This window comes from Zonotrichia leucophrys, chromosome 15 (genome assembly GCF_028769735.1).
Source record: "Zonotrichia leucophrys gambelii isolate GWCS_2022_RI chromosome 15, RI_Zleu_2.0, whole genome shotgun sequence".
NCBI lineage: Eukaryota > Metazoa > Chordata > Aves > Passeriformes > Passerellidae > Zonotrichia > Zonotrichia leucophrys.
In genome coordinates this window covers 12,405,706-12,682,576 of record NC_088185.1, presented here as the reverse complement: position 1 = coordinate 12,682,576, position 276,871 = coordinate 12,405,706, and the positions used below count along the sequence as shown (strand labels likewise).

Genomic DNA, 276,871 nt, shown 5'->3' with positions numbered 1-276,871 from the left:
ACTGCACAAAGGACTTGGTTTCCTGTTATCAACCCAGACTCTCATCAGAGTAAACATCCCCTCACTGCACGTCCTGTAGAGAAACATAAGTACCATGAACAGAATATAGCATGACATGCCTGGAAAAGAAACCAGTACCGTGTATTTGCCTCCCACATCCCCCTTCTCCCTCTGGTGTTTGCCCAAAGCCTTCCAGGGTAGTGCTGGGTGCTTTTCTTATGAACAGCCACAAACCGTCCTGAAGGGCGTTAATTCATAGAATTGTGAACAGTTTGGATGAGAAGGGACCTTAAAGCCCATCTCATCCCACCCCTGCCATGGGGACACCTTGCACTACCCCAGGGTGCTCCAAGCCCTGTCCAACCTGGCCGTGGGCACTCCAGGGATGTGAGTGCTGAATCCACTGATCACAGCCAGGGTGTTTGCATTCCTGTTTTCCCAGTGTGCAGCCAGCTCCCCAGGCAGGTATTCACAGCATGAGCCAATGGATTCTGCAGTAGAACAGTGGGTCATTGATGCTCTGGGAAATGCCAAACAGGCCTGTCTGGCACACGGACACCCAGGGCGGCGTTTCCTATGGAAAACTGTGAGCCTTCGGAATCTCAGCCTCCGCTTCAAGGAAAGATCTACATGCCAACCAGACTTAAATTAGCCTTGGAAACTGATTCTGGAAAATGTGCCAGCTCAGATGCAAATCCCTCTTACTTACCTCGTGATGACAACAGAAGCCTGGTGAAATTTTACTCATCCATTAACAGAAAAGACCTTGCCCGGTGACACACGTGGGTGGGATTCCAGCAGGGTGACATTGCTTTTGGCACGAGGGCCTTGGCCCCCAAGAATGGCAGCCCTGTGGCATGACAAATGCAGGCCACAGCCACATACCTTACCTGCTGACTCAAGGGGAAGAATGCAGAACCTACAAAAATTAAACTTCCAGCCAAAATCCCGAGATGGTAATCTCACAGAACAGCCCCTGAGGTAAAAGATTGATGATTAGAATTACACTCAGGAAAACACTGGTTGATTTCTAAACACCTTCAGAGCAAGTTATAGCCAAGACATTCCACTGGGGTCACTTCCTAAATCCACTGGAGGGAAAACATGAGCGCTCAGCTCACTGGGACAGTGATTTTTATTTCACCACCATGGATAGAGGCCCCTCCATGCCCCATTAAAATCAATGGCAGAACTCTCTTGTTTTTAGCATAAACTCATTTTCGTTTCTCCTCCTCCTGGTCATGTTTCTTCTCTCTGCCACATCTCCAAAACTGAAACTGCAGCAGCAATGATCAGATTAGGTGACTTTCTAGATCACACACAGCCGTGGAAATCCCGAAAGAATCCTCTGGTTTAAGGTGAAAACCAAATGTCGATACCTGTCCACCTGCTTCCCGCACAGCCCCCGGGGCTGGGTTAATTTTCCTGTCGAGGACCGGCTATTTAAGGATGTGGTTGAGAAGATGCGTTTCTGTTTGACTTCAGTTTGAAACCAAAAGACTGCTCTTCTTGTTAACCGCTGTCCCAGAAAGAAGGAAGCATTTCCAGAAGCCCCACTCACCTGGCTGTGGCTCGGCAGGTTGAGGATATCCACACCCCAGCGACTGAAGAGCCTGCGGTCGCCATAAATGAGAACAGGTCCCCTTTCTTCTCTGGCTTTCTGAAAAACCCTGGGGAGCATTCACTTTCCCCTTACAGAATGTTCCTAATATTTTGGGGTTTTTTTAAGCAGTTTTTAATCTTAATTGCTGCTGAGATCTTTGGGTGATCAAAGGGAGGATGGCCGTGATTCTTTGTATTACTCAGTGCTGCATTAGCACCGGGATCACATATTCATTTATTTTGGTTGAGGAGGTAACAGTCTCCTTTCACTGCACGCACACAATTACTGTAAGCATGCAGGGGACTTGCCAAATGATGCATGAGGGGTGGAGGAGAATCTTTGAAGAAAATTGTTCAAACGTAATTTAGTTCACTAATTGGCAAGGGACCGTTACTAACGAAACGCTTCTGTTTTATGTCAGTAGTGAATCAGGTTGATCATGTGTAACATACATTAAGTCAGTTAATGAGTATTAACTAGAAATGCGACCAAAACACAAGAAAAAGGGTTTTTCACCTTTAACTAGCCAAGCAGAATCACCAATAAATAAAAGGATATGTGTAAGTGGCTTAGATGATTCCAATCTGCAGTTGAAAGACTTTTCTTAGAAATTGATGGTAACCACAAGAGGGGAAAAAAATCAGATGCTTACTGCGGCACTTCATCAACACTTGCTCAACTTCTAACCAAGCCTGAAATGAAAATGACTAAAAGTCATACCATAAAATAACTGATTAGAAGCCCATGTGAACTGAGACAGTGAGTTCTGGCCCTGGCTATGGGACCAGGGCACCATAAGGCCAGTGAAGGAGTGCATTGACCTGGTGGTGGCTGCGTGTGCACTTTCACTGGGGGACACTTGGCACCCCCCTAACCCTTGATGTGCCCCTGTCCCTTGGGAATCCCATGGAGAGCAGTGAGATCACCTTGCTGGAGCTGCCATAATCACAGCCATGCTTCACTCTCACCTCTGTGTGTGACCCAACAGCGTGACACGGCTTTGGGTGCAGTCAGGGCTGCAGGAATGTGCCCTCAGAGCCCAGCAGTGCCAGGGCAGAGCTGGGAGGTGACAGCAGGCCCACGTGCAGAGCCTGGCTCACTCGTGGATGTGCAGCCCTGAGAGCAAACACTGCTACAAAACCCGGGCAGAAGGAAAGTTTCTGGCTGGCTCTGGCACGTGAACAAACTGGCTTATTAGGCCACAGGTGCAAAAATGAGAATGTGGAGTGAAAGTGAGGATAAAATGGAGAATTCTGGTGGGTGCTCTGCAGGTTTTGTGAAATAGGTGTCAGGCCATGGAACCTGCTAGACACTGTGGGGGGCTCAGGGACAGGCAGGGTCTGTTTGCTGTGATCTGCAGGATTGGCTTTAGGACTGCAATCCAACACTGCACTGCCTGGAGAAGGAGGGTGGCAGAACATCTCAGGGGGCTCAGTCTGGGCATTACCTCTGCTTCAGCCTTGGCTTTCAACTCAGGCTTTTCAACTTTCTGGCCAAGCAGAGTCAAAAGAGAAGGGAGATGCATCAATCCCATCTCCGGGCAGCTTTAGGCAGGGGAAGATCACTGTTCCAGCAGGAAGGAAGGGCCCTGATGTCTGCAGCCAGTCTTGGATACTGCCAGAGCAGATGAGAGCTCCAGACTCTATGGATCAGATACCTGTCATGTGCTGTTCTCCTTACCTGCATTTGCAGCCACCAGGTACCTTTCTCACAGCAGGTTCTGAACTGGGTATTTTGCAACACAATTTATATCACACAACTGCTGAGCCCCTCGGCACATGGTGGGGTGCTGACTTAGAAATAAGCTGATAATACAGTCATGGCAACATTACTTGCAGAGTCAGAAGAAAAATCTAAATATCCAGCACCAGCAGAAAATGTGTACAGATTAGTTTATCTCTGCACTCAATAGAGATAAGACCCCTTATTTGCAAAAAAAATCTAAGCTCCAGGAAACAGCAGAAAGGATGAAGTTAAGCACAGTGTGGTGGATCATGAGACATACTGCCTGCTGGCATTGATACCTCAGAGTTCATCTGGAAATAATGCCTTAAATCAGGGTGGCAGGACAGTCCAGCCCCAGAGGAGGGGACTTAGGCAGTGAGGGGCAGGGGGTGTGAGGGAAAGAGGCAGAAAGAAGCACACAGACACCGCTCATGTGGAATGATAAATTCTCAGCTTAAGAACATCAAACAAGTGCAGCTGGCTGGCAATGCCATGGCAGCTCTGGTGCTTGCTGTCTCTTGGCAATCCAGAGTTTTCAGGAGACAAATAAACATGCAGAAATACACGTGGGATGGGGAAGAGTTAAACATTGGTCTGTACCAGTCAGATGACAATGCAAACTCACACCTTCCAAATGTATTGTGTGTCAGAACGAACATAATTTCCTGCTTTCAGAGGCAGCTTCTCTGGTTCACTGACCTTCCTTTTCTTCTCAGGTCCTATTACCTCTTCCTGGCTGAAGGCAAGGTTCAGGAGGTTTATCTGCAAGAACCATCAGAAACAGGGATCATTCTCACAGGGCACGCTCCTGCAACATGAGTTAAAAAGTACAGCTTCCAAAAGTGTCATGTGTATGCCTGGATCCTCCTGGCTTTGCTCAGTGTGATCCTGTTCTCCAGAAAAGCAATTAGGCAAGGAATCAAAACTGGAGTACTGGATGGAGCTGGGAATGTAACAGTTGTGCAAGCAACAGGTTCAGCTTCAGGGACAGGGAATGGATTTGGTGGCAAGGGAACAGAACCCATCTCCCCATCACTGACAGAAAATGGCAGGAGCAAGGAGATCCTTGAGGAATATAATAGCTGACAGGGCATTTGTTTCTCCACCAACCTCAGATAATAACATATGGAAAAGAAAGGGGCACTTAGGTGAAATTTGTCACAGCCTTTCAGGAGAAGACACACAGTCCCTCTGTAAATCAAGGAATTCAGTGTGAGCTGGTCAATCTCAGGCTTCAAAACTACCTGTGAGTCTGTGAAAAATAACTAAGCCAAGCAAACTTTTCCCCAAAAGGCTTAACTTCCCTCTAGAAAGACACAAACCTCTCCCAGAAATACTCTGAGCCAGCAACCCAAGAGGTTAAAAAACACAGATAAATATATGTGAGAATATAAGTGAGTCAATGGAACAGACACTTCAGACAGACCACAGGGAGATGGACAGCCAGGACGACAGCTGAAGTGTTGGCTGTGCCAGGGGACAAACTCACTTATCCTCCTTATCATGTCACATATTTGCATTTCTACAATAATAATCTGGAGCTGCTGAGAGCAATGTGTGCTGTCGCCCACCCAGAAGGGACAAAGCACAGTCTGGCAATGTGGCCTCTCTCACTGGAGCTGAGCTGAGGGGACACAGCACAGCACAGAGCTTCTCCTCCAAAACAAAGTTCACTTGGATGCCAGCGAGGGAAAGGAGCGCTGAGGGAACGGCTGCTCCCAAACAGGAGTACCTCCCTCTAGTGTCACTGCGCGGCACCAGGCACCCCGGAACTGCAGCAGGGGAAGCACAAGGAGTTAATGAGGAGCTGCTCCAGAACACATCCCGGGGATGAGCACAAGGTCTCCAGATTACAAGATGTGGTCATTATAGAATTCCCCACTCACGTCACCAAGGCTGGCTTTCCATCTGACCTTGGGATGAGGCTTCGGCAATCTCTGCATAGCAATGGGCTTTCTAATGTGTGAAACAGCTCTGATTAGGGATTAACAGCAAAATACTTTGCAACAGCCTCCCTTCGCCTCTCTATCATGTTTCAATTTGTTTTTCTTCCCTCCTCTTCATTATGAGCCATACAATGTTGCTTAATGCAAAAGTACAATTTCCTTTCCCTAAAAGCAGAGAAAACAAGAATGTGCCAAAGTGGGCTGGGCAGGCTCTCCCTCACCCTGCACAGTCAGGCTGACAGAGCTTTCCAAGGCTGCCCAAGGTGTGTTTGCTTGAGGACAGAGCCATGTGTTACAGCTCCTCACCTGACATTCAGCTGCTCCAACTGGCATTTTTGGCAGCTATTTACTTTCCTCTCCCTAACATCGTTTTAACCTGTCTGCTTCCTCCTATTTTTGAAGTGAAGGGCCCAGAGAAGGAAATGCTGCATCCAAACCTTGCAGTGCTAACACAGCTGCAGGTTTGTACCCTGTCCTGATGGACACACAACAAAGCAGGGACACAATTCCCAATCTCCCAGCCCCATCACCTGGATGAGGCAGCTCTCCTTCTGTTTAAACCTAGCTAGAGCTGCTGCTTTAATTTCCTCTACTGAGGAATGGATCTGGCACAGCCCAGAAAGCTCCTCAGCGAAGGTTTTACCCCTTTGCTACTCCTCCAGAATTTCCTGCATGGATGGGATACTTGTAAGGTGGAGAAATGGCCACGATGAGCAGCTGCTTGCACTCCAGCTCCCCCCAGTTCTCCTGCCCTTCACCACAGGCAGCACGAGCACCTCGCAGGAACCTGAGATGAGGGATGAAAACATGCAAGGAAGCCATGGAGGGCTCTAGAGAAGCACTATTCACCCATTCAATGAATCAGATGTCAGCAGTGAGAGCTATTTCACTGCAGCCAGCGTGTCCTGGCCTGTCCCTGCCCAAGCTCACGTAGGAGCTCGGACCAGGAACAGACCCCAGCCCAACTTCAGCTCCCATCCTTAACCAAACACTCCAGCCTCTTCCCCAGAAATGCTGCTCTAAAGGGGATTAAGTCAGACCCGACATGTGCTTATTTGACTTGAAGCAGAAAGTAAACCTCTTCAACGGTGTGGTGAGAAGCAGGAAATCCCTCCCATTGATTAAACATACAATCAAAGCCTCCAAAGTTAATTAATTCTAATTTTTTTCCCACGTACTGGGATGCTTCACTTGAATAACTGATGTCAGAGCTTGGGCTGGGAGAATATTGCATTTCTTCATGCACAACCTCAGCCCCACGGACGAGCCAGGAGCTGTAGAAGCAGGTAGGACAAGGTGCAGCCCCTTGCACCCTCACCCCAAAAAGAGACCATGCTAACAGGTGGGACAAGCCCAGAGCAAGCAGCAAAGGCAGCAGCAGCTCCATGACCTCCTGACTCTGAGTCCAAAGCAGAGTTCAGGGTCTGGGTCATACCATGAACACACAGTGAGTGTGAATCTCCTGTTTTACTACGTGTAAAAAAGCAATATTTTGCCGCAGGAGTTTTCCTGTAGAACTGCAGCTAACTTGTGAATCATACAAGTGTTACTAATTTCTGGCACAAAACTCACAGGACAGCTGCGAGTTGTCTGGAGAAGATATCAGGCTAAAAATAGATTAGACTTAGATTAAAGCCTTCCCAAGGCAGACTGGTGGACGAAGCAGAGCGAGCAGACCACAGCCACACTGCTATTCTTAGATAGACACAATCAGGACCCAGTTTGCAATCCCCAGTGTCCCAACATATTCCAGCCAAAAATTCCCAGCATAAATTGAAGAAGATTTAGAGCTCTCCTGACATGTGTTTTGCTTCCCAGGGCATCCTATGCAGAACAGCTAAAATTGCACAAGAGCATTCGGCTGTGTCCCTCTTTGTCCCTGGGCTGCCCCATGCTGGGGTTTGGCACTTGGCACATTTTATGTCCTCAGAAGAGTTCCCTTTGTCCAGGACACGGAGGGTTTTGTTTGGTACCTTGTAACTATCCCCACAAATTCACAAGCACATGAATGTCAAAAGAAGTGCAGTTCCATCGAGCAAGCTGGAAGAATAAGGGCTGAGATACAAGACTGAGCTGCTGGAATAAGGCAGAGTGACCCTCAGGTGTCAGGACATCACAGTTTGTGTGGAGGACTCTCATCATCAGGGATTTAATCAGAGTGACCTGAGGCATCCTGTGATTTCAGCTGCAGCTACCACTGACTCAACAGCACAACTAACTCTTGTCACTTCCAAAAATCAACCTGGTGACTCTTCAGATTGGTCCCCTAGGACCTAATTCCTGCCTGCTCACTGACAGCTGGCTGCTCCGTGCTCTGAAGCACAGCAAAATCCCAGGGTCACAGGACACATCATGGTGTCACTGGAAGGATGAGAGGAGATGGACACAAACTGAAACCACAGAATCACAGATTCCCAGAAGGGTTTGTGTTGGAAGGGATCTCAGAGCTCATCTCATCCCACTCCCCTGTCATGAGCAGGGACACTTTCCACTAGGCCAGGTTGCTCCACAGCCCATCTAACCTGGCATTGAGCACTTCCAGGGAAATACAAGAAATCCCATTTAAACATAAGGACAAACTTTTAATTTTTTTACTGTGAGGGCAACCAAGTAGTGGTGAAAGTCAGCCAGGGAGGTTGTGGAGCTCCCTTCCTTGCAGCTACTCACCACCTGAGAGGAGCAGGTCCTGAGGAACCCTCTCCCTGTGCTCTGAGCAGGTTGGTTGGCCCTGCTGACCCCGGTGGCTGTGCAGGGGTGGCTCTGTGGTTAAACCCCAGCACTGGGCTCCCATCAGTTTCCAGTGCCATGGTCACAGTGACATCAGTGGAATCCCTCCTGATTTCCATCTGTGCAGGAGGATCGCGCTGGTTACTGTGAAAGCCAACCTACACAGGTGGAACAATGAGGGACCCTCAGTGTGGTGCTGCTGGGGAAAGCTGCCACGTTTTTGTGCCCAGGAAACCACTCCAACACATCACTGACTATCACCAGTCCTTTTCCTCAGCTCTTGATAAAACCTTTGTCATTCAGTGCCACTATTTTGTCTCACACCCCATTCTGCATCTTGTGTATCTTGTAGCTTTTAAAGGATTAATGAACAGATCTTTCCAAAATTCCAAAATTCCAGCTTCAAAAATTTCTGTTAGAAGACAAAATTACCAATATTTCTCCTGCTAATCTCCTCCAGGGCCCTCAATTACACTGTCCACTTCCATGAGGGACATTCTCATTGCTGGATCACAATCACTTCCCAGAATCCTGATTCCAACTCTGTAACTGAGGGCAAAAAGACAATGGACACTTTCTGCCTATGAGGCTGCTACCCAGCAGGCCCACCTGGGATATTAGATGTGTCCAACCTTAATTTCTGTGGGTTTCTCCAGAGGGTCTGGCTGCTAGAATGCACAGCAGGAACACGTGGAGTGGCAGCCAGCACGGAAGCGCCATGTGCTCCCACAGATGTCCCTGTGGGAGCTGCCAGGGAATCTGAGGGTGCAAGGGTTCAATCTGCCTGGATCTGTGGGTGACAGACCTCACCTCTGCATGCAGAGATCACTAGGAAACTGTTCCCTGCACACTAGACAGGGATAACTCATGGAAGGGATGAATGGCCCCAAGATACAGCTAAGGATCTGACGTGAACTGAGAGAAGCCAGGAATTTCCTGACCTCCCTGTCTCACTCCTCCCAGCATGGCCTGAGCTCACAGGAAGGAGAGGCAAGCTCATCTCTGAATCTTTCTCTCTTCATTGCTTGGGCCTGTGTAGCTTCAGCTGGTTTGGAGGAGAAAATGTTCTGGGAACTTCTCATCAGATACACTCTCCTGATAGACAGACAGAGATAAACCTTGCCGCTTTTTTTTTTCTCTTCTGTGAAAGTTCAAGATAATGACATTGCCACAGAAAAATGCTTTCCTATTGCTCTGCACATGGCAGGTTTCATCCTTCAACTGCCTTCTGTCATGGCACTTCTGAACGTGGTTTGCCTGGGAAAAATCAGACAACAGAGGTCCTGATCCCCAGGCTGCTGTTCTGCAGTTGAACACACTTGTGCTGACCTTCAGTGCCTGAAAGAAGCTGTGTACAACCCTGCAGCTCAGCAGGGCACAGCAGCTGTGCAATGGTTTGGGCTGGAAGGGACCTTAAAGCCCATCCAGTGCCATGGCAGGGACCCTTCCACTGTCCCAGGATGTTCCAAGCCCCAATGTCCAGCCTGGGCACTGCCAGGGATCCAGGGTGGGCACCCTGTGCCAGGCCCTGCCCACCCTGCCAGGGAACAATTCCCAATTCCCAATATCCCATCCATCCCTGCCCTCTGGCACTGGGAGCCATTCCCTGTGTGCTGTCCCTCCATCCCTTGTCCCCAGTCCCTCTCCAGCTCTCCTGGAGCCCCTTTGGGCACTGGCAGGGGCTCTGAGCTCTCTATCAGGGTAACTGACACTGATCCCTGGCACACTGGACAGGTTTTACTGCACCATCCATGAAAGTCCACACAGTCCCTTGGAGAAGGAGCACATGGCCAGGTAGCCAAGCCTTCTGCACAAGGAGCAGCAGCTGGAGGCCAGACAGACTGTCCTCTGAGGCCCACAGCAGCCCTGATCCACAGCACTTAGGTATGAAGCTCTCCCCAGACATCTCAGCTGCAGACAGCTCCTGTCAGGAGAGCTGATCCACATGGCAGGAGCCTGCCTACAGCAGCCAGTGAGCCCCAGAGCAGAAGCCCTGAGCCATCCCTGGTCCCACTGGGATGCCCACACAATGCCAAGTGTCAACACTTGTCTCCCTCATGTCCCACAGCAGTCTACAAGCACGGCCAGCCCAGCAGCAGGAGCAGGCTCTGGCAGCAGCTGATGAAGGCAGAAACTTGGGAGGCAGAGCTGCCGGGTGCTGTGCTGATCCAGCCACACCATTCCCAGCCAGGGCTCCCTGTGCACTGAGACTGTGCTCCAAGGACCACCCCAGAACTTCAGCCCACAGCTTCCTGATGGGAGATAAATGCCTGCAGAGGCGTTCACATGGTCAGATTTTACTCATCTTCTACTTCTGTTCCATTCCAAACTCATTCCACTGCAACATGTTTGCTTACACGAAGACAAAGCTGACCAAAATCAATTTTCAGGACAAGGACATTCAAGGATGTTCTTTACAAGAGGATAGAAGAGTTTGCTGAAGAACTCAGAAGTAATCCCAAGTTCAGTGCAGGACCCAATTCTAGCAGAGTTCTATTAGTTAAACTAATGGGCAGCAATTCTCTATTTCCCCCAACTCTTCACAGCTCCCAAAATGCCAGTGGAAAGAAGGAAGATGCACAAAGATAGCACAGAGGACAAACCTTTGGCTGATGCAATCAGAAGGCTCCTGAAGCCAGGAGAGGTGAGCTAATTTACATGCTGGTGCCTAACTCTGGATGATTAAGTGCAGAGATGCTCTGCTGGGAAAGGGCAATCTCTCATTTGATCCCAAGGCTCATCAATCATGAGATGGCAGATAAGAAGCCAGTGGAGTACATGAAAATTTTTCCCCAACCTGCAAAGCCCTCTGTCAGAGACTCTCTGTGACCACTGCTAAAGGCCAGCTCCAGCTCTCACTGGGCAGGGAGAGCTGCTTCTCTTTTGGCAGATCCACATCCTTTCCCCTCTCCGATGTCAATTAGGCAAAAATAAACCTTTAATACTTTCATTCCTGGTTTTCCTGAAGAGCTCTAGGTCAGCAAGATAATGACCAATAAACTCAATTCCAGTTTTTATTTCTGGTAACCAAGCAATCAGAAGGATTCACTCCAGCTGAAGAGCAGAAATGTGCTCACCCACATTTCCAAAAGCAACTTGTGACTGTGGGTAATGGTTTTGAACTCAGAACTTCTTGAATATCAAATCCTTGTGCAGACAGCAATTTTCTGTGACACTCTAAATTGTTCCGGTGCATTTGGAAGATTTTGGCATTCCCACCCCAACCCAATAGCTGGAAAACACCATTAATAGTGCCTGGATGGCAACAAGGTGTTCACATTCACACCCCACCATGTCTGCTCCTCCCCATCCCACCCACACCTGACCCTGTCAGACAACACCTAACTCAGACTTCCACCCCAGCTTCTCCTCATTTTTTAGGACAAACTTCAGCCACCAGCTTGGCTTCCTGATTCACATGGAATACACAATGGTCATTTGTTTTAACCACTTCCTTCAGAAAAGAAGGGAAAGTCTCTCTCATATGGAAAAAAGTGTCGAATTTTTATTAGTGCAGGCTTTACAGTGATGATTCTAACTACTGGCTTGACTTTGTTTTTCCCTAAACGGGGTGAAATATTAGCCAGTTTCTAAGCTAGGAGGTTTTAAAAATAGCATCAAAGAATACATTAAGAAAAGAATCTCCCAGGGCTTGGGATTTTTCTAAAAGTCTTTGGAAGCACATGATGGATAAAGTGATTCTTCCATTTTTCAGCAACTAATGCTGTTTCCACCACCTTCAGACACTCTCACTCCTGCTACCGAATTCTAATGAAATGCACATGCTGAGAGAGGTGTCTGCTGCTGTGCTGGCCATGGTGACAGCCCCCAAAAGAAGGTCAGAGCATGAATCAGTGGGGCAACCATGAGGCACAAACAAAAAAGGCTCCTGTTTTCACAGACGACAGAATAAACAATGATCAGAAGGAAAGCGGAGGATGTGACACGAAAAAAAAATGTGGTTAAAGTTTGAAAAATACCAGCCTAGGCACACAAGTTCACTTCTAAGATCCAGAGTCAAGGCAAATACCTCGCAGATGCCTTTAGAATGACAGGGTGAGCTGCAGTCTGCAGTTGCTGTCTGGGTTAGATTCTTTTCAACAGAGGCGGGGAAAATTTTAGTAGCAATTTCCTACTCTCGTTAACTTATCCTGTAAAGAGCAGTTTCTGACCATTCAAGCTCACATGATTCCCAGCTAATTTGAATGGGAGGAGGATCAAGTGGCAAGTCTGGTGGTATTCAGAGATTTGCCATGTCACTGAACAAACCTCTGCATGTGAATTTGGGCTCAGATGGTGACTCAGGGTTTGGCTGGCCAGCCTTCAGGGTGGGATTAATTTTTTACTTATCTGAAACAACCTACCTGGTCTATGCTAATTCTTTGAGCTGCCCCAACAACCATCAAAAAAGAGATCAGTACCTCCAGGGGATAATTCTTCCTAGCCCAGAGGGGTAACCAAAAAGGGGTAGGAATCATTAGGTACCTGTGACTCACATGTAAAGAAAGTCTGGAAGCAAGAGGGGAGAGGTGAAGACCATATTAGGCAAAAAATACACCCTTCAAACCTAAAATAGGTTAGTGATTTCAGACTCTTAATCTAAAACCACCCACAGGTAAACAAGCCTGGCTGGGACAGAGATTGGCTCTGTGTGTGTTACTCAGAGGTACCAACTCCAGAGAACAGAATTAAATTCCAGTACTGGGCAGAGGAAATAAACTGATCATGGAAAGCTTCTTCCTAAATGCTTCCTGTTTATGTTTACATCCCTCTGCTACTCTGTAGCCTCTGTGTATTGTTACCCTGCAGAGTAAATCCGCTAATGTTAGTGAATTTTGTGTCATCTTTGATGATGCAATGATCCCTGTGCCTGGAGTATCTCAGAGCCACTAAAGCTTCCTCACCTCCTGACAAGCCCTTGAGCAAGGCATCCTGTTTGTCTCCTCCTTGATTCCTCTCTTCTTGCTACCTGCAACCAAAACAGCAAAGCAAAATTAGCTGCAAAGTGCTTAATTTAAAAAAAAAAAATAAATCTGGAAGCCTGACTAAACCACTAAGGCAGAAATCCCATGAAGTTGTGTAAGCTTTGCTCTCAGACACTGCCAGCAGTGGCAGTTTATTCCTAGAAAGAGAAATTTCAGCATGAAGTGTCATCTGAACATCAGCTTGCAGTAGCTCTATCAATTAAAATCTCCCTTTTAACCTGGATCTAAGAAAACAAAACTTATGTCTAGACATGCCCTAAGTGTGAGGGGTGGGGGAAAGGAGGGGAGATCTCTCCTGGTTAATATTTATTAACCTTTCAGACAGTTTCAATAAAATTTGAGGGGGTGTCCAAAGTGCCTCAGTGGCATGAGATGAGGCAACTGTTTAGAGAAGGAGGATCCTGTAAAAATCCCCAGAGCAACAAAAATGGCAGGATGAGTTAATTCCTTATTAGTCATCAGGGAATCTGCAGGAAGAAGACCTGCAAAGGTGATTTCACAGGCAGGGGAGCTGCTTTATCCCACTGCCTGGCAATCCCAGGAATGCTATTTACCATTTTGTCACTAGATGGTATTGTTCCACAGGCTATATCCCAGCCTCGAAGGTCAAACAGCATGGTATAGCACAGGCTGGGTTGATTAAAGGCACAGAAAAGGCTTTTTTCTCATGTATTTTAATGTATCTTTTCCCACATGGAAGTTATTAGCAAAAGTCTAACTGGAACAGCTAAAGGAAAAGAGCTTTGTTGAACATGGAGATAATGTAACTCAGTTTTGATGATCTGGGCATTTCCTCCATATCTCAAAAAAACTGCTGAGATAAAGAGGTACAAAGATACTGATACAAAATCAAATGTTTCTGTTAACAAACCAAGCATAATCAACCAGCCCTTTGTTACAGTTCAGTCTGACCCAACACAAACAGCCTGACAAACTTTGCTCATCCAAAACTTCAGTATTAGAGAATCACAGAATTATGGAATGGGTTGGGTGGAAAGGGACCTTAAAAACAATCCAGTGCCACCCCTGCCATGGCAGGGACACCTCCCACTGTCCCAGGCTGCTCCCAGCCCTGCCCAGCCTGGCCTTGGGCACTGCCAGGGATCCAGGATGGGCACCCTGTGCCAGGGCCTGCCCACCCTGCCAGGGAACAATTTTTTTCTCTAATATTAACAGCACTGAAAGACCTTACCCAGGACATTGTGTGGAATACAATGGGATATAACCAGGAGCAGAAGCTCCTTCAGTTTTGAAGCTGGGCATTTACCTTTCTCTTCAAGGCATAAAGAAGATGCTTCTGTTTTTCTACCTGGATGGGTGCCACTTATATCCCCTTCATGCTCATTTGAATCTGCTCTGACAGGGCAAGGATGATTCTGTAAAACAAATGATGTTTTGTCTTAATAATATAACCTAAAAAATACACCCAGGTGGTAAATCCGTAAGGAAATGTTTATTTTAAGGAGGTTTTTGCTAGATAAATTCTATTCTGGTGAGAATCAGGTAGAGCTATTTCTATACCTCTGTGCTCTCCTCCTCATCTTCCTCACAGTCCAGCCCTTGGTGGGAGATCTCAGTAGGGCCATTCTTCTGGATCAGGGTGTTGTCAGCCTTCTTCACCCTCTTCTTCTCAGTTGTCACTCTGATTTTCATGAGGTGGAAATCAGTGGAGACTGAGCCCACTTTCAGGTTGATGGGATCCCCAGCAAACAAGAGGTCCCCAGGGCTGCCATCTTCCTTGAAGCCAGGGGGCTGGTAATCCTTGGGAGTGACTGCACAGGGAGAGGGAACCCCATGAGGTCAGGGACACTGAGTTCCATCTCTCCTCAGTCTGATTATTCGAGGTTTTTGGGGTTTGTTTAGGAGGAAGGGATAGAACGCAAATGGTAAAGTGAGCTGAGCAAATGTTATCAGGAAGCTCAAAGAAAAAATTACTTTAGGATGCTGAGATACCATTAAAGTGCTGGAGCAAAACGTGACATTGTTTGTTCCTTAAGGAAACAAACTCAAAAAACCCCCAAAACCCAAAAAAACAAAACTAAAAACCCAAAACAACCAGGGAAGAAGGATTTTTCCCTTTTCACACCACATAGCTGTACTTCTTATATGGATTTCAAACCTTTCCTAAAAACATCTGCCATTCCTCTGCATCAGAAAAGTTTACTGTGTTACACCATTTTTCAGTGCTAACAGCCAACAGCTTTTCCCATCTCACCTTTTCTATGCTTTATTTATAAGGGCTCACACTTCTACTGATGGAACTCTTCCCCAGGGCACACCCTGCTCTCCACCTACCATGGTTGTAGTAGAGGAGTTTCATGCTCAGGGTGATGTCATTGGGCAGTGGCCCCAGGTCCTGCATGAGCAGGTACAGGGTCCTGAGCAGGAGCCTGCTGGCATGTTTGACATCCTTGCTGCACAGCCCGGCCACAAACTCCCTGTGGTTGCTGCCATGGAAGAAGAAGAATGGATTTGTTATCCTCAGTCATGAATATTCACCATCCAATGACACACACAGAGCACCCAGTGACTTGTCTGAAACCACCAGTGACAAAGCTACAATGTCTTTATGTGATTTCCAGATAAACAGGGAAGTGAAGCAGGCTCCAGGGATGGGGTGGCATCTGCAGAACACCCTCCAAACTCAGAGGCCTGGCATTTCCATTTGAACAGACTCCGGAGCTGGGCAGCCATTATACAAATGCCATGACTCACTTGTTTGAACATGATTAAATTGGATCAAAGGACCATAAAACAAGTGCCTTTCACCTAAGCAATTTCAGGAATGAGAGGAATGAGTTGAGGATCCCATCTAAAGCCGATTCATCACAGGGGCTATTTTCAAGTCCATTCTGCAGTTTTTGAAGAGAAGTGAATTGCATGTTCTCACTCAATTCCGTGTAAGAAAAAGCAGCTCAGAGGCACATTTTTCAGCAGTGACAAAGGGGCATTCCTCTCACCTCCTTCACCCATCCAAATGTCAGCTGGCTGCTCCAAGCCAGCAGTCCAGACAGAGACCCATGGGTGACATGAGTGGGATGAATGGCACTCCAGAGGAGTTTGTTTCTCTTTGATTAAAACTGAGGTAGATGAGATGAGCAACTCAGAGCAGCCAGCCAACTTCAGATGAATCACTGTGTGACTAAGGGACCTGAACTTCCTAACTTTCAATGGAAGGGGTCACAAAGATGTGTAGCTCCTTCATTACGTCTTTGGAAGACCCCTGACACTATGTGTAGGCTGGAGGGTGCCCAACACAATCACCCCAAATTGCATCAAAAGCAGTAAAAAAGTAACCCAAGAATATCCCAGAGCAAAGCTGACTGACTGACCCTCAGAAAGGAACAAATTAAGATCAATTCCCCCTCCCAGCTGAACTTTTTTGGGTCACAAAAATGGGGTGGCTTTGGAACAGCTTGACTCCCCAAGGTATGGAATCACAGCTTCATTTAGGTTGGAAAAGACCTCTAAGATCATGAAATCCAAACTCTGTGGTATTAGACGTGCACTGTGGTCCTTGATTAAATCCTGCATGTTCAGAAATGTACAGTGAGAGGAAAATGCTGGCAGTGCCTAAGGTGGAATATCCATCACCATTACAAACTGTGGGATTAGCAGATCAGAAATGGCAAAAGGAAAGTTCATAAGAAAAAAAGAAATGAGATGTCCATAGGAATTAACAGCATTAACAGGTCAAGCACTGCTTCAATATGGGAGTAACACTGAGAATTTGATGCAGGAGGGAGTCAAAAAGCAGAAGATAAGGAACAGAACCTTGGAAGGAGCGGGATCTGTGGCAAAATCCATTTAGAATAAGGCAAGGACCATTTAGGAGAAAGTTTCCCCTTACCCCTTGGATTGATGCTGCAGCCTCACAAAACCTCTGTCCCAGAGTGATTAACTCTGAGTTTGCACAGCACAGCTGCTGCAGGTGTAACAGCAGCATTATCAGCTGAAGGAGCTGATAGCAAGGATGACACAATTCCCTGATCTGTGCCAGAACTCTGGATTATTAAAGACTGCAGGGACACGCATGAGCCTGCCACAGCACTGCCAATCCCCACGGAACAGAGCCCAGGAATCCAGTGCCACAGGCTCTGGAGCCTCAGAGCACATTCAAGCATGACAGGAAAGGCTTGGCCTCTCCTGGATGACACAAAGGACACCCAAGCTCCATGTGGGGACTGTGCTTATTTCTAGGAATTAATGAGTAAGGCTGATTAAAACCCCAAAGTATTCAAGGACTATCTATTATCCTTCAAATCCCAGACCTCTTCCCTTTAATGTGAGGACACTGGACAGCAGCTTCAAAGCAGAAATGGAGGGCACAGCCAAAAAGTCATTCCAGAGATAATTCAGATTTGCCCAAAAGAAAATAATTTTGCCATATGGTTAAAAGTTATTTGGATGTGTTTAGAGAAAGAGCAGCTAAGGGCACACTCCAAGAGTGCTGGGGAGGAGCTCCCTGAGGAGCACAAAAGACAGCAGAGCTCTCTTGCTGTCCAGGCAGGTTCCAAGATCCATCTTTCACCAGTGCCAACTGCAGAACAAAGTAAAAACAGGTTAATTAATTTTCTTTGCTTTGGTTATAGCAAATGGCCTTTGATAGCATTTATTTGAAGCTCCACAGGATTATGGCCTACTAAACACAGCTTTAAATACCTAACAGAGAGTGCCAAAAAGAGGCAAAAAGCTGCTACTTCCTGCCACATATTCTGCACCATCAGCTCAGGCCTCCTTGAGTGAAAGTTCTCTCAGGTCACCCACGCAGGGCTGCTCAAGCAGAACACACGTATGCAAATGCTCAAGGGGAAAAATCCAGGGCACAGGACCATGGTGAAAGGGCTCAAACTGAGCAAGTTTCACCTGAAAGCACGAGGCTGCCTGGTGGCAGTGCAAGAACACTTGCTGTTAGCTGAGACAGCAGCAAGCTCAACAGCTGGGCTGGTTTCTGCATGGCCTCCCTGGTGAGGCACCACTTCTGTCAAGTGTCCGTGGCTCAGGTGTGCTCTGAGGGCCTCGTGGTGCTGTCAAAGAGCATTTCAGCTCATCCAGCCAGCAGTTCATACCCTGTAAGGTGAATGTCCTCAACTCTGATGGTATTTACAGCTGCTTAATGGCTTGGACCTGCTCAAACCACAGAATCACAGGATGGTTTGGGCTGGAATGACTTTAAAGCTCATGTTGCTCCCCACCCTGCCATCTGCACAGACACCTTCCACTAAACCAGGTTTCTCCATCCAACCTTGCTTTGGACACTTTCAGGGATGGGGAGTCCACAATTTCTCTGGGCAATCATAAAGTGCAGTTTCTTAATGCTTCAATACACAGTTTGAGAAATGAACCCAAGTCCTTACCTGCTGATGTCCATCTGGGGCACCTTGTTTTTGTACTTGAATTTGAATTGATACATTTCAGTGACTGTCTAGAGATGTAACAAGAGAGAGAAACAGAAATGGATCACTTTGAGAAACAAGATGTGTCCTGAGCTTGGAGAGTCCTTTCACACTCTCTGCCAGAGCACAGAATTAATTTAGTGACATGCTGATAATTTTAACTCTATTATTGCTTGCACAGGCTTTGGTAAATTCTCTTAACAGCTACATCTTACCTAGCACTGAAAAAATCAAAAAATTACAAACTTCCTGCCTCCTCCTTCCACTTCCTCTGTGGGCCTGGCTCTCCTACTTCAGTCTCCAGCAAGGCTCCAGGGCTGGCCAGTCCTCCCAGTGTCCCTTGCTAAAGGAAAACTGGGAAGCTGCACAGGTGACCAGTGCCACAAGGAAGCCTGGCCCCATGCTCTGTGTGGGGACAAGGGCCTGGAGGACTCTTCCCACAGGGAAATCCAAACAATATTGCATGGGAAACAGCTGAACTTCACTGGTCTCGGGCTCTTTTTGAGGTAGGCAAAAATAGTGGGTGATTTTCCATTTAAAAGAATTAAAGAATAAAACAATTAGGAAGAACAGACAGCTTCCCCCCAAGAGAAAGGGTCTATTGTACACCAATTCCATGCCTATAATTCACTTTTTCTGGAGACAATGAGGTCGATTAGCAGGAGCTCAGCTGAGGTCTTAACTCGGAGCTCTCCTTGCAAATCCAGCCTTGGCATGGCTCTGCTCCTGCTCTGTCCCAGACTCTGGGGTGCCACACAGCAGAATGGAACCAGGTTCAGATGCAAAGGCTCTGGAGCTGTTCTCTGATCCCCAGTGTGGATGCAGACCCTCACTCCGGGATCACACCCCCAGGTGAAACCAAACAGAAACACAACAGGGAACACTGAGAGGCTGAGGACAGGCACCACCCAACACACCCATGCAGGTCTGAAGGGATTCCTGATTCCTGCACCGCTCTGCATGACAAACCAGCTCTTTTCATCAGGCCTGTTAAAAAGGTGGTTTGCAAATGAGTAATGTTGAATTTCCCATTTTTTTCTCTTTGTGGAAAGAAAACAGAACGGTGACCATGCCCATTAGTTGCCTGCTAACATCCCTGCCTGAGGCCCTGGTGGGCCCTCAGCCGGGTGTTTGATCACAGTGCAGCTCACTGAGCTGGCACTCCGGAGGGGAGGCACAGGGACAGAAATGGGGTCACCAAGGAGCTCTGTCAGGGTAGGACTTAAGCCTCCACTCCACTCTGAATACAAATGTACTCACCCATGTCTTCAGCTGCCTCAAAGATTAATTAAGATTCTTTCTTACCTCAGGATTGGTGTAAATCTGTTACAAGAAAGCACAGTGAGGACATTTTCTCCCTGGGACAACTTGAACCAGTGACTAACAAGGATTTTTTCAGTTTACAGCAGAGACTGTGCTATCTTTAGTGTGGGATCAGAGAAAGGAATGGCTGGGAAAGAGCCTTCCTCTATCTGCAGTCAATGCTTACCACTTCAAAGACAGGTGAGGACACTCATGCGTGCAACACTGGAGGAATGAGGTTCATTCCCATTCCAGCCCTCACAGGCAGCTATTGATGCATTTAACTGCTCAGAGGATGCTCAGGGTGGATGGTGAGCAAAGCTCCTGGTGCTTTGCAGGGGGCTGGGGCCAACAGTGAGAACCACCAGAGTGTGGTTTCTCCAGATCAGATTGATAAGGAGGACCCCTCTGCCATGTGCTCTCCATTCTGGAGAAATGGAAAAATGGAAAATGGAAATGGAGAAGCACATGGCAGCTTCCATGATAGGAATCACTCTCAGAGTTTAAGGAGACAAATAAGGCCACAGTCAGAAGTCTGACATGCTGAGAAAAACATTTCCATGCAGCCTTGAACTCTACATTTACTGTATCTAAGAAAGGTCACAGCTCTATTAAAAATCACACACACTTTGGCTTCTCCTTAAAAAAGGCACAAATGGGTTGACACAACCTTGACTCTGTATCTCTTTCAAGCAGGGGAGGGGAGAGAAAACCACTTTGTATTCATTTACTTACTGCAAGGACAGCCACGTGTAGCTGAGGAGAGAAAACCAAAACAAAACACAGAATCAACATCTAACCTTAGCGGGCAAGGAAAAGCAAATCCTATCAAACCCCGACTGCCTACACAGGGAGAAGGAATAGATACACTCAACAAACCAGCAGTTAAAACCCTTTGTGCAGATTCTTCCCAGCACAGCAGCAGCAACACCTAGTGGCCAGTTTGCCGGGCTTGACACAGTTTCCCAAAAAACAGCTCCAAGCTCAGTAATCCCCCCTGGGACTCCTTTCAAACAAATCCCCAAATACTGCTTGAAAACTCCTCACAAGAGCACCCATCCCTACTCAAGGTTAATATTTGCTTTCTGCTAGGAAATTCCCCAAAGGTATTTAATTTATGCTCTATCAAGGAATTGCACATGGGGCTGCCCTTAAAAACAATCTTATAACATGCATTAAATCCCTCAGTTTTTCCTTAATCCTTGTCAAACAATTAATTTATGTCTCTCATGAATAACAAAGGGCTAAATACCTCCTAGAGCTGTCAGCAAGCACTAAACTGCGTTCACAACACTGTTAATTGTGCACACTGACAGCTGTACTGATGTCTGAGGAACACTCAGATCATCAGTGCCAGAACAAGCAGTGCTCCACCTGGTCTGGAGGAGCTGGGCTGGTGAACAGTGCAGACACAGACACAGCAACTGTGCTTTTGCCTGTGCAGGGCAGTTTTTATGTGAAAATCAGCAAGGAATATGAGCACTTGCTAGCTGGTTTTGTGCTGGAAACAGTTACATACTTTATTTGGTGAATTAAGGGGGGAAAAAAGGGATAAATTCTGAGCCTGAGAGAAAAGCCAGGAGGGTTAGAGAACATGAGATGAAGGGGAAAGATTAGGGAAAAGGAGATGAAGGGCAGCAGAAGCACAGAACTTCTCTCAAGAAAACAAAAACAGGCAGGAGATCCAGATCTCAGATCTGCCTGGCAGGATCTCCATCAGATGTAAGAGAACACAAATGTAGAGCACGAAATTAAGGAAAATCCATTGCAGGCTGCAAATTGGTTCCCACACCATGGAGAGCCAGGAGAGCCCAGAGAAAGTGGACAGGATTTGAGCTCAAGGCATAAAATCCCAAATCTCCTACTCAGGGCAGGGTCTTTCCCCTGTCCCACAGCTGAAAAGGTTGTTGGGTGCATCAAAGATCACAACAGAAATAGAGCAGGAAGGGAAGGAAAGTTTTGTCCTTACTTTATGAAGAAATAGGACACTCTAATAAAAAGTAAAAAAAACACTTACATACTGCTTCTCCAAAGCATCAAAACAACCTTGAATCCTGCCAGGGAAAAAAACCAAAAACATGTTAATACTAACCAGCAATATTTATCTCCTGATCTGTAAACACACTCATTAGATGTGGGTTAAAGGGCATTTTTTTCTGGAATTAGGTCAACACAACCAACAACATTTGGGACTTGTGAAGTCCTTTTCAGGTCAGTCCCAAAGGCAGCATTTTCCCTTCTGCATCTGTGTGCTGTTTACACTTCTGGGGCATTATCCTGTCAGCCCAGAGCCTGCTTGAATCCTGACAAAGACAAGGATTGGAGGCCAGAGGCTGGCTCTGAGTGTGTCCCTGCTCAGTGCTCTGTTCCAGCTCCCCAGCCAGAGCTTTGATGGCTCTTTTCCCATCAGCCTTGTACAGGGCTCGGCTCAATCTGAACATGTCTGGTCTTGTAAATCTTTGTTATCTGATGCAGAGTTTACAGCAATGGATTTTCTCCAAGTAGTAAATATTATTTGAAGCATCAATGGCCAGATATTTACTCTTGGAGTCAAAGGATGTACAGCAAGGTATCTCCCCAGCACATCAGGGACAGTTTTTCTGCTTGTTGGGAACATGCCAACTGTGAAATACATCCTGAAGAAAACTGTGGGGTTCTTAGAGAGGGAGACAAAATATTGTACATACTGAAAAACAAGTGCAAGAATCCCTATCAAAGTGAAACTAGAAAAAATTCAACCCAACAGAAAGGATCTCATGCCAGTCTTTACCCTCTCTCTGCACCTCTGCTGCCACATGTGCTCTGGGGCCTGACCATGACCTCCCTGCAGCCAACACTTGCACAGCCCTTGAACTCACATGATCTCACTCACGAATTCTGTCCTGCTTACACAGGGGCCAAGCACCCCCAGCTGCAGTGGGAGCTCCCCTGGCACCAGGGCACGATGTTTTCCAGCTCAGGAAGAAGAAGAATGCAGGGGCAGATGTCTCCTACTCAGCACAATCTTGTCTTGGTTTCGCTGTTACTCACTTACCATTTGACTATCTGCAATGATCCCAGACAGCTTTTATCTTCTCGCAGAATTTTCAGACAGAGGTCTGCAAAACCCGATTTAGCACAGAGTTACAATCCTTATCACAGGTCTTGGGCAAACACTGAAACTAAGCCAGTCCATCCTCCCTTTTTTGGATAAAAGCTTTATCTGAAGGTCCTTCCTGAACGGAAATGTTGGGTTTTCACCAGGTGGGCTGACACAAACTTATTGCTGGGTTTGCAAATGTCAGAGCTTTCCTCAGAAGCCCTGGGCTCTCCCAGAAGAAGGGCTGGAGTTACAGCTTTATTACACCTCTTAATTACACCAGCAGCTTCATCCTCTCCTCCCTCCCCTTCTCCACTCCATCCCTGACCATTCCCTAACACCTTCCCTTCTGCATTCAGACTTCACCAAGATCCATGTGAAGCGATGCCCCAAGGACTGTGCTCACAATAAACTTTCTGTGAAGCTTTTCCACACAGCTCCTTCTACCTGTGCTTCCAGGCACTCAGAATGGCAAAAGGCACACCTGTCCTGCAGGTGAAAAGGGGCATTAATAACACCTTAGGATTCAACCAAGGGGCCCTTGAAGATGTGAGCAGGCCAGATGCTAAATAACACTCCTCATCAAAGAGGCATAGACAGACCTGACATTTGACCAGTGGCTTTTCAGGGTTAGGGGTTCAAGAACCAATTTGGGATTTCTGTGCCCTCAACCAAATCTACAAAGTAAATGTGAACATGTTTCAGGGCAGCTAATGCCATAAGGGACAACACAGAAATGGACTGGAATGCAGGGGGACATTTCACACCTTGAATGATCATAAAGATGTTCATGAATCAAAGCATCACTAATTCTTGGAATCGTGTGACAGAAGTTTGGTTCTCAAAGTTCTTTTTTATCCTTCAAAAGTTCTGATTCCCAAAGCAGATATGAGATAGTTTTCATGGAAATAAACCCCAAATCTCAACAATGAAACAGTTGTACACTGAAGGAGGGATGATTTAGATTAGATCTAAGTCAGGTTTTTATAATGTGGGTGGTAAATACAGGCACAGGTTGCCCACAGAGAAGGTGGGTGCTCCATTCCTGGAAATATTCAAGGTCAGGTTGGATGGGGCTTGGAGCAACCTGATCTACTGCAAGGTGTCCCTGCCCATGGCAGAGGGTTGGACTTGATGGTCTTTAAAAGGTCCCATCCAACACAAACCACTCCACAATTCTATGAAAATGGACAAATCTAATTTCAGCCTCCCAATGAAAACTAAAAATGTGAACGTCATGGGTTCAAAGATCCAAAAGAAAATGAAACATTCCAATAAGAGTAAGTTTTTAAAACTTTCTGTGTTTTTAGTCACTCTCCTGGCTCAGAAGCCTGATTCATGGGGCTGGCAATGCCAAGGAATGACCCTAGAGGAATACCAACAGAGAAGCCAGAAGCTCAAGGTTGTCTTCCATGCTCTCTGTCAGAAATTCTGTCTGCACCCAGACTTGAGAAGATTTGAGAACCTGCAGCCAAAGTGAAGTCACCCACGTGTGCAGCCAGAAGATAAGGCAGATGACAGATAAAAGGCAGTGAGTAGAAAGAAGCCCTCAGGTGTTACCATCCAGATAGCGAGTGCCGTAGGAGCTCTCAGGGAACAGCCCCCTCATGTAGGTAATGCAGGACACAGAGATGGCCAGGAGCCTTTTCACCAGCACCAGGGACTGCTGCTCTGTGGTGATGCTCTCAGGGAACAGCACTGCCTCCTGCGAAAGCAACGCCACAAATAGCACCTTCTTAAGAGTAACACAGATTATATTTAGAAACAAGTCTCAGCAGGTGGGAAGAGGGTAACTTGGAAATATAACACGAAATTTTAAGGTTTCTCTGGTGTTTAAGCTAGGCAGGGAAGACTCGTGTGTGAGGTGGGTGGATTAAATGATTTAAGGGCAGAGATCAATAGATCTGACATCATTGCCCAGATGCAGAGTGCACTGGTTGGATGTGCCCTCCCCTTTATCACTTTATTCCCACCCCCTCCACTGCACCAATGCTGGCACCTAACAGAGAGCCACCCCTCAAAAAGGTGTGCAGTTTTAACTGGGGAGTCACACAAGCCCAAAGGCTGCTGTGGTGCTCTGACAGCAGCCTGAGTTGCCAACAGAGTGATTTTAACTCCAAGCTGTAAAACAGCACCTGGAGCTACAGTAAATACACACTGCATGATGCCAACACGAACAATGCAGTGGACACTGCACTAAATTTAGTTCTTCTGTTACTTTATTGCTGTTCTTCCTGCTAATAAAGCTCTGTGAACACCTAATGAGCCTACATTTATTGAGTCAAATCATGTCAGAGCCCCACTCTGCCTCTCACTGAATTGGAATGAATCCAACTAAAAACAGTGCAGACAACAGAAAGGTTTCCTGCCTCTGCAGGTCCCAAACTGAGAGCTAATATTGTCTGCACCACCATATTTTCATTTTTTACCTTAGAGGGCTTTTTCTTTTGCTTGACTAGCTGCTGAACAGCCATCCTGTGTTTCAAAGACCTGCCTTCCACTTGTAACTAAACCCTGAAAAATAAAGAAGGCACGAGACACGTAGAGAGCACAGTTACTGCTATTTCTCATCTATATTAAAGTAAGAATGAAATTCCTCAGAGTTTGAAGGCTAATTGCCAGGAAGGACAGGTAAAGCAAAGCAAACCAAGGGTACTCCATGGCACTGAGCCTGCAGAGTGTGAAAACTCCTGCTCACTGGTAAACAATCAATAGTATTTGAAATTCAGGGCCACAAGTGCACCTGGTGTCAGTCGGTGCCACTTCAGAATGCATTTCTCATATTCCAAACCACAAATGTTAATTCCTACAACCATTAGAAAGTGTGAAGGGGGAATGTGAAAGAACTGGAGGTCTGCCAATAGCAGTTAATAACTTAGCAAGGGTAAGCAGGAAACGTGCTAACATCAGTCTTGGCCAGAATAAGGGAATAATTCTTCTGGGACACCTTGAAAGGTAAAAAAAAAAAAAGAAAGAAAAAAGGGAGAGTCCCAATTGTTTCAGTTAGACAAGCTTGGATTGAAGAAGAAAATACTCATTTTACCAGAATGGAGAGCTGATTGGTACAGGCAATAACACTGGATATTCCATGTTTCTCACTTGAGTGAGGTGCTTGATTTAGCACCATCTGACAATCCTGATTAAAAACTTCCATTAGCTGGAATTAACAAGCCCTGCGTTAACTGGTTTGAAAAATGACTTGCTGGGAGATCTCCACATCTCATTGTAAATGGGGGATGTTAATGAAAGGAAACACCACCAACAGGTCCCAGAGGGACGGTGCTGTGTCCGCAGCTACTCAACTTCCCCAGTAACAATTAAAGTAATAGCACAAACACGGCAGGGTGATTTAACTCCTGACCTAATGCAGCCTTTTATTAACTCAGCTGATCAAACCTTGTTCTGCATTTGCACCTTTTGTGCCTTTTTTTTTCTCCTGTGGAAGGCTCGTTTCCATTTGTTGGCAGTCATTAAGACATGTTGATCTGAACACGGTGACAGCTTTTATGCTAAATTTAGCGCTTCATTTAGTAATGAGGACAGATTACAGCTATAAAAGTATATTTAAACAAATACACACCTGCAAAATTTTTAACGTGTTAAATATTTTAGCAAAGTAGATTTTTTTTTTTTTTTTACCTAGGCACTGTGAGCAGGACTGGAATGCAATCAAAGCAGACAAAGGTGTTGTAATTACAACGTGAGGTTATTAACTAAATAAAGCTGATTTAGGTGAGACAAAGATGTGAGAAAACATGTTTTATGAACCATACAATATTTATATTGATTTTCTGAGGAGGAAACATCTCTGAGACCATGCTGACCCATTACAACCCAGCCGTTCAGGTACAAGATACAAGATTTTGGCATCAGTGTCTCACCAGGGCTGGAAGGACAGAACTTGCCCTGGAACTCCAATGCTCCCCCACTCTGCAGTCACCTTATCACTGAATATCAGCAAATTAGTACTGAAAGGGAAAAGATAAATTGCATCTTCAGGAACGCACTGCTCGGTGACACCCTCAGCCCTGCACCCCTCACTCTGCCCCTTGTGCCTGCTGTTGGAAAGGTGAGGAACCACAGCCCTTAAAAAAGCAGCCATGGCTCCGAAAATGGGTTTTACTCATTTTTTTGAGAGGTTTCTGAGGGGTTTTATGAGCGGAAGCCCAGGCCCGGTCGGGGTGCACAGGGGGCTGGGTCCTGCCCCTCACACAGCAGCACCGTGAGGAACCCCTGAGACCCGAGGGGCGGCGGGGCTGAGGCGCGGGAGCCGTGAGGCGCTGAGGGAGCGCTGCGGGAGCGGGGAAAGCCCCAGAGACGGAGAGGGGCTCCCGAGGGGAGCGGCTCCCTAAGGTGTTTGGGGTCCCTGAGGTGTTTGGGGTCCCTGAGGTGCTGGGAAGCGCTATGAGGCACAGGCGGACCTCAGACACGGAGGGGTCCCTCAGGAGCTCCGGACCCCGTGAGGCGCCCCGTAAGGAGCTCCCTGAGGAGCCCCTAAAGGACAATGGGGGACCCTCCTGGGGCACGGGAGCCCGTAGAGTGCTGAGGGCTGCCCTAAAGTGCAGCCTTGTCCGGCCAGGCGGTTCCCCTACCTGTACCGCCCTCCGCGGGCTCCTTCAGCCACGGCGCCGCCGGAGCCCCGGGCGTGGGCGGTGCTGAGGGCAGGAGGCGGCGGGGGCGGCCCAAGCCTTGAGGCGGAGGCTTGACCCGACCCTGCTCTGCACCTGCCTCTGTTCGCGGCTTGTCGCTTGTCCCTGTTCTCATGGCTATGCCTGCCCTTGCTCTGCCCCTCTATCTGTCCCTATCTCCGTCCCTATCCCTGGCCATGTCTCTGTTTTGTCCTTGCTTCTGTATCTGCTCCTGTCCCTATCCCTGCTGCTCTGTCCCAGGAATTCGGGCAGGACAAAGTCCTGCAAAAGCACAACCATGGCAGGGGCAGTGGTGTGGTATCTTACCTGCTTAAAATCACTTTAGAGTAAAATACTGGGTTTATTAGCAGCATATAACCCCAAAGGAGGTGCAGTTTGAAGTTGCTCAAATCCACATTCTTAGAATACTCTGGTATTTTTCTAGGGAAAGGGAGACTTGGTATCATCCCAACTCAAAGGCATCAGGAACTTCACAAAGAGCAGAGTGTTTTGGAGCCAGTGTCAAATCTAGGCAAGGACGATGGGTTCTGTTTCACTTGTATCTTATGTACAGAATAATCTGCCTATACCGATTCTTCCCGTCTCCAGGCAATTTGTTACCCTTCAGAAAACGAAACCTATTTTTTTTCCTTTTCATTTCTACTCCAAGCAATTCAGGGGGATGCTCGTGAGAGCACACTCCTCCCTTCCCAGGTCCCCCAGCTCTGGAAATTCCAGTCTGTCGAGTTATGATGGTTTCCCCAGCTGACAGGACAGCAAACACACTTGTGTTTTTCCAGACCCTTTTCTGATCTCTTTCCCAAGACCTTTTCAGCTGCTAACCTCAGTTAGCAGTTGAAACAGTTGAAACAGCTGTTAACAACAGTTAACAGTTAACAACAGCTGCTGGAAAGCTCCTCCCTGAGGGAGGAGAGAAGACCTCATTGATTTTACAAGAATAATTTCACAACACACAAACAAACCAGGACTGTGCTGCTGCCGGGCGAGGAAGGGTGTCTGCAAACAAGAGCTGTGTGCGTGACCCCCAGGGCTGTGCTGGATCATGTTTGCCTGTCGTTTGCCCTGGTGGAGATCCAGTGTCACCTGCAAGTCGTGGCAATCAGGTCACTTTGTGCCTTGGGGCAGCTGCCAAATGCTGACTGTTAAAGGAGTCAACACGACTGTGGGGCAGGAGCAACAGGCCGGCATGAAGGAAAAACAAATGTTAGAAGATTCGGAAATGCACCTCACAAGGAGAGACGCAGAGGCCCTCTTCCAAGAGCAGCCTAAGACTGGGAACCCGTACTTGGAAGACACTTTGCTTCAGAGTTACTTGAAAACACACCTTCCTCTCAAGGTCAGTTTGTGTTCCTGCGTGTACCCAGCTGAGCCCCTGCCTCAGACTCTGAATTGAACATTTGTCTGAGCCTTTTTGTGCCTTTGAGTGTTTAACTGGAGGGAATTTATCAGCATTCCTTAAAACCTGTTGTGTTTGAGGGCAGGGGTGACAAACACTGCCAGGACACACACAGCAGTGGCTCAGTGGGCTCCTGCGACTGGGCTGGGTGTTGCAGTGCTCTTTTGGGACTGTCAGTGTGGGCATTTGCTGTCTGGTTATGTAGAGGAAGGAATTTCTGAGAGAGGAATCAGACTAAGATGCTTGCAAACTCTGATTTGTTCTTCCACCTCTCTTTCTGGGGAAAGAGGGAATTTAAAGAAAATTCGTAAGGACTGGGCTGTTCTCAGCCAAGTACTCAAGAAGGTGGAAAGGCCCCTCGGGGCTTGCTTGCTCCCAGCACAGGTTGGTGGCATTTCTGGGTTCATTTTTTCAGCCAGGAAAGGCTCTGTATGGATGTCAGGGGTGCAGATGGGGGTGTGAGGCCCCAGGCTCTGGATGTCGGTGCTGTGGGCTCCAGTCCTACAGGAAGCCCTGGGAAGAAGCTCACCTCTCTGGCTGGCCTCTGCCATCACCCCAAGGGCCACAAGTGCTTCCCGCTTTTCATGGAGCAGAGTGTGACCTCTCTCCATGCTTTATTCCAGCAGAAGCAATGCCATGACTCCTAAAGCCACCACATGATCAGAGGGGAGGGGACTTGGCTGTCAGTGAGGCTCCCACTTCCCCTGCTTGCTCTCCAGGTCTGTGAGGCCTGGCAGTCACAGTGTGGGAAGAGTGAGGTGGCAGTGCTGGGGGCTTGTCACAGCCATCCCAAAAGAGAGGAGTGAGGCCTCCCTAAGCACCACCATGGCCTTCTTGGCAAAAAAGACAAGAATGGACAATGCCTTTGGGTAACCATGAAGGTCCTGCTCTAATCTGCACCTTTGGAAGAAGCATGATTCAGGTTTCCCAGAGAATAAAAGGATCAGAACAACGAGGCTGCTTCCACTCCTTCCTCCAAAACCTCCCAGAGAACCGGGAGCAGATTTTCCTTTCGTTTCTTCACTCAGTCCCAGCGGGGCAGTGTTGCCTCACTGCAGGAAAGGAGAGCCCTGCAGCACGGAGCCTGCTCTCCATGGGAACACCTTCCTCTCCAGAACAGCAGCAACCCCTGAAGCTTTGGCTGTCCCACCGAACTCCTGTTGTGCTATTCCACGGCTAACACAGAAATTTTCTTGAAATGGCACAAAAATTTTCTTTCTCTGTTTGGAGGTGATTTAAGGAGAGGACTGAATTAAGCATCTGCTTTTTCTGGGTGTTGTTGTGAAGAGGGATCTATCAGGCTTTGCTGCCCTGAAAACACATCCTTTAATATAAAGGATATCTATTGGCACTCCTAATGTGCATTAATTTTTACATTTCCCATATCTTCATGCCTGGGACATCAAAGGACAGATTAGGGTGAATGATATCACCCAGCAGCCTCAGCCCTGACCCAAATGATTTTGTCCTCTCCACATCCCAGTGTCCTTTCTTTGGAGCACCAAGGCTGCTGTGTGTGACATTCAGCAGTCACAAGTGTAGGAGTTTTGGGTTCGTTCCTTCACCTTGGAAATAAACACATTTTTTTGGGTAATTTGGTGGTTTGGCAGGCTGTGTGTGGTGAGCTCCCAGTGAAGCAGTTGGGAGGTTTTAGGAAATATGGATGATGGCGAAGGGATTGTTGTATGAATTCCTTGCATGAACCCAGACCAAGAGATCTGCTTGGCAGACTCATGTTCTTCTGCCTGCAAAAACCCACCAGGTCAACAGTTCAAAGAGTCTTGTGCTTCAGCAAAGCCCATGAACTTTGGATTCCTGGGTTATGCCTCGGAAACAACCTTCAAATTGTTGTCAGTGATAAAGATTAGAGGTTGCCCATGGTAAATATGGGTGTGGCATGAGCTGGAGCAGCTGACAGGCTCTCGTGCATGGTTTGGCTTGTTTTGTGATTTTTAACACTGTTTTGTTGCTCTGCTGAAGGAAAACTGGCTGGTCTGAGGATGGAGACTTCCAGAGTGGCACCTGGAGAATGTGTGTTTGAACCTCATCATGCACATGGAATGGCAGAGGGAGGAAGGAATCAATCACACAGGGTGTGGATTAATGGAAGGTCAATACAGGGACAGGCAGGGAAAGGAAAAAGCCATGTTTGTACTTCATCAACAGAAAATTAATAAGGGTTTATTATTGCACGATTTTCAGTACAGCAATTATGGCATTCAACTCCTTTATTATTTTATTGAGGAGGGAATGAGCATCTCTTGAGAGACAGAGAACAGCAAAAAATATTCCTCTCATGGAAGCAAATCAGGTGATTCTTTGACCCCCAACACAGTCTTGGATGTGTTTAGGCCAATGAGGTGCAACAGGGCTGGAGGTTGGGTCCTCCTGCCTGATTTTAGTAATGTAATATTCAGGTTTTAAAATCTAGGTAACTTCACTTGGCTTTACTCCTGGGCATGAAAGGGAACTTGCAAAAGGCAATTCCTGTCACCCTGAAATAGGGATCTGAGGGGGCTGGAATCAATCACTCCTCTGTGAGTGCTGGTTTCCCTCCATTAACTACAGACACATTACTCCATGCAGGTCAGCCAAGCCCAGCAGAAACGAGGGCACATGAATCCCTCAGGAGGGAATGAACCCTTCAGGAAGGATCCCTGGGTGCGGGGTGGGAATTTGAATCTAGACATGTTGTGTGCCAGGCTGAAGCTGAAAAGGCTGCTCCATCCCTCCTTTTCTCATCTGACAGGCAGGTAGCTGCTGAGCCCAGTGGAAGTTTTCCTGCACAGATGAAGGCATTCTGGTTTTGGCAGCCTTTCCCCTGGCATTCCTCTCCAGCAGTAAATCTCGGAGTGGCTGAGGGACCTCTGGAGACCGTCTCATCCAACCCCCCTGCTCGAGTGCATCTGTGTCATTCTCAGCCTTGACACTAAAGCGCTTCTGTCTTTTGTGGAATCCAGACACGCTGCCAAAAGTAACTTGAAAAAGTGATTTTGAGGGAAAATAGAGAAAAAGTGACAGCAGAGCACAGCTGTGCCAGCAGAGGCTGAGGGAGCTGTCGTGCTGTGTTATGGAATGCATGGAAGGGCCAAGTGGCAGGAGACCACTGGCACTGCAGGGCAGCATGGTCAGTCCTCTGCCCTTCCCGCTGGGTCTGGGGCTGGGATGTGCTGAAGGGCTCTCCTTGCTGCCCCACAGGTCCTGGAGGAGATGCATCAGAACCTGGAGAGGTTTGGAAAGCGGCTGCTGAACGAGATCCAGCCTCTGGGCTGGGAATGTGAGCTGAACCCCCCCGTGTTCCGGCAGTTCGACGCCTGGGGGCGGCGCGTGGATCACATCCACACCTGCTTGGCGTGGAGGAGGATGAAGGAGATTTCAGCGGAAGAAGGGCTGATTGCTGAGGCCTATGAGAGAAGATACACCCACTGGAGGTAACTGGGGCAAATTGGGAATGACTCAGGGCCTTCCTGATTGTTCTTAGCAAGGTTTATTCAGCATTTTGCAGGACTGAGCTGGTTGTGTAACCAGTAGCAGATGCTGCACGGACACCAGCACACCTCCTGCTGTCCCCAGCAGCTCTGTCTGTCCACTGCAATGTTCCACCTCACCAATGATAAGCCATAACTAATGGCCCACACTTGATCATAATATTCTTTGATGTCACCTTCCTGATTGTGGGGCCTGGCAGTTCCCTGCACCACTCCAGCTTTGTGAGTGTTAGTTGTAATGCAGCTGAAGATGTGGGATTTTACTCACAGGTGTTTTGTATTCCAGACCATGGAGACAGACCCACATTTCTTATTGTTAAAAACTGCACAAGCTGGCCTGGTGCTGGCTGTCCCACTGGGACTGAGAAACTCTGCTGCTCCTCTTCCCTCTTCCTGGCTGGAACAGATTTTGCCCTCTCAGAAATGAGTGGTCTGATCCTCACTGGTTCTGGCTGTAATTTTTCCTCTCTTCCCAGTCAAGGTATTTTATCCTCGTGCTGTTGCACTGCTGTGTAACCCATCTGTTTTCCCTCTGTCTCTCCCTCTCCCAGCCGCCTGTACCAGGCTGTCAAACTGTACTTGTTCTCAAGCTCCTCTGGAGGTTTCAGCTGTCCACTGGCCATGACTGATGGGGCAGCCAAAGTCATTGAGGTATGAGCTTGGCTGGTCCCTGAGGGCACAGCCCACGTCCTGGCACTGCAGGTTAGAGGCAGGAGCACCGATCCATCTGGTTCTGGGCACTGCCCTTCCTTGCTCTGTGACTCAGCTCTGTCTCCCACTGCCCTTCTCCATGAGGTACAAAGCCTCTGTGCCCATGCCAACTTTTATATTCACTGACAGCACTGTGTTCAATAAAACCTTTGCTGCACATGGCACCTGTGGCACTGCAGGTAGCTGGAAAGGTGTCCCAAGTGGAAGTGTCCAAGGCTGGGTTGGACAGGGCTTGGAGCAACCTGGGATAGAAGGAGGTGTCTCTGCCATGGCAGGGGGTGGGACTGGGTGAGCTTTAAGACCCCTTGCAACCCAAACCATTCTGTTTTTCTATCATCCTATGAATACATTTTTACTACAAGACAATTTGTTTTCCCATATTTGTGTGGAGTGGCAGTTAAGTGTAATAGGCCAGACCCATACCTCGTGTAAATTCACCAAACCACCAAGACTTTACCAATAATGTTTGGCTCTGCATCTTAGTGACCCCCCCTTGCATTGCCTCAGTGGCTATGTAGGATTGAGAGGAAAATATCCTTTAGGTAGCCAACCCTGGGCATTTAAATTCACAATAACTTAAAGCAGCACGAGGCAGTTCCCTCTTCCCTGATGTCTCTGGGTGCTGGTGACATCCAGCATACATGAACCTGGCACATGGGCTGTTTGAGACCTCTCTCCCCAGAAATCCAAGGGGATAGGGATGCTCAGCACTTTGTGTTGTAACACAGCCTGCTCCTTGTCTGCACAGTGCTGCAGCAGCTGGTGGGAGCTGTGCTGGCTCCCAGGCTCTCAGCAGCACCTGCAGATCCTCTGCAGTGCAGGACACCCACCTGGCTTCCACCCACCTGGCTGAGCCCTGAACACAGCAGTTAAGGCAACTGGGTAACGTCAACTATTGTGTTATGAGCATCTCAGTTTATTTTCTCTCCCCTCAAACAGTCACTGGGGATTCCTGGGTCTCTGAAAAATGCCTTTAACCGTCTGACATCCCGTGACCCTGAGATGTTCTGGACCTCTGGCCAGTGGATGACGGAGCGAAGGGGTGGCTCCGATGTCGGTACGTGCTGTGGGGTGGGAGCAGGGGTGGCAGTGAGGACAGAACACAAAGGATGTGGGGAACCTAAAAAGCCAGGGAGCTTTAGGACTTCAGCAGAAATCATGCAAATCCTCTGCACAGCTCTGCTTTTTAACCAACAAAAGACCCAATCTCTGTCCTCTTGTGCACACAGAGCCCTTTGTGTTCTTGGCTGAGGTAACTCCTGAAGAACTGGATTATACACACTGGATTTCTTATCGAGGGTCAATGAAAGAGATTAACAGCTAACCCATGCTCCATCTTCATAGCAAGAAGTGCCTTAAAGGGCACTTTGTGCTGCTTATGCTGTAAAATCAGCATTGATTGACACAGACGCTCCCACAAGACCAGGAAATTTTCTCCTCTTTTTCAGCAAATGGCACTGAGACCGTGGCCAGGAAGCAGCCGGATGGCTCCTATCGTCTGTATGGGTTTAAGTGGTTCACATCAGCAGCTGATTCTGACATGGCACTGACCCTGGCCAGGATAGCAGATGCTGAAGGACAGGTAAACCAGTTCTGTTGGCTGGGGAGCCAGGGGAAGGAGCAGGGGCATTCTTTTTCTTCCTTGTTGCATTGTAATAGAATCCTCTCTGTGCCTTGCAGTGTACCCAGGGCTCCAGAGGCCTGTCCTTGTTCTTCCTGAGGGTTCGGGATGAGCAGGGGAAGCTGAACAACATCCAGGTGCAAAGGCTGAAGGACAAGCTGGGCACGAGGCAGATGGCAACAGCAGAGCTGTGGCTGCAAGGAGCCAGAGCAGAGCTGGTGTGTAAGAGTTCCCCTGCCCTGGCATGGCACTCACTCCTGGGGCTTTTAGCAGAGATCCCAACTGGAAAACTTCCTCTCTTCCACCTCTGTGGCTTGGCTGTCCACATCACAGAACAAATCACTGGTGGGGCTCCGTGTGAGGCAGAGCTGAGAAGAGTTCAGGAAAAGATGTGAGAGAAGACAACAAAAAAATATAAATATGTTATTTTAGGCTGGTCATTTCTCTAATCCTGGTCCTGAGCCAGCAGAGGGACAGTTTGTGTAGTGTGCAGGTGGGAGCAAGAAGCAGGAACCAGAACTGATCATGCTGACACGGTCTCCAAAAGCCACTTCTCTGGTCATAAAAACAGAATCCCAGGGTAGGAAGGGACCTTAAAGCTCATCTTATTCCAACCCTTGCCATGGGCAGGGACACCTTCCACCAGACCAGGCTGCTCCAAGTCCCATCCAGCCTGGTCTGGGACACTTCCAAGGGAACCACATCACACCACAGACTTGGCTAAAATGAGACAAATGTATTTGAAAGCAAGCAGGTCTCTGAGTGCCTGAGGGCAGGCAGGGGCAGAGTGGACAGCCATGTCTATGTGTATGTTAACACCATTTCCATTCCCATATCCATCCCTATCCAAGGAAAGGCTCATGTCAGCCCTTGTTCCTTGCAGATCTCTGCAGAGGGCCGGGGAGTGGCTGCCATCTCCAACATGCTGAACATCACTCGGATCCACAACGTCATTGGGGCAGTGGCTGCCATGAGAAGGTGAAGGAAGGCAGCACAGATGCCCCCAGGGCTGAAGGAGCAGGACAAGGGCACTTTGCAGTGCGTGGCATCGAGCCAAGTGTCCCCTTTGTGGGCCAGGCCTGGAGCCAGCAGTGCTGCAGGAGGAGGGTGACCTGTGGGTGGGTGACCTGTACAGGTGTGGTACAGCTGAGCAGGGCTCTTGTGGTGGAGGGGGCTGGAAGGGAATGCTCAGAAGTGGAAAGCTGCTGGTGTAGCTGTTCCCTGTGCTGTTCCCACCCTCCAGGATGATCAGTCTGAGCAGGGACTACGCCTGCAAGCGCGTGGCCTTCGGGAAGCTGCTCAAGAACCATCCCCTGCACGTGCAGACAATGGCCCGGATGGAGGTGAGGCTTCTGGGAGCCAAGCTGGACCTGTTGGGAGGGAAAGAGGGCAGAGATTCTGTGCTGTGAGTGAGCACAGCCAGCCTGCACTCAGATTTAGGAGGCCATTCCTGCTACAGCAAAGTGGATGCAGCAAGGGAATGGTTTTACTCTAGTGGGATCTGATAACAGACCTAACTCCTCTGCTGGACTTCAGGTTGTCCTAACAATTACCTGGGAGTTTCCCTGGGAGAAAGGAGTGCCCTTACTATGATAAGCCATGACCTCTGAGGTTGGGTGTTGGCCTCAGAGTCCAAGCCTGACACCACAGTCACCTGACTCTTGTCCAAGACTGGTATGGGCTCATCCAGCTTCCCTGGGAGATGCTGTCCCAGGAGATGGGCTGTAAACAGTATTTAAAAATTCTCTTGCAAGGTGGGGGAAGGTGGTCAACATCTGTCAAACATGACTTCAGGCTCCAGCATCTCATTGTCTGTGGCAGAACTCCCTCTCTGAATGGAAGGGCAGGTCCTACCTTGTCCCACATCACACAGCTCTGTACCCTGATGCTTCCCAAATCAAAACTTGCCAAGGAAGTAACCTGCTCAGGCAGAAATCTGTCACAGACTTTGCAGCTCCAGGTGCTCAGAGGCTGACCATCATCTCACATCCCTTACCTTTTGAAAACATGCAGATTTGGGGCCTGGATGCCTTTTAGGAGCTTTGTTAAGGCTCAAGTAGGCCTGATGTAGTGCACTCCCCCTTTACTGCATCACAGTGTCCAAGAGTGGCAGAGAACCTTTGATATTCCATCCTTTGTGCCTTGGCTGCTCAGAGTCCCTGAAGCTGTGGGTCTGAGCAGGCAGGGGTGGCATTTTCCCCTGGAGTCAGCAGAGTCCCAGACCCCTGCCAGGGATCTGTCCTGTGCTCACAGGTGCAGGTGAGAGGGGCGTTCCTGCTGCTCATGGACATCGTTCGCCTGCTGGGCCTGACTGAAACCAACCTGGCCAGTGAGCAGGAGCAGCTGCTGCTGAGGCTGCTCATCCCAGTGGCCAAGCTGTACACAGGGAAGCAGGTATGGAGCACATTGATTAGCCCAGTGTGGAATGCTGGCAAGCACAGAGCTGGGAGGAGGAGTGAGTGACAGAGCAGGGAGAGCAGGGGACACCTGCAGGACCTGCAGCAGTTCCTGCTCTGGAGCCTGCTGCTCCTGCAGGTCCCCTCTCTGTGTCACTCAGGCTTCATTCCCTGTTGGAATAATTACCAGTACAGCTGGACAGGAGGTGCCTGAGCTTGTCTGGTCCTTGGTGCTGAACCAGCTGTGGTGTTTCACCCCACAGACACTTTGGGCTGGTGGGTGTGTGGTGTTTGACCCCACAGACACTTTGGCTGGTGGGTGTGTGGTGTTTCACCCCACAGACACTTTGCTGTGGGTGTGTGTGTTTCACCCCACAGACACTTTGGCTGCCTGGGTGTTGCACTGGGCCCATGGGGACAAGGCCAGGCCTGCAGGAGCTCTGGCGGTGCTGGGATGGAGCTTCCCCCCATAACAGGGGCTGCTCCTCAGGTTTCCTCTGTGGAGGAGCTTTAAGGGGATGGTGAAGGAAGGAGTCGGTTCTGTGGAGAGTTTGGATCCAGAGCTTTATTCTGGCCCACAGGCCTCTGAATGCAGCACCAGCTCCAGCAGAACTCCCTGAGCCCGTGGTTGCTGCTCCTTTAACCCCGGGGAGAGGGGCAGGGAAGGGGCAGGGAGCCACCAAGCAGGGACAGGAGGGGAGGGACAAAGGGACAAAGGACACCTGGATGGCCCAATGCCCCCCAGGGGTAGAGGGCATCCTTTGGATCTGCCAGTCACTCGAGGCCCTTCTGGAATGCCAGGACTGACAGACAGTGCTGGGAGGGGAAAGGAGAGGTGACTGACACACCTGGGAGGGAATTATCAGGGGAGGGACCCGAGGTAAACCCTGAAATGACAATGCAACAACTCCCATCTGCTCCTCCTGCAGGTAATGACCAACCTGCCTCAGGAGATGAGCAGGACCCAGTCAGCCCATCCAGCAGGAGCTGCTGTGTGCTGTGGGAGGTTGGATTTTCCCCTCAGGCTCTGTGGATCATGCCAGCTCTCTGCATTTTGCAGGCTTCTGCCGTGGCTATTGAGGCAATGGAGAGTTTTGGGGGCCAGGGTTACATGGAGGACACAGGCTTGCCAGTCATACTCCGGGATGCTCTGGTAAGAGGGTGGCAGGACAAGGTCCTGTGTGCCACCAAGTCCCCTGCACTGCACTCTGGTTCCCTGCTAAAGACACACCCAAGGGAGAACAGAGCCCTCCCAGGCTCACTCCAGGTGTGCCAGCTCCTCCCTCTGCCTGCCTGCTGAGCCCAGGGAAGGACAGGAGGTGTTCCTGGTGCTGAGGCTGCTCCTAGCACAGCAATGGAGCTGGGCTCGCTGCTCCCTTCCACTTGTTGTGAGACCAGACATCTCTGGAGATATCCTTGATATCCCTGTGTCTGTTCCCTCCCACTCCCCTTCTCTGCTGCAGTCTCTGCAAAGGCTCCTGCTGCTCTCCCACACAGGTGCTGTCCATATGGGAGGGAACCACCAATGTCCTGTCCCTGGATGTGCTGCGGTCCCTGGCCAAGAGCCAAGGGCAGGTGATGGCTGTGTTCCTGTCCACAGTGAAGGTGAGCCCCAGCCCTGCTCAGCCTCACCTTCTCTGGGGTTTGTGCTCCTGCCTGAGGCTGGCAGGGAACAGGCCCAAACTGAAGCTTTAGACAAGTATTCCAACAATTGGGATTGTGTCTCACAATTGTGCTCCTTAAATAGCTCTTCCAAAAGCAGGATGCAGGCAGTGCTAATCCTGGGATGCTTGTGTGCTTTCAGCTCAGCAGTGGGGAGCTTGGCACTGTCAGAGTTCCTCAACACAGGTACCAAAATAAGTGTATTTTTAATGTGACTCACCTTCCTGAATCCAAAATAATTTTGTGGTGTTGTGTCTTAACTGGAAAATCACCACAGGACTGCTGAATATTGAACCTCACTAGGGCTATCTACTGCATTATGACTTTCTATTTTTATTCCCTGAAAAGATGGAAAGAGCCAAAGGAATTCCATTTCTGCCTCTTTGGATTTGCTATTCTCTGGCTCCACTTTTAAAGAGTGACAGGAGTCCAAAGCAGCTCAGTTTCATGAAGGTGAAGGAGCATCTGGCTTGGTGCATCCCAAAAAGGGAGACAGGAGGCAGGATCAGAGGGTGCTGTCTCGGAGGTGACATTATTAATCCAGACACAGCAACCCAAATCTTGTCAGCCCAGGCACAGCAGGGGAATCCTGGGCATCTGGATTTGGTGTTGTGCAGCCTTCACCTTCGCCATGAGAAGGGAAGAGTCTGGGACAGTGCTGTCCTCCAGCACTGGGCACTGGACAGAGCAGTCCAGAGCAGCTCTCACAGTGGCTGCAGCTGGCAGCTTGTGTCCCATGCCACCCCCAGCTGAGCTGAGCTCTGGGCACAGCACTCTGTGCCCTCCAGGGGTGAGGGCCCCCTGCCACCCTCTCACACAACTTCTGGGAAGGCAGAAATACCTCCAATGATTTGAGCGCCACACAAGAAGCCAGACCTGCTCAGGAGCAGCACTGAGCACATCTGCTGGGGGCAAATCCAGCTGTTGGCAAACAGCTGCTTAGGCTGACACTGCAGGTAATGGATGGGGAAGTAAAGGAGCTGTGGGTGGGCTCTAAAATAATTTGGAAAGAAGCAGCCTCCACAGTCTTAGACTGATTTAAACAAACAGCCCACAAAGGTGCTGTGCTGCACCCTGGAGCAGCTCCCTGGTGCAGCTGGGAGGGCCCCTCCAGCTGCTCAACATCTGGATAATCAGGGAGCACTGGGGAGCATTGGTGAGCACAGCTGTGGTGCAGAGCAGGGACCTGCAGAGCAGAAACAGGAGCGCTGAGATTCATTAATTAACGAGCTCCTCAGTGCTGCCATCAATCACGCTGTGGGCAAGGCTGCAGGGGAGGGGGAGTGCTGCCTTCAAGGTCTCCACATTCCAGGAATGCCCCTGCCTTCCCTGTCCCTGTCACTCTGAGGCTGCTGCACGTCCTGAGCTCAGCAGTGAGGGTGCTCCAGCTCTGGAGAGAATCAGACCTGGCCAGTTCAAGCTGTTCCTTTATGCCTCGGGCAGCCAGGTGCTGGAGAGGCAGCCTGGGAGGGGTTTCTGTCTGCAGGGTTCTGCAGGAACGTGCTTGAGTTTCTACACCAGAATCAGGTTTTCACTCACAGGTGATAAACAACATCTTTCTGAGCTCCTGGTATCCAAATTCTTTCAGTCTGGGAGTCTGGTTCATTTTGAAACATCCCTCCCAATCCTGTCTACTGAGGAAATAATTTAACCCATCGTAAAGGGGTTTTTACTGCCCCAATCCATTTCCTTTTTATTGATGCACACAAACCGAGTACAATTCATTTTATGTTTGTCCATCAGGGTTCTCAGTGTGCAGGACTTGTGCCCATTGTCAGAGGCTCTGCAGAAAGCAACATTAGTTCCTGTACAGCTCTTGGTTTTCTGCAAGTCATTTCAAGGGTAGCTCCAGGTTTTGCTTCTATCCTCTATCAGTTGTCTCTGCTGATGGTGAGATGCCCAGTGCTGCTGGGGCTGTGATCAGGAGCAGGAACCAAGGGTTGTAATTATCATCAGGAAAAGGGAAATACAGAGAACTTCCCCATCCTTGCACAGTGTGACTATGAGAAGGTGAATTTTTAGGGTTTTTAATACACAAGTGAGTTTGTGACAAACCACATTGTCTAGAGGTTATGAGTCTGGAAATCCTGGGGAGAAGAGTGAGTGTGAGAGACAGGGATGGAACCATGGAATGGTTTGGGGTGGAAGGGACCTAAAAACACCTCTCATCCCACCCCTGCCACTTCCCACTGTCCCAGGCTGCTCCAGCCCCAATGTCCAGCCTGGCCTTGGGCACTGCCAGGGATCCAGGATGGGCACCCTGTGCCAGGGCCTGCCCACCCTGCCAGGGAACAATTCCCAATTCCCAATATCCCATCCATCCCTGCCCTCTGGCACTGGGAGCCATTCCCTGTGTGCTGTCCCTCCATCCCTTGTCCCCAGTCCCTCTCCAGCTCTCCTGGAGCCCCTTCAGGCCCTGCCAGGGGCTCTGAGCTCTCCCTGGAGCCTTCTCCTCTCCAGGTGAGCACCCCCAGCTCTCCCAGCCTGGCTCCAGCCCTTGCAGCATCTCTGGTGCCTCCTCTGGGCTCTCCCCAGCAGCTCCAGGTCCCTCCTGTGCTGTGCCCAGGGCTGGGGCAGCTCTGCAGGTGGGGTCTCACCTGGGCAGGGCAGAGGGGCAGAATCCCCCCTCCCTGCTGCCCATGGTTTGGGATCAGTCCAGGACACATCCTGGCTTCCAGCTCTGCTGTGGTGAGAATTCCAGGTGGATACAGCACAGGGCCAGTCAGTTCGTGTTCTACTAAAATTTTATTAGCTGGAATTTTGAGCCAGAGCCCTGGGTGTACTTTCAAATTCAATTACAACCTGAGAAGTGCCTCTAAAATAGCTCAGGGCAGTTTGTTGATTGTTGCATTTGAGTCACTGCAGGTGAAATTTGGGCACATCCCAGGACAGGGTCTCAGCACCAGCCCTGCACGTGTCGTGCAGGCTCAGAATCAACTCTTGCCTCAAGAATTTCTGTGTGGGGCTGTAATTCAGGCTGCAACTCAGGCTGTAAATCAGCCCTGCAATCTCAGACATATGACAGTGTTTTCAGGTCCTTTTCAGACCACAACCCCAATTTTCAGGCAGCAGAAAACAAATGGAGGTTATTGATGTGGGGCCATGTGTTCGCTCCAAGCACTGACACAAAATTGTGCTTTTAGCCCTGGTTGGGATGTTCCTCCTGTCACTGTATTTTCAGATAGTCATGATTAATCTTGTAAGTAAAAACCACTCTGGCCACATGGCTTGGGAGCCAGTGAGAGCAAACAAACAAGCAGCATCTTAAGATGCCTCCATGAGAACAGAGGGAATCAGAACCATTGAGCTCTGCAGCTCCTTTGCTGATCCTTTGAGGCAGTGAGGGGTGGTGGGGCAGTGGTGCTGTGGGTGCCTCCTCCCTGAGCTGGAGCACAGCAACCAGCAGAGAACAGGAGCTGCTCCTGCCTCGAGCATTGCCCTGGAGCAGCTCCCAGCCTCTCCATCCCAAGTGCAGAGAGAGCATGGAAAAACCTTCCAGAAAACCCAGGGCTTTTGGTTAGGAAAGGAATAAGTGCAATTGGGAAAAAAAAAAATATTATTGGCCAGCAAAGAAAATACAAGTTCTTTTTTATCCCTTGAGGACAAATGATGCTTTTCCATTCCTGATCCACATTTCCAGGTGTTCATCCTCCAGCTGTGGCAGTGTGTCTGTCCCAGCCACAAACAGCAGGTGTTTGTGTTGTCCCCATGCTTGGCTGGAGCTGTGCTGGCTCCCACCCAACCTGTGGGAGCTGATGCCTCTGGGATCTGTGATCCTCATTAGCAACAACCTCTGGGCTATTCAGAGCACCTCATTGGTATTCCATGGCCTTGGAGGTGTGTGGGATTTATGTTGGCACTGGAATTGTTGTGTTTGACCAGCACATGCTGGGGGTGTTTCTGCCCCTGGAGCCTGGAGCAGCAGCACTGGGAAGTGTGGAAGTGTGGAATTGTGGAAGTGTTGGGGTGTGAGCCCTCAGAACACACAGAGCAAACGTGGGCTCAGCCCAGCCCAGATGGAATCGCTGGCCCAGTAAGAGGAGCTGCAGCACTGAAAGCCTCAGAAACATAAAAAATTCCTCCTGTGTAGCTGCTGCTCACAGGCTTCAGTCTCGTCTGCAGGTTATTGATGGAGCTAATTAATGAACAGCACCTCCCAGCACGCTGAGCTGCTCACATGCAGCCTTTGGGGAAGCTCTCCAGGCTGATCCCTCAGTCCTGCTGCAGAGAGAGGGGCTGGAGTGAGGGAAGGTGGGACCACAGCCCCCAGCACAGGCAGTGTCCCATCCCTGCCAACGGGGAACAGCACGGGATGAGGAGTGTGGGAATGCCCAAAGAACAATTCCAGACTCTCAGCAGGGTATCCTGGTGCTTTCACAAGGGATTTGGGATGTGGCAGAACAGAAGCTCAGCTCAGCCAAGGGAGGGTTCAGGCAGTGCTGCTGGCACAGTTAAATTCCCAATCTTCATCAGAATCACAGAGTCCTTTAGGTTGGAAAAACCCTCTGAGATCAAATCCAGCCATTCCCCAGCACTGCCAAGGCCACCACTGCCCCATGTCCCCAAGTGCCACATCCACATGACTTTTACATCCCTGCAGGAATGGGGACTCCAGCACTGTCCTGGGCAGCTGTGCCAGTGCCTGACCACCCTTTCAGTGAGGAAATTTTCTCTAATATCCAACTGGAACTTCTCCCAGTGGGGCTTGAAGCCCTTTCCTCTTGTCCTGGGGCCTTTCCCACTGACACAATTTGGAGAGGAAAGCTCCTTTAAATGTGAATTTTCCTGCCTGGACACAGCTGGAGCATATTTGTGCAAGTTATTATATAATCCTGAAAGAATTAGCCCTGATACAGGTATAGAGGTAGAGAGAACTCGGGATGAGAGCTGGTCCCAGGTGCAGCTGGGAAGCCAGAATGGAAACAGCAACGTGCTGGCTCTGCTCTCAGGGAATTCTCCCTCCCCAGGGCAAGGCTGGGAGCTTCCTTTGGGCACATCCCCTTCCCTGGCTGCTCCCCCTGTGCCAGGGCAGCCACCTGGAGCTGTTGTCAGCAGCTGGGTGTGCCCAGGGTCCCTGCAGCCCCTTCCCTGGCACAAGGCAGATACACTGGAATTTTTCCTGTGCTTGTTCTCTCTGCAGAAAAAGCTGGAGCTGGCTTCAGGCATTAAGGAGCTGTCCCCAGCGGCACAGAGGGCACAGGAAGCCATCGGGAGCCTCCAGCAGTTCATGACAAACATGGGCATAGGGCGGGCACTGAGCATGGAGCTGGCAGCCAGGGACTTCTCCTACAGCCTGGCACGGATCTACACAGGCAGGGCAACACGGGAACCACAGAGCCGTGGCATGGGCTGGGTGGGAAGGGACCTCAAACCCATCCAGTGCCACCCCTGCCATGGCAGGGACACCTCCCACTGTCCCAGGCTGCTCCCAGCCCCAATGTCCAGCCTGGCCTTGGGCACTGCCAGGGATCCAGGATGGGCACCCTGTGCCAGGGCCTGCCCACCCTGCCAGGGAACAATTCCCAATTCCCAATATCCCATCCATCCCTGCCCTCTGGCACTGGGAGCCATTCCCCCTTGTCCTGTCCCTCCATCCCTTGTCCCCAGTCCCTCTCCAGCTCTCCTGGAGCCCCTTCAGGCCCTGCCAGGGGCTCTGAGCTCTCCCTGGAGCCTTCTCCTCTCCAGGTGAGCACCCCCAGCTCTCCCAGCCTGGCTCCAGCCCTTGCAGCATCTCTGGTGCCTCCTCTGGGCTCTCTCCAGCAGCTCCAGGTCCCTCCTGTGCTGATGGATTTCAGACCAGGAAAGGGCTGGGGATCAGCCACAGGCACCTGATGCACACCTGGGTCAAGGGTGGAGCTCTGAAGCTCGATCCCCCCCTTTCACACTGAAGCAGCTCAGCCTTCAGGCACTGCTGAGCAGAAACCACCAGCCTGTGTTCCTGAGCCCTGGGCTGGGGATGCCGACACCTCCTCCTCCCCGCAGGAGCTCTCCTCATGGAACACGCGGCTCGGCCCGGCGCTTCCCCCACAGACACCTGCGCTGCCCTGAGGTAGGCACAGCCCCGAGCGCCCCGAGTGTTCTGGAGGATTCCATGGGCACTGCCAGGCTTTGCTCCGCCCCCGGAGCGATCCAAGCCCGGCCAGACCCACAGCTGGGAACGAGCAGGGGCTGCTCTCAGCCCCGGGGCTTTTCCCGCTCGGTGTCTCCATTCCCTGACGGGCAGGATCCCCCTGGGCACGGCTCGGGTTGGCACCGGCCCCGGGCGGGGGGCAGGGCCGGCACAGCCCAGCGCTCTCTCCTTGCAGGTGGTGCCACCAGGAGCTGTGCCCGGTGGCCGCGGAGTCAGCGAGGGGCAGCTACGGGGACAAGGCCGTGGTGCAGGACAGCACCCTGGTGTTCGGGAGCAGCCGGCTCTGAGCACCGACACCAGGTGGGCTGCAACCCAAACAACCCAAACAGTCCAAACCATCCCCCAAATCCTCGGGTGCCTGCAGGTTCCAGGTGTGGTGGGATGTCCCGTTCCACAAGGGGCCACAGAAATCATTCAGGAGTGACCCCCACCTGCCCCGGGCTGAAATTCACGGCTTTGAGGTTTCCTAGAGCAGACACAGCCCTGAGGGTCACTGCAAGGTGCTGGAATGTTCTCACAGTGCTCTAGGCAAAGCCACAGTGATAAATGCCAGACAAGAGCTGGAAGCAGCAGCTCTTAAGTGCCAACATTCTTATTTTTTTAAGAAAACCAACCAAAACCAAACTGAAAGTTATCTGAAGCTGATTAAATCCAGAAATCCACAATTTTTCTCTGTTCACCTTCCTGCTTTGCAGTGCTGACCACAGACTTCCACCCCGGGGTGGGGTTTGCTCCAGGGGCAGCCTTTCCACCCACTGTGGCTGGGAACGTTGACCTCCTCAGGAACTGCAGCTTTCTGAAGATAAAAGGGATTTTTATTCTCTCTGGCCTCCAGAAAGTTGATTAATTCCCTATGCACGTGTCCTAATGATGCTGCAATCCATCCTGACATAAATTCTACATAAGTTTTGGACTGAAATCCAGTAATTCTCCACCTAAGCACTGGCTGTGGGCCTCTCCTTCCCCTCAGCCCATCAGTCGACCTGCTTGGTACTGCCCTGCTGGCTACAAGTTTTTAATTAAGAAGTTGCTAATAGAAGAAGAAAGGCACTAATAGACTGAAGACAGCTGGAATTTATGGCTGGGAAATGCTGCAGCAGCCAGACACTGAGTGGGAAGAGGGGGAAGGAGCTGTGTGTGAGATTGGAGTCATCCAGAGTTTCAGAGATGGCAGAGCCAGGAGGACACAAAGGGAGGCCCTGGGGAGGAGCAGAGTGGAGCAATCCCAACAGCAGGGGAGGCTCCATGGGCTCCCTGTGTCCTGGCACTGGGATCACAGCCTGAGCCAGGCACAGCTTCCCTGAAACCCCCCAAATGCCATGAACCAGCAGCAAAGGGCTTCTGTTGTCTGTGCATTGCAGGGAATAAAGAACATTTGGGTTTGGAGAATCTCCTACATCATGGAATCATGGAATTATGGAATGGTTTGGGTGGGAAGGGACCTTAGAGCCCACCCAGTGCCACCCCTGCCATGGCAGGGACACCTCCCACTGTCCCAGGCTGCTCCAGCCCCAATGTCCAGCCTGGCCTTGGGCACTGCCAGGGATCCAGGATGGGCACCCTGTGCCAGGGCCTGCCCACCCTGCCAGGGAACAATTCCCCATTCCCAATATCCCATCCATTCTGCCCTCTGGCACTGGGAGCCATTCCCTGTGTGCTGGCACCAGGACTCTGTCCCTGCACTTGGGTGCCAGAGATGCCACAGGGTCGGTGCCAGGAGCTGCTGTGCCCCGGGAGCTCAGGGAGCAGGGCAGGCTCGGAGTGAGCACAGCAGCACATCCAGCCCCAGATGTGCCCCTGGCTCCAACAAACAGCAGGATGTGGATGTGGCCCAGCAGGGAAAGGCCACGGGCTGGGAGTGTTTGCAGGGCTGATCAGCACCTGGGATCCCCTGCTCTCCCTCAGGGCTCATCTCCAACTGCTGCCAGTCCAGGGTTCCCCTTTCCCAGCCTATTTTACATTTCTGAACACCAGGATTAATTTTTCCTCATACATGAGCTGTAATTTGCCTAAAATAAGCCCCTCGAACTGGGAGCTCAGAGAACAAGGGACTATGAACTCATCACTGTGTAGGAAAATGATAGATTTATTGAGATCTAAATATTCACTCTGAGGCTGCAGAGGAATAAAGGCTGTTACACACGAGGGTCTGACACTTCCAGTGCTGCTGAACAGCTCTGTCCTCAGAGCTTGGCATGGTTTCAAATACTTCATGTGCTTCAAGTAATTGAGACTTCAGATGTCATTTTAATATAAATCCCACCCAAAAAGAGGACAATCAAACCCATCACCTGCTGCCACTGCAAGCTCTGAAAATCATTTTGTGACAGCACGACGGGAAATTAGTTTAAAACCCAGATTTGTTAAATAATAAAGTCAAACTTTAGGGGCGTTTATAAAATATCCAAGTGCAAGGAAGGGTGAGCTGAAATGCCAGAATGCAGCAATGGCAGCTGCACTGTGGGAAGGGATGGGGAACACCTGGGCCAGGCCGGCAGAGCTGCCCTTTGCTCGGGGCTGACTCCAAACCTCGTCCTGGGTAATTCCAGGACTCTCTGTTTGATAGGCCCTGAACCTGCTCAGCTTCCTGAGGGTTATTGATTTCCCTTTGCAGCCTCCCAGCACCTCGGAACCCCTCCCAGGGCTCCTCCCGCTCCTGCAGCCTTGCCCAGGCTGGAGCAGCTCCCAAACAGCTCCTTCCCAGCAGAGCCCTTGGTTCCCACCCTGCCCCTGCCCCGCCCCGCCCGCAGCGCCCGCTCTGAGCGCGGAGCCCTCCCGGTGCCCCCCGAGCCGCCCCCCAGGGCATGAGGGGCCCTCAGCTCCCAGGGATTCCTGAGCCCGTTTGAGATCCCGGCTCAGGAGGCTCCACAGCCCGGGGGCAGCACTGACGCCGCCTATCGCGACAGCAGCGCGGGGTCCCGACAGGCTCGGGGGCGGCCCGGGAGCTGGGACAAAGGAGAGAGGGAAGGAGGCTCCTTAGCAGGAATTGATCACGGGGAAATGAGCTTTGACACCTTGAGCCGTGTCCCCCTCTGCACCGTGGGGGAGCTCAGAACTCCCCTGATCCCTCTGCGGGGCACAGACCCGCACTCGGCACTTCCCAGAGCAGAAACTTCCCTGTGCCCGGGGCTCCCAACATCTGCAGGACAGCGAGCTCCTGAGAGAGCCCTCAGGAGAAACTCAAGGGTGAGAGGAGCTCCAGGAAATCCCACTGTGAGGTGTATCTGAAACACTGCATCAAATGTGATTCCTGTTTTTTTCTGCTCCAGATTCCATCAGCAGCTCTACCCCAACCTGGTTTATTTTGATTTAATGAACACCATCGAATCACAGAGGGATTGTGCTCAAGGTCCCTCCCAGCTGCTCAGACCCCCAAGAATTCAGGGCAAATCCTCAAATATGTAAGAGAAGAAATAAATTATGGTGGGGGGCATGAGGGGACAAGACTGTGCACAGCTGGAATGAGTGCTTGGAAAATGGGAATAACCCTTGTGCAGGACCAACATCAGTTGAGTTCTCCAACTTCTGGGACAAAAACATCTTAAAGCTGAGTGAGTTTGGTTTGCTCCCAAAGAGGCACAGCTCCACCATCCAGCATCAGCCTAAGGTGGGAATGGAGCCTCCACTGCCAAACCCCACAGGGCAATTCCCTGGGGATCAGGGCTGATCCCACATTTGGGTAACATCACCAGACTGAAACACCGTGGTTGGTCAAGGAGAAAAAGAAAAACACACTATGGAGGAAACTGAGACAGGCACCTTTCTCCATCCTGGGAAAACCGTGCTGATTGTGCCAACAGAACCTGGCAGGGTGTGTGCTGTGCTTCCCCTTCCTGGGACTGCTGCACCAGGAAAACCAAGCCCAAGATTTAATTTTTTGTCTTGAGTTTAGGAGTGGCAGTTTGTAGTTCCTTGGAAAGGCACAGCACAGAAAGCCAAGGGCAGCAGCTGCAGCCTCCTTTTCCAAGGCCTTGGTGCTGCTGCTGAGCCTCCAGTACATCCCCCCAAGGGACAGGGAAGGAAAATAAGAAATTAGGAAGTGTGTTAGCAAATGCTCCCATGCAAAAGTCTAAACTTTATTCACTTTTATTTATATATTTAACAATTCTAAAGTATTTACTTCTCGCTTTTGACAAAAATGAAAAATATAGGAGCACTTTACTCTCTTGCGGAGAGAAGGGTTATTTCTGTACACAGCTACGGAGAGACGGCTTCCTCCTTTACATACAAAGAAAAAATAATATTAATAAAAAAAGTGCTTCATCGATCCAAAAAAGCCTAAAGAGCTGCAAGCTTTTATTCACACTGTACATCCCAGCCCGGCCCCTCTTGGCACGTGCGGAGGCTCCGGCTGATCTGCACCCCCAAAGCCACTCCTGGGGTTGGGGTGTCCCCAGCCCGGCCCTGCCGCCTCGTCCTGCTCTGCAGCACAGCCCTGCCTGTGCCTCCCTTCAGCCCCACAGAGCCTGCACCTGCCTGGGCTGCAGAGCCCATCCTTCACTCCACTTCCAGCGTCTCTTTCCCTACACCTGTGCCAGGGAGATCCCAAGATGCTCCGTCCGTTCCCAGAGCCCGTTGCCACAAGGACGCAGCCTCCTCCTTCCTGGGCATTCACAGCAGTGCAGGGATCCTGGCAGGGTGGGAAGGGAACACTCCAACCACCTCAGTGTCTCCCCAAGAGAGCTCTGAGCTCTGCCAGATGGTTTCTCCACGTGACCCCCCCTTTGGATGATGTGATTGTGACATTCCAGGGAAGGGAAATGCTCCTTTCCCAAGGTTTCTTGGAATTTGAGCTGTTGGATCTAGAACTCTCAAATACTCCAGCAGGATTCTTGGAGTACCATAGAGAATTTGGGATTGTGCCTAGGGAATGCACCGTGAGCAGGATCTACTCTTCCTCCTTGCTGGATTGCACTAAGCAGGATCTATGGGAAGGGAAAGGGATGAGCACCTACCAGTTGGTTACAAACGGATATTTGGGAGTTTCACCCTTCAGTGAGGTGAGTCTGATTGGGACAGGAGGAAGGGGAATCCATAATGTATTTGGGATTGTTTTAAGCTCCTCAGGCAGCTTTTCCTATCTGGAGTTCACTGAACACAGCCTGGGAAAGGAGGAGCATCCCAGGAGGGTGCCCGGCACCAGCACAATGCTCACAGGCCGAGCCCCGGCCGCCTTCCGCCAGTTTGGATCGTCCAGTAAAGTGCGAGTGAGCAGCCAGGCCTGGCCATGGCAGTGCTCTGCTCCCAGAGGGACCCACACGGATGGGGCAGGGACAAGGCAGAGCTCTGCTCCTGTCCTGCTGGACTGAGGCAGGAATTGCAGGGTCAGACGCCTGGCTCGGCTCTCACCACAGCTCGCGCATTCCCGAGCCAGCATTCCAGGTGTTCCTGCTGCGGGGGCTCAGAGCTCACGGATTGTGTGTGCAGGTACAGAGCCAGGAACCTGACTGAGAGCCCCTCGGGCAGCCACTGTGAGAACAGAGAGGGAAAAGGTCTCTGGGCAAGGAGATTCCCATCTCTTCTAGCAGCAACAGGTTCCCAAACAGCAGTTTCGGGTTTGGAATAACAGGAGTGATTGAAAGCACTGGAGGCTGCAGCTATTCAGGCTCTGCACTCCGGCCGGCCCGGCTCCCTCTGCTCCCTGCTCCCCAGAATCCTCGTTCTGCAGCAGTTCTGCAGTGGGACAGATAAATACCCCAGGGATCCTGGCTCTCAGCAGCTCCCTCCCCACCTCCAGGACCCTCCCGCAAACAAACAGATATATTATTATATACACACACACGCACGCGCGGGGACACGGACACACAGACAGGACAGGCAGGAAAGGGGGAGGAGCTGGGCAAGGAGAATCCCACAGGATCCCGTCCTCGAGCTCTGCCCACGGCCCCAGCTCCAGCTCCAGCTCCAGCGCAGCCTCCCGGGCCCGGATCCGGCTCTGTCCTGGGCGGGGCTCGGCCCGGCTGCGCCCCCGCCGCTCCCAGGCCAGCGATTCAGTTGGACGTGGCAGTGATGGGCTTGTCCAGTTCGAGGTCCAGGCTGGAGCTGCCGGGGTGGAGGCTGCTGTAGCAGGATTTGCAGACTCTGCTGGGCTCGAAGAGCTGCTGGCTGGGAACCGGCACCTTCTGGTTACAGCAACTGGAGCAGAACACGTTGCCGCAATTCCTTGCATCAGGAACAGAGGAGAAATGGAAAAGAAAAGATCAGAAGGAGTTTCACAAAGTTACATCAGGTGTAAAATGAGATACTCCCAGTGCTGGGATGGGGGAGATTCCTCCCCACAGGCCAGGGCACGGACAGGGACAGCTCCAACATCTGTGCTCCTCCCTCCTATGGATGGAGCAGAGGTCCAGGGAATGGGCACAGGAAGGAGCAGGGAGCCAGGGCCAGTGTGGAACTGCAGCCTCTGTTCAGCACTGCCCGAGCCAGGCTGGACAGGCTGTGCCCTCTGTCACACAGAGCTCTCTGCCATTCACCATGGAATGGGTTGGGTGAGAAGGGACCTTAAAGCTCACCCAGTGCCATGGCAGGGACACCTTCCCCTGTCCCAGGCTGCTCCAGCCCCAGTGTCCAGCCTGGCCCTGGGCACTGCCAGGCTGGATGTGCTGCCAAGGGGCTACAGCAGGTGGGGCTCAGGGCTGAGGGGCTGAAGCGGAGCCACCACGGGCCCTTCTGAGCCAGGCCAGGGGAATGTGGGGAGCACTGGGAATGGGGGGTCAGGCCCTGCTCACACAGCTGATCCAGCCCTGGCTCACAGGAGGGATGGGGCAGTGCTGGGAGCAGGCCGGACGCTGCTCAGAGCTGGAAAGGTTTAAACATGGAAATGTCAAAGCCCTCGGTCGCTGCCATCCTCCCAGTGCCCCCACAGCCACCCCAGAAGTGCCACACTCCTGCACGCAGGAAACTGAGGCACGGAGGAACATGCAAAGCCCGGGCTGGGCAGGCAGGTGCTCCATGCACAGGTGGGCACGCGCAGCATTCCCGGCACTGGCGGAGCCGCACCGGCACATGCACCTCGTTACTGCTCAGTCATTAATTACCTTCTGCAAACCCCCCAAATCCTGGGAGCCCTGTGTGCCCTGACCTCCTCAATTCCTACATGGAGCTGGGAGCAGCACTCCAGGGGCCTGGGGTTTGCCCTCTCCATTAACTCTCTGGCATCAGGATTTGGGGCTGTTGCTGTTCCGCACTGGAGATTTGCTGCTGCCAACACTGCCAGGGAATTCTGCTGACACCCAGCAGCTTTGATTAATCCTTCCTTGCCAAGAAAGGAGATTTCCAGCTGCTGGTCACTGATGGGGAGAGAAACAGCAGAGAAATCCCATTTCCCACTTCAGTGGGCTCATTTCCTCAGTTCCACACAACGCTCTGGGCCTCGGAGCTGGAACCCTGGCACGGGAAGGCCAACAGGGACCAAGCTCTGCAGAGGCTCTGGAGACTGCAGGGCCCTGCTGGAACCCCTGCCAGAACAGCCCTGGGAGGGGCCACAGAGCTCCCACAGCCCCATCTCCCTGCTCAGGGAATGATTATCCCAGAGTAGCTCGCTGATGGATGAGGGGAAAGCCAACCAGAGGGATTAGAACAAGGATCTCTTTGTTGGAGCTCACCATTCCTAACATATGCTGGGGTTTTTGTTGTTTTATCCTAGACAATGGTGCTCTGACACTGCTTTGGAAAGCTCTGGACAGCTCATCCTTCTATGCTGGTGGTCCCTGCTTTGCTTCAGAGATTAAAATGAGACATTAAAAACAGGCTGGAAAAGGGATGCTGCTCGTTTGAGATAGGGGGGCTGAAAGCCACACTCCTCATCCCAAATCACAGATATTCATTGGGTTTTGGTTATCCTAACCCTCCACCAGCTCTGTGGCACCTGTTCCAGCCATGGGATTTTCAGTCCTTCTAAAACAAGTGCCAGGTTTTTGCCAACACCCTGCACAGCAATACTGGAATTGTTTGGTAACATGTGGCCCTCTCCCAAAAACATGGGGAAAAAGGGAAATGATCAAAAATAAATGCATAAAACTTGCAGGACAGTCTCCTGTCAGTGAGCAGTACACACATGGACTGACAGTGAGTGTTAGTCTGAGCCACATCCCAGTTAAGCTCCCAAAAGCCAAGTCCTAAAAGCTTTTCTGTGAGGAGAGAGGGCTGCTCACACAGATCCAACCCCAGCAGCTCGTGCTGGCCACCCCCAGCTTAGTTCTGGTGATTTCCAGGCAAGTGAGAAACAAAGAGGGAGAAGAGCTGAGTTAGTTGGGAGGAGTCACCCAGGGAATGCTGACAGACAACGGACAGAGCTGCTGGAAATGCTCACCAGAGCTGATCAACTCGGTCAGTGTCCCTGCAGGAGGAGAGAGAGCTCAGGGCTACAGGCAGAGGGAGCAAACATTGGAACCAAGGAAGCTGGAAGGTTTTACTCTGCTCAAGGCCTTACACTGTGGGGTTCAACTCATTTCCACTCCCAGGGAGGGGTGTGAATGTTTACTACAGAGATACTCATGGTGTTGGTCTCACCAACAGCTGGGCCACTGCATGTATGGAAGCTGAAGGAGCAAAGACCCTACAGGGAGATTTGAGCCAGACCTGAAACCCTGAGTCCATTCTGACCTGTGTGTATCCAGGCTCTGGGAGTTGTCCCAAGCTCAGGTTTAGGGAACTGAGCCCTAAATTTGCACAAACGCAGTGGGCATGGTAAAAAAAAAATAAATTCCGATTTTTCTCCTTCTTCCCTGGGTTTGGTTAACTTTATAAGACTAAATGGAGCAAAAGATAAACCAGACACAAACTCAAAACTATGTTCATAACTCTTTGCAACTTCAAAAAGCAGGAGAGCTTCGAAATGTGGTAACTGAGATTTATTTAAATGATGGTTCCTGTAATAGTTTTTGCATGTGCAGAAACCAGGAATAGGAATTTATTTGAAACAGAACTGGAAACTGGAGATTCTCTGGCTTTAACTCCAGCATATTGAGCCATGTGGTCTCTGCCTCTGGCTCTTCATCAAGCCCCTGCTGCTGCCTGAGATGCTGCAGCCTCTGTGGCAACAGGTCTAGCAAAGAATAATCCAGAAAACCTTGACCTCACTCAGGTGTTCCATTCAGATTCTGTAGGAGCAAGTTAATAAAAGGGGAGAAAGGTTAGAGAAGGAAAGGAGCAGGTTTCCAACCAGCAATTGGAAGAAGATGCCATTCCTGTATTTCATGTAACTCATATATGAATTTCTGAATGCTAAGAGGACAAAGCTCTATTGTGCATAAATCTAAACTGCCTCCAAACCCAGGCTGAGGAAAGAAAGGTGGGATCTGTTTTGGCTGGAGTGGAGCAGACACCAAACGTGGCTTTTAAACATCTCCCTGCACGGGCTGAGCTGAGCAGCAGGAGCTGCCCTGCTCCCTCAGCAGCCCTGGCAGGGCTGTGTCCGTGCTGGTGCCAGGGCAGAGCAGCCCCAGTGTCAGTGTCAGTGTCAGTGTCAGTGTCAGTCCCAGTCCCAGTCCCAGTCCCAGTCCCAGTCCCAGTCCCAGTCCCAGTCCCAGTCCCAGTCCCAGTCCCAGTCTCAGTCCCAATCTCAGTCCCAGTCCCAGTCCCAGTCCCAGTCCCAGTCCCAGTCCCAGTCCCAGTCTCAGTCCCAGTCTCAGTCCCAGTCCCAGTCCCAGTCCCAGTCCCAGTCCCAGTCCCAGCCCCAGTCCCAGCTCCAGTCCCAGTCCCAGTCCCAGTCCCAGTCCCAGTCCCAGTCCCAGTCCCAGCCCCAGTCCCAGTCCCAGTCCCAGCTCCAGTCCCAGTCTCAGTCCCAATCTCAGTCCCAGTCCCAGTCCCAGCTCCAGCCCCAGCCCCCCCAGTCCCATCCCAGTCCCCCCCAGTTACCTGCAGTGGTGTTTCCGACTGGCGAGCCAGAAGGCGCTGTCGCAGCCGTAGCAGTGCGCGGCCAGGTGGTCCGGGAGCCACCGTGTCACCTGTGGGGACAGCCAGTGACATCAGGGACAGGGCAGTGCCAGCACTCCTGGGCTGAGCCCTCCCCAGTCCCAGAGCTGGTGCAGCAGAGGGCTCATAGGCACAGGTACTGTATGTCAGCAAGGAGAAGAGTTCCCAAGAAGTGGCACACGACCAAAGGCCAGAGGATAATTTGAATCAGGATTATCCCAAAGTGAGCAATTTACAGGGATTTAGTCTGTACCTCTGTATCCTGTTTATCCACCTGCTCCCAGCTGGCTTCAGAGAAAATCTCTGTGCTGCAGCGAGACAAGCAGTTCTGATCCAGATTGCTTTCCGAGTCGGGAATAGACGTCTGTTGGCAAACAAACAGAGCTGAACGGAGCCCCCCGGATCCCTGTGCACACAAACAACACCCAGAAACCCCAACAGGGCAGGCCTGGACCCTCTGCTGATGGGATGATGGGAGGCAGAGTGGATTTAGGATCCAGCTTCTGCTGCACAGTTCTGGGAAGGCTTTGGGTAATTAACCAAAACCTGCTCCCTGTGGCTCCAATTCCAGGTCCTGATTCCTTTCCAAGGGTGTTTCACTTTCAAAACTATAATTAGTAATACAGATAATCCTTTTGCTGGCAAAGATTCTGGAAAATACAAGCCAAATTGCATATGGGAAAACTCAGAATTTGAGCCATGTATATTCTATGTATAGGTTCTGGGAATAATGCTTCCTCAATATAGCCCATCCAGGTAGAGGTGGATTTTAATTCACTTAAAACTCAGCCAGCCCTTAAAATATAGCAAAATAGCAAGAAATCTTGAGTTAAAATATCTTGGTGCCTGAGGAATGGGCAATCCTGGAGCTCCAGAGGAAAACCTGCAACTCCCAAGATGAGGCACAAACAGAAGGTAGAGATCAGATCCTTAAGAATGGGGAATTTTCTGGAGGCACTGCCAGCCCTACACTGCAGCTTCTGAAGGCCCTTAAAAAATGGGAGCAGAATCCATTAAGGCAAAGCACCCAATTTCTCCAAGGAATTCAAACTTTTAGCAGTGACACTGAGCCCAATGAGCACCTTGTGCTGCATCTCCAATGGGAAGAGCCAAAAAGGCTCCAAGGATTTTTCACAACAAACGTACCTGGGACTATCCAGCACCTCTGCCACTTCTAAACACTGAATTCAACAAACAGAAGCTGGAAACCTCTTACAAGTATTTTTTTTTCAATTTTGCAGGCATATAAACCATGTAGGAAAGGGAAATTTCTGATGGGTGTTGCGACAGCCTCAGGAATTACAGGCAAGTGCTCAAACCCACAGGAAAGCACAATTCTCTACAGAAGTCTCTACTTTTACAAATTTAAACATTTCAAAATAAAAGTGCAAATGGTTTAAAAGCTCCCTTAAAATCCTTAATTGAGAGAAAAACCCTTGTTGAAATACAGCTGCCACAAAAGCTCAGGTAATTTATTCCAGTTAATTTAGAATTCTAGAAATTTATTCCAGTCATTGAGCCTGGAGCACCTGAAAGGGATGGTGTGACCCTGATGGGTTTGAGCTCACAGAGCTTGCCTGCAGAGAACCAAGGGATCATCCTATGCTCCTGTGCCAAAAACTGCACAGGAAAATAACTCTGCCCGACGTGAAGACAGCAGCAAACCAGGGGTTTGGCTGGTTTTATTGAGGTTTGGTTGGTTTTATTGAGGTTTGGTAAACCAGGGGTTTGGTTGGTTTTATTGAGGTTTGGTTGGTTTTATTGAGGTTTGGTAAACCAGGGGTTTGGTTGGTTTTATTGAGGTTTGGTTGGTTTTATTGAGGTTTGGTAAACCAGGGGTTTGGTTGGTTTCACCGAGGCCAGGGAAGGTGTTTAGGTATGGCCAGGGGTGTGTGAGCTGCTGTGCAACACCCATCTGGAAATAAACCCTTCTGCTCAATCTGAACTTTGGTGACAGTATCAGTCACCAGCATCTGCCACTATCAGGCACTTGGGCAGTGTCTGCCCTCCTCAGGATGACCTGGAGAGGTCGGTCAGAGCCCAAAGCCAGGCCCCGAGCTGAGGGCTGGGTGAGCTCAGCGCAGCGATGCTCACTCACCACTTCGTCGCCGTAGTCGCCATTGAGGCGCAGGGAGCTGTTGAGGAGCTGGCTCTCCAGGCGGCTCTTCAGCTCCTGCACCTGCTTCTTGAGGGTCTCCACCTCCTGCTGATGGCCCGTCTCGATCTGGCGCAGGCGCTGCTGGATGACGTCGCTGTAGACGGGCATGCCGTCATCGTCCAGGTGGCTGCGGGCCGGCTGGTCGGGGCTGCTGGCCGGCTGCTTCCCCAGCTGGCCGAACATCCATTTGTGGTGCAAGTTCCTCAGGTGGAGCTGGGCAGAGCTGCAGCTGGCCGCGGACACCTGCCGGCTCAGCGAGGCCTTGATGCGCCCGTCGTCGCCGTTGACGCAGTGTCCGTTGGTGGCGGGGAATTTGGGGGCCGCGAATCCCGCGGGTTTCTCCACCAGTTTGTTCTCCAGCTCCAGCTCCCCATTATACACCAGCTCGTCTTTGCGGTCTGCTAGAGGCAAGGCACAAGGGGAAGGCATCGGGAGGTGAGCGGTGCTGCTACCAGAAGTCCTGTGCACTCTTGATCCCAGTTTTTGGAGCTCTATCATGCACTCCCCCTCCGGCCTGCTGTGCAGGGTTCGGGACAGCTCGTCAGCGCTGTTGTCGAAGGGGTGACGTCGGTGGCACGGGGCCCTGGCCGTGAGCTCGGGCTTCGCTTCGGGCTCTGTTAAGGTTTCTGTGGAGCTTTCGATGTTGGATGTCCTTTCCTCCAGCAGGGCTGTCAGAGGGAAGGCAAGGCTGGCCTGGGCTGTGCCACACGGACTCTCTGCTTCTCCGTCACCTTTCCCAAGACCTTCCTCCTCCGTGTTGTTTGGAGCATCTCTGTTTCCGGAGCCCTCAGAAGGAGCAGCCTGCAGTCCTCTCCCCTGAGGTGCCTTCTGGAGAGCGCAGCTGGGGTCACTGAGCTCGTCCTGCTGTCCTTTGAGCTCTGCAGCACCATGTGAGGCTGGGTGTGGGTTGGCTGTGGGATTGTTCGTTACGGTACCTGTATCCACCTCGGCCTTTTCCCCACACAGATTGTCAGCTCTCTTCTCCTTATCCAGGCCAACCTCATCCCCTTTCCCTGCTGCCTCCAGGCCACCCCTCAAGTGCTCCTCCAGCCCAACATCATCTTTAGTGGCCTCCTGCAGAATGTTCTCCATCTGTCCCTCTGCCACCCCGGCTGCCACAGAGAGCTCTGCGCCCACGGGGGCCCTGCCCTGCCTGCCCAGCCCGTCCCCCTCGAAGGGGTCGTCCCCAGGGGGGCCCAGGCTGCTGAGCTCCAGGGAGCGCCGGTGCTCCTGCCACTTCTCGTTGAGGCTGGGGTCGCTGCTGCGGCGGTTGGCTGTAGGCACGCTGCTGTCACAGGCTGTCGTCAGATTGTCAAAGGATCTTGTCTTTGGTAGCCTGCAAAGGGATAAACAATCCCACCCCCGAGTCAGAGGATGTTTTTGTAACACTGAGCTGCTGTGGTTCAAAACCAGCCCCCCAGGTAGGACAGTAACAATCTGCCAGCTAATGGACTTGTGGGAAATATCATCCAGGAGCACATTCCGACCATCTGTAGTGCAGAGCTGCTTCAGTACTTTGTTTGCCATGAGGAAAATATGTTAAACCAGACTTCAAACATTCCCAGATTAATCCCTCTACCAGCAAGCCCCAATGCTTACAGCCTGGTCACACCTCCTAATTAACATGTGCTCAGAGCCACTGTACAACAAGCAAAGAAATGGTTATGCAACACTGAAAAAGAACTCAAATTCAAGATAACCAGTGAAAGCTTATATCCCACAAGGACAGAAGGAATTCTCTGTGGTTATGTGACACCCAGAGTTGAACTCTATTTGCCCAGCTTCTCTCTGCCACGCTGTCAGCCCTGCAATGTGGCAGCTCCCAAACCCACCCCACAGACAGGCTCTGCTTGGCCAGCTCAGTCCCACAGTTCCACCAATACACCCAGGAGAAATCCTGCCCTCCCACCCAACCATTCTCCTTCCGTATCCCCAATATTCTCTGTTGATCTTACTTTACAGGATGGGATTTCTGGGCTCTAGGCTCACCTGCCCAGAGGCTGCTCTTCGGGGCTAGAGCCTGGCACAGGGTAGGGGGCACAGGTGTCGTCGGCGGGCGTGGAGGGCGAGGAGCAGGGCAGGTAAACGGCGCTCCAGAGCATCAAGTTCCGCACATGGCACACGGGATACAGCACCTGCCAGGGGGGCACAGGGCAAGGGTCAGCTGCTGCCTCCAGCAGCAGAAATGCAGCTCTGAGGGGGGCAGATCACTGGGCAGGTCTCAGCTGGGGGATGGCTTTTTGTCAGTCACACTTGGGGCTAGAATGACTTTTTCTGTCAGAGGCAGAAAAATGCCAGCCTTCAGCTCCTCCTGGATGAACTCCTGCAGTGAGGTCTCTGTGAACCTACACTTCACAACTCATGGAATTCAGTGGCTCAGTGTGAGTGCTGATGTTCCCTTGTGTGTTGTGTTGCACCGTGCCAGAGGGAGCTGAACTCACCCCATGGACCCCAATCCGCCCCAGCCCAGCCTGGCTCCACAGGAGGCACTCGTGGGCACACACTCACTACATGGGTACCTATTCAGTTCTTTGAAGAGGCAGCTTGCTCTTAAAAGGGATTCCTTGATTGTGAAATCTGCTTTCTGCTTCACTTTAAAAACATCTTTCTGCTTCACTTTAAAAACACTTTCACTTTAAAAACAATTTTAGTAATTCCACTCTTTTCCAAGCAACTTTCCCATGGAAAAGCAGGCAATGGCAGAGGAACAGCTGGCTCCACCAGACAGGCACTGCCCAGGCTTCCCAGGGAATGGGCACAGCCCCAAGGCTGCCAGAGCTCCAGGAGCATTTGTCAATGCTCTCAGGAGTTGGACTGTATGATCCTGGTGGGTCTCTTCCTAAATGAGGATATTCTGTGATTCTCTGAACACTCTGCTTCCCTGGCACTGAGCAGGGGGGGCTGCTGCTCCTAAGTAACTGGCTCTGTAAGAGATGCAGTTGCACCACAAGCACCTTTTACAGCCTGAAGCAAAACCACAAGAAAACCAACCCAAACCAGGAAATTACCCAAACTCCCACGGGCAGAAGGAGTGTCCTTGTGAGTATTTCCTGAGAACAGGGGCCAAGTGGGAGAGAGCACAGAAGGGCAGCCCAAGGACAGACCTGTCCACACAGTCACTGTGAGAGCCCTCTCTATGCTCCTCCTGGCATTTTCATGGAAATCCAGAAGCATCCACAGCTTAAAGATCCCCCCAGGCTATGTCTGCTCTGCCTCACAAACCTCCCCAGGGGTGTCAGGTGGGAAGGCTCCAGGGGCTCACTGCAGTGACAGCCCAGAGCCAGGGCACACTCAGCCAAGGAGGGCTCAGGGGAGCAGAAAATTCATCTCTTTACAACCACTGTGGGCATAAAACTCCTTGCTGCTTACTCAGGGTTGAGTTTTGCTCTAAGAAACAACTGAAAGCCACATCTGTCATACACAAAGCCACTGCACAGTCCTTGCAGTTCAGTTTATGACATCTGATACTTTGAGAAATAAAAAGGGTTTAAATATTTATGCAAGTCCTTGCAGTCCTAACCATGATGTCATTTGGTGTTTGCTCTCTTGCCCATGCTCTGCACCCCTGAATCCCTCACCTGACCTTGTACCAAACACACAACTGAGCCCCTTCCCAGAGCCTTCAGTGAGCTCCTACATGGAGGAGCCAAACCAAAAACCTGAAGGTTTTCTTTTTATCAAGAGAAACAAAGATACACTAAATAATCTGAGCCACTTTTTCTGTTCAGATTTAAAATGAATTTAGACACAGTGTCTAGGTTTGCAGGCAATTTTGTGTCACTGCTCTGACACAGCTCAGTTCTCCAGAGAGGTCTATTTATCAAACCCTGAAATGTTTTCCATTACAAACAATAAAACATTTAGTCACAGAAAGCACCTTTCCAGCACAGAGAAATTTCTGAGGTGGCATTTGACATTCCCCAAATATCAGCAAAATTAACCCAAGACTTCAAACACCAGCCTGAGCTGGGTGTTCCAAGGTGAATGTCAGAGGGAGCTGAGCTGGTCTGGAATCCCCTCTCTGTCCGTGGTGACAGCTCAGAGAACCACACAAGGGTTTGGGTTGGAAGGGACCTTAAAACCCACCCAGTGCCAGCCCTGCCATGGCAGGGACACCTCCCACTACCCTGGGTTGCTCCCAGCCCCATCCAGGACACCATGGACACCTCCAGGGATGGGGCAGCTGTGCTGGAACCCCAGGGCACCAGGTCCCACCGCTGGGGTGTTTCTCATCCCCCCATTTGCAGGATGCTCTTTGGGGCAGCTCTCCCCCAGGAGGGGATTGGGGTACATACAGATTCCGACTGGGAGGAGTAGAGCAGGTTTTTGAAGGCTTTGTTTGCTGCCCGCAGCAAAGACCAGACGGAGCAGGTCCGTTCCTGAGTGTGTTTCTCTCCTCTCTCTTTCGCATTGTTGCACAGGAATGTTCCAAAGAGGCAGGAGTAGGTGTGCTGCACCAACTTCACCTGCACAGAGCCACACACACACACACAGGGTCAGCTGGACAAGGGCTCGGCTTCCCTTCCCTTCCCTTCCCTTCCCTTCCCTTCCCTCCCCTTCCCTTCCCTTCCCTTCCCTTCCCTTCCCTTCCCTTCCCTTCCCTTCCCTTCCCTTCCCTTCCCTTCCCTTCCCTTCCCTTCCCTTCCCTTCCCTTCCCTTCCCTTCCCTTCCCTTCCCTTCCCTTCCCTTCCCTTCCCTTCCCTTCCCTTCCCTTCCCTTCCCTTCCCTTCCCGGAGCAAACCCCGCCCCAGGGCAGCCCCAGCAACCCCGGCATTTCTCACATACTTCCCCACAAACCAATTGCACAGGAATGCAACGGGAGAGGAATCTTAAAATCAGAACTGAACAAATTCAGGAAAAAACATCACATAGAAAGACAAAATATTTGTTCCTAATCAAGTCATGTTGATACAAACTCACTGCCCTGCAGGCCAGGCAAAGCAGAATCATGATTCCTCTGCTACAAAACATTCCTGCAGCACAGAAATGCTGATCATTAATCACTCCATGCTGGGCCCAGCCTAACAAATGCCAGCTTAACTTCAGGCATATCAATGACTTCCTTGGGACTACTCAGATGTTTAAATGAAGACAAGTGGTTCAATATTGTAATAAATTAGGGGTTCACTCTACAAAGGCCAGCACACCATGGGTATGTTCTCCCTGAGCCCGTGGAGATTAGCAGTGTGCTGTGAAGCCAGTTACTACCTGTTGTATCTCATTTCACAACTGAGCTACTCTGGGACTGTACACGGGCTCAGTTACATGGCTGAGCTGGCAAGTGGTAATTCCAGTCAGCCACAATCACAGGAATGTGCCTTAAATCTCTTAGTGGATCAGACACTTCATAAAAACTTCTACTCTTCAGACTACTGGTCCTGCAGTCCATGACTGCCACTTCCCCAGAGATCTGAGAACTGACTTGGACCATCCTGGCTGAATTCCTAATAGGAATGCTGTCTGCTTCTAAAGAAGGTAAGCACAGCTCCTATATCCTACACATTTTCAGTGAAGAAACTGAAAAAAATGAATGGAGCAGGTTGTTTTCAGAGGAGGAGTATTCAAGTCAAAACAAGATCCAAGCAGGGGGGAGTTTGTATTGAAGTAAGAAGGTTTTTTTTTCAGGCTGTGTGGATGTTTTACACCTCCTAGGTGAGACTATTCAATTAATAGAATTTATTTCTGTAAAGTCTAAAAGAAGTCCTCGAGGATCTTGCTTTTGAGAGTGAACAGACCCTGTGGGTTACACAAGTGCTTTTGTCCCCTGTATCTGGGCAGCTGTCCTGCTCCCTTTATCAGGTGAGAGCATATATAGAATATATTCACATGTATCTAAAATAATGGAATTATTTGGGTGGGAAGGGGCCTTTAAAGCCCATCCAGTTCCACCCCCGGGGACCTTTCACTGTCCCACGTTGTTCCAACTCCTGTCCAACCTGGCCTTGGACACAGAACATCACACAAAGGTGGCAAAATCTGCCCCCAGGCTCTCCAGCAGTGCTCAGCAGGCTCCACACTCACAAGGAATGCTTCGTTAAACTCGAAGGAGCAGGGGAACTGCCTCTGGAGCTGATGGACACAGTCCAGCCACTGCAGAAACACCGGGCAGCGCTCGTTCAGGTCGTCCGAATTCTCCCCGTGGCCGCAGCGATCTGCAAACTTGTGGCCAAAATCCAACCACTCCGTCTCCACCAGCACCTGGAAACCCTGCAGGGAGGAGAGGAGAGATGAAGGATTCCTATTTTTCTTTGGTTCAGTTTTCTGAGATGGTCTGAGACTTGTGGGAATCGCTGTGTCCTCTCTCCTATTTCCCCTCAGCACTGGGCTCATTAGCTCTCTTTACTGCTTTCCCTAATGCCTCTGTGCTCTGAAATGGAATTAGGGCAGATAAGGATTCCCAAACTACATGAACACGAAAGGGAATAAGGCAGGTTAAGCCCTCAGTGACTGGCAGGGACGATCCTGATATGAGCCCTATCTCATCCAGGCAGTGAAAAGTAGGAACTTCACATTGCCAAAGCTTCTGGATCATGGTATCCAGTCTTTGGACAAGTTATATAAAAACTTTTCTTGAAAATGATGGTCAGATCCACTTGTGAGGAAAGAAAACCATCCATCCACAACAGGACATCCAAGCTCAGGGGGAGCAGGTGCTTGTCTGTGTGTACAGCAGTCACAAGGTTGATTAAAGGTTCACTTGAGTGATTTTTCATGAAAAGGGCAAAGAACATTCCCAAGCAGTGCCTGGGCGAGCAGCTGAATGTCACACCTTGTCTCACAGGACCTGAAATCCATCACAGGGCAGGCAGGTTTTGGTTCTTAGTGGAAAGAAAAATTGTAGAGAATGTTTATGGAGTCGAAGGCTGTGATTAGAGCCAAAATAATGGCTGTGATTAGAGCCAAAATAATGGCTGGCAGCTGAAAAGCTTTAAATCTGACAGCACTGAAAACTCATTCTCCTCAATGTTTCTAATCCTGGTACAGACAGTTACAGTTTATGGTTTGCTCTGGGTGACAGAGAAGGCTCAGAGTGTGCACAGCACAGCTCTGCTCCCCAGGCAGCAAGGACAGCACCCTGTGGAGGACCAGGAGCAGATCCTGTGCCCAGACCAGGGCAGCACGTTTTGCCTGATGGATGCCAGCTTCTAGAATCCATGTGGAAAAGGATCCAGGAAGTTTTCACACTTCCATCCAAAAGGCAGCTCCAGCCCCTGGTCCAAGTGTGTGTGAGGCTGTATCACAGCAGTGTTCAGACACTGAGTTCTGTTCTGGACAACAAAGGCATCTTGCCCGTGGGCTGGCAGATGGAAGCCAGCCAGCACACGACCCACAGTGCTGGAAAGTGATGGAAGAGGGGAAAAGCAGGAGAAATATAACTGACAGAGGGGAATGGAAATGCAAAACTGGAAAACCATGCAGCTGGGAAATGCACCAAAGAGGAAGGCTCTCTATCAGTGCTTGGCTGAGAACCTGCAGGGGTGCAGCAGAAGCTGCAACTGCAGCACTTTGTACTCCATATTCCTAAATTAAATATGGGGAAGCACAGACCATGCCTGTGCAGTTACAGCAGAGGCAATGTGAGCTACTCCTGAGTAACACACACACCTACATGTCACAGACATTTCTTCATAGAAATCCTTTCTTTGGGATTTCTCCTTCTTCTGGGAAGCAAAGGGCCCCAGAAGAAGAATGTAAACAATTGTTATCAGCTGTTGTGAAATGTAGCAGGTGTCCCTGTGATTGGCTCATCTTCCTTGTGTACCATTGAAGGCCAATCACAGGAGCAGCTCAGGGACAGATTCCCTGGACACAGAACTTTGTTATTCTTTCTTTCTATTCTATTCTTAGCATAGCTGCTCTCTGTAACCTCTCTTTTTCTTCCTTTTAGTATAGTTATAATGTATTATATATCTTATATGAATAAATCAGCCTTCTGATCAAGAAACAAGATTCTCGTCCTTCTCTCACCACAGTGACCGTCTAAGGTCGCTGTAATACCTACACCTGGGAGTAACTGCAGGCTAGAGGTGACAAACTCCTGCCAGCTTCAGCGCCTTTGCCAGGGGAGAAACCCGCAGTAACTCCCAGCCAGACTCCCTGCAGAGACCCTGCTTTGCCCACCTCTGTGGTCCTGTAGTAGGGGTCCAGCAGGAGCTTGGCCAGGGCCACGATCTGGGGCGTGCGGTCCCAGCCGTCGGAGCAGTGAACCAGCACGGGCCGCTGGTCGCGGTCCACGGCGTGCACCACCAGCAGCGCCGACTTGAGGAGCACCGACAGGTGCTGCAGCCACTTGGTGCTCTCCAGAGCTGACAGCCAACTAGAGGGAAAGCAGGCAAGACAGTTTTTGCTCTTTTAAAATGCCTTCAGGTTGGGATGTCTGAGTTTATCACGGCAAAGCTGCTGTTTTAATAAGCTGTGAGTGTCAGTCTGTAGCATTTCTCACTTGTGTCTTGTTAACGCTTTCCCAGAGGTGGAAGCAGCAAAGCCACCAAGCCAACCCAAGGAACTGCCACAATCTGGGATGAGCTGAAGGTTTGCATCTACTTTGAGACCATGGAAGGCTTCAGCAGCAAATTCCAAACAGGGGAGTGGGAGGGAAAACAGGACTGGGGTAACTCCAGTGAGGACCCCCATGACAGGACAGTTACCCCACAGCACTGGAGGGTTATAAATATTCTCCTGAAATGACATTATAAATGAGTGAAGTACATGGAACACCACCACAATTTTCCAGATGTGAGCCAACAGTGAGGATTAATAAAAAGCTGGGAATAGCAGATCAGCCTAAGTGTGAGTGCTCACAAGCCCACCAGAAGAAACAGCACTCTGGTATCAATATTCAAGGCTCCACTCTAATTTCAGAACTAATTTGCTATGTTCACTTCAATCAGAATAAACCAATGACTTCCACGAAAATGGAAAAACACAGCTTAGCGCTATTACCAAGGGAAAATCCACTGAATTTCAATTAAAAAATCATCAGCAGAAGAATGTGGCTGCAGAAACAGGGAACCAAGGGCCCAAGCCCCCAAACTTCCACTTACTTTCCTGGGTCTGGCATTTGTGTGCAGAGCAGACGCAGCGACTGGAAGCTCTTGCGGATGGAGTGGATGTTTGCCATCCCCATGAACACCACTTCACAGTTGGGGTAATATTCTGCAGGGAAAGGGCAAGACAGAGGGAAGAAAATAACAACCACCTCTCTAAAAGAGGATTTTTTTCATCCAAACAAACCCCTGTTGCCGTGGACAGATGAAATAATTTGTTTACAAAGATTCTGTAAGTCCTTGGAGCTCGCTGGGTATTCCAGACATGACAGCCCAGCAAAACAGGAAGCATTTAGCAAAGTCCTGCTGTATTTATTTCAAATGTTTCATTTCAGGTTACAAAAAGCAGAGTGTAGACCTCTGGGAATTCCTGAGCTCCAGGTCCCAGAATGTTTGTAAAAAGACTGACAAACATCAAAAGATATGAAACATAAATAATATTTAATTGGTAATTTATGGATTTAAGTTAGATTTCAGATTCCTGTTCCTAAGCACTCAAAAAGGCTGAAAGGTTTCTTCATCCACTGCTTTCTTCTGAGGGGAATTGTACGAGGAAGCATCACACATGTGAGAAATACCAGGAGCTCAGGGAAACAAAATACAAGGAATTACTTTGGATGTGCTCAAGCAACACTGGAGGCCTGAACAGACAGGGCCAGTGCTCAGGGGCACCTGAAGTGAGCCAGGAAATCCCAGCTCAGTAGCTTTCCCAAGATTTAGTCTTCCCTCTGCTGTGATGCTTCAGGCTGCACAATGATCACACAGTAACTAAAATGGCCATTTCTACAGGAGAAAAATAATCAGGATTCAGGATCTGGGATAATGAGAGCTTGCACAAGAAAATTCAGGAGTCTGTGATGTTTTGTATCATTTGATTTCCCAACTCTTTATCAGCCCAACAAGTGCTGGGCCAAACACAATGAGGGACTGCAACTCCAGGAGCAGCCTCAGACAGTATCAGACACCTTCAGAGTTTTTTTTTGTATTTTTACTCAATTATATCTAAAGTACAGCATAGAGGAGCTATTTTTATACAGAGAATGAAGCAGACCTGGCAATACCTGCAGAAAAGTTAGCAGCAAAAAGCAAAACAGGTTTTACTGAAGGTGACACACTGTCTGAAAAGCTTCTCCACAGAATTAAAAAGCCAATATACAGGAAGAAAATCAAACTTCCTGTATACTGTGCTTTTCTGGTTTGAAATTTTACACTTTGATGAAGAATTATTTAGTGGTTTTGAGGTGTTAAATGAAAACCTCTAATTTTTTTTAAACTGGTGGTTAAGAATCAAAATGCAGCTATTGCAGCAAAGACCAAAAGAAAAGGTCAAAAGAGCTTTCGTTATCTTATCTCCAGTTTTTCTGTCTGGGATTTTTTTCCAGCCTCTCCACCCATGGAATTTTAACAGGCTGCATTAATACCCAACAGTGACCATAAATAATACCTTGTTTATAAAACCACCAATTCACAAGTGCCAAAGAACACAGAATGTGGTGTTGCAACTGTATTACACATGCAAGGTGAGGCAGGGTTGCAGTTGCTATGATACAAATACTGAAAAATGCTTCAGCTTTAGGGAAATTGCTGAGAAGCTGTATTTTGCACAGCCATTCTAGAACATTCTTCTCCTCTACAGCCAGTGGGATTTACATGTACAGGGGTTTTAGACATGAGCACACTGGACACCTTTGTCTCTCTCTAGCTGATACATCTGACTCAGCAAGGGAGAGCTCTTCAGCAGATTCCACAGGGTTCAGCATTCACTGAGCACTGCTGCCAGCTGGGCTCCTGGCCTGAGAACAGACCAATGAACAGCTCAACTGCCCTCTGAAGGGCTGTGGGGCTGCCATGATCCAGAGCCTTCAGAGGGATGAGCAGTGTGCACACAGTGCTGAAGGGTGTTGGGGAATCACACTGCAGCAAATCCCTTTGATTGCCTGGAAAGCTGAGGAGGAATGCTGCTCACCTGGGCACTCACAGCCACCCTGGCACACCTGGGCACTCACAGCCACCCTGGCTCACCTGGGCACTCACAGCCTCCCCTGGCTCACCTGGGCACTCACATCCCCCCTGGCACACCTGGGCACTCACAGCCACAGCCACCCCTGGCACACCTGGGCACTCACAGCCATCCTGGCACACCTGGGCACTCACACCACCCCTGGCTCACCTGGGCACTCACAGCCACCCCTGGCACACCTGGGCACTCACACCACCCCTGGCTCACCTGGGCACTCACAGCCACCCCTGGCTCACCTGGGCACTCACACCAACCCTGGCTCACCTGGGCACTCACAGCCACCCTGGCTCACCTGGGCACTCACAGCCATCCTGGCTCACCTGGGCACTCACAGCCACCCCTGGCTCACCTGGGCACTCACAGCCACAGCCACACCTGGGCACTCACAGCCACAGCCACCCCTGGCTCACCTGGGCACCCACACCAACCCTGGCTCACCTGGGCACTCACAGCCACCCCTTTGGCTCACCTGGGCACTCACAGCCACAGCCAACCCTGGCTCACCTGGGCACTCACAGCCTCCCCCCTTGGCTCTGTTGGCCACGGCTGCCGCGTAAGATCGCGCGTCCAGGATCAGCAGCTTCTGAGGCTGGATTGCCAAACTCTCTGCTCCTGAGGCGTTGGAGATGGAGGAGTCTGGGGAGGAGGAAAGGGGTGATGAGCTCAGAGGATCCCTCTGACATTGTTACAGCACAATTCCCTCAGCCCCACCATGCACAGGCACTGCACCATGGGGGCTGAATACAACAGATTCCCTCTGTTACAGCATCAGAGATGGAACTTTCACACAAAGCTCTGCCCTCAACAGAAAGCAATGGTGACAGCCTTACCAAATTCCACATCAGAGAGGTCCCCTCCGTTGGGCAGATCTCTGGAGCAATTCCCATTCATTAACTTGTTACTGTTGGACCTGGAGTCTGAGGCACAGGCTTTGGCCACGGACTGCACCAGGTGCTCATCGTCGGCGTTCCTCCAGCCCCACCAGCTCACCTCGGGCTGCCCGCAGCGGGAGATCACTGCCCCATTGCTCTGGTGCCTGCACACAGGGACACAGCCACAGTCAGCACGCACAGCACACAGGGCACACACAGGTCAGTGCAGTGCTGCAGTAGCTTCATTCCCAGCACGGACCATCACTCAGCAGTTGTCCCCAACCTGGGATCCAGCTTCCCTGCAGAATGATGGCTGTGACCACAGTCACTGACAGGTGGAAGTCAAAGCAAGGTCAGGAAGAGAAAACAGAGCATCTTCCTGCTCAGCATTTTGGCCTGTTGGCCTGTGAAGGCTGGGGAGTGCTGTGGAACAGCAGGTGAGGCATGAGAGAGGAATTCAACATGGACAGGGGATTACTGAGAACACCCTAACCTGGACACGGCTCTCATCTCCTGGGAGGTGACATTCAAAACAAAATTTTTGTTTCACACATTGGAAGAGTTAGTAGTTATTTCCTTAAATCTGACCTGGCTTCTTGTACTACGCAAAAAGAACAGACCTGGAATAATTAAAGCTTACTGAACCATTGCAAACATGCTCTGAAAGAGATATGAAAACTTTCTCCTCTAATCTATTATAAAAAGAGGACTGAAATGTATTATCACAGTAATTCCACTCGCTGCCTTTCTGCTGGCACATCCCCCTGCTGCCACCAGCTCTGGACTCACCAGCCACTGGAAGGAACAAACTCCTCCCTGACCTTGCCCAGCAGCACCCGGGACTCAGGGAGCTCAGCCTGGCGAAAGGAGGCCCAGCTGTGGGTGCAGAGAGCTGCAGGGGGAGGGGCCAGAGCAGCACACACAACTTCTGGGGCATCTCAGAACATTTAATCCCTGCCTCATGTCCCAGCTGGGACATCTCAGCACTCATCCACATGGCTCTTCTCTGTTTAAGTCAATGGATCACAGAACAGTTTGGGTTGTGAAGAGTCCTAAGGTTCATCCAGTGCCACCCCTGCCATGGCAGGGACACCTCCCACTGTCCCAGGCTGCTCCAGCCCCAATGTCCAGCCTGGCCTTGGGCACTGCCAGGGATCCAGGATGGGCACCCTGTGCCAGGGCCTGCCCACCCTGCCAGGGAACAATTCCCAATATCCCATCCATCCCTGCCCTCTGGCACTGGGAGCCATTCCCTGTGTCCTGTCCCTCCATCCCTTGTCCCCAGTCCCTCTCCAGCTCTCCTGGAGCCCCTTCAGGCCCTGCCAGGGGCTCTGAGCTCTCCCTGGAGCCTTCTCCTCTCCAGGTGAGCACCCCCAGCTCTCCCAGCCTGGCTCCAGCCCCTGCAGCATCTCTGGTGCCTCCTCTGGGCTCTCTCCAGCAGCTCCAGGTCCCTCCTGTGCTGTGCCCAGGGCTGGAGCACTCTGGGCAGGGCAGGGCAGAATTCTCCCTTTCCCTTCTGCCCACACTGCTGGATCAGCCCAGGGCAAGGGTGCATTTCTGGGAATCACAGCTTTTCAAGCAGAGGTGCCTCTGGGCAATGCTTTCCTCACCCAGGAGTCCCCCCAGAACCCTGGATTTCCAGTGTGCACCTGCCAATTACAATTCCTGTACGTTATGATGCAGGAAAAGATTTTAGAACCTTCCTGCAAACCAACTGCCCACCTCAGCTCCAGGGCAGCCTGGAGCTGTTCACTTCCCTCTAAGCAGGGACCCCAGAGTGCTGAGGGTCAGTCTAACCCTTAAGCAAATCTTAACAGCCCTGAACAGGAAACCAGCCCACCCAAAGCAACCAGTGTAGACTTTCTGGCTCTGAGCAGCGTGATGGATGTTTGTGGAGGTGTGACAGGCTGGTTTGTGCTGTGCTGTCAGAGCTGTCACCCCCGGGTGCTGCAGCACCTCCTCCGCAGCCTCCCCGCGGGCACCGCGTGGGCGCCGCCGCCTCCTGCTCCTCATCCAACAGCAAACAGGCACAGGCTCCGTGCTGCTCAGCCTCCAAGCCATCAAACAGGCTGGGATCTGGGTTTGAAGTACTTCTCATAGCTCTTTTATAATTGTTTCATATAAAATCCCTTCAGTGAGAGGAAGCAGTGACACGCTGCGTTAAGCGAGGCAAAGGAAAAGCGATGCGGAGCCACGGCTCTTACACCAGGTGCCAGCCGACTGCAGGCACAGGGAAATGGATTTCTGCTGGAATTAATGGCCTTCCACAAACAGCTCTACCCACAGCAAATTAGTTCAGGAAAAAATACGTGCCAATCACTGAAAGGCCACCCAGTTCCCCGCCACGCTTGCACAAATAAAAGAAAATAAAACATCATTATATGTGTAAGAAATCTATTTTGAACAGAGCAGCTCATTTATTTTTCCATATGTTCTCCCAGATTTCATTACTACCTGCTGCAGAATAATTTTCATAGGTTCATAAAGAGTTATATTTTCCTCTCCAGGTCCTTGCCTCGCATTATACAAATAATGAAGAATCATTAGGCTGGGAGATGAGCTCGTTGGTGGCTGTGCAGCCCCAGCAGTGCCCTGCACAAATCTGCCATGTTCAGAGGTACCAGACATCAGCACACAATTCTAGTTAGGGGCATGCTGGAGGGCTGGAGAATTCCACTCATTCCAGCTGGACTGGCCACAGGGATAAAGAGCAGCCAGTGTGATGCTGAGATCCCCAGGGACAGAGCTGGGATAAGAGGGCATCACTCAGAGCTCAGGAACAAAATGATTCAAAAAACTTAAAGCAAAAGCTCCATGGAAAACTCCCTAGGGACAAAAATCCTGCAGCCTCCTGCAGAAACCAAGAGTAAATCAGCATTAGGTAACTGTAAAGCCCTTTACAAGCTGTTGTACAGCTGCAGGACACATGTACACCTCTGCACAGGCTTCATTCTCCCATGTCCAAACCATGCTGGAGTACAACAATAAATCCCCCAAGTCCTTGTAACAGAGCAGTGAGGAGCAGGGAAGGGTGAACTGCTCCCTGTGCTGCATTTCTGAACCAGCAGCAGCAGAATGGAAATCCCTTTATTGCAGTTCAGGGATGTAACTCACAGCAGGAACAGAATTTGTGTGCCCAGGATCCCTGGGCCTGGGGGCTCACCCTCAGCAGTGCAAGGCCAAAGAACACTTCCACACAGAGAACCTTCAGGGAGGCTCTCATGATGCTGCTTCTACAAGGTAGGAGGAAACCCTTGCTGTTGTCTTCCCAAAAAATCCTAAGAGTATTCTCCATAACATTGATTTTCTGGGGCCAGATTTATCTACACAAATTATTGTTCCCAGAGAGGCTGAGGCTGTGGCTGCCCCTGGATCCCTGAAGTGTCCAAGGCCAGGTTGGACAGGGCATGGAACAACCTGGAATAGTGAAAGGTGTCCCTGCCCATGGCACAGGGTGGAATCAGATGAGCTTTAAGTTCCCTTCCAAGCCCATCTGCCTTTCTGTGACTCTATGAAATATGTGAATAGGCTGAAAAAATTTGAAACAGAAATAAAAACTGCAGGGTTTGGTGTGAGATTTCTTTAGAAATCTGATCATAGAATGGAAGCAACGCTCCTGCCAGTCCAATCCCCACAGAGCATTCCTGAGCTTGTCTCCAGATCAGCCTGCTGGGCTTTTCAGCCTGGACTGCTGCACAGGGCCAATGCATCTCCTGCTGCCAGGCTGTGTTTCTGCTCTCTGTCCCAGTGATCTGTAACTGAGACAAGTGATTGGACTTATTTTAAAAAATCCAGATTACTTCTTTTTCCCATGAAGTAAAGCAAAAAGTTTTTTAGTAATGTGATCAAGACTGAAACTAAAATCGTTAAGCCCCAAAATAATTTCAGTGGATAAGAAATGTTGAGTAAGCTCTTGCCCCTTACTGAAAAAAACCTAGCTTTATGTGTGTGTGTGTGTATATATATATATATATATATAGTATATGGAATCCCAATCATAGAATTATTTGGGAGGAAAAGAAAGGACCTTAAAACTCATCCTGTTCCACTCCTTGCCACAGGCAGGGACACCTTCCCCTAGACCAGGATGCTCCAAGCCCAGTCAAACTCAGAAATTCTCCTGCCCTCACTGCTGTGAGCTCTATTAGAGCTCAGAGTGATGAACTGGATGTCTTGAAAAATCTATTACCAAATGTCAAGATAAGAAAAAAAAAAAATCAAAAAAGAGCAACACTTTTCTCTCGCTGATTTGAAGCTCAACAATGAATCCCCATGTGTGGTTTACCACCCAGAGCCTCAGCAGAACTGATGAAAATTGAACATGGGGACAGAACAATTTCAGTCTCTGTGGTCCTTTGACTTTTCAATTGCTCTTCTATAAACCCCTGGAATGCAAGGTGTTCCCAGGAATGGGAACAAAGTGTTTTCCTTCTGTGCAGTGATGGCAGCAGGGGGAATGCTGCCCTGGGGAAGTGTGTTTGCAGGTGAGGTGTCCCCTAATTTTGTGACAACTGCAGAAAAGGCCCAAAAGCTGAACCGAAACCCACACATAAATCATATTATTCTCATTTATACATATATATAATATATATACACACACACATTTAGTACTGTAATAATAAAACACACAGTTTTCAAAGTGTTAGCATATGCTGGAAAACATTTTCCCCTTCCCAGGGCTGATCAGAGGAGAGAACAACCCCTTCACCATTCCAAAAGAGACCACACTAAACCCCTTTGTTGTTTGGGAGGAAAGACAGGAGGATTTAAAGGTAATGGTTTGCTGCCATGAGCCAATTTGTTCTTCCTTCACTGAACAAGAACCCTTAAGCTCAGCAAATAGAGTTTTGTAGCCTACAGCTCTCCTGCCCTTGGCTCCTCTGACACAAGCTCCAAGCACCTGCCAGCTTTCCTGCTCCGTGTTCATCAGGAATGGGTGCCCAGGCTTAGGGAATATCAGTATTCATTATCTTTTTAATCCCTTTGTCCTCTGATGTTTTAAAAAGATTTTAAAGATTTATGGGAGGATAACCATGCAGGGAAGGGGCCATGGTACCAAGTGACAGGTTTATAGGATTATGGAATGGTTTGGGGGGAACAGACCTTAAAGCTCATTCCATTCCATCCCCTTCCACTATTCCAGGATGCTCCAAGCCCTGTCCAACCTGGCCTTGGACACTTCCAGGGATGGGGCAGCCACCAAGTATCCACAAAATTCAAAATATTTTGAAAAAACAAATAATTCTTTAATAATTTAGAATTTAATAATTCTTTAATAAAAAACAAATAATTCTTTAATAATGTGTTTCTTATTAAAGAAGCTGCCAAAACCCATTCTCTCAGACAGGCAGTTTTATTATGAAGAATTGCTGGACTCAGTCTAAGGAAGGGTCTGTGTAATTAAAACTATCTAAAATATGGAGATAGAGCTAAACTGCACATTAATTTTTAATGTGAGTTTTAGATCTCCTTCAAGTAATTTTGGTATTTGTCCTTGTTTATCCTGCAGTCTGAGACTCAGCCAGATGAGTCAGGGAAAAGCCAAAGGAGTACCCAGCCAGGGAGGCCATTTATCAGCTCTCCTCTGATGTCTTCATTTCCCATTTTTTCATTTTCATCTTAAGAAAAGTTAAAAATCAATCTTAACTGGGGTGACTGCCCCAGGAATGATTTGCAGGAGATGCAAATGCTGAGTGCTCCTCCAGCGTGTGCTTGGAATTCCAAACACAGCCCGTTATTGCCACTCCGAGCGCACGTGGAGCGCCTGCCTTACCCAGAGCAGCCTGAGCACCCCCAGAACTCCCAGCTGTGGGTTCCTGCAGCTGCTCCCTGCCAGCACTGCCTGTTCCCAGCTGGGGAGGGCTGCCCAGCTGCTGCTCACCTGTACACCACGGCGGGGATGCGCTTCCAGGAGCGGAAGCTGGCCACGCTCTCCAGCTCCTTGTCCGTGATCCAGGCAGGGACGATGATCTCCTGGGGGTAGCTGCCACACAGCCTGGGGAAAGGGAGCACAGTCAGGCCCAGGGAGCAGCTCCAGGCTCCCACAGTGCCCAGGCAGCACTGGAGGAGCCTCACAGCCCTTTGCTAATTCCTGCTTCCCTGGATGTCAATAAACTCCCTTTGGCCAGCATTAAATATGGAGAGAGGGATTTTTCTCCGTGCAGAGGCCAAAGCAGAGATTGCTCCTGCAGGGACAGCAGCCCCCAGCTGGGAGTCATTATCCTGCACAGGCAGAGCTCTCCAACTGCTCCACCACACAGAGCTCCAGCTGGGTTTGCTCTGAGCAGGAGCAGGCTCAGCCAGAACAGCCTGTGCCCCCAGCTGGGGCTCACAGAGCACCCTCCTCTGCCCCAGAGCCCAAAGAGCCTTTTGTCTGCACTCTAAAGTGTTTCCTCTTACTTATTCATCTACAAAATTAACTCTTCCAAACCTGCTTGGGTTTTTTAAAGTTTTAAACACGTATCTTTGTAATAAGTTAGATAAAAAGAAACAAAAAAAAGTCTTCAAAAGTTCAAACTCCACTCTTTGCTCACTTAAGATCTCCCTTAGAATGCTTATTCTCTAATAAGCCACATCAAAACCTGGTATTTCCAAGCTTAAAAAACTCCAGCAGTTAATAAAACATTAAATAATTTAAAGTACATTTTTTCTATAAACCAACAAAAAAATTAATAATTCTAATTGTCGCTTCTTGGGAACTGCAGAAGTTGAAAGAAGTTTCAGTAACTGAGTGTTCTGAGATGCAGTCTGGCTGTGGAGCAGCAGCCCCAGCACTCACTTGTACTTCTCATTGATGTTGGAAATCCTCCAGGCATTGTTCATATCAAACCCCATCCGCTCCACCTCGTTCTTAAACCTGGAAGTGACATGTTCTCCTGGGGACCAAGAGCACAGGGAAATGAATGGAAATAAGGAATGAGCATTCCTGCTTTGCAGAACAGAGAAAAGCAGCACATCCCTCAGCCCAAAGCTGCATTTCACAGCCTCATTCTGCCATTGGCACTGACATCTGGCCCTGGCCAACTCCCCAGAAATGCCAGAGTCCAACAAGGAGTTTTACCCTGAAATGATCAACTTCTGGAAATTCATCTAAAAAAACAATGCTGCAAACCAGAACCAAGGACATCAGCAAAGGAACTGAGCTCCATCAGCAATCCAAGTGGGATGGTTGGAAGTTCAGAACAATTTTCTATCAAGGAGAAGAATGTGAGGCTCTGGTGAAAAAGGGGAAGACCTGGAATGTGCCCTGGAACGTGGGCAATGCTCTGAATATGCATTTCCAGCCCCAGGTTTCCTGTATGGCTGGAGGCAAGTGCTGGCATTTATCCTGCAGCTCAGCTCTCCATCATAAATTGGACATTATCCTTCCGTGAGTCAGGTGGAGATAGAGAGGTAAAACACATAAATGATTGTTTGACACAAATATCAATCACAAGAGCCTCACAAACTCCTGGATTAAAACATTAAAGGAAGTGGAATGAGCCCCATTTATTTCCTAGACACTTTTGTTTTAAAGTCTCAAAATACAATTGAAAAATATACAATGGCAATAAAGAATAAGAAGACAGAAAGTCTGGAAAATGAGACAAAATTTCCAGGTTTCCAGGGCTAAGAGAAGTGCTAAATTTAATGAGCATGTGAGCAGCACTAGATAAGTGATTCTGAAGGTCCATCCATTGCTTGTCTCTTTAAATTACTGGAGCATTAAATCCTGAGGCAGAGCAGCACCCAAGGGGGGAAAAATCTGCTGAAAAATTAATGCTTTAAGTATTACATCTTTCCATTAAATATTTTAGAAAACCCTTAAAGTCTTTCAATCCCCCAGATATCTGGAGATACATGTTTAAACCCCAAGATGTAAATGCACATGTCTGAAATGATTTTTAATGCCATGTTACAGAACAGTTAGAAATAAATATAAATAGGTAAATTAAGAATATAGACAGCAGCCTAATTACAGGACTTAATTAACTACAGTGTTATAAAGATCCTTTGTCAAGAGCAGAGGTGGAATTGGACAACACATTCCAGCCAGGCAACAACCTCTGCCAGATTTGTCCTTAGCAGTGACTTTTTGAATTTAAAAATCCCACAAATTCTTTCACTGGAGCACCACAAGAATGGGCTTCCCCATCACTGCTCCTTAAAACTTGTGCTACATCCTTAAGGATGTTTTTGGATAGCAAATGAGAACATTGCAAATATCCCAATCAATGCTGCTCAGCCTGGTGGGTTTTAAGACAAACATAAAGCTACATGAAAATCTTATATTCTGTTTGATTTTTCCCTCTTAATTTTTAGCTACTGTGCAGCCACAGGTTTTTCTCCTGGAAACAAAACCCCAACCTTAATATTTAGTCCATTTTTCCTTAAGAGGCACTTTGAGCCAACATTGATAATGTTGAGAAGCATCCCAAGCCACTCTCAAAATCCCAGGAAAAGCAAGCTGGGTATTTTGTGGGCTTGTGCTTCCAATTAAAGCTGACCCTGTGAGCCACAGCCTGGATCTCTACTACACACACTGCTAACATATTTTTCCCAGAAAATGTGTTCTGTTGACACTTGGATGGATTTTGAAGCACTTTAGTACTTTTGTCTGTATCTACCAAATAATGGGCTCCTTGGATATAGAAGAGAAATGGCAATGTCTTTGGATTGACTTCTACAGCCACATTCACACTGATTTATTTCAGCTATAATTCAGCTCTTTGAAGGAGAACATCTACCCCCAGCCACAGGCAGCTACAGGGAGATAAAGTTATATTAAAGAAAATTATTTGATAGAAAAAAAATCGATTGATAAAAATTAATAAAATGGTAAATGTTGCTTCTTGTCCCTGGAAATGTCCAAGGCCAGGCTGGAACAACCTGGTCTAGGGGAAGATGTCCCTGCCCATGGCAAAGGGTGGGATGGGATGGGATGGGCTTTAAGGTCCCTTCCAACCCAAACCATTCCATGATTCCATGATTATCCCAAGCCAGCATCAGGCTGAAGTCTCTCTGTTTCAGTGAGGAAGAGGAGACTCAGCAAGACTTCCACAGGTCTGCCAGCTCCCATCTCCCAAATTCAGTAAAGAGGGAAAAGCCCTGGGTGTGAAGCTCTGCTCTGAGGAGATTTTTGGCATTTTCCAGAAGCTGCTAATGAAGTGTGTGAAGAGGAACAGGGCCAGGGAGCCCCTCCTGGCACTGAGTGATCCCTGCTCCTCCCCAGACACCACAGACTGTGCCAGGCTCCAGAGCAGCTTCAGAGCAAGGACACAATCCCAGGCACATCTCTCAGCCTGGTAACTGGGACACTTCCCTGAGGCAGTGAATTGTGACTGACAGGAGATCAGAGAGTGCTGAAATCAGATTTCTTATACTCAACCAAGTGCTACAACCACCAGCATGCCAAGCTTGAGCTTCTATTTACTTGTGGGCTTCAAAACCCCTGCAGCAAGGATGGTATTCCACAGAAGCAGATCACTGCCTGTGGCTGTGAAAGAACCCAGGAGCAGCTCAGGGGCTCCTTCCTCCTCCCCAACATCCATCCTGGAGATCAAAAAAATGTGGCAGCCAACCCAGAATGGTTTAGACTGAAATCTGCTGCTGTGGTGAGCAAAATGCTGTTGGTTCCACACCTGACTGAGTGACTCAAACCCACCCCAGTAATTCCCTGGGGTATCAGGTGCTGCTCTGGTGACCCCAAGGCTGTTCCCACATACCTGGCAGACACAGGTGATTGTGACTGACAGGACATCACACAGTGCCTGAAATCAGATTTCTTATACTCAACCAAGTGCTACAACCACCAGCATGCCAAGCTTGAGCTTTTATTTACTTGTGGGCTTCAAAACCCCTGCAGCAAGGATGGTATTCCACAGAAGCAGATCACTGCCTGTGGCTGTGAATGAACCCAGGAGTAGAGCAAATATATGTACTGTACATACATGTATGGCAGTGATGTCTGTATTGTATTGCCCTGATCCTGGTTATTGTAAATGGGCTGCAGCTGGGATGTCCTTGCTTGGGCAGCACTGCAGCCCATGGAGGTAGCTGGGATGAAAGGGGGTGTGGCATTCAGAGAGGGCCGGAGAGGAGCCCGGATAAGAAGTGACAACAACACTGCTGTGAAGATTACAACAGCTCAGGGGCTGCCTTCTCCTCCCCAGTGTCCATCCTGGAGATCAGTGTGCCAGACAAAAAATGTCTGGCACAATGGTTTAGACTGAAGTCTGCTTCCATGTGAGCAAAATGCTGTTGGTTCCACACCTGACTGAGTGAATCCAAGCCACCCCATAATTCCCTGGGCTATCAGGTGCTGCTCTGGTGACCCCAAGGCTGTTCCCACGTACCTGGCCGACACAGGTCCCCGTGCTGCTCCTTCTCACTGGCATAAACCTCCATGCACCAGGCGTGGTAGGCGAAGGAGAACAGGTCCTCTATCTTGGACGGGGGGCGGATGGCGTTGTTGAGCCTCTTCAGCCAGTCCTGACACTGCTCAAAGGTGGAGAACTGACACCTGGCCCAGAGACAAACATCCCATGGGTGACTTTCAGTAGGAGAAGCCACTCTAGAAGGTGACAGGCTGAGCATGAAAAGCTCTGTGAGAGCACAAAGTGAGGATAAACACCTTATTGACAACTTAGTTCTGCTTCCATGTGCACTCTAATGAGAAGTAAAATGAAACCTGTGGAATGAGTAAAGAAACACTTAAGGAGTCAGGACTGACTAGGCAGCAACATTCTGTGACTGGGAATGAGCAGGGTGTGCCCTGCCAGGAATAAGGGGGACATTTCTCCATGTGTTACCTATAAAAGCAAGGGAAGATCATTCAGGTCAAAGCCAGGAATGTGTTACAGCCCCTTCTGGGCTGGGGGAAACTCAGAAAACTGCCCCACACATTATAATCTACATAACAGAACTGTAACCACAGCCCTGTAAACAAGACCAGGCTGGGAGAGCTGGGGGTGCTCACCTGGAGAGGAGAAGGCTCCAGGGAGAGCTCAGAGCCCCTGGCAGGGCCTGAAGGGGCTCCAGGAGAGCTGCAGAGGGACTGGGGACAAGGGATGGAGGGACAGGACACAGGGAATGGCTCCCAGTGCCAGAGGGCAGGGATGGATGGGATATTGGGAATTGGGAATTGTTCCCTGGCAGGGTGGGCAGGCCCTGGCACAGGGTGCCCACCCTGGATCCCTGGCAGTGCCCAAGGCCAGGCTGGACAGGGACTGGAACAATGTGGGCTGGTGACCATGGTGCCCATGGTGGAATGAGATGGGATTTAAGGTTCTTTGCAAACCCTTCTCTTTCTGCCTTTGTTGGGAAGCACTGCCTGAGCTTTGCCCAATGTTACAGACTAACAACAAACAGAGAGAATATTCCCTGCACAGGAGAAACCAATCTTCAAAGCAGTGCATTAAAATTACATTAGCTTTTCTTTTCAAAGAGGATTCCTGGACTCTTAGAGTAAAAGGGTGGAAATAAACCATGATTTATTTTGCTCTGACGTTTTTCTTTAAGATTTTATAGTTATTAAATATTGCCCAAGTATTTCCATTCTGCTCAGTCCTGGTTAATGATGGCATCTGCATTCCCTCAGGGCAGATTTATCTCCCCTACCTGCAAATAGCTCAGAGCCAGAGTGTGGAAGGGAAAAGCCATGTCCAACATCTCCCAGGAGCTGGCAGCAACTGCAGCCTCAGGTGTTTATTTATTTCCCTTCACTGACTGTAAAGCAAGCCCAGACTACTCACTGAGACAGGATAATTCTCTATTAAACATCCACACTCAGACAAGATACATCTCACCCTAAATTCCTTCTAATTCTTTTGAAGTTAGTGGTGTAAATAACAAGTATTATCTCCACTTGAATTCTAGTCTCAAAATACAAAGTTTGCTCATGAAAAAGAACAATACATTCTAACTCTTCTGTCACAGTCCCAAACTTCACCATCTCCCAACCATCACCAAGCCCTCAGTCTTGGAGATGCAATTTTGAAAGAAAATTGACAAGGATGGCAAAATACAAATAATTTGTATTCATTCTACAATTGAAGGGAAAAAACAAATTAATGTAGGGAAGAAGGGTGACTTTCTTAAATGTCAAGAGCTACAAGTGAGGAGGAAGTTAAACATTGAATTCAAATTAAACTAAATATTACCTCTAAAGTAAAATCAGTCCTGGTGAAAAAACAGCCTTTCAGGAAGCAGCTGACCTGTTAAACATTCTGAGTGCTCAGAGATGGCTGGGGCTCCTTTCATTACACAAAAGGTACAGCCAGCAAACATTTAATCAAAAAGAAATGTTCCATTCTTCTTAATTAAAGTTCATAGATCAAAATTAATTTCTGCAGCAGAAAAGTTTTTTTAAAAAAAACCCCATCAATGAGGAGCTCAGGCTGGGCACTCAGAGAGCCCTGGAGCTGGGGAAGGACAGGCAGGAGTCACTGCACACCTGGATTCACCACCTCCCTTCACTTCCTCTTCCCTCATTTTCCTCTCCAGGAGGTTACCATGCCTCAAGGAGAGTGAGTGTACTCTCAAAGGTGTTGAGAATGCAGAGTGCATGAAGCCTCCCAACCCCAAATCTTGATAAAACTCATTTGCAATGTGTGTATCAGTGCCTTTATCTACTTCTGTACCTATTGATATGGAAATACTGATATAACTATAATACACTGAAGCAATGTATTCTAACTGATTGCAAAGCAGGGACAACACAGTGAGACTGAAATTAATTTCAGAACAAAGCCAAGATCAGCCATGTGGGCTCAGAGCAAGGTTTGCTGCTGTGCTGAATCACAACAATGAGATTTATACACAGCCCTCCTTGTATAAAAATCAGACAAAATAAAAAGCTTCTGAGGGAAATCCAGGAACCCCATTTCCTTGAACCATCCCAGCTGCCCATGGCACATGGAAAGTGAATTCCCCCCTTTAACTCTGAGCCTCTCCTACCTGATAACCTTGCAGTCCTTGCAAGTCAAATGAAGCTGGAATATATCCCGGCACTCCACACTCTCAATGAGCTGCAATGGAACCTGCAATTAAACACACCAGATTATTGCACTTCTGCAGCACTAACAGCAATTTCTTTGCATATCTAACAAGGATTTATTGCAGGCTACATGGAGTCTGAAGAGAGGAAAACAAATGAGTCCATGAGGAATTACTTCAGCAGTTCTGAGCTTTGGTACCAGGTATTCACATTCCAGCTCCAGCCCTGTGGGATCCCATGGGAGCACCTGAGAAGGCTGCAGGAAAGGCAGCAGAAACTCCAGCTCCTCTCTCATGGAAGCAGTTTCCCCTCTTATAGGTCTAAATTTAGGAATCTTAATATATTTTTAGTTGATGGTGTTGAAAAAGAACTGCTAAGCAAGATCCCCTTAACAGATTGCTGCAGTCTGGATGTTTTTCTATGGCAATATCCAATATTTCCTCCTCGGGGAAAAACCCTTTGGCCTGTTTAGAGCAACACTTGTAATGGAAGCAGCCAAATTTAGAGTGATAATGCTGAATCTCTCCCAGTTCAAGTGCAGTTATAGACACTTCTGTTTCCTGGCATGTGTAACCAGCAGCAAGTTGGTCAGGAAACACATGAGAGCAAATGCAAGTACCTTGAAAGATGAGAAAAGCCCCAAGATGAAAATATCAATTTTCAGTATTACTTTTGGAACTTTACCCAAGATGGGTAAATGTTCATTATTGCTTTAAATGAACAGAAGTCATAAATAACTGTGTAAATTCAGCTAATACCTGTAATTAATGTGAAGCACAAAGCTGTTTGAATTGTTTAGTAGATTATATGGACATTGCACAAGGCAATAAAAGCTCTGCTATTCTTTAGTAACGTTCCAAGACTCTGATTTTTGCCATCACAGCACTAAGATGAGCAGTTTAAGGTCTGGCTGGGGGCCCACAAGATGTGGCTGGAAGAGCCAGGGCCTCTTCATATGCTTGGGCAAACCCTTGAAGGTCACCTCCAATCAAAGCTTCAGGATCAGGAATCCAGACAGCATCTTCTCAGTCAACACAGCTCAAACTGCCCCTCATTTAGGTGGAATGAAAACAAGGAAATGAACTAAAACCAGCAGGCAAGGAAAAGAGATATCTCAAAAGCAAGGGAAAGCCTCCGCCAAGCAGGGAGGTGCTCAGGCAGATGCTGAGCCCAGGAGAGGGGTGGGAGCTCTGCTGGCTCTGGGGGGCAGGCACAGCTCAGGGCAGCACCCAGACAGAGCCCAGAGAGCGCCCAGATCCCTGACAGAGCTCACAGCCCCCAGCTGTCGGGATCTGGGGCTGCTCACAGTGACCCCAAGAAAAGTTCCAAAGTCTCTTTTCCCAGCCTGGTGCTCAAAGAAGCAGTCAGGGCTCTTCATTTCTCGCTCTCAAGGTTGTTCATTGTTTCTTATCTATAAAAAATTTTCTCCTGCCCTGCCCAGGTCCATGCAGCAGGACAGTTCCAGGCACTCTGCCTGCCCCAGGGCAGGGTTATGTCTTTATACTAAAAACTACTTGTACAATGTTTACAATTCCTTCCCAATACCCATCACCTATGTTAGACACTGAGCTTCTACTCTAAACCAATCTGTGAGTGCCAACATCACAGCAGGAGATGGAGGCCAAGAAGAAGAAGGAGAAAGGCTGGACACACCCAGTTCCCTCCATCTTGCCTCCTGAACCCCCATACCAAAACCCCAAAATCTACTTTTCCACCCCGTGATAACTTCACTAAATTTGTCATGGCTTGCTGATCTTCATACAAGGTTGGTAATTTGCTCCATGGGTCATAATCAAACCCCCAGGTGTTCTGGGCTCTGTGCCAGGGTCCCTGAGCCCCCTGGCAGGGTCCTGGCCATCCTGGACAGCCAGAGGATGCTCTGGGTTCCCACACCCAGCTACAACAGGCAGGGATTTGTTAATGCTCAGCCTTTCCCTTGCCCAGGTCAGACAGAGGCAGAGGCAGCTCTGGAGGCTCCCACCCTGCCCTGCTGTGCCCAGCCAGGCTGGGACAGGGCAGTGACTCTGCTCCTTCTGCTCCAACTGGACATCAAATGACAGAAAACCCACGGACAGACTTGGCAAGAGGGTGTCTGACTCCACAGCCCAGTAGTTTGTGTTTTGAAATCTGGATTTTAAATAAAGCTGGAACCTGAATTTCTGTCCATGTTTTCAGCACTGTCACTGGCTGAGATCTGTGACAGAACCAGCGACATGAAGGGGCAGGAAATGAGGAATCCCTCCTGTGAGAGCCCCTCCCCAGGCTCAGCCTGCCTGGGTGACCCCCAGAGCAGCAGGACTGGAGGGCAGCACCGACCTCAGCACTGCTCTGTCCCACAGCTCATCCCTCCCTTCACTGCTCATTCCTTGCCAGCCTCCTCCTGCCCGACCCCAGCCTGCCAGGCAGGTGAATGTCAGAGTTCTGTGTGATCAATGGACAGCAATGGAGCTCAGGGAATCTTCCAGCCTGTCTTCATGACTGGACAGCCCCACACAGCCCCACTAACAATTCCCAGCAGGAATTCCTGCATGGAAAAGGCGGCTCAGGCCCTGGCAGGAGCTGCCCAGGGAGGTCTGGAGTGCCCATCCCTGCAGGTGCCCAAGGAAGGGCTGGATGTGGCACTCAGAGCTCTGGGCTGGGGACAAGGTGGGCACTGGGCACAGGATGGACTGGATAGCCTGGGAGGGCTTTTCCAACTTAAATGGTTCTAAAATAACTTATTTAAATCTACCACTGAGTTAAATGGCACCAACATGGAAGGTAAAGCATCCTTCCCAGCTGAGTCAAGATTCCAGTCTTGCTTTTTGAGTCCATTGCTGCTTTGTCTGTTATTTTTTTATTCCCCAAGCCCTGTTATATTCCATTTTTTCTCATGTCCATCTTCATTTAAGCAGTTCTCCACCTTTTCCCTCCTTCTGGCATTCTGCTTGTGGCTCCTTTTCTTTCTGTCTGCACTCTAATGACAAACTAATTGTAATGACAAACTAATTGTAATGACAAACTAATTCTTCCCCTCCTGCATTATTTTTCATTTCCTTTTCCCAAATTCACTCCCTGTCCCCTGCCCTTTCCCTGTGCCCTCTGCTCCCCAGCATCCATTCCCTCCCCCAGCCCACCTGTGATTCCCTCACAATCTGCAGCTTTTTCTTCAGGACAACCTTCCCATTAATCTTTTTAATTTTCCTTCCCAGCCATAAAAATCTGTCCTGTGGTCCTCTTGTTTTCAATCTCCTTCCTGGCCATTATTCTTCCCCCAGCAAAGCTCAGAGGAATTATCTGCTGTCATTGCCTCCCTGATAACCTTCCCTCCCCCTGCTCATCCTCCAGGCTGTGCCAGTGCAACACCCAGAGCCCATTCCTGGAAGAGCCATCAATTCTGTCTGCAGGCACTTCCCTCTCATAATGGCAGGGGAACCAGGCAGGGAAAGCAATCATTTCTGCTTTTATAAGAATAAACATGCATTGTTATCTGAGGCAAATTACATCCCATTATAGGGAGTACAGGAGCATCCTGCTCTTGCAGTACCTCCCCACTGTCTCTTATTTAAAATTATCTCATTTTAAGTAACAGCAACATTCTACAACTCCCAACTTTTTATTTTTGAGGAGTTTTTAAAATTATTTTGATGACTGGAGCTGTCTGTTATCTAAGAGCAGTACAAGATATATTTAGAGAATTACAGCCCTGTAGTTAGAAAAAGCACAAGTTGCATTTTCAGTGCTGTACCAACCCCCCAGGCCAATCTGTGCCCACAATTCCCCGTGGGTGCAGTGGGGCACAGCCAGGCTGCTGCCAGCACAGGGGCCCTGACACAGACCCTGCTGTGCCCAAACCTCCCCAGGACCTCCCATGGCACCCAGGAGCAGGAATTGGGATTTCCTCCTGGTTTTCCCAGCTCAGAGCTGAACAATGTCAGGGTTATGGCAAGGCCAGGGCTGGGTGTGCTGGAGCAGGGGAGGAGGTGGCACAGGGGGGCACTGAGGGTGCAAGGACAGCTCTGAGGGAGCTGAATCCCCCCCCAGTTCATGGAACCCACAAGGAGTGTCTGAAGTAAATTTTGCTTTTAATTACAGCTGATGACACTTTGGATTTGCCTTGAAGGCCACCTCTGAGCCCTCCCTTGTCTCACAATTGTGCTCTGAGTGTGAAGAATTTGGGCAGCAGGGCCTGAGCACAAGACAAGGATTATGCCACTCCCCAGCAGGGATGGACATGAGGAATATCCCAATCCAACCACTCTTCCAAGCAAGGGGAAGCTCACACTAAAACTCAGCTCCTCATCAAAGTCCCCCCATCATGACTTTCCTTTGGTACTGTGTCCAAAATCCACCACTGGCAGAGATTACATGCAATCCATGCTTCCACAAACTCCACCAAAATGTTCATTCTCCCATCAATGCAATTAGCTTCCAGGGAGGAAAGTGATGACACAGAAACACTCAGCAGCTGCAAAGTCTGACATTTTCTTAAGGAATCAATAGAGCTGGGCCTGGGAACCAAACCTCCCTCATGCACCAGGAGATCCCTGTTGAGTCTGCACTTTTATCCCATGGATAAATGTAAGTCAACAGCCCTGAATGTCCTAATCCCCCAATTTATGCATGGTCTGTGGCACCTTTTGTTTTTGCATTTGAAACACCATGTTCCTATTAGCAGTGAGATCTAGGAAATGATCCATGGGAAAGATCTCCACACACAGCCCCTTTCTGCACTGTTGCAATGGGAATATTAACAACTTGGAATGGATTTGTGGCCCAGCCCAGGTGATCTGGAGCTCTGTGCTGCTCACTGAGGTGTCACAGCACCATTTTCACAGCCAGGGAACTGGAACCAAACAGGAGGCAAAAGCCACAGCCCAGGAATGAAGAATCTCTTACAGGTATTTGCAGAACAGCTGTGATGACATAAAAACAGCAGGAAAGAATCGAGATGAACTCAATCAAAAACTACTCAGTGAAAATTTGAGTTAGAAAATCACCATCTGAATGAGAATTTTGGTCAACACTAACCAAAATAATTACTACTGCCAAAATTAATGAATTAAATATGGTTCTTAATTACTGAAGAATGTTTTATCTTGAAAGACATCCCAAGCCCTCCCTGCCCTGGATTTCAGCAGAGTTCATAGGAAGCTATTAGTGACAGTCATATATGGTTACAAAGAATTATTTATATTCTGCTCTGCCTCATAGTCTGGTTATTTCTGGTTAATGATGCTGATGATAATGAGATATCACACAGAATGAGAGGGCAGAACACTGCATGTGAAAGTCAGGGAAGAAAAATCAACATGGGAATATTCACAAGCTTCTGTGGACTCTTCCCTGAACACAATCAAGGAACGTGATTTGAAAAAACATCAATTCCTGCTATGCTCAAAAATACTGAATTGAAAACCCCTAGAAAGCAATATCCCTAATTGTCCTAAGGACAGAAGTGCAGTTCATGGTTTCTGTAATAAACCAACTCCATCATTCCCTGGCATTCCTCAGGACTCCTGATTTGCAGCCTGGAAGTGTCCCCAGCTGGTGGCACTGGTCTGTGTGAGCACCAAGCACTGCCCAGGACTGGCCAACACCATTGAAGTGTGTTTGCTGCCAGGGGAGGTGCAGATGGAACCATTTCCAGGAATGGACCCAGCAATAAAACTCCCTCGAGAAATGCATTGAAGGTGAGGTCCCTGTTAGATCAAACACTGCACTCAAACCACTCAGCACCTGGCCCAGCCTCAGCAGCAGGGCCCACTCCCAGTTCTGAAGCTCCAAGCAAGCACAAATCAGGTTTAGGTGCTCCAAGAGCCCCTGGCAAGACTGACTGTTCCTCCCCACTGAGCTTGGGGACAGCAGGTGGCTGACACAGCCAGCTGGGAAGGTTGAGGGATGTGACATTTCCTTATGACATCTGATTTTCAGAGCTGCTGAGTCCCCCTTTGGTGCCTAAATACACATTTATTGCTGAAAAATCCATTTGAACATCAGAAAAGGATTTTTCATTGTTAAAAGGGAGGATCACTGTACTCTCATTCCAATTTCTGTTGTTTCCATTGAGACCAGAACACTTACATTGACAACAGATTCCTTGAATTTGATGTGGAGCCTGTAGTTGGAGAGGGCAATGATGGCATCCTCTGCTCGTCCCACGTACTCCGTGCTCTCCCCGTGCAGCTCAATGAAGGGCACCTGCACAGGGGCAGCAAAAATCTCATTTCAGACACCACTTCCCAACACCTGCCCCTCCTGCAGCACAAGAAATCAAACCAAGCCTGCTGAGAACTCAGCCCTGTTATTGCTGCTGAGGAGGAACATCAGGTAAGGTTGGCTCTGAGGTTAATTGCAGCCTTTTTCTTAAATGATCCCTTATTTTATGTTACTTTTCCTGAGTGGTAAGTGCCTGGTCAGGGAAAGCAATGAATTTTTATGAAAAATATCCTCACATTTTGGCAAGCAGGCTGACAAAGCCCTTGATTTATGCTCTCACTCCTTACTTAATGGAGAGTGGCATTTCCATAATGTTATTAAATTCATCCTAAAGTAGGCACAACATCCAGGATGAATAATGTTCCCTGCTATTTCCCCACTGCTCACCCAGCAAGCTCAGGTAACCAGCCCAGGCTGGGTCCCTAAATGCTACAAAGCTGAGCTTGGACAAACCAAGCTTTTTGCTCCCTATTTCTCACAGTAAATATGAAAATGCACAAGAAGCTGCTGTTTTATAAAGTCAGAAACCTGCACTTCATTACACCACACATGGATATTGTCACTGGTGAATTAAAATGTGACTTAAGCACAGTTTAGCTGAGCTGGTGGGAAGTGAAAATACCCAACTTGAATTGAAAGTGATCTGGTTTAGACCAAAGCAGCTTCAATCAAATAAAAATACTTTGTATTACAGTGAAACTCTTCAGATGATGCAAGAGTGTCTGCATGGAGAGCCAGGCTGGGAGAGCTGGAGAGGAGAAGGCTCCAGGGAGAGCTCAGAGCCCCTGGCAGGGCCTGAAGGGGCTCCAGGAGAGCTGGAGAGGGACTGGGGACAAGGGATGGAGGGACAGGACACAGGGAATGGCTCCCAGTGCCAGAGGGCAGGGATGGATGGGATATTGGGAATTGGGAATTGTTCCCTGGCAGGGTGGGCAGGCCCTGGCACAGGGTGCCCATCCTGGATCCCTGGCAGTGCCCAAGGCCAGCCTGGGACAGTGGGAGGGGACCCTGCCATGGCAGGGGTGGCACTGGGTGGGCTTTAAAGTCCTTTTCAACCCAAACTATTCCATGATTCTATGGTAAATAATTTGAACTAAACTGATTGCAAAAGGACATTGGAAAATAAAGAAATTTTAAAATATCTCTTTTTGTGCAACAGAAGACTTTTGGCTTCATAACAGCCAGGTGCCAAGGCAGTGTTTAATCAGCTTAGTGCTGCTTTTCCAAAACAACAGATTTCTAAACTATGGAATAAATCCCTACCCTTGGAATAAGTGCACAGGTAGCAGTGATATTTTTCAGACACTTGAAGGAATTTCTTGTAACAAAATGTCCAAGTTCTCTGTCCTACCAACAGAGCAAATGAGTTTCTGTGCTAACTGTGAATTAAAATTCTAGAGGAGAGGCCAGAGAATCCATAACCAAGTGGAGGCAGTGAGATTTGAGCAGGAGCAGTGTGGTCATTACCTGAAGGTTCTCATCCTCTCGGATCAGCTGCTTCCTGGGAAAAATCTGATTAGCCTGGATGCATTCAAGGCTGTGCTGAGTCTCTTCATCCTGAGGAACAAAGTGTGCCAGTCACCCTCAGCACTGGCACCTGCTGCCACCTTCCCCAGCCACCCACAGCCAAGGAAAAGCTCCCACAGGGTGAAGTGTCCAGAGAATTCCAGGAGCAGAAACTCACTGAAGTTTCCAAACTCTCCAACATGGGCCCTCAGACAACAATGTGGTGTTAGCAACCAGTTTCCTTCCCACAGCCTGATGAATAAAGTCATTAAATGCTGCAAAATTTATAGCAGCATTAGGAAAAAAGCATTAGCACTATGCCTCAAACTCAGCAACCCCACATGTAAACATTCATTCCCTCACGTTTTTCCCATTTCAAACTCTCCTGCTCTGTCCCAGGCCCTCCAAAGCCCCTTTGCTTACCATGACAGGCCCTGGGCAGGAGGAGCAATCCTCGTCTTCACTTGCAATTCTTGGAGCTCTTCACTTACTAAAACCTAGAAAATAAGGGAAGTATAATGATGAAATAAGATTCATTTTCTTTTAGCAAATAAATACAAATTAACTTTTAAAGACTGTGAATGTAGCTGTTAGAAAACTGAGAGCAAACAGTAATTATGAAAAGATGAAATCTATAGAAGCTCCCTCTCCTGAGAGCCAAAATTGTTTCAAAATGTGTCTGGTTCCTTCTGTTCCTCCTGAAAAATTACCTTTGGATGTGCTGCTGGGAGAACACCTGTCTGAAGGCAGCAATTAGACCAGTGTTTATATAATTTAAATTAAAACATGTTCATTTTTCTGGATACCCTGGAATTTTCTCCCAAGTTGCCTGCAGATGGTGAATCAGAAATCCGTGGGATACAAACCCAAAGGGATTGCTGGGGCTGATCTGGCTTTGGATCCTCCTGGAACAAGCTTGTTTCAGCTGTGGCACATGAACTGCAGTTCTTATCAGGATAAAAATCCTCATTTTATACTTACAGCTGGTTTTGGATATCCATGGATGCACCAAAATATCCATTTCTGCACTGACATTTCCAAGAGTTCCAGATCACTACACTGGGACTTGCCCTCTCCACTACCCAACAATCCCCCAGGTTTGATCATCTGCAAATTTTCTGGGAATATTAACACAGCCCTGAGGTTTTACAAATCACCCAGTTAAGAACTCAATGACTGAAGTGACTACAGGAGTTACAATTTGAGTTTGAGGTTGATTTTACACTCAGCTTTTTTAATCCAGGTAGGTTCCTCCCTGTTCTACCCAACCAGGATTCACTCAGGTATTTATGGGGTTTGCAGAGTGTGGCACACAAAACTTACAAATGAAAATAGATCATTTAAGGTCCCTTCCCATCCAAACCATTCCAGGACAGTATGATATAAAAAACACCTTGTTATTTCAAGAAACTCCTTCAGCTTCACACACAATTATCAGCAAAAAACCAACTTAATTTGAACAATCTGCTTTATTACGAATTTGAAGTTTGCTTAGTATCTTCTGAGGAAAAGTTTTAATTTAATAGGCACTATGCTGGAAAAATTCTTTCATACTTCAGTTTGATTAGATATATGTAATTTATAAGTTTATTATATAACCATCTACATATTAATAAAAGCAGTATTAGCCTAGAAAATTGAGTCTTTTTAAATATCTTACAGCTGTGCTCCTAAAATCCAGCACAAACCTCCAGCAGAGACTGCCCAAAATCCCAAGTTTCAGTGTAACTCCTGCAATCAGTGCAGAACAGCTTCTACTGTGACAGTGTGGCTTTTTCCATGTGAGAATTCTCCTTTTTAAGGTGAATTTTGGGAAAGCTGTGTGGAAAAGAAATCTGCCTGTTTCAGTTTGGATCAGGACCATCAGATGCAAAGGGTGATGCTGCCAAGATAAATGGTACAAGGAGTTATAGGACTGTTCTAAAGCAAACACTTTGCTCTGGCTGCTGCTGGGCAGCAGTGAAACGCTGCAGCAACTTCCCTGCCACCAAAGGAATGCTGAAAATTGCTGACAGAAATAGCAAAAAGGCTGAATTGTTACACTGAGGCTCTCTGAGCTGCTGGACAGGGAATATTTGGTGAGAAATCCTTCCTTTCCCATCACATCCACGAGCTGAGCCCGCTCCCTGCAGCAGCTCAAGGTCCCTGGGCTGAGCAAAAGGGAAAGGGAAGAGCTCTGGGAGCTCAGGGCAGCCCAAGGCACCCTGAACCCACTCTTCTCCCTATCCCAAGGCTTTCTAACCCAGCCCCAGCTCACCAACCTCTCCCCATGGGAACACAAGGAGGATCCCAGTGACTGCTGCCACCCCATGAGGGCATTTCTGGCTCATTCTTCACACCATCAGCTCCAGCAAGCACTCCTGAACCCTCCCTCCATCATTCCCCACCCTGCTCCTGAGGGACAGCTGGGGACAAAGCAGCAAACCCTGCACAAACCCAAGCTCAGGCTCATCCACACTGCTGGAATCTATAAAATAAGAGGGTTTTGAGAAAGTTGTGAAAAAGACAGGCTCTAAAAGACAGCAAGGACAGTGAAATGCAAATACAGAGGGAAAAGGAGCAGCAGTATTAGTATTGCACAAATTAGTGAAATACTAATTTGCATTAGGACTGCAGAATGGAAGGAGAATTCTCATTTTGTTCAACTGCAGCTCTGCCCTGACAGTACAAGCCATTTTCCAGAAGTGAAATGGAAAGGTACAAACCCAGCTCAGTTAAAAACCTGGCCAGGAAAGCAGCCTTAACTCAGGCTCCTCCTTATCAACAGCATCACATAAAAATAGCAGCCAGCTTATACACAGAGCACTGAAATAAAACTTGGTTTTATTGGTACAAATATTGGGTTTGGTCAGGCCTGAGGCCAAAAAAAAGGTGATGCTATCAATTTACTGTCTGCCCTTTTACCTGCAATTCCATGAGTGTTAAATTATGTCAAAAAAGAGAATGGTCTTGTTAATTCTCCATCCTTGTGTTCTGCTTGAAAGGATAAATGATGAGCAAAGGTTGTAACCTCAGCCTCTGCTCAGCCTCTCTGGGAACATCTTAATTACCTTTTGTTTCAGATGCACCTTCTGCTTTAAATTATGTGCATAATTAAGAGTTGCAATAACCATCTGTTTGCCAGTGAATCTAAACAAAAAGGATTAGCTAAATAAGGGATCATTTAGATTCACATATATTTAAACACAGTTGGACTTTCAGCAAGAAAAACTGGAGGGAAAAAAGGAAAAAGGAAGAATCCAAGCATTTATTCCCTTACCTTCCCCATCCAGATTGAATTCCATGTATTTTAATATCAAAATCAGACTGAGCTGTTTACACACAGTGGCACAGCTGCCCTCTGAGTTTGGAATGCAAATTTTTTGGCAAAGGAGCATTAGAAAATTTGAGAATTGAACATTCAGGAATGTGCTGTACCTTGAGCAAAAGATGCTTCTGTAGCAAGCTGAAAATACTTCTCCCCTTTGGCAGTGGAAGGAAATGTCTGAGATAAGGACAAATACTCAGTTTCCCTGCTCTCAGTGCCTGACAGGGAGCTTTCTCCTCTTCCCTGACACCACAGGACTGAGCAGCTCTCCCAGGATTTACTGGGAGAGCAGCTGACAACACAGACTGGTCAGGAATAGGAGCAGGACAGAGAATTCTGTTGGAAGTTTGGGCACAACTAAGAGTCAGGAACCTTCCTTTTCAGTAATTAAAGGCTGCAAACTCCATCTCAGTGAAATACTCATTTTTATCTAAGATCTTGGAAAACATTTGATTTAATTAAGAGAACAATCAATGATGAGCACAGAAGCCACAAACAAGCAGCTGATCTTACCAAAGAATGAGAGAATGAACAGTCCTCTCTTGTCCCAGAAAGTTCCAACTCTTCTCTTCTGATACTTCACATTGGCAGCTGCAAACACAAGGACAGCACTTTAAAACATGAACTTCCCTTCAAAAACCACTTTTGAACCTGCATCCTAGACAGGACACTCCACTCTGGGGGGAGCCTGGATTAATTCAAGGGGAAAAAGAGAAAATTTGAGTGCCTTGGAGTTGTAACAAGAGCTAAACATGCCCAGAGAGGGAATTCCAGGACTGGATTCTGGTGGATACCTGTGGGTAAGGCAAGGAACACTTCTGAAATTGTGGCCACAAAGCAATTCAGGGTTTTCATAAATGAGCAAACAAAGCCTAAATTACTTCACAATACCAGCTACAGGAGAGAGTTTTATACAAGACCCCACTGGGTTTATATTGATCTTCAAAGTGGGTTTGATTTGACACTGCACTGGAATTTCTGGCCCCAAGAAAGCCAATGCAGAGCCCCAAACAGCTGCTGCCCATGTGCTTTGGTGCAGAGGTGCAAAAATCCAGGGAGCAGCAATGCTCACCAGGCCACTCCTGCCAAGCCCTTTCCTTTGCATTCTCAAGTGCTCTACAAAACACTCACTGCATCAAAAATGAGGGAGTGTGCCAGAAATACACATTTATCAAAAATCAGATGGAGAAAATATCTGATCAGCTTCATTGCTACAGTCACTCCAACAGGACCAACAGACACCTCCTGTGGCATCAGAAGGACATAAAGCTTAATGCTAAAATACCAAGCACTAAAATTGGAAGTTCCAGACTAATTCCCATTGCTCCTAAAGCACACAAGCAGCCAAACTGCTGGGACACCACTCCCTTGTGCCCAAAGGTTTGCTCCTGACAGGAGCTTGGACACTCTCCCAGCAGCACTCTGCACCTGGATATGCCTGGAAAGTCCAACTTCTCCACCACACAATCCTGCTGCTGGGAATAGTTTGCCTGTGCTTTGATATGCCACAACTACTGATAATTTTCACATTCTGGTAAGTGAAATAAAACGCTTTTGTATTTTGAGTTCATTGTGACAAGGAGAAGAGGTAATACGCAGAAAAATGAGATTAATTTTAGGACTGATGGAGTGGAAAGAAAGTTTAGGAAGTTGTGCATCAAAAATTGTGCATTTCAGGGAGTTGTGCCCAGCTGGGTGAGGGAGGGGATTGTCCAGCCCTGCTCTGGGGTGGCCTCTCCTCAGGGCTGGCACAGTTTCACCACAATGTCAGCAGGACCTGAAGCTGCTGGAGATGGAGCAAAGGAGGGGCACAAGGATGGGGAGGGGTCTGGAGGGGCTGAGGGCACTTGGAATGTTCAGCTGGAGCTGAGGAGACTGAGGGGAGCTGCCAGGGATGGACAGGGTGGGATTGCTGGGGGTCTGGATCAATGATCCCTGTGGGTCCCTTCCCACGCAGGGTTTTCATGATTCCAAGGTTCTAACACAAATGGATATGCACCAGAAGGAATTCTACCATCTCACATGACGGACACCTCAGGGAATCTCATGGAATCTCAGTATTTACACAAACAGGGAGCTGAGGATGTGCTCTAACAGAAAGCCCCTGTGTCAATGCCAGCTGTCCAAAACCTCAGCTAAACTTTGATTTACCATTTCATAAAACAGTTTTCTAAAAGCAACATTTCATTACCTGCAACAGAGGTCAACTTTGTTTTTGTTTTAAAAAAATCTCTCTCAGCCAACGAGTCAAACACCAATCCCAATAATTTTATGGGTTGATAATCAATCCCAGCACCCAGGTGGGAATGGGCACAGTTGGACTGTGAGGTACCAGCCTGAGCATGCAACAAGTTCAAATTCACAGCTGCCTGTTGATACAAAGTCACCTTTGAGAGGAATATGGAGCAAGTTCATTAAACACACACAAAAAAGCTCTGAAGGCAGACTATACAACCCCAGAATGACTCCTCAGGGACACTGCTCTGGCCACGTATTTGCTTTGCAAAAGGCAAGAGACACATTTCGGGTGCAGGAGCTGGACTGACTTCGTGTGGTTTCAGTCCAAATGAGAGAAAAAAAAAAACAAACCCTTCACAAAATCTGCAACAAGCTTTTTATTGATTTTAATGAGGCTTGGAAGAAGCCACCAAATCTCAAGAGTTTTGTCAAGAAGTTTAAAAACAGGACAGAAACGTTCCAATATAAGCATTAACAATTCCGCTTGCTCGCTGCCAGGGCTGAGGCAGCCCCTGAACGCTCATCAGCATTCCTGCTGCAGGGCTGCTGGGCTCTGATAAGAACCTCCTCTGTTATCACTTCCTCAGTCAACAACTCCTGCCAAAATAAGGGGGAAAGCTGCCTGCAAGAAGAAACGTTGCTGTGAGTTCTGCTGGTCCAAAGCACCAATTCCTGGTGTGGGGAGCAGCTGTTTGATGAACACATCCCAGGGAGCTGAACCCCAAATCAGGGGCTCCCACCCCTTCCTCTGCAGCTCCTCAGCTGTGGAGCCTCACAAGGGATCAGCACCATCAGGGAAGCCAAGGGGAGGAGATGGAAAAGGGACAGGATCCTTTCACTGAATCCTGAGTCAAGTGTGTCATTTAAAAATGGGCTTTGCAGCACCTTTATTGGGCTGTCACACCCTCAGAGCTGGTTTGGTTTAAGCACAGAATGGTTTGGGTTGGAGGAGATCTTAAAGCTCTTCCACTGCCATGGCAGGGACACCTCCCACTGTCCCAGGCTGCCCCAATGTCCAGCCTGGCCTTGGGCACTGCCAGGGATCCAGGATGGGCACCCTGTGCCAGGGCCTGCCCACCCTGCCAGGGAACAATTCCCAATTCCCAATATCCCATCCATCCCTGCCCTCTGGCACTGGGAGCCATTCCCTGTGTCCTGTCCCTCCATCCCTTGTCCCCAGTCCCTCTCCAGCTCTCCTGGAGCCCCTTCAGGCCCTGCCAGGGGCTCTGAGCTCTCCCTGGAGCCTTCTCCTCTCCAGGTGAGCACCCCCAGCTCTCCCAGCCTGGCTCCAGCCCTTGCAGCATCTCTGGGGCCTCCTCTGGGCTCTCCCCAGCAGCTCCAGGTCCCTCCTGTGCTGTGCCCAGGGCTGGGGCAGCTCTGCAGGTGGGGTCTCACAATCCCCTCCCCTGCCCCCAGCACAGGTGCCCAAGGACATCCTGTCCCTGCCCAACTCAAACACGTCACAGGTGAAGGGGATGGGAACAGGAACTCTTCACTCTTCCTTCAAGTCACCCCCTCAGATCCTGCTCTGGTGCCTGTTCTGGGATCCTGGGCATTGGGTGAACACTCAGCACAAAGGTCTCACCTCCAGAGAGAGAGATCTTCCTTTTTTCTTGGAAGACATCATGGAGAAGTAGAGTATTTGTACTGCATATCAATCACACAGTGTAACACAAGTAATAGCACAGCTGGAGGGGGAAATTCCAAATAATTGTTTCCAAACTGTAAAACTTTCATCCCCAACCCTGGGATTCCAAGGGCTACCCAATCCAACATCAAAGCCAGCCCTATTCTGAGCAGTGTGGACTACAGGAACTCCAAAATCTAAATTATTTGAGCCTGTGACAGTGTTTTTCTTGACATTTATTTTAATAAAACATTGGCAAATTGCTAGGAAAAGCACTCTGGAGAAGTTTCAATCAACATGTTTGTTTAATTAGGTGACTGGAAAGTTGTCTCTACAGTTTCTTTGCTGAAAGGCTCTATCAGCCAAAGCAGGAGAGCCATGATTTGATAAGCATGGAAATGGCACAAGGGAAAAATAACTGAGGAGAAAAACAAATCCAGATTTTCTCTAGCTGCCAGTTATCCTCATCAAGATGTAAACAAACACAAGCAAATGAAGCTTTTTTCCTACTAAGTGACTATTTTGAAGATGCATTTTCCCCTCCCTTTGCCAAAATATGGCATTTCCACACCGGTTGTGCCACACCATGTCCCAACCTGACATGATGCAAGTGTGGTTTTTGATGAGAAGTTCTGCATTCCTGTTTGCATTCTGAACTTCTCAAAAGCAGCTCACCCCAGCTCTGCCATGGGGGGAACCTTCTCTTGCACAGCATTACCACACAGCCCCCATTTCTTTCATCACCTCTGTGTTTGGCCGCTCACTTAACTCACAGGTTGTTCTTCTCCTCCTCTCTCCTTTTTCTGCTCTTCCTGGTGGATTTGAGCCTCCTTTCCTGCTATTTTTACCCAAGCAGGAACACAGAGCTGCTATCGGCTGCCCAGCAGCTGGGGGATGTGGCCAGCTGGAAGCACGGAGGGGTGGCAGCAGCCACTCCCAGGCTGATCCTTCATAGAAAGTCTGAAATGGTGCACAAGGAGAAGGAGGAATGCTGATCCTCAGGGAGGCATCTTCTGGTTTTTAGTGCCACGTGTCACAGAACCTTTAAAGCTGAAAAAGACCTTTGAGGCCACTGATTTGGCACCATTGTCCCCAGGAGCCACACTCACAGTGCTGTTAAATCTCTGCAGGGATGGGAACACCAGCACTGCCCTGAGCAGCTGTGCCAGGGCTGGACAGCCATTTCCATGAGGAAATTATCCCAAAATCCTCCCTGAGGCTGCCCTGGCCCAGCCTGAGGCCGTTCCCTCTGCTCCTGTCCCTGTTCCCCCCGGCTGTCCCCTCCTGGCAGGAGCTGTGCAGAGCCACAAGGGCCCCCTGAGCCTCCTTTGCTCCAGGCTGAGCCCCTGCCCAGCTCCCTCAGCCTCTCCTGGGGCTCCAGCCCCTGCCCAGCTCCGTTCCCTGCCCTGGACACGCTCCAGCCCCTCCAGGGCTCTCCTGTCAGGAGGGTCCCAGAGCTGATCCCAGTTTTGAACACGTGAGATGGAAGCACAGCCAGGAATTTGGGGGGACAGGACCCTGAGCCCTCCCTGCCTTCAGTGGGAAAAGCACCAAAGGTGTGGAGGAGGGGACACACGTAGGGTCTGATCCCTCCATGTTCCAGGTGTGTCTTAAAACCCCCTTAGAGCATCAAGTCCAAATGTTCCCCTAAGTCTAGGAACGTAAGACTGCCAAGGCCACCACTGTCCCCTGTCCCCAGGTGCCACATCCACACAGCTGTTAAATCCCTGCAGGGGTGGGAACTCTCCCACTGCCCTGGGCAGCTGTGCCAGTGCCTGACCATCCTTTCAGTCATGAGAAATGTTCCCTAATATGAACCCTGAATCTCCCCTGGCCCAGCCTGAGGCCGTTCCCTCTGCTCCTGTCCCTGTTCCTCCCGGCTGTCCCCTCCTGGCAGGAGCTGTGCAGAGCCACAAGGGCCCCCTGAGCCTCCTTTGCTCCAGGCTGAACAACCCCAGCTCTCTCCATCTTGTCCATCATCCCCTCCCCTGAAGGAAATGCCAACACTCCAGCTGCATCTGAAGGTGTGCACACAGCCACACTCAAACACCTGACAGGGAGAGCCACAGGGAACACCCCACATTCCCACAGCACCCATGGAACTGCCCTGCACCACAGCATTGTGCAAAGATCTCGTTCCCCTTTCTGTTCTCTCTGCTTTTATGAGTGAAGAATAAAATTAATTAGAAGAGTCCAAAGCATCCAAAAAGTTTTGTCAACATCTGTCACTGCACTGACTCATGCACTAATGGCAGGTCGGCATTTGGGTTCCTTCATCTTCCCACTCGGAAGTGGCATTAATCTGCCTTTAAAGCAGTTTGATTAAGCTGATTATCTTTGCAGATTTGTTAAAGATCATTTCTTGCACTCTGCAGAAATTACATGCAGAAGCAACAGTTCAAAGTTAAAGCAAAAAAAAAACATCTTGAAAGGAAAGCAGAACTTGGAATGGCAGAGGAAGGAGAGAAACACTTCTGGGGGTCTGATAGCAACAGATAGTACAGAAAAATTGATTTTGCACTAAGAAAGATCCATTTTTTCCATAATTGATGTCTAGAATAAAAATCAATGTTTAGCTGGGATAACAGCATTAATTATTCCCAGAAAAGAGGCCTTTTAGGAAATTGCTCACAAATAAAAGACTCTACATGAGTATTTTCCTTCACTGGTCTCAAAACAACCCAGGTCAAAGGACCACAGCAAGCTCGAAACCAAAACCCACAACAAAATGTCATTTTCTCTTACAAAATTTCAGGCTCTCTTTTCTTTTAATTCCTTTTTCATTTGGATAAAACCCCGGGATCCAAAAGCTGCAATTATTCACACATAACCAGGATACAATTTACCCATCACAGATCTTCTGTACCATGTCTATAATTTTCCTTTTATTTCAATTACTCCATCCTCCTCCATTTTCTGTGCATGTCAGAGGAGGAACAGCTACCAAGGACCAACAGCCACACAGATCAGAACTGTGGAGAAACCTGGAAGGAAGGGAAGTGAATGTGGATTTCTGGAAGCTGACAGGACACAGACCCAGAGGATTTGTGGAGGTTCTGGGCTGGAAAGGTGTGTTGGGAAGGGGATTTATGCCAACAGGTAACCAAAGAGCCATGAAATGCAGGGAAATATCAGACTGGAGTTATGAAACAAGCAGCAAGGTTAGAGCAGGCAGCAGAAGTTTCCATTTGAAAAGGCATAATGGAGAAAGAAGGAATCATTTGCTCCTCACAGTTCCCATTTTCCAGAAGGCCCTCACAGCCCATTTGCCGTGAGTCACCTCCCTCCCCTCCTCTGCCTGTCCAGAGGGAAGGCAGCACACAAGGAGAAGTGGCTGCTGATCAAAGTCTCCAAGGTTTTACTCATCCTCCCCAAACACTCCTTCATCCCCTCCCTCCTGCAGGCACATCCTGCTGCAGCTCAGAGCCTCCTGCAGGGCCTCAGGGGCAGCAGCCGCTCCCAGAGGAGCTCCCACACTGCCCAGGGCAGCTCCTCACCTGCTGCCACCTCCTGACAACACCACAGACACCACCAAGGAATAAACAACAGCAAGAAAGGTTTGAAAATAGGAAGAATCTGTGATTTGGAAGCTCCTCTGGAGTTTCAAGATACACTCCCATGAGACTTTTCTCCCAACCTGAACTTCCTCAGGACAACACACACAGCTCTCAGCTCCTCAGCTGATCTCATTTTCACAACACTTTTTCTGGCATAAAACTTTGGAGATCTCTTTAACAAAACATCACTTGATGCTTTTGTTGTAAGAATTTTTTGAAATAGCAAATACCTGTTATTAATAATCTATTCACGCTCTGAGAAATACATGCCTAAGGTATTGCAAGGTGCTCCTAATGGGGACCTTGGTCCCCACAAAGGCCCAGCAACCATGGAATGGTTTGGGGTGGAAGGGACCTCAAACCCACCCAGTGCCACCCCTGCCATGGCAGGGACACCTCCCACTGTCCCAGGCTGCTCCAATGTCCAGCCTGGCCTTGGGCACTGCCAGGGATCCAGGATGGGCACCCTGTGCCAGGGCCTGCCCACCCTGCCAGGGAACAATTCCCCATTCCCAATATCCCATCCAGCCCTGCCCTCTGGCACTGGGAGCCATTCCCTGTGTGCTGTCCCTCCACACTCTGACAAATCCCCTCTCCAGCTCTGCTGTGCTGCACAGCCTGGGACAGGCAGCACACAAAAATCTCTTTGCTGTTATCAACACCTGGAACAAGACATCCCTTCTTCTGCTTGCACACCTTGCACAATGTAATTATGGGTAAAGCTTTAATCCATTCATTCTTCAGTGGCACTGAAAAGCCCTGTGCTGTCAAGGAGGCCCTGGCAGATGCACAGAGCCACCCTCACTGCCTCCATCGAGGAACAGCAGCCATTGGGAGGCTCTGTGCTCCAGGCTCACACTGGATCACCTTACACCACTGCAAGTTCATATTTCAAACTAAGCCAGCACTTGGTAACATTGTGGCACACTCCAAAAGGGCCTTGTTTGATGTGGTATTAAGGTGGTGTTGCTTTAAAACACCAGTGAGCCAGCAGAAAGGCACTGCTCCCACACTGCCCCCAAACAAAACACCCCCTTCCTTATTTCACACAACTCTGGCATTTCAGACCCATCATGGCAAATTCCAACTCCTCAACACAACACAGAACTAACCCAGAGAGCAGATCCTGGAACCACCACCCTGCAGTGCTGGAGATGTTGTTTGCTTCCAGAGCAGCACAGCCTGAAAAACTGCAAGGCATTTCAGATTCCTAGAATTGGAGACAGCTTAAGAATCCCTTCAGCTCCTGCAGAAATGACATTTCTTCACAGAACTAATCAATTAGCTCCTTCATCTCTTAGCCTGCTCACTTCTTTGTGAAATATTCAAGTGGTTTCAGTTTGAATGGCAGAGTTTGCAGTTCAGACACCAAGCACCCTCCCAAAGCCCTGATCCACTTCAGAGCTGTCAAGCACACGACTGCATTCTGCACTGAAGGGACTGAAGGGGCTGTTAGGAGTAATTGATGTATTTCTGCCAGAATCTGGGAACCTGAGAATGAAGAGCCCTTCCCTTCAACCACCATGGCAGGGGACAAGTATGTTTGATCACAGCATTATTTACAGTATAAAATAGTAATTAACTCAAACCAAGAAAAGCTTTGAGTTCAGGTATTCCCTTCTTAGCCCATACAAAGCAAACCTGAACAGAATAAAATAACCACATTGAAAGAGCTGACCCAAGCTGAGAGACAGCTTTATTTAGCTACAAGCAACCCCTTTTGATGAAGTGACCCCTAAATTGCACATTTCAGGAACTCATCAAGGATCAGAGTAGCTTTTCTAGGCTCACAAGAAGCTGTTCCCTGGAGAGCAGTCCATCACCCACGAGGCTGCCAAGCCACCGAGAGCACTCACCATTCACCAGAGGCTCCGTGTGTGCAAATACTGCAGCAGGCAAATGTGGAGGAGATAAAGCCAAGGGTGCTGGTCCATGATAAGGGGACAGCAAGAGCTGTGCCAGGAAAGCCCAGCAGCTCCAGGCACTGCACAGAGCTTTTGCTGGGCCCTGTTCACCCAGCAGGCTCCAGGCACACCCAGGATTTACCAGAACAGAGCAGCTCCTTCCAGGGAAACCACCAGGCATTCCCATCAGCCCAGTTCCAGCTTCTCCAAGCTTTCTGCAGCTCCCTACAAAGGGAGAAGATTCCCAGTGACTCTGCCCTCAACCAGGCACAGCAGGGAAGAGCTCAGGCTCCCCACAGGAATTCAGACACACTCAGGACTCTGAGGGCTTCTCCTGTTAATTCCTGCACTGAGATCACAAGGGACAAACTGGTTTGGATAATGAGCAGCCCTCTGCCTCCAGCAAACCTGCTGCTTCCTGGCCTTTCCCTGCTCAGCTGATCCACAGAACCATGGAATGCTTTGGGTTGGAAGGGCCCTCAAAGCCCACCCAGTGCCACCCTGTGCCATGGGCAGGGACACCTCCCACTGTCCCAGGGTGCTCCAAGCCTGGCCTTAGAACTCCTCAGCTCACTAAAGCAAAATAAAAAGGAGGAAAAGCAAATACTTCCCCTCCTGTAGTTAAATCCCCTCATCAGTATCTTCCAAGTATTAAGACAGTTGTTTATTCCTATCTTTTTCCACTTGTGGAAAGTCACAGTTAATTTCAGAAGCAGGAAATGTAACAGTAAAATATTACTTTCCATTCACAAGCTGCACTTAAATAAGAGCTGGAGACAGACCTCAACTCAAACAAACAGCAGGCAAAGAAAAAGAATCTCCAAAGGGTGCTGTGCATGAAGCACATGGGAAAGGGACACGGCTGTGTGAGGATCCATGAATCTGCATCTCAGCGAGAGCCTCAGCAGAGCAGGCAGCAGGGACTGAGGCAGCAGAGCCCTTGGATGTGGGAGGAGCCCATGGAGGAGTCTCGCAGCTCCTGTGGTGCCTCAAGGAATGTTTTAATGGGCTTCAATCGCCGTGGCTGGTTTGGAAGATCAATTACACACATTAGCAGTATCTGCTGTGAACTACTGAGGTCTTTAATAGAGCAGTTAATTTTGTCACACTGCACTATGCATTCCTCCAGAGACACAACAGGGCTGCCTCAGAACCAGTTGACTCGAACACATATTTTTGTACTGTTATGGATCTTTAAGCCCAATAGCCTTCCATCAACTAAATCAAGTTAGATGCTCTGCAATGTTCAAACCTTGAATGTGTCAAAGGCAAGAACAATTCCAGTTTCTAAAGTCCTGTCTCCAGGCTGCCCAGGGAGGCTGAGTTCAGGACAAGACCCCAAAATACTTTCTGCACAACAACCTCCATAGTATTGAAAGCCTTGTTCCCTTACACTGAAGCCCTTCAGTGCCAGGAAGGAATTCACTTGGATTAACAGAATATGCTTATTCTAAAAACTAAACAGCACAAAGTCAAAGTTAAATACATTTAGGCATTGCAGAGACACCAAAGAAGGGTTGGTGGTTGCTTGAGGCACGGATGTGTATCAAAACACAGAGTTCAGCTGGAAATGAAATGGAGTTCTGCAGCTCTGACAGTGAAACAAGGTTTGCCAGAGCTCCTGTTAACAGCCACAGTCTCACCCTTCTCTTATTCAAAGTTAAAATCCATTGAAGTCCAATTTTCTATCCAGGGTACCAGCAGATGTGGAAAAGGGAATTAATTCTATGGGGTACCTGTATCTCCTTTGGCCAATCCTGCCATGCACACAGCGATTCCAACAGGAATGAGCTTCTCTGGGGAACAGGAAGATTTCCCTTCCTACCTGCTCACTTAAATCAGACCACACCAAGTTCTCTGCAGCAGATCAGTTTTTATCTAAAAGAGATATTCCTCCAGTATCCTATTTTTTACTAAAAGACCTTTCCAAAAGCACAACAAATTAGTATATACAGACACTTATTTAAAACCTCTCTCAATTATTTTCCCTACAGAAACTCATTCCTTTTGGTAGATACAACAAACCCTGAGAAGGAAGAATAATAGTGCAAGGAATGTAAGTAGTCATTTAAATGTTTTATCCTTTAGAGAACATTCACTCCTTCCCTGTGTGACTCAAAACAAACCTAATTTACTAAGAAAGACTTGGTTGCAATTAAGAGATAAATCATCATTTTAAAGAAACAAAGGTTTGGGCTCTTCATCACATTACCCAAACACAACACATCCCCATCTCTCCCACAGGCATTGCAGAAGTCAGAGCAGTTCACAGCTCACTCTGTTATTGATGCACCAGGGAAGGTAATTTTCATTTCATTCCAGATTCTAAAAAATATGTATGCCATATATGCAAGACTGCAGCTATCCACTTCAATTTTTGCATTTAAATCATTATCAGCCAGCAAGACTTAACCTTTCTTTAAAGAATATACAGATTTATAACCATCCTTACAGTAAGTTTACCATGTCCCCTTTAAATTGCATGTTAGAAAAACACACAAGAGTACGTGTGCATTAATGTGTGCATTAAAAACACACAAGAGTATGTGTGCATTAAAAACACACAAGAGCATGTGTGCATTAATGTGTGCATTAAAAACACACAAGAGCACGTGTGCATTAATGTGTGCATTAAAAACACACAAGAGCATGTGTGCATTAATGTGTGCATTAAACACACAAGAGCGTGTGTGCATTAATGTGTGCACTAAAAACACACAAGAGTATGTGTGCATTAATGTGTGCATTAAAAACACACAAGAGTATGTGTGCATTAATGTGTGCATTAAAAATATACAAGAGCACGTGTGCATTAATGTGTGCATTAAACAAACAAGAGTATGCGTGCATTAAAAACACATAAGAGCATGTGTGCATTAATGTGTGCACTAAAAACACACAAGAGTATGTGTGCATTAATGTGTGCATTAAACACACAAGAGCATGTGTGCATTAATGTCTGCACTAAAAACACACAAGAGCATGTGTGCATTAATGTCTGCACTAAAAACACACAAGAGCATGTGTGCATTAATGTGTGCATTAAAAACACACAAGAGCACGTGTGCATTAATCCACAAGCTTTCCTAAAGAAGTGAAAATAGCACAAGTCGCATTTGTAAGACTGCAGTTCTTACCTGTGACTTGCAGATCTCAAGTTTCAATTAAATACACCCAAGTGGCACTCCACAGTAAAATTAAGATCAACTAAATCAATCTATTTTTGGTCTCCATCATTCCATTTGAAGCACCCTCTGATATCCACCTGAGTATCAAAACCAAGTCTGTACTTACTAAACATGAACTCTGAGAAATCTGCATTAAACCCATGAGAATAAAATATTCAAGGTGCATTTGCTTGGAGTGAAAAAGTAAATCTGGCAAATTTTGGTTTAACAAAGTAGTTCCAACATAAATAAGGAGCAGTGAATGTTGGGGTTTGGGTCCTGCCTCAGTGCCTTTCCTCTGCTGAAATGAAAGCAAAAGCCCCTCGTGACCTGAGCTGACACCTGGCTCGTGCTGCACACACAGGATGGAGCTGCTGCAAATGAACAAACACATCCTGAGCCTCTGTTTGCTCAGGTACTCAAGGAGCTCCTTAAACATCTTATGAGGTGCAATCTCTGGTCAAAATCCAAACCAAGAGAGGGCAGGAATTCCTCCCCTTCCCGTAACTCTCCAGGCTGCCTGCACAACACTTGCCATCAGATCCAGGGCTTGAACTTCCCAGAAAGCTTTCCTTCAGAGACACCAACTCCTCACCAGATTTATGTCACAGAAACAAGGCTGAATATCCAATTACAGAACAACAGAAGTTACTTCTGCCCCTCTGAGTGCAAATGGGAATGTACAAAGAACCAAGATCAATATACAAAAAAAAAAAGCAGAACAATTGGAAGGAGTGGAGAGCAGCACACCAGGGAATGCAAGCCCCCACTGGCACAGTCCCATTACATCCAGTTGTTCTTTGGACTCATCCAGATGAGGTTTGAGGATCACCAGGCACATCCTTTCCTGACAATCAATTCCAGTATTAAAGCTGGAATCTGAGACCAAATTCAGAGAAATACTCAAAGGCACAGGAAACCTTCATGCTCTGAGCAAAAACAACAAGGGCAAGAACAATGCTCAGAATACTTAAGTGTGCCTTGCTTTTACTGTAAGCCTTTATTTCAGAAGGTTATGCAGCTGATGTAACACAAATCTACATGTGAAGACAAATCTAGAAGCAAATGCTCAGAGCTGAGATGAAAAAGCATCTGTAATTTAGATAAATAACAGCTCGCTGCAGGAACAACCTCAGCATTCAGGTCTTGTATTTCAGAGCCTGCACAATTTTGCTCATTTAGATTCAAATGCCAAAAAATAGCCCAACTCCTCTCCTGGATGGAAGATTACATCTTTATGCAGGAAAGCTTAGCTGGAAGCTCAGATGAGTCTGTCAAGGAAGAACAAGGATGCATGGTCTGTATGTTTATTAAAGTACCACTTGTGTGTCATTGCTTGGAGATGTGACATCTCTGCATCAGCTCCAGCTGCCAGAACTGCTCCACAGGAATCCCCTCATGGGAGAGGCCTCCAAAACCAAAATGCCACCATGAACCAGCACCTACAGCCAAACTTCCATCTTCAGCCTCAACAACTTGAGGCTTGAACTAAAGATTTCTCTTCTCCAGTTCCTACTGAGTTGGGTGCTGAAAATCAGATCCTGCAAGAACAGGTAGGACAGAGTGGCCTGGTCTGGTATTTTATTATTTCACACATTTCAGAAGTCAGAGCACTGGTGTGGAAGTGCTGCTGTAAGGGAAGGGACTGACAGGCTGACAGGCTCAGTGCTGCATGTTTGGCCTAAGCTGTTGCAGGAATTGCACAGGGAGTAAACAAGGGAGGCAAAGCTGAGAGCCCAAGCCCTGCATTAATGACCCAGCAGGTATTTCACTGCTCATACACTACATGGAAATCAGCTTGCAATTGCAGCCTAAAGCAGCCCTACAGAAAACCCATGCAGTGAAGGGTTACACATTAGGAAATGCAAGCACTGGGATCACCTGTGAAGCTTCTGCTCAGCCTCCCTTGGAAAATGTATGATCCTTAATTCCCTTCCCTAATTCTCCATCCTCTTCTGCCCATAAACCCTCACCCAGTGTTCTGGAGGGGACAAAACTCCCTGAACCCAGAACTTTTCACAGAGTCCCTTTCCTGAGCCCTGCAGTCAGTGTGGAGCCCTGCAGGTCAGTCCTTCTTGCACTGCCCCTTTTATGGCCCCTCTCCTGCTAAGGACCCACAGCACCCACAGAGCTCCCACGCTGCTCTGTGTGTTCATGGACTTTTAAAAGGCTGGAAAACAAAGGAGTTCAAGCCATCAGAAGGATCTTCTGTGCCCAGAACAGATATCCAGAGCTCAGTTTATAGAATACTCCCAGGTTTTATAGTATTTCTGCTCTGTGTTTGGGAAATACAACTCCACTACCAGGGGTGTGAGCAGCAGAGCTGGGCACTCAGGTGGAGCTGTGTACTCAGCACCCAAACCATCACTCTGCACCCACCTGGAACGTTCCCAGCAACTTCCTAGGCAGGACCACAGCCCACAGCCAGGCAGGGACACACCTGCCTCCCCAGGATGGCACCAGCCTGACTCACCAGACCATCACCTACAACTTCTTCCCAGATAAACCACCTCACCCAGTGCTTCTACAAATACCAGGTAATTTAAAATCTTATTGGGCCACCTGGAAATTCTGCATTTTTTCAGGTGTCCCATCCTACTGCAGCCTCTGTTTAGGATTACCTCAGTTATTACCTGTGGGGATGAACTACTGATGTCAGCACACTCACAGCAACACTCAAAAGATCAGACAGATTGTTAGACACCTGAATATCCAATCACCATTCCTCCCACAAACAGCCTAATCTTTATTTATATTAGTTTATTGGCTCAATTGCACAGCCCAGACAAACCCCTGGCAAGCCTTCAGAACAGACCAGCACTCCCAGTTGGCATGGGAGCTTCAGCAGCAGCCACAGCCATTGGCAGCAGGGAGCCCAGCTCTGGGCACCAGTTATTGCTGCAGCAACTTCAGAGCAGGCTCTTTTCTTGAAACATTGACAAAAAAGCCACTCAATTAGCTCACAAGTCAGTTTGTGTAACACAGCACAGCCCACCTGCCTCAGTGAGGCCCCAGTGCCACACTCTGTCTGCCACAGCTTTAACTCTTACTTAACTTATCAAAAGGATGTCACAAGTCTTCTGCAAGTTCACCTCTAACGTACTCGTTATCCTCTCAGGAGCCACTGAATGAAATGGGAGTTAATGAATAACACAGCAGGAATTATTTCATTATCCCCATGGTGAGAGAGAGCCATCTAAGTCTTGGATGTGATGTCAGACTTGAGAAACAGCCAGTGGTACTTACTGAGGCTTCCAGTGCTCACTCAACTGCTACAGCAGGGCTGTTCCCAGAGCTGCCCCAGGAGAGAGCAGGAATTCAAGAGCAGCAGTGAGGAGCTGAGGCTGCCCAGGAGAGAGCAGGAATTCAAGCAGCAGCAGTGAGGAGCTGAGGCTGTCACTGCTGCCACAGAAGGGAGAGGTTTCCAGCAGCTCACATTTAATGCACAGGCCTTGCACAGGTATGGCAGTCAGGGCAGTAAGAGCATGTCAGCTCTTCACATTTCCTCTTTGACAGTGTCAACCCCACTGCAAGTCACCATTTGTCTCTGCTACTAAGTCAACCTGTCTATTAAACTCCATCAAACCCCAGGACCTACTGAAAGGGAAGTCTGAAGCAAGGTATAGATCCTTCATCAGTCTCTGGCAATCCCATCTTTTGGCATTCCAGGCTGCCTCAGTCTCACTTTTAGTTCAAACAACACTTTTCACTACAGAACTTGATGCATTGTGGTTACCAGTAAATGTTCACTGCTCTGTGGAAAACACAAATCTCCTGCTAGTGCAGCTAGGGAGGAGAACAACTCCAACAGAGAGCAAAGGGTCCTTCAGGTCTCCATTTGCCTGCAATAACAAACCAGCTCTAGATTGCCTGAAGAGTTTGCATGTTTAAAAGACCAGACAGCTTCAGAAAGTGTTCAGAGCTGGCATTTTATTGATTTCCTCACTGCTGTCAGGGCAGCTGTGTCTGGCAGTGCCCTGTGGATAGTGTGGCTCTCAGGACACACGTTCCTTCCTTCACACTAGGAGCAGCAGGCAGGAGTAAGGAAGCAGCAGACATCTGAACAGCTCACACCAATTCATTACAGAGCCTACAAGTATTATTTACCAGGTGTTCCACTCTAACAACCTGCCCAATGAGGAATAAACTACTGCACAAGCTAGGTAAAAACCTAAGCAAGAAGAAAAACTGGAAAGCATGGGAGACCAAAGCTAGAAGATAAATTTCTCATGCAGATGGAAAACCAGAATTATATCCCTAACATGTCATAGCCAACAGAGGCAGATTTCTCTGCATGGACTGCAGAAATTCTCATTCAAGGGAAAGAGTTTCCCACACCCTGCTGCTCACACAGCCCCAGAGCACAGAGTGTGTGTAACACTCAGAAGCAAAGGACAATCCTGCCAACCCCTTATCAAATGGAAAGAAACACTATCTTCAAACCTAGCACGTGCTGTCCTGTCATTCTCACATGAGTGTGCACAGGGAGGATGTATTCATAGTCCAGGCTGGCATCACAATCACTGGCAGGACTGCAATGCTGCAGTATATTTAGAAGGCTCTGTTAATGCTATAGTTCAATTCCATGGTACTGGGAATATATCCCAGCCTGCAAACCCACTGTTCTTCCACAAGCACTCAACTTCAATTCTTCAATAACTGCTCAAAACACCAATACTTAAGATACGAATCTCATGGCAGCATCTGTAAAACCCATAGAAAATTCAGCCAGAAACTATGAAAAGCTGACTCTGGAGCAACTTTCTGTCATGTGAGAAGCTTCTGAGCTGGTGTGGAGCAGCGTGGCCCTGTGAGGAGCATCTGTGTGCAGGAATGGCCTCTGGGCCAGCCTGAGGAGCTCCCCCAGCAGCAGTGCCCACTCAGCCCTCAGCAGAGCACCCAACAATCAGGGCCCAGCAGCACAGAAGGAGGCAGAGCCACGTTTCTGAGCTGTGCTGCCACCTCAGAGGGCAATGGGACTGAATGCTGCCCTCCCTGCTGAGGCTGGAGCTCTCATTCTGCCCTGCACACTGACACTGCTGGACTGAACCACGTGCCTGCATTCCCCACTGAGTCACAGCTGTCCTTACACAACACAGCCACGCTCCCCAGGGCTGCTCAGGCCCTTCAGAGGCTGCAGCTGAGCTGCTCCTCAGCTGGGCTGCTCCTCCAGCCTCTCCTGCCAGCACAGCAGGAGGGACTGGTGTCCCCTGGAAGCACCCTCAGTGCGTGCCCACAGCAGTGCCCACACAAACTGCCCCGGGACCTTGGGGCAGATTCTCCTCACCAACAGGCACATTGTCTGTCAGACATTGCCCCTTCTCAGCAGTCCCTCATTCTATCCCTCTTACCTATTGTCACCACACACTTGATTCAGCTGCATGGTCTGGTGGGAGAACAGGGCAGCAATATCCAAGTGCCTTTAACTCCACAGCTTCCACCTTAAAAACACTCAAGACTCACTAGAAGGGATAAACAATGTCATGCAGCCTGTCTGGGGAAGCATCAGTCATTTAAAAATATAACTGCACACACTGCAGGGGTTCAAATGTGAGCAAGAGCTCAGACATTAAAACCCACCACAGCTCTCCCTCACACCCCAAGCTTTTCTCTAGCACTAAGCAACTCCCTAAGTGAAAGTCAGTTATAAAGTCATTTAATCACAACCAGTATTTTCTCAAAGCTTAAAAATTACATCAAGTACTCTGCTACTGGAATTTTCATTACCAGGAAGTTGCAATAATGCTTATTGCATTATGGTTACTGGTTTGTTCTCCCAATATGATAACTGCATCAGTTCAATGCTTTGAGTTAATTATTATTGTTTAACTGAGGTAAATGCAAACAGAAATCTAAACAGCATTGAATAAATAGCAGGAAACCAAGCTCAGCTAAGTAAAGAAAAACCAAATACTTCATGATCACCTGCAAGTATTAGGGAAATTCTCACACAGCTCTCATACTTTTAATATGAAAAATTAAAAGCCCTGACAATCACAGCTTCAGAAAATGGCCACAGGAAAACTATACAGTGATGTAAAGACTCAGGCTTTTGTCCTGTATCTTGACACTTGGAATAAGCTCTGAATAAAGGTTTATTATAATATTTAAAAAAAAAAAAACACTAGACCATAGATAGCAATATTTCCAGAATATTTTGTCATATTATTCCAGTAATAAAGCATAAATAAGCACAAATGATTCTCTGGAGAGACCACCACACCTGCAGAGACGCTCTGGAGCAGTGATGCAAAGGTACCTGCAGTGACAGTGTGCTCTCCCTGGAGCGGGGGGATGAAGGCAGCAGTGAGCCCTGGCACAGGCTGGCTGTGCTCAAGGGCCACCAGTTGCCATGGGAGCCTCCTGAGGCTGACCTGGAGCTGCTCAAACAAGTGGCTCATGTGGAGCTGCTGCTGGAGATGCCCAGGAAAGCTGCGAACTGCCCAGAGGAGCGACTGCCCCACAACAATGTGCTCACTGCAGAGCAGTGCTCCAGCACCACTGAATGGACAATGCAAAGAGCCATTCAAGTGTCAGTCCTCCAGAGCAGGCAGGACAAAGTGCTTTTTGTTTGTGCCTTTGAGATCCTGACAAATCAAAACGAGATTAAGTGTGCTGGCAGAGCGGCCTCACCTCGCAGGCGGATCTGTAATCCCAGGGCAGGGGAGAGGGCTCTGCAGCAGCCCCCGGGCAGCACTGGCAGCACTGGCAGCACTGGCAGCACTGGCAGCACAAGGCAGCACGGGCAGCTCGGGCAGCACGGGCAGCACGGGCAGCACGGGCAGCACAGGGCAGCACAGGGCAGCACAGGGCAGCACAGGGCAGCACGGGCAGCACGGGCAGCTCGGGCAGCACGGGCAGCACGGGCAGCTCAAGGCAGCACGGGCAGCACTGGCAGCACGGGCAGCACTGGCAGCTCGGGCAGCACAAGGCAGCACAAGGCAGCACAAGGCAGCACAAGGCAGCACAAGGCAGCACAAGGCAGCACAAGGCAGCACAAGGCAGCACAAGGCAGCACGGGCAGCACGGGCAGCACGGGCAGCACGGGCAGCACGGGCAGCACGGGCAGCACGGGCAGCACGGGCAGCACGGGCAGCACGGGCAGCACGGGCAGCACGGGCAGCACAAGGCAGCACAAGGCAGCACAAGGCAGCACAAGGCAGCACAAGGCAGCACGGGCAGCACAAGGCAGCACAAGGCAGCTCAAGGCAGCTCAAGGCAGCACTGGCAGCACTGGCAGCACTGGCAGCACGGGCAGCACGGGCAGCACTGGCAGCTCAAGGCAGCACGGGCAGCACTGGCAGCACTGGCAGCTCGGGCAGCACTGGCAGCACAAGGCAGCACTGGCAGCACTGGCAGCCCTGGCAGCTCGGGCAGCTCAAGGCAGCACGGGCAGCTCGGGCAGCTCGGCAGCTCAAGGCAGCACTGCAGCTCGGGCAGCACTGGCAGCCCTGGCAGCTCGGGCAGCTCAAGGCAGCACTGGCAGCACGGGCAGCTCGGGCAGCTCAAGGCAGCACGGCAGCACGGGCAGCACTGGCAGCACTGGCAGCACGGGCAGCACGGGCAGCACGGGCAGCACGGCAGCACGGGCAGCACGGCAGCCGGGCAGCACTGGCAGCCTGGCAGCACTGCAGCATGGCAGCACTGGCAGCACTGGCAGCACAGGCAGCTCGGGCAGCACGGGCAGCACGGGCAGCACGGGCAGCACGGGCAGCTCGGGCAGCACGGGCAGCTCGGGCAGCACGGGCAGCACGGGCAGCACGGGCAGCACTGGCAGCACGGGCAGCTCGGGCAGCACGGGCAGCACTGGCAGCACGGGCAGCACGGGCAGCACTGGCAGCACGGGCAGCACGGGCAGCACAGGCAGCTCAGGCAGCTCGGGCAGCACGGGCAGCACGGGCAGCACGGGCAGCTCGGGCAGCACGGGCAGCTCGGGCAGCACGGGCAGCACGGGCAGCACGGGCAGCACGGGCAGCACGGGCAGCACTGGCAGCACTGGCAGCACGGGCAGCACGGGCAGCACGGGCAGCACGGGCAGCCCGGGCAGCACGGGCAGCACGGGCAGCACGGGCAGCACTGGCAGCACTGGCAGCACTGGCAGCACTGGCAGCTCGGGCAGCACAGACAGCACTGGCAGCACAGGCAGCACGGGCAGCACGGGCAGCACTGGCAGCACTGGCAGCACTGGCAGCACGGGCAGCACGGGCAGCCCTGCTCTGCCCTCCCGGGACAGCTCTGGGGACCATCACACCTCGGAGCTGATGGGAGCTCACAGCAATCCCTGCTCACAGCCCAGCTCCAGTGGAACTCAGAGATAAGAACTGCAAGTCCCGATTGCACAGGGGAAGAGGAGTCTGTGCCTGAGCACAGCAAGCACCGAAGGCTTTACTATCTCTAGCAAATAGATACATTTGTGTTTTGTATAATTTCCATTTAACCTCGCTAATTTCCTCAGCGTTATTTTTTGCAGCTCAGGGACAAACACCGTTACTAAGTAACTCTCCAGGATGAAGTTTCAGTGCATTAGTTCTCCCTGCTGAATTAAACACATAAGCATCTTAAATCCACAAATCCAACAGCCCACTACTCCAAAAACCACAAGGAGTGAGCACAATCTGTGCAAAAACACATGAACATTTATCAAACAACATATCAAATAAAACCCAGCAATTCAACTACTCCAGTTAACAATTAATACAAGCTCTGAGGAAAAGGAATGCATCTGCTTCCACTTCCTACATAAACCTCAAGTACATCTAAAGCAATATCTCAGATACACAACAATTTCAGGGCTGCATTTTTGAAGGATAATTTGAAATCCTCCACAGCTCTGTGCCAAGTGAAGGCTGTGCTAAGCCAGCACCATCAGCACAGGTACCCTTTTACCACAGAAACACAGCAAAGAACTGCAAAAATTTCACACTTGTGAAATGTTTCACTTGCAGCAAGCCTGGTTAAGGGTTAAAACCCTTCAGAGTATCAGTGTAGCCATGCTGAGCACAGCACTAAGAGTGCTTGGTAAACTCTGAACAGGCAATGGCACAACACAGGTGGAGCTGCACATTTGCACCTCGAATGGCTCTGCAAGGAGCACGGGCACTCTGGCACCTGTGACAAGGGGTAAAGCACTGGAAGGAAGAGAAAGAACAACTCTGGAATTGTGATGAACTCAACACCCCTCCAGCAGCTCAGTTAGAGCAGCAGTTCTGTGAAAGGTTTGCACTAAACTACCTCAAAGTATAAAAAAAGGATATAATTCAATCCTACTGTGTAACACCAAACCAATCTGCTACTTCTCCACTTGAAAATTCAGTGAGGCTTCAAAGCAGGGCACACCTAACTAGACAAAGTAAAAGATTCATTCCTTACTTCAGAGTTGAAGCTTTCAGATACTTCCATCCAACCTACTTCATTTTTAAGATATTCCAGCATCTGGCAGAGCATTCACCCAGCTATTTTGTGGAGATGAGAAATGAGTAAGGACTTTTCCCCATTCCTCCCCAAGAAGCACAGCTGTCGAATTGCCATCAGATACAATGTAAAATATATCACTTCAAGATAAGTGATAGACACTAATTTGAAATATTTCAAGAAATTTCTAGAATTTCACAGAAACTCACCAGCAGACCAACTCCTAAATCCTGATTTAGCAGTTCCATAAGCAAAACTGAAAAATGAGAAAGGTGCAGCAAGACAGGCACAGCTGCCTGTTCACCCCAGGTCTCATTTACTTTTCTGGTAAAGAAGAACTCACTGGGTAGGTAGGTTTGGAGTGACACACACCTTGGTATTTAAATAACTGAGATCTTGAGATGTAGGACAGAGGTGAACAAGCAGGAGTTAACTCTTCAAACAAATGCAGGTTTTAACAGGATAAATTCTTATCCTATACCTGGAGTTTAAAGGTTACAAAAAGCTCAGTGTTGGAGGAACAGAACCAGGCAACAAGCTTTTTATAACATGGCAAAGATGCTCTGAATTCTGTGTAGAGGCTGAGCTGTCACTCACCCAGCATGATCTATGGATTCCCAGCTCCACAGGAAGGCTCACACTTTCTCTTTCACATTCTTATAAACAATAAACTCCCAGTTTCTGTTTAATCTCTGAACTCTGGTTAAAATGTTATTAAAAAGAAAAAAAAAAATCAAAGTAACCAAGTGATGATTTTTAGGGGTCACGGCCCTTTGGGAGTGACCTAACAAGCAACAGATTCTTCAGACAAGTTTCAAGCCATCAAATTTGTTTCAACATGTACAAACTCTGCTAAGTCAAGTCTTTCAACAGCACTCACCAAAGGGTGACCCAGGGGAGAACACAGTGGCACAACCTGACTAATTGCTACTCAGGCAAGGTGCTGGTTGTGTTTTCTTTTGAAGGCACCATGGATGCATGGGGTTCTCCTACCAAAGTTATCTTTGCACAAACCCTCTCTGAACTCACCCCAGGGTATTCCTTCACCTTCCACATTTTAATTATTTACAAATAGTTAAGCAGATCTTAAGAACAGCAACCCCACACAGGGACCTGAGTTCTTCCTCCTAAGTTTTCCAGAGTCAAACAGGAGTTTCCAAGCTCTAGAAAACAGTTTAAAGTTTACTGTTAATCAATCCATGGAAGCTTAAAAGTTGACCTTTCACAAGCAGCAAAACACCAGCTGGCTACACCTGCAAGTGCACCACAAATGTGCTCCACAGTCCCATCTCCAGGCTCCTGAAAATCAAACCTGGCAGCAGTGAAACCACCAAGACTCCTCAGCCTACCTGATCAGACTGGAGTGTTCTCTGCACCTGCAGAAGTGCCTAAAGCCTTCCAAACCCAGCCTGGAAATTCAGATCAGCTCGAGGAATTCTTTAATTGTCTTGGCAAGAAGCAGCATAAAAATTGTGGAACTGAAGCACAGAGATCAGGTTTTGGCATTAGGCCTTTCTTTAAGCTGTAAGCTAAAGCAGATTCTCCCTAGCCCCTCTCTGCTCACTTCTTGCACCAAATCATTCCGTCCTTTCTTGTCCTTTTCAGGATCTGAGTCAGTTCAGACCAATTTCTTTGGACAAGGCATGTTTTAATGGACCACTCCCTGCCTTCATGAAGCCACTTTAACTCAATATACATTACTAGACCTATAGCATATTTACAGAAAAATAATTTCTTAACTAGTACACAATTTGATCTGCTGGGATTGACACATGGCAGTAAGGGTAGACAGTGAGACTAAAAGCTGAATTTTGTTGGAAGAACCAGAAAAAAACCATAACAGTAGTTAGAAATACTTAGAAATTGAAAGGAGACAAAGTAGATTAAGCCATATTGCAATCCTGAGATCTTGAAATATGTTCAAATACATGAGGCTTAGCCCTACTAGGTCTCTGCTTTGAATAGCAAATAATTTGGGTCTAGGAGAGAGAAGCATGCTAGAAGCAGGAAAGGATCTGCACCCAGCAAGGGCTGCTCAGGTAATCAATCCCTGCCTCGGTGAGCAGTGCTCCAGCCTCAGGCACTGGTACAGTTTAGAAAGCTGGACAATAATTGAAATCCTCATGTTTAGAAAAATAAGCTACAGGGCACAGCAGCTTGTAAGTTACTCTTTAGGGAGCTGCCAAGAGCTTCCTCCCCGACCCAGGCAAGCCAAGGTGCCTTATGCAAGAGGAAAAGTCTCATACCTGAGTGCTGAATGGGGCACGGCGGGCGGGACGTGATGCAACAGCGCCATTAGCGTTAATGGGGCTGCTCTCTGGGCGGGACCTGCAAGCCGGGGAGCACAACCGGGCCGGGCACAAACAGCGCCGGAAAAATCCACAGAGAAAGCAAGAAACAGCTCTTATTGTCTCTGCTCTACCTGTCTTACACCTGTCAAATGAAGCAAAACTCTTTGGCCACAACTCCCCAGGGTGACTCCACCAGACCCACCCAGCTCAGGCATCAGCAGAGGCACTGATGAATCCAACCACCCTCTCCAGGTAAGCAGAGCACCAAGCAGGTTTCCAGACTGCTTCCTACTCCCTGCTGATTGCAACAGCGGGTTTGGCACTGCTGACTCCTCAGTGAATTGCTCCAGAACTCACCCTCAGAGCCTGGTGCTGCTCAGTTCCTGCCAGCCCTTCAAGAGTCCACAGGAAGAAGTGCCTGTGCCATGAGAACAGCGCAGAGGAGCTGCAATGCCCCGGCAATGGAAAGCGAGACAGCTCTGCAGCCTGCCAGTCACCACTGGAGAAGGAAAGGATAATTTGCCTGGAGTAATGAGCTAAGTATAGAGTCACCACGATTCCAGTGGCCCACTTAGCTCTGCAATGCTCCTGATGCTGGTGGAACACCTGGGGAGGCAGCTGGCTCCAGCTGCAGGTGGAACCAGGGGCTGAAGCCACTGCCCTGATCTTGTGCTTGACACACCAAATTCTGCAAAAGCAGCACCAAGAGGCAAAACCAACATTTTCTAACTCACTGGAATCTTTTTGCCATCCTCAGTTCATTACCATATTGCAGCACTTTAGGGAATCCTAGGCTATTTTAGAAAACCCCTTGCCCAGTGCTCTCCCCAGGTCAGTGTTTAGCAGTCACCCTCAGCCTGTCATTTAAAAGCCAAAATTCCAGTTTGACAAGTGCAAGGCATTTTGGTTCCAGCTCCTAAAGCCTGCAGAACTGAAGGGGGAAAGCAACAGGACAGTGAGCAGGCACACTGGTACCATTAGACAGCTATACCGGGAGCTGCTGCTTTTTGAAATTCACTGTTAATGAATATTTATTATTCATTTACTTTAACAAGGGTTTCTGTGTGTTACTTACACAGCTCTGCACCCATGTGTGGTCACAGACTCTAAAAGAAGGACCCACAATTAGCTGTGCCACAGTTTCCCTGCCAGGAGGTTTTGCCCCAAATTCCCCTGCAATGATTTGAGCACTGCAGGGTACTGAACACTCGGGTACAGTGTCAGTACATTGAAGCTGGAATCCTTTTGAATTTGGAATTTTAGAGCAGGTGTCTGATCCCCTTCCTTACTGACAAGTCCAACTGACCAGATGCCTTTGCCAGAACACAACCCAGCCCAAAATACCAAACCCTTGGCCATGGATCTCCAAAACTGAAAATTTCCATGGGGCTTCTCTGTGCAGCCCCAAGTTACTCATGTGTTACGTCCAGGGATGCTCTGCAGCAGGGAGCACACTAACCAAACACCTCCAAATCATGTGAGACTCATGCTTGAGTCTGAAGGGATTAAGAGATTCCAGCCCAAAGTAAAAGCAAACAAGCAAGCTATTGTACTGTGCATTAGAACACAACTGTGCCTTGACCATAATCCACCAGCCAAACCTACAAGGAAAGCTGAGCAGACCTCAAAATATTTACCTTGTTCCATCTTCCTCCTTTTTCCTCAGAGAGTTCAGATTTTCCCAAAGTGCAAAAAGGTGCATTCTTTTGGAAGTTACTCAAAGAAAGGTTCACTGAACATAGACAAAGATGATAATTTAATTATAATGGCTATCCAACCAGAATATAATGCCCTGTTCACAGCAAATTCCTGCTACCAGCAGTGAGAGAAAATTAAGAATCTGAATTCTCAAATGTACTCATGACTAGTATGTTCACCAATCAGCACACAATTAAGCATTCCTGTTCTCTAATTGTAAAGATGAACACTTGTTTGATAAGGATTAGTCATTAATTTGATGGAAAGCTTATCCACTCTCAAAAAACCATGCACAGTGTTTAGATGGAAAGAAAAGTTCTGCAGGCAATGGCAGTAAATTTGCAAGTTTACATTAAGTACACTTCACTTGCTTTCAAGCTTCCATTTATTAAAGGAAAATAATCAAAATAATCTAGAAATGCAATCTGCTTAGACATTTTAGTCAGGTTTCTTGGATCAAAAGTTCAACCATGCCTATGCTACACTAAGTATTTGCTCTCAGAAGTGAACAAAAAGGAAAAAAAGAAAAATCAAATATAACAATAAAAAAATCAAAGCTGTCAGGTCAGAACTCTTAAAAGAGAGGTGTTTCTACTCTGTCAGAGCACAGCAAGCTGGCTGCAGAGAGTTCAGAGAAATGTCCTCACATTAAATTTCAAGCCAAGCTGCTCTGTGATATGGCAGGTGAGTTTTCTTCTCAGTGCCTCTCATTTTGGCTCATCAGTTCTTTGTCAGGAGACAGAGAAGTATTTGAGAAGCCTGAACTCAGAGACCCACAGAATAGCAGAAATCAGCTTTGAAAACAGTGATTTTAGTTGGAGAAGACACCAAAGGTTGGATGCAGGTAAAACTCCAGACAGGCTCCAGCTGCAGCACATCCAGCACCGGGTCTGGACAGGTCTCCAAGCAAAGGTCTCCAGCCCTACCAGGAGGCATCAACCAGCACAAGCTCCCAGCAGCTCAGGTCTGTGTGCCTGAAGTCTCCATGACAGCAATCTCACACCTGCAAAGCTCTCCCAGGTACACCCTGAGCTCAATTCTGGCTCTGAGAGATGAGGTCAGACAGCCACAGCCACCAACTCCTCCTGTCCCCATCCACTGCCAGGGACAGCCAGGCTGCTGTCCCTCCTAACCATGGCACAGCACAGCCAGGGAAATGCTTTCCACCAACTCCAGGCCTAGAAATACCAAGGGAACTTTCCACCAATTCCACACCTAATGGCAGCCACTTCCACGAGCAGCCTTGGACTTAAACTCATTTTGAATGGGCACAGCTGGACTCAAAATGGACTCATTTTGATGGATATATCATGAGAGTGACAGGACAGAGCTAAATGGTGGGTCAGCTCCTAGACTGGATCCTTCTGACATCTCCTGTACAACACTGAGGCCTCACTTCAAAAGCACCTGAAGTTACTTTATTCAGGCAGCATCCTGTGTAGGATGTGGAAGGTACTAAGACTCCACAGCCACAGTTCCACCAGGACAGTTTAAATAAATTATTCTTAATCTCTATCTCTCACTCTTGTTGTTACAGTTTCTTTAATCCACCCTTCAGTTTCACACAACCCTTCAATACTTTTAACTACTATTCCTAGCAACTGAAAAACCAAAAATCAGTATTCTGGTAGTCTAGCCTTGACCCAGACAGTGCTAAACTCTACACGACAGGGAAGATACTCAAGGGAAGATCTGATTTTCCATCTGTTTTCTGAAATCCTGCCACCAGCTGTACAGAAACCCCCCAAAAATAAGAATCCTATGTGCCCAGAACAGTCAAAGCTCAGAGGAGCTGAGGAGTCAGACTCACAGGGAGTCTCATGATGCACCAGGGCCCTGTGTGAGCTGGGGAGATGCCCTGCAGCCAGTCCTGCCTTTGTCTGCTCTCCAAGGACACTCAGGAAGCCAACCAAGTGCATCTTGTCTTCACAGACTCCACATCAACCTACCCAGACAGGATTTCTGCCCTCTCCTCCCTCAGGTGCCTGGCAGCAGCTCCCCCCAGGCACTTCCAGCAGCAGAAAAAGCAGCACTGGAGAAAACAAGTCTCATTTTGTCAGGAGTCTGCCCTTTCCTGGCTGATAGAGAAGTCAAAACCCTCCTTTAAAAGTACAGGGAAAAAGGAACTATTTTTATTTGTCCTTTCAGGTAACACCACAGAATTAATGCTTTGATTACAGCCCTGGTTTGCAGTCCCAAACTTGGAGAAGCAAATGAGGCCCACAAAAGGGCAACACAAAACTGTTCCACCAGTGTTTCTATAAATAATGCCTATACCAGTGCACAAATCTCTGGTATTCGAAAGAAAAACTACAAAGACTTAATTATGGCAATGCAGCAGCCTTCCTCCACAAATTCAACCTGAAGTGTGTTACTGCCCCCCATACTGATTACATGTTCCAGAAACTGAACCTCAGAGCACCAGAACAATCCAAAATACTTAGAGACTATTAGACTTGTATATACAAAAGACTTCATCATACAGACAGGCACCCTGGAGATTTATTTCATGCTACTTTGCTTTCAGAAATCTCAGTTAAAGAAAGATTTATACCATTTTCACTGGTTTTCCCTGATGAAAATCTTTCTTAAAATAGGGTATAAGAGCCTTTGGTAGAAGTTTTAGCCATGGGCTGGTGTGAAGGGAGAAACACATCCAGGAAGCAAAGTTACTAGGACAGTGATGTCCTCTTGAAAAGTGGCAGCAGAAATCAGAGTGGGAAAAGTCTTTTTCAGTTCTTATCTCAGTAAGGGCTGAACCAAGCAGGACCTGAGAGGTTAAATCTGGTATATCTGCTAGAGATGGGCCCAGTAAAGAATAACTTCAGTTCTGAAATTCACTCAAGAAGAGGTCACTGTGCACATGATGAAGGAGTTTATGGAATAAAATTGAAATGAGGGGAGCACAGAACACACAGCTTGAGATCAACACACACAGGATGGAAAAGGACAGTTAAATATCAGAGTAACAGAATACAAGTCTTTCCCACATGGATATTCACTGCCTTCCAGGCCATGTTCTGGAAGCTCTGAGCCCCATGGAGCCCTCCCTGCTGTCCAGCCCCAGAAGATTTGAACACCCCCTGCTATGGCTCTCCCTCTGAAGAACACACCCAGCCAGGAGCTGCTCTGCTCTGGCTGCCCTTTGGGAAGCCCAGCTCTTCCCAATGGCCAGGGACCAACAGCAAGCTTCTGATTTCTTTCCAGCTCCAAGCTGATCCCACAGGTGACAGGGTCACTGTCCCAGCTAAGCCCATCTAGCACAAGTCCTAAAGCTTCACCAGATCCACAATCAACTCTGAAGCTGACCCCCTGCACGCTGCAGAATCAGGGGTGAACAACCAATGGCACAGGAGGCAGGGGCTGCAGCAGCCCCATCAGCCCTGGGATGAGCTCTCTGCAGCAAGCCCAGCCCCACTCCCACCGTGCTTTGCCAGCCCAGCACAATGAGCACAGCAAACAGCCAGATGTGCTGAGCAAGGCAAAGAACGACTTGCTTTGCTTGTCACCTCCCAGGGCTCCTCCAAGCCTCAGTTCCTTTGATGTTCTGCCCTCCTTCACCTAACACGTTGCATTCTGAAGTATTTACCATTCAGTATTTTGGTTCAGTTTCTCTTTAAAGAGGGTTGATCCTGCTAAGGATCTATCTGCTTGTGTCACTGGGGACATTTCATTACTGGCATGAGTGGTTATGTACAACTGCCTGCCCCCAAGGCAGCCCACCAATGCTGCTTTACAGCCCCTCACTGCATTCCTAAGCAAGAGGAAAAATAATGGATATACTACTCCAAAATCAACTTCCACTGCAGTCTTGCTCAAGGTAATAATTTTTCAGAAACGGCAATAATTCAATACAGCAGCTTGGATAAGTTTAGTCACAATATCACTGAACAAGGAACAACCAGCTCAAGTCTGAAATCCAGCTCCCCCAAGCAAGGCCAAGAACACCCCATTTAGGAAGTTTTTGTAGAGCCTGGGGTTTCCCCCCTTCCTTATCAGAGTTTGGAAAAATTCTACCACCACCATGACAGCTATTACAATGCCATCAGCTGCCTCACTCATGCATATGCACACACAAATTCCAAAAAAACTTCCAGATGGGTCTTACCATGGTTACCTTGTTGTAATTATTTCAGCATTAATAAAAAGAGGAGGAACAGCACCTCTGAAGGATCCAGCTGCCCCAGAAGCCCTACAGAGCACACATCCAGTCACCAGCTGAACCTGCAGCCACACTCACAGCCAAAACCACTGCTGCTTTCCAGATTCACCTGAAGAGTCCAACTCTGAGCAGTTTCAGAAGACAAACCAAAGCCAGGCATCAGCAACTGTGTTTTAGGTGAAGCCTTTACAAACAGTGCTTCCTGCTGGACATCCAGGACTCCAGAAACAGCTTTGCCATTTCAACCAACATTCCAGAAAGTCACTGTTTGCCCCCCTCCCTCCCTCCCCAGCTCACTTTGCATGGCTGTGCAGCCCCAAGCCTCACTTCCAGGTGCACACTGGCACTTCCTGAGGGAGAGCAGAGCACCTGAGGCTCAGAGCAGCACAACCTGACACCCTGTAGCACACTGAACGTCAGAGACACCACTGCTTGCAACAAGATCGTGCTGCATCTCTTCCCTGCTACTACAGGCTGGTTCCTGCCTTGAGGAGGAACTCAAGGCCTTCCTTAAGGGATGCCACACTGCCCCTGAAAACCTACAGCCAGCTGGGGGTCACCTCCCTGACACCACTACAGAAGCAGGTGAGGGGAACAACAGGTCGGGGAGACTCACACTCCATTTACCCTTCTGTGGGATCAAGTCCATTCTGTCAGTGCTTCTCACGTGCTCAAAGCAAAGGGCCAAAGTTGGGGCTGTTTTGCTAAAGCTGCCCTCCAAATAAGGCCAGCTGACACCAAAGGAGGCTGTGGTTTGTGACCTCTGCCCATCCCACAGGCAGCTGACACGTCTGCAATGCACCCAGCAATGTTTGGGGCTAAGGCATCCAAGGTAGAGGCTGGAAGCAGCAGGAGCTGAGGGCTCCAGCTCTTTGCTGGGCACAGTAAACAGCCCCAGTAAAATGTCAATTTTATTTCCAATTCCTCAACTGCCACTGACTTCACTTTTGGGTCTTCACTCTATCACTAACTTCACTTTGAGGTCTTTCACACAAACCACTCAGCCACCCCGAAATTTTGAAGCACCATGAAGAAAGAAATACTTGCCTTTAAACAACCCAGTTTTTCACAGGAATTACAGCACAAATGAGCCCTAAGGATATCCCTGAAGTTTTCCTGACAGCACTGGGAAGTTACAGCACCAATATCTAGAAGAGGGCTGTAGTTCCAAGACATGAAGCTCATTTCTCAGAGTTTAAAACCCACATGGGATCTCAAGGCAGATCTGTACACCACCAGCTATTCAGGCTGGAGACAAATGCAGAACACTTGCAGTTATTTCTGAGGCAATTCAGCATCTAACAGGTTATTTTGAGAGAAACATGACATGACTTTGATTCAGCCAGTGAAAGCTACTACGAGACACTGACACATTGAAGTATCTGGGGTTTCATTCTGCCTCACAGGATTTGATAAGCACTAATCTGGCTGTTTGGATCACGTGCTCTGCAGACACCATCCACACCGACTGAGAGCCCAATCCATCACAATTCCCAGCAGGAAGCCACCAGGGCAGGAAGAGCCCTCACAGCCCTTTGAGCTGTGCAGGTGAGCAATCTCAGGCTCCATGCTGGAGCCACTTCCTCCACAGAGACAATTCCTCTTCCCTGTCCCTTCAGCCCTGCCAGGCTCCTCCAGCAGCCCAAAGATCCCCTTCTCCCAAGTTACTCCTTTTTTCCAGGTTACTTGCCAGCAAAGCACTGCACAGCCACGTTCCTCCTACTCCTGCAAGCTGACAACACACTTCTCTCCATCATCCTGGCTTGCATGTAGGTGGAATGAGATCTGAGATAAAATATTGTATCCTCTATTTCAGAAGCCTGGGCAGGCTCCATTTCTGTCTCCTCCAGCTGCAGATGGCCATTTTCATGGAAAATAAATAAATAAAATGAAATGAGAGCTTATCAAGCTGACCTATTCCACTTTTGTGGTGTCATTTGTGGGTTGCATGGCTTGTTCCTTGAGCAGGTTAACATTGATATTTTAATAATTGCTGGGGCAGCCAGTTCATGCATTAGACACTAACAGTACCCAGACAGGCACCTACAGCACTGCCAGTGAGAGAATTCAGCCTGGCTCTCCATTTATCATCCCTACAACCTGAAGTGGGACAAGAGCACCTTTCAGTGCAGAGACAGATCACTGCTGGGGCACCTCTGCCCTTCCCCAGGCTCCAAAGCAGGCACAGAACCTGGTCACTGAAACACTTCAGAACCTCATGCCCCGCCTTCACTTATCTGCACAAAGTTTCAACACTTCCAGCCCAGTATTTCCTGTGCTAGGAAAGAAAGCACCACTTCTATCTCTCAAGCCCACTGTAATCAGTAACAGCTGAAGCAAAGCAGGTATCAGATGTCAGCCTCCTCCCCTCCAGTTTACAAGCACTCCTTCATAAAACCTCCTTCATCTCCACCAAAAAAGTTCATTTCCTAATACCACATGCTTTAGCAGCAGACAAAAGGCATCTCAGCTCTTTATCTGAAGCTCAGAGCACGACAGGTACTACAACAAACCTGTCACAGCTACTTCCGTCACGCTGCCAACCCTTCCCAGCAGACTCACCTTTATAGTATAAATAATATAAATATGCTTTTATATTCACCAGAAAGCCAAGCTGTGCTTCCACTCAGCACTACCTGACATGATTCACTAGGCAAGTTCTTTTCTTCTAAAAGAAAGCTTTATTGCACATGGCTACATCACACAAGAAAACAAACAGGTGAAGCACACAGAAAAGTGCCTACAAGACCTGAAGTCTGCAAGAGTTACAAGCTCACACCCAACCTTCCCACAGCAAGGGAAGTGTGCACAGAAAGGAAAGAAATCAGTTTCCTGTATAAAGTTGTGAAGAAACACCAGGTCTCATCTGCTGATCAAGAAAACATTCTCTAAAAGAGCAACAGCAGGAACAACTTCAGTGCACAAACTTCAACTCCACGTTGGGGGGCAAAGCACTTACCGGGGAAGGGCAACATCTGCTCACATCCCAGCGAAAGAACAGGACTGTTAAAAGGAACACGGGGAAGAGGCGTAATTAAAGCCCCAAAACCATATAAACAAAAAGTCTTAACAAGTCCCACTTAGAAAAGGAACAGCAATTTCGGCCGCACGCACAAGGGCAGCTGAACACTGCTGACACCACAGCCCCAGCGGCCGGAGCAGGGGCCGGCGGCTGCCAGCGGCATGGAGCGATCCCCGGCCGGGCTCGGCCACCCCAACGGGCCGGCCGGGGGGCGGCAGCGGCGGGCGAGGCCCGCAGGCCTCGGGCAGCAGGAGCCGCTGTGCCCCGGGGAGCCCACCCTGCCCCGGCCGCCCGAACCCGGCACGCAGGGCCCGGCCCGGGGCCGCCCGGCATCGCCCGGGGACGAGAGGCCGCCGCACCGCGGCCGCGGAGCCGGGCCGCCTTCTCCTCCTCCTGCCGGCCGTGCCGAATGGAGCGGAGCAGAGCGGGGCCGAGAGCGCCGTGCCGGCCCCGCCGCCGCCCCTCACCCGCAGCCGAGGGGGCGTGTGCGGCCCTCAGTGACAGCGCGGCCGCGCTCCGCCAGGCCCCGGCGCGGCGGGCCGGCCCTCCCCGCTGCAGGACAAGGGGCACCCCGGCGCGTCCTTACCGCTGGGCAGGGCATGGCGCGGAGCCCCCGCCCGTGCCGGGGCGCGGCGTCCTGCCGGGGCCGGGGTCGCTGCGGGCTCGGGGCCGCCGTCGCCGCCTCACGGACACAACAACATGGCGGCCGCGCGGCCTCCTCCCTCCTCCCCCCGCGGGGCGGGACCGGCGAGCGGCGTTCCCGCCCCCTGCCCTGAGGGGAGGGGAGGAACGGGAGGGGAGGCGGCCCTCGGCCCGCGCTGAGGGGACCGCGGGGTCACGGAATCGATCAGGGAATCACGGAATAGAATAGCGGCGCCACCAGGGTTGGGAGATCATCTACTGGTTTAAGGGCATCTACTGGTTTAACTTCGTCTCTTCCAACCGTCAGCCCAGCACCGCCACCGTAACCCCTAAACCACCACCCCACATCACCCAGCGGCAGACGCAGACGCCTCTCGAAGGCTCCGAGAGAGGGTGACTCCACCACCCTCCACCTCCCTGGGCAGCCCTTTCCGAGGTCTGACCGCCCGCACGGTGAAAATTTTTTTCTGATCTGTAACGTGGCGGCCCCGCTGGCCTCAGCGCTGGCCGTGCCCTCAGGAGGCGGCTGCCATCCCTCGGCCCCTCCGAGCATGGGAGGCAGGGCCGGCAGGGATGAGTAAGGGACTGAGCATCTCCCTGAGGAGCACACACTGCCGGAGCCGGGCCTGGCTAGTCTGGAGCAGGGAAAACTCAGAGGGGATCTCATCAATCCGTGCCAATATCTCCAAGGGGTGTCAGAGGATGGTACCAGATTGTTTTCAGTGGTGCCCAGAGACAGAACAAGGAGCAATGGCCATAAACTAAAACACAAGAAATTCTACCTCAACATGAGGAAGAGCTGTCCATTGAGCAGAGCACTGGACCAGCTGCCCAGGGAAGGCATGGAGACCCCCTCTCTGGAATAATCCAAACCCTGGACGCATTCCTGTGTCACCTGCTCGAGGTAACCATCTCCAGCAGGTTGGACTGGATGATCTCCAGATGTCCCAGCTTTTCTGTGGTTCTGTGGTTCTGTGATTCTGTGAAGCCAACTTCCCCATTATCCCCCTGTGAGGTCCATAAGCCTGGCACTGGCTGAGCGAGGCTGTGGAGCAGGCAGGGTCTCAGCAGAGGTTTGGCAGCCATCTCGTATTGTGAGTCAGGTAACAGTGGAAGTGTGTGCTGAGGGGGGCTGAGGTGTGTGTTCCCCCACCTCACTGCCATCCATCTTCCTCAGGATCCTCAAAAATCCCTGGAGAAAACCCTGTTCCACTGAACAGATATTACCTGGGATTAGCTCAGTTAGTCAGGGCGGTGCTGCTAACACAAAGGGTTCAATCCCTGTAAGGACCATTCATTTAAGGCTTGGACTTGATGATCCTCGTGGGTCCCTTTGAACTCAGAGTATTCTGTGATCTCCAGAAGCCATTCTGGTGAGCAAGCTCTCCTGGCCGATGTTTGCAGCGTTGCTTTGGTGACATTCAGCCCAGCTGTGGGAACATGTGTGGCCCCACGCCACCGGGCCATGCACTGTCCAAGCCACCCTGCACAGCCCGTGGCTCCTAAAGCATGAGGTAACGGAGCTGGGAGCCAGCACCAGGCTGGACTGCCAAAAACCACATGGAAACTGAGAGACTGAGATAAAGCAAAAGGCCTGTGAGCACTGAGCTACAGAAAACACAGGAAAGCTGGAGAGTGGCAGCAGTGTTGGAGGTGGCAGAAGCATTGCTGGTTCCAAAATGAAGCTCTAGCTAAGCCTTGTGCAATGGAGCTCCTTTCCAGCAGCAAGATTTATATCTGGGCTTTGTTGCAACTGTGATGGATGGTTAATGTTTTATTTTTATACATATCTTTCATTTACAATACCATATGTAGGTCAGGTTGTACTTTTGCGGGAGATTTCCACCTGCTCCTCGTGTTTGCCTTGATCTGAAATGAAAAGCTTGCAAGTAGCTATAAAATGCACTCCTAAATTATCCCCAGGACTCTCCCTCTGAGTCCAAGGCTAGTCATTGTAACAGATGGACTTCAGTCTGTCATTAGGTCATGTCTAAGCTGGAAGGAGCACAAGTGTTCAGAGGGAGCAATGCAAAATGCACCAGCCTGTGTCTTCACACTCAGATATGAGCCATGCAGTGAGCTGTGCTCTGCTTTGGCTCCCTTGCTCAGGGACAGCAAACATTGGAAAGGGAGTTAATCAGCCCCCTCTGAAGGGATTTTTTTCCAACAACAAGCCATCATCTGAATGCAAATGTGATCTGAATGTCAATACGTACTTTCAGAGGAACTTTGGAAGAAATACAGGTAACTGAAGGGAAAAACAGGATTCCTGGCCTGTTTGCACCCAAAAGGAATGAAAATATGTAGAGCCAGTAGAGCTGTAGCTGAAAAGGATGTGTGTTGACAGCATCAGCAAGCAAAATATGAATTTTGAGAAGTTCCTGTAAAATGTTGCCTTTTGCAGTGTGCCTGGAGGGAGATCAAATGTGACCTACTTTGGGAAGCTGGATCCTGGAGACCTGGGGCTCCTGTGCAGCAGAACCTGCTGGGTGCTGCTTCTGGTCCTTACAGAGGGGGAAATCCTGCAGTGCCATCCCTGTGACAGGAAAAGCTGGCACTTCCAGCTGCTTGTTATATTTGTACATTTTGTCTTTACCAATCTGGTCACAGTACACAGAGTCATTCCATGTCTTGTGTCCCAAACCTCTCTGTATCTTGTGTTCCAGTCTATTTTTTAATACATGGCTCAGTGTTAAATGACTTTTACTTCTATTTTCCATGATGATCAGAGCAAAGGATAAGAATTATTTTATGGAAATGGAAATTACTGGACCCAAAGGGAGAGCAAGGCCTGTGAGAACCTGACACACAGCTCAGGGAACGAGGTGTTCCCAAACCCAGAATCCTGAAGGACCTGCAGTGAATCCTCACTCATCCAATACAGAAGTTTTAATTTGGGGGTGGAGGGTGGTAATGAATTGTGGAGGAACTCCTGAAGCACTGGCTGGTTTTAAGCTGGAGGAAGTAAAGCAGTCCAGCCTCTCAGACACCTCTTAGTGAGACCTCAAGAGCATTAAAACCTAAAATATGAAGTAAAAAGGTAAAAGTTGGGGACAGGCAAGTAAGTTTAAAAATGTAAAATAAAAATGTGATGTATCTTTACACATACATAAAGATTGATTGCTTTTAACTAAGATTAAGATTATACCCTTGATAATTGTTTCCTAGACACAGATATATAATAGAGGCATTAATTTATTCAGTAAATTAGTGGAAAGCAAGTCCATAAAAAAGATAACCATGTGGAAAAGGTAGGGAAGTCACCTCAAACGTGCACCAGCTGTGGATGCACCAGCAGCCACAGGGAAATTTGCCAAATTTTTGCACAGCAGCCAAAGGGAATTTGTGAGATTCCAAAGGGAAGAATGGGCAGAAAGTGCCTGGATTCCCATGTTTTCCCCATGTAGCCTCACCTCCCTGGATCCCAGGTCCACAGCCTGGCCCGTGTGTGCTTTTGCTCTTGCACAATATTTTTCAGACAGGCCTTGGAACAAAAGGTAGGAGGGAGCTGATGGCATTTGCTGATGGCACAAAGCTGGGAGGCACTGGCTGTGCAGCAGGAATAGCTGTGCTGCTGGATAACATGGAGTGCTGGCACACTGGAAATGGGATGAAATTTAATAGTGGAAAGTACAAGGTCATGCCCTTGGGAATTGCTAACAAGAATCTCTGCTGCAAGCTGGGAGCTCATCAGTTGGAAATGACAGAAGGAGGGAAAAATCTGGGTGTATTTGTTGATCCTGAGATGAAGACAAACTCCCAATCTGAGGCAGATCTGACAAAAAGCACACACATATGGAGGGATTTCCAGGAGAAGGGAATGTTAATGCCACTATAGAAGCCTCTGCTGCAACCTGCTCTGGAATTCTGCATGCAGCTCTGGTCACTTTTAATCAGGGGACACAAACTTAAAATGTGACTGGAAAGTAATTATAGGCTAATCCTGATTTTTTTTTTCTTATACAAAGATCTTGAGATAATTTGTTTAGCCAGAAAACCTGAATGCTGAGAGAAGATACAGTTGTTCTTTTGTGAAACTTATGGAGTAAACACAGCAGTAAACACATCTCCCTTAAGAGCAAGGGTGATGTTCCTGTAGGAGAAAACAAGTATCCGATGGCCATGAGAAGTCTGGGCTGAAACATGAGAACACCAGAGCTTCCAGCAGCTCAAGTCCCGAGGCTCTGGCTCATCCTTCCCAGAGCTGCTGTCCCCTGATGCCATTGCCACCAACAGCTGACCCTAAAAGCCCAGTGAGTGCTTTCCAAACTGTTCTTGCCATTTGGGGCACAGCCACGGAGTCACCAGCTGGCTCCTTACGGACAGGAAAGAGGTGCCTGGTGTGGGAAGGTATTCCTTGGGCTGCAGTTGCAGGCCAAATGTCACCTGAGTGATCGGCTGTGTCAAAATCTGCACGTGGTGGTGAGGTGAGAGCATCCTGTCCTGGTCACCCCACCCTGCTCCCTCAGATCCCCTTCCAGAGGCTGCCCTGCCCATCCTGCACAGGGGCTGCAGTCCTGGAGCCATCCCCACCTGGAACAGGGAGAAACTGCAAAACCAAAGGTGTGCCAGTCCTGTACCATCCCTGGTCAGGAGAAACAGCAAAACAAAGTGTGCGGTCCCTGTACCATCCCCACCTGGAACAGGGAGAAACAGCAGAACCAAAGGTGTGCCAGGTCCCTGCTACCATCCCCACCTGGAACAGGGAGAAACAGCAGAACCAAAGGTGTGCCAGCTCCTTTCCTGCCCCTGGTACCATCCCCACCTGGAACAGGGAGAAACAGCAGAACCAAAGGTGTGCCAGCTCCTTTCCTGCCCCTGGTACCATCCCCACCTGGAACAGGGAGAAACAGCAGAACCAAAGGTGTGCCAGCTCCTTTCCTGCCCCTGGTACCATCCCCACATGGAACAGGGAGAAACAGCAGAACCAAAAGTGTGCCAGGTCCCTGGTACCATCCCCACCTGGATCAAGGAGAAACAGCAAAACCAAAGGTGCCAGGTCCCTACATCACCACCTGGATCAAGAGAAACAGCAATTAAGGTGTGCCAGCTCCTTTCCTGCCCCTGGTACCATCCCCACCTGGAACAGGGAGAAACAGCAGAACCAAAGGTGTGCCAGCTCCTTTCCTGCCCCTGGTACCACCCAGGGCCCTTTCATACACTTCCCTCCTGTGGCCCCAAGAGCCACCTTGGCATTTACAGGCTGTTTCTGTTATGATGAAAAACTGATGGCAGGGTTAGATATGTCTTAAAAAAACAGCACACCGAGTCCTGGTTCAGTAAGAGCAGTCAGAGCACAGAACACAGGGCACTTTGCTTCCTCAGGGCTGCAAACTGGCTCCCTTGGTCAGTTTGTTACCCAAAACCAGCTCTCCTCATCCCATCTCTCCTATTTTGTTTGGGTTTTCATATTTTTTATTCCATTTAAAAGTTTCATTCATTTTACTCTCCTGGGTTTTTGATGAATGCCTGAGAAGAATGCTGACCCTGACCACAGTATTTACACTGTGTTCCTCCATGTGTAGGTGTTTCCATTCTTCCTGCTCCCACCCAAGCAGTGCTGTTCCATTGTTCATTCAATCCAAGTGGCAGCAGGTGACATTGGGGTCAGCACAGCGTGAGTGCCACCCCTGATTCAAACGTGCCAGGAGAGAGGCACTGCCAGTCATCCTGACGGGGCCCCAAAACAGATGCTCTGACTCATTCCCTTGCAAAGGAGATGAATAATTGGAAAATAATGAGATTTTTATTACATACATATCATTTTGGTCAGAACATTTTGCAAGAGCCTCATTTGAGGATTTTTTTGTCTTGTAATAAGCCCATTTCACATCAAGATGTGCCATTAGCGACGCTTCGCTGCAGGGAGGCAGCACGAGGACGCTGCCTTGGCTGCCCATCAAGATGATTATCACAGGACTTCTCAAACAGGAGCACTTGGGGGACTCAGAACTTCAAATTCAGTGGAACAGAGACAACATTTTTGAGCAAACACTGGAAATGGCTTTGGTGTTTCCAGGTAGGAGCACAGCTGGCTGAGCCCGGCTCTGCTCTGTGAAGCCATTGGTGTTGAGGATGTGCCAGGAGCTCAGTGTGGGCAGAATGTCCAGAAATCTTGGTTTATGGGTGCTTATATTATTTTCTTTAACAGACTAATAATCCATATGAGATTATTATTAGATTAATACAGCTTCATGTTAGACTCATCATTTTCTCCTATGGATCCAGGCTGGGAGATTTGGGTTAGCTGGAGAGGAGAAGGCTCCAGGGAGAGCTCAGAGCCCCTGGCAGGGCCTGAAGGGGCTCCAGGAGAGCTGGAGAGGGACTGGGGACAAGGGATGGAGGGACAGGACACAGGGAATGGCTCCCAGTGCCAGAGGGCAGGGATGGATGGGATATTGGGAATTGTTCCCTGGCAGGGTGGGCAGGCCCTGGCACAGGGTGCCCAGAGCAGCTGGGGCTGCCCCTGGATCCCTGGCAGTGCCCAAGGCCAGGCTGGACACTGGGGCTTGGAACACCCTTGGATAGTGAAAGGAGGGTGGGAATAGGGTGAACCTTAAAGTCCTTTCCCACTCAAACCATCCCATGACATTTTTTGCTTCATGAGATAAAAAGGGAAAGGTTGAAAGCATTTTCTGCTGAACCTGTCTTTTCTCTGGAAAAGCAAACTGGCACAACTCTAACCTGTGTCATGTGCTGTGTTGCTACAACAAAGCTGCCTGAAAAAAATGCTTTTCATAATAAACCATATCTATTTTCCTTAATAAGCACTTAATCACCTTCCTCCTGAGGTTGGATAATTAGAGAAACAGCAGGCAAAGAGAGGGCAAGAAGCTGTTGGATTGGAGGAGCTGCTTGAAGTATCATTAGAAAATGAATTTTTTTTTTAGCTGGATATCTGCAGTGATAATTCCTTCCTGTAGACACAGCCTGGTAACCTGCTCAGGGCTGTGCCTGCTGGGAATTCCCACCCACAGGAACTTGCTCCATTAAAACTCCAAAGCTGAGCAGTTCTTGGTTCCTTTGGCCAGGTGGATGTGGCAGCTGCAGCCTCCTGGAGCAATGGGAACTGGTGTTCCTGTTGGTGCTGCAGTGCCACCAGGGCATCAAGGGAGAAGCACCTTGGGTCACCTCTGGTGACTTTCATTAGTGACCAAAATAAAAATTATCCTACAATAAACCTTTAGGCTAAGAATAAACTTAGAGGAGGTCAATTGGAGCCTGATGGAAAATCAGAGACAGAGTTAATAAATTACTGTGGCATCCATCAGGTCAAGAGTTTAACACGGACACCTTTGGCTCTGTGGCTGTCAGGGATGTGCTGTGGAAGGTGTCATTGTCATTGAGGGGCTGGAGCGTGTCCAGGGCAGGGAACGGAGCTGGGAAGGGGCTGGAGCCCCAGGAGAGGCTGAGGGAGCTGGGCAGGGGCTCAGCCTGGAGCAAAGGAGGCTCAGGGGGCCCTTGTGGCTCTGCACAGCTCCTGCCAGGAGGGGACAGCCGGGAGGAACAGGGACAGGAGCAGAGGGAACGGCCTCAGGCTGGGCCAGGGGAGATTCAGGCTGGATTTTGAGATAATTTCTTCATTAAAGGGTAGTAAAGACTTGGACCAGGCTGCCCAGGGCAGTGGTGGGGTTCCCATCTCTGGGAGAGTTCAGAAAATGCATGGATGTGCACTTAGTGGCTGGTCTGGTTGCCAATGGGATATTTGGTCAGACTTGGAGGGCTTTTCCAATCTGCATGATTCTGTGATTCTGTGATTCCAAGGTTTGTAACTTCCATTAGTCCTTGATAAGTTAATGTGTATATCGTTAAGATAAAAGGAAAAAAAGGAAAAAGTAGAGCTGGATTGAAATATTGCAAAGCCCTGGGTTATCCTGATTCATGCCTATTACTGTAATTGCATTTCAGCTGCTTTGAACATTTAATGGCCAATTTCTACAACTTTGCAATTTAGTATTGCAGGTCTCTTTTTTTTTGATTATGCTGACATTTTCCTCAGCCATCTTATTACTCTTTCATTTTATTCTATTTTTTAAGTATCTTTAAGAGTGCTGGTCGTTCAGGGTTCCCTGGCCCCTCTGACCTGTGTGTGAGCAGCATTAAACCCTCTTTGGTGTCCCTTGGAAAAGCAGGGGACCTCACCTGGTTTGGGTGTGGGCTGACTCCTGTGTGAGTGGGACAACAAAGCAGATCCTGTCCCCAGCCCCAGCTGTCATTTGGGACTTTGAGGTGGGATTTGAGCAAAGCCAGGAGCTGTGGAAGCCTTGGTGCTGTTTGGAAAGCTGGACTGCAGTGTCCATGACAGCCAGCAAGGAAAACACACTGACCTCCAGCAGCACAGCCCCGGGGCTGCTCCAGCCTTCCTGTTCTCCTCCTGGTGCTTTTTGTGTGGCTCAAAATGAAAAAGCTGCTGTTGTGTCTTGTCACCCTCTGAGCAGGAGCAGCCTCCCCACACAGCCAGAGCCAGGAGGGGATCCCTGGGGAGCTGTCACAGGAACAGGGCACTCGTCCTGTGACATCTGACCATCCTCACCCTCACCTTCAGTGCTGAGCAACTTCCTCATGCCCACGGATCACCCCCGGGAAGGAGCATTTCAATAAAAGCGCATTTTCCAAAGATTTTTTCGTGGAGAAATTCTGCTCCTCCACATCTGATCTGAAGCCTGCTTACCCTGTACCTTCAGATGGCTCTGGACTGATCCTTGAGAAATGGAATTTCAGCAGAACCAGCAGCCAGCTGACTTTAGTGCTTTGCCTTATCTGTGCAAGACACATCGGCGGTTTCCCACAGAAAGCTGTGATTTCCATTAAGATTTCAGATTTAAATTTTACCATCATGAAGTCTTGAAGGTCTCTGGCACGTTGCAGGTGAACAGATGCAGGGTTTTTTTGCCAGATAAATCCATACAAATAGTGTGTCTGCTTATAATTATTTAACTGGGTTATGCAAGTAGAGTTAATATCTCCAGTTTTGGGCAAGGGCTCCAACAGCTCATGGTGCTTTAGGAAATCAAATAGGGAATACACAGTTGGTAAGGTTACAAAAAACACCCCAAAAAGAGGAATAGTGACTCAAAACAGCTCGATGACACATTCAGAGCCCACTGAGTCACCTGGCATCTCACCAGCACTGCTCTGAGGAGGGTTGGCACAGGAGGGGACATAAACAGATGCCTTTGCAAGGGAATCATATTTCAGTTGCCAAGTGTTCTCCTCCAGGAAAAAGAACTGGAGCAAACCTTGGGCCGACATCATCACTGGGGTTTGGTTCTGGTAGGCTGTTCTGCACAGCGTGTTGGTGCTGGGACTCCAGCTCCAAGCTCTGACAGGTGCACTGATGTTTGAGAAATAGAAACAATGAATATTTCATTTAAAAAATTACTAATTCAACAGAATGGGGGAGACGGCAGGTTCCAGACAGCCCGCGGTGACATTTGCAGCGTGAATCCCTAGCAGCCAGCTCTGTGCGAGGGGAGCAGAGCCCGGCTGTGCTGCTGGCTGGGGGTTCACGGGCACCGCGGTGCCAGCACAGCCGCACGGCGGGCAGCAGAGCCCCGCTGGGTTTGTCCGCAGCGGGCGGGCACGGAGGGCACCGAGAGCGGGACTCGGTCCAGCCCGTCCCTCAGGAGCACACGACACAGCGCAGGGCGTGCTTTCTATTTTAGGCCACTTTGCCATCTAAAGCCGGACTCCGGGCTAAGCTTAGGAGGAGTTCCCTGTGGACGAGGAGGAGAACCGAAACCCTTCGGAGATTGGTGACGGCTGGATGTGCCCGTGTCACCCTGCATGCAGGCTGGGAAGCAACTGGACACAGGGAATGGCTTCCCACTGCCAGAGGGCAGGGATGGATGGGATTTTGGGAAGGAATTGTCCCCTGGGAGGGTGGGCAGGCCCTGGCACAGGGTGCCCAGAGCAGCTGTGGCTGCCCGGTTCTCTGAGTTTCGGTGCGGGGTAAATGTGACTGATGTAACGGGTTCTCACTATCGGTGCTCGTATGAATTGACAGAATTGCCCTTTTCGTGCTCTGTCCGAGTGTAATGCACACACACATCCCCGAGGAGCAGGGAGAAGCCCCAGCCAAGGAAAGCAGTGTCTGGGCTGGGAGTGTCGCCGGCTGTGACAGGTCCCTGTCCCCGCAGAACCCCTTCCCTGCCCCACTGCGACGCTGGATGGGGCAGCGCAGTTAACTTAAAAAGGTCTCCTTCACAAAGATGATTTATTGAACCAGCTGGTTTCCTTCAAAGGAAGAAGAGCTGCAGGCTCCTTCCCCTCCCCGGACAACCCACGGACTGTGAGTGCCCCGGCCCCGCGGCTGCGGGCGAGGCTTTGGGGCGAATCCCGCCCGGTTGGTCCCTGCAGCACGGCCCGAGCCCGGCTCCCATCCCCGATCCACACCCGGCCCCGGTGCCGCCCCTGCCGCCCACAGCCGGAGCCGGAGCAGGGCCGGTGCCGCCGCCGGGGCGGAGCCAGCCCGGGCCCCGCCCAGCCCGGCCCGGTAGTTCCGCTCGGGGCCGGAAGCAGCGCTGGGCCACGGAAGCGTCGCGGGGCTGGTGGGACGCGAGTGCCGGTACCGGGCTGGGGCAGCTGAGGCGGGGCTGGGCGGCAGCGGCTGGGCAGGGCCCGGTGCGACAGGGACAGGGACCGGGCAGGGGACGGGGCCGCGGGGACAGCGGGAGCGGCGGGGCCCGGGTTAACCGGCGGTGTTGGGTTAACCGGGGATGTCTGGCCATGGGTAGGGCCGAGGTGACAGAGCTGGGGGTGCTCACCTGGAGAGGAGAAGGCTCCAGGGAGAGCTCAGAGCCCTTTCCAGTGCCCAAAGGGCTCCAAAACAGCTGGAGAAGGACTTGGGACAAGGGCCTCAAGCAGCTGGACACAGGGACAGGACACAGGGAATGGCTCCCACTGCCAGAGGGCAGGCATGGATGGGATATTGGGAATGGGGAATTGTTCCCTGTGAGGGTGGGCAGGCCCTGGCACAGGGTGCCCATCCTGGATCCCTGGCAGTGCCCAAGGGCAGGCTGGACACTGGGGCTGGGAGCAGCCTGGGATAATCCCTGCCCATGGTGAAGGGTGGAATTTAAGGTCCTTTCCAACATAAACCCTTCCATGAATCCATCCTGCACCATTCCCTGTGCCAGCTGTGCTGGGCTGGCTGCCTCATCCTCAGCAGTGTCACCTCACCCTGGGTGTCTCCATGGATGTGCTCATCAGTGGGAATTGCAGGGCAGGGAACATTCCTGGCACTGGGAAAATAAATTTCCCTGGGAAAATAAGTTTCCCTGGTTCATCATGTTTGGCTCTTCCACTGCACCTGAAATCACAGGGCATGACAGATTAATCGTGGGCTTGTGGTTTAGACCAAATTTCTCTATGGAGGGAAAAGCTTCTGAGAGTGATCAGGAATGATTCTCTGTTGAGGTTATCCCATACTCAGGTTTATTCTCTTCTCTAGGCTTCTGTCTCTTCCAGAATGTTTTTGACTTGGACTGGAGACTTTGGTGCCTTCCAGGCTTGAAATGAGACACCTGACATGTTTTTCTGTGTTACAAACACACATTTCTATGTGCAACTTTCAGAATGACTCTAAAAGTTTTAAGAGCCGAATTAAATATATGATGAAACTGAACTAAAAGCCAGCTTGGCTTATTCTGCTAAAAAGTTTTGGTGGTTTCTTTTTTTTTCCCCAAAGAAATTGTTCATCATAAAATAATAGTTGCTCCTGTCAACATTTTAATTTTTAAATTATTCTGAAAAGACAGAATTATTATTTGTTTTCTAAACAGTGGGTATTGCTGTTGCTCTGCTGTATTAATTTGATTGAGCTCTAAAATGTTAGATTACAGAATTTTTGCCTAAATCCATAGGTGACAAATTTATGAAATGAAAAATGTTATTTTTTCACTTGCTGCCTAAACCATGACCCCACTCCTGAGTCAGAGTTTTTCAGCTTTAGAGACACTGCTCTTGTTTTAATTGTTTTTCAGCCCAGGCAATGTGACTGCAATTAAACATGCATCTGAGGAGATGTCTGACTTTCTTAATACAAACATAACTTTTTAGTACCATTTTGCAGAACTCATAACCCCCTGAAGAATTCAAAAGCTCTTTTATCCTGCAACTTTCATTTTTTGTAAGTCTGAACTTTTTTTAACAGTGTCCATAATATTCTTTCTATTGAGTTACTCCAATATTTGCCTTATAGTTAATTTCAGAAAGTTAATTGAAACATTTCTGAGCCCACAGATGCTGCTGAAGGTGAAGCTGAGGTTTTGTGAGCACATGGGAATTGGCAGGAGTGGGTGGGGAAGGCTTTTGTAGGCTCAGCCTGTGTCCCTTGTCTGGCTGAGTGCTGTGAGATTCCACACACAGGCACCAAAAATGCACTTTTAAAGCACAGGCAAGGCAGTGTTTGGGTTGTTTTAAAGCACAGCACTGTGTTTGGGTTGTTTCTGCAGTTTGTGCTGTCAGGAGAGACACTGAAAGTGTTGAAAGAGGCTGCAAAGGCCAGAGTTCAGCACAGCTCTTCAGCAACCCCATTTAAATATCCAATTTCTATATTAAACAGTGTCCCCAAATGTATTTTGTTGTCCTGGAAGATATCTGTGGCCTTTCAGTAAGGAACAGAGATAAAAGTTGAGCACCACATTCCAGATTTCCTCTGATACATCTCCAGGTTCCCCCAGAATTTGGCATTTTGGTGGGGTATAAATGTGTTCCCTGTGTGTGTTACAGCAGGGCTGAGCCTCTTTTGTTCTGCTCCTGCCTGACTGACCTTGTGAAGTGCATCCTGTGCTGCTTTTGTTTGTTTGGGACAGGAAGAAGCCACCAGGATGCCAGCACTGCCTCTGGACGAGCTCCAGCTGACAGAAAGGGATCCCCAGACAGGGAAGCTGAGAACTCTGCCAGCTCTGGTGAGCTCTGGTGTTCCTGAGAGCCAAACAGACCTTCAGTAAATCATTGTCTTACACTGGGGCTTGTCTGGGGTGTGTGACAGGAATGGCTGGGGCTGTGCTGGGAGGTTCAGGTGGAGATCAGGGCAAGGCTCTTCCCCCAGAGGGTGCTGGCACTGCCCAGGGAATGGGCACGGCCCCGAGGCTGCCAGAGCTCCAGGAGCCTTTGGGCAGCACTGCCAGGGATGGACAGGGTGGGGTTGTTGGGGGTCTGGGCAGGGACAGGGCTGGGATTGTCCCTGTGGGTCCCTTCCAGCTCAGGAGATTCTGTGAAATTTGTTCAGCCTGCTTGTTAAATAATTTTTTTAATGTGTTCAGATAGTTGAGATTTCATTTACCACCATAAGAAAAAACATGAGACCCAAAACATGGGACCCAGACTTGCTGTGTTCAATGTCTGGAGTAAACTGTGTTTACAGCACAGCTCCCTCTCTTGTGTCTGTAACCTCTGCTGCAGTGCAGGGATGCTCTGGGAGTTTTTGCAAGCTCTGCCTCAGGTTTAGCTGTGAGCTGTGGCACTGGGGTTCATCCCTTGTGCCTTCAGCTGGATGAAACCAGACAATTCAACCCACAGAAACCATATTTTCCCAGAAATAAGGTCTGGAGAGAGCCTTTTGGGTGTGTTGCAGGAGTGGCACTGTCAGTGCAGCTCACTCCTGAGGACACCTGGGATGAGGCAGAGCCCAAACCTGCTGCTCACTCAATTCTCCTTTTAGGGTGGGTGTATTTGGGCAAAGCCTGTTCAGTAACCTTTGGGAAAGGTAGCAAAGTGTTTGTGTCTTTGATGGTTGTGTCAGTTTGAGTTCATGGAATATTGTGCAAGAACCAGTTCAGAGGAAAAAGAGAGAGTTCAAAGGCATGCCAGGAAACTCCTGCTCTTTGTTTTGATGGTGTGGGAGGATTGCTTTGTCAGGCTTTGGTTAAGAGAAAGCAAGGAGCAACAGCTGCCAAATTATCAAGGTCTGAAAATGTTGCTCATAAAGAAGGATACAAACCCACTGCCTCGAAAGGGTAGAAAATGAGAAGTTACCAGGGGAGGGAATGTTCCTGTCATCAGGACTGTAGTGACAAGACAAGGAGTAATTGGTTGAAACTGAAGTTTAGATTAGATATTGGGAAGGAAATGTTCCCTGTGAAGGTGGGGAGGTTCTGGCACAGAGTGCCCAGAGCAGCTGGGGCTGCCCCTGGATCCCTGGCAGTGCCCAAGGCCAGGCTGGATGGGGCTTGGGGACAGTGGAAGGTGCCCCTGCCTGTGACAGGGGTGGAACTGGATGAGCTTTAAGGTCCCTTCCCACACAAACCATTCTGTGATTTGATAATATCAAGTTGTATTAAAAGGTATCTTTGTGTTTCCTAGAATTCAGTGAGCAGATGGTGACATTGCTGTCACTTGGTCTGGAGTTCTAATACAGTGGTTCTAATACAGTGGTTCTAATACAGAGTTCTAATACAGTGGTTCTAATACAGTGGTTCTAATACAGTGGTTCTAATACAGTGGTTCTAATACAGTGGTTCTAATACAGTGGTTCTAATACAGTGGTTCTAATACAGAGTTCTAATACAGAGTTCTAATACAGTGTTTTTTTGGCTTCCTGCAGCACCCAGAAATTAAAGCAGATCGGTCGTTCGTGCTGTACAAGCCCCCTCCTGCCATCAGAGACCCTGCTCTGGTGGAGGAATTCCTGGAACGAGCCAAATTCATTGCAGATGACCTGAACTGGCTTCTGGCTCTGCCTCATGACAAATTCTGGTGCCAGGTAATCATTGCTTTTTATCTGGAGATACAACATAAACATCCAGGTGCTTGTAAAAGCCATGAGCCTTACATCATTTTCATAAAGATTTGTTTATGCTTATTGTGTCATGCAGGAAACATTTAATTTCCATTACTGCACCTTAGAATGCAAAGAAATGATTTCCCTAAGGATTTTCCATTGGGGATTTTAATAATTGGCTTGTATTTGATGGATATAGGAATCCTTTTTGTGTGTCTGAGTGTTTTTGATTGCTTTAAATTTAACTGGGCTGCTCAGGAGCACGACCTATGAAGGAGTGACATTCCCTCCTTCCATTTTCCTGCCTTTCCTTGTGCCAGGTGATATTTGATGAGAGCCTGCAGAAGTGTTTGGATTCCTACCTGCGCTCTGCCCCTCGCAAGTTCGACGTGCTGTGGGATTGCCACCCCGAGGTGCAGGAGCTGCAGAAATGCCTCCATCGCAGTGTCTTCCTCACCTTCCTCAGGATGTCCACCCACAAGGAGTCCAAGGTGAATGTTCCCATGCCTTGCAGGTGCTCCAGGCTGTGTGACTTAGGAGAAAAGAGAGAAATGAGTCATTTTCCTTCTGGCACGACATTCCTCTCGCTGATGATTTTATCAGCTGGGTTCTCAGAGTGGAGGTGATAACACTCAGAGCTGAAGTATCCAAACTATGCAGTGCTTCCTTGGCTGATTGCCTGCATCTCCTTCCTGAGTAATAGCAGGTTATCCATGTGCAGTGGTTGGATATGCCATGGGAAGAGGAGAGAGAGCACGTGGGCCTTTGTGTGGCCACATGGAGCAGGCTCTTCGGGCCACCAGTTCCTGAGTGGTTACTCCATCAGGGCCACAAAATTCCTTCTAATACCTGTGTCTCCATGAACTTGCCCCAGATTTTGGACATAGAGTGAAATCTCTCTAAATTACAGTTATCTTGGCATCATCAAGCATTCAGCCTGGAGAGGAGAAGGCTGCAGAGACACCTCACAGCCCTTTCCAGTGCCCAGAGGGGCTTCAGAAGAGCTGGAGAGGGACAAGGGATGGAGGGACAGGACAAGGGGGAATGGCTCCCAGTGCCAGAGGGCAGGGATGGATGGGATATTGGGAATTGGGAATTGTTCCCTGGCAGGGTGGGCAGGCCCTGGCACAGGGTGCCCATCCTGGATCCCTGGCAGTGCCCAAGGCCAGGCTGGGCACTGGGGCTGGAGCAGCCTGGGACAGTGGGAGGTGTCCCTGTTCAGAGCAGGGGATGGCACTAGGAGGGCTTTAAGGTCCCTTCCCACCCAACCCATTCTGAGATTCTATAATTAAAGACACCCTCATCACTAATTGTGTGAGTGCAGCTCCCATGTGGAGCTCTGGGATTTTCACCTTTGGGCAGGGTGAGGGAGGCCCCTGGTGCTGCAGCAATCACTGATCTCCTCACGGGTTCATCATGGGCTGGGGCTGTGTTGATTCTCTTGCTCATCACAGTGCTGAGGTTCAGGATGTTTTGAGGGAAGGGCCTGGGGGTGGAGGAGTGGGACAGGAGCAGGATGAAGGAATGCTGGAGCCTGCAGCTGGCACCACTTCAGCAGAAGTACCTGACACCTCTGTGCTGTCTTTCATTGCAGGATCTGATTAAACCTCACCACTCCAGGGGCAGGCGAGCATTTGAAACCATTTTCTAGTTGAGTGATCTGCAGGGGATGAATAGTCCATTGTCATGCAGGAGTCAGCAGGAGTTCTGGAAAGGGAACCTGGCCAGCACTGAGCCCCATCCCTCTGCCTCAGCAGGGACAGTGTGCCCTGCCTTTCACTGGGATTGAAAACATTTGCTGTCACAGGCAAACCGGGCTTCTGAAAATCCAAAATCACATTTCAGCTGCCTGTTTCTCAGTGTCAGACAATGGGATTTTTCTCATCCAAAATTCTGTAAGAAATGCCTTCAGTGTGATGGGTTTTTGGCCCAGTGTTCAGCAATCAGCATGTAGAGCTGCAGCTCTGGGGTTTCTCCCTGCCTGTCCCTGATTCTGTGGTCTCTGGTGCTGGGTTCTGCTCTCCAGGGTGCAAGAACCTCAGGCTGTCCCTGTGCCTGGTTGTTCATTCCTGCTCCTGAGCTCTTCTGGTGTCAGGCTGGGAACTGGGGACCTGCAGGGAGATTTTTTGTAAAACTTTTAGGTAGGTTAGATTAATTCAGCTGCTGTTCAGTGGGGTGCCTGGTGTGGCAGGACAGGAATGTGGGAATAGATGGCTCCACAGAAGCTATTTCAAGAAGAGTTGCTCCCTTCTATGAAATAAATTCCTTAATACACCTTTGAGAGACGTTTTTACAGGTGCCATTATAATGCTGGAGTTAGGTATAGATTACCCTTTAAATTCCTTTTTTTTTCTGTCTTTGTAGGATCATTTTATCACTCCTTCTGTCTTTGGAAAAATTATTTACAACAACTTCCTGTTTGATATCCCCAAGATTCTGGATCTCTGTGTCCTTTTTGGGAAAGGAAATGGGCTCCTGCTCCAGAAGATGATTGGTCAGTAAAAGCCAAGGAACATCTTGCTACATTTAGGTTTTTGCTTATACGACAAGTGACTTAGTGGGGTTTATACCAGTGGAACTGCTCTGAAAATTAATTGTTCAGTAGCACCTAAGATCTGTCATTTCTAGATCAGATTGTGCTTTTCTTTTTCTATGTGCACCATGTCCTGCTTTGCTGCCCTGAGCTAGGCTCATGTTGTTAGACATAAACCTAGGCTCAGTTGTTTCCTGTGCCAATTGAATGCCATCAGCCCTTGTAGGAGGAATGTGGGGCTCTGTAAACACTTCAGAGCCTTGCTCAAGCTGTGCTTATCCCTGGGTTTCTGTGCACATGGCCCTGGTGGTGAGTGCCCAGGGAGGAACATCCAGCCATGGGGGCTGAGCAGTGAAGATGGAGCACGTTGATTTAGCTGCTCTCTTTATCTTGATCTTTAACATCACCTGAGTGCAAGAATATCTGCCCTTGGATTAAGCCAGCTCTTCCTGAATTCTGACCCACTTTGTCTGCAGCTCATGGGATGAAGGTTTTCCATTTCTTTGGTAGTTATTTTTGTCTCATTTCCAGCTTTGCTCACATGAGAAGTGTTAGTTAGATCATGTGGTGTAGACAGATTTCCAGCCCGAAAATCTTAGATAAACCTTTGCATTTTTAATCTTTTTATCCTTTTTCAGTAGCTTCTACTCTAAATTCCTCTGTTGTGCCTCAGAGATGGAAAGCAGGCATGGCAAGACAGATGCTTCCCTTTCAGATGGGAAGCTCAGATTATCTGGGTCTTAAAATATCCCAAAAGAGACCTAAGTAATGAAAGCTCCTTTGAATTATGCTCTGGAGTGCCACCCAGTCATGCTGCATGCAAGTGACCAAATATTTGCTCACCTGATTATTTCACTATGTTGGGACAGTAATGGCATGAGCAGTTCTGGTGTGTAATTCATAACTTCAGAAACTTGAGGTTCTTAGGGTATAACTTTATCTGAAACTTGTCTCACAGCTCTGTCCTTGCTGGAGAACTCTTAATTGTCATAATCTGAACAGTAATTCCCAGGAAAATAGGAGCCTTGGTGCTTGCTTGGTGAGGATTTATGGTGTGGCATTACTCAGTGGAGTATTTTGTAAAGATAATGGAGTCCTAGTAAAATAATAGCAGGTGTTACTAAAGCCTCATTACCTTTAAGAAATATTCGGCAGCACATCTCCTGGTGTGTGCTGAGCTGTTATCAGTAATTAAAAGTCAACTCCAGTTGTCAAATAAAGGATCTGGGGTTGTTCAGTGATAGTATTTGCATTATTCATTGATTCAGCCCCTGGAGCGTGAATCATCTGACATCTCATTTGCTCTGCTCTGATGAGCATATTCCCATTGCTGGATCTCCAGGGGCACTGGGAGCTGATGGAGCAGCTTTTTGGGAGCAGGGAGTGCATGAGCTGAGGAGTCAGGGTGGGCTGTGTCCCACGTGGTCCCTAGGTGTGTCTGGGGTGTCAGCAATAACACAAGTACCATTTTCTGATGCTAATTTGCTCATTGACATCAATGTCTGAACTGATGGAAATGCTCTCCTTTCCCTTTTCAGGAAACATCTTCACTCAGCAGCCCAGTTACTTCAGTGACCTCGATGAAACTCTGCCCACTATCCTCCAGGTACTGCTTTCCTGCTGGGATTTCATCTGGAAAGGTGCCATAGCTTGGAGAGTGGGAAGGGAACACTGTAGGTGGGCAGAATGTGTTTCATGAGGAATATCCTGAGTTGGAAGGGACCCAAGAATCATCAAGCCCTGCACAGATATCCCAACAATCCCACTCATTGTCCAAACACTCCTTGAGCTCTCACCACCCTCTGGAGGAAGAACTTTCCCTAATATCCAGCCTAAGCCTCCCCTGACTTTGCTGTTTCTCCCTTTCCCTAGTTTGTTAATGTGTGTCAGGGAGGTTTTGAACTTTATCTAAAATTATTACTTGATTACACTTCCCTCCCACCCTCCTTCAGCTCCTGCCTTCTCTGCTGTGTCCCACTGCTGGCTCCTGTCTGTTAACACTGCCCTGCTCTCCTCTTTTAGGTGTTCAACAATATTTTGCACAAGTGTGGTTTGCAGTGTGAAGGGGCCTCTGCTGAGCCCCAGAAACTGGAAGAGAAAGTCAGTGTGACTGCAGGGAACATGCCCCTCCAGGTAGGAGTGAGCTCTCTGTACTCTGAGCAGGCCACAGAGGATCCTTCTGTTCCCAAAGCTCCCACAGCTCGTGGTTCTGTGCCATTGTTGCACTCTTTGTCCTGGGACATGGTGATAAAACCTTTCCACCATGAGCTGATTCCTTTCAACCATATCCTTTGGAACATGGATAGTTTTTAACCTGGCAACTTTTTTTGCTTAACCAGCTTATAAATAATGTAACAAAATCTGACAAAAGTCTCCACCTAACCCTGGAGGTCATAAGAGCTGGGTTTTTTTCCTTCAGAAATGTGTGTTTTAACAGCAGTGTCATTTAACTGCAGATAATTAAGAGGGGTTTATGTGCTGGGCGCTGTACAAAGACAGTAAATGTGGTCCTCTGAAAAACCTTAGTCTTTCAGTTTGTGTGTGGGATCAAATTATCAGTTCAAACTATGATTTATTGATAAGTGCTGGTTTGAAACTGTCATTTAATGTCATTCAGTTTGTGTCAGCTGCCTTGGAAATGCAGCTTGCACTGGAGCAGACTGCTGAAAACATTCCTTTGATTCCCATGGTTCCCATGTTCCTTTTGGTTCCCATGTTCCTTTTGGTTCCCATGTTTCCCATGTTCCCTTTGGTTCCCATGTTTCCCATGTTCCTGTGGATTCCCATGTTCCTTTTGGTTCCCACATTTCCCATGTTCCTTTTGGTTCCCATGTTTCCCATTTCCCTTTGGTTCCCATGTTTCTCATGTTCCTTTTGATTCCCATGTTTCCCATGTTCCCATGTTTTCCATGTTCCCTTTGGTTCCCATGTTCCCTTTGATTCCCACATTTCCCGTGTTCCTTTTGATTCCCATGTTCCCTTTGATTCCCATGTTTCTGCTGTGCAATGCTTCATGAAAAGAAGCATTGGGGAAGAATTCCATATGTGGAGGGTGTATTGAGGGCAAAGCCACCTTCCAGAACAGGACCTGATGAGGGTTCTTACAATCTCCCAGGTTCTTTAATGAAAGCAGACAGTTGGGATTGCATTATAGATATTTAAACAAACATTAGGAGTTCTGGCAGAAATGTTGTCTCTGTTCCCAGGCCCTGGGGGTTTTTGGGGTTGATTCAGACTCTGCAGTTAGGAAGGGACCTGGCCCCAATATTCTGTGTCCCTGCTGGGAAGCCTTGCCTGGCCCTTCCCTCAGCAGCTGCTCTTTCCCTCCCAGGAGCTGAAGGACATTGTGCTGTATTTATGTGACACCTGCACAACTCTCTGGGCCTTTCTTGATGTCTTTCCCTTGGCTTGCCAGACCTTCCAAAAACACGAGTTTTGTTACAGGTATGTCTTGGAGTGCAAAGTTTGTCCTGGCCGTGTAGAAATACTGAATGTGCCACTGTGTCCTGTCCCATTGTTAGATGAGGAGACAGATTTGGTGCAGAGGCTGCTGGGGTCTCTCTGGCAGGAATGCAGCATAATAAATACATGGAGATAGGGATGTGTGGATTTTCTGTTCTATGTCTGTTGTTATTTAGGAGTGATCCTAGAGCCAGGCATCCATGAGACCATTTCCAGTCAGCTGAACAGTACTGGGTGTGCTCTGGGAAAGGTGGGGAGGGACCAGTTATGGACAAAAGGAACTTCATGCTGTAGGACCCAAAGCAAGGGAAGCAGAAAGTATTTCAGAGAAATAGTTCTTCAAGATCTGAAAACAAATGCCTTTGATGTTATGCCCAAGTTTTATGCTAGAGAATATCAGTGAGGTTTGGCAAAAGCTGAGTGGCTGGGAGAGAGTGGCAAGAGAACAGCCTCAAGCTGTGCCAGGGAGGTTCAGCTTGGGTGTTAGGGAATATTTCTTCATGGAAAGGGATGTCCAGCCCTGGCACAGCTGCCCAGGGCAGTGCTGGAGTCCCCATCCCTGCAGGGATTTACCAGCTGGATGTGGCACTTGGGGACATGGTCTGTGGTGCCTTGGCAGTGCTGGGGAATGGTTGGACTCAGTGCTCTCAGGGGGCTTTTCCAACATGAAGGTTTCTGTGATTCTGAGAGTGTTGGGTCTTTTCAGGCTGCAGATCTGTGTTGGGGTTTTTCTGGGTTGAGCAGATGGTTCTGATCAGCACCAGGATGCTTCTCAAACGCTCTTCTTTCTTACCCCTTCAAAGACCTCCCTGTGATTTCCTTAGAGTGCTGCTCTTTTTTCTGTGCTGTGTTTGCTTGTGTTCTGGGGCAAAAATACCAAAATGAGGTGATGCTCATGGGTGCTGCTGGTGAGGAGGGTTTCATGGAATCAGCCATTTGTTCTGCCTTTTAGCAAATGACTTTTGCAACCTCAGCTGACAGGTACAGGTTTGTTCCCCTCTGTACAGATTGGCTTCATTTTATGAACTGGCAATTCCTGAGCTGGAATCTGCAATCAAGAAGAGGCATTATGAAGATAACAGGTGAGAATTCCTGCAAAGGTTTCCTTTGGATCTTCAGTGAGACTTCCCTGGGCTTAGTTAAGAATTCACTTCATGCTGCTTTACCCATCCCTGAGGAGCCTGGCTTTTTTTCTGCTGCTTCAAAGGGCTCTGAAGAGATGACTTCTGTAATAGCAAATTTTCCTGGGCACTGGGGTGACGAATCATTTTTAGTGCTGTGTAAGAAGGAATTTGATGGGAGGTGCATGTAAATTGTTACAAAGTGTGAGAACATGAATGATATCTCTGTGTAGCTCAGTCTCACTGTGAGGCACAGGCTGTGCTGGTACAGCAGGGGTCTCATGTGGGGAGCTGCCAGGACAATTGGGATTGAAAGCTTTATTTAAGGCATGGATTTTCCTTAATGACCATGAAATGTGTCTAATATCTGGTCTTTGCAGCAAGGAGATGATCATCCTAATGAAATTCTTCTTCTAGAGGATTAACTCTGGCATAAAGGTGTGTTACAGATTCTGGTGCTGACACCAACAATGTCTTTTGCTCTCTCTGAAGTGTTTTTGCTGATTTGTGGAGGAGGATTTCACACTCCAGAAAGAAGATGATAGAGGTTTTTCACATCCTAGTAAACCAAGTCTGTCTGCAGCCCATCCTAGAGAGCAGGTATTGGCACTTGGCTCTGTGCTACTCACCAATTACTTGATTGCTGCCTGGGAGAAATTGCTTCTCATTTACAAATTTACTGGAGAAAATGAACAGAAACTGCTATTTGTGTTGGGATCGTAGCCAAAGGCTTGGCTAAGGTCAAATTCTGTTGTCCTCTGTATCAGAATGTTCCAGATGGAGCTGGTTGGTCCAGAATCTCTGTGCTGAGCTGGGTCCAATGAGCTTTCTGACCCCAGTGTGTGGCTCGTGCAAAGTTTGGTCATGTGTAACACCTTGAGACCTGATTGTGACCTTCCAGGACCTGGAGATCCAACACTGCAGATGGAGAGAGGCTGTTTACAGGGGCTTGGAGTGACAGGATGAGGGGGAATGGCTTCCCACTGCCAGAGGGCAGGGTTACATGGGATATTGGGAATTAGGAATTGTTCCCTGGCAGGGTGGGCAGGCCCTGGCACAGGGTGCCCAGAGCAGCTGGGCATCCCTGGAAGCATCCAGGGCAAGGTTGGATGGGTTTGGAGCACCCTGTGCTAGTGGAAGGTGTCCCTGCCCATGGCAGGGGTGGCACTGGGTGGGCTTTAAGGTCCCTTCCCACCCAAAGGTGCCTTGGAACAAGGCTTGGAGCCTCAGCAGCACCCAGGGCTTGGGCACTGAGGTTGCAGTGGGTGTTGGCTTGGCAGGTGTTCTTGCTCAGGTGAGCACCAACTTTCTGGAAAATTCACTGGTGTAATCCCAAGCCATCATAGAGGCACAATTACAAAAGCTGTGCACACCATTTTCTGCTCACTGCAAGTCTGAGGCATCAAACTATTTATATAGTCTGTCTGAAAACTTGTAATTCTAGGTGTGATACAGCTTGAGATCAAAGTGCTGAAATGTTTGCTGAAGCCTTAAAAACCACTTGCTTCCATTTGACTCTTTGCTCCTGTGAAAGCCAAATGTGGCCTGAAATCTCTCTTGCAATGGGGCTTTCCCTTGGTGTGTAAATGTGAGTGGTGGGCTTGGCAGACTTGTGTCTGAGTGTTCACTGTGCTGTTTTCCTGCAGCTGTGAGAATATTCAGCCATTTATTGAGGAATTTCTGCAGATCTTCACCTCGGTGCTCCAGGAGAGGAGGTGAGTCTGGCTGGCAGGAGGCCTGAGGGGCTCAGCTCCTTCCTCTGCCATTCTTCACAGCAGAATTGCCTGAGGCAGCATTACGAGGCATTTGGGAGTCAGAAATCTTGTAAGTAGCTGGGAGAAGTGCAGTGAGAGGATTTCAGCCTGCAGCACAGACCCTGGCACTGAGAAATGCAATTCTTCACTCCCTTTAATCCAGCCTCACAAAGAAGAGAAGAGCAATTTAGCCATTAGCTGCCTTGACAAGTTAGGCTGTTATTACTGATCTGTGCTTTCCAGCTGGGCTGACCAGACCAGAAAAATATTAAACATGAATGCTGGAGATGCAAAGGAAGTGGCAGAACTGGGAATTCCATCTTGTCCTCCTGCCCATGCTGGCATTCTGAGCACATTCACATGGTAAAGCAGATTTTCCCTGTAATGCAGCACTGGGTTCCAGCCCTCACACCTGAGGAGTGTTGCTGTGGTGTAGTGGGACCAAAATCAGGCATGGCTGGAATCCAGCATTGAGTGAGAGGTTTTCTGTTCCTACCTGAGCACTGAGGCAGTCAGAGAGGCACAGTAGTGCTAATTAATTGAGCTCCACTGATTAAACTTGCTCCTGTGTTTTCAGATTTCTCCGTGACTACGACGAGCTGTTCCCTGTTGAGGATGATGTGAGTCTGCTCCAGCAGGCATCCTCTGCACTGTATCCTTGGGCTCTGCACTTGGATTCCTTCACACCAGTGACATTTCTGCCTCTGGTTAAGCTGCATGACTGGCAAGGAGCACTGGAAAGTTTTCCCTTAACAATAAAAAAAGGACAGGGGGGAATTGTTGCCTAGAGAAGCTGAGGCTGCCCCATCCCTGCAAGTGTCCAAAGCTTGGAGCAACCTGGTGTAATGGAAGCTGTCCTTGCCCATGGCAGGGGGTGGGACAAGATGAGCTTTAAGGTCCCTTCCCACCCAAACCATTCCGTGGTTTTGTGAGTGTTGGTGCAGGCACAAATTTGTACATTGCTGACAATCCCGTAGTTACTTCAGGATGATCCCTGAACATGTGCATCCAGAAATGTCCTTAATCCTGTGCTCTTAGAGATGAGACCAGGACAGCCTACATCCTCCAAGCAGTGGAAAGTGCCTGGGAAGGAGTAGACAGGAGAAAAGGACAAGCTGTTAAAGCTCCAGCAGCATCCAACAGGGCTTCAGCCATAGTGGAGAGCAGCCCTGAGGACAGGGAGGATGCGGGGGCTGCGTGTGCCCTGGAGGATGAGGTGGGTACAGCTCCGTGTGGGACTGGGCTCTGCTCTTCCTGGGGGCTCTGCTCTTCCTGGCCTTCCTCTGTCTGTGAGCACAGGCTTGGTTTGCTCAGCTTTGGGGACAACATGAGATGTGGTGTAATTTCTGACCTTTGCTGGATCTCCATGCAGCCTTGGGAAATGAGACATGAAGCTACACCTGAATCCTGAGTTATCTCTGAGCAAATTGCTTCCAGCTCTCATGGCTTGGGTTTTCCCTTGCTGGAGATTATTCAAATACTCTGTTTCATCCCTGCAGCTCATGTGCATATTTTTGAAATGCAGAGCTCGCCTGTTATTTGAGGAAGGGATTCTCCAGGGTGTCCTTGCTGACTCGGGGACTGGCAAAAGGAGCTGTGTGCCCAAATCTGTGCTGGAAACCTCGTGTAGTTTAAACAGCTGGTTTCTCTTTTGGCTCCATATTGGAATATGAATCCCAATATCACCAGTTAGATTGTGCCTGGGCCAGTCTGAGCCTCGCTGCTGAGCCAAAGGCGGCTTCTGTGGTGCTTCACCCCAGAGACACCTTTAGCTTGCTGGTGGTTTCAGCTGGGCACTAAACAAGTCCAGGCTTGTTAGGAACTCCATTTACCTTAGGAAGAGACTTCAGGCAAAGGTGAAGAGAAAAAAAGGAGGGATTCTGCCGGAGGGTTATATGCAGTGGTTTATTCCATGGTTACAGAGGTCTGAATCTTCGGGAGACCTCCAACAGAATCCCGAGCACATGGCCAGACTCACCTTTTAAGCTCAGGGGGGTCGGGAGGGGAGGGGACAGGTGAGCCACCAACCAGGTGGGAGGGGCAAGGGACACCTAGACAGGCCAATGACCCCCTGGCCTGAGGGGCATCCTTTGAATTTGACCAACCACACGATGCCTTGTTGGAATGTTAAGCCTGATTGACAGGACTCACTCAGCAAGGGGCGAGGGGGAAGGGGAACGGGTATTGCCACACCTGGGAGGTGACCTGGAAACCTAAAACAGGACATTACAACACACCGCAACAGCTCCACTCTTGGATCTGTGTGTGTAAACCCTGAGAGCCCAGAGTGCTGCTTGCCCTGTGTTCCTGTGCCCACTGCCTGCCCTCAGCCGTGTCCCTGCCCAGTGCCACCAGGTGTGTTTGGTGTCCCCAGTGTGCCGGCGCTGCGGCCGCGCCCGTCGCCGCCGTGTCCGGCGTGGAGCTGGACTCCCTGATCTCCCAAGTGAAGGATCTGCTGCCAGATCTTGGAGAGGGATTCATCCTGGCCTGCCTGGAGGAGTATGGATACGACACAGAGCAGGTGATCAACAACATCCTGGAGGAGAAGCTGGTGCCATACCTGGATAAGCTGGACCGAAGGATGCAAAGGTGTGGGACAAGCTCTGGTTGTTTCTGTCTCACTTAATTGCTCTCACTGGAGGCTCAACACTTGTAGAACTCTGAGAATTTGCATATTTGGGATAGAGAACAGAAGTGAAGGCTTCTCATTGTTACCTGTCACCAGTTTTGTGCCCTCCTTGTGTCCCTGCAGAGGAGTGGGACCTTTGCTGCTCAGTGTTAGAGCAGGTGCAGGGTTGTGTTTTGTGACAGGGGACAAAACCACTAGTACATGAAATGCTAGACTAAACTAGACTAGACTAGAATGCTGGGCAACAGAATATATTGCCTTCAAAAGTTATTTTGCTGCAGCATTTGTTGTCACAGCTGTGAATATCCCAGCTGTCCTGCAGGAAAGGGCATCTTCAGAGGACCCAATTCAGCTGAATTCAACCCACAGGGTCAAATATGGTTATTTAACAGGCTGCTGCTTTGTGAGTGAAGATAGAACAATTCAGATCCATTTTTATATTCCCTCTGACAAACTTGCCAGGCTTGTGCTGCTTTCCTGGGTCGGGCAGGGGATGGAGGGTTTATAGCTGGTGGCAGGATTGAGCTGTTGGAGTTTGTCTGCAGCTGTGAGTGTGTGTTTGTGCTGCACCAGCAGTTCCTGACAGAGCATCAGGATGTGAATGTGCTGTTTGTTCACATTTCATGGAGTTATGGGCAGACTGTCTCACTGTTGCATTAAAGGAAAGCATCTTTATCGGAAAAATGATGTAAAAAAATCTGAGTTTTGCAACAGTCTTTGTGTTCCCACCATCAGATCTGCTGACTTTGGCACAACTGGTGCAGGACAGGCTTTAGGAAGGATTGCTTTTTCTGCAAAGCCAGCAGTTCCACAAGATAGAGCTGCATTTTTTTTCTTCCTGCCTTTTGCATCTTGAAACAAAGCTGCTGGTTCGATAGGAAATGTCGAATTGTGACCCCTGCTGATTTATAGGGGAGCACAGCAGCATTTGCAGCTGCCCAGCTGAGCTGCCTGCACCACCAAAATGAATGTCAAAAGTACAGTCTTTTGACTTACAAGTTGAACAAACATAAACCTGGAACCCTGGGAAAGATTTAACAAGGGAGATAAATATCTTGAAATCAGCAGCAACAAATTATTGGAATTTTTTCCAGCCTGTAATTCATCACACTTAGTGTTTGTCTTCACTGAGTCACTGTGTTGAGACCAGGCAGTCTGTTGAATATTCTGTTGTCCTGCATGGTTTGGTAGACTCTGAAATGAACAGAAGAATTTTCTCTTGGCTTTCTGTGAGTTACTTTGGTTTCCCCTCAAATCCAAGCTCTGGGAAGGGAAGGGGTTGTGCCCTGTGACTCAGCCAGCACCTCTTGGTGTGCTCAGGATCTTTTGCTCAGGATATTTTGGGACTGATAAAGGATAAAGCAAGGGCTTAGGGAAGGGAGAGGATTTCTCTTCCTCACTTCACTTTTGTTTTTATTCTCTGTTTGTTTTTTAACAGGCAGCTGAAGCCAGACCCTACCCCTCTGGTCAGCTCTCGCTGTAACGTTTTCCAGAATGATGAGTTTGATGTTTTCAGCAGGGATGCAGTGGATGTGTCTCGGATCCAGAAAGGCAAGAGGTGAGTGTTGGCACCCAGTCATTAGCTCTGCCTGTCAGGAGGAACAAACACCTGGGATCCTGCACATTTATCTCTCCTGAAGAGCTCCTGCAGGAATGTTTTGGCAAGGGGAAAGGCTTATCAAAAATGTTTCCCACCTGTTTGTCTGGGAAAGTGAAGTGAAATATTATGAGGGGGTTGGTTTCACTTAGTGTTTTTCCTAATTGGCTTTCCTGTGTCTGCTGCTGGAGATTGCTCTGCCAAGCTCATTTGTAATGTCAGGCTCTTCCTCCTTGGGCTTAATGTTAAACTTGCACTGAACAACAAACCTTGAAAAGACCCATCCCTGAGCCTGGGATTGTGACTCAGAGCTGAGAATAACTAATGATTTGATCTGGAGCCAAGGGAAGATTCAATATCCATCTACTTCAACATCTGATAACATTCAGTGCCTTAGACTGCTTGTGTGTCCCTGCTGCTGTGAAGCTTCCTGCAGAAGGGCACTTGGGCTTGTGGAGTAGTTTGGGTTGGGAGGGACCTTTAAAGGTTATTTAGTCAATCTGCCTGCTCTGAGCAGGGATCCCCCTGGCAGGAACAGAGATTTCTGCAAACCCCCACCAGTTTTCACTTTGCTTTCTGCCTCACTGGGTGTGTGGTGCTGGCTCCCACTGATGTCAGCTCTATGGTGTGGTTCCTTTGTTCCAGATTCTTTTAAAACAGATCACAGGATCACGGAATGGTTCGGGTTGGAAGGAACTTCAAAGCTCATCTCGTTCCACCCCCTGCCTTGGGCAGGGACACCTTGCACTGGACTTTAAACACCTCCTCTAAGCATCCAAGGGTGATCCTAATGTTGGGATCTATTTACACAGCAGATAACTAAAAGTCTGGCTGGAGTTGGAGCCACTGACCTGAGAGCACCCAGTTAAGGTTTTGGTTGCCAAGTTGCATCAAACTCTAGGAAAAAAACCACTTTTGTTCCCAAGCCCAGTGGCCCAGCTCCTCAGAGCAGTGCCACAGTGCTGATCCTGTCTCGGCTGAGCAAGAAAGGAATTTCCTTTCTCTCTGGCCAAGGCCATGACTTTTGTTGTGTCCATAGCTGAAAATTCAGAGATGGAACCTTTCTCCTCCTGTGAGACAGGTGCATTGTACAGGTGTGCTGGGTTATCCCTCATTCCCAAAGCCTTGCACAGGTGTGCTGGGTTATCCCTCATTCCCAAAGCCTTGCACAGGTGTGCTGGGTTATCCCTGTTTCCCAAAGCCCTGCAACAGCAGCTGGTCAAGGCCAGAGAGCACCGGGTTCAGCACAGAGCATGCAGTGGCTGGAATATCCAGAGCTCCCTCTGCAGATCACTTGGAGAGCTTTGGAGGCCGTAAATCATCCCTGAGCTGGGCTCTGGGAGCTGCTCCCATGGCACTGCCCCCAGGGGCACCAGCACTCTTGGAGAAGTTCTCCTCTCTCCTGCTGTAGTTATGTGACCCCTTGGGATTATCCTCTTGCTGCTGTCATTTGCCTGCCTTCATTTCAGAACATTTGGGAAGAATCTGCAGGACTCCAGACATTAATTGTAGTTTGAGTAGTCTAAAACCTGGAGATCAGCAGTGCCCAAAGATATCCAGCTGAATCCAAGGAAAAGCTGCAGTACCTTGTCTCCAGGATTTATTATTCAGCACTGATGGTTCACCCCAGTTTTGGGGTAACAGAGCTCTCCAAGCTTAGTCTGAGATCTGCTTTGGATTTGAATTGTATCAAATATTTAAGTTTTTTTTCCTCCTTCTAAATACCTTTTGCTCACCAAATTCTCTTGTGTTCAGGGAGCTGTTGCTAAGCCTGGTGTCACCATAGCACTAAAGAGCCAGAGCAGGTTGTCCTGGCCACTCTCAGCATCAGCAGTTTGGGGCAGGGACTGTCCTTGAGAAAGACAAATCCAGCCAGGACGTGGAGGGAATCAAACACAAGGAAATGAATGTGCCAGCACAGACTCTGCTGATGCTGAAAAGTGATGGCACTTGTCTGTGCCTGTCCAGCCTGGCTGCCAGCTGAATGTGTCTCCTGGAGCCACAGCATGTCCTGAGCTCCATGAGGAGCTACCCCACTGTTTTTTCCTGGGATTGGTGCCCAGACCATTTCATGCAGCTCCTGTGCAGCCACCAGACCAGCTGACAGGAAGCAATTAGCAGGGGCAGGGTTCAGGCTCAGCTGAATTCCCACAGGAGCTGTTATCCCAGGGATCCTGGGCACGTGCTTGGGAGGGCATTGTGCCACCAGTGAGTCATGGCAGACAGGGAACACCTCCAGCTGCAAACTTCCTTTGTTTTGAGATTCCAAATGAAAATCCGGGCTGCTGGATCACATCCCCTCACTCTGTCCCTTCCTGAGTCACTGTCACTGCTTTGGACAGGTCCTTTCTCTGATAAAATCCGCTGCTGGGATTATATCCTGGGCTGCAAGTTCTCCTGGGAATGCTGGCCAGTGGAATCCCTTGTTGCTTTGCTGTAAATATGTTCTTAGCTGGTCTGAAAAATGGCACTTGAGAGATTATGCTTGTGCAGCTTGAGACACTCAGCAGCTGCTTTTTAAACCCTCTGTTTCTTGGTCTTCCCTTCTATAAAATGACTATAATTTACTTGCCTTCTAAATTTAAAGAACAAGCCCTTGCAGTGCTCTGAGAGGCTGAATCACAGTCACTCTCCACTGTTTTGTTCTTTGCCTTGGGAATTGTGTTTATTCTCATTCTCACCTGGTTATTTTTTGGATCTCCCTGTCTACATTTGTCCTTTTCCCCTCACATTTGTGCTCCATGCACCTTGGCCAAGTTTCATCTGCAATAGGATTGCGTTTGGCCTCCTGTGAGAGCTTCCTCTCTGCCTGAAGTGCTGGTGGTGGTCTCCAATTCCTGCTCTTTTTTAGTGGCCAAACAGCCCTGGGACAAATGAGTCACCCTGGATCACTCCATCCAGCCCTGGGCTCAGCACAGGAAGGAGCTGGAGCTGCTGGAGTGACACCAGAGGAGGCTCCAGGATGAGCAGAGGGATGGAGCAGCTCTGCTGTGTGGAAAATTAGGAGAATTAGGATTGTTCAGCCTGAAGAGAAAGCACTGAGATGACCTAATTGTGGCCTTCCAGGACCTGAAGGGGCTGAGAAGAAAGATGGAAGAGAGACTGTTTGCAAGGGCTTGGAGTGACAGGAAAAGGGGGAATGGCTTCCATTACCAGAGGGCAGGGGTGGAGGGAGTATTGGGAAGGAATTGGAAGGGTGGAGAGACCCTGGCACAGGGTGCCCAGAGCAGCTGTGGCTGCCCCTGGATCCCTGGCAGTGCCCAAGGCCAGGCTGGACAGGGCTTGGAGTGACAGGAAAAGGGGGAATGGCTTCCCACTGCCACAGGGCAGGGATAGAGGGAATATTGGGCAGGAATTGTTCCCTGGGAGGGTGGAGAGACCCTGGCACAGGGTGCCCAAAGCAGCTGGGGCTGCCCCTGGATCCCTGGCAGTGTCTAAGGCCAGGCTGGACAGGGCTTGGAGTGACAGGAAAAGGGGGAATGGCTTCCCACTACCAGAGGGCAGGGATGGAGGGAATATTGGGAACAAATTGGGAGGGTGGAGAGACCCTGGCACAGGGTGCCCAAAGAAGCTGTGGCTCCCCCTGGATCCCTGGAAGTGTCCAAGGCCAGGCTGGACAGGGCTTGGAGTGACAGGAAAAGGCTTCCCACTGCCACAGGGCAGGCATGGAGGGAATATTGGGCAGGAATTGTTCCCTGGGAGGGTGGAGAGACCCTGGCACAGAGTGCCCAAAGAAACTGTGGCTGCCCCTGGATCCCTCAGTGTCCAGGGCCAGGCTGGACAGGGCTCAGAGCATCCTGAGCTAGTGGAAGGTGTGAGGATGGAATAAAATAAGCTTTAAGATCCCTTCCTGCCCAAACCATCCCACAATCCCATAAAGCAGCAGGCCGATAGGTGGGGGGTCAGGAGAGCCTGTGGCACTGGGGACGAGGCTTGCACTGCTACACACTCCACTAACAGGACAAAAAGCAGCTTCAGGGGCAGGATTTAACCCTTTTCCTCCCACTCCCGGGCAGGAGGGAGAAGGACACGACGCGGAGCCTGGTGAACGACAAGCGGCTGGTGGCGGAGCAGCGGCAGCGCTACAGCCAGTACAGCGTGGTGCTGGAGGAGCTGCCCCTGCCGCCCGCCGCCGCCCTGGGCTTTGGCGACTACGAGGACGAGTACGACGACACCTACGATGGGAACCAAGTGGGCGCTAACGACGCTGACTCGGATGACGAGCTCATCGCCAGGAGGTGAATGCTGAGGGGAGGGGGAAGGAGGGAGGCACGGAATTCCCTGGCTCCCACAAACCTGGGAAACGCTGCTTTGGGCTCTGTTCCTCCACGAGGGCTTCAAAGCAGCCTTTTCTCTGTTTTCACTGTGATGTGCAAGGAGGGAGGTTTGGGTCTCCCTTCTCCTGTGGATAGGGAGTGTTCTATTGTCATTACATTGCAAAGGTTCCATACTGCTGGAGTTTTGTACCTCCTTGATGTTCTAGCCCTGACTCTTCCTTGTCCTCACAGCAGCCACCTGATTCCAGTTCCCTCAACCAGCCAACCCACTCTTTTATAACACTCTTCTTACTGGCTACAGCTGCCTGTTAACATCAGGCCTGCTCCTAATCCTTTATAATTGGCTCAGCTGCAACTCTTTAGTGGGTGAGGTGACTTTCTATACTACCTATAGAAAGACATATTTATAAGTCATATTTACTTATGTTCTATCCCCCTACAGCAGGCTATTCCTTGAACACAAAGTGATGGCACTCTTGAGGCAAAGAACCTCATTGAAGAGTGGCTGTGCATAAATACAAACCAAATTCCTAGCCAGACCATTCCTAAACTTCAGGAATGGGTTGCAAATGAGCACAGGGTGTGCCCAGGATGTTCTCCAGCTTCCACTGGGCCATTGCCTCAATTAGTCAGCAAATCCAAGAGGGGAATTTGCCATGTGTGGAAATTTGTACTCAGCAGTGCCTCTCCTTGGAGAAACTACCCTGCAGCAGGGAAAAATGCCTTGGAAAATCGGTGGAGCTGGGCAACCTAAAATGGCTGATTAGCAAAGGAAAACCTCAAAATTTGGGGAATTTTACAACCAGACTTTTCCCTGCCAATCCCCTATGAGTGCTGACAGCTGGAATTGAGTCCCTGATGAGCTGCACAGCACTCTGCACCATGACTGACAACTGCACACAATTAGCTTTTGGGAAACAAAGGGTTAATGGGGATGGAGGCTGGAGAATATTTATTTTGGAAAGTGTGTGGTTTAAAACCTGCTTTAACATTTCTGAAAGTGGCCTTTTGAATTCTGATGTATTGTGAAGATGTCACCGTTCCTAACCTCAAACCAAATGGAAGCTTTGAGGCTCTTTGTCCCTTTTTTCCCTCTCCTAAAGTGTTGAGAAGCTTCAGTTTAAATCCTTTTTGTGTTCTGCCTGTAAGAATGTGGCACCCAGGTGTTTTTCCCTCTTTCAGGTCTCAGTGCCCCTAGAAACAATTAGTAGATGTCACTGCTGAAAACTGGATCTGTTGGTTTGACATAACAGAGGCTTTTCTGGTTCTGCATTTATTTCTTTGGCAGTGGAATGGTGGGTCTGAATTCCAATGGAATTCAAATGCAGACACATATTTATGTTAAAGAAGAGTTATAGGCATGTGTAAATTCTTCCTCCACCCCCAGGCCCTTTGCTCTGCATGTCCAGAGTGATTCATAAAGCCTGATGAATTTCTCCAGGGTTTTCCCCCTGTAGGAAACTGGAGCACAGCAATGGAACTGGGGCTGCCTGGGTAGCCCTGAGCAGTCAGAGGGTTTGGAGCACAGCACTGCCTGAGCAGGAATGGTTCTGTCCAAATTTGCCTGCTACAGCACATGCTCCCTGTCTGCTGTAGCAAAGGATGCTCCTTAATATTGTGGCTGTGTCTGGATGCCCATTTCCCAAAGGAAGCTGTTGTTTCTGTGGAGAAATTCCTTGTGAGGTTTCAGGGTTGGGGTTTTATATAACTATTATTATTATTTTCAGTGACAATTTCATAGTGAACATTCCCCAGTGGAGACTGTGTGTTTGCTAATTGCCCATAGGAATGTGGTATTAACTCCTGGGTCTCCTGTTGTTTTTTGTTCAGGAAAATGAAGTCCATGAAATCTGTAGAGTCTCATCTTTTTAAAGACATAATGCAAACCACAAAGGATGTGCTGTTCAGAGAAATGTTTGTGGCTGTGCTATTTTCTTTTCTAACTATTTGTATCTTATTTCCTAGGCCATTCACAATTCCTCAGGTCTTGAGACCTAAAGGACATGAAGAAGGACAGGAGACAGAGGAAGAAGATGAAGAGGAGGAGGAGGAAGCTGAAAAGGAAAGAACAAAGGTGACATTTAGCTGGAGTTGCATTCAAATTTACCATATTTCTTCCCTGCTTCACCTGCAGGTGATGTGGAGCAGATTTCCTGTTTCAGAGAGGGAATCTTAGAGCAGCAGCAGGGACTGAGCTGCTGTTCAGTGGCTGCTGGGCTGTGATGTGTCCCCAAGGACAGCTCTCCACATCTTCCTGCCCTGACTGTGCTGGAGCACTGACACTTCCTCCGTGGGGAGCTTTAATCTGCTTTGCCCAGAGACAGACAGAGCCAGCAGAGCACTCTGAGGGTCACTGGCACTCTGTTTCCATGGCTGTGCTGGGAGCAGCCATGGGCTGGGAAGGTTTTCAGGCAGGTTTTGTGCCAGGTGTTGTGTTTAGAGTCCCTGACACCAATCCCACTGGTCCTGAGGTAATGAACCAGGAATTGACTCGGTTCCAAACAGAATCCTCTCTCCTCTCTGTTGCGTGGTGCTGATGGTGAATGACAAGCGGCTGTTTCCTGACCCGTTCCCTTGGTGCTGATGGGTCTCCTGACCTGTTCCCTTGGTGCTGATTGGGCTTCCTGATCCCGTTCCCTCTGGTGCTGACGTGGGTCTCCTGAGGTTCCGCTGGTTCCTAGCGTTCTGGTGCTGATTGTCGTGCTTTCCTGACCCGTTCCCTTGGTGCTGATGTGTCTCCTGACCTGTTCCCTTGGGGCTGATGTGTCTCCTGAGCTGTTCCCTTGGTGCTGATGTGTCTCCTGACCTGTTCCCTTGGTGCTGATGGGTCTCCTGACCTGTTCCTTGCCTCCTTCAGGACCACTTTGTGCAGGACCCCGCAGTCCTGCGGGAGAGGGCCGAGGCCAGGCGCCAGGCGTTCCTCGCCAGGAAGGGGTAAGCAAGGCTCTCGCTCTGCCTCTGCAGCTCTTCTGCTGCTGACTGGAGTTGTTGGGGTGTTCCTTGGCATTCCTGTGTCAGGGTCCTGCCACAGTGGGGTGAATTCCTCACTTACCCTTTATTTCACTGCTGGTTGTTTTATCCCTTTGAATAGGGGTAGGCATGGCACAGAATCATGGAGTGGTTTGGGTGGGAAGGGACCTTAAGAGCATCTTGTTCCACCCCCTGCCATGGGCAGGGACAGGAACTGTCCCAGGCTGCTCCAAGCCCCATCCCACCTGGCCTTGGGCACTGCCAGGGATCCAGGGATCCACCCTGTGCCAGGGCCTGCCCACCCTCCCAGGGAACAATTCCTTCTAATAGCCAATCTAAACCTCCCCTTTTTCAGCATAAAGCCATTCCCCCTTGTCCTGTCACTCCAAGCAGCAGAACCCTGTGCAAGACAGGCTCTTGGAGAGTACAACTCCCAGAGCTCCAACAGCTCCCACCGGGATTTTGGGACAGTTTGATAGCTGGTTTCAGCTGATGGGCTCAGTGTGTGGAAGGACACAGTGGTGGTGTGGCTGATGCTGCTCCTGGGCTGCCGTAGAGCCCTGAGCTGAACCCCTCACACCTCAGTGTTTGTGGGGATGTGGATTTCACCCCAGGAGTGCAGCGTGCCTGTTGTGATGTCCTTGCTCTGTGTCCTCCAGGCACAAGCACGACGGCTCTGCCGTGGTTGGCAGCGCCAAGGGCCACGGGCAGAGCCGGGAGACGCTGCAGGAGCGGAGGAAGAAGGAAGCCAACAAAAGCACCCGAGCCAACCACAACCGGCGGGCCATGGCCGACAGGAAGCGCAGCAAGGGCATGATCCCGTCCTGAGCAGCTCCGGGGCGGGGCTGCACCGTGCCGGGCCCTGCCCAGGAGGAGGCTCCCGTTCCTGGCGTTCCCTTGCTGGGGATGGATGTTGTGTGCAATACCCGGCAGCTGGGCTCACCCGGAGCTGCATTCCCTGGGGGAGTGCAGTTCCTGCCCTCTGTGTGTGCCAGTGGCTGCAGCCAATACACGGGACAGGCTGCAGCAGCCATTCCTGCCCTTTTGTACTATTTATAATTCAGAGTTTTATTTTCATACTGGAGTGGGCAGCTCCGAGAGCACGGCTTCCATGGAAATGCCTTATCCTGAACTTGAGTTATAAATTATCCCAGCTTGGAAGGGACCCACAGGATCATCCAGTCCCACTCCTGTCCCTGCCCAGACCCACACCAACCCCACCCTGTCCATCCCTGGCAGTGCTGCCCAAAGGCTCCTGGAGCTCTGGCAGCCTCGGGGCCGTGCCCATTCCCTGGGCAGCCTGGGCAGTGCCAGCACCCTCTGGGGGCAGAACCTTGCCCTGAGCTCCACCTAAACCTCCCAGCACAGCTCTGAGCTGGCAGAGAAAGGCTCAGGCTGTTCCCACTGCCAGCAGACCCACAGGGGTCCAGGTGAGTCAGACCTTATGGATTTCTGTCCCTCAAGTGAGGCCTGTGAAAACAGATGGTGCAAATAAAAGATGTAGATGTCTTAGCTGGCTTTTTAAGACCCTTACACAGTATTGATGAACTTCCTGGTATCCAAACAGGCTTTGCTTGGTTAATTTGCTGGTTAATGTGCCCTGAGTGCCCTCTCCCCACCACGCTGTATTTTGTTGCACTGCAGCAATGCCTGTGGCTGTCACCCCCACAGGGGCAAAATCAGCCCTGGGTTGTGCTCCAGGGCAATCCCAGGGCTAGTAGGGTGGTAGTAAGGTCCACACCTTGGTGCCTGGTGTTGTGCAGGGGGCAGGAGTGTGACTGGGGCTGTGTGCAGAGCAGCAGAAATGCAGCAGAACAGCCACTGCCATGAAATGAGGGGAAGCCCTGAATGCTCCAGGGAGATTTTTCATTGCCTATCAGTGCTGCCCAAACCTCCCAATGCCAGGCATGGAAAAAAGGAATAGATTTACCAGAATCCCCAAATGCTGTATCCAGGAAAATCTCCTGCTGGGATAATGCTGCTCTCCTGCAGCTCCTGCTCTCTGCACCGATGGCTTCAGCTCCTCCCTGCTGCCCACTGCAGTGCTGTCCCCTCATCCTGTATTCAGCTTTGGTTCAGCTGCTCTGAGCCTGCTCAGCCTGGTGTGGAGCAGCAGCAGAGCTCAGGGAGCTGGCACTCACTCAGATGGGGCTGTCCTAGGAAGGTTTAAACCTTTCTCTCAACCATCTCCATAAAGCACAGCTGGGACTGGGACAGCTGCAGTTGGGTTTGGCTCCAAAAACAAGCACAAGTGTTTAAGTGCTCGTTGTGTTCTCAGAGTAAATGTTTTACCCCCCTGGTGCTCGTTTGCAAACCCAACAAAGCTGCTGTGAGCACTGATTGTGAGCACTGTCTGCCTCAGCCTGGGCTGGAATTGCTCCTGCCTAGTGAAAATGGATGGAGGAGGGGGAGCTGGGGCTGCTGGACTGGGAAAGTGGGACCAGGAGGAGTCACTCAGCCACATCTCCCTACAGGCACCTGAGAGCTGAGGAATTAACTCAGTCATTACCTCAGGAAGTGCCCAAATCCCTTCTCATGTAGAAAGTGTTTGACAGGGCCAGGCAGGGCTGGGCTCTTCAGGGAGAAGGGAATGACTGCACAGGGTGGAGGAACTGGACAATCTTTAGGGTCCCTTCCCATCCAAACCATTCCATGACTCCTGAGCCAGCCCCTGGTGGAACTGAGTGATCCCTCTCCCTTCCCAGCCCCTTCTCTTGGGTCACTGGGGATGGAGGCAGCTGTGACACAAACCTGGCATCACTTTTGCTCCTGCAGCCATGGGAGCAGCCAGGTGGTGCAGGGATCATCAGGGAAGGATCCACAGCACCTCTGCAAGCTGCAGCTGATCCCCTCTCAGCACACTCCTGCCAGGTAGGGCTGCAGCAGCACCTGCAGCTCTGAGAGGCCCCAGGGCAGGAATTCCACCAGAGCTGAGCTACACAAGGTGCTGTGAGTGATTCTGAGCCCCTTTTCTGTGCACAGACCAGGAGAAGCAGACAAGGGTTGTCATGAGCCTCATCTAAGTGCTTTCAAGCCCATTTTAAGATGTTGTGATTCCTGACAGTGCCTTGGAACTCAGGCACAGGGCTGGTTTTAAAGATTCTCCACCTCCCAGAGAAGGAGGAGGTACAGAGAGGACAAAGGATGAGTGAGGTGAACACACAGACAAGAGAGGACCAAGAGTTTTATTTGAACACAGTAAGGGGAGTACAGCAGAACTCCTTGAGTCCATCTGGCTTCACATGGTATCAGTTGGTGGCTCGGGGTTATTCCATCGGGAATCCATGCCCAGTTTCAGGAGGCTGAATCCATCCCTGCAGTGCCTGTTGCCACCCCAGGCTGGCTCCTGCTGCTGAGCTGCTCAGTTCTCATACTTGTGCTTGATGTGTTTCCACAGTTTCTGCATGCAAAACAAGGAGAAAAAAAAATCAATTTTAGGCAGCTTCTAGTGGGGTTTGGATAAGAGAATCCAAAATGCAAATTATCCTAGTGGGGAGGTGGTGATGGAGTCCTGTAGTGGATCTGGGGCAGACAGGGATGCACATGGGAGCTCCTGGCCTCTAATCTGGACAGGGAGGGAGCTGCAGAGATTCTCCTTCCCCTGTTCTGCTCTGGATTAGTGGCCCAGAGACACTGCCTTGAATTCCCACCTGCACTGAAGAGGGCAGTTCTGCTCCTGCATATAAGAGATGCACAGAACAATCATGGAATGGGTTGGAACAGATCTTAAAGCCCATCCAGTGCCACCCCTGCCATGGACAGGGACACCTCCCACTGTCCCAGGCTGCTCCAATGTCCAGCCTGGCCTTGGGCACTGCCAGGGATCCAGGATGGGCACCCTGTGCCAGGGCCTGCCCACCCTGCCAGGGAACAATTCCCCATTCCCAATATCCCATCCATCCCTGCCCTCTGGCACTGGGAAGCCATTCCCGCTTTTCCTGTCACTTCAGGCTCTTGTCAAAAATCTTTTTCTCATCTCCTGGAGCCTCTGTATGCCCTAAGGGGACTCCAAAGTCTCCCCCAAGCCTGCCTCGCTATCCCGCAGTCATTATCTCATCACTGCTGTACTTAGGAACCTAAGGACGACTTGATCCCTTTTACCCAAGGTCCACGCTGGGGACACCCAAGGCCACCAGCCCTTATCCCCCTCCAGTGCCGCGGTCAGATCAGCCAAGCCGGGGCCTGCAGAGCACAAAGCAGTTCCTTATCCTCCTCCCGCTCCCCCTGCCTTGCACGGCCCTTCCCGGCGGCCAGAGAAGCCCAAGGACACCCCAAACCCGGACCGCCGAGCGCCACGACAGCCGCGGAGCCCCTCGGGGGCGGCCGAGCCGCGCTGACCCTCAGCGAGCCCTGAGGCCGAGCCGCGGGCCCGGGGCTGCCGGGGCGGGGCCCAGCGGGGCCGGCCTGACCTTCAGCGCTGGGCCCGCGCCCGGGCGGCCCCGGCCGGGCCTTACCCAGCCCTTACCCCTTCGTTGAGGTGCTCGAAGAGCGCGTCCGCGCCCTGGTCGAAGGCGCGCTCGAAGAGCACCGCGCCCAGCATGATGGACAGCGCGAACGTGGAGCTGCGGCGGAACAGCGAGTCGTACACCCGCCGCAGCAGCACCATCTTGCCTGAGTGCTCTGCGCCTGCGCCGCCCCGCAAAGGCTACCGGGCAATGTAGGCGGTGCTCTGTCATTTATATAGAGTGCGAGTGCCCGTGAGCATGCTGGGAGTTGTAGGCCGCGCTTTGTGCCGTTTGTGACCTGCGCATGCGCTGTTGCCGTAAGGTGTTGTGGGAGTTGTAGGCAGCGCGGCGCGGGCCTGGCCAGAGGTGGGTGAGTGTGTGGGGATACTAGGGGTCCCGGTGAGGGGTCCCGGTGAGGCTCCGCTCGTCCCGTCCCCCCCGCCTTGTCCTCAGTGGCCTCCGCTGGGCAGCTCCGGGGCTGTGCGGTGAAACCGGCCCGGCGTGGCTGGGGCGGGACCCAGGCGGGGCTGGGGCCGGGGGGCAGCGGGCGGGAGGGCTGAGGGGGCAGAGAGGGCAGAGACACCCCGGGCCTGCCCTGCCCTCCCTGCCCTGCCCTGCCCGGGTGTCCGGCCAAGGGTGACGGGGACAGGAAGGAGGATGCGGTCACTGCCCTCAGCTGACCCCCGGAAGGTGGGTGGGACGCGATTTGGGGTGGTTTTTGGGGTGTTTTTGGGGGTTTGGAGTTGCAAAAGGGGGTTGGTGTCACTGTCAGGGAAGTGGGAGAGAGGTGTGGGGCTCATGAATCGTGGAATGGTTGGGTTGGAAGGGACCTGAAGCCCACCCAGTGCCACCCCTGCCATGGCAGGGACGCCTCCCACTGTCCCAGGCTGCTCCAAGCTGTGTCCAGCCTGGCCTTGGGCACTGCCAGGGATCCAGGGGCATCCCGGGCACCCTGTGCCAGGGCCAGAGGTAAATTTGGATTTAGGAAGGCAGAGCAGACAGGGGCAGGTCAGGGGAATCCCAGCACTGAGGCTGTTTCCCCACAGGACTGTTGCTAAACAAGTATCCATGAAGTTCCAGAGCAGGCCCTCAAGCAACGCTGCTCTGTTGTTTTGTCCCACCCCCTCAGAATTCGCACAAGGTCTGGCTGCAGAGTAATTTCTCCTGATTTATTCATATTTTTTCCCTCATGCAGTGACTGTGGGGACCTGTGGGATTTTTCTGGGTTAGGACAAGACCTCTGCTTGTTCTGGAAGCCTGGAAGGTGCCTGGCACATTCCTGTGTAGTGTTATCCCTTTGGAACCCCAGAATATCCCTAGTGGGAAGGGACCCACAGGGAACATCCAGCACAGACCCCCCAACACCCCCACCCTGTCCATCCCTGGCAGTGCTGCCCAAAGGCTCCTGGAGCTCTGGTAGCCTCGGGGCCGTGCCCATTCCCTGGGCAGTGCCAGCACCCTCTGGGGGAAGAGTCTTGCCCTGAGCTCAGCCTGAGCTGCCCTGGCCCAGCTCCAGCCATGCCCTGGTTTCTGACCCTGGTCACCACAGAGCAAAGCTCAGAAAAACTTTATTTTTCAAATTGAACTGCTCTGGATTATCTAACACAAATCCCTCCCAAAGCTGCCCATTAATTGCTGCCACCAGGATGGTTTGTGTGGGGTGGGATTGGTGTTGATCAAGCTCTGGATTCCCAGTGGAAGCTGTCCCCACCTGTGGCAGGGACTGGGATGAGATGAGCTTTAAGGTCCCTTCCAACCCAACCATTCCATGATTCTCTGACAGCACACAGGGAATGGCTGCCACTGCCAGAGGGCAGGGATGGATGGGATATTGGGAATTGGGAATTGTTCCCTGGCAGGGTGGGCAGGCCCTGGCACAGGGTGCCCATCCTGGATCCCTGGCAGTGCCCAAGGCCAGGCTGGACACTGGGGCTGGGAGCAGCCTGGGACAGTGGGAGGTGTCCCTGCCATGGCAGGGGTGGCACTGGATGGGTTTTAATGTCCCTCCAACCCAACCATTCCATGATTCCATGGCTCCTCTGGGTGGAATGGAAAGCAGGATCTGTGCCTCTGTCATTGGGAAGGTGCTGGCAGACTCTGCTGCCATCCCAGGTCTCCCTGCAGATCTGAGCCCATTTAAATTGGCAGCTGAGTATCAGAAGGCTGACACTTGGATTTAATTAACTCACATCTGCCTGTGGATCCGAAGTGGCTGCAGTGGCGCCGAGCCCGGGCTGTGGGAAGGCAGAAATTGAGGTCAGGGCCCGGCAGCCCCTCCCGGGGCCGCTGTGGCGACACAGACACCGAGGAGCCCGTGCCCCTTCCCGGTCACCTTCCTGCCTCTGCCCGGGGAAACGCCCCAGGGGCTGAGATAGAATCCGCAGCTGGCACCGAGCAGCCTGGGGAGCTCCGGCAGCAGCTGGAGCAGGGAAATGTGGGATGGGGATGGTGCCCAGGATATCTCAGCTAGAGTTGTCCCAAACCCCTCTCTGTCACCTTCGAGGTGCCTCACACCAGCAGACACAGCACAGCATTGCTGTTACACTTTCATACAACATAAAGCCCTGGGTTGTTGGAATCTTTTTTAATTTTAATTTGCATTTATTCAGGAAGACTTTTAAGCTGGCACAAAGCCTGGCTGGATGCGTTTATGGCTGCGGTGGGCCCAGGTCTGAGTGCCCTGATTCAGTTGCAAATCAGGGGCTGGAGATGCTGAGAGGAAACGGCCAGGCTGAGGCAGCTCTTTATAGAACAGCTACATTTACTTTATTCCATAATGGCTGAGATGGATTTAATTAGGAGCCATCTCTGTTTTCAGCTGAATAATGCTCTTTGTTTACTGCTGGAGCCGTTTGGGGAGATGGAAATAGGCTGGTGCTGCTCTGAAGCAGCTTTTGACTCCTCTGGACTCAGAGTGCTGGGAAGTGCTGCTGTTGCAGAGAGTTGGCATCCATGCAGTGGAATCCTTGAAAAGATGGGGATGAGTGTTGGGTGTAATCACTGAAGGGAAAAGTCTCAGGGAGGATCTGATACCTCTCTAATTGCTTTTTACAATCCCTCTGTCCCCTGCAATGGGAATTGCTCAGAGAATTTGGGAGAATTTGGGAGCAGGCAGCTGTGGGATGTGGGATCTGGAGTCTGCAGGAGCTTTCTGCCCTGGTTGTTGGGGGAGGAGGGGGAAGGAGCTCCTGCAATTATTGCTGTTGGAGTGATGAAAGGGAAAGTTTGAAATGCGATTTCAAAGGCTGGCTGCTGCTGGGCTTCCGCAGGCAGAATTCCCTGGGAGATCTCTGCAAACTTGTGTGGGACCACTGCAGAATCTCATTTGTTTTCCCTGTCTGCAGCATTCTCTTCTGCAGAGATGGAGTGCAGGAGCCAGCAGCTGAGACAGGGAGATTTCTGTGTCACCAGGAACTTTGGGGGACTATGGAATAACATGTGGAACAGGGATTTTTCAGTGTTTAAAAGCTTTGTTCCCCCTGAATTCCAGCAGCCTCACCACAGTGCTGCAAACCTGCACAACTCAGGGATGCAAAGGATGAGGGAATTTGTGGCTCCGTGCTCATTAAGCAGCGCTTGGGTTTGGATTCTTGGGCTGGAGGAGAAGATTTCAGACCTCAAGCCCTGCAGAGCTGGGTCAGGATCAGCCCAGGGCATGGGGGATTTGGGGTCCCAAGGAAGGAACCTCAAAGGGATTCCAGTTCACTTGGAATATCTGAACATTTTACCTTCAGTGTGGAGTTTTCAATCCAATATTAAAAAGCTCAGAAGGTTTTCCCATGGAATGCAGCTTTGCTTTAACTTGTGGTGTGAGGCCTCAGAGGTTTGCAGGGGTTTGATTTTGAAGCAGCAGTTCCTGGGAGCAGGGGAAGGAGGGGAATGTGGTGCTGTGCTCCTGCTGGGATGGATGTCTGGCAGCAGGCTTGGCAGCCCTGCCCGAGCTGGGCACGCCGGGCTCTGAGGGGTTTCCTGGTGCTCTGCTCTTCGTGCTGAGCCAGGGGAGTCAGCCAGGGGGCTGTGATTGATTCTGGAGCCATTTTATTTATCAAATCTTTATTTCTTGTGCTGGTCTCTGTGCCACTTTTTAAATGCATTCAGCTGTCAAAGTGTCAAAACCTGGAGAATTGCTTTAGGAGTTTATCTCCCAGTCCATCCATCTTTGCCATTCACCAGGTACCTCTGTATCCCTCAGGAGGGAGCTTGCAGCTCCTTCAGGGTGTTTGTTGCACCTCCAGCAGGGACATCTGATGGGGACAGCTGCCTGAAGGATAAAACACAAGCTGATCTCACCTGCACTGACAGTGGCAGGCCCAGCACAGGTGGGAGCTCCCAAATTCTGTTGTGATCTTGGTGCTGTACTCAGAGCAGGCACACCTTGGTGCCAGAGGCTGGGGAGGATGAGGAGAGCAATCCATGGAAAAAACAAGAGGCTCAGTGGATTGTAGGAAATATATCCTGTAGTGTTTGTAATGCAGCTTCCCACCTGAAGGACAGGTGAGATCAGCTTCTGTTTTGAAGATAAAATGAGCTTCACTGAGTTTCTTCCTTACCTTGCAGAGGTGGACACTGGGGAGTTTCCTTTCTCTTTTGTATCAGCTCATGGAGGTTTTGGTCAGAGGTCCCCAGGACCTCCAGCTCCTCCTGTTTGCACCTTGGGTGCTTTGTGCTGCACCTTGGGTGCTTTGTGCTGCACCTTGGGTGGTTTGTGCTGCACCTTGGGTGCTTTGTGCTGCACCTTGGGTGCTTTGTGCTGCACCTTGGGTGCTTTGTGTGCACCTTGGGTGGTTTGTGTGCACCTTGGGTGGTTTGTGTGCACCTTGGGTGCTTTGTGCTGCACCTTGGATGGTTTGTGCTGCACCTTGGGTGCTTTGTGCTGCACCTTGGGTGCTTTGTGCTGTATTGTCCCCGCAGCCTGTGCCTCTCTGTTTCCTGTGCTCTGAGCTGGGGGAAGGAAATCCTTCCAGCAGAGCTGTTGCTGCTTTGGGTGACAGAGATAAATGCAGATCAGGCCTTTTCTCCCATGTACAGGCAGCAGATCCTGCCCCAGCAGGCTGTGATGGACAAGGATACAAACTGTTGGGTCTCACCTCTTTCTCTGCCTGCCTGCCCTGAGTGATTTGAGTTCTCCTCCTTTGGAAGCAGGCACTGTAAATCCTGGATCCTCCATTCCCATGGCTGGGCGCCCAGGAGCTGCCTGATGACCCCAGGACATGCTGATGCTGTTTTGCCAGGAGAGAGATGGGCAAAAGGTACTTCTGTGACTACTGTGACAGGTCCTTCCAGGACAACCTGCACAACAGGAAGAAACACCTCAATGGGGTGCAGCATCTGCGGGCCAAGAGAGTCTGGTACGACTTATTCCGAGGTGGGTGCTCCCAGCTTCTGCCACTGCCTTCCTGGGATGGATGGGGAGGATGAGGAAGAGAAAATAAATCAGCACTGATGGTTTAACACTCTGTGTGCCAGCAATTTGAGCACGTGATGCTGCTGAATGAGGCAGTCTCAGAGGTGAAACCCTCGTGTGTGGCTCTGCCCTGCCTCAGCACACAGTTCCAGGTGTGTTGGTGCCAGCCTGAGGAGTGCAGTGGGAATGGGCTAAACTGCTTCCTTCTGCTCCCTGACCAGTTTGGGACTGGACATGATGGGATTTTCTGTGCCAAGGATCTTTACCTGGGTTCATCCCTTGTCTCCCCAGATGCTGCTGCCATCCTGCAGGAAGAGCAAACCAAGAAACCTTGTCGGAAGTTTCTGCAAACAGGTGAGGAGTTCTGAGGTGGAAGGAAGTGCCTGGGCTCGAGCAGCTCCTTGCAGAGCCAGCCCAGGGCTGGAGGGAGGGGCTTGGGCCTGTGTCTGGCATCCAGGTGTGATGGAGCCTGGCTTCGCTTGCACAAGAACCTCCTCTGGGTGGTTCTCATGGCACTCTGGCTCTTCCCAGGATTATTAAAGTTGGAAAAGACCTTTAAGATCACAGAGTCCAAATGTCAGTACAGCACCACCATGTTCATCATTAAACCATGTCCCCAGGTGTCACATCCACAGACTTTTTTGAGCACTTCCAGGGGTGTGACTTGGGCAGCCCATTCCAATGCTTTACAACCCTTTCTGTGAAGAAATATTTCCTAATATCCAATCTAGAGGATTTTGAAACTGAATTTTCAACTCTCACTATTTCATTCCAGGACAGTGTGATTTTGGGTCCAACTGCAGATTTTCCCACATGACAGAGCAGGACCTGGAGAAGCTGAGTGCCCAGGTTCAAGGTGAGTGCTCCAACCAGGCAATGCCTGAGGGTCTCTTTGCAGGGGGAGTTGCTGCAGGGAGTGTGAGGGCTTGTGCAGGCTGTCATCCCTTGCTGCCTGCACAGAGCCAGCCAATCCCTCCTGCTTCCAGTGCTGTGTGAGCCTGGCAGTGCTGCAGTTTGTCATATGCTCCCTGCTCTCGAGCTGCTGGCACAGACACAAACCTGGAGCTGAGCAGTGCTGCTACCACTTGGCAGCAAGAGTTTGGAGTGGCCTTCCTGAGCCCTCGGGGTTTTGCTCAGTCAGGGAATAAAAACTGTCAGCAGCAGAGGGCACTGGTACATCACATCCCCTTAAATTTATGGATTTGATTTCCCCCCACCTTGCTGCTATTACCAGGGAGCTGCTGCTGCCACCCGTGGGAAGAGCTGGTGGGAAGAGCTGTCCTGTGAAAGGGGTCCTGGATCCAGAAACAGCCTCTGCTTGGGTGGCTTTGGAGGGAAGTGAAGTGTGGGCAGAGGGTGGATGGCAGCTGCTCCCTGCTGGGAGCCTGCAGAGCACTTCTGAACTCTCTCATTCTGGGACTGCCATTCTTGGAACCACTTTTCTTTTAGGGAAAAGAGGTGGTAGCTCTGTTTTCTCCACAGGAGTCATTACTTTGGTGGGTAAAGAAAATCACAGAATCACAGACTGGGCTGGTGGGAAGGGATCTTAGAGCTCATCTCACTCCATCCCTGCCATGGGCAGGGACATCTTCCCCTAGACCAGGTTACTGCAAGCCCCATCCAGCCTGGCCTTGGACACTTCAGGGAGTGTGAGTGAGGTGTTGGTGGGAGCTTGTGGAATGGTTGAAATCCCCACTGGAGATCATCTAATCCTCACCATGCTGAGAGCAGGGTGAACTCAAGCAGGGTGCTCAGGGCCACATCCAGTGTGTTTCAGATAGGCTGGAGACTCTGTGGGTGACCTCATCCAGTGTTTGACTAGGTTCATAAAAATGTGTAATTTTTAAAGTATTTAAATAGAAACTCCTGACAGAAATTTCCATATTTTGGCTTGTGCCCCTTGTCTCAGTAGTGGGGAGCCCAGCAGTGGGTACAGCACCCAGATCTGGTCTGACAGTGTGGAGGATTCCTTCCCCAGGCTGGTGTCCCAGTGCAGCCCAGCTTGGAGCAGCTCCCATGCTCAAGCTGGGTGCTCAGGGCCACATCCAGTGTGTTTCAAATATCTCAAAGCTGGAGACTCTGTGTGTGACCTGATCAGCGTTTGACTAGGTTCATAAAAATGTGTATTTTTTTAAGTATTTAAATAGAAATTCCTGATGGAAATTCCCATATTTTGGCTTGTGCCGTTGTCTCAGTAGTGGGGAGCCCAGCAGTGGGTACAGCACCCAGATGAGGCCTGACAGTGTGGAGCAGAGGAGGAATCCTTCCCCAGGCTGGTGTCCCAGTGCAGCCCAGCTTGCAGCAGCTCCCATGCCCACACCCTCTCTGCAGCCAGCTGTTGTTTTGCCTGGAGTCTGGCAAAGCCAGGCTGAGGTGTTGGAAGTGTGGGATGTGAGAGGGGGGTGTGCGTGGGGCAGAGCCTCTGCTGGCCCTCACAGGGATCCCGTCTGGGGAAGGAGAGCTCAGGGGGAGGCAGGCAGGCACACAGAGCTGCTCCAGGCTGTGCTGAGTCAGGGAGAGCCCCCGAGGTGCCTCTGAATCAATCTCTGAGCGCTGCTGGCAGTCAATAAAGCCGCGGTGGGGAGGGAGTGCTCCAGCCCTTCCCAGAGCCACCTTCCAGCCAGAGCCTGTGCCTGACCCCTCTGCTGGGCTCCCAGGGTGCACAGAGTGGCAGCACAGGCACCTCTGGCATTTGCAGGCACTGGCTGCTCTGCAGGAGCAGTGGGAGCTCTCTGGAGCGGAGCAGGGAGCGCTGGCAGCGCCTCTGTGCTTCGGCAGCTTTCCTTGCCAATTACACTTGTTATTGAGTATTGACTTGTGTCAAATGGGTCGGTGTAAGTGCAGGATTGGCTGCTGAGAGCCAATTCCAGGGAGATTACTGGGAAACCTTGCATTTGTGCTCCTGAGTCAAACATTTCATTTACCAATTAGCCCTGAAGGAGCGATGGCCAGGGGACAGGGGGTGCTTGGTTGGAGAGTTCAGGCCTGCTCACCTCTCTCATGGTGTGGTTTCCTGCATCACACAGCTCTGATCAGACAGTTTGGAGGGATTTGGGGTGGGGAAAGGCTCAGCAGGGTTTGGTAGAGGAGAGGGACAGCCTGTAACAGACAGGATGGAAGGATCAGACACTGTCATGAGGACATCCCAGCACTCCTTCAGCTGCCAAAGCACCCTTGTCTCAGGTGCTGGGGCTGAGGAGGGCAGTGTTGAGGGCAGGCTTGTAGTGGCAGGGTATGTAATTCCCACAGGATCCTCCATCAGTAATATCCCACATGCATTCCCACTCAGGATCTCTGAGCCATGAGCCAGCAGGATTGGAGCAATCTGCACCAGGCTGCCTCTCACTGACCCAGCTGGGAGATTTTGGCAGCTTTGGAGCCAAGGGTTATCAAGGATTTGAGATGAGCTGAGAGGCTGGAAGCTCCAGAGCTTTCCCAAGCCTGGGGGAGCCATGCTGGGGCTGGCCAGGCTGGTGGGGGATGCATTCCTGGTGGGCCCACAGTGCTGCTTAACCCCCTTTCCTCAGCTCTGGTGCAAGCAAAGCCTTGTCTGACTTTTTTTTTAACCCATCTAAACTGTGATGACACTTTTTTTATCATGTAAATATTGAACCTGTCCCTGAGTCCCTGTGAGTATTTGGCATTGGTAGCTCTGTGTCCATGAACTCACCTTGATAATGAAGTATTTTTATCACAGCCAAAGGAAACGTGACATTATCCTTAACATTTGGCCCTTTTAATGCTGGGAGTTCACCCTGTAGTTTGTGTAAGTTTTGTGGGTTAAGTAGGAAAATTTCTGGATGATTCCATGTTCTAGAACAGCTTGGAGCCTGGCCTACTTTGGCATCAGCATCTCTGCACCCTGTAGAATATCCTCATCAAGAAGCAACAGTTTACACCTTCAGCAGGGAGGGAGCTCATATTCCCAGCTGTTCCCCCATCAAAGCATTAGCCTTCTGCATCTGCTGCATCATTCATCAGCCAGACACTTGCAGGCTGTCATTTTAAGTACAGTCATGTCAGGAAAAGTCACTGTCAAATTGCCATCTCCGTGCTCAGAGTTATTGGCTCCCCGCTAATCCGTGTCCCTGGTGCAGACAGGATCGACCTGCCTGGGCTCTGGTGGCTCTAACCAGAGGAGGGCACGGCTGGGGAGGGTCTGCAGGGTGTCCATGAGGGTCTGAGGGCCCTGCTGGGGAGGCTGGAGTTCACTGGTTTAACTGGGCAGGGAGCAGGAGTGCTCACACTGGGCTGCAGGGCTGTCACTTGTTTGGCTGCTCCACTTGCAGGGGCTCCTCAGCCTCATCTCAGCCTGCTCTGGTGCTGGTCTTGTGCTCTGGGGCAGTTGGGCTTCCACATCATCCACCAGGGATTTCATGTTCCTCTCTTTGCTGGTGGGAGCTGAGGGATTTCCTGTGCATTGCCTTGCTGGGTGACCCCCCAGCAAATATTGGCAGGTTCCATCTCACCCAGCAGTGCCAGTGTCGAGAATAAAACCCATGAGGAGAGAAGATAAATGTGGACCCTGCTCTGGCATCATTAGAGGCACTTCACAACTACAGATGCTCTTTCAATTGGCTGTAATCAGACTTGAAGCAAACACCACAGTGAGAAGGAGGAGGAGGGGGAAGCACCTTCACATCTGTCCAGCTGCACGGGCATGTGTGGGGAGCAAGGGCTGGTAAGGGCCTTCCAAAGGAATAGCTGTTGGCATTCAGGGAGTATTTCCAATTTCAGGGTGTGTTTGGTGTCCCTGGATGGGATGTGTGTGCTCCAGAGGGACATGGACACCATCAAGGTGGGCAGAGCTGGAGAGCTGCCTGTCCCTGCTGCCACATTTCTGAGCCTGAGGTTTGGACTGTTCTGGAGCAGCAGCTCTGGAGCTGGGAGAGCAGGGAGACAGCTGCATGTCCTTCTGATGTGGATATCTGGGGCAGTGGGAATCCAGAGTGGTTCCACAGCATCCAGTGAACTTTTCTGGCTGGGAGTTGTGGCTGCTCCATCCCTGCTGTGGTGCCTTGGGGCTCCCTGCTCTGAGCAGAGAAGCTTGGACTGTTCATGCTCTGTGCTCTGTTGGGGCTGGGAGCTGGATGAAGAGGAAATCACAGTGGTACAGAGAGGTGGGAGAGATTCTCCATGATTTTCTTCCCTGCCTCATTGAAGCTTCTCACAGACACTCCTTGTCTGTCCCTTGCTGAGGTGGGATGAGCTCAGGAGGTGGAAGAACATGGAACAAAGGGAAATAAGGTGCTCAAGGCTGCCAGATGAGTCTGACCCTGAGTGTGAGCAGCACCCAGCTCTCCAGGCTGAGCTTCTTGCCTGCCCATCTCCCCACCTGGCCAGCTGGTTGAGCTGACCCCAGGTAGCTCTGATCCCTGGGAACAGCTGTGGGAGACTGGGACATTGCTGTCCCCAGCCTTCTTGGTGGGCTCAGAGCAGCAGCCAGACCCCAGCAGGCTTTCTGTGGTGGCACTGGGCACATTGTCACCCCAGCCAGCAGCAGCAGCTGAAAAGGCTGGATGACAAATTATCCATCTGGCTGCTCATTGTGTAGCACATCCCTGCCATCCTGATTTAGTATTCAACAGGCAGATGAATAATTGGTTGCCACCAGTAGGATGAAGTGATCCTTCACTCTGCCCAAGCACTATTAATTTCACACTCTGTCTGCAAAGGTATAATATTTTCCTTAAAGCATGTGACACAGGGTGGGTGGGTGTGGAGCAGGCTCCTGAGGGGCAGGGCTGCAGGTGCCTTGATCCCCACATGGGATCAGGGGTCCCCCAAAGGATGGACGAGCAGGGCAAAGGGAATGACACGCAGCTGCCTCTGTTTTCTTTTTATTGTCACCAGTATTTGGTTTCTGAGTTCCCTGCTCTGTTAGGTGGGCAGTTTGCACTAGGCTGGGATCACTGGGAGTGTGTCCTCATCCCTGGTGTGCTGGCAGGAGTGTGGCTGTGTCAGGACTCCTGCTGGACCTGTCCAGCCCCAGCTCCCCCCTGCAGCTGGGGACACTGGGGAGCTTTGCTAACTGGGCAGCTGTGGGTTTGTGCCACGCTGGCTCTGTGCCCTCCTCCCCAGAGGGTGCCTGTGGGCATCTGCCCACACAGCCCTTCCAGAGTGATTGGAGGGGTTGAAATCTTGATTCAGTAAATAGCAGAGGTTTCCTACTGGTTTCCTTCCTCGTTCCTACCCACCACGAGAAATAGAACAAGGAGTAATGGGCTCAGACTGGAAGAGGGGACATTCAGGTTAGGTATAGGTTGGAGTCAATGATCTCTCTTGAACCTGATCGATTCTGTAATTCTGTGATTTATGGAAGAAATCCTTCCCTCTGATGGAGTGAGGGTGCCCAGAGAAGCTGTGGGTGCCCCTGGATCCCTGGAAGTGTCCAAGGCCAGGTTGGACAGGGCTGGGAGCAGCCTGGGACAGTGGAAGGTGTCCCTGATCGTGGCAGGGGTGGGACAGGATGAGCTTTGAGGTGACTTCCAACCAAACCATTCCAACCATTCTAAATACAAGAACTTGTCCCCTGGTTCTCTCTGCCCTGGTTCTGCCCCTGGGCTGGTGACAGCTGTGCCTGGGCTGAGCAGGGGTTGGGGACACATCAGGCAGGGAGCTCCTTAAGCAGCCCTGACAGCAGCTCTGGGATCTGTCTGCTGCCTGAACACGCACCCGGAACCGTTCACACTGCCCGGGCTGCCAAGGCTGCATCGATCCCAACACTGTCCCTGTCATTTCCACCTAACAGGGCAGGGCTGGCAACGTTGCTGCTGCCACTTGGAGGGACACAGCTCTGGAAACAGCTCAGGGCCAGCTGAGGCTGTTCCAGGAAAGGATGAGGGTGATCTGCCCTGGGGGAGATGTCAGACTCCCCTCAGTGCCCAAACTGCCACCGTGCTGGTTTAGCTCTTGTCCCCTGCTCTGCCTGGCTGCAGCTGTCACCAAGCATCAGATGGCAGGAGGGCACAGGAGGAGGAGGAGGGGCTGCCCAGGCATGGTGCACACTCTCCACCCTGTGAAACTGCAGGGTAATGAGCAGCAGGTTTAATGGAGTGAAAGGACAAGGGTCTGGTGGCCCTTTCTCTCATGGCCCTCCCTCTGATCCAGCCCTGTCTGATCTCAATCTTTCTCTCAAGCAGGCGAGAAGAGGCTGAAGGAGCTGCAGAGGGAGGGAGCAGATATCCCACCTGGCACCATCGAGGAGTGGCTGGACAAGAGAGCCCAGAGGCTGAGTGCAGCTCAGAGCAGCAGGTACTGGGTGCTGGGGTATCCAGGTGTGGATGCAAGGGGATCCCCAGGAGGGCTGGGGCAGGGGAGGGTGCAGGGCATCAGAGCTCCCAGCACCCCCAGGCAGCACTCATGGGGGGCCTGTGTGTGGGTGCAGCCCTGCCTGCCCACCAGGGATGTGTGCACAGGGGACACTTTGGGAACAGGCACAGCAGAGAGCTGCCCTTGCTCTGTGCAGGGCTCACAGACACACCTGGAAGGACAGAGCTGCTGCTGTGCTGGCTCATTAATGCCCAGGGTTCAGTGTCAGGAGCCTGCTTTCATCTGTTGACAGCTCCCCCATGCCCTGCCTGCCAGGGAGGGTGGAATTGGCTCCTCCTCACAGGATCCATTCAGAGTGGGGCACTGGCTGTTTCCTCGCTCACCTGACTGTGCCGCAGGCTTAATGGGATGACATTTGGGCACGTGCCAAATCTCTCTTCTGTTCTTTCTCTGTTTGTTCCCGTCCTCTCCGTGTTTGGACTGGGCAGGAGCTTCCTTCTGGTGCTTGTCTGAGCTTGTTGCTCTGGGATTGTTCTGTCCCTCAGCTCGGCTGCCCTTGGCCTTGCAGAGGTGCCCACATTCCTGTCCCCTGCACTTCACTTGCCCCATTTTGTTTGTCCTGCCTGTGAATCCCTGGAACATGGGATAGATCAGCTCTTATAGAAGATAGCCATCACTATTCCCAGAGGAATTTCCAGACCTTTAGAACTACTTGGTCACACCCAGAGGAATGTTCAAACCTTCAGAATTTGGTCCCTGCTGCCTCCATAGATGCACAGAACAAATTTCCAGGATTGTTGCTCTTTTTCCAGCCTCCCTCTCCCTGCAGGCTCAGAAACCATCTGCTACAGGAATTAAACACCAACTATTGGAACTTCCCTTCCTCTCTCCAGCCTTGCCAACGCCTCTCCCAATCATCTCTGTGCTCCCCTTGTGCCCTCCAGCCCCACATTTCATGGGATTGATTTTTGCCAATTTCCAAAGGAAATGATAGAGAATGGATTTCCATTAGAAAAGGATCCAAAGCCTCAAAGCTTCTGAGATGCCACAAGTTCCATGAGTGTGAAAAAGGGTGGGTAGAGGAGAGGGATCCCATTAACACCTTCAGAAAGGAAATATTCTTGACCTTGCTGGCCACTGGAGAATCCCTGTGGGACAGCCATTGAGAATGCTCCAGCTGTAGGTAAACCTTTGATAGAGCACTTGTAGCTCATGAGACCCCAGGGAATTGAGTACCCAGGCAGCATCCTGCCTATTGATCAGTCCTGCTGCTCAGGAAATGCTCATTAGGTGATGGCTCAACCTTGCAGCATTCCCTGTGCTCCACATCCACCGTGTGCCTGAGCCACAGTGCTGGGGGGATGACACCAAATGTCCCTGCCCAGAGGGGCTGGTGTGTGTCCTCATGGTCCTGCCTCATCCTGGGCTCTGGAGAATCCCCCCTGAGGGGATAAACCTTGAGCCAAGTGACTTTGCTCTGTGTTAGCTGCCTGGAAAATGCTCCTGGAAAACTACTCCTGTAGCTGGCTCTGGGCCACAGCCCCGCAGGGAGAGGAGGGTGCTGCTTCTCCCCGGGGTTATGTAAAGGAGTTTGATTAGATTTCTTCTGGCATAACAATTAAAAAGATTCATCAGGATCGGAGGTAGAGGCCTGAGAAGCTGCAAGGTTGCTGTCAGGGCTTGTGTGAGAGAACAAATGAGCTTCCTGCACTTGGGAATTAATGGAAAAGATACGTTTCCCATGAATTTAAACGTGCCCCGGTCAAACTGGAGGCAAGGGACAGATGGTTCTTGCTCCTGCATTCTTCACCCCAGTGTGGTGTTTGCAGCAGCCTCGAGCAGTAAAGCTGAGGAGAGGGGCAGGGACAGAGTGATTCCCAGGCTGTGGGGTGAGGGAGAAGCCTCTTCCCTGTGCTGAAGGGTGCTCTGGTGCACACACCCCGCTGCTTTGGCAGCTCCTCCATTTCCGAGGGGTCCTTGTCCTTTGGGAAGTGCACAGCTGCCTTGGGATTTGGGCTGCTTGGAAAGAAACATCTGCTGGGTTTGTTTGTTCTCCCAGCTCAGCTGTGTGAGGAGTGGGATGGAGGGGCTGGGAGCAGCCCTGGGCCTGCTGAGCCCCTCTCGGGGGGCTGTGCTGCTCCCCCAGCCCAGACCCCTCACCTCAGTGATCCCACCTCAGTTTTCACTGGCACACACTGTGTTAGGCTGCCTGGATATGCTGGGAATGATCACACAACTGTTCTGGTGCTGGATTTGGGATGGGGGGTGAATGAACCCGTTTGGTGCTAACCAAACCCCTCCTCTGCTGGCCCCTTCTCTTTGGGGGCTCCTGGAGGGGGCACAGGGAAGCCCAGCCCCCAGCATGGCCTTGGTGTCAGACAGACACACTGCTTCTCACCTCATCCCTCTCCATCTCCTCTCACAGTGCTCTTCTTGAGAAACCAGCACCCTTCCAGTACCCTCTGGGCTGGCCACCAGTGCAGGAGCTGCCCCCATCCCTGCAGGCCCCCCCACCCGGGGGATGGCCAGTGCCCCCCAACCTGCAGTGGGGCTGAGGCACCCCAGAGCCTGCCTGGGGCTGCCTCTGGGAAAGGGACAGGATTATTTATACACTCTTTAAATTCAATAAACCCTTCTCCTGCCCGTTGCAGCCTCCGTGTGTTGTGTTCGTGTTCCTGCTGGCCCGGCAGCCTCCCCTGGGCTGAGCCACTCCCCTGGCTCTGGAACGGGGATCTGTGCTCAGCACAGCTCCAGCCCTGCACAGGGGCTGTCTGTGGTCACCTGGAGCTGGCATTCCCCAGTTCCTGGGTGGGATCCAACCCCTCAGATCACTGCTGGCTCTGTGCTGGGCTCTGTGATCCAGGCTGGAGATTCCCCATTTCCTGGGTGGGATCCATCCCCTCAGATCACTGCTGGCTCTGTGCTGAGCTCTGTGATCCAGGCTGGAGATTCCCCATTTCCTGGGTGGGATCCACCCCCTCAGATCACTGCTGGCTCTGTGCTGGGCTCTGTGATCCAGGCTGGAGATTCCCCATTTCCTGGGTGGGATCCATCCCCTCAGATCACTGCTGGCTCCGTGCTGGCTCTGTGATCCAGGCTGGAGATTCCCCATTTCAGGTGGGATCATCCCCTCAGATCACTGCTGGCTCTGTGTGTAGCTCTGTGATCCAGGCTGGAGATTCCCCAGTTCCTGGGTGGGATCCATCCCCTCAGATCACTGCTGGCTCTGTGCTGAGCTCTGTGATCCAGGCTGGAGCAGGACCCAGGCTTTTAGAACTGATGTTTCGTTTCCTCAGGTGTTGGTGCTGTGTTTGTTCCTGATAAATTCAGGGTGGGACCTGCCTGGGTCCAGGTGCTGGAGCTCCCAATGGAGAGCCTGGGGAGCTTCCCTCAGCCCTGCTGCTGCTGTGCTGCAGGTGAGGGGCAAGGAGGGGAAATACCCCAAGGTTTCTCCACAGAGAGACTTTGATTCATCTCTCCTTGCTGGTAAACCATGGTGTGAGGGAGGCCCTTGGCTGTCTCAGGAAGGGAGCAGGGTGCTGCAGCTCCAGGGCAAGGGGGGATCCTGTCCAGCAGCATCCCAGGAAGCAGCTCTGGCAGCAGGTTTGTCCAGGAGGGCTGTGCCCACTGCCAGAGCATTCCAGGTTTGGCTGGGCAGGGAGGTGGTGGGTCCAGATTCATGAAGAGCACAGGCAGGAGCCAGCTGCCTGTGGCCAAATCCTGCCTGGATCGCTCCAGCAGGGCAGGGATGTGATGGCAAATTGTCACAGGAGCGTCAGCCCCGTGCTGGGACGTGGCTCTGACAGGAGCAGGGACTGGATGTGACAGCAGCCTGGAAACAGCCTTGGCTGCAGCCTGGATCAGTTTAGGTCCAACTAGAGAATGTTTTTATCCTTGCAGGCAGGAGCCCTGGGCTTGGGCTCGGAGGATTCAGGATCAGCCCCGTGTCCTGTCCTCACTTCCACCTGCAGGACAGGTGGATTAATAAGGGCACCCAGGTGGCTCCTCTGTGGGAATGGGTGGGAGTCCCTGGAGCAAGGGAACCCTGCCCCCAAGGAAATGGGAAATGGGGATCTCTTAGGGGCTGTGGGATGCTCCAGAGTGGGAGCTGGGCCTGCTCGCTCCAAGCTTGGATGTGCATCCCTGTGCTCCAGCCTGGCACAGAGGAAGAGTCCTGGGGAATGCTGAGGGGCTCCACTGGCTGGGGGGACAGTGGCTGCTCTGCTGGTGGCAGCCAGGACATGCTCCTGGACACCTTCCATGGCCACCAGCACCAGCAGATCAAGGAACTCCCTCTCCAGTCCCTTCCATGGATTTTTTTCCCCAGTCAACATCCAAATCCTTCCCTGTTCCTCGTGTTGATTGGAGCTGTGCTTTGATCAGCCCCCAGGCCTATCCCTGCTCTGTGTGCTCCAGTCCTGGTGGGTTTTCCAGCTGATCCAGGAGGGGTTGTTTTACCCAACACTTCCAAACTTCAGGGCTCCCCAGATCCAGCTTAAATTAGATAGAGTTCTCTGAGGGCAAGCTCTGGAACCCAACTGTAAATGAAAATTCCAGCGTAAAACACAACAGCCACAGCTTTTCCTTGCTCCCAAGGTGGTGAGCTGCTCTGGAAGCAGAAATTCCCAATAAAGGCTGAAAGGCAAGAGCAGGAGCATTCCCTGCAGAGCTCCAGCCTGTCCAGGGGGAGGTGAGAGGGGCTGCCAGGGGGGATTCATTAAAGTTGGGCTTTTCCCACAAAACTGCAGGATGTGTGGCTGACAGGCTGAGCCCGGCATCACCCGCAGGATATCGTGGATTCATGAGCTCCTAACTCCCAGAGGGGAGGAGGCTGGGAACTGCAGGGTGTGTGTGACAGCAGTGGCAGGAGGTGACAATGCCATGGATCACTGGGTGGGACACAGCCCCTGTGGGCACATCCATGGAAAGGCTGCGGGAGGAGGACCCCAAAGCAGGACAGGGCTGTGGCTCCTTCCCACAGGGATGGCTGGAACCCAATCCCAAGGGATGCTGCAGGGATGGACTCACTGTCCCCAGGGTGGGGGTGAGGAGCTGCTGCCCAATAGTGAAGGCCGAGCCAAAGTGCCTTTGCTGGAGCAAGAGCTGGAGTAATTTATCGGGAAGCTTTTAGGGAAATGAGCGGCTGCTGGGCCCCTGCCAAGCGCGGCCCCGCTGGGCTCTGCCCGTGTCCTCTGGCAGCTCTTGCTGGGAGAGGGCAACTGGAGTGGGAATGGGGACAGCATGTGGGCTGGGGTGAGGACAGGACAGAAGGATTGGAATGGGAGTAGAGATGGGGTCAGGGATGGGGACTGGGGGAGGGGAGAGGGACAGGGATGGGAATCAGCGAGGGAATGGGGATGGGACAGATGGGACAGGGATGGGAAGCAGCAGGGAGGAGGATGGGACGGGGATGGGATAGAGATGGGATGAGGATGGGACAGCAGTGGGAATGGGGAGAGGGGAAAGGGACAGAGAGAGGAATGTAAAGAAGGATGGGAGTGTGACTGAGGATGGTGTTGGGGATGGAGACAGAGACTGGGACAAGGACAGGGATGGGAATGGCACCAAGACAGGGTTGGAGCTGAGCCCATCCCACACTTCTTGCAGCACAAGAGAGAGAAACAACCATTACCAACTTCTTCCCTTCCTATCCCAAACACTTCCCAGAGCTATGGAATCACTGCCCTGCAACCCCCGCTGGGGTTGCCGCCACTTTTGCTCCGTTGTCCCCATGTCCTCGGAACCCATGCAGGGTCTTGCTCCCTCCCACCTCCCCTCGCCTGCGGCAGCCCCCACCTCCCGGCACATTCCCTTTGTTTTTTGCCTTTCCTGGCGGTCCCTTAATTGAATTATCCTGGAGCATCTCTGTTGCAGCAGCCGCAGTGATCCGTGGTCGCCTCTGCGGCAGAGCAGGGACGAGGCTGGGACCCCGCTCCGGGATCCTGGGATCCCGCTGCTCCAGGATCCTGCCTGCTCCGGGATCCCACTGCTCCTGGATCCCCCTGCTCCGGGATCCCCCTGCTCCGGGATCCCCCTGCTCCGGGATCCTGCCCACTCCGGGATCGGGAGCTGCCATTCCAAACCTGCCCCAAGAAATCCGTTCCACCAATTCCCATTAAAATTAATTGAGCAGCTTTGAAACGCTGAGCTTGGGGGATGGCGTTATTCCTTTTATCTAATTTTTTCTTTTACACTATTGTATTTTCTGGCAAATTAAATTGTCCTCTTTTTTTTTCCTTCTTCTTCTTTTATGTTTATTCACAGTGTCTATAATAGACCTGGTTAAAAATAAATATATATATATATATATATGCACACATGTCTCTGAGGCCACGTGGCTCCTTTGGAAATGCCAGTCCATAAAAAATCCAAACTTTCTGCGGGAGATGGATGAAATTTCATTACTGATGCGGAGCCTCCCGCACTTTGCGAGGCAGCCGGAGTGATTTCATTGCCGTGGAGCACTTCCCATTTCCATTTCTCATTTGGACGTTCGCTTCAATTTGTTTGATAAATTAGAGAAGATCAAAAAGAGGCCCCACCCAAACCCCAAATCAATAAAACGCCACCAGTTCCTCCTGGCATCCCAAAAATGGGGTGTCCCCCCCGTGGTGCTGCAGGGTGCCAATTGCCATGCTGGTGCAGGGAAATGAGTTTTCCCCATGGGAGCACCGGGGAGGTGAAGGTGGGGATGTCCCAGCCCCAGAGTCCTGGGATGGGCTCCTCCAGCCCCGTTCCCAGTGGGAAGTGCCCCATTGTAGGGGAGCAGCAGCTTTGCCCGATTCTCTCCCAGCCCCAAGCACTTCCCCTGTTTTTATTTATCCCTTTCATCTCTTTGCCATTAAAAATGCATCGCTGGGGGCTCGGGAGGGCGATCCATTAGGTGGGAATGGGCTCCCACAGTGCACACAGACCTGAGGCTGTGAGATTCCCAATGTCCCTCAGCAGAGGTGTAAATCAGGAGTAACAGGGTGCTCCCTGCCACCAGCCATGGGGCAGGATCCCCAGCTTGGCCCAGGAGTTGTGACCCTGGGCCTCTCTGAGCGCCCCAGACACATCCTGGTTCCTGCTGGAATTACTGTTCATCCAGGTGAAAGCACTTCTGGGAAGGGGCTTGGGCTGAGCATCCTCCCCGTCGAGGCAAAGGAGAGTGAAACATTCATCAAACCAAACATAAAATATCAGGGCATGAGACGTGGAGAGGGGGATAAAAGCTCTGGGATCCATGGGAAGAGGCAGGAGCTGTGGCAGGATCCCCAGCTGGAGTGGGCTGGGGGATGTGGGAGCTGCTGGGAAGGAGCCAGGTCCCTCTGCCCCAAGGTTTAGGGATGCTCCAGCCCCCAGAGTCTGGGGGTCACAGCCCCCCAAACCAGTGCCCACCTCCCGTGCCAGGAGGGCTCAGCAGCACCCACGGGTGCTCCCAGGGCCCCACCCCATCACCCTCCACCCCAGCATCTCCAGGAGCCCCCAGAGCCCAGAGCGCTTCAGAAATCCCAGTTTTATTTCAGATCGGAAACAACCAACCAGGAAGAACAAAAAAAAAACCAACCAAAAACAGAAACAAAAAAACAAAACCACCACCCCAAAAACCCCAAAAACTCTAAAGAATGAGAAACGGCCCCAAATCCGAACCAGTCCGTGCCCAGGTGGGTGCTACATACAGGCTGGGGGTTCCGGGGCGTGCGGGGCTCCCCGGCCTCGGGGTCGCTCCGGCTCTTCCCAAGGAGGGGTCGGCTCAAAGTGCATCAAGCAGGAGGTCAGGAATGTCCCCGCACCGAGGCGCGGGGACAGGGAGGGGCTCTGGGGGGGTGGAATCCAGCCCTTGGCAGCCAAGTCCATGCAAACGCTCCCGGCTCTAGGAACCATCTCAGGCGCGTGTATTGCTTAGGGGATGATTTGGTTTATCCTAAATACGAGCTCTAACGCTAGAGCGGAGAATCCGACGGGATCCGCCGCGGGAGGGGGCTCACGGGGCTCCATGCACGTCACATGCACTCACGGGTCGGATTGTGTCTGGCGAGGGGGGGTCGGTGTGTCGGTGTCGGTGCCAAAGTCTCCGTGCTGTGCCCCGGCACGGCGGGGCCCCGGCGCGGCTCTGTCCCCTCGGCCGCCCCCCGCCCGGGGGGGGTCACGTCTCTGGGCCACAGATGGATGGACATAGAGATATTTATAGATATTTATAGGTGTCTCCTCCTCGCTGTCGCTGTCGCTGCGGCGGGGCTGCCCCGTTACTTCATCCCGCTGCGCAGCACCTGGTTGGCGGCGATGAGCATCACGCTGATGATGAAGGCGATGGCGAAGGCGCAGATGAGGCTCTTCCGCACGCAGGTCTGGCGGATCTGCTGGCTGGAGCAGGCTGGGGGTGGGACAAACAGCGCGTTACCCCATCCCAAATACACTCTCCTGTACTCAGGGTAGCCCCGTGGTTTGGCATCCCCGTGGGGGGGTTGGCATTGCACTCACTCTCCACGTCGACGGGGCACTCCTCGGCCGTGCCCATGTGGCTCTCCTCCTCCGTCATGATGATGTTCTCGATGTCCTTCATGGACAGGTGCTCGCAGAAGGTGTCGTACAGCAGCCGCTTCAGCTCGTCCACCGTCAGCTTCTGCATGTCACACTGTGGGGACAGGGGTTGGGGTGACCCCAGGGCCGGCAGCACAGGGGGCTCCCAGAACCTCTGGGTGTGGTGGTTTGGGTCACCCTGGACTTGTCTGGGAAAGGCCTGGTGTCCTGGTGACGCCCAGCAGAGCCAGGGGCACACAGAGGGTGCTGGCTCCAAATGTGGCCTGTTTGTGACAGGAGCTCAGGGGGTGCACCCTGACACTGATCCTGAACCTCATCCTGACCCCTATTCCTGTCCTTGACCTCAATCCTGACACTGAACCTGTTCCTGACCCCAGTCCTGACCCTCATCCCACCATTAAACCTGACCCCAACCCTTATCTGAGCCCTGACTCCAACCTAACCCTGATCCTGAACCTGGCCCTAACCCCGACCCTTAAACCATTGCTGACCTTGACCCTGACCCCAAGGATTATACTAACCCTTAAACTGGAGCCTGAGCTTGACCCTAACCCTAATCTTAAACCTAATCCTGACTCTTAAACCAACCCTAACCTCATCCTTGGCCCAGAGCCTGACTTTCACTTTCAGCCCATTCCCCAATTCCAGCCTTGACCCTCATCCTATCCCTGATCCCAACCCCAACCTTGGCCCTGACCCTGAGCCTTCCCTGGTGCAGGTTCTGGGGTTGGTGCCCCAGGAGGGGACAAGGGTGTCCCTGCCTTCCTGTGGGGGACACTGATGTCCCTGCCTTCCCAAGGGGACAGGGGTGTCCCTACCATCTCGTGGGGGACTGCGGTGTCCCTGCCTTCCCAAGGGGACAGGGGTGTCCCCACCATCCCATGGAGGTGTCCCTACCTTCCAGAAGACGGTGTCGAAGTCGGTGCCATGGAACTTCTCTGGGATGCCCGAGGTGGAGAGCTTGGGCCCCAGCAATGTCACAAACTCCTCAAAGTCCACCTGCCCGTCACCTGTGGGACACAGGGCTGGCTGTCACCCCCTGCCTGGCCATGGGGCACATGGGACATTCCCCCTCCCAGAACGGGGCCCCATGGGTGGTCACAGATCCCCAAAACCAGTTGGGGACCTCAAAATCAGCTGGGAACCTCGAGCAAATTTAGGGAACTTCCAACTTTGGCCAGGATGCCCAGCATTGGATGGGGTCCCCAGTGCCAGCCAGGACCCCAGGGCCCACTGGGGACACCCTAATACCACCTAGTCCCCCCAAAAATGTGATCTGGGACCCCAGTGCTGGCTGGGGACACCAAACATCATCCAGGACATGAACATGAGCTGGACCCCAGTTCCAGCAGGGACCTCAATGCCATCTGGAGACCTCCCAGGTCTAACTGGGGACCACAAATGTTGGCTGGGGACCCCCAAAACAAACCAGGGGCTCCAACACTGGGTGGGGATGTCCAGCAAAGTTTGGTGTCCCCAACACCAGCTGGGATGGCAACACTGGCTGGGCGCCCCAGTGGGACTCTCACTGCCAGGTAGGGACCCCCAAGCAACATCTGAGGACCCCCAATGCCATTTGGGCCCCCTTGCAATGGGACCTGGGGACACTCAGTGTCACCTGGAGCCCCCAGTACTGGCTGGGGAAGCCAAACACTGTCCAGGACTCTGAACCACAATTGGACCCCAATTCCAGCAGGGACCTGGGGGTGGCTGTGCCCTGGTGGTGGCTGTGCCCTGGGGGTGCCTGGTGGCCGTTCTGGCCGTGTCCCCTGGCAGGGGGGGACGCTGGCCTGGGGCTGTCAGGGCAGCACTAACGATGAGTAATGAGGGGAGCGGCGCCTTGGCAGCGCTGCCGGAAAGGCTTTTAAATGGGGGAGAAAAGGAAAAGCAATAAATTAAGGAGCTCCTTCAGGTCCCTGTGGGCGAGGGAGGGGTGGGGACAGGGTCATGGTGGCAGCGAGTGCTGGAGGGTGATGGGTGCTGAGGACACGAGCCAGGGTGCAGGACCCACCCCTGGGTGCGGGATCCAGCTGGCTTGGTGATCCCACAAAGATCCAGGATCCTTAAATCATCCCAAACAGAGCTGCAGTGGCGATGATGATGATGATGATGATGATGATGATGATGATGATGATGATGGATGAGGGGGAGGCTCCAGCGGGAGGCAGAGCCTGGGTCAGTGCCATCCCACATCCCGTGTCATATCCAGCACGTGGGGTGGAAATACGGGAGAATTTTGTGTTTCACCCATCTGGGGGTCCCCACCCCGGGTTTGGGGGTCCTACCGTCCATGTCGAGGCGCTGGATGATGACCTCCAGCTCCACCTCGTTGGGCATGTACCCCAGGGAGCGCATGGCCGTGCCCAGCTCCTGCTTGGAGATGAAGCCGTTGCCATCGCGGTCGAACACCTTGAAGGCTTCGCGGATCTCTGTGGGGGGAGCAGCGATGGGTCGGGCTGAGCTTCCCCCTCCAGCCCCACAGAACCCCTGTGGGGATCCCACCCACCCCCGGGCAGCGTGGAGCCCCCAGCAGGGTCCCACCTGCCCCACAGACCCCAAATATTCGCCCCAATTCCAGTCACCCCGAGCACCCACCCTGCCCTAAAACCGCGGCATTCTGCCCTAAACCCGCGGAGTTCTGACCTAAAACCACAGAGTTCTACCCTAAAACCACGAAGTTCTGCCCTAAAACCGCGGAGTTCTGACCTAAAACCGCAGAATTCGACCCCAAACCCGCATCCCTGGGTGTGCCTGAGCCTGGGGTGCCACCAGGTGGGCACTGCCACAGGGGCAGCAGCATCCAGCCGGATCCATGGGGACTGTCCCCATCCCGGGATCACGGGGTGGGATTGTGCCCCATCCCATGGTTTTAGGGTGGGTCTGTGCCCCCATCCTGGGGTGCAGGGGTGGGTGCTGGAGCTGGACACACTTCACCCAAAAAAATCGCAATTGCTGCAGTGCTCAGCCCTGTCTGGTGCAGAGGAGATGGAAGTGGGGGGTTTGGTTTTTCTGGCTCTAAAGGAACCCTGGGATGTGGGGGAAGATCCCTGCAGGGTGGCAGGGAGATGCTGCAGGGAAACTGAGGCATGGCCTGAGTCCCTCGACTCCACCCCACCTCCTGCTGCACTCAGGACTCTGCTCCTTTTTGGGGCAGTTTCTGGCTTTTTGATGCCGCCTGATGTGCGAGGCTGGAACCAGGCTGATGGAAAAGGACCAGGGAATTTGTGCTGGGGACAGTGGGAAGCCAGGCCAGGACGTTGGTGCCTCTTCCTTCTCCATGTGGGTGCCAGAGGGACTTGTGCTGGAGGATCCAAGCAGGAGAAATGGGCTGTGAACTTTGGGTTTGGGGGAAAAAACCCATATTGGGTGACAGTAGTGACCCGAGTGCTTGGGAACATCCCTGCCTGGATGGTGCCACATCAGTGACGTCTTCAGGGTGTTTTGGGGGAGTTTTGTGGGATTTTGGCCTGTCTGAGCTTCTCCATGGCCAGTGTCCCTGCCTGGGCAGGGAGATCCTCCCTGTGCTCCTGGGGGCCTCACTACACCCCAGGCACCCCCAAAATTGATCCTTCAAGGATGCTCATCCCAAAAACTCCACGGTGGCTCCTCATCAGATGGCTCAGGGTGTTTGGGGACAGGCAAGGACAGGTCCTGGCAGTGGCCAGGGTGGGGTCCTGGCTCCCCACTGCCCCAGTGTGAAGCCGTGTCAGGATGTCACCGGTGTCCCCAAGCCACGGGGACAGGAGGAGGTGGCACCTTGTGGGGTCCCCCTGGGGCTCCCAGCAGTGCCATCGGTCCCCACTGCCACAGGTGGGTGCTGAGGAGGGGGGGACACACAAACGGGGGAACTGGGTGGGAGCTTGGGACAGTAGCCCAGGGACACGTGGATGTGACACAGGGACACCAGGGGGTGTGAGGCACTCACATGACCATGGACGGACAGGACACACGGGCAGACACCACAAATGACATCACACACAGACACATACCAACACACAGTAGACTCCTGTCAGGGCAGACACACTACAGACATCGCAGACAGACGCACATATGGGCAACACAGGCCACAACACGACAGAGAGGACGCATGGACACACACACACAGACACACAGGACACACAGAGAGACACACAGGACACCACAGATACACAACACACAGACACATGGACGGACAGACACACGGGCAGACACACAGATAGACATGCACACAGCAGGACTAGACACACTAGAGCTGCAGACGACACTACAGACACAACGACCACAAGCACACTACGGACACACGACAGAGAAGTGGACACACACAGACACAGACACACAGAGAGACACACGACACACGTACAACACACACGACATACACACACAACACAGACACACACAGACACACACACACACCAGGACTAACACCAGGACACGACCACAACACAGACACACAGACACACAGACACACACACACAGACACACAGACAGACACAAGGACACACAGATACAAACACAGACACACAGACACACACACATACAGACACACAGACACACACACAAATACACAAACACACACGTGAACACACACATACACACACACAAATGCACAAACACAAACCCCCACACACAAATACACACAAACACACACACAAATACACACACACACACACAAACATACACACACGAACACACACAAACACAAACACACACAAATACACAAACACAAACACCCACAAATGCACACAAACACACAAATACACACACAAACACCCACAAACACACATACACAAATACATACACACGGACCTCTTGCACTGACACTGTGCGTGCACACACAGGGACACAGCCAGAACCACGTCCCAGTGACGCTGTACCTGTGTGCACACACACATTGCAGTGACGCGTGTGAGTGTGCAAACACAGCCCAGCACCTTGGGGCGATGTGCTCGGGCACACGCACACACATACACACACATGTGCACTCACAGCCCCCATGCAGGGACGTGCATGTGCATGGATGCAGCACACCCCAACACCTGGCAGTGATGCTGTACCTGTGTGTGCACACCCCAGCACCTCGCACAGATGCACCTGTGCATGTGCACAAGCACACAAACACCTTGCACTGAAGTACTGGTGCATGTACACACGCACTTTCCTTACAGTGGCGCTGCACTTGTGCACACACACACACGGACGTGCACAACCACAATGCAGTGGTGCTGCACATGTGTGTGCACACACCAACACCCAGCACAGCTGTGTTTGTACATGTACACACACACAGACACGCACACACAGAGACACACACACAGAGACACACACACAGCCCCTGCAGTGACATCCCTGCACACCCACACCCCCTTGCAGTGGTGCTGCACTTCCGTGTGCACACGCGTGGACCTGCACAACCATGGCACAGCAATGCTGCACTTGTGCACACAGACACACCAACGCACCAACACCATGCACAGCTGCACTCATGTGCACACAGACACACCAACACCATGCACAGCTGCACGTGAGTGTGCACAAACACACCAACACCGTGCACAGCTGCACGTGTGTGTGCACACAGACACAGCCCCATTGCAGCAAGGCTGTGCTGGTGCTTGCACACACACACACACACACACACACACACACGCACACACTCCCAGCACGTTGCAGTGATGCTGTGCCCGTGCACAGGCACACAAACCCCTCTGCAGCAGGGCTGTGTGCACCAGCCTGTCCTGCTGTGCCGCCGTGCACACTCACACAAACACCTCCTGCAGCCAGGCTGTGCATGGGCACACACACGTGCTGCAGGGGCACAAACACGGGCCCAGCCACTGAGACTGGCACAGCCACAGAAACTGGCACAGCCACACACATAGTGGCACTGGCACACACACAGTGACACTGGCACTGGCACACACACGGAGCCACCCTGCAGCGAGGCCGTGCATGTGCATACAGATGTGTGACCATCCAGATGTGTGAGCACACCCCAGCACGGTGTGCAGGCAGGGGGTGTGCCATGCCCGTGCACACACACACAGCCCCTGCAGTGAGGCTGTGACGGGCACGTCAGCGCACACGCACACCCTGCAGAGCTGCACACACACACACACTCACACACAAACACACAAACACAAACACACAGCCCTTGCACGCTGCTGTGAGAGCCTGCTTGGGGCTCCCAAATGGATTCTGGGGTTCTCCTCTCCCCCAGCCCCGTGGCTCCCTGCCTCAGTTTCCCCACGGGGACGCCGAGGGCTCCAGGTTTGGTGCTGGGCCGAGGGTGCTCTCCCCAGGCAGAGCGGGGACATGGTGGGGTCACCCCCCGTGCCTCAGTTTCCCCCCTGGAGCTGGGGGTGCTGCGCCCCTTTTCCCCCGGGCTCCCCAGGGACACCCCAAAGCTCAGCACCGCCAGTGCCCGTCCCGCCGCCCCGGCAAACTTTTGGGGTGGAAAAAGCCATTGTGGAGGCAGCGAGCCGAGCTCGGCCCCTCTCATGGCACGGGCGGGCAGAGCCCCGCCGGCCGCTCCTCCCGGCCGGAGTCCGGTGACACCGGCACTGCGTGGAGCCGCCGTGACCCGGGGGGTGGCACGGGTGACAGCCGCCCCCGGGTCCCCCGCGCCACCAGCCTCTGTCATATTATGACAGCGGGGAGGGGGTGACCCCGCCGCGGCGCGGAGGGGAGCGCGGCCCCCCGCCGCTGCCGCCGGTCCCTGCTGTGTCATATCGCCACAACCGGGGGGCCGGGACCCCCGCACGCCTCCCCGCTCCGGCTTTCCTCCTTCCCCTCCTCCTCCTCCTCCTCCTCCTTCTCCATCCATCCGCATCCCGCTCGCCCTCAGCCTCCCCACGGCGCCGGCGAACGCGCACCCCGACTCCCGCACCGCCGCATCCCGCGGGATGGAGACTGCCCGCTCCCCCAAACCCCCTCACCCCGCCATCCCCCGGGGTGTCTCCCGATCCCCCCCGACCCCCGGGCAGCCCCCCGAGCCCGCTCACCCTCCAGCTCATCCTCGGGGATCTCCACGGGGCGCTGCTCGGCGAGGATGTTGGGGACGGTGTAGATCCCCCGGTACATCAACGCCGCCGTCACCGGGTGGAAAGGCATCTTCGGGGCTCCCCAAAACCCAAAGTTTAAACCCAAATCTCGTCGGGTCGAGGGGGGGCTCCCCCCGGTCGGCGCCGCCGGACGCTGAGCACAAGTTGCCGGTGCCCGGCGCCCCCCGCCCGGTACCCACCGGCCAGGGGGGGCCGGGGCGGGCGCTCCCCGTCCTCCGGGGCCGGCGGCGGGACGGGGCTGGCGGCCGAGCCCCTCACGGCGGAGTCAGGGCGCGGGGGGGCTCGGCTGGGGGCGGCCCGCTTCCCCCGCGCACATGCCCTCCCGAAGTGGAAGCGGGAGGTGAGAGCATCCAAGCCCCGGTTAAATCCCGGTGCGAGCGGCGGCGGCGGCGGGGACGGGGCTGCCCATGCCGCTCGGGGCCCCCCCTCCGCCCGGAGCGCCCCCACAGCTCCTCCCGGGGCTCCCCTTCGGCCGGCCCCGGGCCGCTCACAGCCCGCGGGGAGCCGCTGCCACCGGGCCACGCTCCCCGGCGGGGCCCGGCATGGCGGGGCCGAGGCTGAAGGCGGCCTCCTCGTCTTCCTCCTCCCTGCTCCTGCTCCCGTTGTGCCTCCCCGCCAAGTGTCCCGGGCAGGCCGGGGCTCGCTGCCGCCGCCGCTCAGCCCCCGCCGCGCTCCCGCCGCCCCCCCGCCGCCGCCGGCAGCCCGAGCATCCTCGGCCCCGGCCCCGGCGAGCGGCGGCGGAATCCGGGCAGCGGCGGCGCCGGGCGGGTTTTGAACGGTCCCGCCCGGGAAATGGGGCTGGGGGCGGGGGGGAGGTGGGGCCTGCCCCGGGGGGCGGCGGGGGGGGGGCAGTGCGGCAGCGCGGGGGGAGCGTCCCGGGCCGCAGCGAGGGGCGGTGGGAGATGCTGGGGGGTGCTCGGGGCGCTGGGGGTCCCCCTGGCACCCCCTGTCCCGGCAGGGGCCGCCCCGGGGTCCCCGCACGCAGCCATGCCCAGGGAGTTGTCACCCCGAGGTCCCTGCACGGGGCACCCTCCGCGTGGGGCTGTCACTGTCCCAGGGTCCCCGCAGCACCCGCGACTGCCACCACCCCAAGGGGCCATCACCTGCCTGTGGCACCCCAAACCCAGACGTCGTCACCCCCAGGTCCCTGCATGTGGCACCCCTGGGCGCTTGTCACCCCTGTGTCCCCACACCTGGCACCCCAGGCTGCCACCACCCCAGAGCCCCTGGATGTGCCACCCTGGGCTGGCCATCATCCCCAGGTCCTCGGGGTGCTGAGGGGTGACAGGGACCCCACGGGCAGAGCCCAGGGCCAGACCTCCTGCTCCCACAGCAGGGAGAAAATGAGCCCTGGGAGAGGCAGGAAAGAGGGCCAGCAGCAAAGCCCTCCATCCCTGTCACCTGTTCCAGCCATCTCCCGCTTGTCCCCAGCCTTGGTCACATTTTTCACCTTATTTCTCTCTTGGACATTGATTAATCACAGCTGGGCTCCTGCGCCAGGGCAGGTCCCCACCGAGCCATGTCCACAGGGCATCCGTGTCCCTGTGCCATCCCTGTGCCATCCCTGTGCCATCCCTGTGACACCCCTGTGACACCCGTGTGCCATCCATCCCTGTGCCATCCCTGTGCCATCCATCCCTGTGCCATCCCTGTGACACCCCTGTGACACCCGTGTGCCATCCCTGTGCCATCCCTGTGCCATCCCTGTGCCATCCCTGTGACACCCGTGTGCCATCCATCCCTGTGCCACCCCTGTGCCATCCCTGTGACACCCCTGTCCCATCCCTATGCCATCCCCTGTCCCATCCCTATGCCATCCCCTGTGCCATCCCCTGTCCCATCCCTGTGCCATCCCTGTGCCACCCCTGTGCCATCTCTGCCCTCAGGCACACGGCAAGGGTGTCCCCAGGAGCAGTCACACCTTCCCTCCCAAGTCCCCCTGTCGCCCTTCCCTGGGCTGGGCTGTCGCAGCAGCCCCGGTCACTGGGATTGGGTGACACAGTGTCCCCTGTGCCTGGGTGGCAGCTCTGGAGCCGGGGACAGCGGCACAGGGAGGCTGCCAAGGCTCCCGCTCCGCACCTTTGGAGGGAGGGAAGGGCCTGGGGGCTGGAAGGACGCGATTCCCAGCGCTGGAACGGGGTGGGAGAGAGAAAAGCGGAACAGTTGGCGCCTCCCAGCTCCTCAGCGGCCACCAAGGATGCGTCAGAGCCACGGGGAAACTGAGGCACGGCTGGACAGGCTCCAGATGTGCCTCTCATCTTGGCACTGCCACAGGAACCCCGAAAATCTCGGACCAGGATTCCTGCTGCTCCAACAACTGCTCCAGCGGGCCCCCCCTCTCCTCCTGCAGGGACACGTGCTCAGCCTCATCCAATTCTCACTGCCGCCAATTTCGGGGCTGCTCCGGCCCCCCGTGTGCCGAGCCCTCCATCCCCCGAGCCCGGCACCGGCCCCGCAGCCCCCCGAGCCCGGCGCTGCCTCCCGCAGCCAGCTGGGGTCCCCTTTAAGCCGTTTTTTAGCCGGGAGAAATTTCCCTCTCGGGCAGCAGCAAACCAGCCCGGCCGCGCTCCGGAGAGCGGATTTCGGGGATGAGCAATTCCCGAGGCTGGGGGCTCTCAGCTCCCAGGGCAGGGTCGCTCCTCCCGGGGAATCGTGGCTCGGGGGTGGATTTTTCCCACTCTGCTGAAATTCCCTCCTCTCCTGGAGCTCGGGATGGGTTTGGGGCACCCTGTGGATCTGTGCCCCACAGTGTCGGATACTGCGGCTGAGATCCCAGCACTCGAAGGGGGAAGTGCCGATAATAACAAGTGGCTTTTTGGGAGAAACAACCCCCCCCAAAAAGCAAAGCCTGATTGAAAATCTCCTCCCTTCGTGGTTTTTTTAACAGATCAATTTGCTCCTCGATGTTAACGAATCTCCCTCCCAATTAATTCTCCAGAGGCTCTGGGGTGGAAACTCATTAATTTGTCACCACCCAAATCCCAGCAGGGATAACAGGGCCAGTTCCTGGGCTTTTCCCTGCAATTCCCAGCGGAGCTCCCGGAGCAGCGGCGGGGCCGAGGCGGAGCCGCCTTCCCCAGGGCCGGGGCCGCGGCTGCTCCCCAGGGAACGGGAATGGGGACGGGGATGGGCAGGCGGCGCAGGGAGGGGGAGAAGGGAGGAAAATTAAGTGCCTTAATTGCATTTGAAACCCTGACAGGGTTTTTGTTCATCAGGGATCCCCGCTGGAGGCTCCCGAGCTTTCCCGGAGCCCGGCTCAGCCGCGCTGCTTCTTCCTCAGGGATGAAGGCTGGGACGAGCCGTGCTGGTTCCCCCTGCTCTGCCCCAGGTCCCTGCCCGAATTCCCCTGCCGATTCTGTGGGGAGAAGCTCTGGGGTTTGCTCAGAGCTCAGTCCGATGGGGTGGAGGCTGCAGCATCCCAGGGATGTCCCTGCTGGGATGTTGGGAATGTTCCTCTCCACAATTCCCCTTTATCTCACCCCGGGCCAGGGCCAGCCTTGCCAGCCGGTCAATGCCACTGTCCCCTCTGTCCCTTTGTCCCTCTGGAGACAGCAGCACTTTCCCAACACTCCCAACTGTTTTCCTAATTAGCTGATCCCCTAATGAGGCTGGAGGAGCTCGATCCAGGCCTGATGTTGTGTGGTTCATTTGCAGCTTCAGAGCGATTTCACTGTCAAGAGCTCTCGCTCTGGGTTCACATCCCAACATCACATCCTTCCTTCTTCCAGGAGTTTGAGGGGATGGAAGGGAAAAGGGCTGAAGAGGCTCTGGCTCAGGGATGGCACTGATTGAGCTTTAATTAATCTGCTCCTTGTTTATCCCTCCTGTGGCAGCCGAGGGGCCCTTCTGGCTCTGCCGAGACTGCTGAGCTCCTTCCTGCCCTGAGGATGGGATGGGATGGGAATGGAGATGGGATGGGATGGGATGGGAAGAGAAAGAATAGCAGGGATGGAATGAGAGGATGGCACAGAATGGGAAGGGATGGGGATAGGTTGGGATGGGATATCAGGATAGGTTGGGATGGGATCTGTGGGATGAGATGGGATGGAGCTTGGATGGAGATGGGATGGGATGGAGATTGGATGGCGTGCGGATGAGGATTGGAATGAGTTGTGGATGAGGTGGGAGAGGATGGGATGAGATGGGGATGAGGAAGGCCATGAGATGAAGATGAGAATGGGAGGATGAGGATTGGTATGGGATAGGGATAGGGATAGGGATAGGGATAGGGATAGGGATAGGGATAGGGATAGGGATAGGGATAGGGATAGGGATAGGGATAGGGATAGGGATGGGATGGAGTGAGGTGGAGATGAGGATGGGCATAAGGTGATGATGAGGATGGGCATAAGGTGATGATGAGGATGGGGATGACATAGGGACAGGGATAGAGGTGGGATGAGGATGGGGACACGGTTGGAAATGGGATGGAGTGAAATGGGGATGAGGTTGGGATAGGGATCCCTCACAGGAGTGGGGAGGGATGGACGTGGATGGAGATAGGATGGGGATGGAATTGGAGATGGGGATGTCCCAAAGCCATGGGAGAGCTGTCAGGGATGAGGAAATGGCTGGGGATGGTACAAACCTGTGCTGGGCACTCTCAAACCCCTCGGGACAAGCCCAGGGACCTCCTGGCAGCCTGAGGGGGCTGGGAAGGGGATCGGCCCCACAGCGCCCTCCGGACGCTCCCATCACAGCCCCGGGCACCGGAGAGGACGGGAGCGCCCCGGGGGTGTCGCTGTGACATTTTAAAGTCACTGGCACGGAGCCCTCAGAGGCGCCGGAGCCATCAATCTCCCGGGGCCGTGCTGTCAGGTGGGCATTTAGTGAAATGTTTCCTAAATGAACGCTTGATGGGAGAAGAGGGATGGCTGCAATGTTCCGAGCCACAAGGTTACCCCGGCCGGCGGCTGCCAGCCCCCGGTGCCCGCTGCAAACCCGGGAATGCAGCGGGGAGAGCCCGGGGAGGGTCAGGAGCGAATCCCACCCGTGACGGGAAACACCGGGCACGGCTGCGGGCAGGGAGGGAAAGGGGAATGGGAAAAGCCCGGAGAGCTCTGCTGAGTTTGGGTTCTGAAGCGGGGAAATAGCCCTGCCAGGGGAGGAGGGGCGAGTTCTGCTTAGGGGGAATTGTTCTTTACGGAGAAATGGCAAGGATCGAGATGAGGCTGCTCTTAGCGCCCTCCAAGGGGATGCAGACCGGGATGCCGAGGGCAGCGGCGGCTCCGCCTGCTCCTGCCAGGAGATGGAGCAAGAAACAACGCGCAGAGATCTCAGAGACCCTCAAGCTCATTTACAGCAGCAGAATGACTGTGTTGGAGAGCACAGGGAGGGATGTGGCGTTTTCAGAAGGGAAGGTGGCGGCTCCTGGAGGGAATTTTGCCTCTGGGACATCAAGCCTGGCTGTGTTCCCATCCCGCAGCTGGTGCAGAGCAACATCAGCTCCATCTTTCCAGGGTGCTGTGACCTGTTGCAGTGGGATGCCCTGTGATCCAGAACCTGGTGGTGCCCAGTGCCAGGATGGCCAGAAAGGGGCAGCAGGGACATCCCTGCAGGGCTGTGACAATGCCCAGTGTCCCTGTGGCCAGCAGGGTGATGGCAGTGGGATTCCACCACTCCTGCTCCAGATCTGACCCCAGGGCAGGGATGGCAGCCCCTGCCTGGTCCTGCAGCCCACCCTGATCCCACACCCATCACACCTCACCCAAAACCTCACACTCAGCTCCAGGGATTCACCCTCTGCTCGCTGGCAGCTGGAGCAGCTGCACATCCATTTGGTTACACAACATCTGGATGGATGGATAAGGGATGGATGGATGGATGGATGGATGGATGGATGGATGGATGGATGGATGGATGGATGGATGGATGGATGGATGGATGGATGATGGATGGATGGATGGATGGATGGATAAGGGATGGATGATGGATGGATGGATGGATGGATGGATGAATGGATGGATGGATGGATGGATGATGATGGATGTGATGGATGGATGATGATGGATGGATGGATGGATGGATGATGGATGGATGGATGGATGGATGGATGGATGGATGGATGGATGGATGATGGATGGATGGATGGATGGATGGATGATGGATGGATGGATGGATGGTGGATGGATGGATGGATGGAGATGGATGGATGATGGATGGATGGATGGATGGATGGATGGATGGATGGATGGAGATGGATGATGGATGGATGGATGGATGGATGATGGATGGATGGATGGATGATGGATGGATGGATGATGGATGGATGGATGGATGGATGGGATGGATGATGGATGGATGGATGGATGGATGGATGGATGGATGGATGGATGATGGATGGATGGATGGATGGATGGATGGATGGATGGAGGGATGGATGGATGGATGGATGGATGGGGATGGCAGGGACAGCACCAGGCTGGCAGCTGGCAGCCAAGAGGAAATGAGGTCCCCATGTCCTCAGGAAAAGAGCAGGATCCAGCTGGCTGTGACGCCTGGGATCAGCATTTTACCTCCTCAGCTGCCCAGAGCACCCCGGGGTGCCTGTGGGGTGTCCCTTGGGCTGCTCCCCCAATTCCCACCGGGATGGGGTGGGCACAGTGTGACCCTGCAGAGCCACATGCAGGCCTGGTCCCCTCGGCTCCAGCCTGTCCTGCCCATGGCTGGATGTCACCGTGCCACACTGTGCCCTCGTGCTCACACCCTTCCCTCATGCTCACACCCCTAACACGTGCAGGAGCCCCCAGCCCTGCCTGTGTCCCTGTGTCCCCCTGTGCCCACAGTGACCCCTCCCTTGTCCCCCAAGGCCCCCCAGGGTGCAGAGGGACAGAGCAGCAGCCCCTGGGCTGCACAGCCAGGCCAGAGCCATCCCTGCCTCAGTTTCCCCATCCATCCCCTCTGCCCATTCTCAGCTCTTTTCCTGAAGGAGTCACTGCCCCAGCTGTGCACGTTTTGGGTGGGCTCTGAACCAGCTCCCTGGTGCCCCTCCAGGGCTGCTGACTCTGGAACTTGCCACCCACAGGTCACCCTCTGTCCCTTTCATCCCCAACTCTCGACATTTTATCCTGTTTTTGAGAGTATTTAATGGTTTGGAAGTGCAATAACGTGAGTTGAGGAGGCTTTGGGAGCCCAAAGTGAAGAACTGCTGCCAAAGCACTCAGGGGCTGCCTGGGATTGGCCAAATCCCCAATTTCCTTCCTTGGGAACCCACGGCTGGGGAAGGGGCTGGGAGAGGTACCTGGCAAAGGCTTTTTGGTGGTTTCTTTTCCTCGAGCAAAGGCAGCTCACACCAACCCACACCCACAGCTCCTGTTGAGTTCAGTTTGCTAAAATGGGAAAAAATCAGGGTGAAACTTTCTTTGGCAGGAGAGAAACGGTCTGGGATGTGCCAGGGAGGGCGGGCAGGGAGGAGGCACCGGGAGAGGCAACACTGGGGGTGTGCAAAACCCTGAGAGTGCAAAACCCTGAGAGTGCACGGCTGGGGGTGTGCAGGGCTGGGGGTGTGCAGGGCTTTGTGCAGAGCCCGTGGGAGAAACAGGGACCCCTGTGCCAGAGGGGGATCCATGGATCCATCTCTGGCTCCACCCAGTGCATCCTCAGTGCATTCATCCCTACAAATCCATCCCTGCTCATCCAATCTCATCCCTCCACATCCCATCCCAGCACATCAATCCCTCTGCATCCATCCCTGCACATCCCAGCACATCCATCCCAGTGCATCCATCCCATCCCATTCCAACCCTACACATCCATCCCTGCAAATCCATCCCTACAAATATCCATCCCTGCACATCCATCCCATCCCATCCCATCCCATCCCATCCCATCCCATCCCATCCCATCCCATCCCATCCCATCCCATCCCATCCATCCCCTGTGCATTCCCAGTTTATCCCCTGCCCTGTGCTGGGTAAATCTCCCCTGGATCCATTTCAGGCTGCAGGCGGTGCAGGTGTCACACCAGTTGAATTCCTGTCACTGGAGGGATGTGGCAAACCAGGTCACCCTGCCCATCCCTCCCCGGCTGCCTTCAGCCTCCCCAAACCCCCCCGGGTATCCCACCGCCATCCCTGTGCCCAAACAAACCCCACCCACCCCTCAGCCCTGCTTAAAACAGCAAAAACCGCAAAAAATCCCGCAGCCCACCCGCGGGCCGAGCCCCGGTGAGAGCTCCGTGAATCCCCCGGGTTTCGCTGCCGGAGGGCGGAGGAAAAGCGAATCCACCGGGCCGGGAACAGCCCCGGGGCTCGGGGCTCGCTGGGCCGGGCCGGTTCCATCCGTGATTAATTAGAAAATTGAGGTCAATGCAGCACATCCTTTATTTATTGCAGGCAGGACGGGATCAGGGATGGCCAACAGCCCCTCTGGGCACCCCAAACCCTTTTTCCCTCACGGAGGGGCACAAAGAGCCCCGGGGGAGCGGGGCTGGAGCGCTCCCGGTGCCGCGGGAGCCCCGGAGGGATCCCGGCACTGCAGCTGCGCCTCCCGTTAATCCCGGCACCGCCAACTGCGGCAGCCGCGCTCCCAGCAGCTTCTCCCAAAGAAAAAAAACAGCAAAGAAGCCTCGGCTCCCCTCGTAGTGCTGTGAATTTTTATTAAAACAGGAGAAAACAGTTATTCCTTCGGAGTACAACAGTCCAGGGAATGGGAAAGCGGCTGTGCCAGGCCACAGCCATCCGAGCTGCAGCCACGTGCGGGGAACGATCCCGGGTTAAATAAACAGCGCTGGGACGGGGGCAACTCCACACTGAGCCTCCGGGGGGCTGTGGGGAGGAGGAACTGCGGGTCCCGAGGGGATGTCAGGGATCCCCGGGGCAGCACCGGCTCTGGAAGAGCATTCCAGCCGGGAGGGGCCCAGGGCTGGGGACGGACACAGGAAGGGAAGGTCAAGGCATCCCTGTTCCCCCCGGGGGGGTCAGAGCAAGGCACCCGCGATGGGACAGGCGGGACCGGCAGCCCGGGCCCAGCCCGGGACAGCGGCACTCCCGGGGGCTCCGAGGGGCTGGGACACCCCTGGGAGCCCCGGGATCCCCCAGCCTGGAGCTGCCCGGGTTTGTCACAGTTTGCAGGAACAGTAAGGTTTCATTTGGTTGGCACTAGCTGTTCTCCCGCTCCCTGCTCCCAGCAGGGAGGAGGAGGAAGAGGAGGAGGAGCCCTTCCTCCCACCTCCTCTCCCCAGGGAAGCAGCCCAGCATCCCCCCAGCCCCAGGTCCCGGTCCTCCCGCTCCCTGCTCCTCTCCCGCCCCAGCGCGGCGTTCCTGATTTACAGCACTCCACTGGAACATGCTCGGGATCCTAATGGAGCTCCCGGCTCCGTGCGGGGCTCCAGGGCCGGCCCGTGGGACCCCAGCCCGGCACCGAGGGCTCTGGGCTGGCCCAGCGAGCTCCAGAACCCTGGAGAAGCCAACCCCGAGGGGTGCCCACCCCTCGCAGGGAGACCCTCGGGCACACTCTCTGCTGGCTGCCAGGGTGGGCAGGCACGGCCACAGCCCCGACCCCGGCTCCAGGGAAAAGCCCGGAGGGCCGAGCCTGGAAGCAATGATAGAAAAATAAGGAAAAAAAGCTGGAAAACCCAGGAAAACAAAGTGTCAGGAGGAGGATGAACGGCTGCAAAGCAAGAGAACATCACAGAGTCCGTGGGCAGCCGGGCCCGAGTCCGTGGGTGCGCACACGGGGCTGGAGCGGCGGCGGCTCCGGGGCGGTCCCGGTCCCGGCGGGCCCCGGCGGGCGGAGCAGCAGCGGCGGCGCCAGCGCTTCCTCCCTAGAGCTCCTCGAAGAACGCCACTCGGGACTTGGTGCTCTGCAGGGTGAGCTGCAAGAGAGCAGAGCGCCATCAGGGGCAGCCCCAGCTCCCACAGCGCTCCCAGCAGGGAGCTGGGCTGGATCCCCATGGGAACACCGGGATGTGGAAGGCCGGGGGTGCAGAAGCCGGGGGTCGTGCAGCCCCCACCACAGCAAGCACAGCCCGAGGGAAAGCGGGGACAGAGATTCCATCAAGGTCACTGGCACGGCTGAGGCTTCCAGGAATGGAATACAGGGGAGGCTGATCCAAGTCCTGGGGCCCTGACAAGGAGGACATAGAGGAGTCTTGGGAAGCTGGAGGAGAAACACCTCAGTGAGCTGGGGGAGAACCCACAACTCCAACAGCCACCACACACGTGTCCCCTCTGTCCCCAAACAGGGCCCATCCTCTCCATGCTCCCATCCAGCCCCATCCCACCACGTGTGATCCATGCAGGCACCCTGGGATCTCAGCCCATCCCACCCCATCCATCCATCCTGCCACAGGACAGAGCTGGAGAGCCCTCACTGCCAGGGCTGTCCCTGCAGGCTCTGCAGGACCCAGAAACCCTTGGGAACCCTTGGAATCCCTTGGGAACCCTTGGGAATCCTTGGGAACCCTTCCACATCCATCCCACAAACAACACCCCAAGTGCAGCCTCAGCCCGCTTGCTGAGGGGCCAAAGAAGATAAAAGAATCCTCAGTGGTGGGGAAGAAATCCCAGGATTTAGAGGCAGCCACCCAATGGAGTGCAGCAGCACAAGTGCCACCTTCCAGCAGCTGCTGGATCACCAGGAGTTTGCCAAAGCACGGGCTGATTGCCAGGGCTCTGTTTCAGCTGGATTAAGCACGGTGCCTTCCTGGGAATGCCGGTTTTGCTGGAACAGGAGCCCTGGGATCACCTTACAGTGAGTTAAACCCCTCAATGGAGCAGTCAGGCGCTTCCCCCCCTCCCTGCTTCTCCCCCATGGCTCTTCCTCAGTAATTCCCTCTCAGCTCTAATGCCAGTCAAAAAAAAAAAAAATCTGTATTGCAGAGGAAATTTCTACAGGGGCTTAATAATCTTTTCTGGCAGCAGCTTCCAGGCCAGGGCTGGCTCTGCTCCTCCTCAGCATCCCCCTGGCTGGAAGGTGGCTGAGCTGGGACAGGGATTCTGTGTGACACAGGCAGTGTTTGTCCTCTCTAAGGCTGGACAGGGAAAATAAAAGGAGCAGAGAGCCCCAGGCTGCTGCCAGACAGGAACCCCATTCCTGGGAGTGTTCCAGTGCCTAAAGGGTCCAAAACAGCTGGAGAAGGACTTGGGACAAGGCCTGGAGCAACAGGGTAAGGGGGAATGGCTCCCAGTGCCAGAGGGCAGGGCTGGATGGGATATTGGGAATGGGGAATTGTTCCCTGGCAGGGTGGGCAGGCCCTGGCACAGGGTGCCCATCCTGGATCCCTGGCAGTGCCCAAGGCCAGGCTGGACACTGGGGCTGGAGCAGCCTGGGACAGTGGGAGGTGTCCCTGCCATGGCAGGGGTGGGATGGGATGAGCTTGAAGGACCCTCCCAACACAAACCATTCCATGATTCCATGATCTACCTGCCATCCATCTCCTTCCCAAGGCTGTGCCTCCAAATCCATCCCCTCTGCAGCCTGGCTGGGGAACCAGAGCCTGGCACCCCCAGCCCACAGGAGCTCCCTCCTTCCCAGCAGAGTGAAGGGATTCCCTGAGGAACCCTGGCAAAGCTGCAGCTGCTGATGGAGCACAGGAAGATGTTCCCCTCGGGCTTACCAAGGAATCCAACTGTTCCAAGCCTGGCTCTCTGCTGAAGCTGCACACTGCTCTCCATTAACCCCCCACGTGTTTTGGGGGTCCTGGGGTACCCCCAAGGGCAGCCTGAGCCCAAAGCTGTGCCTGCCTCAGGCTGGAGGTTTGGAAGCAGGAGGAGGCAGAGCTCCAGCAGAGCTCTGGAGCATCCAGCACAGGCACAGGGAGAGATGCAGCCCTGCTCCTTTGCTGGATGTTCTCATCCACAACATCCAAAGGCTCCTAGAGAGCCTCAGTGGAACCTTTTTAACCCATCCAGGGAATGTGAGGCATGGGAAGAGCACCATACAGGGAGTCAGAGCAAAGGTGGGTCTGGAGGAGATGGGATCCCATGGAGAGGAGGGAGCACAGACTTCCAAGAGGGCTGTGCCCTGTGAGTCACTGGCTCCACCAGTGGCCAATTTTGCCACCTGAAAGGCAAACACCACGGGGATTCCTCCTGGCAGGGTGGGCAGGCCCTGGCACAGGGTGCTCAGAGCAGCTGGGGCTGCCCCTGGGTCCCTGGCAGTGCCCAAGGACAGGGCTTGGAGCAACCTGGGACAGTGGAAGGTGTCCCTGCCAGGGCAGGGGTGGGACAGGAGAAGTTTTAAGATCCCTTCCAGTGAGGAGCAGGAGCAGGAGCAGGAGCAGGAGCAGGAGCAGGAGCAGGGCTGCCCAGCAGCTCCAGGCAGCTGCCTCCTCCCATCTGACTACTCCAGAACCACCTGAGAGGAAACCAGGGCTGCTCTTCACTGCTCCCTGACTTGCCACTCCCCATGCCAGGGGGGAAAACTGCCCCCAGCCCTTTTTCCTTCTGCTGTTGCTGTTTGCCTCACTGTGGAGCACAGGCAGGGCTATCCTTGGGAGCACCACACACACCAGTCCCAGGGGTCCTGACTCATCCCAGGGGGTGCTGGGGGGCACAGGGAGCTCTCTGCAGGGAAACCCCACTCCCTCATCTGCTCTTCCTTTCTCTTCTCCACTGGGATGTGAAAGCAAAGGGGAGAGCACCATCCTGTGCTGGCCTCTCCATCGTCTGTTGGGGGGAAAGCCTCCAAGACCTCCAAAATCTCTCTGCAGTCTCCACATCCCCTTCTGGCCAGGCGAGGAGAAATAAATATCCCTCCCCGTAGCGTAACGCTGTGCAGGGTGATTAAGAGGGAGTTACATCCTCGTCAGTGCGGAGAAAAGGAAAAAAAAAATTGATTTACAAGCAGTATTATGATAATCTCCTTCCTGCAGGAGGGAGGGTGGGCTCCCCATGCTCTACCAGAGCCATCAAGGAAAATTTAGAGGGAGAGAGAGGCAGCACAATTAAGCGGCCTGAGCTCAGAATGAATCAAGATCTCAGGAAGGGGAGAGAGGGAAGAGTCCTCCCTGCATTCCTGCACTGGGGCTCCTCTGAGCCTGCTGCTCCCCAGGGCTGCTGGGCTGATTTGATTTAGGCAACACAAACAAACCAAAGCAACCCAGTAAGTGCCTGGGCAAACCCAACGCAGGGAAACACCCCAAGGCTCCTGTGAGCCCCCAGAGTGGGGCAACAAGGAGGGGCTGCAGCTCACACCAGCGTGCCCCCAGGTTTCCCCCAGCAGGGAGAGGTTTAAGAGGTCTCATTTCCTTGTTGACCCTGCAGGATGGCCAGGCTGGAGGAGAGGGGGACCTGTGCCACCCTCACCCTGTGTGATGCCAAGATGTTTTCCTGCTGCTGGGAAGATCTACAGCCCTTGCCAACCACCACCCAGTGCTCCACACACTAAATCCTCTTTACTCCCCACTGGTGCTTTTCCCCATCCCTGCCCACTCCCCGGCCCCACCGGCCAGGTGGACCTCTCAATTCCCACTGTGTTACTTTTGAACCCAAAGCCTGTTTTCCTGTGATTCTTCCCATTTCCCTCCCTCTCCTCTCTGCCTCCCACGCTGCCGTTTATTCTCTCCCGAGCACAACTGTCCCCCAGCCCCCGACGCTTTGATGAGCCCATTTGAAAGGAGAAGATGACGCTCCATGTGAAGGAAACGCTTTTCAAAGGCTGCCACAGAAATAGCTGATAGGCCTGACGTTTCCTACTTTCCTCTTGCTCCTTGTAAACAAGGAAAAGAGGCTGCTGTGTCCCAGTTTAACTGCCTGGGAGTTTCACTTCCCAGCTCCGAGGAGAAGCGGGAGGAAAAGGAGCCTGGAAGGGATGTGGTCTGGCACACGTGGGGGTGTGTGGGCAAGAGCCACGTGGGATGAGCCTCTGTCTCCTTCTGCATTTGGAAAATGTGTATCCCAGAGCTGCTCTGCCCACTGGGTGTCTCCTGGCTCCCACCTGCACCCAGCCAGGTGCCAGGCTGAGTGAGAAGCTGGCAGCCTCACTCATCCTTTCCAACTTCACAGCTCTCAAGGAAATGGGAAACGCCGGCACTGCTGCTCCTGGGAAGTCCCTTGCTGCTGGTGTGCCTGTTCTGCCTTCCCTTTCCAGCTGGGGTTGGGTTCCACAGCCCTGCAGGAGACTGAGGAGCCTCATCCCTGTCCCACATGCACAGGGAAGGATGGCAGCCCTGTCCCACCCAGGCTCCCTCCTTTTGTCCTGCCCAGAGCATTCCTTGTGCTGCTCTCTGCAAGGGGCACATCCTCCTTCTCCCAGCAATCTACTGGGGCAGAACAGACCTGATCCAGGGAATCTGCAGCTCCAGAAGGGAGAGATGAGGAAGGGAGTGGCCAGGAGGTGACAGGGACCCCACAGGAATTGTGAAGTCCTCAAGGGACACATTTCATTGATTCCTAGCACACTGCTCACCTGGTGCAGGTGGAAAATAGAGAAAGCTTCTGCCCCAGTGCCAGCTTCCCAAAATCCTTCCACCTGTCCAGATGATGAAGGAGCCTTGTGACACGTGGGGGTGGCACATGCTGTCTGCATGATGAGACACTCAGGCAGCAGTGCCATCATCAGCCACCAGTGTCCTCACAAGGACAGACCACAGCCTATCCCAAAGGTGGCAGGAGGGAAGGCAAGGCTGCAAAATCCCCCTGGCTCTGCCCCACTCACCCTTCTGTGCTTCCAGCTGGGAACTGTTCATTGGCTAAATCCAAATGGGACCTTAAAACACATCCAGTCCCACTCCCTGCTATGGGCAGGGACACCTTAGATTATACCAGGGTGCTCCAAGCCCCAGTGTCCAGCCTGGCCTTGGGCACTGCCAGGGATCCAGGGGCAGCCACAGCTGTGCCAGGGCCTGCCCACCCTGCCAGGGAACAATTCCTCATTCCCAATATCCCATCCATCCCTGCCCTCTGGCACTGGGAGCCATTCCCTGTGTCCTGTCCCTCCATCCCTTGTCCCCAGTCCCTCCAAGCTCTCCTTCAGGCACTGGGAGGGGCTCTAAGGTCTCCCTGGAGCCTTCTCTTCTCCACCCTGAACACCCCAGCTCAGATCTCCAAGTGTCTCCACAATGATCTTTATCCAAGCCAAGGGCAACACTGCACTGCATCCAGGATCAGAGCCAGGGAAGGAGCCAGCAGGATCCCCGTGGGCCCCAAAGTGATGCTCTGGGATGGAGCTCAAGCCCTGGAGAAGCTGCTCTCTGCCACGTGAGAGCCTGGCAGGAGAGGCTGAGGCTGCCTGTGGAAGGACCAGAGGCTCAAGCACAAAGCTGCTTGTCTGGGAACAGGCGTGGAGATTTGCTCCTTGCCTGGATACTTCAAAGGGCTTAAATCCCAGTAAATAAGCATGACTGTGCAAGAAGAAAGCAAGTGGAATCAAAGACCTGATTGTGTTTTAGCAGCCTGTCCTGGGAGCTTTCCTGCAGCGGAGGAGATGAGGAAGAAGTGGGTTTTTCACCCTTTACCACAGACGAAGTGACAAACCCTCCTGAATCGGAGCCAGCTGGAGCCACAGCACCAGCCCACGGCAGGGAGCTACGGAGAAGGGAGAGCAGCTTCCAGATGAGGTGTCTGTGCTGTGCCCACAGAGCTCATAAAAAGGGATTAGCATGTTAACCACGTAATTAAACATGAAAAACTTCGCAGGCGCCTTCAAAGGCAGGCGCCAAAGCCCAGAGGTCACACTGCAGCGCTCGCTGTGCAGATGCTTTAATTATGGGGGCTCCTCCTGGGCACTGCAGCTCTCCCAGCTGCTGGAAGAGTCTTCCCACAGACTGCCAGGGCTTCCTTTCACCTCCTTGTGCTGTGGCCACAAGCGGATTTCACCCCAAATTTCACAGAGCTCTTCAAGGCAGGTGGGATGGGATAATGCATTTCATCCACAGCCAGTCTGTGTGGAAATATCCAACACCTCCCCCAAGCTGGCCCAGACCTGCAGGGTCACCCCTTTTAGCCTCTTCCCCATGGAACTGTTCAACAATGAGAGCAGCCTGTTTTGGGAACACCTGCAGCTCCTCAGAGCTGGCACAAACCCCAAACTCCAGGGATTTACAGCCCCTGGAATGGCTGGTGCAGTGAAGAACAGCACAGCCTTGTTCTGAGTTCTCCTGGGTAAAACAACCTCCTGCCTCTGCTCCTGAGCTCCAGAGGTGCTGGGGAATTGCTGTATCTTTTCCAAAAGCATTTCCCACCAGCTCTGCCACCCATGAGTGTGGTATCCCAGTACTTCCCTGAGTGCCACCGACTCCAAGCTCCCAAAACCCTGTGGCTGTGCAAGAACTTTGCCCCAGGGCAGAGCAGGAAAGCTTCCCCAGACTCATCCTCCCGAAGGAGGGAGTGGATGCTCAGCACATCCAGCCTGCAGATTGAGGGCAAATCCTTGGAGGAAAGCAGGCTCCAGGAATAAGAGATGTGGCACTAACAGAGCAGGACGCCCTGGGCAGGAGGTGGTGAGGGACAGGCAGAGGCAGTGCAGGCAGAAGGACAGCTCCTGTCCCCACGTGTGCTGGTGACCTTCCCCTGGCACAGAGCCACCTGCAGACACCAGTTGTCCTCAATCCTCTGCTTTACCTTCCTGGGATGCTTCTCCAACAGGCAGAGCATCCTCGTGCTGCTCGGCTCCGAGACGGAGCTGTGCATTTTTAGCCCATTTTGACAACGTTGGCAGCAAAGATTATTGGTTTAGCTGTTTGTTTGGGGTATTTTTTTTAACATCCTGAATTTCTTTCTGCAACAAACAAGGGGGGAAGGTGCTGGTTTACTTCATTAAAAGAATCTTCAAAGGCTGCCCTGCACCTCCGATAGATTCCCAACCACCGGTGCAAAAACAGGCGTGCTGAATTATTAACGTGCCTCTACCTGAACTCCCCCTCTGAGGTTGCCAACACAATTTCTGCCAAGAAAGCTTCCCAGCACGGAGGATGAGGTGTAGGAAGAAGTGCAGAGAGGCTGGGGGTGCTCCTGGGGGAGGGAGAGCCAGGCTGGACGGGTGACCACGGGCAGCCGGTGCCGCTGGAGCGCAGGCAAGCTCATGCACGGGTTAGTGCCACAGCCAGAGCCCAGCACCCCACCAGAGTACCTTGGAATAACCTACTTGGAATTCTCAAATGCAGATAGGTCTTCTGCCCTGGGCTTGAGGCTAAACCAGCAAAATAAAACGAACAACAAATAATAATAATAATCCCCGTGTGTGTGATAGGAGGGCAGGGGATCTGTGGGATCTTAGGGCTTGCCTGGAGCAACCAGCAGCTTCCAGGTGAGGCAGAGCGTTGGTGCCATTGAAGTATTGCTGCACTGATATCCCATTCCCAGTGCCCTGGGTTTCCTTGCCTTCACCACAGCTAAATCAAAAGCCCTGCTGACCTCCCTGAGCAGAGCAGGCTGTAATTTCCCTCTGATGTCTCCACTAATAGTCTGTTATTTGGGAACCTTTGCTCCGTGCTGAGATGCAGCAGCCGGGCAGCCCCCGCTGCCTCCGGAAGGGAGGGGACAGGACAAGACTCCATCTTCAAAGGAGGCAGAGTGACAGCACTGTGACAAGCCCTGACAGACACGGTAATGATGGCCCAGCCACCCTCTTTAAGGGAGACAAATGGGACCATCAGCTCTCTATGAACTCCTCTCTGTCAGAAGTGAAAATTTAGCAGTTTTTGTTTAAACCAAGGACTTGGAACACAGAGACAAATCCTTCCCAAACCTACTGGGAGCAGAAACGCCTGGAGATTCTACAATGACAAAAGGGGTTGTGAAGATTTTTATTTTCTCTGCTCTAGTGTGACAGGAACCTGAATAGCTCCAGGCCAGCACGGGGAAACTGGTGAGTGAGCCCCGCTAGATTCATTTTCCTGCCCCAATTCAGTGATCACAAACTCCCAGCCACCAAAGTCTCAAGAACTGATATTCCCAAATCCTTTCAGACATAACTTCTGGCTGGGAGTAGTAAAGAGAACAGAATTTGTTTTTCAAGCCTGCAGTTGTTACCACAGCCTGGATTTCCGAGTCCTTCCCGAGGACAGCTGCCAGCAGAAAGCCAGCCAGGAAAAGCCTTTGCAGGGAAAAAGCCTTTGCAGGTGAGTGGGGCTGACCACCACCATCCAAACCCATCATGGATGTGCCTCCAGCCCCTCGTTACAGAGCCCAGCACTGAGGCAAAGGAAGAAGATGGGATGTGGAAGATTTTTGGCTCAATTTTTGGCTGAAGTTCCTCATGTCAGCCCCACTGCAGGAGGCAGGTGGCTCCAGGGAGCAGAGGTCTCACACCCCCTGCCAGCAAAGGCTTTGCTGTTAGTGACTGAAGCTGCACTACAGGTTTCTCTAGAGAGATTAAAAGAGAGGAAGAGCTTTTGGCTTTTTCCACTGAGAGCTCCTAAGCCAGGAGTATTTCTGCCCTCGTTATTCACCAGACAAGCTCAGTGTTCATACAGAACAGCTGCAATAGGCAGGGAGGGCTTTTCCTGTTCACTGGGGATGCAGAGCCCTTCCAACAACATCTTTGTACAGCTTTTAAGGTTCAGAAAGACCTTCAGCCCTGGAGACCCTCACATCCCTTCCCACAGCCCTGGAGAGACCAGGCTGGGTCAGGACACCAGGACCACCAGAAGCTGCAATTCTCCGATCAAAGCTAAGCAGCTGGGGAAGAAAGCCTAAATCCAACAATTTTATTATCAAAAGCAGGACGATTTTAGGGTTCTTTTTAAAGGGTTTCATCAGAGGGGATACAAACTGGGGCCTTCTGATACCTTTTTAATAGTGTTGTGCTTGCTGTTGCCCCGGCTGGAGTTCTCGTTGTGCAAAATATCCAGAGCTGTCTCCCTCTCCTTGAGCTTCAGTGCCTCAATTTCTGTCTTCAGCTCGTTGAGCTGCTCCTGCAGGTGCTTGCTCCTCTCCATGTACTCCACCCTAAAACACACAGAGAACAGCCCTGGGTTAGCACTGACCAGCTGCACCTGCTGATGTGACACCTGATAACAGAATTATAACAGAATTATAACAGGAACAGCTTTTCTTCATTATTTTTAGCGTGTGGAACTGATGATATCAGTTTATAGCACACAGTGAGCTACTCAGAGCAATTATTTGTTCCTTATTAAAGGGGACCCAGACAGCCAACCCAGCAATAAGAGTGTAAGTTATATTATTATTATACAAAATTAAACCCAAGCTGGGTGGTATTTTTAAGTCTCCCATTTGCAAGGGAAGCTGACGGAGGTTTACACCACACAGTGGTTTAAGAACTATTCAGGAGAGCTCTACACCCCTGCACCCCTTCCCAAACCTGCTCCACAACCCAAATCCACAAATCTTTCCATGAAGAAGGACCCTGATGTAGTGACTTGTCATGTTTTAGAGGGATTTAGCTCATAAACTGTGTGGGAGCAAGTGCTGTCCCCAAAATACCCCAGGGATGTTGTGGACACAGAGCACCCCTGGCAGAGAGAAAGCATCCCAAAAAAAAAGCAAGAAAGGGAAAAAACCAACCCCCAAAGCCAGCATTCCCAGGACTCATCCTGAACTGCCTTCACAATGAAAAATCAACCAGAAAAATCACCCCATGAGTTTTGTAGCTGTGATTAACCCCCCGAGCCAGGTCAGAGGGCCAGCAGGGTAACAGGAACCCTTTCCAGTGCCAAAATTTGTAAAGAGGTTTATCCCAGCACCCACAGAAAGAGAACAGCCCCAGAGAAGACAGAAAAAGCATCCTATATTGCTTTCAGCACTTGGCAGAGGCAGCTCTCCCAGCTCAGGAGAGCAGGATGACCTAGATAGCAACCTGGGTACAGAACCAGGAATTATCCTGTTATTTTCAGCTTCTATCTTTTTCCTTCTGGCTTTGGGAAAAGTTTTCAGAAGTTCTTAATCTGTCTCTAGGTCTGTGATTTCATACACAGCAAAGGGCACTGAGCAGAGGCAAAGCAAAGCAGCCTCTGGGATCCAGGGGTGTCAGGGCAGCCTCGGGAAGTTTTGGCCAGAGCAGGATGACAGAGCCATTGTGGCTTTGATCTATGACCCAATCGATGAACAAAGCACATCATTACTACAGAGATTAAAATCTGATCTGCTTTGATTTCTGCTCAATTGGTAATTTCGAAGGCTACACTTACACCCTCAGGAAAACACAAGATGAAAGCTCATAATCACATCCAAACTTGCTGGCGAACACTTTTTATCCAGGAACGTGACACAAATGCCAAGGAAAAGGGGTTAAAGCCCCAGTGAAGGACCTTAACACACCCCAGGGTCCCTGGACACCTGCAAAGCCTCAAGCCTCCAGCACTCAGCCTGCTGTTAACTCTTTCCAGCACCGTGGGCAATTCCAGCCTGAGCAGGGCCAGGATTCCCACAGGGAGAGGACCTGCCTGGAGCAGGGCCCTGAGCTCACCTGGGAGCAGGTTGGTGACACCAGGTCCCCTCCAGGGAAAGGCTCAGCCAGGACAAGCCCAGAACTGTTCAGGTTGGAAAAGCCCTCTGGGGTTAACAAGTCCAACCATTCCCCAGCACTGCCAAGGCCACCTCTGCCCCATGTCCCCAAGTGCCACATCCACATGGGTGTTAAATCCCTGCAGAGATGGGGACACCAGCACTGCCCTGGGCAGCTGTGCCAGGGCTGGACAGGTCTTTCCAGGAAGTAATGATCCCAAAATCCCCCCTGAGCCCGCCCTGCCATTCCCTCTGCTCCTGTCCCTGTTCCCTGGAGCACAGCCCGACCCCCCGGCTGTCCCCTCCTGTCAGGAGCTGTGCAGAGCCACAAGGGCCCCCTGAGCCTCCTTTGCTCCAGGCTGAGCCCCTTCCCAGCTCCCTCAGCCCCTCCTGGGGCTCCAGATCCTTCCCAGCTCCGTTCCCTGCCCTGGACACGCTCCAGCCCCTCCAGGGCTCTCCTGTCAGGAGGGTCCCAGAGCTGCCCCAGCCCTGGAGGTGCCCCAGCAGTGCCAGCTCAGGGCACGGGCACTGCCCTGCTCCTGCTGCCACCCCAGGGTGACACAGCCCAGCTGTGCTTGGCCTCTGGGCACACCTGGCTCACATCCAGCACAAATCCCAGCCCAGCCTGGATTGGATGTGTGCCACATACTTCTCCTTCTCGATTTCCATGGACAGCCTCTTCATGTCTGTATCCTTGAAGTCGAAGGAGAGGCTCTCACTGATGAGGTTGTAGCTTGGCAGGTCAGTGGGCAGTGCTGTGGTACTCGAGTTCATGGACTGCTGAGGAGAGAGCACGAGTTAATCACTCTGGGCCACACAAGGGTCACTACAGCCAATGTTCTGCAATGCTGATGTAAAATCAGAGCAACACTTGAGCCCAGAGTCCTGAGCACAAGATCAGCCTGGACATCCCCTTGCTCCACTCCCAATTTGCTCCTCCATCCAAAGCCATTGCTCCTCCAGGATTCTATGCAGTCCTAAAAGAGGAAACAAAATACCACCTGCCTTCAAAATCTATTGACAAGACTTGGTAAAATCAAGGCTTTATCACTGCTGTGTCACTTTAAGCTGCCTCTTGGGAGTCATCTGCCTGCTATTTAACATTCATTCAGGTTTATAAAGTTCAAGCTGTGAACAGGGACAATGTAAGACCCTGTGTGACAGCAGAGTCCTGCACTCCACAGCTCCCCAAAGCCTGAGCAAACACCAATGTGACCCCAAGGATGCCATTCCAGCAAGGTCCATGGAGATGCACCGACACATTTTTATCTCCTCAGTAATTTACAGCTCCAAAGGTTTAGAAACCACTTCTAGATTCAGCTGGAAACGGAGATAACACAGCAAATCACTCCTGCAACACCTGAGCAAGGATTTGGGACTTTCTTCCTCCTGCAAAATGCTTTGCTATCCCCCAGTGACACACACTGCCAGGCCCTCAGATTTTATCTTCTCCTTAAAAATGACCCTTCTTCCTCTCAGTCAAAAATTCTGTCACACCTCTAACAAATGGGCTCATTAGGAGGAGAGGAAAAGCCTGCTGGAGTCATGGCTCTGCTCCTGCAGCACGCTGGATGAGGTGGCAAACAGGGCACACGTCAAGGGTGGCACAGCAGCATCAGATGGGGCTGAGTCACAGCTCTGCCAGCCTGCTCAGCCCTGCTCTGGGGTCTGAGAAATCCAGCCTGGCATCCCAAAGATCCCCCACCTCCCTCCTGGATGCTCCTTCTTGCTTTTAGGGATTCCCGTAAGGAAAACAATGTGCCCAAACCTGGAATGGCACTGCTGGGTACCTGCTCTAACAAATGAGAGTTTGAGCTTCCATTGGCTCTTTCTTTCTCCTATTTAGGATACTCCAAGCACTGTTTTCAGTCAGCTCCTCTTCAGCAAGACCTGCAAGCACTGGGGTGACAGATTTACTCTGCACAATAACCTGCCTCTGCCCTCAGCACCAGCCTGGAATTCACAAACAGCCAGGGCTCCTTCCCAGCTCGGACAAATCTGAGAGGGACAACATTTCATGGAGCAGCAAAGCTGGAACACAAACACCTCGTACAAGCATAAACAAGGAGGTGCCTCAAACTGCACTTGGCCTGGCTGGAGCCTTCCAGGTGAGTTAAGACCCATCTGACAAGGAAAGCCAACTCCTTCCTCCCCCTTTGCTGCCAGCACAGAACAAAGGCGCATTAATTCTGGAGCAGGCGCTGCAAGGGACAGCTCAGTACCTCAATTCCAGTCTCGAAGGAAAGGGGACAGGTCTGCCAAAGCACTTAACTGATTTAAATACTTGCATCCCATTGACATTCAAGTCCCTTCCCTGTAAGGCACACAGGCGTTCCCAAAGCCCTTCCCACGTGAGGTTCTCCTGTCCCTGCAGCACAGGGGAGCCAGGAGCATCCAAGCCAGCCCACTGGCCTTCAAACAACCTTTAGCTTGGTTTTTTTTTCAGTACAAGCTTTGTTGGTTTTTGTTTTTAAAAACTCCCAACAGCAGCAGTAACAGTTGAGCAGGAATTTCAGTTGCTGCAGCCATTAAGGCCTGAGCCAATTCATCAGGGTTGCTACAGCCACTACGTCCTTCTCTTCCCTCAGCACTGCTCTGCCATGGAGCAAGGAAAAAATTGGTGAAGTCAGAGAGCAGCAGGAGTGAGGAAGAGTATGGAAAAAGCAAAGAGTGAGCAGGTTCAGGGCTCTCAAAGGCACAGGATTGATATCTGGAACAAAGCATTTAACAGAATCACGGAATGGTTTGGGTGGGAAGGGAGCTTAAAGCTCATCCTGTTCCACCCCTGCCATGGCAGGGACACCTCCCACTGTCCCAGGCTGCTCCAAGTCCCATTCAACCTGGCCTGGAACATTTCCAGGGATCCAGAGGCAGCCACAGCTGCTCTGGGCACCCTGTGCCAGGCTCTCCCCACCTTCACAGCCAGGAATTCCTGCCCAATATCCCATCCATCCCTGCCCTCTGGCACTGGGAGCCATTCCCTGTGTCCTGTCCCTCCATCCCTTGTCCCCAGTCCCTCTCCAGCTCTCCTGGAGCCCCTTCAGGCCCTGCCAGGGGCTCTGAGCTCTCCCTGGAGCCTTCTCCTCTCCAGGTGAGCACCCCCAGCTCTCCCAGCCTGGCTCCAGCCCTTGCAGCATCTCTGGTGCCTCCTCTGGGCTCTCTCCAGCAGCTCCAGGTCCCTCCTGTGCTGGGACCCCAGATCTGGAATTTCTCTTGCAGATTCCCTGCCATTAGCAACAATCGTGGGCAGCTCCCTCAGCAGGTGCTGTTATCTCTAATCCAGGGCCATGGGGTGATAAAAGGGACAGGGAGCTTTTTCCATATGTGTTCCCTGACCTGGAACAAACTGCAGAGCCCTGCTCCTGCACTCCAGCAGTTTCCTGCCTTTAAGAGGAAAGCAGCACAGCAGCATCCCTTGGATCCCTCAGGAATACAGACAGGGAGGATCCAGAGGGAGCACAGAGCAGGTCAGGAGGGTTCCCCTGCAGGCAAAGCTCCTCCTGGTGCTGCCACTGCCTTTATTTTGGGCAAGCCCAAAGCAGGCACTTCCAGCTCCCACAGGATGAGAGAGGAGGTGGCTGCCTTTAGCTGGCACCTGAAGGGCACTGAGGGAGGCAGAGATTTGCAGCCAAGTCCGTAAGGAATGAGTCGTTCTCCAAGCCTGAGACTCACATCCACATCTCACTTCTCATGCATCACCTACCAGTGACATCATAAAAGCAGCCTGGGCTTCAAGGACTAAAAAGACACTGAAACAAGCTTTAAAGAGCCAGGATTGAAGACTGGAAAGTTGAAATATATATATTTAACTGTTTCTTTAGCTTTTTCTGCAGCACAGAGTTAGGTCAGGGATTGGACTCCATCTCTGAAGGGTTTTTTCCAACCTAAATGATTCTACATCCATCCAATCCCTCCTTCCTCTCTTGCTCTTGTGAAGTCCTGCTGAGTTCCCAGTGTCAGGGGATGACAGCACAACTCTGGGACCATGGAAAAGAACAAGCCCAGTGTTACACACCCATTCAGGAGGAGAAAAGTTGGAATCCTGCACTGCTCATCAGAGCTGAGGAACTCAAGTCTCCCAAAAACAGCTTTCAAAACAGGGTCCTCCCATGTACTGGCAATCCAGGGAAGTGTAACAGAAGATGGAAGAGCCCAGCAAGGTGCTTTCACCTGGATATGGACATGCTGGGCACACCAGCCTCCTCCTCCTGACCTTGAAAACAGCAGCCAGGGAGTGTGTGCAGCACTGCCCTCATCCCTCATCCCTCATCCCAGGCAGGGAGAGGGGCAGGAGGAACAGGACCTGCAATTTCCCTTCCCAGCAGGCACTGGCAGCGTGTCTGGAAGGCCAGGGCTCTTTAGGGAAGGCAGAGGACACGGCCCCATGTGTCTGGAAGCAGCAGCTCTGCCTCCAGGCATCAGATGCAGCTGGAGGGGTGGAGCTGAGCTCCATGCAATCCCACAACATTCCCCTAATGAGGCTCTAATTCCTCAGGAACACAGAGCAGAGCCACCCAGCTGCTCCCCTGTGCAGGGATTTCAGCACAAGGGCTTCGAGCTGGGCTCTGCTGGTTTCACTAAGGATGGACAGGAAAACATGAGGGAACAGGGTGTGCAAGGGCTGCCCAAATCCCACACTGTTCAACGAGGACAAGTGTCTCCCTGTGCACAAGTCAAAGCCAGAATTAAGGAGCTGGTGCATCCCAGAATTCCAGTGACTTGTAAAAGAAGCAGCACTCCAAAGCTGGGCTTTATCCAGCACTCACTTGACTGAGTGTCCCAGGGCTGAGAGCACCTGATTATTTTCCATCACTGTTATTTTTAACAGCTTCCAAATATTCTTGCAGTGAACTCCAGGGAATTGGGATGAAAATTGCTCCATCTCAACCCCTCTCCTATAAAGTTTCCAGACAAAGGAGGAAGGAGCCTGCAGGTACAAATTCAAACCACGGTGCTGGCCTGTCCATAACTGCCACTCAAGCCTATTGCTGATGCTGCTCCCCTTCCCCCAGGCCAGGAAGGAACAGGTGTGAGCTGCAGGGCTGCAGGCACCTGATGGGGCTTGCAGGCACAATTAGGGAAGCAGAGGAAAAGAACTGCCAGACAAGTCAGAGCATTGGTCATCCAGTCTGGCTTTTCAGTGCCCAGCAGGAACAGGGAGCAGATGCTTCAGAGGAAGGTGTGAAATCCTCTTAATGGACAATTATGGAATAATCTCCCTTCAAGTAAGTTTTTTTCCAGCACATGAAGGTCCAGTTTATGCCCAAAGAATGAATTCCCAGGTTCTGAACAGTGTTTATCCCACCTAACAAGAATAAGGGTATATTTAACCCTATTTTAAAGGTTATGGCTAAGCTGGTGCACTCCACACGTGCTGGCAAAGTGCCTCTGACACGGCTGCTAAATTGGTTTAAAATTTGCTGCTTTAATTTCACCAGCAGCTCCTTTGCTCTCGTAGCAAGAGGTGGGTGGAAAAAAAAAAAAAGAGCAAAGTGAAGTTGTGCTGGATGAGATGCAGGGATGAAAAGGGCAAGCACTGCTCAGGATTTCTGAGCAGCCAAGAGACAGCTCAGCCCCCTCCATGATTGGGATGGAGAAGGAGTCTCCTCCAGGCTACACAGGAGGGCAGGGAACTGGGAATTACAACACAGATCTCTCTTACTGTGTAGGAAGACTTGCTGGTGATCTCCAGGAGCTTCTGCTTGGCTCTGCGCTCCGACTCGCGAGCCTCCTGCAGGTCCTGCTTGAGCTGATCAGCCTCCTTTGCCCTGCAAGGACCAACAGCAACAGCAAATGCCAGACTGCAGCAATGCCTGCAGCAATGGGGAAGCAGGATCACAGTGTGGAATAGGCAAGAAGAGACAGAGAAGGGCTGAGTTCATCCGAGCAGAAGGGCTGGCACCCAGCAGGCTCTCACACAGAGAGGAGTAATCAGCTGGAAGGAAACAAGGATGATCTTTTACTTGCTCACTGCCACATTCACCGTGGGACCTGGGCTTGGGTATCAGGAGGATGGAAACACCAGTTTTAACAAAGAGCAAAGTCTCTGCTCAAGGCTAACCTGGAACAGACCTCATGGTTGGAAAGGAGAATTGAACAACTGAGAGATAAGTAAAGGAGTAAGGAGAAAAAAGGGAACTTAGAGCTACCATCCAGAGGAAGAACAACTCCCAGGTGTTATTAACATTGGGGAAAGCAGGGGAGGGTTGCAGAAAGCCCCCAAAAGCAGAGCTGGCTTTTGGAGAGGGAAACCATGTGGGCCAAAGAGCCATTTGCTGTTGGACACAGGTGGGAAGCTGAGGGAGGATAACTCAGAGGGATAACTTGAAGGGAGTGGGAAGCAAAGCAGAAGCAGCTGCAGGGCTGTACCCTCTGACCTCCTCTCTGACTCCTCGGCCATTTTCAGTGCCAACATCTCTGCCTCCAGCACCTTCTGCTCCATCAGCCTCTTCTCCTCCTCGGTGCGGATGGCCGTGGCCTTGATGCGCTGCATCTCCTGCTCGGCCTCGGCCGCCTTCTGCGCCAGCAGCTTGGCCTCCTCCTCCGTGATCTGCGCCTTCTCCGCCAGCAGATCCGCCGTCTCCTCCGACCTCATCTGACAATTGCACGACACAAAGCCGTCACGCACAGCCAAAGTGTCCCCAAATGTGCCCACAGCCCCTGGAGCAGGGCCCCGAGCTGCTGCCTCCGACACGCTCCACAGAATCCCTCCCTGCCCTGAAAGCCGCCAAGGCTGGGATGTGCCCAGGCTCTGTCCCAAATCATCCTCTTTGTGCTCCTCCCAAGCAGCCCAGCAGGATGAAATGGCTCCATCCAGCCTGCTGCTCACTGGCCACTGGCAGCAGTTTGGGAGTTAGGGCAGTCATAGAGCACTTCCAAAAACGCTTCCGCAGTGGAAAGAGTGAGGAGCAGCTGCAGTGCTCGGGAAATGGCCTCCCAGGGACCTACCAGAGCCTCGTTGGCCATGGTTGCCTCCTCCTTCAGCTGCATCAGCCTCCTCTCCAGCTCATCCCTGGTCCTCTCAGCCTCTTCTCTCATTTGCTTCTCTCGTGCCAGGCACTGTCGCTCCATCTGGGAAAAGGGGATTGGGGAAAGTGAGGAGAAGAACACACATGAGGAAGGTTTTCCATGGATGGGAAAGAGCCACAGGTGAGGTCAGGGCACTGCTGCCTCCTCTCTGCTTAGTGACAATGGGAACGTCCCTGGACTGGGGTGACCTGACCAAAGAACAGAACCATGGCATCCCTTTGGTTGGAAAAGACCTCCAAGACCATCAAGTCCAGCTGTTCTCCCAGCACAGCCAAGGCCACCCTAACCCATGTCCCCAAGTGCCACATCCATACGCTCTTTTAACCCTTTCAGGGATGGTGACTCCACCCCTGCCCTGGCAGCCTGTTTGATGCTCCCTTGCTAAGTGCCAGTCCTCTGCTCGGGCTGTCCCTCACAGCATGGCCACAGCAGCTGCCTGCAGGTGACAATGTCCCCAGACAGTGCCCTCCTAGGCTGAGTCACAGGCCAGACCAGGACAAGTGGGTCTCAAGATCTCCAGCTTAACTCTCTGGAGTTTCTTACAGCAGGACTGGGCTTAAGGACAGTCTGAGGGCATCTCCCAAACACTGAAGCACATGGCAGGAGGCTGAAGGACAAGGATAGCTGCTCCTTTTGATCAGATATCCAACCCAGCATCCTGGAACCTTCACTTCCATTCCTTCAGAGGGAGGTCACACAGAGTGCAAGCACCTCTGGCAATTCCTGGATAAAACAAAGCCTCTCTGTTTGCAGGGTACAGCAATGCTTCTCCAGGAGGAGAAGATCCAAGCCATTAGGACCTGCCAGCTCTTCCCAGAAGATGCTGAGAGGATTGTTGTGCCCAGGGACTGCCTCTTCACTAGCCAAGAGCCCAAGGGAGCCATTGGGCTAATTAACACACTGAGTTTAATTCCTCCAGTCCCACAGGGATGGGGCATAATAAATATCCACGCTGCAGCCAGGACAGGAGACCTGCTGGGTTTAATAAGGGAAGGGAAGTGAGACAAGGCACATTTCTCTACTCCTTGGACACCAGCTGTGCTCTGAAAGCGGGACGCCCACTGTTCCAACCGTTCTGCTTCCTTCCATTAAAGGTTCCCCTCATTAATTATCATTATGATCTGCATCCCGCTCAGGACTCCCATTAACAAGAATTCCTGATCTAAAAGGACTATTTGAAGCCAGTAAATGACTGTGGATTCTGGGAATAGGGAGCAGGGCAGAGAGCACAGTGGTTTGCTCAGGACAGGGCAGCCAGCCCCCACAGCAGCCTGACCTCTCCCATGGAGCCCAAGTGCTCTGGATGTGGGAGCTCACTGGAGCCATAAGCTGCTGCTCCCTCCCAGAGCCCTCACCTCTCCCAGCAGCCAAACAAGCACAGGATCTTGGCTGTGCTGTTATCCAAACACATCAAAACTCACACATTGTAAAACTTCAAGATTCATGGAATTGTTCAGGTTGGAAAAGCCCTCTAAGCCCAAGCCCAACCATTATCCCAGCACCACTGTGTACTCCACAAAGCCATATCCTTGAGTGCCACATGCACTTCTGAACTCCTCCAGGGATGGAGACTTCACCCCTTCCCTGGGCAGCCATTCCAATGCCTGACCACCCATCCCTGAGGCTGCCAGCACTTGGACACCACGCTGCTCCTTCCAAGGACCTTCTGCTCCACTAAGGACACGGCTGAGGGAACACAGTGGTGAAGGGTTGATGGTTGGAGGCCTCACAGTGCTTTTCCAACCTCAATGGTTCTACAGTGCCAACTCCTCACTGACCAGGGGAATCCCTGTGGGAAGCACAAAGTCCCTCTTCCCCAGTGGAGCTCTCCTGCCACTCCATGAGCTACATGAAGGAAAACTGCTTCAGGAGGTGCCTGAAGGACAAGTCACATCCCACCTCCAGCCCAGCTGAGCACCTCAGCACCACACAAACACCAAGAGGTGCCTGAAGAACAAGCCATGTCCTACCTTCAGCCCAAGTGAGCACCTCAGCACCACACAAACACCAAGAGGTGCCTGAAGAACAAGCCATGTCCTACCTCCAACCCAGCTGAGCACCTCAGCACCACACAAGGATTGAGAAAGGTGCCTGAAGGACAAACCATGTCCCATTTCCAGGCCAGCTGAGCAGCTCCACCCCACACAAGCACCTCTGTGGCCACACACAACCCAGTAACACCCAGACCCATGAGCACAAGCCCCTGCTGGCTGCAGTGCCTGCTCTGGCTTCTCCTTCTCTCTAGTGGCTTCCCTGCCAAAGGGGCCATTTATATTCCGAGCACCAGTGCTCAGATTAGCTGTGTGGGTTTCAGTGAGTAGAAAAGGTCTACGAGCAGCAAACAATGATTCATACAATTCAATTTGCTGATCTCTGCTCGTGGGCTCCACGCCGCTGCCTCCGCCCGGGCTGACCCGCGGCACGGAGAGAGGCCGGGCTGGAATCAGCATTCCAGGCTGCACAGCCTGTGCATTCCATCACCCTGCAATTAGAAATGAGCCAAAGAGCCACAGCAGAGCACAGCTCCCCCTCACAGCCCCTGATTAATCAACTGTCCCAACACACGGCCTGCCACGCTCTTGGAGACACCCAGGGCAGCTCTTCCCTCCCGTCCTCTCAGGTTTGTTCCCAAATTGGGGGCTGGACTCAGGCTGCCACCAAGCTGCAGAGCCAAGCTGAGATGGCTGGAGAGCTGGGAGCAGGCTACTAAAAAATGTTCAGCTGGACCTTCCCTCAAAGCTGCTCTGAAGCCATTCCAGAGACCTGTCCTTCCCAAGCCCGTCTGCATTTCTGATTTTGGCTCACTGGTTATGGGATATGTGGCTCACCTGCTTCCTGGCCTTCTCCTCCCTGGCCTGTGCCTTCATCTGCTGCACCTCCAACGAGTCTGCCTTCCTCCTCCTCATGAAGAGGTCGTGGTTCCCAATGCACAGCTGAAGGATCTGTTGCAGTCAGGGGTGAAGAGCAGAGAGACACAGCTGCACGCGTGATGGCAATGAGGTGGTTTGTATTCCTGACACACAAAACCACTAGAATTGCTTTGATTTGGTGCTTGTTAGTGCTTCCACCCACTGAGCTCCAACCCTGCGAGCTCTCACAGCTGTAGGAGGGGCAGGGAGCCAGGTCCCACACCAAACACCAGCTCCTGGGTACAGCAGCTCTTTGCAGACACCAATTTTCTGTGCCTCCAGCACAGCACGGGTGTTGTTTCACACCCACTCTAAAAAGGCAAGAGGCCAAATAATGAAATAAAAATTTCTACAGCTCTACCTGGTTCCCTGGTTCTCACTGCCACCTTTCTTTAGGCTCAAGATGAACTTGCACTTTCTACCCAGTGTAGGTTTAAGGCAATGAGATTAAAAAATAAATTAAAAGGAAAAAAAAAAAGGGAAAACCACTTTCCATTTGGACAAACAGAAGGCTTATCCAAAACTTGCTTGGGCATCTTCAGATGCCTTTGCTGAAGGGATTTGAGCCCCAGTGTGGTTCTCTCTCTGGTGAGGACCAGGGAGGTGGCAGTGCTAGAGGAGGGTTAGCACAAGGTGGGCACACAGAGGAGTGAAAAGATTTTTTTAGCAATAAAAGCAGGGTTCTAAATTTGGATTCTTTTCTAAAGGACTGATTTACATGCTCTTCTTCCATTTCATAAGATCACAAGAATCATGAAATGGCTGGAGTTGGAAGAGACCTTTAAGATCATGCAGTGCCACCCCTGCCATGGGCAGGGACACATCCCACTGTATCAGGGTGCTCCAAGCCCCATCCAATCTGGCCTGGAACATTTGCAGGGATGGGGCAGCCACAACCCAAGTCACAAATGACTTCTCTGAAGATTTCAGCACTAGGAACCTGATGATGCAGGGAATGAGGAAGCCCCATTTCCTATGGAATACGAAGCACAGCCAACAACAGGACAGCAAAGGTACTTGTGTGACCTAACTACAGATCCAAATCCAGAACATCAGCTAAAGCTGGTCTCCAACATGGACAGCTCAATGCAGCCATCCTTGTCCAAGCAGAGTCCTCAGAGGGGGAAAAGCCAGGACTCTGGTAAATGTGCCTCCCAAAACAGGGACAGCTACGACACAGGGCAGAATGGGAAAGATCCACATGGGGAGAAAGAGGAACTGAGCAAAGCTGGGAGCTGTACTTACTGAGTGCTTCCACTATTTAGGTCAGCTGAAAGCCAAGAGCTCCAAAAGGGAGCACAAAAACAGGGAAGGGGGAGAGGTTCTGTGGAGCAGCTTGTCTTGAGTCTCTCCCTTCCCTTCTTCAGTGAGCAGAAACTGCTGCACCCCATCACAGCCACCCAGCAGCAGCTCCCTCAAAAAGGAAAAGCCCCAAAAGCTCGTTGTGTCACACTCTCTGCAGAACCCACTGCTGCAGGCAGTAAAAAAAGCCTGTCTGTGCACTTACCAGCTTATTCACACGCAGCTTTGATGAATTGAATTTAAAAACATCAATCTTTTTGTCCAATGGCTTAATCGTAAACTGAAAAGGAAAAAATAAAGAGGGAGAGAGTTATCAGAGAGTGGTGCATTTAATAAAAAGGCAGCTATAAAATTCTTCCTGAAAGCTCTGGCTCAGAGCAGGTCAGCAGGGTCAGACACACGGCTCAGAGCCGGCCCCGTGGCTCTGAGCCAAGCAAGAGGACTCGCATCAAAAGCAGCCAAGGAGGCAACTGTTCCTCCTGCCAGGAAAACATGGGGGCCACAGGAGCTGGTGTCCTCTGAGAGAGCCCTGCAGGGCTGGGGGCTCAGCTCAGCACCTCCCCAGGCAAGGTGCTGCTCTCCTGGGAGCTGCAGGGAACACAGAAACCACAGCAGGAACTCAGCATGCTTCCAAAGGGAGGAAGAACCAGCTCAGCACTGTCACAGACATCTTCCATGGAAAATCCTTTCCTTAGGATTTTTCCTCCTGAGAAGCTGAGAGGCCTCAGGAACAAAATGTAAACAATGGTTATGTGCTGCTGTGGAATGCAACAGGTGGATTTTTGATTGCCCATGTTGGTTGTTTCTAATTAATGGCCAATGACAGCCCAGCTGGCTCGGACAGAGAGTCCAAGCCACAAATCTTTGTTTTCATTCTTTGCTATTCTATTCTTAGCCAGCCTTCTGATGAAATCCTTTCTTCCATTCTTTTATTATAGTTTTCATGTAATATATACCATAAAATAATAAATCAGCCTTCTGAAACATGGAGTCAGATCCTCATCTCTTCCCTCAACCTGAGACCCCTGTGAACACCATCACACAGCACCACAGAATCATTAAGGTTGGAAAAGCCCTCCAAGATCCTAAAATTCAAGTGTCAACCCAACAGCACCATGCTCACCCTCAAGCCCTGCCCCCAGGTGCCACATCCACAGGAGTTCTGAACACTTTCCTTGGCAGTCTGGGTGAGGGTTTGACAGCCCTTTAATGAAGGAATTTTCCCTAATATCCATCTTAAACCTTCCCTGGCACAACTCGAGGCTGTGTCATCTCATCCTGTCACTTTTTACCTGGGAGAAGAGCTTGACTCCCAGCTGGCTGCACTCTCCTGTCAGGGAGTTAAAAGGCAGGAGAGCTGCATCAGGAACACAGCAAGGAGCTGCTGCCTTCCCCTGACACTTCCACTCACAAGAGCTCCCCAGAAGAATTTTCCATGCAGTTCCTTCTCCAGAACTCAGATTTCCCCAGCATTCAAACAGGATGTCCTAAGATTTCCCCACAATTCAAGCTGTTATTCCCTGGCTCTCAGTTGTGTTTACAGTCCATGTACCACCAGCCAGCCTTACCCATGGCCTGGCTTCACCCTCTCCACAGCTCTCCCACAGAGAGCCCAGCGGTGGCACAAATCCCTCAAGGGCTTTGGTAATGCAGCCCTTGGATGGAGAGAAGCCTCTGCACTATCAAAAGGGTACTTGAAGAGATGGAGTGCTCTGCAAGATGGCATTTTTTAGGAGACATGCACATATTCCATCACTCCCCCACACACTACAGAAATAACGGGCTGAGGAGCTGGAGCAGACAGAGTGTGTCCATTAGAGTGGGAGATCTGTCAATACACGGCCCTGCCTGCAAAGGGCCCTGTCCTGGCACTGCCTTGCTCTGGCAGTTTAAGAGCCAATCTTTTAAGACTTTCACAAAAGCAGACGTGCATGAACGTCCCTGGATCTGAGCTCCAGCAGGGCCCCCAGCAGTCACTGAGAGCAGCAGCAGGAATGTGCTGGGAGAGGAGTTTCAGCTCCGTGTGAGCAGCCAATCTTTGTTAGGAGGGATAACCCCCAGTGTGGTGCCAGCAGAGCTGCTGCTCCCAGCTATTGGCCCTGTTTGCATCAGGTCAGGCCTGCTCGTGGGCACCTGACGATTGAGCTGATGGAAGGGATCCATCCTGCCCCTGGAGAGAGCTCTGACACAGCCCTGTGGCGAGGCTGCCTGTGCAGGGTCAGTCCCTGCATTCTGGGGAGCTCCCACTGCTCTGTGACAGGCAGGGAAGCTCTGCAAGTCACTCAGTGCTGGGCTTTCTGCAGAGTCCTGGAGCTCTTTAAGGAGTAAAGCAAGTGGAGACAATTCCAGCACGGATTTACTGCTTATGAAACTTCACAAGACATGCAATAAACGCAGCTGATGAGAAACCTTTAGCTGCTCCCCTGATCAATATCATGTTTAGATTAGAAAACCATTTTTAATTAAGAAGTTAATTCTCTTCCTTACCATGAAGGCAGCTGGTTTCTTTGAGCAGCTCTCTCAGACTTAAAATGGAGCTGCTCAGTCCCCCCTCCTCAGCCAATTGCACTTCTGTTCTCAATTAGGTTTGAGGGCCAACAATCCCAAAGACCCAGATTTAGACTCTGGATTTAATAAATAACTATCTAACAGAGGGCTTAAATTGCTCAACTTCCTAAAAAGATTCCAGCTGCTATGCCAAGCCCAGCAGCCTGAAACCCAAGATGATGTAATGAGATGGCAAGAGCTCTTCTCCCCAAGAATACATCTCCCTGTATTCCATAATACAGAATACATCCACAGTAATAAATACTGTAATATATGCAGTAAAGAAGAGATTTTAACTTCTGAACTCTGGTATTTGGGCTAAGAACATCAACAGCAATTTTGGGTTTTTGAAAAGATTATTATATAGAAGGTTTGAAACCAAAGAGGAGAACCAGCTCCCCAGTGACCCCTTGCACGCCCACTCCTGCACAATTTCAGGAAGGCTTGGATTAAGGTTTCAACTGGAGGAGTTGAGCTGCCCTTAGCTAAGCTGGTGAGAGCAAGCACAGCAGACAGAGAAGCGAAAAGAAATAATTTTAAATCCCAGTTGTGTTCTTCCTGCTCTCAGGGAGGAGGTGGGACACATCCATACCTCTTTATCACTGTAGGAGATATTCCGGATCTCGTTCCATGGGAAGGAGATTTTAGGGGTCAGCCTGTTGTCTGGGTCATAAATGTGCAGACCCAAGGCATCAACTCCAAGGAGCAGCTCTGTGCCCTTTTTATTCTGCAGGAGGAAAGGGAAGAGCAGAAATCAGTGGGAGGGTCAGACGTGAACCAGTGTTCCCTCCTCAGCCAGCCCCGAGCAGTGACCCAGCACTGGGTACCAGGAGCTGCTGCCTCCCCTCAGCATGTCCCCAAATGTCACCTCCCAGCTCTCCTGGCTCTCCAGGACATGGAGATTACCCTGGCAGGAGAACAGGACCCCCAGCCCACCCAACTCACCCTGATGGCAAAGTAGTTCACGCCGTACATTTCCAGGTCCTGGGCTATCTTCAGATACTCCATTTCAGCTTCATCTCTGTCAGGCAGGAACAGTGTTTGGGAGGATCAGAGAGGGACATGGCTGCTCCTGCTGATCCTAAGCACTCACCAGGCTTTAAAGCCTGGACTGTCTCTATCACACAGGTCAATCCTGTCTTTGCTGGCAGGATCAATAAAGTCCAAGAGTAAATCTCTCTCTGCAGTTGCCAGCATCTGAGTGGCTGCTGAGATGCAGCACTCCAGGCCTGGCTTTGTTCACCTCCCAATCCCTTCAGCATAAATAGGAAATCCCTGGCTGGGATGCCACTGTTTCAGATCCATGGCTTTATGTTTATCCCCCAAAAGGAGCATTTTGCCACCTGAGGCAGCCACAGGGTTTGAATTTCTATTTCTTCTCCCAGATCCCTGATGCAGGTGAGTCCTTACTTTGCATCATCCCTAAGGCCCCGACAATGACCAAGGTACAAGCAGAGCCATCAAGAAAAGCTTTGAGCTCTTCCTGAGGCTGCTGCAGAATGTGCTGGGATTAACCTGCTGGCAGAGCTCACCCAGTGCCTGCCCAAGCTTCCCAAAGCCTGGTGACTCTGCAGGGGAGGGGACTGGCCCTGACCCAGCCCAGCAGCACAAGCTCACCTGGCTCTGCCCCGGTGCTCTGCGTACCAGGCTGTTATCCTTTCCTCCCACATCTCTGGAGTCATCTGGTACAGGTTTATTACCTGGCACAGGTGGGAGACAGACACCAGGTCACAGTGCTGCTCCTGGCTCAGCAAGAAAGCCAGAAACACCAAGGCAGCTCCCAGCAGCACGTCCAGCCTCAGGACAGCCTGGACAGTGACTCCCTGATGCTGCAGAGCTCCTTACCCGCTTGGGAAGCAGCTCCTCCTGCGCCAGGAAGCCTCTCTTGTGCACGTTGGGATCGTAGTCACCGTACTGGGGAGAAGCACAGACACCACACCCACCCCACGTTAACAACAAGGACAAGTCAAACTCCTCACCCCCTCACAGCCAGCCCTGAGAGACAGCAAACACAGCCTGCTCACCCCTTCACCCCACGAGCACAGAGCTTGCTGCTCTCTGAGGGGAATAACCTGGATTTCTTTGTAATTTCATTGCTAATAGAGACAAAGAACTTCTTTCTATTCGTGCAGCAGAGCTGGGAGAAGAACAAAACTTCCCACCATCACAGAATCATTAAGGTTGGAAAAGGTCTCCAAGATCAAGTGACTGAACACCCCTAAGGTCCCCAAGAGCCACATCTGCTCAGTTTTTGAACACTTCCAGGGATGGTGACTCCACCACTTACCACAACTTCAGCTGATGACCATCCCCAGTTGATGTCCTCCATCAGTCCAGCTGGACTAGATGATGGTTGTCTATTCTATTCTATTCTATTCTATTCTATTCTATTCTATTCTATTCTATTCTATTCTATTCTATTCTATTCTATTCTATTCTATTCTATTCTATTCTATTCTATTCTACTCTACTCTACTCTACTCTATTCTATTCTATTCTATCCTCATTATCATGCCCTAATTAACATTTCCCCCAATGCAGGGCAAGACTATACACTGAGAGGTCCTTGCAGTTCCACAGGTAGTGGAGCAAGGAAATAAGACATGGAGAAAGACCTGTCCCCAAAAACTGACAGATAGCAGTGATCCAGGTTAGGCAGATGGCAGCTCCTCTGTCGCTGCTCACCACCCTAATGAATAAATATCAAAAAAATTAGAGGAGTTTGACAGATTCCTCTCAGGCAGGTGGTGGCTCTTCTGTCAGAGGGTCTGTTGCTCAACTGGGTCATGGAATCCAATTCAGATTTGTTAAGCACATCCACTAATTACTGGTATTTGTTTAGATTTACATCTCTTTGAGCGGCATATAAAGTGACTGAGAAAGAAAACTGCTTATTAACAGATTGAAGAGCCGCGTGTCCCTGCGGTGCATGTGAAAATGAATTTACCTCCTGCACGGCCTCAGAGGGCAGGAAAACGCTGCAAAACGGCTCCTCCAGCAGCCCAGCAAATTCAGGGGAGAGGAACAAAGCATGTGAGGCACGCACACGGAGTGCTGTGACTTCCACACTTCCTTCACCTGGCAACCAGGACTTCTGCAGTGCTGGAGGTGACAGTGCCCGACTGCACGAGCACAGCGCCCTTCGCTCCAGCCACTCATTTGCAAGCGGGGCAGCCCTTCCCTCCCTGCTCTTCTGAGCAACCTTCACCCAGGAAATGCAAATGGTGACAATTTTTAAACACAAGACCAAGAGGCACTTGGTGGTCATACAACAAGTCAGGAGGTTTTTCCTCTCAGCCTCCTTTTTGTGCCAGGACCTTCACACCGCGCACCAAAACCGGAGCTCAGCATCAAAAGTCTACACACATCCCACCTCTGCGCTTGGGAGACAACACGTGGGGATTAAAGACACAAATATTGATTTGGAGCCAATGCAGATGCAAAGGGAGCATGGAACAACAACCAACACTGACTCAGACTTCAATTATTAGAACAAAACCAGCCCGGATTTCATCCAAGAGTGGGGGCAACTCTCTGCCTTCCAAGGTCTTGGAGCTCCTCAGGATGCAGCACTCTGCAGGTACACGGCCCTGAGCCTCCCTCCAAAGGAAGCAGCACTAAAAACGTGGCACTGGTGAAGGAAGCAACTCCAACAACTTTGGACAGGCAGCAAGTAAATCATTTTTGGGTGATGAAAATAATAGTAAATAGGATTAACATGATTATTTTCTGTTGTGATCTTCTGCGGAAGTCTAAGACTAAGTATGGATTATGTGACTTTTCATGTGCTAAAAAATACTGCCGTGTCCCAGAGGAATATTTGTACTGAGAGGGGAGTCTGGATGAGAACATTAATTATTCACAAGTCAAAAATCAACAAATGGCTTAAGTATTGCAGAATTTGTTGGCTCAAATGATTTTGCAAATGTACTTTCTAAAGGCCTTTTCAATTAAACCATTACTTTCAAACTGTCATGGAATTTCAGCTCTTGTTAATTGAACTGTATGATTAATATTCATGATTGGGCATGGAATTGCCTTTACCACATTCATACACCCAGCTTAGACTGTTGGATAAACACAGGCACGCTCAGCTACAAATTAACACCAAGTATTGCTTGTTTGGGGGAAAAACAATAATAATTAAAGAGCTGTTTGCTGTGCTACAAGATCTGAAGTGCTGAGAGAGTTGCAGAACACCAGCGACCTGCATTTAAGGGGCAAAAAATAGAAGAACCTCCTGGATGTTCCCATTTTTTTTCCAGTTGATCCCACGTCTTTCCCAGCTATTTAAAACCTGAACCACCTCCAACCTCTGAAAGGCACGTGGGTGGTTTGAACAGGGCTGGAGAGGAAAGCTCATAGTAATTCCCCAAATGAACACAACGAGAGAGAAATAAATAAGCTGTTATTTTTATGACCCCCCTGTTTCCTTTGCTGCCTCAGGTTGGGGTGGATGGACCAGCAGCACCTGGCTGTCAATAAGTGGCTGCTGGATGCACACACACTGCTGTGTCAGGCTATTATGCCCCTAATCATGCAAATCAGCACGTTATTAGTGAAATTACTGCACTCTGTGCCTGCTTTCTTGCCCAGGAAGGACATGATTATCCTATTCAACTGGAAGGAGATGACCTGCAACATCCTTCTTCCCAGCTCTGTATGAAGATGTGCTTTCAGCTCTCACCTTTGCTGGGAGTGAAACGGGAGGGGAACCCCAGGCTGGAGGGGTGTCCGATTTTCGGCTGTTTGAAGGGCCTGGAAAGGCCCGGAGTGGCCTTGGGGCAGCCCGCGTATCAGAGGACGAGAAGAGGCTTCAGTTCTTCTTTCAGTCTTTATGTTTATTAATTGTTTATCTAAAAGATTTTCTCTCGGCCCGACAGAGCTCTGCTCAGCAGCCAGCCATGAGCACACTGTCCTGCCCTCCGGGCAGTCACCTATCTTTATACCCATTGTTACGTGTACAATATTTATCATTTTTCCCCAATACCATTTATTCTTATTGCATGGTGCACTTTTAGTAATGACCAATCCCAAAGTGCCACCATCACCACAGAAGATGGAGGAGAAGAAGAAGAAGAAGAAGGACAGGACACGCCCCAATTCCTCCATCTTACTTCTCTAAACCCCCCTGTACAGAAATCCTAAACCCTGTGTCTCACCCTCTAATTAACCAATCCCTTCACCATTCACCCCGGTGAAACCCTCCTGTCCTCATACAGGTGTCATCTCCTGTGTAGGATCAAAGTCCAGCCACCAGACACTTCTGGCAACATTCCAGGACTCCCGAGCCCCCCAAGGGTGGTCTCGGTGGCTCGGCACCTCAGTCCTGAGGTGCTGAGATCCCACAGAGGGGCAGCAAGGAAAGGGATGTCTGAAGAAAATCCTTTAGTGAAAAGTACAAAAGCCATCCCTGCTCCACCTTCTGATCTCAGCATGGTCAGAACTGCCCTGACTCCGTGTGAGCTCCTCCCAGTGCCCCAGGACATTCAAGGTGCCAGGGGGACAAAGGGGAGGGCACAACCCCCCTGCACCAAGTCACAGCCTGTACCCAAGGAGCTGTCCTGGCCATCAGGTAACAGAGCTCAATATTTACCCAACATTTATTCATTCTGGCAGCCAGAAAAGTCATTCCCTACATATCCTCAGCTCAGGTCAATGGAAGGAAAGCCAAGGAAGTGTTTACTCATGCACTCTAATAAGAGTGATGAATGTTTCACACAAACAGAAACATTTCTAAAAGCAACTTTTCTTTGCCCAGCTGATGAGTCTCTTGAACAAAACATGGTTTCATCAATACTCTGATTATGAGGGGAAAACACCAATTTCTTGTAAATTCTAACCCCATCAAAGAACATGGCACCCAGGGCTCTACTCAGAGTGTGAGCTGAAGGCTTATGAGAAAATTACATGGCCAAAGGGAAAAAACAACCTGGATCAGGCCCTCTCTTCTGCAACAGAGCCAAACCCCCTCTCCTGCATTGCCAGCAAAGACAGAGCTGCTCCTCCCAAACCTCTCCACAGCCATGCTCCTCAAGGACAGCTGGACTCTGCAGAACCAGGGCATGGCCACCTGCCTGTGGTCCTGTGAGCCAAAGCCTCCCAAAAGCCCACCCAGAGGCAGAACCAGCAGGAGATGCAGAGACAACGTGGCTGGGCTGTGCTCAGACTGCAGTTGCTCCTCTCCCTCCCAAAACAGGATCTTTGCACACCCAAACTGTGGCTGGGCTCCAGCAGCTGATAACTGAGCAGCAGCACATGTTGTGCATACACAGGGAGGGAGAAATTATGTCCCTGAGTGCAACAATGAACCCTGGGCTGCTCCCTCCACCCCAGGAGTCTGCCCTGGGCAAGGCTGCACACCCCAGACTGGAAAACAGTGTCCTCTGGAATAAATCCCCAGCAAAACACACCCACTCTGGGCCCAGAGCAGAATGCAGCAGAGAAACAAGGGGAACTCAATGAACACTGACTTTTCCCTCTGTCTGGTGAGGCCAAACACCCAAGATCAAACCCAAGACAAAGGAGAAGGCAGGAAAAACCCTTTCACAGTGCAATAAATGGATGTGGCAGCTCCAGCACTGAAATAAAGTCATTATCAAGATAAGTATTCTGAGGGAGCAGTGGAGCTGGGAGTCCCGTGGCTGGTTTGCCTCTGGCTACACTGGCAAAAGCAGGGAGGAGATCCAAAAAAACTCAGGCTCAGGGAATTCACCTGCTCAAAAGCCAGCCACAGTAAGCCACACTCAAGCAGGCTCTGCAGCTCATGAGCTGAGCATTTGCTAAAGAGTCCTGGAAAGAGAAATCAAAAACCCATCCAATATCTGGAAGCAGCCAGGAACCAGCCATGTGGAGAAGGCAGCAGTGCTGGTGCAGCCCCCTCACCTCCCAAGCTTTCCCAGCTTTCCCTGCCTTCCCTTTCCCCAGGAAGTGCCCCAGCACAAAGCACCTGGATCAAGACCAGCCCAGCAGGCCCTGGGAGCATCCCCTGCTGCCTACCTTGGCTTGGACAGCATAGGAGGCCAGCAGGACAGAGGCTTCAGGAGGACAGAAGATCTTCTCATCCAAAATCTGCTTCTTCACCTGCACACAGAGCAGCAAAGGACAGATAGCACACGTTTAGTGGAGCACAGCAGAGCATGACTGTCACAGCAGATGGCTGCAGTTTGTTTTAACTTGAGCTGTCAACCACACAGAGTTAACAATTTTCCTAACACTAATCACAGTGCAGACCCAGGAAATCTCTGGTGGCTCAGAAGGGCTCAGGCTTTCACAGACCACCTTCCTCAGACAGGTTGGTGAGAAGAGCTAAATTTATATGTGGAAAATGACAGCAGCTTTATCCTGTTGCTGAAGGCAAGGGGTGTGTGAGGGGGGAGAACCTTGCATGTAAACACAGCGATAAAACCTCTTGAGGCACGAGCTATGGACTGACAGGACATCCAGCCACGCTGCTAAAGAAAAGAGCAATCTCTGAGCACTGCAAGCTTTGCTCTGGGACATTCAGGCCTCATTGTGAGTCAGTGCTCACCTGTCCAAGGCCAATTCCTTGGATCCAGCACGGGGAGCTGCAGGTCACCTCTGTGGCAGAGCTTTCAGCAGCTCCCCAAGGCACAGCTTCCCTCCCCTGCCCCCCGTGCATTCAAAAATTAAACCTGTCATGTTCCATAGGTTTTGGGTTGGCACACTTAATTTTCCTGATTAAAGATAGGAGGGGAAAAAAAATGTAAAAAGCCTACGATTTCCTGGGAGGCTTAAATGGATTGTTGGAGATGCAGGAACATCAATTTGAATTTATAACGTGCTTTGAGTCCTCAGAGTTGGGTACAACATAATCACAGCAGATATTCTGCTGCATCAAGATAAAAAACAGGAGAGTTTACAAGCTTAGATGTGCTCCTGTTTCCCAAATGCATTCAGGAGCCCAGGTTCCTCTCAGCACACAAATCCCAGCAGCAAAGTCATGGTCTGCATTTAGAAAATGCAGCTTGAATGGCTTTTCCTCTCTGATTTTCCTTCTCAAAGATGCCAACAGCATTTTTCCTCACTGTGGATAAAGCTCCTGGCAAATGAGGCATTCAGAAATAACCCTACAGAGACACCAGTGCACGAGACTGAGCTTGGAAATTAACAGGAATACTTTGCATTTAGAACACTTTTGGCTCTGGAGAAAAAAGATGGACTTGGGAAGGGTGAGGAGCATCAAGAGGCTGCTGGGCTCACTTGGAAAGGGCAGGACATCCTGCAGGCTACAGAGGTATTCCCAAATCCAGGCTGTCCTGCCTTTGGTGTAAAAAAACCTAAGAATGAGTGACTTTAAAAAAAAATTCTAATTTATCTTCAAATTAACAGCCAGAGAGCAGCTGAAACATCCCAATGAATACCCAGGAGTCTGACTAGGAGGGCTCTGTTCCCTCTAACTGTGCTTGACACAACTCTTCTGAGGAAGAATGTGTCAGAAAATGGATTTTGTGGCAGAAAATTGATCATGTCTCTGAAAGAGAGCTCCTGTGATAGCAGCTCCTTGTTACCAGCCGTGCAGCACTGCCACATCATCAGCTGAACTGATTTCTCAGGACACAAAGTTTTGTAGAATAATTTAAATTAAAAGACCCAACCAAGATGTGTTCAGCAGAGTTTCTAAAGGCTTTCCTGCAGGGCAGGAATTCCTGGAGCAGGTGAGACTGTGAGGTTTCTCCTTCTGCTCTGTTTGTCCATCAGAGAGCTGAGCTGCTGGGATGTTGTTCTGCCCCTTGTTCTGAAGGCTGTTTGGTGAGGAGGGGAACTTTGCTGTCCTGGCTGCACTCTGCTCTCCAGGATCACCTCCCCTGCCCCACACAACACTGCTGTCACATCCAAAGGCAGCTGCCACCCCGAGCACAGCTCATCCCACACCCTGCAGAGGGACACGAGCCCTTGGCTGCCAGATCCATGTCCCTGAGCCACCCCCCATGGATATAATGGATCACCTCATCATTCTGCACTGCCAGTTCACAGGTCTGCCAGTCTGGGCAAGCTGCTTCCTCCACAAAAACCATCCTTCACCTATTTTAGGAAGCTTCTGTTGTTAGACAAATCCCTTTGGAGAGGTGTGAACACAAGGATGTGGAGCACACTCTGCTGACCAACTCTCTGACCCTGGGACCTTCTGCTCATCCAGGCTCCCTCTCCCTCAGGGTGGATAGCAGTGTATGGACTCCTACCTGCAGGAAGAACAGGTGCTGGGTGATTTCCTGCACCAATTCCTCCTCTGCATTCTCAGGATAAAATTTGGCCAGGAAGTGAAAAGTTTTGGGCTCTTCTGTGGGAACATCATGATCCAGGACCTGTGGGATACAAAAGCCATTTGGTTTCCTCAAGGCAAGACCCAGCTCCCTTCTGTTCAGATGAGCACATATTCTGTCAGACACTTTTAGACATCTAGAACAGACCTAAATAGTTCAAACACCGTAGTTAAAAAAAGAAAACAAACATTTCTGACACTCCTAATGATGCAAGGGAACAAAAAAAGGCAGAAACAAACAGCATGAGAAATGAGACAGTGAAGGTTGATCCTGATCTGCCACGTGCTCCCTGCCTCTCCTGATACTTGCAGAGAGATGCTGGATCCTGCTGCGCCACCACCCGACCCTCTCCTTGTTTTCCTGCTCTGACTTTATCTCACTGCTGTTTCTTACCACCTTGCTCTGCTACTGCCCAGTTAAATGCTGGTTTAAACCTCAGCTGAGAGGTGAGACAGCCAGGTCCCCTTTAGTGTCCATGACCACCTGGCTGTAGTGTCACATCCTTGGGATGCCAGCAAGCCACACCTGACACCTCCAAAACCCTCCCCTCAGATTTGGGGGGCATTTCCTCCCTCATCCCCATCTCCCTTTCACTCTGGTTTTCCTCCTCCCAAGCTCTCTTATTTCTCAGCAACAGAAGAGGCAACTCCACTTTTCTGCTGATGGTTTTGTGGAGTTTTAGGTTTCATTTGCTTTGCAGTCACCCCAAGGTGCAGCACCCCAGCATCTCTGGGTCCCAAAATGTCTCCAGGGGATTCAGTGTGCACAGATGCTGGGATGGGGCATCTCTGCCAGCTTTTCCCAGTCTAACACCCCCAGATACCACAGAGATGGGATTTAGGTGCATCTGTCCCAGCTCACCCACCACACAACCCCAGGCATTCACAGACAGAAGGACATTCTCCTTTGTCATCCCACACAACCTCTCAAGGGAAATATCCCTGTCCATGGAGAGGGCTTGGAATGAGATGAGCTTCAGGGTCCCTTCCAACCCCAACCACTCTGGGATTTTGTGAGCTTTGGTTCCAACCTTTTTGTCCATTTTGAGCCATGCCACCGTGTCCTTGATGGTGTACTGCAGCCCAAAGAACCAGGTTTCCCGCAGCCCCAGGGTCCTGCACACCAGGTCAAACAGGTCCTTCCCTTTCCACTTCACCTGCCAGAGAGCAAACAGGAAGCAGAGTTAGAAAGGTGGATCTCAGAACTTCTCTCTGGTCACCCAAATGCACTGTTTTCTCCTCTCAAGGTCAACTTTAAACCCCTGTGAATGTGTTTGGTACAGACATGAAAACACCCTAAGAAGGCACACGTTATCTCCTTCACTCTGATCTCATCTGCAGATCACCAGCTCCTCCCTCAGTAGGAAACTGAAATGTGATTTCCCCCCTTTTCCAAAAAATGACACCACAAAGCCCCTGTTTCTTACCCTGGGAAACTAAGGGTTCATTTAGGCTCTTGCTGAGCTCAGCTTTAGGCTCCTGACCTGTTTAGGTTCCTGCCTGTTGCCAGCAGGGAATAAAAATCCCTTTGAGCTGCCCCTTGGTGGCTTTAATGTGTCTGCACAAGCACCAGCATCAGCACCAGGGGTTCAGAGAGAGGAGCCACAAAATCAGCAGTGACACAATCCCTGCACGGAGCATCCAGAGCCAGCGACCCTGCACGGGTAGAAGGGAAAAAAGAGCTCCAAAATCCCCATCCTTACCACTGAAGTCAGCAGTTCTCTGGGAGCACATTTTGATAGAGTTAAACTGCATTTTCTGCTGAAAATGTTGGTGACAGAAGCAGCCAAGGAGCAGAGAAAATTGGTTGCTCAAGGACCATGTCCTTGGAGCAATCCTGCAGCCGCATCCGTGATGCTCCTGAAGTTTGCTCATAAAACCGGGAGGTGTTGGGAGGCACAGAGGTGAAGAGGGACATAAACCACGGGAATCTAATATGCCAAAGCCACTTTGGTCCTCCATCTGCACGCTGCAAACAACTGCTGGACCGAGACATACGGCCATTACTCCGAAGCCCTTGGGCAAACAGATCCCGCGCACTCTCCTGTCACTACAACTCAATCCTGGTGCCACCGGCACGCAGCGACATCAGCGCGGGGCCGCTCCCGCTGTCACCCACTGCCGCCTTGTGGGCACAGGCGGGCCCAGCCCAAGCGACGCCTCCGTCACTGCTCTCCCCCTCGCGGGGAGCACAGACACGGCGCTGACAGTCCCGGAATAGGACAGGAATAGGACAAAGGCACCGCCACCCTCCCGACAAACACCGCCCCCGGAGCGCAGCGCTCGCCGCCATCCGCATCGGGCGCTGTCAACACCTCGGGGTCAAAACGCCAGGAGCAGCAAGTTTGGCAGTGCTGGAATCATAACCCCCCCTAATTTCACACATTTCACTATCCTCCAGCCCCCGGGATGGGCTCCAGCTCGGCACAGGATGGCTCAGACTGCAGAAGATCTTTTCCTGACTATGATTTTAAGTGGGAGGTTAATTCGAGGGCTCAGACAAAACAGAGTGAGGCCCATTAAAAGAGCTATTTGGTACCATTTCTGCAGGCACATAAAAGCAGGCTGCCAGCAGAAGGCTATTTCTTCACTAAACTGCTTTGTATAAAGCATTATGGGCTGTTTTTCCTTCTCTAAGACCATATCTCAGTCTCAGCACAGCAGTGCCTGCACCAAACCTTCCCAGGACAGGCTGCTGATGGCAGCAGGACGTGGCTCCACATCCCATGGGATCAGTGAGTTAAACCTGGAATTCCACTGGCTGGGACTCCTCCCTGAACCACCTCAGGTACCCAAACCGTGCCCAAGAGCTGAGAGGACCCAAAGGTTTCCTCTCAAAACACAAAGCACCAGTTTGTTGTGAAGAGCAGCACTGGGGATTAAAGCAGGAGCTTTGTGCAGTTCTGACTCGGTGATGGGATGGGTTTTGAACCCATCAACCATCCAAGGGGTTCTGAACCCCTTTGGAATGGTTTGGGTGGGAAGAGACCTTAAAAAGCACCCAGTGCCACCCCTGCCATGGGCAGAGACACTTTCCACTGTCCCAGGCTGCTCCCAGCCCTGTCCAGCCTGGCCTTGGACACTTCAGGGATCCAGGAGCAGCCACAGCTTCTCTGGGCACCCTGTGCCAGGGTCTCACAGCTGGATTTCTTCCTAACCTAACCTAAACCTCTCCCCTTTTAGCTTAAAACCATTCCCCCTTCCCCTATCACTATCTGCCTGCATTAAAAACTCTCTCTCCTTTTTTTACGAGCCCCTCTTTAAGGGACTGTATTTTAAGTGAGGCTTCTGCTGCTGCATTTTACACCAGCGCTTTGTCACCAGCGTTTCTGTGGTGGCAGGAATAGACATTTCACATTCTTGCACAATGCTCAAGACTCCAGCCATAACAGAGCACATATCCTCCCCAACTGTGCTGAATTACCTTCATTAAATATATCAATGATCAGCAGCCACCTTTATTCCAACAGACATGATTTCCCTCCACACCTCGGTACTTAAAATAACCATCTGCATTCAAGTGGCATCTTTTGACAGCTGAACTCCAACTGCTTTACAGACATCCAGGACCTCAGCCCTCCTCAGCCATGCTTTACAGGCTCTGTGTCATTAACTGCCACATTCTGTGGTTGTAAACTACGAGATAAAACACCCCTCCAGGGCACGAGGGGATGGACAGAGCTGCTGTCCAGAGAGCCTGGGGGACAGCCAGGACAGGCTGGCCGTTCCCATCCACACCATGTCCATCACACCATTCCCTGCACGGCACTCAAGTGACACCTGAAGCACAAAGATGATTTTACAAGCCATTCCGAGCTCCTGAAAACACAACCAAGGAGCTCAGAGCAGAAAAAAACCTTCTCAGCCGTATGCTGGGGTGGCTGGCACGATGCTGTCACAAAGCTCCATCTCCCAGCAAAAAGCTCCATCATGATAACCTCAATGTGACCGTCAGGACAGAGAGGGATGCGTCACTCCAGCACCCTCCCCGTGCTGCAGGCAGCACCTCTGACATTTGCAGCTCCTTTCCCATCAGCAGGATCACAGCACGGGTGGCTGCAGGGATTCAGGAGCTGCAGAAGGGACACGGGAATGAGCAGTGTTATAAACAGGCTGTTACTCCGCCGAGCTGGTTGTGTTCTTTACTAAGTACAGAGCGGTTACAATCTATCAGCAAAGCATTGAAATTAACAGCACTAAGCACTGCAAACTCTCCAGCCAATGGCTAGAACTGAGTATTTCCAGCCCAGATTATTGGCATCATCTTTTTCTCTGGCGGAGACGGCGCATTTGGCATCTATTAACAGGGTTTGCATTATTTATTAACCTGCACCGGGAGTCATTTCCAACTCGCAGGCAACTGCGCGATTTATTTCGGAGCACAACCTCTCTGTCAAGTTTCACAACTGCTCCTCGGCTCTCCACTCGATAAAGCAGCTCCAAAATTGAGCAGAAGGCTTGTCTGGTCCTCTCATCAGGGGTGACAAGGAGGGAGGGCAAGCCAGGGAACGGAGCTGTGCTGGGAGGTTTGGGTGGAGCTCAGGGCAAGGCTCTGCCCCCAGAGGGTGCTGGCACTGCCCAGGGAATGGGCACGGCCCCGAGGCTGCCAGAGCTCCAGGAGCCTTTGGGCAGCACTGCCAGGGATGGACAGGGTGGGGTTCAGGGCAGGATGATCCCTGTGGGTCCCTTCCTGCCCAGGATATTCCACAGTTCTAAAAAATGGGCAGCGAGGGACAAGGGAATGCAACAACCCTGCCCAGAGAGGGCTGAGCGAGGGGTCTACACAGAAAAGAGATTCCCAAAGCATTGTCAAGCTGATGCTTTTCTTCCAACAATGTCAAATGTGGTAAAGGGGAGGCAAAAGGGATGGGTTTAATTTAATATTTAGGTTCCTCACACAAAAAGCTCTCCCGGGACAACAAGGAGGTGTCCAAACTCCAGGGGACAGAACCTGGCTCTGCTCAGGAGGTGCAGATGAAGATCTCAGCTCCTCATCATCAAACACAAACCCCTGGAGCTTCAGCTCTTCCTGGGACCAGGGTGGGCAATGAGGGCACAAAAAAGTGAGCAGAGGACACCAAGGCTCAGCTGCTTCCCAAGGAAAGCCAGAGCAGCAGTCTCTGCACACCCCACCCATGGGATGAGGTTAAGGCACGACCTTGCAGAAATGACTCACATTTACAGAGTATTTTACTGCACCAATTTACCCGTAAATAACACAGAAAATGGCTTTTTGCTTTGCAGATAATTTTATTAGGCGCTAGCTCTATGCTGGGGATGTAAACAGAGGCAGGAGTCCCTGCTGTGACACGACAGCCAAAGGACTGCTGGGAAAAGGGGACCAAGCCCCAGGAAAAAGTGCTGAGAGTGAAGTTATTCCTGTTTAGAATCAAATTTTAATGAGAGAACACAACACCACTGGAACAGGGATGGAGAGGGTGGAAGGGAGAGAGCTGGGCCTGAGCAGAGCACCCCTGCACTAACCCTGCCCTGGGAATGAGGAAATGGATGAGGCTGCAGCTATTCCAAACCCCCATCCCACAGGAGATGCCCAAACCACCCAGCCACAACAGTTTACAACTGAAATGGAGATAATTTTGAGACTGCAGACCACACTGATTTCTCCTTCTGGACCTGAATGATAACCACAGTGCCACAGACAACCATTTATTTAGATTTAAAGCCCATTTGGAGTAAACAGGGAATCAAAAAATGTAATATTCATCAATTTTGTTTTAACTAAAGTGATGTCCAATATTTTCAATTGCCACTTACTGAGTCACAGGGCTGGGCTGTAAAAGTTATTTTTATTTACTAATGCTACACGACAAGTTGATAATGAGCTTTTAATTAAAACCTATTTCTGTTAACCACCGAGGAGGCCAGGAAGGCGCCCGGGCGTGAGGATGCAGATGGTGCAGCCAAGCACGTTCTGAGGTGTCTGCCCGAGACTGAGATGGAACAGCAGTGCCAGGGACAGGAGCTGGGACCAGACAGAGCCAGGGGACAACAGCTGGTGACAATGTGCCCTCTGCCCCACTCAGGTGAGAGCTCACCTGCAGAGCTGCCTCCAGACCCGGGCTCACAGCATGGGAAGAGCTTGGAGCTGCTGGGGAGAGCCCAGAGGAGGCACCAGAGATGCTCCAAGGGCTGGAGCCAGGCTGGGAGAGCTGGGGGTGCTCACCTGGAGAGGAGAAGGCTCCAGGGAGAGCTCAGAGCCCCTTGCAGGGCCTGAAGGGGCTCCAGGAGAGCTGGAGAGGGACTGGGGACAAGGGATGGAGGGACAGGACACAGGGAATGGCTCCCAGTGCCAGAGGGCAGGGATGGATGGGATACTGGGAATTGGGAATTGTTCCCTGGCAGGGTGGGCAGGCCCTGGCACAGGGTGCCCATCCTGGATCCCTGGCAGTGCCCAAGGCCAGGCTGGACATTGGGGCTGGAGCAGCCTGGGACAGTGGGAGGTGTCCCTGCCATGGCTGGGGTGGCACTGGATGGGCTTTAAGGTCCCTTCCTACTTAAACCATTCCATAATTCCATGAAAACTCACTCCTCACCTTTTTGCAAGCTGTGACTGCCCCTGGAAGTGTTCAAGGCAAGGTTGGACAGGTTGGAGCAGCCTGGGATAATGGAAAGTGTCCCTGCCCATGGCAGAAGATGGAACTGGATGAGCTTTAGGGTCCCTCCCAACCCAAACCATTCCATGGCTCCATGTCCCAAAGCCTCACCTCACCTGTAAGCTGGGCTCTCACAGATGAAGAGTTACGGGCTCAAGGAGCAGCTCAGTGCAGAGCAAGGAGCTCCAAGAGGATGAAAGGAGGGTTTGGATCCTGCAGGGAGCTGTAACTCACACATGTGCAGCACAGCACTGCTCCCTGCCCAGCAGGGACAGCCCCAGGCCCCCCCTCCGTGCAGGAGCTGCTTCCTGATGGACTGGGGCTGCTTCAGCCCAGCCTGAGCTGCTCTGAGGAGCCCCCAGCGCTGCTGAGCTCTGAGCACAGACACTGACAGAGCACAGCTCAGCCAGGCTGGGAGGGACAGCCAGGGGCTCACCCAGGGTGATGCCAGGTTCAGTTCCTCTCTTCCCATCTCCAGGGCTGTGTCATTCCCCACCAGTGCTCCCTCACAGCTTCAAGATTATTCCCAAAGCTGCTTCCCTTCCCTGTTCAAGCACCTTTAATTTCAAAACACACCTACTTGAAAGACACTGTCTGTACAAAGGAAAAAAAAAAGGAGGTATTAAAGAGCATCAAAACTGGAGTCTGCACACCTAAAGAGAAATAATTACTGTCCCAAATGCCCTCCCTCCTACCCCTCTGGATTAATTAACAGTCTGGGGATTGACAGCAGTTTGGAACAGTTTTTGGAGAGAAGTAACAGGAGTTTGCTACTGCCTTGGAAGAGGCTGTGATGGGAGCAGGGGATCCAGAGAACTTGTCAGGTGCAGGGTAAGGCACCAAAGCCAAAGAGGATCCACGGCCACAAGTCACAAGCACAACCTAAGGAAATGAACTGCACCAAGCAAGACACCCCAAAACACCAACTCCCAAATGTCACTGGTGTGAATCAGAAATTCTGAGGTTTTGGGGCATAAACCCCTCTGAGATATGAGTGAGGAAACAGCCCTTTCCTGCTGTGTCTCACATTCAAAGAGAGCAGCACATCCTCATGAGGGCTGGCACAAGATCAGGACACACAGGCACGTGGAGGAACAGAACACTGACCTGACAGCTGGTATCCCAACAATTTATCTGGGATCATGTTGTAGCTGAGGGAGATCATTTCTCTCAGCTTTTTTAAACAGCTGTCCCTGCACACAGACTGCTCTTTTCCTGTTAAGTTTGTGTCCACTCACAGAAGCTTTGCAGCATCAAGAGGTCACTGTCCCTACCAGCTCCCTGCTGCCTGAGATTGGGAATGTATGGATCTCTATAAACCCCCTTCCAAGTATCCTGCAATGCAGAAGGAAGCCAAGGGCATTCTGCTCCCTGATTTCCTCCTCCTGCCTTTTTATTTTGGTGCAGTGACTGGACACAGCTCAAAACTCAGCTTGGATTTACTGCACCAGCTCTTCCTCAAAAACTCATTTCCACCCAGATTTCCCCCACCAAATCCTTGGCTGTTCCTGTTCCAGAAGATGAGCTTTGCAGCTCAGCCACACAAGTCCCTGTGTGTGGTGACAAAGGGACAGCACTCGGCCACACGTGGCCAAAATCAGGACTCTTCTACTTACAAGGGCTTTACATCCAACTGGCCCTGCACTGAGTGGGGCACTGGGCTAAAATAAAGATCCCTTCCAACCAGGATTATCCTCTGGACAGACAGGAACAGCTTAAGCACTCAAGCAATAACTGGATGCATGTTTAGACAGCAAATACATCAGCACAAACCTGCTTTTCTCGCTGCTTGAACACTTAAGCTGTTTCTCCAGGCTGGCTGTAAAGCTTTTCCAATTCATTTTTAAGACATCAAAAGATAAAGGTTGGGAAGCAGCTGGGCAGCGAGCTGCACCTTGATGGAGTGATCATCCCTGCAGGATTCAAGCCCAAAATCACAACACAACAAAAAGGGAAAAACACACCCTTTGGAAAATGGACATGGCTCTGAGAGGGAGAGACACTAACAGGGCTGAGCAAGAGGAAGAAATTGGGAAAGACATGCAGGAGACCAAGGGAAAGATGGAGGGGTTCTCCCACCAGCCAGGGAAATTGGTTCTAAGAGGGGGAAAACTGCACATGGCAGGGGGAGACCAACCTGACATCAGCTGCAGCATCCCAGAGATGTGGGATAAACAGTGCTCTGGACTGGACTCAAAAACACCACGGGGATTTCACTGCTGAGTAACTCATGTGTGGGAGCACCAGGGGCAGCACGGTGGGGATGGACAGAGAGCAGAGATCCCTGAGCCAGGTCAGGAACTTGGGGTTCATTGCAAAGGGCCTGGGGGCAGGGCCCTGCTGGGAGCTGCCAGACACAGCTGGGGCAGGGCTGAGAGAAGAGAGGGGGTGAGAGAGTAAAAGCATAAGAGAATAAAAGGGTAAGAGGGCTAAGTTCCCATTCCAATACCATAAATCTCCTTCTCTGTTGAATATTCTAATTCTCACTAACCAATCTAGTACAAGATACAAATCCTACAGCATTTCCATACAGCCTATAAGAATCATTACATCACCATACTGTGTTACATTTTAAACCCTAAAAACTCCTCTTTGGGTCCTTCTGCCAAGCTGTGGGGTCTGTTCTGACCCTTGGAGCTCTCTGCAAGCAGAGGGTGTTGTTCCATCCAAAGGGGATCACCTTCAGCTGGCCATGCCATTGTTTTCCAGTTGTTCAGTAACTGAGGGATCTCAAAGCTTGCTTTCATTTCAATCTCACTTAGAGTTTCCATATTCTCAAAATCTTTTGCCAGACAATCACATTTATAAGGCTTTCCTGTTTCATCCTCCTCAACACTCATGGAAGGGTTTGGGTGGGAAGGGACTGAAATCCCATCTTGTTCCACCTCCCTGCCTTGGACAAGGATATCTTCCACTATCCCAGGGTACTCCAAGCCTTTCCAACCTGGCCTTGGACACTTCCAGGGGCAGCCACAGCCTCTCTGGGCACCCTGTGCCAGGGAAGAGGCATCCAAGGCTCTCAGGAAGGTGAAGCAGCTGGGGATGCTTTAGCACAGGGATTCAAGAGCTATGCAAATGCCTACCCTTCCTCCAGATGTTATCAATTAATTAGGTACAGCTCAAACCTCGGAGATGGAAGTAACAAAAGGAAGACACTCGCTTCGTGCCTCCAAGATTTCCCCAAACAAATTTGAAGTCTTTAAAGTGAAAACCCAACAGTGATTATTAATCTGCACCGCCGTGTTCGAAAGATTAAGATTTCATTTCTAGGAATTATTTTAGGTTTAGGCTCAATTTAGAGACATCAACTGCAGAATAAACAGATGCAAAGCAGGTTTAATCCCTTAAAATGCACAGCTGGGGATTTCTAGGGAGCAGACTGAAAAATGAGCACTGAGGAAGAAGGGGAGTCTCCATGGGTCATGGAATCATGGAATATCCTGAGCTGGAGGAACCCCCAGGGATTATGGACATCCAGACATCCAACAGGGCAGCAGCTCCCTGTCCCTGTCAGCATGTCACAGACATCTTCTATGGAAAAATCCTTTCCTGAGGATTTTTCCTCCTGAGAAGCTGGGAGGCCTCAGGAACAAAGTGCAAACAATGATTATCTGCTGCTGTGGGATGCAACAGGAGCATCTGTGATTGGGCTCATGGGGTTGTTTCTAATTAATAACCAATCACAGCCCAGCTGGTTCAGACAGAGAGCTGAGCCACAAGCCTTTGTTATCATTCTTTGCTATTCTATTCTTAGCCAGCCTTCTGATGAAATCCTTTCTTCCATTCTTTTAGTATAGTTTTAATGTAATATTTATAATAAAATAATAAATCAGCCTTCTGTAACATGGAGTCAGATCCTCATCTCTTCCCTCCCCTGTGAACACGGTCACAGCAGCACCAGGTGCCACTCACAGGCCACAAAAACCCATCCCCAGAGCCCCCAAACTGCAGGATTCCCACTGCACCTCCTTCCACTGATCCCCTCAAGTGTCTGGGAGGCATTTCCCTCTCCTTGCTGCCCAAAGCACACAGATAAACAATTCTGCTCACTCTGCTGGCAAACCTTGGGATAGGGGCCGGGTTCCCTCAGGGAGGAGCACAGTCTGTCCCAAATAATCAGCTCTCCCACCCCACTGGCTCTCAGGAGGGCACAAACTCCACTCCTGGCTCTCACTGTGGGTGCAGAGCAAACCAAGCCCTTCCCTGGGCCACCTTCCCAGCCCAGCCACTCGAGGTGTGTCTGATCCCTCTGTCCCACGGTGCTTCTGCACAGTCAGCACAGCCAGGAGCTTTCCCAGAGCCTCCCCAGAGCAGCAGAAACAACAACACACACAGAGATCCAGCCTGGGAGCTGCCCTGCTCAGAGGGGGCTTGGGGAAAATTCACACCTCCAGCTGGGCTGCCCTGGGCTTGCAGCAAGGCCAGGAGGCCACAGAGATGCTCCAGGGGCTGGAGCCAGGCTGGGAGAGCTGGAGAGGAGAAGCTCCAGGGAGAGCTCAGAGCCCCTGGCAGGGCCTGAAAGGGCTCCAGGAGAGCTGGAGAGGGACTGGGGACAAGGGATGGAGGGACAGCACACAGGGAATGGCTCCCAGTGCCAGAGGGCAGGGCTGGATGGGATATTGGGAATGGGGAATTGTTCCCTGGCAGGGTGGGCAGGCCCTGGCACAGGGTGCCCATCCTGGATCCCTGGCAGTGCCCAAGGCCAGGCTGGACATTGGGGCTGGAGCAGCCTGGGACAGTGGGAGGTGTCCCTGCCATGGCTGGGGTGGCACTGGGTGGGCTTTAAGGTCCCTTCCCACTTAAACCATTCCATAATTCCATGAAAACTCACTCCTCACCTTTTTGCAAGGTGTAAAACAGCCCCATCACCCACGTCCATCCATCCATCCATCCATCCATCCATCCCATCCATCCATCCATCCATCCATCCATCCCCTCTCCTACCCCAACATTCCACGCTGAAAGATGAGGCCTGAATTCCTGCATCCTGAATTCCTGCATCCTGAATTCCTGCATGCCCCCAGCACCATCTCCAGCACAAAGATCCCTCAGCACCTCCTGAGCCCCTTCCAGCTGCACGAGTCTCTCTGCAGCAACAAGTTCCTCTGGCAGGAATATCCCAGAGAAATCAGCTGGAGACGGAGCAGCTGCACAGCCCAATCCCACGGCAGCGCTGCCTCCTGGCTGCACACACCCCCTGCTCCCAGCGGGAAATCACAGCCGGCCACAGCACTGAAATTCACAATTCTTCACTTTCCACCACCAGTCACTGCTGCAGCCTGGGGAAGGCAGGAACAGCAGAGCCAGGACATTCCCACTCTGCTGGGAGCGGGAAGCTCACAGGGCTGCCCAGAGCAAATCCTCAATCCCCAGGAAAAGCAGAAAGTTCTTCAGGGCTGTAGCAGAATTCCAGAGCCAGGAAATCAGCGATGACAAACTCCCCTTGGCTGATGGGCGCTGGGATTCCCTCAGGGTTTGGGTCGGGATAATGAAATATAAACTGTTAAATGCAGAGTTGGGGTTTCAGTGTTTGTGTGGCCAAGCCCTCAGGATCTGCTGGGAAAGCACAGCACATCCCAGGGTTTGGCAGCAACGCCCTGGGAGAAGGTTTTACAAAGTTCCAAGGGCCCCAAAAAGGGAAATTATCACAGAAAAGCCAGGCCCAACCCCCTGGAGCATCCCTCAGCCTCACGGTGAGCTAAGAGCTCAGGAAAATGCCAAAATTCTGTTCTTGGGCGTTTGTGGAGCACTGGGGAGTTGGATTCCTGTGGATTCAAGCCTTGGCACTGGGATTCCTCAAGCCCTGTGACAGCCACAGTGTAACGGGGACTTGGGCTGGGATGGCAGGACAGCCCAAAGGAAGCGGGATTGTAATGAGAATAAAGCTGAATTATAACCAGGATAAAACTGAATTATACCCAGAGTGAAGCTGAATTATAGCCAAAGTATAGGATGAATTATAAGCACAGTAATGCCAAATTGCACCCAGAATAAGACCGAATTGTAAACGGAATGCAGCCAAATTATAACCCAAATACAGCGAAATTACACCTGGAGTGAAGAGGAATTATTGCCAGAATAAAGTTGAATTATAGCTAAAGTATAGGATGGATAATAACCAGAATAATGCCAAATTATACCCAAGCTAAAGCCAAAGTATACCCAGAAAAAAAGCCAATTTATGACCAAAACAATGCTAAATTACACACTTAATAAGGATTAATGATAACAAAAATAAAGCCAAACTATAACCAGGATGTAACTGGATTACACACACAATAACACTGAATTACAACCAAAACAAAGCCAAGTTATGCCCAAAGTAAATCCAAATTACACCAATTCATAACCAAACGTGAATTACTACTAAAAACAAAAAACAAAGCCGGATTATAACCAGAATTATGTGCAATTATAACCAAAATCCCAGCAGGATAACGCCGATTTATAACCAAACCAAGGCAGCGCCGCTGCCGGCCCCGGGAACCGGCGGAGGGTTGGGGGGGACACCGGGAGGGGGCTCTGGGGGGCCCGTCCCCCTCAGGGGAGCCCCGCACCGCGCGGGCCGTCACCTCGCAGCTGAACTCCATCTCGGCGTCCATGGTGGCGATGCGCACCGTGAAGGTCTTGGGCTGCTTGCGCTTGAGGGAGCTGAAGCTCATGCGGGACGCGATGGCCCCGGCCATGGCGGCACAGCGCGGTCAGCGCGGCGGCGGCGCCATGGCGGCCTAGCCACGCCCCCGCTGCTGTGCTATTGGCCGCGCCGCGCCGCGCGCCCGCCCCCGCTGCACCATCTAGCCAATAGAAAGGGGTATGATGGAGAGGCGGGAGGAGACCCGGCTGTGATTGGGTAGAAAGGATGCCGCTCAAGGGAAGGGGCGGGGTGAGGCGAGGCCGTGAACAGCGGGGTGAGGAAGCGATTGGGCGGGGCGGTGTCGCCCCCTGGCGGCGGGCGGAGCGCTCTGCTGGCGGGGACGAGCTCCGGGACCCGACGTGGGGACACCGGGACACAGGGACACACGGGGGACCACAGGGGACATGGCAATGGACACGGGGACACGGGGACACACCGGGACACTGGGGGACTGGGAGGGAATCCAGGACACGGGGGACACGGGTCCTGGGGACACCGGACGGACACGGGGACAGGGGGAAACACGGAGACACACGGGGACAGGGGACACCACAGGACACAGGGGACACCGGGGGGACACACGGGAACACACAAGGGAACCCGCCAGGGGCTGGGGGCCGTCCCAGTGCGTGGGTCTCCCAGTGCCGTGGTGTCCCCCGTGGTGTGTCCCCGGTGCCGTGGGTGTCCCCGTGTCAAAAGTGTCCCCGGCGCCGTGGGTGTCCCCGCAGGACGGGGTTCTCTGGGGCACACCGGGCGCTGTGGTTGCCGGGGCGAGGGGACCCACGCTGTCCCGGGGGCACCCGGGTGTCCGGGCTCGTGGGTGGCGGCAGAGACTGGGACCGGCGCCCGGGGCGGGCGGGGACACGGGGCAGGACCGGGACTGGGACTGAGAGTGAGACTGGGAACGGGACTGGGACCGGGATTGCGGCTGGGACCGGGACTGGGACTGTGGGGCTGGGACTGGGGCTGGAATCGGGACCGGGACGGGGACCGAGACTGTGGGATTGGGACCAGGACTGCTGCTGGGACCAGGATCGGGTCTGGCACCGGGACCGGGAGCAGCGCGGCGCAGCGGGACGGGACCGGCACCGATAGCGGGGCACCGGGCGGCGCTGGGAGCAGAACCGGCCGCGGTAACGGCACCGTCACTGGGGTGATGGGACGGTGGCTGTGACCTGTCACCAGCGCAAGGGGACGGGACCGACCCCGATCCCTGTGGGATAACGGGCTGGGAATCGGGACGAGCACGGGGGGAAGGAACAGAAACTGCGACCCGCTCAGAGTTACCGGGAAACTGAGCCCGGCACGGGAGGGACTGGGATCGCCTCGGGGTAACTGGGATGGGTCTGGGACCAGTTCAGGGTTACTGGGATGGAACTGGGACCAGTTCAGGGTTACTGGGATGGAACTGGGACCAGTTCAGGGTTACTGGGATGGAACTGGGACCAGTTCAGGGTTACTGGGATGGGAGCTGGGATCACTTCAGGGTTACTGGGATGGAACTGGGACCAGTTCAGGGTTACTGGGATGGAACTGGGACCAGCACAGGGGGACGGGGCGGACCTGAATCCGGCGGGAGCAGGAGGGGGAAGGGAGCAGAGGGAGCCGAGAATTCCCCCCTCACCCCCGGGGGGACCCAGGCGTCCGGGAGCAGCCCCCGCCCCCGCAGCGGGAAGAACGGGGCCTCTGTCCCCGCGGGGACAATGGGGACATTGATGGGGACCCCCCCGGCCCCCCGCTGCCTCCGCAGGACCCCCCATGGCAGAAAGCGCCGGCCCCGCCCGCCGGGACCCCGGCCCCGCTGGCCCCCGCACCCAGGTGGGCAAAGGGGGTGGGGGCATGGGGGGAACTGGGGAAACACGGGGGGGTCGGGGGTTGTAGGGGTTGGTGGGGAGAGTTTGGGAACCCTGGGAACCCGAGGGGGGCATGTGGAGCATTGGGGTGCACGGGGGAGCGCAGGAATCCATAGGGACTTACAGGGCACAACGGGGGAGCTCTGGGCTCGGGGGCAAGAAAAGGCGTGGGGGGCTGGGGGCTGGGGGGCCTCGGACCCCCCGCCCTGCCCAGCCCTGCGGACGGCGGAGGGTAAGTTTGGGAGGGGGGAGGGGTGGGGGGAGACCCCCCGAGGGGGGCTGGACAGGGTGAGGGGGGCGTGGAGGGGGGGGGGCTCTGTGGGGGGAAAGTGGGGTGGGGGTTTGTGGGTTTCTGGGGTGACCCCTGCGGTGCGGGTGCGAGGGTGTAGCCTTTGGAAGGGGAGCGGGCTGGGGGCGATGAGGGTGTGGGGTCTGGGCAGGTCGGTGAAGGGAGGGTTATGGGGTTTGGGGGCTTTGGGGAGATCAGACACACACGGTCAGATGGGGCAGTGTGGGGCGGTTATGGGGTCTGGGATGGGACAGGGCGCCGGGGGTTATGGGGTTTGTGGGCCTGGGGGAGTGAGGAGAATGGGGGGGATCAGAAGGGATTGAGGGGTCTGGGGCAGCAGAGGGTCCCGGGGGGGCTCAGTCCCCGTTCCTCCCCTCATCCCTTCCCAGGACAGCTCGGGGCTGCGGCTCTGGAAGCGCCGCTGGTTTGTGCTGGTGGATCTGTGCCTCTACTACTACCGGGGTGAGGGGGCACGGGGGGCTGGGACACCCGGGGGGCTTGGGGGACCTGGTGTCCCTGAGGGGGACAGCGATCCTGGGGTGTCCCTGGGTCACTGGAGGGGACTGGGCGTCCTGGGGTGCTGGGCATTCCTTGGAGGACCAGGAATCCCGGGAATTTGGGGGTCCCTGGGATATTGAGCAGCCCTTGGAGGATCAGGAATGCCGGGGGAATGGGGGTCCCTGGAGTGTTGGAGGTCCCTGGGGCAGTCAGGGATCCCAGTGGGATCAAGGATCTCTGGGGGATTTGGGGGTCTCTGGGTGGGTCAGGGATCCCCCGGGGATTTGGGGTCTCTGGAGCATTGGGAATTCCTGGGGGTTGGGGGTCTCTGGGTGGATCAGGGATTCCCCAGGATCGGGGCTCCCTGGGAGCTTGAACAGGTCCTTGGTGGGGTTCTAAGCTCTGGTCTAAGCCCGGGAGGTTCGGGGGCATCAGAGGAGGTCCTCGGCATCCCCCCGATGGTGCTGGCGATCTCGGGGTGCAGATGGGGGCTCTGGTGCCCCCATTGTGCCCCTCCTGTGCCCCCAGACAGCAGCGAGCAGCAGGTGCGGGGCGGCCTCCCCCTGCCTGGCTACGAGATCCGCGTCCTGCCCGCCGCCCCCCGCGCCCCCCGCGCCCCCCCGTTCCTGTTCACGGTCAGCCCCGGCTCCCCAAATCGAGGGGGGGATTGGGACCCCAATACCTGAGCCCGGTCTAGCAGGGATCCCCCATTGCCAGGCTGAACACGCCGGGATGCGAACGTACTGCCTGGGCACCGAGAGCGCCGAGGAGCTGCGCGCCTGGGTCTGTGCCCTGCGCCGGGGGGCATCGGCCCTGCCGGGGTGAGCGGGGCACGGGGGGCACCAGGGGCACCGGGGGGCACGGGGGGAACGGCCCTGCCCGGGTTAGTGGAGCATGGGGGGCACCGGGGGTTATCGGCCCTGCCCGGGGGTGTGGGATACGGGGGGCACGGGGGGGGTATGGGCTCTGCCTGGGGGTGTGGGGCACGGGGGGCGCCGGAGGGCACCGCAGGGCACTGAGGGGCACCGGAGGCTATCAGCCTTGCCCAGGGCATTGCGGCACGGGGGCACCGGGCGCATGGGGTGTATCGGCTCTCCCGGGTCAGTGGGGCACGAGGGGTACCGGGGGGGCACCGGGAGGCACCGGGGGGCATGGGCCCTGCCCAGGTAAGTGGGCACCAGGGGGCACGGGGGCACCGGGGAGCACCGGGGGACACCAAGGGGTATCGGCTCTGCCCAGGGTGAGTGAGGCACAGGGGGCACCGGCGGGCACTGGGGGGCACTGGGGGGTATTGGCCCCACCCAGGTGAGTGGGGCACGGGGGCACCGGGATGTCTCCACCGGGTCCATGGCGGGCACAGAGAAGGGCTGGGTTTGGAGGGATTTGGTGGGTCCCAGGCAGCAGGAGGAAGTTGGAGAGCTTGGGGAGGGACAAAGAGGGTTTGAGGGATCTGGGGAGGTGGGCACAGAGGGTTTGTGGGGGTCACAGAGGGTCCTGGGGCAGTTAACCCCTTAACTCCTGTTTTCTCCCTGTTCCCAGCTCGGCCCGCTCGCTCTCCCAGCAGGCGCTCCAGGAACCCGGGGCTGCGGATCCTCCCGAGCCCCCACTGCCCACGCATGCCCCGGGGGAGGGGCTGGGGGGCCCACCCGTGTCCCCTCCGTGCTGCCCCCCACTCCCTCCGCTGCCCCACAGCGAGGTGAGAACTGAAATGGGGGGAAATATGAGTGGGGCAGGTACTGGGGTGATTGTGGTGCAGATCCGTGTGAGGAGGGGGGGTTATGGGGCAGAGCAGGGGGACTGAGAGGTGGGAGGGGGTTATGGGGCAAAATGGGGGGGCTGTGGGGCAGAGGGGGGTGTATCGGCCTGATGGGGGGCTGGGGGGCAGAGAGAAGGGGCAATGGGGCAGAGCGGGGCAGTGGGCAGTGGGGGACTATGGGCAGAGGGGATCTGGGGCAGGAGCGGCTCCGGGTCCGGCCGGAGCAGCGCTCCCTGTGCCCTCTCGCAGGTGCTCCAAGCCCAGGAGGAGCTCCCGGCGCGGGGATGTCCCCCCAGGGCCGGGGACACACCGGGGGGACCGCAGGGACACCCCGAGAACGCGCCCGCAGGTGAGACCCGGCCACGCCCCCGCCAAGCCCGACCACGCCCCTTGGCTGGACGGCCCCGCCCATTCTGGCTCCACCTCCCCAGAGCGCTGCCCGAGGAAGCCCCGCCCCCCTGGAGCAGCGCCTGAGCCCCCTCCGGAGCGAGACATCGGGACCAATCAGCCACCGATCTCTCCAACCACCTCTTCTGATTGGCTGCCGAGCACCGCCCAGTCCGCGGGCACCGCCCCCACTCCGGCATCCAATGAGGCGTCGCGGTGGCGGCGGGAGGGGGTGGGGGGGCGTGGCCGTGCGCGCGAAGGTGTGGCCGGGCGGCCAATCAGGATCACGCTGCTGCAGGCCAGCTTCTGAGGGGGCGTGGCCGGGGGCCCGAGGGGGCGGGGCCCGGCGTGCACGCGCGGCGCGCGGCCCCGCCGCGGTGCGGAAGATGGCGGCGGCGGGAGCGCGCGGCGGGAGCGCGGCGCTGCGGCGGCTGCGGGGCGGGGGCGCGGGCGCGGCCCCGCGGGGCGCGCGGTGAGTGGGGACCCCCGCGGGGGCGGGGACCCCGGGAACCCCCGCCCTGAGAGCCCCCGCGGCACCCCGGGGTCCCTCATCCTCCCACCCCGCTCCCCGCATCTCCCCCGGCGGGGACGCCCCGCATCCTCCCCCCCGCACCCTGCAGCTCCCCCGGCCCCCGCATCCCTCCTGCTCCCCGCATCCCCCAGGTGGAGACCCCACCTCTGAGCCATTGCGGCCCAGGATCTTCCCTGCTTTTCGCATCACCCGCATCCCCCTCCCCTGATTCCCCCCATTCCCCCGCACCCCGCATCCCCCCGGGCCGGGACACCCGTATCCCCCGTTCTGAGACCCCTGAGCCCCACCCCTGTCCCCGCATCGCCCCGGGAGGGGACCCCGCACCCCGCTCCCCTGGGCTGCATGATCCCCCCCTGCGCCCCGCATCCCCCCTGCACCCCGCATCCCCCCTGCACCCCGCATCTCCCCTTGCGGGGACCCCGCATTCCCCCCGAGCCCCCCGAGCCCTGCCCGGACCCCGCTGCCCTCCCCGAACCGGCGGGCGGCCCCCGCAGTGGCCCCACGGTCGTTGCCTCGCTGGGGACAAAGGTCTGGCCGCAGCTCGGACCCGAGGGGCCCCGTCCCTCCCCCGCCACTGCCCGACCTTCTCCGGACACCGGAGCCACCGCTGGGGGCTGCTCCTGTCACCCCACGTCCCCTTGTCCCCTTGCCCGTGGAGGGGTCACCAGCCCTGGAGCAGCCCCTGGGGGATGTCCCCATGTCCCCTTGCCCGTGGAGGGGTCACTGTCACTGCAGTGGGGGTGCCCCCCTTGTCCCACACCCCCCGCGGTGTCCTTGCTCTGCTGGGCAGCACGGCCACCCCCTGTGGATGCAGGGGACAGACTGGAACTGGGGACAGACCCAGCCCAGACTGGGACAGGGCTCCCAGGACGAACTGAGCAGGAGCCCCGGGGCTCCCTGGAGGCCGAATAACAGAGGCAGGACTGGCAGTGAGGCCTCGGGATCCTGCTTGCCGGTGATTGCCGGCCATTCCCGGTGATTGCCGGTGTCCCTCAGGGGTTACTCCCGGGATGTGGAGGGCAGCTGGTTCCGCTCGCTGTTCGTGCACAAGGTGGATCCCCGCAAGGACGCACATTCCAACCTCCTGTCCAAGAAGGAGACCAGCAACCTCTACAAGATCCAGTGTGAGTGCTGCTGCCCCTGGGAGGAGGGCAGGCACAGCTGGGTGCCCCCCTCACCCACCCCTGGGACCCCCATTCCCGGCTCCCTGCCCGTTCCCAGCCCTTTCTCCTGTCCCCGCAGTTCACAACGTGAAGCCGGAGTGCCTCGAAGCCTACAACAAGCTGACGTGAGCACACTGAGGGGTCTTCTCAGTCTCCCAACAGGGTTTTGGGATGCTGTTCTGGACTGGCAGGGGTGGGAGGGCTCCTGGAGCTCCTGGGTGGATGTGTTTCCCCTGCTCTGTGCCTCAGTTTCCCTCCCTGGGGAATGGATGCATCCCCCAGGCTGTGCCAGGTCCTGTTTGGGAGGGCACAGAGGGCACTGGGAGGGCACAGAGGGGCACTGTGGGGTTTGGGAGGGCACAGAGGGGCACTGGGAGGGTTTGGGGTGCTGCCCCCACCCCACTGGCCCCTCTGTGCCCCACAGAGAGGAGGTGCTGCCCAAGCTGCATTCGGACCCCGACTACCCCTGTGACCTGGTGGGCAACTGGAACACATGGTACGGCGAGCAGGACCAGGCAGGTGAGGCCAGGCAGCCCCTGCTGCCCCAGACACAGATCTTGGTGGGGTTTTGGGGCTCTGCTCCCTTTCTGTTGCAGTGTATTTTTATACTTTGTAATAGTTTGTAACAGTTTTGTTTTTGTATCCCGGTATTTTTCCCGTATGGTTTATGGGAACTCTACCCGGTCCTTTTACCTGTGCAATCCCTCTTCTTTTCTGGGATCATCCCCAAATCCCCACCCTGGCTCTGTGTCAGTCACTCACCATCCCATCCCCTCCATCCAGAACTTTCCATCCAGGATGTCGAGTGATCAGCCAGAGGCCAGGGGTCAGCCCCACAGCGTTACCCCAAATCCTGTCCTAAATGTCCATTCCCAGTACCCATCCCTCAGGTCACTCATTGGTCAGTAAATGTTCTCTGTTTTAAATTTCCACCTCCCTTTCAATGTAACCTTGGCACATCTCCCAGGCTCCCTGAGGTTTGTGGGGGTCCTGAAATAAACCTTGAATTAACCCCTGCTGAGAGCCCACCCCCTTCATCTTCTGTCCTTGTCCCAGCGTCTCCTGTGCTGCAGGCGATCAGCCTGGCTGTCCTTCTGTCCTTCTGTACCCGATAGCCTGGTGTCCTTCTTACCGATCAGCGGTGTCCTTCTGTCTCTGTCCTTCGTACCTTGGATCAGCTGGCTGTTTCTGTACCCCCGGATCAGCCTGGCTGCCTCTCCTTGGATCAGCCTGGCTGTCCTTCTGTCTTCGTACCCCAGGGATCAGCCTGGCTGCTCTGTCCTGCCTTCTGTACCCAGGATCACTGGCTGCCCTGCCCTCGCTTCGTACCCCAGGGATCAGCCTGGTTCCTTCGTCCTTCTGTACCCCCAGGGATAAGCCTGGCTGCCCTCTGTCCTTCTGTCCTTCTGTACCCCAGGATCGCTGGCTGCCTGTCCTGTCCTCTGGACCTTTGGGGATCAGCCTGGCTGCCCTCTGTCCTTCTGTCCAGGTCAGCTGCTGCCTCTGTACCTTTGGGATCAGCTGGCGTCCTTCTGTCCTTCGTCCTGGATCAGCCTGGCTGCCTTTGTACCCCCGGGGATGGGAGAGTGCCCTCCACTGTTAACCATCTTGGGGTTCCCTCAGTGACACTCAGTGGGACTCAATGACACTCAGTGGCACTCAGTGGCACCCAGAGGGACTCAGAGGGTCTCAGTGTCACCCAGAGTGACCAGGACCCCCTTGCCCACCCCGTCCCCTCTTTGCAGTGCATCTGTGGCGCTTCTCGGGCGGGTACCCGGCGCTCATGGACTGCATGAGCAAGCTCAGGCAGAACAAGGTAACGCTGGGCTGGGGACCCCCCTGTGCCCCACGGGCCCTGTCCCTGTGACCCCTGTGACCCCTGTGACCCCGGGCTGTCCCCAGGAGTACCTGGAGTTCCGCAAGGAGAGGAGCCGCATGCTGCTGTCCCGCAGGAACCAGCTGCTGCTGGAGTTCAGCTTCTGGAACGAGCCCCAGCCCCGCCAGGGACCCAACATCTACGAGCTCAGGACCTACAAGCTGAAGGTGGGCACCACCCTGTGCCTCAGGGAGGGGTCTTCAGGCTGGTGTACCCCGGTTTTGGGGGGCAGCCCTTCAAAGAGACCCCATCCCATGCTCCCCTCAAGCTCCTGGATCCCCCAGCACCAACAGAGACCCCAAGTCAAGCCCCCCAGCCCTGGATACCCCAGCACCATTCAGGGACCCCATCCCATGGCCCCTGCAAGCCCTGATCCCCAGCACCACTGGGCACCCCAAGCCAGGCCCAGCCCAGCCATGGATGCCCCAGGCCATTGGGGACCCCATGCCACAGGCCTAAAACCCCCAGTGCTAAGTGGACATCACCCATGCCCTCCAAGCTATGATGCCCCATCCACTGGATCCTCTTCTCGTGCCATCCCGAGCCAAGACCCCCAGTGCACTGGGACCCCATCCCGTTCCCCAATCCTGGATCCCCCACCACCCCCATTTACCCTCCTGTCCCTCCCAAAGCCTGGTGCCCCCACCCCATGACCCATCACATGGGACCCCCAAGCCCAGGGACGCCATCCTAAGCCCATGTGTGCCCCCCACCCCATTGGGGATCCCATCCCAAGCCCATGGGTACCCCCAGAGCCACTGGGCTCTCCCAAGGTGGATGAGCAGTCGGTTCTCACTGTTTTTCCCCCCCTGTTTCCAGCCAGGCACCATGATCGAGTGGGGCAACAACTGGTAAGGCCCTGCTTTCCCAGCATGGAGGGGAGAAAGCTCCCTCTGGAGAAGGGGGGACCCCCAGGGGCAGCCCCCCACGTGCCCCCTGCTCCCCGCAGGGCTCGGGCCATCAAGTACCGCCAGGAGAACCAGGAGGCAGTCGGGGGCTTCTTCTCCCAGATCGGGGAGCTCTACGTGGTGCACCACCTCTGGGGTAAGGGGGGTCACCGTGGGGCACCCCCAGCCTTGGGGGCTGAGCTGGGGGGCTCAGGGTGCTCCCCCCACAGCCTACAGGGATCTGCAGTCCCGGGAGGAGACCAGGAATGCGGCCTGGAGGAAGAGGGGCTGGGATGAGAATGTTTATTACACGGGTGAGTGGGACCCCCACCCGCTTTGGGGACCCCCACGCGCTTTGGGGACCCCCTGGCGGTGCTGGGAACCCCCTGGCCTCACCTGTGTGTCCTTTGCTCCCCCAGTGCCGCTGATCCGGACCATGGAATCGCGGATCATGATTCCCCTGAAGATCTCCCCCCTGCAGTGATTGGGGGCCGGGTCAGGGGGGTCTCCCTGCACCCCCAGGGGCTCCCTGGCCCTGCTGGGGGGTTCTGTTCCTCTCCCCGGCTCCCAGCTCTGTCCCCCAGCCCATTTTGGGGGGTTGAGAGCAGGGAGGGGGAGGTGGGAGCCCCCCATCCTGTGGGGGTCCCCAGGATGGTGCTCCTGGGGGGGCTGCGGAGGTTGGGGGGGCTTAATTGCTCCTGATGAGCCCAGCGGGTGCCTTTGCTGCCAATTAAATATTTAATATGCTAAAGCCTCTCTGGGGGTGGGGAGGGTGGGACTGGGGGGGCTTGGTGGGACCCCCACTCCAGGCTGGTGTCACCTTGGGGCTGCTCTGCCCCACGTCATGGGTGCTTCCTGCACCAAAGGACCTCCACCCATGGGTGCTGGGATACACTGAGGGACCCCCCAAAACCCCAGTGCCACCGGGGACCCCTTTCCAAGCCCATGGATACCTCCCAGCTCCACCAGGGACCCCATCCCATGCTCCCCCCCAAGCTCATGGATGCACCCATGGCCATCAAGGACCCTATCCAATGTCCCTCCCAAGCTCCTGGATCCCCCAGCACCACTGGGCACCCCAAGGCAAGGCCCAGCCCAGCCCATGGATACCCCCCAGGCCCATTGGGGACCCCATGCCAAGCCCCTGAAACTCCCCAGTGCTAAAGTGGACATCATCCCATGGCCCTCCAAGCCTATGGATGCTCCCAGTGCCACTGGGCACCTCTTCTCGTGCCATTCTGAGCCCAAGGATCCCCCCAGTGCCATTGGAGACCCCATCCCCAGCTTCCCCTCAATCCCATGGATCCTCCCACCACCACCAATGACTCCGTCCTGTGCCCCTCCCAAAGTCCTGTGTGCCCCCCACCCCATTGGGGATCCCATCCCAAGCCCATGGGTACCCCCAGTGCTATCAGGGACCCCATCCCAAGCCCCCCCATCCAATGAGTACCTCCAGTGCCACTGGGGACCCCATCCCAGGCCTATGGGCATTCCCAATGCCATCAGGGCCCCTTTTCCATACCCCTCTGGCCAATGGGTACCCCCAGTGCCATCAGGGACCTCATCCCAAGCCCCTCCAACTAATGGGTACCCCCAGTACCACTGGGGACCCCATCTCTGGCCCATGGACACCCATCAGTGCTTCTGGGACCCTATCCTAAGGCCCCCTAACCAATGGGTACCCCCAGTGCCATCAGGGACCCCATCCCAAGCCCATGGGTACCCCCAGTGCCATCAGGGACCCCATCCCAGCCCATGGACACCCATCAGTGCTTTTGGGACCCCTCCAAGCTCCCCCCATTCCTGTGGGTGCCCTCCTACACCAGGACTCCCCCAGTCCCACCAGTGCCCCCAGTGTGGAGGTCTCACATGTGGCCACGCCCCTTTGTTGAGCCACGCCAAATTCATGAAGCCACGCCCCCCCGCGGGTCCTCCAGCGTGCCCGGTCCGCCAGGGGGCGCCTGGAGCAGCGGCCGCCGCTCCGCGCCGCGCTCTGTGCTCCGTGACGTCACTTCCGGAGGCGCGGAGGCGAGGCGCGGTGAGTGCCGGGGTGAGCCGGGACCCCCGGCAGGGGATGGGGGAGCGACCCCGGCCCTGGGGCTGCGGAGGGGCGGGCGGTCTGTGTCCCGCTGTGCCAGGGGCTCGGTGCAACTGGAGGGTCCTGCTCTGGGGGGCGAAGGCCCCGTGCTGTGGGAGCTCTAAGGGCTCGGGCCCATGTCCGGGGCTCTGAGGGCTCTGGATGGGCGGAGAGTCCGCGGCGTGAGGGTCTGGGGCGGCTCTGAAGGAGGGAAGGGCTCTCGATGTGCTGGGCTCTGGAGGGCGGAGAGTCCCTGGCGTGAGGGTCTGGGGCGGCTCTGAGAGGGTGAATGGCTCTGGGCTCGGTGTGCGGGGCTCTGGGGGTTCTGGGAAGCGGAGAGTCCCCGGCGTGAGGGTCTGGGGCGGCTCTGAGGGATTGAAGGGCTCTGAGCCCGGTGTGCTGGGCTCTGGAGGGCGGAGAGACCCCGGCGTGAGGATCTGGGGTGGCTCTGAGGGAGTGAATGGCTCTGGGCTCGGTGTGCTGGGCTCTGGAGAGGTGGAGTGTCCCGGGTCTGGGGGAGCTCGCAGGAGAGTTTGCTCCGGGATGGATGTGCGAGGCTTTGGGGTGTTCTGGAGGAGCGAAGGCTCCCGGGTCTGTGAGAGCTCTGAGGTGGCAAAAGTCGCAGTCCGGGGGCTCAGGGAGGGGCTGAGCGCTCGGGCCCGGGGTCCCAGGGGAGCTCAGTGGCACTGGGGGGCCGGGGGGCTGTGGTGGAGCGGACCCTGGGCTCGCTGTGCTGGAGAGGGCTGGGAGGTGCAGGATGGAGGGAGGCCCAGCGCACACTGCAGAGCCCCGGCGGGGCTGGCGGGAGGAGCCCGGGAGAGCCCCGGTCTGGGCGGGTTTGGCCCCCACGGGCTCACCCCGTGCTCCCTCCCCAGCCCTGCCGGCAGCACCATGTCCTCCGAGTCCAGCAAGAAGAGGAAGCCCAAGGTGATCCGCACGGACGGGGTCCCAGCCGAGGGCAAGCGGGGCAAGGGCGACACGGACCAGGTACAGACGTGCCCAGGGCCCCGCCCACACCCCTCTGTGCTGGCCTGGCTTTCCCTGCTGGAAAATAATCCCAGAGAAGCTGTGCCTGCCCCATCCTGGCAGCATCCCAGGCCACGTTGGATGGGCCTTGGAAGAAACTGGGATAGTGGAAGGTGTCCCTGCTCATGGGACTGGATGGGCTTTAAAGTCCTCCCTTCCCACCCAAACCATTCTGGAATTCCATGAATTGTGAGATCCAGTTCCCCCAGCTTCCAATGCCTCCTGAACTCCCACTGTGAATTCCTAAACCTGCTTCCATCTCTTTCAGGAGACACAAACACTCCTCTGGAGAGTGAGCTCAAAGCTGGAAGATCCCTCAGGGATTTGCATGGTGCCTTCAAACCCTCCCGTGAGCAGCAGGATAGTGTAGGATCAGCCAGAGTGGGGAGCGGGGTGGAGGAGGAGGAGGAATCACCATTCTGGATTGTCCTCTGTGGTCACATGGAGATCATGGAGTATCCTGAGTTGGAAGGGATCCACAAGGATCCTCCAGTCCAACTCCTGGCCCTGCACAGATTGAATTTGCCAATTCAAATTTATGACAATTAAAGACAGCCTGACCTTGCCAGGTGTTTTAGTGACTGGTGGGTTTGGGATTGTTTTAGCTGAGTCCTCTCCCTGTGTAAAGCCATGGGATTCATGGGCAGAAGTGGCAGCCCGTCCCCCAGAGCCCTTTGCAGGGGAAGGGATGAGCCACAGGAGTGTTCTTGCCTTGGCAGGATGCCAGGTACTACAGCGAGGAGAGCGAGGTGGATCTGCGCGACCCCATCAAGGACTACGAGCTCTACAGGGAGACCTGCCAGGAGCTCCAGAGGCTCATGGCAGAGATCCAGGAGCTGAAGAGCCGGGGCATCAAGGAGAATGTGAGCAGAGGCCTCCACATGGGGTGTAACATGTCTGTCTTTGGTGTTAATCCCAGGAGAAGGGCAGCAGGAGGTGTGATGTCTCCTGGACAGAGTCAGGGAAATGGAGCAGCCTCCCTTTGCCAGGCTGTGGGGCAGAATTGAGCTCTGGAAATGGAACAGCCTCCTTTTCCCAGGCTGTGGGGCAGGGATTGGGCCCCTGGAAATGGAACAGCCTCCTTTTCCCAGGTTGTGGGGCAGGGATTGAGCCCCTGGAAATGGAACAGCCTTCCTTGTCCAGGGCTGCTGGGGCAGGAATTGAGTTCTGGAAATGGAACAGCCTTCCTTGTCCAAGGGCTGCTGGGGCAGGAATTGAGTTCTGGAAATGGAGCAGTTTCCCTTTCCCAGAACCTTTTGCCAGGCTGCTGGGACAGGAATTGAGCCCCTGGAAATGGAACAGCCTTCCTTGTCCAAGGCTGCTAGGGTTGGAATTGAGCTCTGGAAGTGGAACACTTTCCCTTGTCTTGGGCTCCTGGGGCAGGGATTTAACTCTGGAAATGGAATAACCTCCCTTTCCTGGGCTGCTGGACAAGGAATTGAGCTCTGGAAATGGAACAGCCTCCTTTTCCCAGGTTGCTGGGGCAGGAACTGGGCTCTGGAAGTGGAACAGCCTTCCTTGTCCAAGGCTGTTAGGGTAGGAATTGAGCTCTGGAAATGTTTCCCTTGTCTTGGGCTCCTGGGGCAGGGATTTAACTCTGGAAATTAAATAACCTCCCTTGCCCAGGCTGCTGGGGCAGGAATTGAGCCCCTGGAAATGGAGCAGCCTTCCTTGTCCAACCAAGGCTGCTAAGGCAGGGGTTTAGCTTTGGAAATGGAACAGAGCCTCCCTTTCCCAGGCTTCTGGGGCAGGGATTGGGCTCTGGAAATGGAATAGCCTCCCTTGTCCCAGGCTCCTGGGACACATCAGGTGCCTCAGGCTGAACCACCCCTGTTCCTGCTGCTGAGGCAAATGGCTGCAGTGATTCTCTGAGGAGCCTGGACCCCTCGCAGTTGCTCCCAGCACAGCCCTGTGGTCTGGCAGCAGGAGGCTCCCTCAGCAGCCCCAGGGACATAAATGTGGCTCCACAGCAAAGCATGGAGCCTGTTTTGTGGCAGGAGCTCCCTGCAGAGGAGGTGCCAGCCGTCCCTCCTGCTTCCACCCCGTCTCCTGCCCTCAGGCCTCGGAGATCGACGAGCGGCGCGTGCAGAGCTGCGTGCACTTCATGACCCTGAAGAAGCTGAACCGCCTGGCCCACATCCGCCTCAAGAAGGGCAGGGACCAGACCCACGAGGTGCCAGGAGGGGCTGGGAGGGAGGAATGCAGCCTGGGATTAGGGGGGGCAGAGATGGGGCAGGTCCTGCCTGCTCTGTGTGTGTGGGGTGAGGAGTTACACCTCAGCCAGGTCGTGGGGTTTGTTGGGAGGCTCTGTCTTGGTTTGAACAGACAGGAAGGCAGAAGCCTCCCTTGGAATGGAAAATGCAACCCCCCTCTGAATTATTATAATTTTGAATTTAAGAGGTTCTCAGGCAAAAATATGGGAATAAGAATAGCAGTTCTCTACTAAGAAAATTAAAAATATAAATGCAATAGTACAAACAACAAAAAAAACATTGACAGAGTGAGAGCATGCCCTGTCCCCCTGTGTGTCAGGGGGTGTCCCAGCCCCATCCATGGGGGCTCAGCCCTCCTGCAGTGCCAGCTGTGGCTCTGCTGCAGCAGGGATCCTGCACAAGGGGGGAGTTTTCCTCTGCAGCTCCAGGGCTGCTGCAGATGGGCCTGGGCTCCCTCTGGCCATGCAGGGCAGCAGAAAGCTGCTCCTCTGGCAATGCAGGGGGCAAAGGCTGCTGTGCTGTGCCAGGCTCAGATTGGATCCAGGTAGGAATGCTTGGCTCCTCCCCTGGGCGGAGCATCTCCCCATGGGATGCTGGGATTGGATCAGCCCTGCAGGGACACTCAGTGGCCATGGACAGCAGAGATCTCCTGGAGGGAGGGTTGGCTGTGGGAGAGATAAAGAAAAAACTGCCCATGGACAGCAGAGAACTGCCCCAGCTCTGACAGATGGGGACAGAACACACAGCCCCAGCTAAATCTTTCAACCTGAGACAGGCTCTGATCCTGATAAACTCCTGCTGGGTGCAGGGCAGCTGTAATAAATCAATAATGAAGGAGCAGTATCTGGTTTTCTCTCAAGTGTAGCAGGAGTCAGAAACTCTGTTTCAAGGGTCTGGTGTTGTGCAAGTGTATCAAGGGGTGGGTGATTGGCCTGGAAGCTCCATACCCGGAGTTCTCAGAGAGGGGACTGTGTGCCCCAGCAAATGAGCCCTGTCCTGTGACTTGGCTTTGAGATGTGCAGGAAGGAGCAGGATCAGTTTCCTGTCACAATCCTTTGCTCTTCCAGCCCTTAAAAATGTCATTCTTCCCCCAAAAAACTGTTGCATACCCCAAAACCTGCTGTCCCAAGCTGCTGTAGTGACGGGGTCTTGGTGACTCTCTCTTGGTGACTGTTTTTCCTGCTCCATCCCTGCTCTGGCTGTGTCTGTGTTTCAGGCAAAGCAGAAGGTTGATGCCTATCACCTGCAGCTCCAGAACCTGCTCTATGAGGTGATGCACCTGCAGAAAGAGATCACCAAGTGCCTGGAATTCAAGTGAGCATGGCCAGGGAGAGGAGAGAGCACTGGTGTGTCTGGGATGGGTGGGGGATTCCTGAGTTTGGGAGCTCTTCCCACATTCACTGTGGGAGCACAGTGGGTGCTCCAGGTGTTTGTAATCATGGAATAGTTTGGGTTAGAAGGGACATTGAAGCCAGTGCCACCCCTGTCATGGCAGGGACACCTCCCATGTCCCAGGCTGCTCCAGCCCCAATGTCCAGCCTGGCATGGGCACTGCCAGGGATCCAGGGGCAGCCACAGCTGTGCCAGGGCCTGCCCACCCTGCCAGGGAACAATTCCTCATTCCCAATATCCCATCCATCCCTGCCCTCTGGCAGTGGGAGCCATTCCCTGTGTCCTGTTCCTCCATCCCTTGTCCCCAGTCCCTCTCCAGCTCTCCTGGAGCTCCTTTGGGCACAGACAGTGGAGGTCAAAACAAGCTCAGCTCACTGATGGTGGTGGCTCAGCAGCAGGGACCAGTGGGACATTCTCCTGTGGGACACATTGAGCACTTCCCACTTTTCCCTGGTCTGATCCATGTGTCCTGGCAGGTCCAAACACGAGGAGATCGAGCTGGTGAGCCTGGAGGAGTTCTACAAAGAGGCCCCCCCTGAGATCAGCCGCCCTGCCATCACCCTGACTGAGCCCCACCAGCAGACCCTGGCCCGCCTGGACTGGGAGCTGGAGCAGCGCAAGAGGTGGGTCAGGGGTGTTCCCATTCTGTGCTCCTGCACTCCAGGGATCTGGGCACACACCTGCAGTTCAGGGTGTCCATGTCCCACTCCAGGGATCTGGGCACACACCTGCAGTTCAGGGTGTCCCCTGTCCATGTCCCAGCTCCCAGGGCACTGTTTTGCAGAGATAATCAAAACTCCACAACTTTTGTGGAAGTTGTAAAGCCGGTATGTTTATTGTATGTATGTTTATTACAGCACTGGGCACATGTGGGAATCGTTCTCCTAAAATGATATGTGTACTTCTGGGAACTTCAGGTCTCTTTTTATCCCCCTCTCAGATACATATGCATACAATTTCACAGTAGGTTCATACATATTCATTTTTATGAAGTTCACGTGACATTTGCTGCTAGTTCTTCTGTATCAGAAAGAATTCCCAGGTCAGGTTGACTTGCTCTCACAGCAGTCTCTGTCTCTCTCTATCACCCTCTGTCTTCCCCCACCCTTATCTCTGTCCTTCACTGAAGCAGTTTCTCTGAGCCTAGGCTTTGCAATCAGGCTAAAAAGCTCTGTTTTCTAACCACAGACTCAACTCAAAAATGTACACTTCACCTAAATCAAAATGGATTTCTACCCTAGAAAATTTCCACTTTGCTTCAGCACACACCTGGAGTTCAGGGTGTCCCCACTCCGTGTCCCAGCTCCAGGGGTCTGGGCAGACACCCAGAGCTGCTGGGGAGCAGATGTAGGGATGAAGTTTTTCACACCCTCTTGTGTGGCTGGGAGATTCCCTCTGTGCAGAGCTGGCCTTGCTGGGATCCTTGTTCCATAGGTCAGGGAGTTCTCTGGCACTGCCTGATGATCCAAGGAGCAAAGGGAGCCCATCCTGGCTGGAGCTGCTGCCATTCCATGCCATGCTGTGGAGCTGCCAACCACGCCAGGCTGGGCCAGCCCTGTGTCCTGCTGCTGGCGTCACCGCTGTGCCAGGGCTCAGCTGCTCCCTGACTCTTGCCCCCTGGGAAAAGCAAACATGACACAGCATTCCTGTGTTTGGATAACAGGCAGGCAGTGTCCAGGAGCACCTTCTGGAAAGATCAGTTGGAATGTGCTGGTGGGTGCAGCCTGAGGGCAGCTCAGCAGAGCAGATGAGGTGCTGGGTGCCTCCAACCCTTCATGCTTCCCTTTTCCCAGATCCTTTCCCTAAAATCTGGCTGCTTTTGCCTGGTGGAAGGCACAGGCAGGATCCTCCAGCTGGCTCTGCCTGTGACACAAGCAGAGGAGTGTTCACCTGCAGATCTCTGATCATTGCAAACCTCATGGAGACCCTCAGCTGCTCATTGAATTGCTGAGAGGCCTTGGAATTCCCAGTCCTCACTCTGTGGTGTCTGAGGAATGCCCCTGTCCTTCTCCCACCACTGCTGAGGTGGAACATGGCCTGTTCAGCTGCTCACAAGCAGATGCCAGTGGTGCTCTGGGCATTTTCTGGTGATGTTGGGGTTGTTGACATCCATCCATGATTTATGTTGGCGTTTTTAGCTGTGCAACCCCATTGGATTGGCTTTGGATTCTTCTCCACCTTGTGTGAGGTGCCTCTGGAGTGGAGTGCAGGGATTTCACAGCTCTGTTTTGGGAAGGTGTGTGAACACTGCAGCTTGTGTAGGAGCCTCTTGGGATGTGCATTGACCCCCACAAACACAGTTTTGCTTGGAAACAGAATCCAAGTTCTGCAAGGTCAGGTCTGTTCCCCCTTGGAGAACCCTTGTCCTGGGCAGATCCCTGCTCCTGCTGGGAAAGGGCTTGCAGGCAGCAGCAGTGAGGGGATTTGCTGTGTTCTCCCTGAACACAAGGTATCCAGGGCTCAGAGCATCATGGTGCTTGCATTTTCCTGGGTTTTCTCTGTTGAACCTTGGCTTTGTGACATGAAGGGACAAAGCCTCTTAGGGAGCTCAGAGGGGTCATGGCTGCTGGCAGCAGAGCCTGGTGTGGGAGCAGATCTCCTGAGGGAAGAGCCAGTTCCCTTTGTGGAGCACAGCACAAGGCTGAGCTTCCCCTTTTCCTTGTCTGTTTTCCATCTCCAATCAGTTCCTTCCTGCCTCCCCTTGCCCTTGGTGTTAGGAGCTCTGTGTTTTCCCCATGTCTGAGCTCTCCTGGTTCCTTCTGTCAGGGCAGGGATGCTGGGGCTCATCATCCAGGTGGACCCCAGCAGGTTTAGAGCTGTGGTGGGTGGCAGTGACAGAATTCCCTCCCCTAGGCTGGCAGAGAAATACAAGGAGTGCCTGACCAGCAAGGAGAAGATCCTGAAGGAGATTGAGGTGAAGAAGGAATATCTGAGCAGCCTCCAGCCTCGACTCAACAGCATCATGCAGGTACCTGAGCCCTGCAGGAGGTCACCCTGAGGGGCAGCTCCTGGGCTGGTTTGGGTTTGGAGATGTTTCATTCCCATTCGGGGTGGGCAAGGGGCAGATCTGAGACCCCTCCAGAGTCTCCTTTTTTATTTATGCAGCAATTCCTGCAGAACTGCAGCTGCAGGAGCTGCTAAATGGGCCTTTCCCTGGAGAGCCCCACGCAGTCCCAGCCCCCTGTGGCTGCCTTGGGAGGGAAGAACAGGAGGAGGAGCTGGGTTATTTCCAGATCCAAAACTTTCCCAGTGAGACAGCTGCCAGCCCTTTCCTGGGGCTCTCCATATTTAACCCTGCACCACCACTGCTGTGGCAGCTTCATCTCCTGCTCTCTCGGGGCGAGGATGATGAGCTGTTCCCCTCCCAGTGCTGAAGGCTCTCCCTGTCATTCCCAGGCCTCCCTCCCTGTGCAGGAGTACCTGTTCATGCCCTTCGACCAGGCTCACAAGCAGTACGAGACCGCCCGGCACCTCCCGCCGCCTCTCTACGTCCTCTTCGTCCAAGCCAGTGCCTATGGACAGGCCTGTGGTGAGCACCGAGGGGCCAGTGCCCCCCCAATGCCCCCCACAGACCAGACTTCACTCCTGCCTGCAGCAATCAACACTTTTTGGGGTGTTTCCCCCCTGTCTGCTCTGCTGTCAGATTCTGCTGAGCGCAGAGCAGCGGGGTGGCCCCACGGCGCAGTGAGGCAGCAGCATTTGAAACCTTGTTTGCTCAGCTGCCTCGCTGGGAGAAGTGCTTGGGAAGCTCCCTTCCCACCCCTTCTCCCCTTGCCAAGGTCAGCAGGGATGTCCTTGCAGCCTGTGAGCTGGCTCAGTGCTGTCACAGCTTCCCCAGAGCTGTCACCCCCTGCCTTGTGCCACCTGGGGACCCCAGGCCTTGTAGAGGCCATTCCCACAGCTCACTCAGAAACCTTCATCCCTTTATTTTGGGGGGGATTTCTGCGGCCTCCCTGAGCTGGGAGGGATTTCCTGGAAGAGGACAGGAATCAGGAATCCCACTGGCCTTTGCACACCTCCTGTGTGGTGAGGGCTGTGGTGTGACCTGTTCCTCTCAGTGCCAGAGGAGCATGGAAGGACACGGTGGTGCTTGGCCACACCAGGTCCCTGCTTGTCCCAGCCACATCCCAACCTCCCTTGGCTCTTAATAAACATTTGGCCCTTATGGTTTCCAGGGAGACTCCCCCAAAACCCAGCGTTTTCCACCTTCTGACCCCATCCTGCCCAGGAGATCCAGCCCAGTGGTGGCCTCCCAGAACCTTCCAGACACCTCTCCTCCCACTGGCCTTTTGCTGGAGCTTCCTTCAGCAGGAACCAGGAGCTTTAGGGGCAGGGCTGCTCTGCTCACTGCCTTTGCAGCAGGAATGGCATTCCTAACTCAGTTTTCCTGTCTCCTCTGCAGATAAGAAGCTGGTGGTGGCCATTGAAGGGAGTGTGGAGGAAGCCAAGGCTCTTTATAAGCCACCTGAGGACTCACAGGGTGAGTTGTGGTGTTGCCCTGGGGACTTGTTCCTGTGTGTGGGCAGCTCCTGGGACCCTGCCTCTGTTGGGAGAGGGGTGTCAGGGCTTGGGAAAAGCCCTGGTGGTCCTGCTGGTGGTGGGAGAGCTGAGCCCTGGGTGGTCCCTGCTGACACCCCTCTCTCTCTGCAGATGATGAGAGCGATTCCGACGCCGAGGAGGAGCAAACCACGGTAAGGGACAGCACTGCCCCCCTCTGGGGAGAGCTGGGGCTGGGAACTGCCCCTGCACGCTCTGAGTGTGTGTGGAACTGCAGTGATGTCAAATGCTGACCTTTCCTGGGAGGAGGGAGCTGCCATTTCCAGCTGGTGTCCCAAATGCAGGAGCAGGCAGGGTACAGAGCTGCTCCTCTTGTGTCCCATCCCTGCAGCTCCGGCTGGAGCTGCTCCACTTTGTATAAATAGCCTGAGGGCAGGGAGCTGTGTCCAACAGGGAGGGATCTGTGTCCATCCCGTGCCAAAAGCATTCTCTGCACCAGGGCTTGTTCAGCACTCCTTGGAGGAAGTGTTTCTCCTACAAATAATTCCTGCTGGATGCTGAGGGGAGGATGGAGGTGCTGGTTGCTCCCAGCAGCAAAGCCTGAGGGGGCTCTGGGCCTCCACTCCCACCAGCAGCAGCAGTGCCAGGTGTATGGGGCTGCTCTGTGGGGAAGGGTAAAGGGAAGGGTCTTGTGTCCAGAGAAGGGAATGGAGCTGGAAAGGGCTCAGCGTGGAGCAAAGGAGGCTCAGGGGGAATCTTGTGGCTCTGCACAGCTCCTGACAGGAGGGGACAGCCGGGGGGTCGGGCTGTGCTCCAGGGAACAGGGACAGGATGAAAGGAGATCTGCCAGAGGAGGATATTGGGAATATTCCTTCACAGAAAGGGCTGCCCAGCCTGGCACAGCTGCCCAGGGCAGTGCTGAATCCCCATCCCTGGAGGGATTGAATAACCATGTGGTTGTGGCACAGGGGGACATGGGGCAGTGGTGGCCTTGGCAGTACTGCAGGGATGGTTGGACTTGATGCTCTCAGAGGGCTTTTCCAGCCTAAAGGATTCAGTGATTCCAGGTTCTGCCTCTTGCAGTGGGAAAGCTTTGGGCCAGTAGGTGCTTGGCTTTGTCTCCCAGGAGTGGAGACATTCCCTGGAGCTGAAGGAGTGACAGGAGCTGAGCTGAGTGAGAGTTTCCTGCTCCTCTCCCTCCCCAGGACAGTGTGACTGTGGTGCTGGGGGTTGTGGAGCTGGACTGGAGGGAAGGAGCTGTGTGCTGGGAAGGTCCCTGGGTTGGTGAGGAGCAGGGGAAGGCTCTCACAGCTGTTTTGCCTCTCCAGAAGCGGCGCAGGCCCACCCTGGGCGTGCAGCTGGACGACAAACGCAAGGAGATGCTGAAGAGACACCCCTTGTCTGTCACACTGGACCTGAAGTGCAAAGGTGAGGGGCTCTGGGGTGGGACAGCAGCTCAGGGACTGTCCCCAGCAGCACCCTGGGGATCTTGGAGGGAGCTGGAAGTGTGGAGGGGTTTCTCTGAGTCACCACCAATGTCACCCCTTCTGTGTGGGCAGATGAGAACGTGCTTCACCTGACCTTCCACTACCTGATGAACCTCAACGTCATGACAGTGAAAGCCAAGGTGACCACTGCCATGGAGATGACCACAGCCATCAGTGCTGGGTAAGGAGAGCCCTGTGGGGAACCAGCCTGGAGATCACCAAGCAGTGACTTCATGGGGTTTGGGAGCCCTGCAGAGCCTGGAAGTCACTGGGCAGTGACTCCATGGGATTTTGGAGCCCTGCAGAGTCTGGAGATCATTGGGCAGTGACTCCATGGGATCCAGGAGCCCTGCAGAGCCTGGAGATCATTGGACAGTGATTCTGTGGATTTGGAGCCCTGTAGAGCCTGGAGATCATTGAGTTGTGATTCTGTGAGGTTTGGGAGCCAGCACAGCTGGAGACCATTGGCAGTGATTCTGTGAGGTTTGGGAGCCCAGCACAGCCTGGAGACCATTGGGCAGTGACTCCATGGGATTTTGGAGCCCTGCAGAGTCTGGAGATCATTGGACAGTGATTCTGTGGGGTTTGAGAGCCCTGCAGAGCCTGGAGATCATTGGACAGTGATTCTGTGGGATTTGGGAGCCCTGTAGAGCCTGGAGATCATTGAGTTGTGATTCTGTGAGGTTTGGGAGCCCAGCACAGCCTGGAGACCATTGGGCAGTGACTCCATGGGATCCAGGAGCCCTGCAGAGTCTGGAGATCATTGGACAGTGATTCTGTGGGGTTTGAGAGCTCTGCAGAGCCTGGAAATCATTGGGCAGTGACTCCTTGGGATTTTAGAGCCCTGCAGAGCCTGGAGATCATTGAGCTGTGATTCTGTGGGATTTTGGAGCCCTGCACAGCCTTGAGCTCATCAGGCTGTGATTCTGTGGGATCTAGGAACCCTACACAGCCCAGAGCTCATCAGGCAGGGACCCCTCTGCCCCTGTGGGTCTGGGAGCCCTGCACAGCCCAAGCACCTTCCTCCCCCTCTCCTCTGCCATGACAAGCCAGACTCAGGGAGTTTGGGAGCGTCTCAGCAGTGCCAGAGCTGTCAGGAACTGGGGAAAAGTCTCTCCTGCTGACACATTCAGCCTCCCTCCCACAGGCAGAGCCTGGCAGCTCCCTCACCTGCCTGTTCCTGAGGTCACCTTGTCCTGAGCTCCAGAGATGCAGCTGCCTGTGCTCCCCAGAGCCTGCAGAGCCTGATTGGTGTGAGGGAAAGCTGAAGTGGCAGCTTTGGGAGCCTGCCCAGGGAGCTCCCAGCGGCTGCCAGCTCTCTGGTGGCTCTCCTTGGCACAGGAGGTGCCTGAGGAAGGGGGAGGTGGGAAAAGCTGGTCTGGGCTTGCCTGGGAGCAGGTGCTGCCTCCCAGCCTGTCCCATATGCAGCCTCCTCATCCTGTTGGGGTTCTCTTCCTGCTGCAGACACCCCAAACCCTCTGTGACAGCAGCTGGAGATCCTGTGCAGGGCGTTCCCTCCTCCTGCTGCCCTTGGCTGTGTTACCCCAAAGCAGGGAGGCTGTGCCTTGAGCCAGACCCCAAATCCTGCAGCCCATTGTGCTTGGTCAGTCCTGTGAGTAGTCAGACATGAGGAATTTCATGGCACTAGAGGGAGCAGCTTCCTGGAAGAGCAGGAGCTGGGGCCCTGTGATTTCCATCCTGGAGACAGCTCTCCCTTTGGAGTGGAATCAGGGGAAAGTCATTCTGCTCTTGAGCTCATGAAGCTCATAATCCCTTCTCTGGGCTTGGAGCCTGTTCATGGAGGGATGAGGAGCCCAGACTGCTGCTGACTGACCTCTCCTCTCTTTCTGCCAGGGACCTGCTCTCCCCAGACTCCCTCCTCAACTGCCTCTATCCAGGGGACCACGGCAGGAAAACGCCCAACCCGGCCAACCAGTTCCAGTTTGATAAAGTGGGGTGAGTGTCACCCAGGCCATTGCCTTTAGTTCCTGGCTCCAGCACAGCAAATCCTCCCTGCTTGATGTGACCCTTCCTCATTGTCCCCACAGCATCCTGACCCTGAGTGACTACGTGACAGAGCTGGGACACCCCTATGTGTGGGTGCAGAAGCTGGGCGGCCTGCATTTCCCCAAGGAGCAGCCTCAGGCATGGCACAAACCCCTCCCTTCTCCCCCACAACGTTGGGCTGACCTTTGGGGTCCTGTCCTGTCCCCCTGCTGGCCCCATCTGCCCCCAAACCATGGCTGGGGCAGGCTGAGCTGGGCTGGATCTGTGTGTGGGGCCACACTGATGTATTTCCTGTCACACATGTGGCAGTCCAAGCCCTTTTAGTGCCTGAATGATGGGTGCCTGTCCCTGTGGGGATGTGGCTCCTGGCCTGACATCCCTCCTGCCCACAGCACACGGTGGCTGCTGACAATTCCCTGAGTGCCAGCCACATGGAGCTGACAGTGAAGCTGCTCCGGAGCCGCCTGCAGTCCCGCCTGGCCCTGCACAAGCAGTTTGCATCCCTAGGTGAGTGCTGGGCTCCCCACCCTGCCATGGGGACAGGGGTGCAGTGGCACGGTCCTGCCAGGCTCCCTGCCCATTCCTTGGGGACAGAGATGTAGTAGCAAGGTCCTGCCAGGCTCCCTGCCCATTCCTTGGGGACATGGATGCAGTGGCACGGTCCTGTCAGGCTCCCTGTCCTTTCCATGGGGACAGGGATGCAATGACAGGGTCCTGCCCATTGTTTGGGGACAGAAGTGCAGTGGCAGAGTCCTGCCAGGCTCCTCACCCTTCTCTGGGGACAGGGGTGCAGTGGCAGGGTCCTCATGCAGGGAAGCATCTCTTCCCTGCTCAGCCAAGCTCCAGGTGGCCATGGTCCTGAATCCCAGTTATTCCAAGCTGCTGGCCCATCTTCAGCCAGTGCTGAACTGGGAAGGAGAGTGGAACATCAGCAATCACAGGAGAGGAGACATCAGCTGGCTGATGTGACATTTGATGGGTGGCAGTGCCACCCTCAGCATTCTCAGTTGTTCCCTCAGCCCTTGGGAGTTGTAGGAATGAAGGAACTGCCCTCTTTTGTGTAGCATGGGAAGGCTGTGCCCTTTCCAGTGCCCAGCACCTCTTTGGGAATGGCCATCCCAGTGCTGGGAAGTGATCTGGGACATGGTGGGAGGTGAACTGCACACCATGCATGTTGTGTGCTTGTCAAGCAGCTCAGGGATCCAATGGGATCACAAGCCAGGAATCCCATGGGATCACAAGCCAGGGATCCAGTGGGATCACAGCCCAGGGATCCCATGGGATCACAAGCCAGGGATCCAGTGGGATCACAGCCCAGGGATCCAGTGGGATCACAGCCCAAGGATGCCATGGGATCACAGCCCAAGGATGCCATGGGATCACAAGCCAGGGATCCAGTGGGATCACAGCCCAGGGATCCCATGGGATCACAGCCCAAGGATGCCATGGGATCACAAGCCAGGGATCCAGTGGGATCACAGCTCAAGGATCCAGTGGGATCACAGCCCAGGGATCCAGTGGGATCACAGCCCAAGGATGCCATGGGATCACAAGCCAGGGATCCAGTGGAGCTGCAGGCCAAGGGTCCTGTGGGATCACAGCCCAGGAATCCCATTCAGTCACAGCCTGGGCTCTGCTGGGCACCTGGTGGAGCTGCAGGAGGATGGCATCGTGCCCAGGTCCCGCTTTGGGAGTGTCCCCACTGCAGGACAGTGGCAGAGCAGTGTCCCCAGCCCTGTCCTTGCTTTCAGAGCACGGCGTTGTGCCGGTGTCCAGCGAGTGCCAGCAGCTCTTCCCCACCAAGATCGTCTCCCGCCTGGTGAAGTGGACTGCCATTCCCTATGAGGATTATGCTGTAAGTGCTGAGCACAAGGCTGAATCCCTCCCTTCCAGCTCCCACGTGGCACTGCAGCCATCATTCCTCTTTCTCCTCTCAGGAGCTGCCCTACACTAAGGATGTGATAGAGGCTGGCTTGGCT

At 52.2% G+C, this 276,871-nt stretch overlaps 11 protein-coding genes across 33 annotated transcripts in view; 6 read left to right on the top strand and 5 right to left on the bottom strand.

The window, feature by feature from the left end:
- Positions 1-3,688: 3,688 nt before the first annotated feature.
- HORMAD2 (HORMA domain containing 2) lies at positions 3,689-27,470 on the bottom strand. Of its 4 annotated transcripts, none has more exons than XM_064726995.1 (14): positions 27,356-27,470; positions 26,645-26,731; positions 25,193-25,277; positions 24,324-24,468; positions 22,719-22,782; positions 21,702-21,738; positions 20,420-20,440; positions 19,688-19,705; positions 18,344-18,411; positions 15,282-15,433; positions 14,508-14,758; positions 14,254-14,362; positions 12,906-12,970; positions 3,689-4,090 (listed from the first exon to the last, which is right to left on the bottom strand). In XM_064726995.1, exons 3-14 carry the CDS (start codon positions 25,235-25,237, stop codon positions 3,950-3,952), a joined length of 1,116 nt encoding a protein of 371 aa, XP_064583065.1. In that variant the 5' UTR covers positions 25,238-25,277; positions 26,645-26,731; positions 27,356-27,470; the 3' UTR covers positions 3,689-3,949. The 4 variants fall into 4 exon arrangements, with proteins under 4 accessions (XP_064583065.1, XP_064583068.1, XP_064583067.1 ...); XM_064726998.1 differs by having other exon boundaries at positions 14,296-14,362; XM_064726997.1 differs by lacking the exon at positions 26,645-26,731 and having other exon boundaries at positions 27,356-27,394.
- LOC135454668 (acyl-CoA dehydrogenase family member 11-like) lies at positions 26,540-47,222 on the top strand. Of its 3 annotated transcripts, XM_064726994.1 has the most exons (16): positions 31,042-31,119; positions 31,558-31,782; positions 32,007-32,239; positions 32,848-32,947; positions 33,947-34,064; positions 34,456-34,589; positions 34,688-34,846; positions 35,512-35,606; positions 35,872-35,971; positions 36,882-37,022; positions 38,085-38,177; positions 38,522-38,629; positions 43,827-43,998; positions 44,669-44,735; positions 44,992-45,116; positions 45,512-47,222. In XM_064726994.1, exons 3-15 carry the CDS (start codon positions 32,019-32,021, stop codon positions 45,101-45,103), a joined length of 1,620 nt encoding a protein of 539 aa, XP_064583064.1. In that variant the 5' UTR covers positions 31,042-31,119; positions 31,558-31,782; positions 32,007-32,018; the 3' UTR covers positions 45,104-45,116; positions 45,512-47,222. The 3 variants fall into 3 exon arrangements, with proteins under 3 accessions (XP_064583063.1, XP_064583062.1, XP_064583064.1); XM_064726993.1 differs by lacking the exons at positions 31,042-31,119; positions 31,558-31,782 and adding an exon at positions 26,540-26,609; XM_064726992.1 differs by lacking the exons at positions 31,042-31,119; positions 31,558-31,782 and adding an exon at positions 28,346-28,748 and having other exon boundaries at positions 45,512-47,221.
- Positions 47,223-48,856: 1,634 nt separating this feature from the next.
- Positions 48,857-126,608, bottom strand: MTMR3 (myotubularin related protein 3). 5 transcript variants are annotated; one of them, XM_064726475.1, is made up of 21 exons: positions 126,479-126,608; positions 125,830-125,873; positions 93,329-93,406; positions 89,932-90,005; positions 89,470-89,559; positions 87,868-87,984; positions 81,765-81,847; positions 79,163-79,329; positions 75,607-75,703; positions 74,710-74,823; positions 68,787-68,992; positions 68,461-68,592; positions 65,934-66,045; positions 65,011-65,206; positions 62,911-63,096; positions 61,185-61,355; positions 58,879-59,024; positions 56,830-58,225; positions 54,985-55,095; positions 54,675-54,763; positions 48,857-50,978 (listed from the first exon to the last, which is right to left on the bottom strand). In XM_064726475.1, exons 4-21 carry the CDS (start codon positions 89,932-89,934, stop codon positions 50,807-50,809), a joined length of 3,588 nt encoding a protein of 1,195 aa, XP_064582545.1. In that variant the 5' UTR covers positions 89,935-90,005; positions 93,329-93,406; positions 125,830-125,873; positions 126,479-126,608; the 3' UTR covers positions 48,857-50,806. The 5 variants fall into 5 exon arrangements, with proteins under 5 accessions (XP_064582545.1, XP_064582543.1, XP_064582546.1 ...); XM_064726473.1 differs by lacking the exon at positions 125,830-125,873; XM_064726477.1 differs by lacking the exons at positions 48,857-50,978; positions 125,830-125,873 and adding an exon at positions 50,987-53,917.
- Positions 126,609-137,035: 10,427 nt separating this feature from the next.
- Positions 137,036-163,114, top strand: ASCC2 (activating signal cointegrator 1 complex subunit 2). Of its 4 annotated transcripts, none has more exons than XM_064726907.1 (20): positions 137,036-137,101; positions 138,595-138,664; positions 139,350-139,445; positions 141,083-141,241; positions 141,580-141,750; positions 143,624-143,753; positions 145,331-145,398; positions 145,815-145,925; positions 147,124-147,236; positions 148,262-148,336; positions 148,868-148,975; positions 150,022-150,090; positions 150,707-150,781; positions 151,168-151,345; positions 152,504-152,718; positions 154,197-154,316; positions 158,372-158,593; positions 160,598-160,706; positions 161,490-161,566; positions 162,262-163,114. In XM_064726907.1, the coding sequence occupies exons 3-20, from the start codon at positions 139,365-139,367 to the stop codon at positions 162,428-162,430; spliced, it is 2,250 nt and encodes a 749-aa protein (XP_064582977.1). In that variant the 5' UTR covers positions 137,036-137,101; positions 138,595-138,664; positions 139,350-139,364; the 3' UTR covers positions 162,431-163,114. The 4 variants fall into 4 exon arrangements, with proteins under 4 accessions (XP_064582977.1, XP_064582975.1, XP_064582978.1 ...); XM_064726908.1 differs by having other exon boundaries at positions 137,056-137,101; positions 138,608-138,664; XM_064726905.1 differs by lacking the exon at positions 138,595-138,664.
- Positions 163,115-164,768: 1,654 nt separating this feature from the next.
- On the bottom strand, positions 164,769-166,246 carry LOC135454566 (cytochrome b-c1 complex subunit 9). The gene is made up of 2 exons (XM_064726822.1): positions 166,068-166,246; positions 164,769-165,002 (listed from the first exon to the last, which is right to left on the bottom strand). Exons 1-2 carry the CDS (start codon positions 166,206-166,208, stop codon positions 164,964-164,966), a joined length of 180 nt encoding a protein of 59 aa, XP_064582892.1. The 5' UTR covers positions 166,209-166,246; the 3' UTR covers positions 164,769-164,963.
- Positions 166,247-166,311: 65 nt separating this feature from the next.
- ZMAT5 (zinc finger matrin-type 5) lies at positions 166,312-181,373 on the top strand. 5 transcript variants are annotated; one of them, XM_064727104.1, is made up of 6 exons: positions 166,312-166,413; positions 171,190-171,412; positions 171,743-171,805; positions 172,227-172,307; positions 178,594-178,705; positions 181,149-181,373. In XM_064727104.1, the coding sequence occupies exons 2-6, from the start codon at positions 171,286-171,288 to the stop codon at positions 181,276-181,278; spliced, it is 513 nt and encodes a 170-aa protein (XP_064583174.1). In that variant the 5' UTR covers positions 166,312-166,413; positions 171,190-171,285; the 3' UTR covers positions 181,279-181,373. The 5 variants fall into 5 exon arrangements, with proteins under 5 accessions (XP_064583174.1, XP_064583175.1, XP_064583177.1 ...); XM_064727105.1 differs by having other exon boundaries at positions 166,315-166,413; positions 171,187-171,412; XM_064727107.1 differs by having other exon boundaries at positions 166,350-166,417.
- Positions 181,374-186,202: 4,829 nt separating this feature from the next.
- On the bottom strand, positions 186,203-195,018 carry CABP7 (calcium binding protein 7). Its single transcript, XM_064727109.1, has 5 exons — positions 194,227-195,018; positions 189,532-189,675; positions 188,144-188,256; positions 187,187-187,340; positions 186,203-187,079 (listed from the first exon to the last, which is right to left on the bottom strand). Exons 1-5 carry the CDS (start codon positions 194,333-194,335, stop codon positions 186,952-186,954), a joined length of 648 nt encoding a protein of 215 aa, XP_064583179.1. The 5' UTR covers positions 194,336-195,018; the 3' UTR covers positions 186,203-186,951.
- Positions 195,019-203,900: 8,882 nt separating this feature from the next.
- On the bottom strand, positions 203,901-251,071 carry NF2 (NF2, moesin-ezrin-radixin like (MERLIN) tumor suppressor). Of its 4 annotated transcripts, none has more exons than XM_064726631.1 (17): positions 250,891-251,071; positions 238,736-238,861; positions 237,625-237,747; positions 235,421-235,504; positions 230,267-230,335; positions 230,039-230,121; positions 229,367-229,442; positions 229,014-229,148; positions 226,080-226,154; positions 224,492-224,605; positions 221,583-221,705; positions 221,012-221,229; positions 220,297-220,402; positions 215,284-215,414; positions 212,957-213,116; positions 211,312-211,356; positions 203,962-204,100 (listed from the first exon to the last, which is right to left on the bottom strand). In XM_064726631.1, the coding sequence occupies exons 1-16, from the start codon at positions 251,002-251,004 to the stop codon at positions 211,321-211,323; spliced, it is 1,773 nt and encodes a 590-aa protein (XP_064582701.1). In that variant the 5' UTR covers positions 251,005-251,071; the 3' UTR covers positions 203,962-204,100; positions 211,312-211,320. The 4 variants fall into 4 exon arrangements, with proteins under 4 accessions (XP_064582699.1, XP_064582700.1, XP_064582701.1 ...); XM_064726632.1 differs by having other exon boundaries at positions 215,284-215,411; positions 250,891-251,048; XM_064726629.1 differs by lacking the exon at positions 211,312-211,356 and having other exon boundaries at positions 203,901-204,100.
- Positions 251,072-252,710: 1,639 nt separating this feature from the next.
- Positions 252,711-256,045, top strand: LOC135454777 (pleckstrin homology domain-containing family A member 4-like). The gene is made up of 7 exons (XM_064727238.1): positions 252,711-252,770; positions 253,484-253,556; positions 254,121-254,227; positions 254,310-254,413; positions 255,132-255,288; positions 255,598-255,697; positions 255,780-256,045. The coding sequence occupies exons 1-7, from the start codon at positions 252,711-252,713 to the stop codon at positions 256,043-256,045; spliced, it is 867 nt and encodes a 288-aa protein (XP_064583308.1).
- Positions 256,046-256,121: 76 nt separating this feature from the next.
- NIPSNAP1 (nipsnap homolog 1) lies at positions 256,122-260,953 on the top strand. The gene is made up of 10 exons (XM_064726795.1): positions 256,122-256,207; positions 257,264-257,391; positions 257,510-257,555; positions 257,855-257,949; positions 259,176-259,246; positions 259,333-259,473; positions 260,126-260,157; positions 260,256-260,350; positions 260,424-260,507; positions 260,613-260,953. The coding sequence occupies exons 1-10, from the start codon at positions 256,122-256,124 to the stop codon at positions 260,675-260,677; spliced, it is 843 nt and encodes a 280-aa protein (XP_064582865.1). The 3' UTR covers positions 260,678-260,953.
- A 680-nt stretch (positions 260,954-261,633) lies between these two features.
- The window catches only part of THOC5 (THO complex subunit 5), a 17,237-nt gene continuing 1,999 nt past the window's right edge, over positions 261,634-276,871 (top strand). The window contains exons 1-18 of one of the 4 annotated variants that reach the window (XM_064726778.1): positions 261,634-262,231; positions 263,146-263,197; positions 263,565-263,645; positions 264,016-264,159; positions 265,356-265,469; positions 266,726-266,823; positions 267,378-267,524; positions 269,755-269,869; positions 270,298-270,430; positions 271,304-271,381; positions 271,552-271,592; positions 272,727-272,826; positions 272,958-273,066; positions 274,740-274,841; positions 274,934-275,030; positions 275,285-275,399; positions 276,644-276,747; positions 276,830-276,871. The exon at positions 276,830-276,871 is cut by the window's right edge and continues 46 nt beyond it. In XM_064726778.1, coding sequence (XP_064582848.1) covers positions 263,162-263,197; positions 263,565-263,645; positions 264,016-264,159; positions 265,356-265,469; positions 266,726-266,823; positions 267,378-267,524; positions 269,755-269,869; positions 270,298-270,430; positions 271,304-271,381; positions 271,552-271,592; positions 272,727-272,826; positions 272,958-273,066; positions 274,740-274,841; positions 274,934-275,030; positions 275,285-275,399; positions 276,644-276,747; positions 276,830-276,871 — 1,656 coding nt within the window. In that variant the 5' untranslated portion in view covers positions 261,634-262,231; positions 263,146-263,161. Of the gene's footprint in view, positions 262,232-263,145; positions 263,258-263,564; positions 263,646-264,015; positions 264,160-265,355; positions 265,470-266,725; positions 266,824-267,377; positions 267,525-269,754; positions 269,870-270,297; positions 270,431-271,303; positions 271,382-271,551; positions 271,593-272,726; positions 272,827-272,957; positions 273,067-274,739; positions 274,842-274,933; positions 275,031-275,284; positions 275,400-276,643; positions 276,748-276,829 lie in introns of all 4 variants that reach the window. The other 3 variants (XM_064726776.1, XM_064726779.1, XM_064726780.1) reach the window with 3 other exon arrangements.

What these genes read in the sequence shown, in the direction of transcription:
- HORMAD2 (XM_064726995.1), bottom strand. Translation starts at nt 25,237, where the DNA reads ATGGCTGTTCAGCAGCTAGTCAAGCAAAAGAAAAAGCCCTCTAAG. An exon ending in AAAAGAAAAAGCCCTCTAAG is followed by an intron (nt 24,469 to 25,192) that starts GTAAAAAATGAA and finishes TTGCTTTCGCAG; the next exon opens with GAGGCAGTGCTGTTCCCTGA. An exon ending in GCTCAAGGGCTTGTCAGGAG is followed by an intron (nt 4,091 to 12,905) that starts GTGAGGAAGCTT and finishes TGGTTCTTGCAG; the next exon opens with ATAAACCTCCTGAACCTTGC.
- LOC135454668 (XM_064726992.1), top strand. Translation starts at nt 28,455, where the DNA reads ATGTTTGCCTGTCGTTTGCCCTGGTGGAGATCCAGTGTCACCTGCAAG. An exon ending in AAGGAGCCAGAGCAGAGCTG is followed by an intron (nt 34,847 to 35,511) that starts GTGTGTAAGAGT and finishes TGTTCCTTGCAG; the next exon opens with ATCTCTGCAGAGGGCCGGGG. An exon ending in CCTGGCACGGATCTACACAG is followed by an intron (nt 43,999 to 44,668) that starts GCAGGGCAACAC and finishes TCCTCCCCGCAG; the next exon opens with GAGCTCTCCTCATGGAACAC.
- MTMR3 (XM_064726475.1), bottom strand. An exon ending in CAAATGCCAGACCCAGGAAA is followed by an intron (nt 65,207 to 65,933) that starts GTAAGTGGAAGT and finishes CTTTCCCTCTAG; the next exon opens with TTGGCTGTCAGCTCTGGAGA. An exon ending in GCGACTACGGCGACGAAGTG is followed by an intron (nt 55,096 to 56,829) that starts GTGAGTGAGCAT and finishes GTTTGCCAACAG; the next exon opens with ACGTCTATTCCCGACTCGGA.
- ASCC2 (XM_064726905.1), top strand. Translation starts at nt 139,365, where the DNA reads ATGCCAGCACTGCCTCTGGACGAGCTCCAGCTGACAGAAAGGGATCCC. An exon ending in ATGACAAATTCTGGTGCCAG is followed by an intron (nt 141,242 to 141,579) that starts GTAATCATTGCT and finishes TCCTTGTGCCAG; the next exon opens with GTGATATTTGATGAGAGCCT. An exon ending in CTCTGCCCACTATCCTCCAG is followed by an intron (nt 145,399 to 145,814) that starts GTACTGCTTTCC and finishes CTCCTCTTTTAG; the next exon opens with GTGTTCAACAATATTTTGCA.
- LOC135454566 (XM_064726822.1), bottom strand. Translation starts at nt 166,208, where the DNA reads ATGGTGCTGCTGCGGCGGGTGTACGACTCGCTGTTCCGCCGCAGCTCC. An exon ending in TCGAGCACCTCAACGAAGGG is followed by an intron (nt 165,003 to 166,067) that starts GTAAGGGCTGGG and finishes TTTTGCATGCAG; the next exon opens with AAACTGTGGAAACACATCAA.
- ZMAT5 (XM_064727104.1), top strand. Translation starts at nt 171,286, where the DNA reads ATGGGCAAAAGGTACTTCTGTGACTACTGTGACAGGTCCTTCCAGGAC. An exon ending in CTGGTACGACTTATTCCGAG is followed by an intron (nt 171,413 to 171,742) that starts GTGGGTGCTCCC and finishes TTGTCTCCCCAG; the next exon opens with ATGCTGCTGCCATCCTGCAG. An exon ending in AGTGCAGCTCAGAGCAGCAG is followed by an intron (nt 178,706 to 181,148) that starts GTACTGGGTGCT and finishes CTCCTCTCACAG; the next exon opens with TGCTCTTCTTGAGAAACCAG.
- CABP7 (XM_064727109.1), bottom strand. Translation starts at nt 194,335, where the DNA reads ATGCCTTTCCACCCGGTGACGGCGGCGTTGATGTACCGGGGGATCTAC. An exon ending in CCCCGAGGATGAGCTGGAGG is followed by an intron (nt 189,676 to 194,226) that starts GTGAGCGGGCTC and finishes CTCCCCCCACAG; the next exon opens with AGATCCGCGAAGCCTTCAAG. An exon ending in GTGCCCCGTCGACGTGGAGA is followed by an intron (nt 187,080 to 187,186) that starts GTGAGTGCAATG and finishes TCCCACCCCCAG; the next exon opens with CCTGCTCCAGCCAGCAGATC.
- NF2 (XM_064726629.1), bottom strand. Translation starts at nt 251,004, where the DNA reads ATGGCCGGGGCCATCGCGTCCCGCATGAGCTTCAGCTCCCTCAAGCGC. An exon ending in AGCTGCGTGTGAATAAGCTG is followed by an intron (nt 224,606 to 226,079) that starts GTAAGTGCACAG and finishes TGACTGCAACAG; the next exon opens with ATCCTTCAGCTGTGCATTGG. An exon ending in AGCACAACACTATTAAAAAG is followed by an intron (nt 204,101 to 212,956) that starts GTATCAGAAGGC and finishes GCTCTCTTGCAG; the next exon opens with CTCACCCTGCAGAGCACCAA.
- LOC135454777 (XM_064727238.1), top strand. Translation starts at nt 252,711, where the DNA reads ATGGCAGAAAGCGCCGGCCCCGCCCGCCGGGACCCCGGCCCCGCTGGC. An exon ending in CCCCCCCGTTCCTGTTCACG is followed by an intron (nt 254,228 to 254,309) that starts GTCAGCCCCGGC and finishes CCCCATTGCCAG; the next exon opens with GCTGAACACGCCGGGATGCG. An exon ending in CTCCGCTGCCCCACAGCGAG is followed by an intron (nt 255,289 to 255,597) that starts GTGAGAACTGAA and finishes GCCCTCTCGCAG; the next exon opens with GTGCTCCAAGCCCAGGAGGA.
- NIPSNAP1 (XM_064726795.1), top strand. Translation starts at nt 256,122, where the DNA reads ATGGCGGCGGCGGGAGCGCGCGGCGGGAGCGCGGCGCTGCGGCGGCTG. An exon ending in CGGCGAGCAGGACCAGGCAG is followed by an intron (nt 257,950 to 259,175) that starts GTGAGGCCAGGC and finishes CCCTCTTTGCAG; the next exon opens with TGCATCTGTGGCGCTTCTCG. An exon ending in CGTGGTGCACCACCTCTGGG is followed by an intron (nt 260,351 to 260,423) that starts GTAAGGGGGGTC and finishes CTCCCCCCACAG; the next exon opens with CCTACAGGGATCTGCAGTCC.